Source organism: Sander lucioperca, chromosome 6, assembly GCF_008315115.2.
Source record: "Sander lucioperca isolate FBNREF2018 chromosome 6, SLUC_FBN_1.2, whole genome shotgun sequence".
Lineage (NCBI taxonomy): Eukaryota > Metazoa > Chordata > Actinopteri > Perciformes > Percidae > Sander > Sander lucioperca.
The window spans coordinates 5024328-5234416 of NC_050178.1; the positions used below are offsets into that span (position 1 = coordinate 5024328).

At 39.2% G+C, this 210089-nt stretch overlaps 7 protein-coding genes and 1 long non-coding RNA gene across 24 annotated transcripts; 6 read left to right on the plus strand and 2 right to left on the minus strand.

The window, feature by feature from the left end:
- Positions 1–5151: 5151 nt before the first annotated feature.
- Positions 5152–32079, plus strand: slc38a3b (solute carrier family 38 member 3b). Of its 9 annotated transcripts, none has more exons than XM_031301489.2 (19): positions 5212–5386; positions 6970–7016; positions 10233–10331; positions 14899–15084; positions 15432–15452; positions 15617–15698; positions 15792–15907; positions 20585–20658; positions 21306–21398; positions 21792–21873; positions 24653–24735; positions 25667–25725; positions 26090–26263; positions 26407–26486; positions 26576–26676; positions 27600–27724; positions 27821–27965; positions 28936–29039; positions 29144–32079. In XM_031301489.2, the coding sequence occupies exons 4-19, from the start codon at positions 14978–14980 to the stop codon at positions 29246–29248; spliced, it is 1551 nt and encodes a 516-aa protein (XP_031157349.1). In that variant the 5' UTR covers positions 5212–5386; positions 6970–7016; positions 10233–10331; positions 14899–14977; the 3' UTR covers positions 29249–32079. The 9 variants fall into 9 exon arrangements, with proteins under 9 accessions (XP_031157350.1, XP_035858097.1, XP_031157355.1 ...); XM_031301491.2 differs by having other exon boundaries at positions 10236–10331; XM_031301492.2 differs by lacking the exon at positions 10233–10331 and having other exon boundaries at positions 6970–7019.
- A 1650-nt stretch (positions 32080–33729) lies between these two features.
- gnai2b (guanine nucleotide binding protein (G protein), alpha inhibiting activity polypeptide 2b) lies at positions 33730–87721 on the plus strand. 2 transcript variants are annotated; one of them, XM_031301496.2, is made up of 9 exons: positions 33730–34522; positions 68903–68945; positions 72586–72727; positions 76080–76240; positions 81761–81889; positions 84842–84971; positions 85831–85984; positions 86148–86340; positions 87309–87721. In XM_031301496.2, exons 1-8 carry the CDS (start codon positions 34405–34407, stop codon positions 86336–86338), a joined length of 1068 nt encoding a protein of 355 aa, XP_031157356.1. In that variant the 5' UTR covers positions 33730–34404; the 3' UTR covers positions 86339–86340; positions 87309–87721. The 2 variants fall into 2 exon arrangements, with proteins under 2 accessions (XP_031157356.1, XP_031157357.1); XM_031301497.2 differs by lacking the exon at positions 33730–34522 and adding an exon at positions 57943–58073.
- Positions 40152–63103, minus strand: LOC116051245. Its single transcript, XR_004105312.2, has 3 exons — positions 63091–63103; positions 56433–56438; positions 40152–40232 (listed from the first exon to the last, which is right to left on the minus strand). It is a non-coding gene; the product is annotated as an uncharacterized LOC116051245 (long non-coding RNA).
- A 2983-nt stretch (positions 87722–90704) lies between the features above and the next one.
- Positions 90705–93199, plus strand: inka1b (inka box actin regulator 1b). Its single transcript, XM_031301503.2, has 3 exons — positions 90705–90839; positions 90948–91000; positions 92160–93199. Exons 2-3 carry the CDS (start codon positions 90998–91000, stop codon positions 93078–93080), a joined length of 924 nt encoding a protein of 307 aa, XP_031157363.1. The 5' UTR covers positions 90705–90839; positions 90948–90997; the 3' UTR covers positions 93081–93199.
- A 408-nt stretch (positions 93200–93607) lies between these two features.
- uba7 (ubiquitin-like modifier activating enzyme 7) lies at positions 93608–131091 on the minus strand. The gene is made up of 24 exons (XM_031301502.2): positions 130838–131091; positions 130481–130649; positions 129426–129560; positions 128962–129068; positions 128776–128866; positions 127835–127967; positions 127555–127652; positions 127325–127474; positions 126999–127163; positions 126722–126826; positions 126534–126614; positions 125935–126090; positions 125282–125447; positions 124939–125135; positions 123940–124004; positions 122210–122420; positions 120426–120500; positions 118092–118293; positions 117911–118002; positions 115982–116074; positions 112819–113010; positions 97277–97378; positions 96174–96256; positions 93608–94843 (listed from the first exon to the last, which is right to left on the minus strand). Exons 1-24 carry the CDS (start codon positions 130882–130884, stop codon positions 94711–94713), a joined length of 3048 nt encoding a protein of 1015 aa, XP_031157362.1. The 5' UTR covers positions 130885–131091; the 3' UTR covers positions 93608–94710.
- Positions 131092–133912: 2821 nt separating this feature from the next.
- Positions 133913–145914, plus strand: LOC116051312 (macrophage-stimulating protein receptor-like). The gene is made up of 21 exons (XM_031301627.2): positions 133913–134097; positions 134862–136172; positions 137470–137646; positions 137875–137994; positions 138464–138634; positions 138762–138928; positions 139387–139516; positions 139648–139784; positions 139928–140104; positions 140256–140355; positions 140590–140820; positions 140941–141087; positions 141197–141365; positions 141506–141595; positions 142057–142263; positions 142424–142504; positions 142609–142790; positions 142910–143019; positions 143817–143982; positions 144070–144206; positions 144426–145914. Exons 2-21 carry the CDS (start codon positions 134967–134969, stop codon positions 144655–144657), a joined length of 4137 nt encoding a protein of 1378 aa, XP_031157487.1. The 5' UTR covers positions 133913–134097; positions 134862–134966; the 3' UTR covers positions 144658–145914.
- Positions 145915–158726: 12812 nt separating this feature from the next.
- On the plus strand, positions 158727–174265 carry LOC116051249 (caM kinase-like vesicle-associated protein). 3 transcript variants are annotated; one of them, XR_004897587.1, is made up of 12 exons: positions 158727–158978; positions 169605–169745; positions 169842–169973; positions 170507–170581; positions 170732–170870; positions 171000–171120; positions 171222–171297; positions 171407–171537; positions 171662–171740; positions 171851–171938; positions 172754–173596; positions 173640–174265. XR_004897587.1 is itself a non-coding variant. In XM_031301511.2 (11 exons), the coding sequence occupies exons 2-11, from the start codon at positions 169651–169653 to the stop codon at positions 173063–173065; spliced, it is 1248 nt and encodes a 415-aa protein (XP_031157371.1). In that variant the 5' UTR covers positions 158727–158978; positions 169605–169650; the 3' UTR covers positions 173066–174265. The 3 variants fall into 3 exon arrangements, 2 of the variants coding, with proteins under 2 accessions (XP_031157371.1, XP_031157370.1); XM_031301511.2 differs by having other exon boundaries at positions 172754–174265; XM_031301510.2 differs by having other exon boundaries at positions 158744–158978; positions 169602–169745; positions 172754–174265.
- An 821-nt stretch (positions 174266–175086) lies between these two features.
- On the plus strand, positions 175087–191337 carry LOC116051248 (RNA-binding protein 6). 6 transcript variants are annotated; one of them, XM_031301509.2, is made up of 23 exons: positions 175087–175262; positions 176264–176345; positions 177131–178649; positions 178769–178858; positions 178989–179058; positions 179745–179818; positions 183239–183313; positions 184084–184375; positions 184510–184667; positions 184796–184896; positions 184995–185064; positions 185155–185227; positions 185312–185370; positions 185450–185570; positions 185915–186012; positions 186541–186891; positions 188073–188222; positions 189720–189785; positions 189946–190173; positions 190262–190336; positions 190429–190527; positions 190622–190673; positions 190759–191337. In XM_031301509.2, the coding sequence occupies exons 2-22, from the start codon at positions 176287–176289 to the stop codon at positions 190643–190645; spliced, it is 3852 nt and encodes a 1283-aa protein (XP_031157369.1). In that variant the 5' UTR covers positions 175087–175262; positions 176264–176286; the 3' UTR covers positions 190646–190673; positions 190759–191337. The 6 variants fall into 6 exon arrangements, with proteins under 6 accessions (XP_031157369.1, XP_031157368.1, XP_031157367.1 ...); XM_031301508.2 differs by having other exon boundaries at positions 175088–175262; positions 190756–191337; XM_031301507.2 differs by having other exon boundaries at positions 175088–175262; positions 190429–190523.
- Positions 191338–210089: the final 18752 nt, after the last annotated feature.

Sequence of the window (210089 nt, forward strand, 5' to 3'; positions counted from 1 at the left end):
TAATCTCTCTGTTTTCATTTCCCCCCACTTACCCTTGGCATCTTGTAAGTTAAAGAAAGAAATTGGTTTGTGTTGCTCCCATGTACCTTTCGTTTAAAGAGATTATTGCCCTTAGTTCAAGATCTTTGTGCATCTGTTTGTTAGTGGCGAGAGACAAGGAGAAAATTAAAGCATCCTGTAAATAGAGAATAAAAGGCTGTTATTTACTGGATACTGTAGCCTACTTTCCATTGTCAAACTGCTCAGTAAAGGGTGCATTCACCTGGCCCTGCAAATTTGATTGCAAATGATACTGTACGTGGTCAGTCTGTCGGTCTCTGTGCTAGCAGTCCTTATACAAACAGTGGTTTACACAATGGAAAATAATACAATACATCCCATGGGTTACTTCATGGACCTTGTGGTGCCTCATCCTTTGATATTTCCACCTCTTGGGGAGAAATGTTCTGAGCCTCACATCCACCTCTGTTACATAAATATATTGTAGCAATATAGCCTGTGGTCTGAGGTGGAAATTCCACTGTTCTATTCCCATCCTGCTTTCTCAGAAACATCAAACATCCATCTGCAGCTTCACAAAGATGAGCCATATCCCTCTCTCTATGAATAGGCTTATGTAATTATTTTAAATGTACTATAAAAATTGATAAAAGAACTTTGCAAGTTCTGCTCATAGCTAAAGCAGATTTGGGCTGAGGTTTGTAGAGTGCTGTAGTGTGTGAGCAAGAAGGTAACAGGAATCAGTTTAGGGCAACATGTATGTTATGTAAGTAGCCTAATGTAATTCCTGTACCACCTGAGAGCACCAGGAAAGTCTTAATGGTTCTTGAACCAGAGTGTGACAGAGTCGAGTTTCATTACATATCCTCCTCCTTTTGTTTTGTGAACACTCTGTGTCTGTTCTTTGTAGACACCACACCTTAAAACCCAGCTGTGCAACAGAATAAGAAACAGTATATAGTATATATTCTAAAGCAAGTATGTAGTGTGGTGCTATCTCTGGTCCCTGTTTGTGCCTCTCATTAATTACCATTACTGTACATTTAGGACATCTGTTTTTTTTGCCAATTGTTGAAAAAGCCTGATTGTTTTAACAACACTGAAATACCTTCAGCTGTTCTGAAGACTCTTATAATCACCTGGATGAAAAATAAATATTGATATATGTCCATGGTCTTTTTGTACAACACAAGAAAGCCATGAGAATTAACATTATTTTGTTAAATATAAAGTAATAGAAAGTATCAATAAAGACAAATAAAACTGATAATACTTTACATTAGACATGGGGCTATGCTGCACATCAAATCACAGTGACATGATTGTTTCAGCTCATTTGAAATAGGCTACATACATGCATTTGAACATGCAGAAATACATTTTACAATACATAGCTATTTTGTACTTTCACAATATGAAATGTGTTTCCTGTAAACAGAAATGTAAAAGCATTAAGCATTTTTCAAACCAAATACACAAACTGCATAAAAGTGGAAAGTCGAGAGATAATGATGCTATAGTTGTCAAGTGTCTTCTGCTAATTTTTTTCAACAGCTGTGTGTGTGTATGTGATAGATGATTGTGTTATAATAGGAATCTATATTAGCATACATGTATCACTGCCCACTATCCTGCAGTCCAACCTATATATTTTTTACCCACCATGACTCCATGGCAACCCCAGCCATTGAGGAGAACCGCCATCTACATGTGTGTGTGTGTGTGTGTGTGTGTGTGTGTGTGTGTGTGTGTGTGTGTGTGTGTGTGTGTGTGTGTGTGTGTGTGTGTGTGTGTGTGTGTGTGTGCGCGCATGCCCATTCCTGTGTGGGCATCAGAGTACGAAGGTTGTTGATAGTGATACCTAATAGTGGGTTTAAGATTTGGTATATATGCAATGTGTATGATAGCTTGAACCATATTATTACCACACACACACACACCCACATGCAACTATTTTTTGCATGTCGAGTGTTTCTTTGGTGCTGTTTTATCTTAGACTGAGAAACTCAAAAAGAATGTATCTACATACATAGATCTCTATTATTACATACAGTACTTCTCTTGCACTTATTATCATATAAATACACAGCATACGACTCCAGTGGATTGCTAATGTTATTGCAGAAAAGTACCTCAAAGGAATCAACACAAGATAAACTTTTTTTTACTTAATAGGAAAAAAATCTAAATCTGTGCAGGTTCTCAGATTGATGGGGAGCTTATTCCATTACTAAATGGTTTAAAAAGAAAAAGCAGATTCTGCAACGGTGGAGTCTTGTTTATGAATGCTACAATCTCCCCTTGAGGCAGACCTTGAAGCTCTGCTTATTTGTTTAGAGCTTAGGTCATATTATTAGCAAATGTAAAGGTAACCCTAACCCATATCACTGTCACACCAATGATATCCAGTTTTATGTCTGACTATTACTACTATTTACAGCTTTAACACAGATAAGACTGCTCATTGCTTCAGATAGTTTGCTCAGTGTTTGGGGTTCCTTTTTTCGGCTGTACAGTCTTATATCAGAAATTTCTGTTTCTGTATTTAATCATGCTATGTATCATCCCGACTAGACTGGAACGCCCTTCCTGCCGGAATAAAAGTGTCACTGTCTATAAATATCAACACACATTAAGCCCCTTCTGTACTACTCAGATGACCCTGTTCATGGAGGTGTAAACGAGGATTAAAATAATGTAAACTCTTACATTAGTACCCTCAAACTTCATCAAGCCAACATGGCCTTGCTAAAAGGGCCACTTACTCCATCCATATACAGTAGACTAGTTTCTGCTTGGTGGCTTCTTGGTGAACTTGTTCTAGACACTTGGAGTGATCACATTGTAAAACACATTGTAGATATATCCATGTTATGATCAGTGTGTGTTATGAGTTTAACTGATCCAGTTAGAAAATTCTTGCTCAACAGTATTTTGTATGTTTCACTGTTTTTCACTTAGCCTACTTTACATTTGTACTGGTGGTCAGTGTTTTATATTTGCTGTGCAACTATGCAATTAAAATCAATTAGGAAACTAATAGGCTATGTGTTTGCCAGAAGCAAAGGATGACCTCCTCACCTCTGTATAAAGTGCCAGCTTTTGGTCTCTCATGAGTGGGCAGGGAGAATCTCTCCACATTCCAGATTCTTCACAGGTGGCAAATCTCAGGCTGCACCATGGGTGATTTTAGACCCTTTTAAGAGGGGCTCAAGCCCCCCTAAATTTCATCTCAGCCCCCCTAAAAAAAATGTTCAAATCAATTTTAGTGCTTGTTAGTGACAGAGGACAAACAATTGCAGGTTCAAAGGGCTTGAAACAGGTTTAATATCCTGTGTTGCTGTCACCGATGCTATGCACCTGTAACCCAGTCAAGGAAAGGGTTAACAGTTGGCCAATCGGAGGTGGTTGTGCCAGACTCCAGCCTTTGACTGAGTCTATTTCTAGTGTTTATCTAGGGAGTGTGGTTGTGAAGTTTAACGTTGGTGAAGTTTAATGTTGGTAGTCCCCAGAGAAGAAGTTGGTAATTTCATGGCGCAGATTAGAACCCAAAATCTGCACGTAAAGGACAGGTGTAATTAAATCGGAGGATATGCGAAAGTGACAAGGTAATAACAACACAATATACATGAATAGACAGTCTATAACACTGCTGAGAGGTAGTGAAGAGTCAATATACAGTTAGTGCAAGTTATGGTCTAGTTAGTGATGTAGGTCAGTGATAACACAATACGTATAAAAAGACATATTCTATAGTAGTCTATATAAGTGAAGCTGAATGTAGTGAAGAGTAAATATACACACAGTGCAAATAGTGGTCTAGGTGGTAATGTAGATCAGGAGTAACACAATATGCATAAATAGGCAGACTGTATAAATGTTGAAAGAGTCGATGTAAATATGAATTGACAGACTTTATAAAATGCTGAAATGTGGTAAAGAGTCGATGTACAGCTAGTGCAGAATTGTGGTCTAGATAGTGATGTAGATAAGTAGAGTATACTAAAATTGTGTGAAACAAGGGTGGGAAGAAAAGAAAAACAGTTGAGCATATGAGGGCAGATGAATGGTGCAAAAGAGCAAGAACAGAATATGATAGCAATGAAGATATGCATCTGTGCAAATATGCAACTGGGCATGACAAGGATAACGGGATAAGCGTGTGCAAAACAGTGGATGAAAGATGGATGAAAGATTAACAGTTAGCACGTGCAGTGATCGGACAAGAGCTCAGACAGACGTGATTTGAAGGCAGTTAGTGGGATAAGGGCTTTGAGTTTCAGGGTTTTTTGTAGTTCGTTCTAGTCATTTGCAGCTGAAAAATGGAAGGAGTGGCGGCCAAAGGAGGTGTGGGCTTTTGGGGTGACCAAGGAGATGTAACTGCTTGAGCAAAGGCTGCGGGTGGGTGTGGCTATTGTGACCAGTGAGCTACACCGGGGCTTTACCAAGCAAGGACTTGTAAATGAGTTGGTACCAGTGAGTTAAGCGTTGAGTGTGTAACGAGGGCCAGCCAATTAAAGCATAGAGTTTGCAGTGGTGGGTGTTAAGAGGGGCTCTGCTCACAAAATGTATGGCACTGTGATAAAGAACATCCATTTTTTTTCAGTTGTTGTTCAGTAGCTAGCTCAGAGATTATCGGCTAATAAAATTACTGATTTAGCAGCGGGGGTTAACACTTTTGCAAGGCACTGTATCCGTGTCACATTCTCATTAGGGGCTGAGCCCCCCTAAAGGTCTGATCCTAGAATCACCCCTGGTGGTGCACCGTGCTGGGAGCTGCTGGATCAGATTCTGCAGGCAGAGAAAGACAAATATACCACACCATCACTGTAGGGAATCCCCCAAACTGATATAGGACTAATGTGCGTGAGTGAATGGGGCAGAGAAAGAATAGGCGTTTGTTGCTGCAATTATATATGTCATATTTTTAAATGTCTGTTGCAATGATCAAAATCAATTAAGAGACAATAAGCCACACCCTCTCCATAATATTAGCTCTTGGATTTATACACCCTATTCTAACGCATTGCCAGACTATATTGCCATTTTTGCGCGATTCCTTTATCCCAAAGACTAGAGTAACAATCTCAGATTTACTTTTTATGAAGTACAAGTGGTGAAACCTACAGCGAACAGCGCAGATATGAGGGGAGGGCGGAGGGGCGGCGGGGGGGTGCAAATGAGGCGGACCTATCGCGACCCCCACAGATGAGCTTCGGTTTACAATGCCGACCATTTCTTAAAGGGCATTTTGTAGCCACTGGCTTAAAGAGCGAATGTGCGTAAAAGCCCACGAAGGAAACACGCAAGGAGAAAGACATTCTGACCATTACTCATCCTACTCATCACAGGAATTAACTTGGAAGCTTCGTTACAAGCACCTTTGGTAAGACTGAACAAATCTGATTATTTTAAAAACAGAAAAACATGTTTTGCTTGCAGATCATGATGCCGCTGTGTTTGACACGTTTGCATGTAACTTTGAATGGTTGAGGTTTGTGAAGTAGTAGCCTACTTTAAAATATTGGATATAGTAGGATTTTCCCCAATAACACAGGATTGTAGCCGGTGGATATGCCTATACCAAATGAATATTTGGAGCCTATATGATCACATGGCATATGGCTTTGTTTCCTGTTGAGGTAGTGATCAATAAAGAAAGAGAAGTATGTTTGCTCCTCCTGCAGTGAGCGCCAAGGCCAGATGTCAGGACCATGTGCCTCAAGGAGTCAGTGACAGATTTTCCATCTATTGTCTGTGCGACTCGTGTTGCATTTTTAATCTTTCTCAAAATACATGTCGGATCAGCCTGTAGGTTGCAAGGTCGCCTTGCAACAGATAAAACACAAAACTGGATTAGCCTACATGGCCAATGTGTGACTCACAAGCAGATATTACTTTTGTTTGGTGAAAGTGTTAGGCAAATGTTTTCCTAGTTTCAGTTTGTTTAATTTTTTTAAATTACATTTTTTTTTACTTTTCCTGCAGTTTACTCAGCCTACACTCACCTTAATGTGTTGGTGGTGTCCAAGCCACATGGCATCGAGTAAACGCAAAACCAATTTCCTTTTCCTCCTACCACCCACACCATATCCGAGCCAAACTAATAGCGCAATTCTAGAAAACAGCCCATTACACAGTCTGCGGCAGGACATGAGAAATATGGACATCTTTAACAACCAGTAGCAGTCTTTTAAAGCACTTCGCCTTTGTTTTTGTCTGCTAAATATACCCATGTGGAGGAAGTGCGCCCTGTGTGGAAAGTAAATGCTGCACATTATCAGTGTTTGCTGAGTGAGTCTATTACATGTGATATGTGTTATTATTCTGTGCCTGATAAAAATGGCTTAGAAAAAGTGTTAACTGTTCCTTCTACATTCTTCCTTGAGTGTGAGAGACAGTGTGTGATCCAAATCTGCTATGATTGTCTTTGAGCAGTGTTAAGCATAATCCAAAAAAAAAATAATCTCAATTGATCATCATTTTCCAATCAAAACATCCAAATATATCTCAGTGGCAGCTTTTCAACTGTGATTATTTGCTGATTTTCTTTGACTTATGTGACAGCAAACTGTAATAAATAATTGGGTTTTAGACTCTTGGTCAGACAAAAAACACGTGACATTAGATGTCACTTTTAGGATTAGGAAATTGATATGGCTTTTTTTCACAATTATATAGACGTTTATTGACCAATAGATTAATCAAATAATCAAGCAAATATTCAAATGATGAATAGATAATTAGATAATGGAAGTGATTTTTAGTTGCAGCCCTTTTTATTTTTATTCAGTCTGGCTTACATTCTTGCGCTATGCGTTGTGAAACAAGGCTCCTAAATGCAGGTGTTGAGTGGTCATCATGGGAAAACTGTGGTTGTACTGATGAGAACATACATATAACTTTACCAATATGAGGCACTTAGAGTTAAATTAGAAAAATAATTTGAATTACCAACTGTATTAACAGATTCTGGGATACAGAAACTGTCCAGAGAAGTTCTTTCTTTGTTCAAGGTGGTGTGGAGGGCGGGGTATGTTTTTGACTTTGGCCCCTATCTAAACACCAACACCCTATATGGGTTTTCATGCTGGGTTCATCACGAGAATGAACAGATAAGCTTGCTCGTGGTCAGTGACCCCACCAAGAGGCTGAGAGTTTGAGGAGGTCGGCAGGTGTGCGACGTGTGGAGGCCGATCTTTTTATCCATGCAGTATGCAGCCAGCTGTTCTCCTCTGTAACACTGAAGAGACCTGTGAATATCTGCGTTCAGCCCAAGTGTTAAGTGTCAGACACTCCAGAGGTTATTATTATCTTTGTCATGGGACTCATAATCTGTGGGCCAGAACCTGGCCATATCATGTGCTGTTGTCTATTTATATTTAAGTCATTAGAAAGTCCTTTGTTGATGTTGTGTATTCAAACAACAGATACATTGCATATATTTATTTAATGAATTAAATGTTCCCTGCAGGCCATTTGATTTTAAAGATTGTCTTTTCGGAAATTGTCCTAACACAGCTTAGGTTTTGTTCATCAGTTTATGAGAAAGTTCAAACGGAAATTTGTTATCTTGTGGCTCAGTCAGGGTGTTTTAGATTTAATTAACAATGTTGTTGTGAAATTATTAACAATAGTAACATATCAAAATGGGGATCATCTGTGTTGAGTGATCAAGTGTAAGAGCAGCCTGAAATGCCCACCTGGAGTATAATTACTCTGAACCTCCTGCTTACAGCTAAGAAAAGTGCCCTGCAGCTTGTCAACACATACTTGTGATTAATGGAAGTTAACTGATTCCTTATGTAACTGACAAGGTGCGTATTTTTAAGTACAGTATTGATTCAAACACAGCTTCTTCTTCATACTTCCGTATGCCCCTTCCCTTTACTTTATTTTCAAATAAATGGATAGAGACGATATTGGTTGCCATTGTTATACTGAAACATATTTTAACGCACACTGAAACACATGTTATTTGGTATTAAATACATTTTATAAACTTTCTTGTAATGGCCGTCGTTGCCATCAGCTATAACATATTACCCGTCACCCTTATTGTAGAAACTGCAGACACCAGCACATAATGGCAATTATCAACAATAGAGCTACTTCATCTCTACTTTATTTTTATGTTCAGGGGATGGACACAATACCTAGAACACCTTTTAAAATAATGCAGTCCAGTTGATTTACCAGCCTGCAGATGCAGTGTGTCAAAAATGAACATCACAAGGTTCACAAAGACAAGATATATTACAGCGTCACTTTTGTTCTAGTAGACAAATACACACACACTCACACACACACACACACACACACACACACACACACACACACACACACACACACACACACACACACACACGTGTCAAACAGACAGACTGTTACAGAAAGAGAGAGAGAGAAACATTGTTCTTTTATTTAAATAAACCAGTTTTGAACAATATCATATGGTATAGCATCTGTTTTTGCTTCTTTTGTGTTACAACTTACATAGGACCACTATGTATTTGACATCAACTGACAAGGTCTGTGATATTCTTCTAGGGGGTTGAATTAGTTGTACAATTTGTAGTAAATAAATGTGGGTACATTGTATAAAAGTTTTCGAACTCATGCTAAAACATTCAGCGAGTTATAGGTGCTGAAGCAAAAAGTGTTACAACCATCCCCAGTCTCCCCTACTTAAGTAAAAGTTCATCAAAGTAATAGTACTTTTAGGTAGAATATTTTTGTACTCCACCTCTGTGCTGCTTCCTTTTATCATCCCTGTAACGATTCCTGTCTGTGTGTGAGAAAAAGTCATGAACAGTCACTCCATGAAGACTTTGTCATTCCCTCCTACGACCCCCCTCGGTAACAGACCATGAAGGGCTGAGATTATATTTTATGAAACGTTCGGTTAACTTTCATTAAATTGGATATTCCCTGTTTGAGTTGTGCCCTCCTCTCTAACCCTGACATTCATTTACAGCTGCAGTGAACAAATGCTTTGATGCCACTTAGACATGCCACACAGAGACATGTAAAGGTTGCTGTATACTGCACTATAGTGCAGTTATAGCTATTGGTCTTCCAAATGAGACACCACAAACACATTCTGTGATTTTACCGCACAGCCTTGACTGCTGAGTTGTTTAAAGAAACACGTATGCAATATGTTATTTTTTTTATTTTCATACAATTCAATCACACTTTAAAAATAGGCAAACTGATGTCAAAACTCTTTGAAATGCAACAGAAATGCAGTATACTTTATAGCAATCCCTCTTTTTGTTCCTGTTGCTGTCAGAACATATTGTGACATACCAACCTGTATTTTTCAACAGACAAATTCAAATATTACTTAGTTACTTAATACATTAGGCTTTGGTGTCTGATAAATTATTGTGTTTGTCATGCTTCACACTGCTTTAATACCTAAGTAGGTGGTGACCCAGAAAGCTAATATGTGTGTTAGCATGAATGTCACCTCGATCTTTTGTTGTGTATATTATTTGAAAATTTGCATTTGAGGATAAAGGTAACATAATCGTGCTGGTCCAAGTGAAACCTCCTATCCTATCTTCAATTGTAATATATCTTGGCGTTGAGCTTTGTTGACCATATAGGATGTGAAGAGCCCCCTATCAAGTTTTTGCATATTTTCCCCATTTGTTTGGTGACATTTGATTAGTCATAAAAAGGCTGAAACTATTACTATACTATACTATACTGGCATATGAGGAGGGGGTTAGTGGGTGAAATATGATCTATATCTCTGTTCAACTATTTGATACAGTATCATTGCTGTTGAATTTTTATGGTATCATTTGTGCAGCTGAGTTGTGAATTAAAGTATTATCTATTGCATTAGTGTATTAATTTATCTTTCTGTTGAAATTATTATGAAGTTTACAATGAAATGCATATACGGATAATTTTATGGCAATTCCTGCCTTTGAATGAAGATACATACTCAGAAAGAGGACAATAGCAAATGTTGATTCCAAAAAAGTCAAATCCCTTCTTATTACAGACTATGACTACACATCCACGAGCAACAGAAAACAAATCAATGGCCCAGAATTTTATCCATTTCATCTATACATGTTTAGCATTAAAGGGTTATAGTTTATGAGAAATTGACCATAATAAAAGCAATCCCTTTAGCCCGCTTTGCCACGGAATATGTGATTCAGGTGCTGGCCGATATCGCAGGACATGAGCATGTGTTCCTCTGTCCCCAGCAGGCACGTGGCTGAGACGGGCTGGTGCTGCCAGGCGCTGTTGGCTGAACATCGTGCCTGTTCCTGATACATCACCACATGGGCACTCCTCATCTACATGTGCTCGCCCAATGCCCCCCCACTTGTCCCGTGCACACCCTGTTTTACGTCCAGCTCACATGAGAAGCGATAGGAAATCATTTTTCAAAGAGTAAAATGATTTATAAATAGCCATCCTCTCAAATTAACTTTGAAAAGACAGGACAATCTAACAGCTAATCATTATTCACCCTCCCACCTGTTTAAACATTTCAAATATCACCTAAGTCCAGTAACTCAAAATGGGACTTTCTGCTCTTATGCTCCTTTAGGGTCGATTAACATAGCACAAATCACTATTGGCTGCAGTAGAGTGTAAGGTGACCCTCCTGGTTCTCAGCAGAGTGGATAGGGCAGTTGTCTTAGCCCAGAGGAGTTAATATGATGTGTTTTATTGATATAAAGCATGTTACTCACCAAAAGGTTAATGCAGATGTTCTTGAATATAACAGGAAGTCAGCCGGAGAGTCACCAAGGAAACAAAGACATGGGCAGAGAGGTAGATTAAGCAATATCAAGTGTGATTGTTTATCCATATCATTTGCTGCTCTCAACAAACAATTAATTGATGTCCCCTCCTCTAAACCACAGTACCAAGTCTGTGTTGCTATTGTTCTACTGGTGCAAAAAAGTCTAGCATGTGCATAATCTATTAAATCAGACATTGAGCATCATACTAACTCTTCATCTAAGACACCAATATTTCTATCGTTGAATCAAGCTCATCTTTTGTTTTCTTTTCGATGTATCCATAACTAAATTACACAAATAGGATATTCTTAAGATGACCCAAACTGCTTTGAAAATCTGCAAACAGTATTCATTTTTTCAGTACCTAGCTTGCAGCACAATAATCACTTCGTAAACCACATGTTGAGTCTGTCTTGGATCATTTTAAGGGACACATTTATAGACACACATATGGCTAAACGTTCCAGCCTGCTATTTGCTAGATAAAATTACACAGCAGAAATAGTACCAGGAATTTGTCTGTTTAAAGAACTTGTTTTGCGTACAGCTACCTGATATCAGACTTGGTCTGTACATGTCAGAAGGTTCTGCAGAGTTTCAGTTCTGTCAGTTGTGTTAATGCTGGTGATTCACTGTGACTTGCTGAGTGTGTGAAAGATCCTAGATCACGATTCACATTGTAAGTGTTTTTGAGTTAGATTTTGGAAACTCATATGGTAGTTGGCCTCGATTTACCTTGTTGATTGTTTACCTTTACTTTTACTGAGAACCGCAACAGATTGATGTGGCCTAACAAGTCTTTATCACACTTCTTAAAAGCCCAGAGAACACCTGGTAATGCTCTATTTTATGGCTGTGTAATTTCCCTAATATTTTCCAATGGAAAATACTAACTGGCTTATGCTAGCAATTTTAATTAATTAAAAGTCTACCAGTTAAGCATAGTCTCTGTTTTCCATATGAGTACCAAATGACATATTTATTTCCAGGAAGCTTCTTGTATGATGTTTTTAGAAATGTGTTTGTGTGCTGTACTGTGTTATTGTTGTTTGCCTTGGATACTCAGAAGGCCTTCTCTGACTTCACAACATTTTTATTTGAAATATAAGAAAGATATTTGACTCTGTATAGAACCCTGATCTGACTGAGAGCAGCAATCAAATCATTCCAATAGAAACATCCATTTGCAAAGGAAAAGTAAACTATATATATTTTATTAGCAAAAAAGAATACGGTTATCAGTGGGATTTAGCTTTTCAAATCGTTCAAAGGCAAGGTTTTTCAAGTTCTTAGATATATATATATATATATATATATATATATATATATATATATATATATATATATATATATATAAAATTCCCTGTGCTAAATACATATATGTATCCCAGTTGAGCTTTTACATCCTCCTTCTGTCTTTAATGACCCCCGCCTTACCAAAACCGAGGTATTTCTCACTGGCTAATAAAACTCAGGATATTGAAAGCATAAAAAACACCTGTAAACATTAACCTTAAACCTTAAAACCAAGCAATGAAATAAAACAAATTTAGCTTGTATTAGCATTACTGTCACCACCACACTGACAAAAAGAAGTGTAACATTCTCCGATATGACACGTTCTACAAAAGGGTGTATTGTCAAAATGACAATACACCCACAAATGTACAGCACAAAACAGTGTTCATATAGGGGTGGAAAAACAGCAACATCACAAGGCTCCATAATAAGCCTCTTCTGTATTTACTGTAAATGTTAGTGGCTCTAGGATCAGTGATTGGATTCTTCTGAAGGCCTCTCCCAACAGGCACATTCACATGCTTCATTTCAAAATGACATATGCATCACTTTCTTTCCTCTCAGTTTCTCTGAAAATGATCTATATCAAAGTCTGGTGTTGCAACAGAAAGTATTGACATGGCATGACAGGGGCTTTTACGTCTGTGTCTATGTATGGGACATGTATACTTTGAGCAAATGAAATGACTCACTACATCAGGCAATGGAAGGTCTCACTGAGATTAGATGATTTTTTTTTAAGTTTAAATAGGATTGGTCTCCAGATTTTGATTTAAGATTTTAGGAAACCATTCATTGATAGGCCTCTATACCTGATTATTGTGTTTAGTGTTGTGCAGTGTGACTTTGTTTAATTTCTCTCAGCTTTTTTTGTAGCTGCCGTGTCATGGTATCACTGGCCCCTTTTAACAGTACAGTGTGAATAGCAGTATTAGTTATTTTCTGGCTGAACACAATTGAGCTGCTGTACATTTGTCACAGAGGAAGCTACTAACAACACACTATTGTCCCTCTGAGTTCACACTGTGAAGTGGCGAAGAGGATTATTTATGTTACCGAGGGGGGTCGTAGGAGGGAATGACAAGTTATTAATAGTTCTTATTTAATAATAATGTGATTGAATGTGAGTGGTGTGAATTTTCCCAGAGAGATCTTATCTTTATAGTTTGCCAGTGATTAATCGGTTGAGAAATACCTCTTTTCTCTCTCAAACCAAACCCTATGCTCATTAAGGAAAGATATTGTTGAAATGTATGATTATAGTACTACGGTAATAACTGTTTTGCAAACTGCTTTCTCTGTAATTAGAGGCCTGTTGTTGTGAGTAATTTAGCATTTTGTTTGATTACATTGTGCTTATATTTGTCATAAAGACCACTGTGTTATTGTGTGGCATGCAACAGTAGCACTGAGAATCTGCAGGCTTGTGACATTAACTACACAAAGTACAAGAGCAAACAAAAGACCAAAAAACTCAAACAGACCTTGACCTTTGACCGTGTGGTCTGGACTTTTGCTTTGCTCAATACTGAAGTTCTGGAAACAACATTTTTTTGCCTCCAGCGTTTGATCTCTGCCTGTGCTCATTTACAGCTATGTACCATTCATGTTGGTGTGTATTGCACAAATTTCAGTGAACAAATAGAAATAAGTGAGAGAACGTGGTCAGGTCTCGAGTGTTGGAAGTCACTGTGTCAACAGTAGAACTGAGTCATCGCTTCCCAGTTGTTGTACAGACAGATATTGAATATAAGGATTCATGACACCATTGTTCGCAGAACTTACAGAAATGTCAGTACATGAACACAAGACCTGCTGCTTTAGCTGATAGACTATAACACTACCATTGAAATTGAAAATGAATTGGAAATAATTACAGCCATCAAAACTACATTGTATAAAGCAATATACCAAAGTGGTATGGCTGAAGCTACATGCCTACCCTTTTTACAATACATAATTTCTTTGGTGTCAAAAGTCAAAATGAACCAAAGTAATTGTATCCTTCCCACACTAATGTGAGTTTATAAGTGATTATTAATATTTATTAAGAGTTTAACAGTCAAAAACGACACTTCTCTGCCTCATCAGGACTGTCAGGGTGTGATTTGATCAGATTTGACTGACAGTGGTGTGGAAACATCAAACAGTCAACCCCACAAGATACTGCTAAATCCGGATTGGCGCATGGAAATACGTGACATCTGCTTTTTCCAACCCAGTCCCGCCCACTTCAAACCAGTTATAGCTGTTACACCAACCAGACGGCCGACCGTTGGCAGAAAAGGCAGTCGGACTGATCAGTCGGGTCCCTGAGGTCCCCTAAAATAGTCCACCAAAACGTGTTTCTGAAAACATTTTAAGCGAGAAATAGGCCATACAGTTGCTGAATCTGTCTTCATTTCATATCGACAAAGGTCAGTTTAAAAGATTTTCGTCAGATTTTGAGAGGCTCATCCGCTCGCCATTTCCAGGTGAGTCCCGACTGCCCTGTCTCTGACTGAGCATGTCGGGTTGGCCAAAATAAAGGATACTCGGGTTGGTGTGTCAGCGCCCTAAGAAGAGCAGAGACAAAACAAAACAAAATACACAAATCTTTCATGTGAAAAAAACAAAACAGTTTGAGTTTTGGCAGAAAACTTTGTGTTTACATGGAACCCCATGGAACATAGTAAGAAGCTGACTGAGAAAATATGTTTTCAGGGACTTTAAACATTCAAAGTGTGTACATTTTCAATGTGTGTTAGTTCATACTGCATCTTAAACAAACAAACCCACACACTGTATGTGATTCATGTGCATACTTCCTCTGTCCTAGATATTCAAGAAATTGAGTGAATAAAAAGCATCATCTTCATCGTACACATACAAGCCAAAACAAATCTGTTACAACTTGGATGATGGAACCTTCTCAGTCAGAGATGAACATCTTATTCAACGGGAAAAGTCATGACCTCGGAGGTGACATGGGTGTACCAATGAAGATGTTACCAGAGGAGGATCAGTGAGTGTTCTCCCTTTATTTTAAACGCAGATGAATGACTGCTCTTTGTCACTTGCATACTGTTAACGGCATTTTAACACAGCATGTGTCAAGCAATTATTTCTGTATTAGTTATGCTTGTGTGAAAGCCACATCCTGGATTATTTAAGTTAACTTAAAAAAAGAGATTTGATAAGAAAAAAAATGTGGACTGTGTGATTTAGGTACATACCTTTGTCCCTGCGATAAGAGTTTGCCATTAATAATGACCAGGATAATGGATGTGGTGAGCAACATACAGTTTGACTGCATAATTTTCCCTTTTTTAAATGCATGTTGCTCGCCTGATCGGGTGGATCCTTTTACAGCAATGGCACACAAACAGTCAGGTATGTCTGTGGAGATTTGTATGAAGGGTTTTTTAACCACACATTTGTTTTAATGCATATAATAATATAATGCAATGTTAAACACTCTCTACAGCAGATATGTGCACAGTTTTCAGACATAGATAGAGTGACAATTAATGAATGGTCATTAATTTGCCCCCTAGATTTGATGATCCTGATGGAGGACTGGAGAATGAGGAATTTCTGCCCAATGCAGATGGAAAGAAACCTATTCGCTTCACAGATGTAAGTCCAAGTTTACAGACATCACACAACAGAGGGAGCATTATGTTTTCTAATTGGACATTTATTGTATGTTCTTATTTTTACCCCTCTCAGTTTGAAGGAAAGACCTCATTTGGCATGTCTGTCTTCAACCTGGGTAATGCCATTATGGGCAGTGGAATCCTGGGATTGGCGTATGCCATGGCCAACACTGGCATACTCCTCTTCTTGTAAGTAAATATGTGTGTTTATCAATTGAACAAAATATGATATATATATATATATATATATATATATCTCAAACACAGGCAAAGTCACTACTTAATGGTTGTCAGTTTCTTAACATATCTATGTGTTTCTGTGGACTACTGAAAGTGGAGTCTGTTAAATTGTTTAATGCACTTGAAAGAGTGGTAAAAAAAAAAAGAAACAAACTATTTGCCAAAAACAAAAAACAATATGAAGTCCTGAGACTCTAGTCTAAGGTACTTTGTGAGGGATTACAGTTTTAGAAACTAGAAACTTTATTATTCGTCACATACAATCTTACAGTAGGCTACAATGTAGTGAAATTCAATCTCTGAATTTAACCCATCCTAAGTATTAGGAGCAGTGGACAGCCACATCGGCATCCAGGGAACAACAGTGTCTTGCTCAAGGACACTTTGACATGTGGCCGGAGGAGGCGAGGATCGAATCGCCAATCTTGTGGTTGAGGGCCGACCCACTCCATCTCTGAGCCACAGCCACCCCAAGTTGAGGAATGGCTTGCTCTGGTCGTGCGATTAAGGGCAAGGGTGGTGCTGGTTACTTACAGGAGTGATTTAGTGTCTGTCATGACATCTTGTAATATATCATGTATCATGTATCATGTATCATGAAATGCCCACCTGCAGTGGCGGTTCTAGACAAATTTTACTAGGGGGGCCAAGGAGGGGCCAGTGTTTAACCAGAGGGGCACATTAAAAAATAGCAACAAATGATATTTAAAGATTATAAACTTTATTTTACTTTAAAATCATAAACATTTATTTTGTACAAGCGTGAGTGTATGTGCAAGAGAGGTAGGGCAATAAAAAATGAAAAATGAAAAACGTCTACATGCATAGCAATATGTAGAGTCCATCATGACAGAATGATGGCGCCCATCCCTGCCCGTCCACAGAACCCAGAAAGGCCACAGCCCGGAATAACCAAACCTTGAGACCCTGTATGAGGCACATAGACTGTAAATATAACAGATGTAGCATCAGTGACGTCACCGATTGTTTTGTCAACTGATACTTTGAAGTTTGCAAAGTATGCTTTGGAGTTTGCATTTTTGGCCGTCACCATCTTGGTATTTTGAAACCAGAAGTGACCATATTTGCACAAGAGGGCAGAGCTGGGGAGGATGACGCAGCTAAGCTAGTGTCATGTATGGTTTCAGTGGCGCTGCGCTTAGATAAACACTGAAGAGAGAAAGTCGCAGATTCAGAGTTTTATAAGCAGGTAAACGCGGATCTCCGAGTACTGGCACTGTTCATCTGCATGTACAACAGTACACACACAGAGCTGGTTGAAAATCGGTAGACTTTCCCCTAAGACACTAGTTAGCTTGGTTGGCAAGGTGCTACCGAACACTAAACAAGACATTTTTAGGTGACCAAAATGTTTCAGTTATCTTTGATAAAGTGGAAACACTCAATGAGAAGGTCAAAGTTTAAGACGAAAACAAGTAACACCCAAAAACAAGTTCACTGTACACAGTGCCATGGATATGCATTGCTAAGCCTCTAACGTTATTACAGGTCAGTGTGTAGCCACTACCTAAAGAATCCTCTGCTTTATCGTCAATTTTAAAATAAATGGGACCATGAACTTATTATTAAAATGTTTACTGAGGTAATAAATCAAGTAAGAAATAGAGTCATTTTCTCATAGACTTCTATACAATCAGACTTCTTTTTGGAGCCAGTGGTGTCGCCCCCTGCTGGAAATTAGAAAGCAAGTTTAAGGCACCACCGTATTGGCTTCACTTTTCAGGCCTGGAAGTTGCCGCTTTGTGAAGCATCTGGATTGCTTATTTACTTCCTTCTGCTCCTTGCAGAATACTGCTTTCAGAATGTGACCCTGGTGGTCTTGGCCATGTAGTCTATGTGTGTGGCTGCATCTCATAACCCTTAAATTGCCTCCTTGAGTCCTCCACTTGCTTCCCTCGCGTTGTAGTCCATCCCATGAGGAGGCACAGGAGAGATGCAAGGAAATCATGGGAGGAGAGAGGCAACAAGCAAATGTGTTCTAGAGAGATGAGATGTCCTTTCCTCTAAAACGTCACATGAATTCGTCAGCTGTACGGGCGGAGTTAGCAACTTCTTCAGCTGCACAGCTTCTGGGAAGGCTGCTCTCGTGTGTCCTCGCTCATGGCTCCTCAGTGATCCCTCCTCGATGCTCGCTCCTCACTCCTCGCGGCAGAAATAAGAGCTTTGAGACGGCCTTTATCGAGGAGGGACAGAACAACTTCCGGTTCAGCCGAGGACCGAGGAGTCGAGGAGCTAACAAATAAGGGTTATGAGATGCAGCCTGAGTAGCTGTAGAGAGCAAGCAGGACTGGAATTAGAGAATATCCGCAGCATAGCATCAACTATGGAACTAGGAAGTCAGTGCAATGCTTTCAAAGAGTAGCTCCTAGAAGTAGGTGACTGGTTCTATGTAATGGGATCATTGCTATGTATACAGTAGGTGCAACAGACATTTCTGTTACATACAGTATACATGAGTTTTTACAGCAACCTGAGACAACCAAACTAAAGCCTAACAGTCTTTAATATCATGACAACTTATGTCAAACAAAACATACAATAAACAGCACTTGCAAATCAAAGTTAAAAATAAAACTTAATTGGTAAACTGTTTGTATCTAAAGCCAACATACAGTGATATATTACGTCTGTTATAAGACGCACAAAACATAGACTTGTGAGCTATGGAAAAACTGTAAGTTTGAATGAGTTAACAGATGTAGGTGAAAGGATATAACATCCAGTATGATTAACAATATGAAATTTGGATGTAGTTAATTATTATTATTGAGATAGACAACATGAAAATCAGTATTAAAGCATTATATATTACTGTTAAGTGTTCTGTAATTTTGTTTGCTTTTAGTTTGTGTTTTTATTGCATTAAAAAGTTTAATTCTTAAAAAAACAAACAAAAGAGCTTTCCAGGCACATGAACCCAATTATTTATGTATTATTTCAAGTGAAACACTCTTGTGGGCTTCATATCTTTATGCCAGCACTTCATCAAAAGTTAAATAAGACCATATGTGTTCACTGAAAAATAAATCAACCGTTAAAACAAGCTTTATTGCGCATTGCATTGTTATTTTGTCAAATGCTTCAGGGCACATGTATTAAGAATATCTGCAATGTTTTACCCTATAGTGACTTACGTGTTTTTGATTACATGTCCAAATGTATTTCAATCAAGAGAGACTTCATTTAGGAGTGAAATGAGTTTAATGAACATGGTGCATAATAGGTAGATATGTTTAGAGTCTTTGGCGATTAGACTCCATCACAGTGTTTATTTATAAGGGGTATAGAGGCCGTGGAAATATAGGAATATCCCCCCGATGGAGTCTAGACACTGGTGGAGGTGATGAAGGGATAAAGGAAGCCCAAATATCTGGATGGGTCTGATGTGAAGCGGGGCTTCTGATGGAGAAACGCTGCTATTTCCCTTATTGTAGCCCTGTTGGAGATCACAGCCTGTAGTGTCAAAAGAATCCTTGATCTACCAGCAGAGTTACAAATAGACATTCTCATTCCTCGTCAGCATATTTCCAGTGAGACACAGAAATAGAGCAGTCATGAAGGCATCAGGATCCAGGGGAGGATATTTCTTCCTTTACACAAGGCATCACACAACATATGATATTTTCAAAAGCAAACCTATAAAATTATGAGTTGAGGGAGGTTGGACAGAAATGCTGCCAATGAAGTGGAATCTGAGGGCTCGGCCTTCGTCCCTCTGCCTATACAGACAAGGGCCAGTGGTATTTTCACTACAGTTGTTACAAGAAATACAGTGTACAGAAATGCTGGGAAAGGGTCTGAGAAAGGTTATGGATTTGGGATCAACCTCTGACCCATTACCCAATGCTGACCTGAGAACCTTGTGCTGACTTGATTCTGCAGGAGGAACACTGCAACTCTGAGAGACAAAAAGGTTATGGGAAATATAATTTTCATGTGTAGGGCTGTTTCTATCAATGGAGAGCATTTATATTCTATTTTAAAACATGCTTATTTCAACAATGCCCCATCTTGTTTCAAGCTGAATATTGGCTTCAACCTTTGGTATATTGTCACAATAATACTGTATAATTAGCATTTTGAAGCAAAGAGCAGCATCCACTTTAAAATGTCATGCAATGGCAGGACAGTGGAAAATCAGCCACCACTGCACTTTCCCCCCTCATTAATACACAATTTCAGATCAAACAATAAATTGTGTACATATATTATGTCACATGTGAAACAAGAACATGCACAATACATTACAACTTAAAGCAACACTAGGTAACTTTTCCCGCTTCGGTCCCCCTACAGGTTGGAAGCGGAATTGTCCATTACATTACATTGTCCAGTTCATTCGAACTACAGATCCGCTACCCGGTGCATAATGTAATGTAATGGACAATTCTGCTTCCAACCTGTAGGGGGACCGAAGCGGGAAAAGTTACCTAGTGTTGCTTTAATGCAAATGGTCGATTGTAATGCATACGGAAATGGATGGAAGATGAATGCCAGGATTATAATCACATAGGGAATGCAGAATTTGGTTTAATATAATGTTGACAAATATAGAGGTGTACTATAGTATAGGTATGTGATTGTCCCTTCTATATTGTGTCACAGGTTTCTTCTGACTGCAGTAGCAGCCTTGTCATCTTACTCTGTTCATCTGCTGCTCAAATCCTCTGGCATTGTGGGTAAGCCCTGTGTCATGTCTCGGCCTTTTGTATAGAAATATAGTATTATACTGTACAGTTATGTTATCAAAATTATATGTAGACTTCCAACAATCCAACAGTTCTGCTATGTCTCATACAGTTAAACTGGTTAAAGGGCCATTTAGTCAAAATGACAAACCATGCATGACTTCCAGCAAATTAATCTAGGGAAGGGAACAGATTAAAAGGGAATTATAGTCTGACTGCTTTTAACAATCACACTATAACACTAAATTTGTCAATGACAGTTACATGGTTGTTTACATGCCAGAATGATTAGTATTAGAAGGATTTGGTTTCCAGTCCGCTTAACTTAGACTGATTATAAGGAGAAAAATTAATGAATTAGCTTTTTTTTAAATCGTTTTTTAACTGCTCTTTAATGTTTATATAAAGCACTTTGAATTGCCCTGTTGCTGAAATGTGCTATACAAATAAAGCTGCCTTGCCTTGCCTTGCCTTGCCTATAATCCAGTGTAAAACTGTGAAAAATTACAAATGGTCTTCACCCACCAATCATAGATGTACAACCATTTTATTTTTATTTTGAATATATTTTATTGTGTTGATTAGAGGGACGTCTCAGCAAAACTGAGTGAATATTATTGTTTGTAATCTGTCAACAGGAATTCGAGCTTATGAACAGCTGGGGTATAGGGCCTTTGGCACTCCTGGAAAAATGGCTGCTGGTATAGCAATCACGCTGCAGAATATTGGATGTAAGGAGCCAATGTGACTCATGTGTTTGCAAATGTGTTGACTGTTTGCAAACTCCCTGTAGCAGAAAACATGACTTATACTTACTCAGAGTTTATGTCCCCCTTACCCAACCACGCACACACACACACACACACACACACACACACACACACACACACACACACACACAACTACATGCTCTCAAACCACTAGTATTACTTTGGCTTTTGTTCTTGGCTGTATGTCCCTTTAAGATAGAATATAAGGATGTATTAAAACTGTAGTGCATTGTTTCTGTCTCACAAACATAATGTGACATGGCTTAGCTGATGTCTGTTTGCTCAATATGCTTATTTGGAGAAAAGCATGCTTGGCCACACATTTTCACCTATTCTGTTTCTCGTCTGTTACAGCTATGTCCAGCTACCTGTACATTGTTAAATCTGAGTTGCCACTGGTCATCCAAGCTTTCCTGAAGGCAGATCCCAACTCTGAGTAAGTGTTATCACTTAAGTGCTTTTCAACATCTCTGTGCTGCGAGTGAAATGCATGTGACTCAGACACTATGTGCAGGGTCAAGGGGCCTGGTAGACTATGTGGTTAAGAATATTCATTCACCATTCATTGATTAAGTCAGTGTGGGGGTGTGATGAGAATGGCAGCCTGTAATTGGTAGGGTACTATCTGTCAGTTACAGTATGTCTACACGCTACATAAACCCTCAGTGCTGTCAGCTTGTGGAGGCAAGCAGTGTTCAGAGCGTCAGAGTCATGGCACAGACACATACACGCTGCATAAGGCCACAGAGGACTAAAGTGGATTCCAGCTGCCTGTCCAAATCTAAAAACAGACCTTGTGCTCAAAAGAGATTTCAGCGACTGGAGCAGTCCCCCTTAAAACATCTCAGACCTGAAAGATAAAAAAAAACTCACTAAAGAAATATCAGCAGCCCATCCCAACCTTGTGTTTTATATGTTGGAGCTAAACATCCAGACGTCCAACAATCCTCATACATCAAATGCAATACATGCACACTCGATATCCATCTAAGCATATGGCCTGACCTGTCTCTCCGTTGTCATACTGTGGGGTTGTTGACTTTAGTGTGTTTTTCCATTTTTATGCCAAGGCCTTTGAAAACCTCTTTCGTATAAGCCTTCTGAAGGGCACGTCATAACCCTTCATCATTGATTCATTTTGGAGTGGGATAAACTATTTGTGTCTATTCATTTCAGGATCAGAAGTTGAAATTTAAGTAGTATAATTAAGTACTATGACTCTCTCACACACACACACACACACACACACACACACACACACACACACACACACACACACACACAAATGACAGCAGCAGGTGGTGTAACATGGCTGCTAAGTTCTGAGGCCGAGCATAAGGACAGGTCAGCTCAGGTTAGACACTCGGTAACCCAGACACACTGTTCACTTCCACTTAGTAGCTTTTGCTGTTCAGAACCGATGCGTCAGGAGAACAGGGTGGAACGAGGAGCGGGTGGTGGGGCTGAGGGTTTGCATGGTCACACAGGGAGAAGGTCAGATATCTGGAAACAGCAGGAATTCACTCAGAGCTGTAGTCATGAGGGTGAAGTCACATAAATTGTAATATTGTAAAGACTTTCCCTAAGCAGCTCAGGATTTACAGCATCCTACATTTCATCTCACATGTGAAAGCTGATTGTCTAAAATGGCCAACTGGCCAAATGTCCAAAGAGGACATGACCTGAGAGTCGTGTGACTTCCACTGCTTTCAAGGGACAGAGACAGAGAGAGAGAGAGAGAGAGAGAGAGAGAGAGAGAGAGCATATATTCATAATACCGTATGTAATGTTAAATTATCCTGTCTTTACATTTTTATTAGAATTTAAATTTAGTTTTTGTTTCATATTGCTCTTAATAACTTTTGTTTTCATATTTGCTTAATAATAAAGCCCCATTGATTGAGACAGAGAGAGAGAGAGAGAGAGAGAGAGAGAGAGAGAGAGAGAGAGAGAGAGAGATAGGGCCATGCCAGACAGCTGACTGGTTGTGTCTCTTGTTCAGAAGGTTCAGAATAAGACGATTAGCAGCTTGAAAAGGGGCCGTAGGACACAAAGACTTTTCTATACACAGGATTTAGGAGACAGTGGTCTTTATTGTTTGACAATCATTTCTATAAGCTTCCTGTTGCTGGTGCTCATCTCAGGTCTACAGCTATTAACGTTTGAGATTTTCTATCACTGCCACCGATTATACTTTATTTGTTTTCCTCTCTTTACGAGACACACAAGGAGAGTTTGTCTTTTCCATTCCATTACAGTAAATTGGTAGTTGCTCACCTCAAGGACTGAAACAAGTCTATGCACAGAACCACAAGGATTGTTGCAAAGAACCACATACACATGTGTTTACTATAAATAATTAAGTTGGGACTGATTACAAGCTAGTGAAATATCTCATGTTTTTCAAGATTAGGTCAACACAGAACACCATGACACAGAGCTATTTTATCCTGCCGGTCTGGGGATTGAACCAGCGACCTTTCGGTCCCAAGATCGCTTCTTTAACCTTAGGCCACCACTGTCCATTTGATATGATATGATGATATAGCAGATGATGATATAGCAGCATGGTCCCCCTATTGGATTGAAGGGGGAAGCAGGTCTAAGATTGGATATGTCATTCCATCCCCACATGTTTGTTAGATTTGATCCCAGGACTGTTTATGCAATCCTTTAAGGTGGAAACTATGTTGGGTGTTATGGAGTGAGTAATAGAGATGTGTTTTGGGGGGTAGGTTAGGAAGAACTAAAGAGACAGAAATGGCAATGGTGTGATGGAACAAGCTGACATTGGTAATATTTACTGACGTCTTCAGTGCTGTGTTGCTTAGGCTGCACTATGTCTTCCTTTTCTGCAGCTGTGAACAGTCGCATAAATCATCAGTTACGTAACAGTCTACTCCAGTACTTCTGTCGAGAGCAACATAAGCCATGTTTTTTCCACAGTCTCAAGGCCAACGATGTTCCCAGCAGGTTGCTGTTGGTCTGACAAAATGCAGCACATCAGTCATTTGAAACAGTTAATAACTTTGTGTTCCTCTCAGACTGTTAGTTTAAAAAAAAAGTAATACCAACAGTTTCACTAAATGTCAATTTATCACCATCCAACATTTTTTTGACTGTATTTTTGTCTCTGTCTCTCTGTGTACTATGTCCCTGTGCTAATGTTTGAAATATTGAGCTCACCAAAGTAAACTATATTTGTCTCCAAACAGTCTGTGGTACTTGAATGGAAACTACCTAGTCATCATGGTCTCTGCCTGTGTCATCCTGCCCCTGGCTTTAATGAAACAGCTCGGTGAGTAGAAGTAGTACAGTTGTACCTGGTCCGTTTCATCTTCCCAAATTAACTGAGCTATTTGTATCTACCACAACGAACTATTAGTCTATTGCAATTGGTGTGAGTGAGCAGCATAAAATTCTGGGCCCTGTAGAAAGGCATTTTCTATGGGCCCCTCCCTGCATCCACAGCTATTCATTCTAGCATATTTTTGGGCCCTCCTCACATGAGGGCCCTGGGTACTCATTCCCCTTTTCCCCCCAGTCTGATGCTCCTGTGAGTGAGGCATATCAAGTATCTAACTTTTTAGACTTGTAATTCACGCTGCAAAAAAAAAAAAAAAGAAATTAAAAAAATAAAAAGTTAGGCATGATATAAAAAAAAAAAAACTTGTGACAACAAATTATCTGACAGTAAATCAAAATTATGAGATACATAGACTTCCGAACTCATAATTTTGACTTATCATGGGTGTTTTTATTTTTTATCACGCATATCTTTTTGTCTATTGTTTCTTTTTATGGTGCAATTGGGCTTCCATAAATTCCAGTTTTTGTTCCAGGGCCTTAGTTCCTGCCTCCTAGTGTTAACAGACTACAGTTTAAAATTATTTCTACGCAACATTTTCTATCTTTATCTTTATTTGTTCATTAAGATTGTGTTTCCTGTTTTTGAGCCAACTTAGATAATGACATTTTGATGGGGCAGTTACTTTAAAGTCAAGCAATTAGTGTGCGTCTTTATCCCAGCACTGGCAGAGGAAACAGCAGGTGCCCAATTAGTACACAAAATAAACATGCTCTTTCTGGTCTCATAGTGCTGTGAGGTAATTTTGATGAGGGCATTTTTTGCAGAAGCCTTTTTTATAGAACAGTAGGAAACCTTCTGACTGTTAGACTAAATGGATCAGGAGCTGTAACATTAACTGTCTTTTCCTATTTATTTTTAGGTTACCTTGGCTACACCAGTGGGTTTTCTCTCAGCTGTATGGTGTTTTTTCTCTCTGTGGTAAGTTGGTCCCTCTTCACTTAAGTGTTCTAGCATGTCATCTTGGCACACATTTCTCACTTTCCCACCCTCGTTTCTTTCTCACCCTCATCTCTATTTTCAGTGGTATGTGGCTATGTTTGATAATATATAATATAATATATAATGAAATATAAGAGCTGCCTAATACACATCAAAGATTGAGAGTTAAACTGAAGTACTTAGAGGCTGAATCACACTAATCTGATGTGAAATGGCAGTTTTTTTAGCTTTGAGGTGATTATTGAGTGCCCTTGTTTACTGACTCTGACATATCCCTTTTGTCCCTTGTTTACGTCTTTTCTTTGATTCCATCTGTTGGTTTTTTTTACCTTCCTCGCTGCAGGTTATCTATAAGAAGTTTCAGATTCCTTGCCCATTCGAGGAGTATTCAACCAACAGTACTGCTGCCCACCTCAGCCTGAATGTCTCAAGCCACGGCAACGAGTACACCAATAATCTGGTTCACGAGGACGATGACTCCCAATGCTCCCCAGGATTGTTCACCATCAACTCACAGGTAGGCAACCGAGGTGAGCAAACAGTCTGCTTATCTAGATTGTTTTCAAACACTAAGGCCACAAATGTTTGGAGTCTGCAGAGTTCCCACACTTGGTTGCACTGCTAATCATAGAAAGTCACGTATCAATGTGTTCTTCACAGACAGCATACACCATTCCCATCTTGGCTTTCGCCTTTGTTTGCCACCCTGAGGTCCTCCCCATCTACACTGAGCTCCGCAAGTGAGTCGCTCCTCTGTAACCTGCAAATATTTTATGACATGTCATTGCAGAATGTGGCATTCACATAACTTATAACTCTCTGATTTTAGTCCAACGCAGAAGAAGATGCAGAAGGTGTCCAACATCTCCATCTTTGTCATGTACACCATGTACTTTCTGGCAGCTCTCTTTGGCTACTTGACCTTTTATGGTGAGAAGTTGCCTCACTTTTTTGGAGTTTGTGTTTAAAGTATTAGGGGAGAAATAATAATGTTTATGCAAAATTCAGAGAGTTAGTGCATTAATGGATATTTGTCATTGTCAAAAGATACACATAGAAAAACAAAAGGAGTGATGCTTTGGCTTATAGGGGCAGTTAAGCTGGGAGATGGGTTTTGTAAAAGCAGAAAAAAAAAAAAAAAAGAATAGTTTGAGGTGACTCTGATAATAAAAATATTTTGTTTTGCTGCTGTCTTGATCTTGCAATGTTAACCCATGACCATGCAAATGATTCCATTGGGCAAAACTGTTTTAAAGACACCATTATTCAGAAATCATCTATGAAAATAAAGTTTATATTTTACTGACAAACATGTTTCACTTCCTGTGCACAGAGACAATTTCCCACTGGTGACCGTGTAAGAGAAAAGATCATAATTTTGTCCGAATCAAAAAATCAACAGGGCCTGATTTTGTGATGAGGGGATGCTGCTTTCTATGTAATACTAAACACATTTTTAAAAAAAATCGTAATGCAGCTTTTAAATGTTTTTCAAATATATTTTGTGGCACAATACAGCGGAAGCAAATTGTTAAAAAATTTATAATAATTTTCAATTTTTAGAGGAGAAAGTCACAGTTTTTAACACGTTCTAATCTATGGTTTTAATTCACTGATTGTTGTTAAGTCATATAATGATATGCAGTATCCATGGTTTGTATTTTTCTGTACTGAAGGAAAACAGAGCCTGGTACAGTATTCTCTTCCTAAATAGAGCACAAGCACCCACTTGTGGTGGCAATGTGCTCTTCAGTGCTAGATGGCATTATTACTGAGTGATGTTCACATGAGAAAACTTGGTTAATAAGGTATTAATTATATATCTATATATCTATTTTCTGTTATTTCTATAGACAATGTGGAGCCTGAACTGCTGCACACTTACAACCGGATTGATCCTTACGACACTTTGATCCTGTGTGTGCGAGTGGCCGTCCTTACGGCTGTGACGTTGACTGTCCCTATTGTGTTGTTCCCTGTAAGTTTGTTGTTGATTTCTTCCCTGTGATGCTGAATGAATATGATATTGTAATATTATTTCCTCATCAACTCCTCCGTCTGTGTCTATCCACAGGTACGCAGAGCCATCCAGCAGATGGCATTCCCCACCAAGTCTTTCAACTGGTTGCGTCATATTGCCATTGCAATCATTCTGCTCACCATCATCAACATGCTGGTGATATTTGCTCCCAACATCCTGGGAATCTTTGGCATCATTGGTTAGTACAGCACTGAACATAACGCTGAAATTGTATCAGAAGCATCATAGTGATGTTGTGGTTAGTTAGAAACATTGTCATCATGACACCCTTAAAAATTGCAGACAAGTAGCAAACACCCTATCCATTATGATAACAAATGGAAAGTCATTGAAAACAGCATTCAAGGTTTCCTACAGGTCTTATTTATCCACTTTATTTGATTATATGTGATATTCTATCTATGAGCTGATTATGGGTTACTTATTCTGTCTCTGTTTACGGACTGAGCCCTCCTGTTTGACATGGCAAGTGTTTGTTATTTTCAAGCTTTCAAAAGCATTAAAAGTAAACTAAAAAACGTCACAAGTGCGTGTTTGCTCACGGACAAACCGAGTCAATATTATTGTCATGCTTTGTTCTCATGTTTCACAAGTTCAAAGTCAAAGTTGAAAAAAGTGAAGTCAAAGGACCATCTTCAGGCATCTACAAACATTAGACAAACGTGTGCTTGGAGATGGCGCAATATATGGAGCTGTTTGCAACAACCTTTGTATATTGTTAAGGCTCACAATCCAGGAAATCCAGCTTTTGTTGTTTTTACTCTCAGGGGAATGCATAAGGCAGCTCTTTGTGTTTTCTCTTAATTCCCCCTCACTTTCTATCATCACTGTATATATCACTGTAAACTATATTTAACTGCGTCCTCTTAATAACATATTTTAGGTAATTACACATAAAAAAATAATAATACAAAAATAGAGTAAGTAGACGGCAACACTTGTTGCCCAGTAATAAGCATACAATACAAGTACTGTATAAAGAAAATGAGGAGTAAATAAATAACAAACATACAAATGATCCATCAAGCACACTGGCAAATATTCAGTATTTGCTACTAAAATACGTAATAATAACTAGCGATTATAATTTCAACAAAACTTGGCAAGATTGATTGATATTAACCAGCCCTTTCTCTTTCTCTTTACAGGTGCCACGTCAGCTCCATGCCTCATTTTCATCTTCCCTGCTGTCTTTTATATCCGCATTGTTCCAAAAGATGAGGAACCGATGAACTCTACTCCTAAGATACTGGTGAGGCCTTGAAAATCTTTGTGTGATACAAGCTTTTGTCATGGTATGAAGTTCTTGATAATCAAATCTGTGCCACTGATGTGCTTTCCCCCCCTCATTCTTAGGCTGTTTGTTTTACTGCTTTGGGTGTCTCCTTCATGGTGATGAGTCTGAGCTTTATAATCATCGACTGGACAACGGGGAGTGGCCATGCTGCAGGAGGCCACTAGATGCTGCTTTGGTGTGTTTGAGGTCTGAAAGGGGGAAACATAATTAGTTTATGTAAAGGGAGCACTATCATCTCATTGGGAACACACTGCAACACTATTGGTTGGAATCACACTGGTAATAATCGAGTTAAATTAACTTTTTCCCTGTAAATTAACACATATCTGAACAAACAAAATCATTGCGTAACAGCGTTCTATAATTGAGTTTAACCATGCAATTTTTCTGAATAATCAGGACTAAACAGGGTCTTTTTTTATTACCATTTGCTAGTGCAACTTAGTCCACCATGATGGTGAAGTGGGCCTTTTCTGTTGCTTCCTCTTTATTTAGACACAAACAACTGCAGCTGGTACTGTACAGAAAAAAGAAGGCATGGTTGTCTGTTGACGGGAAGGCATCATGATATACATGAGATATTACTCATGCTATTTATTACACAAAAAATAATTATTTTGTACAAAAGAGGACAGGTATATGATATCATCCTGAGCCAGCTGCAATCTGAACTGTTAATATTGATGTAATATACAAAACAAAAAAGGGGTTTAAGGCCTTAGTATGCTGGCAACATTTCACATCATGATCTGTTGAGTTGTTATGTAGTGTATCATACAAAGATTTTGTTCCAGATCAGCTAACTCTCTTTGGAAACCCTGGTGCCTTTTAGCATTTGGAACAGCACACAAACACACAGCGAAATATATATATTTCAAATGGACAATATTTTACTACTGTATATGATGAAGTCAGTGATTCAAATATATTATGTATAGTATCAGTTTTTGCTTAGCTTATAGTAGCCTAACAGTATACAAATGATGGAAGGAGTTACGACTGAATATATTTAATTTTTTTTATAAAATAGAAACAGCTTGATTTTAGGATTTCGTCCCTCCCTTTGTAGAACTTTTAGCACACATATGCCAAACTAAAATTCCAAACTAAAATAAATTCTTGATAACCCCTTTTAAATTTCTCATTAAGTGTTTTATAAATTCAGAAATCACTTTCATCCACACGGTACGGTCATATTACATTTTCTGTATCTACATGTTCCAACACTTAATAGACGTTTTGTGATGCCCACATCGAGTAAAAAGTTCAATCTTAAATTAAAGGAAGAGTTTGGGGAAATACACTTATTCGCTTTCTTGCAGAGAGTTAGATGGGAGTATTGATACCACTCTTGTATCTATGTGTAATATACAACTGCAGCCAGGAGACGATTATTTTAGCTTAGCATAGAGACTGGAAGCCGGGGGAAACAGGTAGTCTGGCTCTGTCTGTCCAAAGGTTAAAAGCCTACCAGTACTCTAAGCTCACTAACACTTAATATCAGGAAGTCACTTACCTGTACTGAAATATGGTTTCCAGCCATTCAGGTAGTTGTGATTGTACTTGCTCCGGTTTTGAGATACACTATAATGATAAAAGTAGGTGGACACCTTAGCATGTACATATCTAAAAACCTATGCAAATACAACCAAAATCCAGTTAATTTGTTTTTATAATTTGTGTGAACCCACTAAAGCTCTATGGGTTTAAACCATGGCTGGCCAAGCAACATGAATTTACAAAGATGAACCCACTGGTGGCTCTGGCAGAGTTTAACAAGTTATTTTTTATTAATTTGAAGATGTATTATGCTTTTGTGATTCTGTCGTAATGTCTTTACCATACTGGTTTGTAGTATTTTGATCTGCTTTCACCCTTGTTGACTATTTAGACTTGAGGTCTATGTTTTGCATGTTGTTATGTCCACTCTGTCCTGTAGTTGGTATAGTGAACACAGACATTTTCCTCGTGACACGGTCACACATAGATGTTATTGTAATACTGTACATTTATCATCTTACAGTGAAGTGTATTGAAGTCCCATTCTGTGCTATAGTTAATATAGTGTTATATTAGTATTATGAAGCCCATCTTAAATGATGCTACATGAAATAATGTTTCAAACATTAATGTTATGAGTTTCTGTCAGTTATGACAAATAGTTGTAAGATTAATTTAGGAATGTGGATAGATTCATTCAGTAATTCTCCAGGTGAATTTTGAGTCTCACAATAGCACTACAACCTGCATCCACATAAGTGAACTTTTTTTTTTTTTTTTTACAGAGAACAGGAGTATTTCATTATTTAGAAATCACAAATGAATAAGTTTAAAAACAGCACAAAGGGTTTAAACCTGGAAAAAAAACCTCAGAGAAATGTTATAACAAATATTTGCTGCTCTTACCCAAAGATGGTCTTATATTGTATTTCTCAGTCTTTAGAAAAGTCCTGCGTAAATCATCACTTATCTAATTTTATTTATATATTATTGACTCTTTGTTTAGCAGTTTTGAGCCAAGGAAATACTTATGCACGTACCAACCTCTGTCCCTTGCTTTTCCACATGTATTTGCAGTAGTTGTGGTGTAAATGAAGGTTTTGTTTTGCCATGTTTAGTGAACAGAGTTTTTCTTCACTTCTTCATGCCAAAATAACAACTGACTACCTACTGAAATGCCTTTAACTTTTAAACAGGTACCACAGTTTTAATACCAGATGCAGTATATCAAATATGCATTTTCCATGTACTGTACCTAAACAAATCTGTGTGATATTTTATTATAGCTGTTGTTCAAGACATAGATCTATGGAAAAGACATGACTATAAAACACTAATAAGGTATATGAATTTTGGTAAATAAGACACGGCTTTATATAAATAATGTATATAAATGTAAACCTTTTATATTTGTGATTCTATTTACAGTAGCTTGTAAAGTGTAAATAGCAGGGACAGTTTTAGATTAGCAATTAAATAATTGTAGATGTTTTTACATTGTCTCTGTTGTCATCATTTTTCCTTAATTGAAATGAATACTTATTTAAGCAGCACAGCACATATCTGTGGTTATTGTGTTTAAGTGCAAATTAACAAATCAGCCTAACTTCAATCATTTGGGTGTTACTATTCATTTGTATGCCATTTAACGGATTTTTTTAAAATTGAATTGACATTTACACATTTGATCAATGTAGGAATATCTTTATCCCCAAACACATGCCTATATTTGTACACGGTTTAAAGAAGAGTTTATCCATCAGTTTTCTTATCGTATCTGTCAAGGCTAAGCTTTGTTTACAAAAAACCCCACTAAACCCGAACTTTAGGTCCCTCACTGCTGACTTTGTTATGTCAACATATACTGCAACACATTGACTCAATTTTGTCTGTTTTGTTTTGTAAAACACTTTGAGCTGTATTTCTTGTCTAAAAGTTGCTATATAAACTATGCACAAAAAGTGGGAATTTGTGTTTGGTAGACTATTTCTTTGTTGTAACAATGCTTCTTGCCAATAAATCTTATACCAATTGAAAGCCTGATTAGTTCCCTTTTAAATGGTGCCACATTTGTAAGGAACATGTATTTGTGGGATGAGTATGTGGGTTGCACCCAAGAAAAATTAGCCAAATCTTCTCAGACAATGCCAAACAGCTTTTCTTTGCTGTTGCTATTGCAATCAGTGGCAATCCCATATCTCCACAGTCTGGGACCAAACTCTATCCTCCAAGATGACAACACTCGTCCCCACAGAGCTTGGTTAATCAGAGACTACCTCCAGAATTTGGGAGTGGAGAGGATGGAATGGCCTGCCAGCAGTCCTGACGTCAACCCCATTGAACACTTGTGGGATCAGCTTGGGCATGCTGTTCGTGCCAGAGTGACCAACACAACCACGTTGGCTGACTTGCGACAAATGCTGGTTGAAGAATGGGATGCCATCCCACAGCAGTGTGTGACCAGGCTGGTGACCAGCATGAGGAGGAGGTGCCAGGCTGTTGTGGCTGTGTATGGTTCTTCCACATGCTACTGAGGCTCCTGTTTGTGAAATGAATAAATTGTGAAATTGCCAATATGTCTTGTTACTTCAGACTTCAATCACCCAATCCACCAAACAACACCAAACAAGAGTCAACAAAGAAACGCTGTTTGGCAATTTTTCATGGGCGCAACCCACATACTCAGCTCTGTGGCTCATCCCACAAATGCATGTTCCTTACAAATGTGGCACCATTTAAAAGGCAAATAATCAGACTTTCCAATTTATTGCCAAGAAGCATTGTTACAACAATGAAATAATCTACCAAACACAAAGTTCCTTACTGTTTGTGTGTAGTTTATGTATAACTAACCTATTAATGGATGGATAAAGTATCCATCCATCCATTATCATTATAGCTTTACAGAAGGTCCCAGTAACTCAACTAGAAGCCTACTCGTCAGCTACCAGAGGAAATATCTATTTATGTCCATTTGGGGGCGCTGTCAACCAACTCTTCTATCAGCCTGATTAGGCTATGTGTATTTAATTAACACAAAGACCCATTGGCCATTTTAACAGCCCGTTCTGCATCCTTGCAAAGACAAACCTGCTCCTGTACAGTTCAGTCACTGAGAGCAGTTCAGACTCCTTTATAACGTTGTGTTTGGTGTCTGAGAGGCTGCGTCCATGTGAAATGCAGAGGAATGATGCTGCCTGGCACAGCGCCCACTCCAGTCTGCACACCACACTGCTAAAATCACGCCTCACTGGCTTCCCCTCTAATTGGTTCCACACAAGCTACCGTGGAGAGCTCACCTGTTTTAATTGGACTACTATCGCGACAGGTTGTCCGAGTGACGTCGATGCGACTGGTCGACCACTTACAATTGTCAGAGGGATATCGGATAACAACCCAAATTGATCACCGAAAAGGACTGCAGCAGTCGCGCGACCAAGGGACGTGCTGCTCACCAGGCCGACAGTCTGCGGCGGAGCAGCGAGCACAGGCAAATCAGCCTGTGAATGCTTGCAGGACAGAAGGCTGTGCGCGTTTCGACATGGGCCAGCGGTGGTAAACAGCCTGGTGTAATAAACCAAAGATTTGGTTGCATCTGCTTCATATTTGAGCTCCTACGTGAACAGGAGAACAGGGACATTGACTTACTTTAAGCGTGGGTAAAAACTCTGGAATCAGCTGCTTTCCTCTCTAGAAGGCAGTGCTGGACGCGGGAGCTGCTCCAACGTTATTCGTTGCATCGGCTTGCAGGCTGAGACCATCAGCATTGAAGCCTTCATTTTTTTGCGCAAGTGGACGGTGCGCCCCTGCGTTTGGAGCCATGGGTTGTACGGTGAGCGCCGAGGATAAGGCTGCCGCGGAGAGGTCAAAGATGATTGACAAAAACCTCCGAGAGGACGGAGAGAAGGCAGCCAGAGAAGTGAAGCTGCTTTTATTAGGTAGGTCACAGCTGGTGGTTCCTCCACATTAAGTACCTTAAAGGAATGATTATTGCAGCAAAAAAGAAACCTCTCTACAGATTTAGAGTGAAATTCAGTAAATCCACAGACCACCTTATTACATGACATAACGTGGTATGATCAATGACCAAGCAGCTCAACATGATGATGTGAAAATATGAATTAAAATAAATAAGGGAAAGAAATGAAAGTTTAGACTTGACAAAGCATCAAATCATAAACTATCCCCTAGGGATATCAAACCACCTAGAGTTCCTCCAAATAGCCGGACCCATGCAAATCATTTTAGCTATATAGCACAGAAAAGAGGCAATTTCAATGTTCATGTTTCTAAAACACAGCCTGTAATTGTGTTATTATTTATTTAGCCAACACAAGTGTCTATATCAAAACCTGTGAAGTACGACAGGTTTACGCTTCAGAACTTCAGTCTGTTCTTACAAAGAAATACAGCGAAACCATCCTTGGTCTGCTAAAAACAGTACCCCTGCATTTCACTCTTCTTGCATGTAGCCTACACACAACAAACACACACCTCCCACCCACTACCACATTCTCACTTCCCCTCTTATCCATTTCAGCTGTCTTTGTTTGACATCATCTTGCCTCATCTTTCTCTTTCCTATAATTTAAATGTGCACACAACTCAACTGACAGCTGACAAAGGTGTGTGTGTGTGTGTGTGTGCTGGCGGAGTGAGCGGGGTGAGGTGTGTGTTGTAGGAGTTGTTCGGGTGTCATCTTGCTGTTTATAGAGGACAGGATCCAGATAAGTGCTGCAGGATTGCTAGTTTTTTTTAGGTGTTTTGGCTGGACTCATACTCACTCATTATTATCAGCCAAGGAATTATCAGTAATAACACTGAGTTTTGCCCTTAGTTTCACCCTTCAACTAAACTGTTTGTGAGAGGAGAGCTAATGGGGGATCAAGTTTACTCTCTGAGGACCAAAAGCTCCTTGTGTAACTGTAGTTGTTATGCCATGTTCTCTCTTTAAATGCAACCTTCTCTTATTTAAGCATTTTCTACAGATCAGAAAGCATATGTTGGTTAAATATATTGCCCTTTCTTCATTCCACTGTAAACCAATGAATGGTTTCACCCTGTTTGATTTCTCATGTCAGCCACTCTTAATCTGCTCTTCTTTACACATGGAAACACACTTTTAAATGAGATGTGTATCTCAATTGTGTGTATAATGTCAACACAGTGAAGTTGTTGTTACAGAGAGACTTTTAGGTGACAGTTGTTGACTGGCAATCACTGTGAGCAAACAGAGCAAAAGTAACAGCATCTTGTTCAGCAACAGCAAAACATTTTTAAAGATATAGATAAAAGAAAACTAGAACCATGTCTGCGGTTTCTTCTGGTGTCCTCCCACAGTCGAAAGACAGCAGTTTTAGATCAGAATCAGAATCCGCTTTAATGGCCAAGTAAGTGTGAACAAATACAGGGAATTTGACTCTGGCTTTTTGTTGCTCTCAAAGTACAGTAACATTTGACCACTATACCAATACGTTTGTATATACAAAGTGTATAATATATACACTTCTCCCTAGACTTGTTTTCATGGTCCACATCCAATGCCGGAAATGGGCTGGATATCACTGGTACTGAGTACCGGCACTTCTGATTTTTGTCCACATGAGTACCGTTACTTCTTACTGAGTACCGCCCTCGCCTGTGATGAGTAGGTAGGCCTATGCACCTGTAAACACCTGCGTAACTGCGTCCCTCACATAGCAGCTTAAAGGCTGTTTTATGGTTCTGCGGAGGCTCCACGCAGAGCTTTCGCCGTAGCCTACGTAAGTGGCCTGATGTTTATACTTGTGCGCTGAGGTGTGCGTCGAGCCGGCGTGTGTGTGTGTGTGGGGAGTGTGTGGTAGAGCGAGGGAGAAGTGAGAGAGTGATGGTGATTAGCTTCGGCGCGAGTATCGACTCTAGAGTCATAGTGAGAGAAACAAAGTGTCTCCCCTGTTCTTTCTGACCACGGTGGGAAATCTTTAGCAGGAAAAGTTAACCCTCTCCTTGATTTCATGTTGTGTATGGAGAAGGAGAACCAGGAAATGAGTCAGGGAAATGCAACGGTACCAAGCCACGGCCGAGCAACGTGCGTCGCTGCGACGTGTAGTTACATTTTTCGAGAGGTGCACATCAGGCTACGCCGTAGGGTCCGGCATAGACGCAGAGGGGTCTGCGGGGGTATGGCGTCGATTCGACGCAGAAGCATAAAACAGCCTTAACGCCGACAAAACAGAGCTGGAAAACATTATCACAGCTGAATATTTCATCACTGTAGCCACAGTTGCTGGTGAGCAAAAACGTCAAGCCCTGAATGTCTGCAATGAAATGTAAACACACACAGTTACTTCCCGGAGTCATGGCGTTACCATGAAGTTGCCAGGCAACCAGTGGAGACTTAAAGGATGTCACAACTCCTGGCCAAGAAATAGTCCTGCACATAACCTCCTGTAAAACCTGGTCAGTTTTACATTTAGGCTTTTCTACGGATTAAACAAATAGGACATTACATGTTAATCAGTGAGCTTTATAGATGCCAGCAGGTTGATTTTGTTACCTTTTGAACAGAGCCAAGCTAGCTGTTTTCTTCTGTCTCCAGTCTTTGTGCTAAGCTAAGCTAACGGGTCACTGCAGCTTCATATTTAACACACAGACATGAGAGTGGTATCAATCTTCCTATCTAACTCTCAGTAAGAAAGTGAATAAGAGTTTTAACCAAAATGTCGACCCATTCCTGGAATAAAGCATCTCAATCACAGCCCTACTGGGTCAAGTTGTTTTTGACACAGGAGTCCAGTATTTAGAATTTTTTTTCTGTTTCTGTCTGTTTGAAGATTCTCACACCACAAAATCACTGTAGTTTTTCAAGTCTACTCTGCACTGCCACACCAGTATTTACCCCCCATCATGATATTATGTCAGTGGCTTAGGACAGAGACTAACAAAATCACTAAATGAAGAGAATATGACAACACCCTCTGCTTCGTTCCAAGTGGCCATTTACTGAAAGCAGTGAGAGGTTGCAGCTTGTTTGCTTTTTACTTTAAGGTTTAGCTGAGGACATAACGCACTGTCGTGTATTTGTCTTGTTTCTGTATGAGAAGATACCAACTTGTTTTGGCAAAGAGAAGATGAGTCACTTGATGGTAGCCACTGAAGCATGAAAGGGGTGCATCAAAATATTTTAATGGCTTTACGGCATTCGGCTAAGTCGTTTTATTTTTTCATCACGCGTTCTCGGAGGAGATAAAAAGCCTGTTCCATTTTTGAAATGAATGCGTTTTGTCTTTGCCGACGACCTTGTTCAGGACGCAAAGTGCAAAAAGAACCAGATTACTTCCTAGGTGTCTGATTTATGTAACAGCTCATGGTAAGGTCAGCGAGGTCTAGGGATGGAATATAGGATGGATAGAATCAAATTATGTGGAGGAGAACAAAGTTCATGAACATTTAGTCGAGGAAGTTTCCAGACATAAAGAGCTTTCACGTTTTCAGTTATTATTTTATTTTTTTTAAGATTATTTTTGGGGCATTTTAGGCCTTTATTGACAGGACAGCTTAAGACAGAAAGGAGAGAGAGAGAGAGAGGGGGGGAATGACATGCAGCAAAGGGCCGCAGGTCGGAATCAAACCCACGGCCTCTGCGGTAAGGACTGATCCTTGGTACATGGGATGCACGCTCAACCAGGTGAGCTACCCAGGCACCCCACGTTTTTAGGTTTAAAAGGTCTATATCCTCGACGTTCCACTTCTGGGATTGCTCCGTTGCCAACGGAAATTCTACCGGATTTCACTTATTTAGGCTGGATATCCATTGCCTTGGGCTTCCTTTGTGTTGGCATTTTAAACTCTGGTTGATTTATGAGGACTGTGGTTAACCTTTTCTCAGATCTCTGCAGGGTAAATCCAGACAGCTAGGTAGACTATCTGTCCAATCTGAGTTTTCTGTTGCATGACTAAAACAACGCACACGTTCCACCAAAACAAGTTCCTTCCCGAGGCTATTTTGCAGAGGCACCGCAGCTTTTCCAGGTGCTTAACACCGCCCAAGATGATTGTGATTGGTTAAAAGAAATGCCAATAAACCAGAGCATGTTTTTCTCCCATCCCGGAATGCTGTGTGGACTAGTCAGACCCTCCTTCGCCGCGCTGCGGTGGAGGAAGGTCTGGCAATACGAGACCGTTACGTTTATAAGTGGCTTTGATGATACTTTAAATCATATTCCAGCACAGAGTTAAAAAGAAAACTTTAGAGGAAACTCTTCTCTTACCACTTTGTGTTGTAAGAAAACACTGATTTCACCATATTGTGCCATACTCAAGAGCTCTGTGTAACTGGTGCCTTTATCAGACCTGGAAGCAGGAAGAAAAACTAATGTTGCATAAATCTGTAATGCAATATCTAGAAGTGAGGATCATCATCAGCACTTTTTGATTTTTAAACATCAGTATTCCCAGTTGTTACCTTTTTAATATATGTATGTTATGACGTAGACCTTGTTTACGACCCATTCAAGAGTGTCGGTTCGGGTACACTTGAACTCAAAGGTTCTTCATCTGATAGAAAAAAAGAAAAAGAAAAAAAGATCAATAGCCCAGTATAATGAAATTGGTTATCAGTAGGGATGTCCAGATCCGATCACGTGATCGGAAATCGGGCCCGATCACGTGGTTTCAGACTCGATCGGAATTGGACATTACCTCCCGATCAGGACTCGGATATATATGTATATATATTCTCATTATTTTTTAACACATCTATAGTTATGCGGTGGCACAGAGTTAGACCCTTTTGACTCCACACAGAAACAGCAACGCGTGCGGCATGACATCACTTTGTTGCAGAGACGCTATTGGTTAAATACCGGCAAAGTAGAACACGGAAGCAGCTTGAAGCAGAAAGCGCGAGTATATCTGCGGTCTGGAGGTATTATAAAGTTGATGACAACAACATTGCCATAGCAAACTGTGAGATATGTAACAGAAGTGCTCTGTTTGTTAACAGAGTTGTTGAATGTTAAAATAAGGTGAATTAAATAAAAAATAAGGAACATCCTGTATCTGTTTTTTCGCTCTTCTTTATTCTTTTTTTATATATTATAGAAGTATCGGATCGGGACTCGGTATCGGTAGATACTCAAAATCAAATGACTCAGACTCGGACTCGAGGGCAAAAAAACCTGATCGGGACATCCCTAGTTATCAGGCTTTCCAAAGTAACAAAGAAATTCTATGTAAATTGCAGTAATTAATATTGTATAAATGTTGTATTTGCATATTTACTATGCACTGCCCTTTACTACCTGCATCTTTTTAGTAAAAGTGCTGTAAATAAAACTATTGTATACATTACATTAGTGGTATATAATGTAAATTTGCTATCATTAAGTTTTTTCCTGCTGCTGCTTCATAAGCTTGTCTTATATGAATTGTGGTAGCTGGACAGTAAGAAAACTCTGTTTAGGGACTGTTCATTTTTTATTAAAGGGGTTACCGGAGGAGTTTTGGGATCTTTAGTCAAAATAGACCTGACCCTCCCTTCGCCAGCAATACATTTTTCTATGACCCTCCAAAATGATCGGGGAAAAAAGGCATGACCCTCCCCAACAATTTATTGATGCCTTCTGTACTGGTTTGAGCTTGGCATAGATGTACAGATAGCCACTGTTTCTTTACAACCATGACATACATGACTTAACCTCTGCTTTCTCATCTTACACATCACACTCCACTGTTATGGTGGCCATTTCAGTAGATTTACTCACTAACATTGTTGTGGAAACACAATAATCATGGAAACTAAATGCACACTTCCTGCATTACTGCATTACTACAAATACTACGTTACACCTCTAGTAAACTAGTATTCACATGAAATAAAACAATAAAACATTAAGACCAACAAAGCACACTGGGTAATAACAAATTCAACACATTAACTGGTTGCTATGGACTCGTCACTAGGCTTCCTCAGTCATTGTATATTTTAGCATATAGGTAAAGCTGCCGAAGCTGAACATTATCTAAAATTCCATTTCTCAGACGAGCGTCAATTTGGGAGTTTGCATGCTACCACTCCTTCCTTCTCAAATGCCTTGAAAAGGCTGTCGTTTGCACATTTCCAAATCACCGGGACCCAGGCGCGGAGCTGTGGGTGGCATTGACACCTGGCCCGCCCAATCAGAAATTCAAAGTTCACAACAACCGGATTGCTGTTGTGGCCAACAACTGGAAACTTTATACATTGTTTGTCTGCTATTTAATTACTAAATCCACTTCTGAGACTCTTTTTATGCGAGAAATCAACTATGTAGAGCTCAAATATGGGCCGTTTTACGAAAATTTATGGCTAATTGCAAATTTGGTCTGACTGTGTCGGAGTTCAGAAGCTCCACAGTCTGACGTGACAGCTGGCGGGTGCCTGCCGGAGTTGCTGGCTTGCCGCCCGGCCTGTCCACCTTCACAGACCCGCTGTGAGCTGGCTGGAGCTCTCTCAGGAGACTCGCGGACAAGAGGCGTTTATTTCTCCGATCGTTTGTTTAAATAACTCAACGCACATATCCATTATAAGATTAACTGGAACCTGTGGTTTTTTGAAGTTATAATGCTCCACAAGAGATTGCTGACCGGGCTGTAACTCGCACACACGCGGCCACGGAGCAGGCAGAGGAGAGGGAGAGCAGCGTCTGACAGGGCAGAAAGATACCCATCTCCCTTTGACAGTCTTGTAAATAAATTTTAATATGTATATTAGATCTGTCTGTCTGTCTTCCTCTGTCATAGGCGCCGACACGAACACACGCCTATTAACTCGATAATAAAGCCGTAAAGTAGGCTATCTTTCAACTTAGGACAGCGCCACTTCTCACAAATACAGATAGGATTGGAGATGAGAAGTTTAACTGACATGCTCCACGTAGCACCAACTGCAATGTTTGATTTTAAATGAATGTAGCCTACTGGCAGTCTGGCACACGTGGATGCTCAGTATTTTCCGTGGGTACTCGAGCTCAAGGCAACGTTAAACCTTTGAGCTAGTCAGATTCATTATATTCCATCTTCATGTCAGTGACGATACTTTGGCAACCGGTGGCACAGTTAGCTATAGGGTTGCATTCTCAAAGAAAGCAACTCCAAACTCGTGTTGCTGTCATGTTGCAATTTTTGTTGGGCCAGTCCCATCTGCTAGCGATGGGGGGCCAAGACTGAGAGCTACATGGAAAAGTATGCACCAAACAAGCCACTTTCAAATTTTTGTTTTCATGAATACAAAAGTTGGGTGACACCCAAGAAAGTATTGATTTAGCTGTTCTAACTTGTGTATTTTCAGGTCCTGACTGCATAGAAGTGGTAACAACATTAAATGCAAAGCAATCCAGCCAAAGGCGAAGTACAGTCCCTGATTTCAGTGCAGCAATTTTCTGCCCTGAGAAATGAATGTATAATGTTGCAGTTAAGTAAGATATTATTACCATTCACTACGTACAAGCAATATGATCAAATTTAGCGAACAATACAATGACCAATGAAGTTGATTTTGAAATGTATTTTTTGCTTACCATCGTAAATTGTTATTTCAGCACATGTAGCGATTATCTGTCACATAATGATATCTAATTACCGTCACGTTTTACTTCATGTTTAAAAGTATTGTAAGGGGCAAGATACTGCCCTATCTGAGGGGCAGTTTCAGTTTCCCTGTCACACATTTTCACCCAGAAATGTTAAGTGAGGATCTTTCACTTTTTCCCCCCAACTTATTTCCTTTGAACCCTCCTGAAATGAGCCTCCACTGCACTGCTATTTCTTGCTAATTCTCACCCCAGGCAGATGATAATAATAGTGCTTCACAGACATGACTCACTTCTCATGACAGAGAGGGCGGCTCAGAGTGAGACTGTCCATGCAGATATGACAATTTCACAACTATCCACAAACTGAAATAATATACTTATATACTGTTAGTCATGTCGCTGCTGAATACCACTAAGTCCTCAATAAATGCATGTTTATTTATGTGCTGAAATAGCAAAAAGGGGGTCCTTGCTTCAGCCTCACTTAGGATGCAATTTTTACTTTGATTTAGATTTAGCACTTTTACAGTTTACAGAACTGAAAGTAATTGGTGAGTTTTCTATATGAATAAAATGAACAATGTCCAATAAATGCCCTGAGACAGATTATTTCTAGTAGAACCATGAATGAACTCTACTTAGAGTATCAGAGGCGATTTAAGAATTTTTTCTTAATGAGACGGCTTGACTCAGGGTCACAGTGGACTAATGAGCAGAGGCACGGCACAATTTGTGTGTGTGTGTGTGTGTGTGTGTGTGTGTGTGTGTGTGTGAGATGTTTAGGTCTTTGAATGAGATGATGTGTGTCTATAAAACAGAGTGTACATGTATGTCTGTGTTTGCTTCATATATTGGGAAGTACGTTCTGAATATTTCTTGAGGCAGGATGGTGGTTTATCCTGTAATAATGTCAATGCATTGCATGCACAGTTCACACACAGCTTTTACACCTTTTAGAAAATGTAATTTATTAGCTACTAGAGGGCAGACAAACTCCCAAACAAGTATGACAGACACACACCACTAACATAGTATAACCATATAAATAGAATGAGAGTAGAATGGACATTCCCATTCAAATCAACCTAGCACAATGGTCAGAGCGGCGGACATTTTTATTTCTACCAAATTAACGCATTTGCCGAATTAGCTATGAGCATTTCCTGTTTACAATACACCCATGATTTTACTGACTAGTTATCGCTGGATTACTGTTATACTGAAAAAAAACGTAGAAAAGTGATGATTCTCATGCAGGTTTTGGTGTTATAAGAAGAAGAACCTTACTTGCCAGCATGAGCCAAGAGTCTCCAACTGCTGACAGTTTAGGTAAACGGGGCCACGTTCAGCATTGACAAAACGTAGCAACATGTTTTTTTAAACTGAAACGGGGGTGCGTTGAGTTTACAGACACGTTTCTGCTGATTGGGTATCACCTGTGATACAGCCAATAAACGAGAGATACACCCACCAAACGAGAGAAAACAAATCTCAACTCTCAAAGCCGTTGCATACTGCTTCACACCGTTCCGAGGAAATGGGTCGTTCAACCAGGAAACCGTAGCAAAACGGTGCACACCGCTTTGAGATTGAACGTGCCCCAGGCCAAAATAGACTAACTTCCAGACAAAACGTAGCAAAACGTTTATTTAAACTGAGCGTTGAACACCCTGCTGTGCACACAAGCCCACTGCCTTTTTACTACCACGAGTTTACATACATGTCACTGCTGATTGGATAACATCTCTGACACACCTACCAAACGAGAGAAAACATACCTCAAAGCTCGTTGCACACCGTTTTACACCGTTCCGATTAAACATGTCGTTCAACCCGGAAACCGTGGCAAAACGGTGCAGACCGTTTTGAGATTATGCGTGCCCCATGATTCACCTAGCCCTTTCACCTCTTACAGTATCCTTGCATAAATTGTATACATACTGATAAAGAACATCTCTCTTTTCTGTAAATCATTTTGTTGCCAAATGTTGCTTTTTCTGCAGAAGTGCCTGCTTTCTGCCTATTCATTGCAACTTCCTTATCCTCATAGAGCTGGATTGTGTGTATGGAAGAGAGTGAATTAAGGTAAAGCCCTCAGGCCTTTATGTGATTTTGAAGTGGGCTAACTTACAATATTTTCTGTATTTTCTGTTGCTCCAGTAGTAGAACTTTTATCTGATGACTTTGTGATACCTACAGTTGTTATCCAGCAGGTTTATGCAGACCTGAAGTTATAATGGAAGTTTTAGATGAGAGCTATGTTTAATTAAATTACATATTTATCACAGCTCACACATATATGCAGAATAATTGTCTGTTCAAAAGTTCATTCTCAATCCTGTACGGTGCAGATGACAAACCTGATCCTTCCCCATCTTTCATGTTTTAATCACATTTCCATTATCAGCTCCATCTATAATTTAGTACTTCTTTTATTTCTTTCTGTCCTCGTCTTTTCATATTCCACTCACCCTCTCTCATATGGTAGTGAGTGAATAGTGCAAGAGTGCCTCAGTAAGCAGCAAAGTCTTGTTAGGACCAATATGTTACCTCTGCCAACATCAATCCACTCACATTGGTTACACATTTGACACCAAAGACAGTTGACGTGGGGGTGCTGGATGTAACTTGGTATGCCTTTGACCTCTTGATTGGTTTTGCAAAAGGAGGGTTGAGAGTGATGGCTAGATAAAGGATGAGAGAGGTAGGCAGAGAAAAAAATCCATAAATCCATGCAATTACCTGAAAATCAGGTAAAAAAGAATCAGGCCAAATTAAATGGAAACATTCAAGATTCTCTTTTATAATTTTGACTCAAAGACATTTTGTCTGCTCCGATAAAGAAATCAACAGTATTACATTTTTAGGAAGTTAATATCAAAACTTGAGGTGACAAGGACATGAGTAAGAACATTTAGTAGAAAACAAGGGAACCATCATGGAAATATGATTGTTAGATGAAAGCAAAATCCTGACTAAATGAATAATTGATTCATTGTTTAAATCATTTATTTTTACTTATTTATTTTCCTCCAACTGACTCATCAGTTAATGGAATAATCATAGCAGCAAGTTTGACAATATCAAAGTTAAATGCTATAAGTACTTGAATCATATTTTACACATTGTGCACTAACTGAATAGTAGAACAAAAATGATCTCTCTCTGACCCCTCACGTGTGCTTTGGTTGTCTGTGCTTTCCTACCAGCCAGGTTGGGCCAGCACAGGTGACTGGGCGGGTATACTGTATTACATCATCTATCTAACTCCTAAATGTGCCAGATGATATCATTAAGGTAGAACCGTAATATTTCAAATTCCCATATTCTGCAGAAGTGGTAGACAGTTTGTGCACATGAAAGCATCATCTTCAGTAGCACAAACCACAGGTGGGACAAATTTAGTTAACGAGACATCAGTTCCATTATGTGTCCCATTAAGCATGCTGGTGAGCCAGCATGGAAAATACCAGGGCCCATTACACCTGCGCATTACGGGTACAACATGCCACGTCTATTGATTGAGATCGAAAGTCATTCATTCCAATAGAGGGTAAATTAGGAACACCTCTTTGTGGCCATCATTGAATTTTCTAAAACGTGACAAAGTTGTGTCATCACAACAACTGAAAGTAGAGGTAGGATTGTTACCATTTGCGGTGGTTGGTGCAGAAACAAGAACAAGAACGTTGCTGTCTTTTTACCCATGAACAGGAATAATTTTATTCAAAGCAACGCACGACCAAACCGGACATAATGCTACTGGAAATTAAATCCCCGGGTCTCTGCAGTGATGATAGATGAAAATTAAAGATTTAGTATCTTCTCCAGGTGTAAGCCTGGAGGGTATCATATAAAACGAGACGTTTATGGAGAAAGAATAAAGATGTAGTGTGTGTGTGTGTGTGTGTGTGTGTGTGTGTGTGTGTGTGTGTGTGTGTGTGTCCTGCAGTTAATCTTGCATACTACTGCCCATCCTCGTATGTTTTGTGCACCTCTATGACTGTATGCTCAAGGTTGTCATGGTTGTGGTGATTCAGTTCATGACTTTTGAAAAACCTATTTTATTGACAGTTTTACACCGTCATTGACTGCTGACTCCTGACTCCTCTTAACCGGCCGCTAGTGGCCACAAGTATCAACAACTGGTTCTGTTTGGCTGTGGCCGTAGAAAAGCGCTATATAAATTTAGTCCATGCAGTCCATTTATATAGCAAGAGGCATTTGTGGAAAACAGCTAGGCTAAAAACAAGCCTTACCTAATCTGTTTTGGCTCAAAAACTGACATCCATAAAAAAGTTTGGTCTCATTTTGAACCAAAGCATCTGCAGATTAATTTCATACCTGATATGTTATGATCCACTAAAGTTAGACACGATTCGAGATAAATAAATCCTTGTTTTTGTTATCTTCGCCGCCATCTTAACCCTTGTGTTGTCCTCCCATGCCAAAATTGATTTAATTTAACACATTTATGTAGCATTTTTTTCAACGTTTTTTGCGCTTTTCTTCCCACTACCACCAGTATACACTTATACCAACTTGTTTCCACTATTTTTAATAGTTCTCACTTTGGGATTTTATAGTCAATAAACCATGTATCGTTTATGAATTTTTATCTAATTTTAGAGTTAAAAAATGCAAAAAAGTATACATTATTATGACTAATAGTTAAGATCAGGGGATGTTTATGGACAATCACAAACTGTCAAAGTTTAGTCAAATTGATTAAAACACCCAAAAGTCAATGATAGTATTGAACTGATCCTTACTTTTACTTGTGAAGAACGTTTCATGGAACCATCTGTGTTACTTTTTGGCAATTTGGTTGAAAGAAACCCACATTTCTGATGTAGAAACTTTGAAAATGGGTCAAATTTGAGCCGAGGACAACAGGAGGGTTAACTATAAAGCTGCTACGGGAGCCGGTAGAGGTAAAAGTAGGGAGCGAGTGGTTTTTTTCAGTGATGGCAAAGCTGGAAATAGGACAGTGGCGTGAAGCATTGCAGGGTGGCAAGTCCACGAGCTACTGCGCGCACCTAGCAGCCACCGGTGGGGGGCTCAATAGGGAGTGTAGAAAACAGGGACAGCTGTTTTGACGTGCACAGTGTATTTTGGCTTCAACGACAATTGAGTGAGCATGATTAAACTCTCCTTTGTTTGAGAGGGGAGAGGGAGACACACCTGTCAGAGATCTGCACTCTACTGAGTGCACTTTTCTAGTTTAGACAAAAGAAGCATTGTCTAAATGTTAACTATTTTTTCACAATGAACAGTTTTATATAGATTCATACAGATATTGTGGCAGTGGTGAGGAATACGGAACAATGTGAGTGCTGCCACCTCATCACAGAACACCTGTGCCAGTCCTCTTTCCTGTTAACATTTTTGGAGGATCAATTAGCTTACATCACCTACATCACCAACTGCTGAAAGGTTTGAAAATCTACCCAGTAGATTTTTGCTGTTTTGAAAACGTTTCTGCTCAGCAGCAGTGATCAGTGGTCCTGATGCAGAGTGCATCAAGTTGAAGCTCCATCTGCCAACATTAAAGGTCTCTCATCGATTTGGCTCCCAGTTGATTCCTGGCATAGCCATCAAACCCCCTCAATACACACATTTAGAAAATCATAAAATATACAATAGTTTGACCACGAACATATAGCACTGACCGAAGGATACAACACACATTTGTTGCTGTAAGTATAAGTCATTATCACAGTTTTTGGCTTTACAGGCCCACTGTACACAGTAAACCAGACCTAAGCCTTTCAAGTGTGTAAGTAAAACTCTCAAAAACCCTTTATTAGTTACAAATTGGAACAAAGCTCACTGGACCACAGGGAACCCCTTTCTAGGGCTAAATGTGGGCCAATAATCATAGTCATTCTTCAAGTCTTTAAACTCTCTGCCTGGATGCCATGGTTATATTCATACGGAATGATACCCATAATAAAAAAAAAAACATTCCTCATTCTGCAAAAAACAGCAGGAACCAAAATTCTTTCAGTGATCATATTTGAATGTAAAACAAGTTTATACTTACTGCTAGTTGAGATATTTCAGAGATGTTTTATATGACCAAAGAAACCGTTAACACAGCGGTAACAGATGGTGATGTTTTGCCAAGAAAGGGTTGGCTTCTGTTAAAACAGCTTAAAATTAAGTTTTCAGTAGATTTATTATTTTCCTGTCATACTCTGAAAAGAATAACCAGCAGTGTTACAAATACAATCTTACAGTGTTCCAAGTGATTAAAAGTTGAGTCTTATACCTCTGAGAAAACAATCCTACAGCTTTAATACCTCTGATTAGTTAAACGTGTTACTCTCTTTTGAGTTTGTGAAGATAAGAATCTGTAAGCACCACCTGACGATGACCTTACTATCTTGCCACCACAGGCCATCATCATTCATTTTGAGTAAATCTCAGATTTAGAACTTTATAAGGTGATAATCAGTACAGCTAGTTGTGGTTCCCCCAAGTGGCCAACAAACAAAAGAAAAAATAATGTTGGCTTAAATGTTTGGCTCTTACCCTCTCTTAACAAATCAAAAACAAAAAGTTGTTGTTTTTGGCATTAATGAAACAAGGTGATGAAACAAAAGTCATTAAGATGTGTCTGGAAATCTTCTTGGACAGATACTGCTGGTAACTTGAGGCCAGATAGATGAGGAAATTAAAAAAAGGAGAGTTGGCATGATACTGTTTCCCAGAGGTAGTGTAAACCATTCCCTATGATCAGCGAAGCATCACACAAAAAGATAATGGTAAGAGAGAGACATCAGAGTGACATCAGAGTGTATGCTTGTTAGTAATGGCCAATATCCATCTGCTCAAGATATACTAATATTGATAAAAAAATATATAAATTCTGCATCTTGGTATTTTGCTATCATGTGTCTGAAAACATCAGTATTGCCATTTGTAGCTCCCAGCAGGATTGAGAAAGAATAGTCACCAGGGTGCTTGTCATGTTTGAAACACATTTGTCTTAGGGACTGTTCGTTATTCATTTCAGGGGCCACCGGAGGAGTTTTGAGATCTTTAGCCAAAATAGACCTGACCCTCCATTCACCAGCAATACATTTTGGATGACCATCCAAAATGACATTGGAAAATGGGATGACCTTCCCCAATAATTTATTGATGCCTTCTGTACTGGTTTGCACTTTGCAAAGACATACAGATAGCTATTGTTTTTTTTACAGCCATGACATACATCACTAAACCTCTGCATTCTCATCTTACGCATCGCACTCCTCTGTTATGGTGTGGTGGCCATTTCAGTAGATTTACTCATTAACATTGCTGTGGAAACACAATACGCATGGAAACTAAATGCACACTTCCTGCATTACTGCATTACTTCAAATACTAAGTTACTCATCTAGTAAACTAGTATTCACATGAAATAAAACAATAAAACATTGAGACCATTCAGCAAAGCACACTGGGTAATAACAAATTCAACACTGGTTGCTATGGACTTGTCACTAGGCTTCCTCAGTCATTGTATATTTTAGCATGGGTAAAGCTGCCAAAGCTGAACATTATCCAAAACTCCATTTCTCAGACGAGCGTCAATTTGGGAGCTTGCATGCTACCACTCCTTTCTTCTCAAATGCCTTGAAAAGGCTGTCGTTTATATGTATATCACCGGGACCGAAAGGATATTTGAGTCGGGTATGGCTGCAGCCTGGAGACCTCCCGTCTCATGCCATCCCAGCTTGGTGCAGTCCGCAAGCTTTGACTTTTCAAAATAAAAGCTTATGTCTGGTCCGCCATGATTTCGTACGGTGTTTTGGATGTTTTTGAACTAAACAGTACGGCAATCATGCTAATGAATAAAATTATTTTTTCATCAGATGTCTTAGTTACAACACGATGGAGCTAGCTAAGCAGTTTTGTGTTTATATGTGCGAGCGGGATTTGTCCAGTTTGGGAAATCCCACGGTCTCTAAAGCTAAATAAGGAGGGACCCATCTGCTAGCGATAGGGGCCGAGACTGAGAGAGCTACATGGAGCCACATGGATAAATATGCACCAAACAAGCCACTTTGAAATGTTGCTGTTCTCATGAATACAAAAGTTGGGTGACCCTCCCCCCTAGGCTAAAACAAATTGGATGACCCTCCCCTCAACAAAGAATAAAAAGACATGACCAAACCCTATTTTCCTCCGGTGGTCCATTCCATAAATACCGAACTTTCCCTTACAGTGGAATATTATAACTATGTAAAAAATGCCCTAATTTTTTAATTGCTCAGTTTGTTCTTGGGGGAGACTCTAATTTAGCTGGATCCAGCCTGAATTAATGTGCCATTAATTTGTCAGTAATTCATATCTGTCCAGTGCAGGAGTCAGGCTGCAAAAGATTTAAATGTCATTAACAAGACATTATACCTCTAGATTATGAACTACATTCTGCTTGAGACAGAAATGTAGGTGTTAGAAATTGTATTGTTAACTGCTACTGTTAGACTTGAACCGAAAAGCACGACTATGAGACAGTCAGAGTTTGTAAGGAAAGTTCAGTTACCTTAACAGTTAAACTTAAACACAGGCAGAGTTAAAACCAGGATATAAGTCACACAGGCTAACAAATCAGAAGAGGGTCAGGCAGGCAGAAGGTCCGAAAAAGAGGCAAATAGGCTCAGAACAGGCAGATCAAGCATATATAAACTAAGTAATGCTGGAGAGCTTGGCAGTAACACACAAGACAATCTGGCAAGGGACTAATTGAGAGTAGACTCAGACTGGTATATATGCTGAGGGACTAATGAGAGAATGGGCTGCAGGCGAAATGACAGGTACAGTAAGTTGGTGATAAAGCAAAACCAGATGAAAACAAACTGTTAGTGGAATTCATGACAGAAATATGTTATTTTAACAGGAAAGTGTATTTGTATGCTGTGTTTCATTGTCTTGTGTTATTAAACATATAGCAGATATCCCACCCGTGTTAGTTAATTTGTTAACAAGATCAACGGTTGCATAAATCCCATGATTCACATGGTTTTGACTCATGTCTGGAGGTGTTATGGTGTAACTATTTCAAGTGTTTTGGAGTGACCACAAGGCAATGAAATGATCTTTCAAGTGCAAAGGTGAAAGACTTCAGCTTCAGACAACGCCTATGCAGCCACAATTAATAACAACACAAAACATCCAAAATGCGACAACAACAAGAAGTGCATTTATTGCATATATGCATATTCAGACAACAGGGCATTGGTAATTGTGTTACGCATCAAAGGTCTACCACAATGTCAGAAATAAAATAGCCAAGGTGCAGCCACAACAAGAAGTGCATTTACCCTGCCTGTCAACTGTGCTCATATGGTATAAAAGGAGTTGGCTATCATCACAATCTTAGCAATTATATTTCTATTGCAAACAAAAGTAACTTGTAGGCTTACTTGCCGGAAATATTTATGCTTCTTGTTGTTCCAACCAGATTCAGATAAGTGGGATTAATTCATGTTTGCACTACCGGACCGGCGTGCACTGTTGATGATTGAAGATTAAAATAATAGATGAGGCTATGACAGGTGCACAATATACAAACTACATAACACAACCTATAGTGCGAGAGCATGCACACCAGACACCCTCAAGCCGACGCACACAGACACATCGTAGGGTAAATAGTTAAATAGTTTATTGATCTCCAGTATCACCAGATGCAATTTAGATGTGATTCAATACAAACACAGAGGCCATGCTCTCCAGATGAATGGATAGGTTAAGCGTTGAAGTCAAAGTAGTAAAGCACTAGTACAGCACAGCACATTATGTTTCACTTGGAGTCATTCATGCCTGTCCACTTTGTAGTGGGACTGGTATAGCATGAAGAGATCAATAGAGGTATTTGTGATGGGGACAGTGAATAAGGAGTCATCGTAAGCCATTTCAAAGGCATGAGAACATTCCACTGTGGTTCTCTCTGTGACATATTTCAAATAAAAACGGACAAAGCAAAGTAGATGAATACTATCAATGCTCTTCTCAGTCTCAATCTTCATCCCTTCACTGTTCACTTCAAGTTCCATCAAAAACACAACAAACAGGTTTGAAATAGAGCAAAGGAAAAGCTGTTACTGAATGAGCCTGTGCTTTAGTATTATAGTAGTATTATAGTTTTTCTTCTGTCGGCCCACACAAACGTGTAAATGTGTTGATGTTCGTAATTTAGTTCTGGTGAGGCAATGTGCTGCTGTAACCATGACAACTACTCCGGCACATGCAAGGACACTACTCATTTCACTACCGGCTCTGTGTGGTCCGAACAACACAAACCAGCATTTAGGCATGTTTTCTTGGTGGAAATGGCACAATATCTCTCCAGTAATATCAGCCATCAGCACTATCGTCAGCAGTAATAAAAGAGCTGCACACAGCAAGCACCTCATGGCCAAGTGGGAATTTGTCAGGTGTGTATAAATGTTTTCCTGCCCGACACAAATACACGGAAGCACACGGTGTGCATGCAAAGGTGAGTTTATAAATTACAATGACCATGCTTTCGAAGATGAAGCTATGTAGCAACAATAACTGCACTCATGTCATTTAATTTTCAGTGTCCCTTCATTGCATTGCAAGATTTTGTGTTCCTTGGCCAACCAAAGCTATCAAAACTTGTTTGAGCACATACAAACATAGGCACAACTGCACTCTTTACCATGTGCAACTGATTTGGTGTAAGCACAGCCCTCACTTTCCTAACAATCTGGTGTGCCAACAGAATGCAGGATGGTTTTATGGGATCCCTCTAACACTGCAGCAGCTGCCCGACACTGCTGATGTCTCATCTGTTTGCTGACGTGTGTGTGAGTTCAGTGTGTGTAAGAGTATAAGCTGACATGATGGTATGCGGAAACATAGGGAGGTGGAAGAGTAAGCAGTATGACTGCCAGGCAAACACCAGCTGTGATGGTTGGATACGCGTAGAATCACTTTCCAGGCGCAGTGGATTGATTAGGGGAAAGGGAAAGCCATGATTCTCATAATCTTCACCATAAAGTCTGTATCTCATGCAGGCTTTCATTTCCTAAAACGCAGGGCTCAGAAACAGAATACTAGCATGTGGGAAGCTTCTGTTTCTACAGTGAATAATCAGTCTTCATTTTTTACAAAAGTGGCCCTGCCAAATTGAATAAAGAGATTAAATTGTTTTGATTAGCACTATCTTAAGCTGTAATGCCAGTCATAATTTATGGAGCTACAGATATTAAAGATATTGTACGTCAGTGTGCTGAAGTATGCATATATTCATGCGTATATACATACTGTATGTAGGCTATACATACATTTGGATATGCATGCAGACTATGCCCATGCATCAAAAATCATCAAAAATTTGGGTTTACCAATATTCTTTTTTGTTTTTACTTAAACATTTTACATGAACGAGCATTTTGATAAGAATTGTTTGTCTCTAAAGATTTGGGACTAAGATATAGTATGTAATGAGTTGGACATTTTACAGTACAAAAATGAATGTGTCACTGCTTTACTGGTGGCCCCACTGTAATGGAGACACTAGTTCTAAAATAACTTACGCATGTCATTGGCATTTCCTGTTGCTTAAAGGGTGACATAAATGCAAGATACCGATATGTTGTCGATAAGCTACTAGCAGGCAATTTCTCAGTGGGGCTCTAGACTGACTTGTCTGTATGTAACCTTTTCTATCTGGCTTTCATAACATATTAAATATGATGAATGAATTTTCATCTAAAAACTATGGAACAGTGGCTCTAATACGTTGATAAGAATTCATGCGCATTCACTGGATTAGTGTTATTAGTAGGAACTCAAGCAAGGCTGGGTACATATTGATTTTGTTCTAAATTATCCTGGTGATTGGTGTGTATACTGTGTGATACCTGATACTTCCGACAACCTGTCACATACAGTAAAGTGTGGAATCAGCTCTACTGGGAGGCCATTTGTCATAATAATAATCCTGTTATTGAATAGTTCATCTAAATACCTTTTTATGGACATAATCCAGAATTTAAGACCAAATGTGTCCTCTTATGATGCAATGCTATCAATCATGGCCCCTGTTTTGATTGGCAGCCAGCAGCCAATATTTTTATTTTTATTTATTTTACACAGGCGTAGATTCGGCTCCGTTACTACCTCTGCTGCCGGCTTAATGGTTGAACAATTCTGTCCCCCCATTCCATGTTCGTACCTTTTTTAATACAGAGCAGTGAGGCCGAATAACGAAGCTATAGTAAGGGGAGCCAAATTTGAATGGGTTGTTGAATCCCATGTTTTCTGATCTAGGCAGCCAACAACTGACTGGGTTGTCTTATTTCATAGTCTGTGGGTTGCAGGCACTTCAGAGACTCAAATGTATAAAAGTGTCAAATACGTGGAAAAACGAGAACAAAAAGTATGTATTTACCTTGTTACCTAAATACCCACAATAAGATATAACAAATAACAAGTTATGCCAATTATAAAGTTTTTAGGTAAAGAACTTCATTTTGAACTATGATTTTTTTGCCGTTATTGGATAGGACCACTGCGGTAAGGACTGAGCCTTAGTACGTGGGGCACATGCTCAACCAGGTGAACTGCCAGGTCGGCTCAGTTTAAGCTATGTTTTAATGAAACCTATTTTTTGGAGCTTAACCAGTTTTTATTGTGAGATAAGTAGTTTGTTGGCAACTTTAGGAGTGAATTTGTGAAAACTTTTCTCTTGAAGTAATATGAGCTCAGCATTTTGCTCCCTGCCAGTGTGTCTGAGCCAAGGATTTAGATAATGACTAGATCAGTTTCAGAAAGCTATCCAAGTACATATCCCTCCAACGATTTCTATTTCAAGTTATCTTTAGTGCTCTGCTTTTTTCTTTCCAGTATATGCAGGGTCATACTTGAGGGATTAGAAGGTTGCTCATTATATTATATATATATATATATATATATATATATATATATATATATATATATATATATATATATATATTATATATTTAATTTAGTCACAAATTTGAATCTAGAGTCAATATTAGGGTTGGGTATTGTTTGGTTTGGATACCGGTGCTAAAGCGGTACTTTTAAAATGGTACCGGTGCCTTAACGGTGCCTGAACTGAAAAGAAGGGTACTAAACAGTTGGCGACATTAAAGAATGGCTTGTTTATTGCTAAGGCCATATCGTCAGAATTAAATGTTTAATAATAATGTAATCACTATAACAATAACTTATTTCACTAGTAAATAGCTGTTGAATGACAGAAACAACCACCAGATGGGAAAGGGGCATTTAACAACAACTTTGAAAGCACCACGAGGCTGTAAATTACCAGTTTCATTGAACGCACCGTCTGTGTTTTTCCGACAACGGCAGCTGCAGATTGTTACATCCCGGTGTCTGAATCATCTACAGTGAAAGACAGACAAACTTTACACCGTTTAGCGTTAACTGTCAGCATTGTAACCGTGTTTAATCCAGCTACTAGCTAGCGGTAGGCTAACGTTAGCTGCTGTCGAGTGTAGTAACTAGCGTCACGTGCAGCAGTGTTTCTGTTGCCTGTAACGTCTGTTTCAGAGCATCAGAGAGAAGCGCAGACATATCAGTGGCACCAGAATGAGGCACCGAAATCCGCGTTGCTATTCCTGCTGCAGCAGGATGTGTTACGAGGAAGTACGGCAAAATAGTAGCCTGTTAGGCACGACGCAAAGCCGAGTGAAGTGAAAATAAATTAATAAATGGCGGCATGCGATTAATACGATTAAAAAAAATTAACGCATTATGCTCGACCCTTAATCGCATCACGATTAACGCGTTAATGCTGACAGCCCTACTTTTAAGAGGAGACACAGTCTGGCATCACTAGCTTAGCAATGATGTAATGTGTTTCGCTTGTGCTATGGGAGACCATGTAGAAAGAAATTGATTAGACAAAGAATGGCACCTTGTATTGGAAATGTATGAATCAGTCAAGAGCAGTGTTGGTGACACTACAAACTGCTGATGGGCATTCATTTAAAGCAAGATGTTTGATGGTGCTGAAGGAGGCACTAAGGTCTAAAAGGATACAGTAACAGGAACAGTAATGTGTGCTTGCTTGTATTAAAGGACGTAATGAAGTGTGTCTCTGCTATACTCTTCATAAAGTACTGTATAAGCTCGGTGCTCTTCCTCAGGCAGCACAGATTGATTTGACTGCATTGCATACATATCTAGATAGATGTCATGTTACAGGCTCTCTAATGTTTGTCTGGTGCTCTCAGTGTGCTGTTGTTAATTTGCATGCATCAGAATGAGCTTCCACTTGTTTCTCTGTTGTTTCTCACTGATGCTGTTTTTCCCCAGAATGTACGAGACATGAGTCTTTAAAATCTACACCTGTTTCTGTTCATCTGCTTTAATTGTTAGCTGCAGAAGTGAATCTGACAATGTACTGTAGGCACCAGATATATGAAAGGCTGTTTGCTCCCAATCTCTTAAACTACCATCACTTCCTTCGTATCTGACACATGGTGTTCTGCTTGATGTGCTGCATTGATTTTTCTTTAAGAATACGCAGTAGCTTAAAGATGCTCGTTGACAATTTTGAATGTAGAATTGTGGGATATAAATTTAGCATCCAGGTCACATAAATGTGTTGATACTGCCAGTGAGCACACGTAACACAGGATCACATACTGTTAATATTGGCTCCACAGCCAGAGTGCAGCAAGCATCATACTCTACAGAGCAAAGCAGTAAGCTCCACTGCTCCCTGTGAGGCTGATGACCTACTTTTCCACTCCAGGCGATGACTTACTATGCCGTATCCAGCCATGTAAAATTCCCCCATCGCTTTTTCACTCTGCATATGAAATAGGTTGGAGGGAGAGGGGAGCTGGCTGCCGTGCTGGCTGAAACACCTGTGCTACTGATGGTAGTTTGTAGACAGTCACCCACTAGAACCTGTATGTAGTGATACAGTAAGCTAATCTAGGTCTTTGTTCCCTGACTGGAAGCCTGAATCTGTGGAGTAGCTGCATGAAATAATTCAAAGACTGCCACTATCTGCAGGCTAACAAAAAGAGAATAGAGAAAGGCTGGGTGAAAAATATGAGATTGTTAGTTACAGCCTGCTGACAGAGGGCAATGGACTAGAACCAAGTGTGTTCCACTTAAAAATTAGTTTCTTGGATTAGCATGTGCACACACACACACACACACACACACACACACACACACACACACACACACACACACACACACACACAATAAAAAATGTAATAATTTAAGAATCGGAAAGTTCATCTTTCATCGAAACCTTCGTTTTTGGTGTATATTGACCATTATGTCCTCACAGAATAGACTTGTCTTGAGCCGTTTTCTCATATAAACTCCAGACAATGTCCGGAGTATCAGGTCCCAAAATCTTCTGGAGTTTCGCATGCGAACATGTAGCACGCAACAGGAGATTGTCCATATCAGATGTGTTCTCACCTACTAGAAATACTCCTTTTGGTTTATGCAAGGGTGGTGCCTGGGTAGAGCGTGCAGGAGGCAGGACATGACATGTATTACACCGCTGTCACATAGCCGTTCGCCGTCCTTGAATTTGTCTGGCGATTTCAGCATTGGCCCTTATCGGACAGAAGTTCCCGAATCTCATTGTCTCTCCAGATAGACATTTTCGTTGCCATCTTCATGTAAATCACTCTTTTTTGCCCTTGGATCTTTGTTTTTTTCCGCTTTCGTGCGAGCCGCGATAGAAAGGTCATCAACACACCCACTCGCTTGCCGTGATTTCTCCGCATAATGTGCTGCTCTATTCACACATGAGCTCAATTAGGGATTGCACGAGTTTGTACAAGGGAGCTAGCAGGTTAAAGGCTGATTGATGTCTGATCCAACTGATTCGGACATTTGCGTTCTCACATACATCTCTGCTGGCTAATGTCTATAATTTCAGGTTTGCAGTGCATTTGTGAAAGGGGCTTTGTCAGGTTGATTTCATAAGAATTATTCAGTTCAGCATTAAGCAGATGCACTCAATCCTTTAATGTATTAATAATTGTTTCTGCTGCGTTTGTGTGCTTCATGAGGTTCATGACTGCATTTCCAACCTTTACTGTCATTTTTGCTCTGTTTTGGTCACAACCACTGATGGAAATATCTGACTCTTTAGCTGCTAAATGCTCCACTATGTTCACCAGCTAGTCGCTACTTTGGCTGGCTTCCATTTGGTTGCTGGACAGGTAGTGCGCAGTGAATTTATAGAGCTTTTTGCAACTGCCTGTTCTTGCTGGAAACAATGCAAATGAGAGTGGTGAGAACAAACCAAAAAGGTTAAATTGAAACAACTTAAGTTCAACACTCTGTAGAGCTGAGAGGAACTAAAGAGTTGGGTGATAATTCTCTGTGGGTTTATCATTATATGCAGTATTACCTCACCTTTTAATGATTGAGCTAAGGAGTTAGTTGGTTGTAAAGATCATGCACAATAACTGTGAACTATCACTGTTTTCAGAAAACATATTAGAGTTGGCTTCCAATGGCCAAAATCCAACAATTTATTGAATACTAATGCTTCTGTGTCTTGTTAAGTTATTGTGCACATTTGTCACTAAGTCATTATATTCAATTCTGATTTCACATTTAATAAAATGCTATTGAACACCACAGTAGTGAGTATATGTATTCCTGCTACAGCAGATCTTTACTGTATACATCAAATAATGTATGCCCAGATGAACTTTACATTTTGGGTCAGGAACAAAACTGTACTTAAAAATGACTCACGTCTGCTTGTGTCAGTCAGCTCTCTCAGTACATTGCCTCAGGGCTTTAAATAGCAACAGCCTCATTGTTGTGTATTTTGCCCATTTTCATCAACGCCCAGAGGAGGTTAACCTTTTAAATGGCTGTGAAAGCTAGTTGAATGTGAGCAGTCGTGATACCAATGTAGAGCGAAGGAGGAATCGTGTCTAAGCCAGGCAAGTGAGTCATTCTCCCATGGCAGTCACTTAGACAATAGATGGCCTATGATGCTGGCATACTGTATGCTGATGTGATGTGTTACATGTCTCCACAGAAGAAATGCCACAGCAGTGGGCTGTGTGACACAAAGATGTGAAACAGTGTTTGTGATTATAGGCCTCCCAAGGATGCTGAGATATTGTTTTGAAATAGCAGAATGGATTTATGACGTGTGTGTGTGTGTGTGTGTGTGTGTGTGTGTGTGTGTGTGTGTGTGTGTGTGTGTGTGTGTGTGTGTGTGTGTGTGTGTGTGTGTGTGTGTGTGTGTGTTAGTCAGTCAATCCACCACTTTGGTTCAGACTGAAATGTCTCAACTGTTAGCTGGATTGCCATGAAATGTTGTACAAACATTCATGGTCCCCAGAAGATTAAGCATTTGGTAACACCACTAGCAGGTCAAAATATTTGACTTTCATTTTTATCCAATGAAATATCTCAATATTTATTAAATGGATTGGAAGACCCTTAACATACATGCTAAACTAAGATGGTGGACATGGTTAACACCTGCCTAACGTCAGCATGTTAGCATTGTCACTGTGAGCAAGTTAGTATGCTGCTGCTAGCATGACTCTTAGTCTTGTTTTTTTCTTCAGAGTCAGAATGATACTGCTTGCAAATAAGAATTTAGTTCCACAGAGCGAGCTGAGTGTGTTTTGCCTGCAGCCAGATAGGGACCTCACTCAACTTGTCCAGTAATTAAATGTGCCAGGACAAGTTTAGTTTTTTTCTGTGAGACAGCTTTTTTAATTGCCCTTTTCTGGTTAGTTCCTTCAAGGCATGGGCGTACATTTCATCTAACACTTGGGGGGGTGGGGACAATAAACATAACATTTCTTACGGGCAATTGTTGAAGGGGACACAACTAATACAGCCGAGATAGGATAAGTGTAGTTGTGGAACTCCAGTAAGTAGGCTGGCAAACTATTCACTTTTAGAGAGTATTTTCTCTAATACAGATGATGCTGAACTGAGAACTAAGCCTCCTAGCAAGCAAGCTAGCTAACTAGCTGGCCGGCTAGCTATAATGTACTTTCTTTCTTTCTGTATTTCTGTAAATTAACCTGTAAAAATAATGCACTCATTTTGGTTTTAATGCCATAATTAGTAAAGGTTCTTCGGAAGTAACTGGGTCATTATTAGTGGCGAGGTGTGAAAGGTGTGTCTGCACTGGGGATGATGAGTTATAGAGTTTTCTATAAAACAGTCTGCCATCCTGACACTTGCTCATATTTGCATTTGCTTGCAGTAAAGCAAACCACTAATCCGCTTAAAGTGAAGTGATGCAGAAAGCAAGAACAAAACAAGTGATTGCCCGCTGCTCCTCACTGAATGCTTTGAACTTCATTGTCACTCAATGCTACACTCCGTTAGCCTCCGTTACCAATCTCGCTTTTCATTTTGCTCCTAGTTGCTGGACTTGCAGCAACTCTGTAATTATGTGCAAACTGGCAGATAACCTGTTATGAATAATCATGAATGTACCAGGCACTCGTGTTAGTTCTCATCCCACCACTTTTTCTCTTGACCAGTGCCCTCCATGCTCAGTCCGCTCACACGCTCACAGTTTCTCCGCATCGTCATCCTCCCCCTCCATCTCCTGCTCATTTGTCACTCTTGTCCACCTTTACTGTCAATGCCTCCTATCTGTCCGTTTGTTTAACTACCATTTGATGAAAGTGCTTTTTCTTCTCAAGCTTTCCTCCATATTGTCCTCTATGTCATTGTATTTTAAATTGTGATTAATTACTTTCAGGGTTATTAGTTTTTGATGGATATATGCTGCTTTGTCCCTGCTCAGTATCTCCACACCTTACAGGGTTAAGGTGGTACTGTGTCAGCTTTACCAAAGGGAATCTGTGCCCTTTGAGCTACACCAGAGCAGTTTTTACCTCCTCCCCATTGTATTCAGCTATTCTCAGCAAGTTTATAATGTGACTTATGTGGCCCTTAAGCTCATAAGTAAAGCATATGGATCAAATACAGGCCACAGGAGGTCTGGTGTCACTGATGCTTTTTACTACATTTCTTTTCAAACCAACTCCCCTCTAACTTGCCCTTGTCACGTCTTACTCTCCCTGCTAGTCTGGACGAGGACAAGAGGACGTAGACAACCTCTTGTCTCCTCTGAAAGACATGAGTCATGATCCCACTTTTATTTATTTTTTACCTGAAGACAAGTAGCCTCACTAGGGTTACACATGTGGAGGTACAAGCTATCTGCCACAGATCCAACACTCCTTCTTGTGGGGGTCCAGACAGAGTTTAGAAGATCCCTCACTGGCTTCCCACTCACAAACAAAGTACAATAGAGTAGGTCTGCAACTATAGCGATTATTTTAATTACTGATTATCATGTCGATTATCTCTTACGATTAATCATTTAGCCAATATGATGTCATAATTTGCTAAAAATGTCCAACAGTTTCCCAGAACAAAAGGCGTCGTCTTCAAATTGCAAACAGTCCTAACCCCAAATATAATATAGTTGATTTACAATGATATAAAACAGAAAACAGCAAATTCTCATGTTTGAGAAGTTGAAAATATTAGAATATTTGTAATTTTTGCCTGATAATTTAAACACTTAGTCAATTGTCAAAATTGTGTCTATGAATTTTCTGTCAATTTACTTATCAATTAACTCTGCAGTAAGTAGAAAGCAACAACAACAAAAAACGCGAGCATTTCACGTAGAGTAACAACGCTTCCTGCAGCTCTCTCTCTCTATGGCTCTCTCTCAATGACCTGTGATTGGCCAAAGTCTCCTGTCACAGCTAGATTGTCTTAAGCCTGACAACAGAGCCAAGCGGAGGTGCAGAAGTCTAACTTTCTGTCAGACCACTTGAATAACAATGTGCTGAAAGCTTAATATGGAATTTTTGCGCAATGATGCCAAAAATATAATGCCTACCACAGTTTTAGGGCGTTTTCACACATGAAAGTCCGAACCAAGGTCCGTACCAAGGTTCATGTTTTTGTTACATTGTATACATTTGATCCGGTAAGTTTTGGTTTCACACTGCAGTAATGCAAGCGCACTAAAGATCTATACGTGACAAAACTACGTTCTGCTGTCATCACATACGTGAGCTGCGTCTCCAGATACTTCTAATTGATTGGTTTGTAGACAGGCTTCCCCGTCCTCTCGTATCCTCTCTCTGTGTCGGAGTTTTTTCAGCTGACTGCTGCTCTCCCCTACTGTCGCGGCTCTTTTTGTTTTGTTGTGATGTTGAGAAGCAAGACACTGGAACTTTCTGGAGAATTTATTCAGAGACAAACGGAAACCTACACTGTACATTTACTACCACTTAACAAATAAACTGCTGATGTATTCTCTGCTCTGATAGCCGACAGCTGTCTGCTCTGAGCGCATTCACCGTCACTCTCACTCTCTCATGTAGCCTACACACTAAGCACCAAGCTATTCCTTAAAGGAGCTATTCCCCGGTCTTGTAACACAAGGAGAGCCTGCCAGAGCTTCTTCTATTTGGTCCGAAAGTCCGAACCATCCAAAAAATGCTTTCACACTGTAAACGAACCGGACCATGGTTCAGTTTGGTCCGGACCGAGACCACCTCTTTTGGTCGGACCAAAATTTGGTCTTATGATCCGGACCGTGGTCCGGGAGAGGTTTCACACCTCTAATTTTGGTTCGGATCAAACTGAAAAGTCCGAAAGTCCGGACCAAATGAGGTATGTGTGAAAACGCCCTTAATCAACTAAGTGTTTCAGCACTGTAACAGCCACTTGTTTATACAGTAGATCAGATATAGATTGACATGCGTGGCCTGGTTGACAGGAGGGGCGTAAAGTTTTATAATGATACAATATTATATTGATTCTTTGGACAACTGTACGATATTTGTTAACATCACAAAGTCTACCACGATACAAATTCAATTCAGGGGCCCTCGACCGATATGAGAGGATATCAAATGCCCATTTACTTTTGTACAATCAGTTCCGTTTATATTAACTCAAAAATCAACAAAAATACGATTTTAAAATGTTATTACTGAACTCTTCCAGCCATTTAAATGAAAAAAAACTCTTCTTTTTAATAAAAAGATTAAACATAAAGTGGAAATTTCAAAATAAAGTTGCATCTTTAAGAAGATATGTACCCGCGGCCCTTTTCTGCGTATCTCTCTCCCCTTTTCTGTCTATCTGCACTATCTAATAAATAAAACCTAGATATATTAATCGATGGTATTGAATCAATGATCATTGAATCGATATATTCAGCCAGATAAATGTATCGTTACATCCCTAGTTGACAGGTGATTGACCTGTGAGATTCTGTGTGGATGGTTGTGTGTTTTCCACAATCAGGATATCTCATCAGTCCATGAATGGAGGCTTTGTGTCATCAGCAGTGGGTAACTGAGACCCTGGCCAAGTTGTGGATGTGAGTGGACCTGTGAGTATTGGATGCGTTTTAGAGAGATGGTTCTCTTTTCTGTAGCCTGAGCACTTGTGGTCCTCATTCCTCATGCTACAAATCATGTTGTTATTAATGCTGTGTGTTCTGGCGCTCACTGAAAACCAACTCAGAAACAAGTATGAATAGTTAGGGTTGAAGAAACCGAAAGAGGTGGCATCATCTTCTCATTGCCAGAAAGGGATTCTGAGTCTGTTGCAATGACACAAAGAAAAGAGCTTGTCCCCCTGCCAGCACAGCACACAGACAACTCTTTGTGATACTAATTGGTGTTCATTGCTGCTTCAAAACTGTTGGTTAGATACATCTGTTCACTTAGAATATTCTGTAGATTTATTCATAATAGCTATACTGAATGTTTTTAGCATTAGTGTTTGATCTTCTCTGTTGGGTAGATTACTGTTCACTGATTACTCATGTCAATATTTGAGCTCCATGTGAGACAGTTTGAGTACTTTTTTGGCACATAAAACTGTATTATATCCTGTAATATCTGTAATATCCTGTGCAGCGGCTTTTTGTTCCCTTGTGATTAAGCGTTGTTTTGACTATCATGAATGTCAGTACCTGAATTAGCAATGTTTGGTGGTGTCCCATCGGGATAAATTAATGTCCTGCCTGTTTGTTATCATGAATAATTTGATAAGTTAAACTGTTTACCGAGTTTAAGGTAAGAGGTTTTTGCCCTCTCAGAGCAATATGAAACAGATTTCCCTAATGTGTTCAGAAGACTACAAACAGGTGCATCATTGTCCGATAATCACTCTTATTTACAGAGTCTATACACCCAAAAATATTTTTGGATTTATGGCTCAGCTCTTATCACACTTTGTATAGTTTTGTCCAGTAAGTAGCTAATAAAGTTCTGCAGTACTGAATATTTAATGTTCATATTACTGACTTGCTGACAACACACTACCTCATTAAATTTGCATTATTGTTGATTATAGTTTTCAGCCACACAGTGTTGGTCGGTCCACCACTTTGGTCCAGACTGAAATATCTCAACAACTATTTGATGGATTGCCATTAAAATGTGGTACAGACATTCATGTTTAATTTTCACAACTTTGGCGATCCCTTAATTTTTCATCTAGCGCCATTTATGACTACACACTTTTAAAACCAACGACATCCCCATCAGCCTCAGCTATACCTTGTGTGCTTATAGATGTTAGTATGCCAAGATGCTAAACTACTGTAAGATGGTGATCATGGTGAACATTATACCTACTAAACATCAGCACTGTCATTATGAGCATGTTAGCAAACTAATGTCAGCATTAGCTCAAAGCACCACTAGTGCACGAATACAGTATCATAGAGCTGCTAGTCTTCTTGTAGACTCTTAGTCCTGTTCTGCTATAACATGTCCCACCCAGTACATATCTTGGCCACAAGGTATCCTAACCCTTTTCAAAAATGTTTATATTATGTGTTTGCTAGAAGAAATCTTTATTTGTCACACACACAATCATACAATGTGCAGTGAAATTTGTTTTCTGCATTTAACCCATCCAAACTAATTAGGAGCAGTGGGCAGCACCTAGGGACCACTACAGTTGTTGCTACAGTACCTAGTCAAGGTACAGTGGCAGGAGTTAGCATGCATGTCTTTATGGTGGGAGAAAACCAGAACACCTGGAGGAAAGCCACTCAAACACGGGGAGAACATGCACCGTGCCGTGTTATATGTTATAGACATATTGGCTCATATATTTTTATCTAAACTCCCAAATATCAGTATGTGCCTAAAAAAACGGCTAAGCTCTAATATATATTTTTTTTGTTTTTCATGTTAACACAGAGAAAGAGAGCTAATTAAAACAGTAATCATGATTTATGATCAATTCTGCAATGAAGATGAATAAAAATAGTAAGTTTGTATAGCACAGTTTATTGCCCTCTTGCTGCTGCAACAAGATGACCTGATACTGTAAAATCAAAAGTCAATTCAAAGGTTTTCCAAAGAAGCAGCACAACACTGGCCGTTTCTCCTTAAACTCCTTGAGCATAAAGAATGAGGGTGCCTCCTTTTTTTTGCTGCTGCTCAAGTGTTCACCTCCCCTTTGGAGCTTGAAATATTAATGGATGAGTTTTATTCTGGAGTCAGGAAGGTGACCTTTTTATGCATCTGTGTGTGCAGAGCGTCCACTTTCCACTACACACTTTACAGGACTTTTTTTTTTTAAACAAGCGCCTATAAATCTGAGCCTGTTTTCATATTATTTGTTCATATTTATCCCATAAAAGGAAACTTTGATGTTACAGATGGAAGTAGATTGCAGTCTAAAAGAAGATACTTTACCAGCTGTGATAAAGGTTTGTGTTCCTAGAGATAGAATGGAGAATGAATAGAAGCACCAGCCTAGTTACATAATTTAATCTTGATTATCTTTAAATAAGAAGGAAGTTTGGGGTCCCCTGCTGGAGCTGCTACCCCCGCGACCCGTTACCGGATAAGCGGAAGAAGATGGATGGATGGATGGATCTTTAAATAGGATTAAAACCTTTCTGCATCAGGATTCACTCAGGTATAAATTGTGAATAAAAAAGGATTAAAGAGAGAAGGTGAAAATGACCCTGAAACGTTTACCAGAAATAATAAATATCCATATATTATTCATTATTTGTATTAAATTAAATGTTTGTTTTGTGTGTGTTGGGTTGCTCTACTTCTTGTCAGCTACCTCTCTGCCTTCATTCATATGACAGTGAATGCAGCCCCAGACATTGCTTTTACACCCCTGCCTTTCCCCTGCGTTCCTCCCTCTCACTCAGAAAAGTGTTGGATGTGTGTGAATATGATGAGTGCTGACAGCACTGCTGGTCCCACTTGCTCCGTCAGCCTTGGGCTGGGCTAATGTTTGTTGGCAGGGCTGGGTCAGGTGGTCTGACAGGACAGTGCATGGTGGCATGGTCCGGACAACACAAGGGACATGCCAAAAGACTCAGACTCATTCATTTCAATAAGATATCAATTGTTTACACTATTATTTGCAAAGAACCAAAAACTGTTTATGTGCATGATTACTTATCTACTGTCTGACACAGAAAACAAATGACTTGGTTGTCTCAGTTCTAATCCTCTTAAGGTTTTCATTCTTACAGTAATCTATCTTTAATTCTTTATTTTTAATCCACAGAACTAGGACTTTTCTTACCCTTTAGGTGTCTTCCATCCATACTACTGATTTCAGCTCATGACTGTAAATATTTTCCACCACCATTTTTCAAAATTGTATCAATTCCTAGATTATTTTAAACTGATTGTTCATTTCAGGTTTCTGTTGATTGCAGTTTATGTCCTGACACTATAAAAAGTAAAGGTGCCCTGTAGGGCTGAAACGATTCCTCGAATAATTCGATTACAAAAAATCCTCAATGCAAAATTATTTGTCTCGAAGCTTCGTTAAATCAATGTTACCAACGTTGTATTGCTGACGGACGGTGTTTCCACATGGATCATTATTATTGTCGCACACCAGACGCTGCTCAGTCTGCTGGCGACACATGTCAGAGCGTAAATAGTGAGGGGCTAACAGAAGAGACAGGCTGGAGAAAACGACAGAAAGTGTCCAAAGTTTGGAATCAGTTCAAACGTAATTAAAACGAAAACTCTGGACTAAACGACTGGTCTACTGAAAAAACGAACTAGCTTATCACAATAATAGCACGACGTCAATGCTTCAGCATCTCAACAGAAGACATTTCTCATCCATTCCACGAAGCGGACCCAACAAAAGTAAATCACGGAGCTGCACGGACAATGAAACTACACCAAACACAACAACTAGCAAAAACAAAGACAAGAAAATACGTAGCAGTGACCACAATTTGATCTAAAGAGCCGACTTGTTGGCTATCCCGTCGGAGAAACACCTGATTGTTGCGCACCATTTTCTCTCACTCTCTCTCTTCACGGAGAAACAGCTGATCAATGATCTACTAGCATAAGTGTAACAGAGCTGTGTAGCATTGTAATCAAATATATAAATGAAAATAGATTGAGTATAATTAATATTTACATATACATATATTTACATATAGGCCTATATAAAGATCAGTCACAGGATGAAACTTGTAGTTCTGAAAGTTAAGTTGCACAGCTTAAGGTAATGTTTATGTAATGTATGCCTTAGTGTGAGGTTGATGTCATTTCAGAAAATGTTTTCTTTAAAAATTTTACAATGTAATATGGCACTTAAATGCACTTCATATGTTTAGTTTTTTGAGAGATGATATTGTAAGCAATGTAGGCAACAAAAATGTAGCTTTTTCCGAAAATTTAACCAAACTATTGTTTATTATTGCTCTTCAATAATAAGTATATAAGTAAGTAAGAAATAAGTATTTCTTATCCGATTACTCGATTAATCGATGGAATAATCGGTAGAATACTCGATTACTAAAATAATCGATAGCTGCAGCCCTAGTGCCCTGTGGTGTGTTTACATTCTGTGTAACCCACCAAAATAGGTTGACTAAACAAGGTCGACCAATGCATTTCCTTCCACATAATAAAATTGTTTGCTTTTTAAATTCAAAGCTTATATTGTGAACAACCATGTTTGCTAGCTTGCAGTCTTCCTTGCATTTGTGGTGTTAACGCCACCAACTGTGAAATCAGCGGAATAGTGTCAAAACACAAGCAAGCAAAATGGGGACGAACTCGTAAAAACATTGATCATAGCTCTAGCAGTGGACAAAAACTGCACAAAGTACCTTTACATTTCAGAGATTAGATAACAGAGATGATAACTCTGACAAAGCTATATAGGTTGTGAATAGTTCACAGTGATTGATTTCCTACCTCAAGTGTCTGCAAGTTGATTTTCAGAGCTCACTGATGTGAATAGAAACCAGTTTCTGCCTGGAGGAAAAAAAATCATTATATACATCTATGGTATGCTTTGGAAAATATATGAAATGTGTACTTACTAGATTAAAACATGCAAAGCCACCTTTAAAGGATCTTTCTTTCATCATGTACTTAGCATAAGTTGAGACAAGTATTCCTACCATGAAGCATTAAACCTTAAAAAAATAAATAAACCATCCCTACACCCTTCTTCTATCACAGTGAAACAACATTGAAATGAATAGTTTTTTTTTAATGCATGTCTGTACATCATGTTGTCAGAAATTGAAACATAAATAAACCAGACAACCCACAGGTCAAAATGTGATGTTAGTGGTTGGACATCACTAGGTCACTCATGTTTTCAAAGCAGAGATGGCATACCCAAAGTTCAACCCTGTTCCACTTACAAAGACAACAGGCACTTGAAATAACTAATCTTTTAATTTTCCAACAGGCGCTGGGGAATCTGGGAAGAGCACCATTGTAAAGCAGATGAAGTAAGTTACAAAACCAATCTTTGTCTTACTTTTTCTTTATATTTGTCTTTTTCAGTTTCACCCAAAGATGTATTCTCCACCTTGAAATAAGTGTTTCAACTATGAAATAATGGTGCCTTGGTACAACTGTAGTAATACTTGTTTCACGAAAGAAGAACAAATATTATGTCAACTTGTGTTTCTGTTGTTCCCTTTTGCTTGGACTGTAAGAAAATGTTTCAGCTGTAGATAAACTTTTAAATCCTGATGTGTGTTTGACAAGCTGGCTAATAAGAGCAAACTTTACCACGCTTCCACCTGATGACTCTCTTCTCACTGTTAAAGTTGCCATACCTCACTGATCTTATCTTCTGCGTTTGTCTCAGACACACATATATATATATATATATATATATATATATATATATATATATATATATATATATATATATATATATATATATATATATATATATATATATATATATATATACAGTGAGGAAAAATAAGTATTTGAACACCCTGCTATTTTGCAAGTTCTCCCACTTAGAAATCATGGAGGGGTCTGAAATTGTCATCGTAGGTGCATGTCCACTGTGAGAGACATAATCTAAAAAAAAAAAATCCACAAATCACAATGTATGGTTTTTTAACTATTTGTATGATACAGCTGCAAATAAGTATTTGAACACCTGAGAAAATCAATGTTAATATTTGGTACAGTAGCCTTTGTTTGCAATTACAGAGGTCAAACGTTTCCTGTAGTTTTTCACCAGGTTTGCACACACTGCAGGAGGGATTTTGGCCCACTCCTCCACACAGATCTTCTCTAGATCAGTCAGGTTTCTGGGCTGTCGCTGAGAAACACGGAGTTTGAGCTCCCTCCAAAGATTCTCTATTGGGTTTAGGTCTGGAGACTGGCTAGGCCACGCCAGAACCTTGATATGCTTCTTACAGAGCCACTCCTTGGTTATCCTGGCTGTGTGCTTCGGGTCATTGTCATGTTGGAAGACCCTGCCTCGACCCATCTTCAATGCTCTAACAGAGGGAAGGAGGTTGTTCCCCAAAATCTCGCAATACATGGCCCCGGTCATCCTCTCCTTAATACAGTGCAGTCGCCCTGTCCCATGTGCAGAAAAACACCCCCAAAGCATGATGCTACCACCCCCATGCTTCACAGTAGGGATGGTGTTCTTGGGATGGTACTCATCATTCTTCTTCCTCCAAACACGGTTAGTGGAATTATGACCAAAAAGTTCTATTTTGGTCTCATCTGACCACATGACTTTCTCCCATGACTCCTCTGGATCATCCAAATGGTCATTGGCAAACTTAAGACGGGCCTTGACATGTGCTGGTTTAAGCAGGGGAACCTTCCGTGCCATGCATGATTTCAAACCATGACGTCTTAGTGTATTACCAACAGTAACCTTGGAAACGGTGGTCCCAGCTCTTTTCAGGTCATTGACCAGCTCCTCCCGTGTAGTTCTGGGCTGATTTCTCACCTTTCTTAGGATCATTGACACCCCACGAGGTGAGATCTTGCATGGAGCCCCAGTCCGAGGGAGATTGACAGTCATGTTTAGCTTCTTCCATTTTCTAATGATTGCTCCAACAGTGGACCTTTTTTCACCAAGCTGCTTGGCAATTTCCCCGTAGCCCTTTCCAGCCTTGTGGAGGTGTACAATTTTGTCTCTAGTGTCTTTGGACAGCTCTTTGGTCTTGGCCATGTTAGTAGTTGGATTCTTACTGATTGTATGGGGTGGACAGGTGTCTTTATGCAGCTAACGACCTCAAACAGGTGCATCTAATTTAGGATAATAAATGGAGTGGAGGTGGACATTTTAAAGGCAGACTAACAGGTCTTTGAGGGTCAGAATTCTCGCTGATAGACAGGTGTTCAAATACTTATTTGCAGCTGTATCATACAAATAAATAGTTAAAAAATCATACATTGTGATTTCTGGATTTTTTTTTTTAGATTATGTCTCTCACAGTGGACATGCACCTACGATGACAATTTCAGACCCCTCCATGATTTCTAAGTGGGAGAACTTGCAAAATAGCAGGGTGTTCAAATACTTATTTTCCTCACTGTGTGTGTGTGTGTATATATATATATATATATATATATATATATATATATATATATATATATATATATATATATATATATATATATATATATGTGTGTGTGTGTGTGTGTGTGTGTGTGTGTGTGTGTGTGTGTGTGTGTGTTCGTGAACATTCAAAACGAACTAGCAAGCAAGCAACAGCGGTGCAAAATCTATGGTACTCAAACAGTCCATAAAAATTCCCCAACGACGACAACCTAAAAAACTAAATAAAATAAAAAGGAAAGAAAAGAAAAAAATCTTCTTTTTGGCAAAAGCAAAAGCTACAGATATCAACGTATTATCATGTTGATTAGGCGATCTGACAGAACCCCTATTATATAGAGTACGGCCGGTCGGGCTGAATACAAACTTTTGTCACAGCACAAATGTTTTGAACAGTAACACATTACCATAACATATGTAGATATTTTGTTTATAACTTCTTTATAGATATGTTTTGTTTTTATTTGAGAAATATCTCTTCCTAGTAAACATTTATCTCAATGGGAGGCTTTGGGTGTTTTTTTTGCCTTGATTCCTAAAGCAGTAACTGCACTCAGTTGGATAAAACTCCACCAAGGTATTTGTTTTAGTGTACCCTGTGTAAACAGGACATTAAAGGAGAGGAAGTTAGGAAAACTGTTTTCATAAAGCAGTTTAAAAACTAGGCAACTCTTTGTTTGCTAAATTGCTACTGTACATTATAATTTGCATCAACTTAAAAGCAGTAGGCAGGTTGACCTCAGAATTAATGTGGGGTCATCTCAGTATGCTCTCTCTCACTTCCCTCTGCAGCCTGATGAAGTCTGGATGATTGCATCTGATAGGATGCACAGACACTTAGTTCCCTCGCTCTCAGGTTCTGAGTAATAATATTGCAAGAAGTAAACTCAGGATACTGCATCAACTGGATGCTGCAGAGTTGAGGCAGTTTCACTGGATCATCATACACAGCATTCTGACATGATAACTGTAACGCAGAGTGTACAGTATATGCTTCTTGGTAGACAAAGTAGCAATTGTACGCAGACAGAAAAAAACTGCTTTTCAGCTTCAAAATATTTCGCCTTTCGACACCCAATTACTGTTCATGTATTACTTAATTTATAACAGAATGTGTTTTTCATGTTCAACTTAATAATTGATGTATTGATGCTGAAATATTCTCACTGATAATCAGTTATTAATCAGTTATTAGTGCTGTGAAACCCTAATTTGAATATGGCAAAAATGGCTACCCACTTATAATAATAATAATAATAATAATAATAATAATAATAATAATAATAATAATAATAATAATAATTTCCATTTTAAAGCTGCTATAATCAATGATTTTACTTTAACAAAGGATCAAGTGACCACATATGTGAATGGTGCTTCTCTTAGTGATGACCCCACAGATGATTGTAACCCAACACTGCAGTTGCCCTCAGCTTTACTGAGTGTTAGTGTTTTAAATCACACAGGAAAGACTTGACAAATCTGCGAACCTATCCTTTAGTGTACACTTTAATAAATGTTGCATGTGTTTTAATTCTTAGGATCATCCATGAAGATGGCTACTCAGAAGATGAGTGCAAGCAGTACCGAGCAGTGGTTTATAGTAACACCATCCAGTCTATTATGGCCATTGTTAAAGCCATGGCCAGTCTCAAGATAGACTACAGCAACCCTGGCAGATTGGTAAGACACACAAGCACACAAATGCTTAAAAACACTTTGTATTCTTTGTGAGAGCAGAAGGCTGACCAGCCTGAAGAAAATCATCATTGTGTGAGAATGAAGAATTCAGTTACCTTACTAACTGTGGACAGATCAGGATCTCCCTCAGGCCACAACAAACAAAGCCTGTTTTATCAACAGCATCTTGCAGTTGTATACCTGGTGTAGTCCTTAAGACTTATGCTTGCCCAGAACTGAAATCACAAGAGTGTGTCTTTGTTTCTACAACATACTGTGTCCCTTTCATTTTTATGTCTCATAATAATAATGGAAGACAAACTGTTGTGTCCACTGTCCATTATCTCTAAAACAAACATTTTACTCCTTCACTTATCCATATTACATTATAACCTGGTGAACAAAGATTATTTCAAGGCTGTGATGCCTCTGGGAAAACAGGTCTGCTTCATAAATCACGCCTCCTCTTAGCAATTCATGTTCAGTCAACACCAGTAAGCTGTGCAATGTCAAATGTTGGAAAGTGATTTTCAACATTTATCTTACAGCAGCCCTTTTTCAGCTGTAGAATTGCTGTAACTAGAAATTAGAACACAGTGTAATGCTTCTTGGCTCCATCCTTGTAACCTGCAGGAAATTGGTCCTTGTCTTACAAACTTCACCTTCTTCAACTTTGATCTGCTCGCTCCTTAAAGTAATAGTCAAAGAAAGAATTGGCTGCAAGTGTGGTTAATGCCAGCAGCTGCAGTGGCACTGAGAGCTGTTTTGGGGATTGGATTTGTTCAAAAGTTCTGACAAGACACATTTTAACCGCACATTTAGTTTGCCAGGTGCTTTCTACAGTCTCAGCAATGACACAAATTAATTCCTTGTTTTGAAGGCTACTACCTGTAAAAAGAAGAATTTAGTTTTTTAATAACTGATTCATCATTTTGTGTCTAGTTTGCATGTCTCTCTTTTTTGTCTGGACTAACATTACATCGTTACCTTCAATTGACTGTTCACTAAATCCCCTGAACAGCAACTGTCCAATCATAGCTTAGCAACTCTACAGTAACTAGGCAAGTCAGGCCAAGCTTTGGATTTTACTACAAATTACTACGAATATTGAGGTTTAAATATACCATTATTTACCATTAGTATTGCAAACTGTGTTGCCTTATAAGAATGGAAAGCTTGACAGGCAACAGTAACTAATGGGGTCAGGGCTCAGCAAGCGGTCAATTTGCATCATTTTAAAACATTTACTGGTTTCAGTTTCTCTGATGTGAGGTTTTTCAGCTTTTCTTTTACTCCTTAATAGAATAGATATATCATTATTGTATGTTTTATATAATGATACTGTACATTTAAAGGAACCTTGGATGTCATTTGTGATTATTTGTGACATTGTATAGATATAAGGGTTAATCAATTAATCAAAACAATTTCATTAATCAACAATGGAAATAATAATTAACACACACAGAACCTCATCAGCACATTCAATGAACCCTTATACAGAAACACATACAGTAGATACAGACAGACACCCTGTACACACAGACACACACACCACCATCATCAACATCAACAAGTCACAGCTTCAGGCAGAGATCCAGTCTACTGCACCCTGTGAACACTTATCAGCCTGTGAGCAAGTTGTCAGTGAGATCTAACAGTGGCTGAAGGAGTGCGTGTCAGCGTTATTTTGCTGTGATGCCAGCGTATGTGTGCTGTAACGGAAGATGTAATAAAAGGATTGAGGACTCTGCTGTGGTCATTAGAGCCCGATGGATGGACTTTTCTTTTTTCCTCTGACAGATCTGTCAAATGGCTATATATTAGTCAGTTAGTTTGTTGATATGCAGAATGCAGGCACAAAAGAAATCTGTAAACTGAACTATTATTTTCCTCACAATAAAGAATAGTAAGTGGTGATTGATGTTCACCAAGAATGAGGTAAAAGTCAATCAGCTGAAGAAAATCCATTAAAAATATAAAAACATGGCTACCCACAAAAGGAGCGTAGATGTATTCGCTGCATGACAGGGAAGCAGGTTGAGACAGATTCATTTCTCCTCAAATGTGACAAACACACCCACACAGTAGAAATTGTGAAATGTAGTCTTCATTGTTAATCATTCCTTTATTTTAATGAAGACTGCATACATATTGCTATTCATGTGGGTTTGCTTTTTTATCATCCTGTTTGTGATGTATGTGAATGTTGTGTCTGATGTCTTAAGCTACTGGGACCTTGAATTTCCCCTTGGGGATCAATAAAGAAAGTATCTATCTATCTATCTATCTATCTATTTATCTATCTGTCTATCTATCTATCTATTCAGAATCATTGGTGACAAAGAAACATCCTATCCCGCAGCTAGATACTGACCAGGGATTCATTATTGCTCTTTGTATTTTATCATATCACTAATTGTGAATAAAGCTCGGAGAAGATAGCTGATTTCATGCCAACAGGAAGATGGGAGTATTGAATGAAACAAGCATGATGGCAAACAGCAGCAGGCATGTTATAGCAGCCCTGTATGCTGTTACCTTGAGTCACACCAATTTATCTTAAATGTGCTCAGCCAATATTGGCTGGCATCAGCTTAGGTGTCAGTGTTATCCTCATCACATTATATTGTTACAATCATAACCTTTGCTTCCTTGGCACTAGTTCGGAGACACTGCCCTCCTTTATTTAGCATTATATATCTAAAGACAAATAGCTGAGAAGATTTTTCACTGTCTGTTGACCATTCTTGAGGGGTTGTATTTGCTTTGTCATTCTTCACTCCGTCTAACAGCTTTGCTCTAATGTAGATTACTATTCACTCATTTTATGTTTACTGTTTTATGTTTCCATAGTTTAAGGATTTTCTTTTAGTTCACTTGATGTTTTAATAGTGCCCATGTTGCCATATCAAAACTTACTATTATTGTGTCCTTAAAGGAGAGGTTTTAAATTTGTTTTTAGTCTGCCTGGTGGAAGTAGAAGAGTTATTGGTCCCTGTAGCTGTTTCTCCTGTCTATAGTGGCTGCAAAAAGATCCCTTCTTATAGAAGTGCCACTACAAAAATGCATTTAAAATTAGTGCCAAAGCTAATATGATGTCTTATGTTAGAAAAATGAAGTGGATTTCATCCAAAGTTTCCCCTTCAATGTACATATTGGTATGTAAGTGTTGCATTAAGATAGATTTATAGAAACATCGACCCATCCTTTAATTATGCATTATTATTGTTTACATCCATACACAAATCTATACAGTGGATAAAGATGGCGGATAAAGATGATGTAACAGTTTCCATGTGTTTTGGCAGTGATGCTCTCATTGCAGCTATCCTGTCCTTATTGCCCACTGCAGGACGATGCCCAGCAGCTCTTCGCCCTGTCTGCAGCTGCTGAAGAACAGGGCATCTTTCCTGATGATCTGTCCAACGTGATGAGGCGTTTGTGGGGTGACAGAGGCATACAGAGTTGCTTTGCACGGTCGCGAGAGTACCAACTCAACGATTCTGCAGCATAGTGAGTGTGAATTTGTATGTACATTTTAAACTGGGATGCCACTTAGGAATAAAATACATGTTTATGCTTTTTTCTAAAATAACTCCACTTTAATACAGAAATATCTTCCAGCCTTGTGCCGGCTTGCTTAAATCTATGATTTTTAATACACTACTCAGTTTTATAACATTCAGGCTGTCATTATCAACGTTGATGCTACATATCCTCTTCTACTTGTACATCAATCATCAAGCAATCTGCTCCTGCATACACCGACTCTGTGTTTCACCACTATAAATGTAAATGTGGCTACCTGTCAAATATGCTCTTTTTTCATCCTGCATACCTGTTTGATATTTATATTAGAAAATAGTTTTGCAGCTGAAACAATGCACTTAAATGTTATTTTAAAAAGATTATAAAACAGCTGAAGAAAGTGACAGTGAGAAAGGTTTTGGTGTTTTTTATATTTTATTCATTTTATGTTGATGTAATATAAAGGGGTGTTTTATATTCCTGCCATTAGGGATGTTGTTGTCTTGGTGTTACGATGGATCCAATGGTGCAGTCCTTTCAGCCTCTCTCATATGTGCTGCAGTGAAAAACCTGTCTTTAACTTCTCTAGGGAGCTATCAAGACTGGAAAGATAGTCCAATAACTTCCATTTAGTGAGTATTGCTACCTCTCTGGGTTTGATTATTAAAAATTGTAACCTAATAAGCAGATGACAGAATAGTTTGTCTTGAGGGATGAAAAACAATTTAGTTGGCACCCCTTTGTTTATTTAGAAGAAGTTGATTCATTTTGTGGCAGTGCTATATTAATGTAAAAAAAAAAAAATATATATATATATTTGTTTTATTAATGGCTGCTCTGATGAGACAGAAAACCATTTTTGTTTAATCATTTATTATGTTTTTAGGGTTTGTCAGCTCATTAATTAGTATAATTATGTGGACATGAAACACATAAATATTGAGATCTTTACAAGTGAAATGGTGAATATATATCTCTTTATGCCTGTGAAGCGAAGGTTGGCTGGGCCACTAAAGCTCCCAGCTGGCCTTGGATGATGTAATGCTTGCGTAAGAGGAGCAGGTTGTGTCAAGCATGGTGAAGACGGATAGAGGGAGAGTGAGAAAGGAAGACAAGAGTTGTTAATTGAGAAATAAAAGAGAGGGAAATTGAAAGAAATGCAGCCAACTTGATAGACTGAAAGGAGACAACCTACCGCCCTTTTCCTTTGTGTAAATCTTTTTCTCTCTGTGTTGCATTTTGCATACTATATATATATATATATATATATATATATATATATATATATATATATATATATATTTATATATATATTTATTGATTTGAACCCATGTTGATCACCTCGGAATTTTGTATTAAATAAAAATAAATGTTTTTTTCATGCATCAAATTTTACTAAATTGGAGAAAATCAGTAAATAATATGCATATTGCCATTTCAATCCTCCCAATAAGGCTAGTATATAGTACTCTGAGTCTAGTGGTAATCCCTCAGTGGTCTCACATAGACATTTCAGTCAGCTATTTCCCACAGGGAGTTATTATATGAATGCAGAGTAGATATTTGGCATCCACACTCTGACCTCATCTCAATCCCCACAAGCACACCAAACAAAGCACAGCAGATATTGGAGTGACAACAAAACGTTTACCCCCCAAAAACCTGCTTGAGATACACAGCCTTGCAGGTGTTACCTATATCTATCGCAGAAGACATAATACATAGTTAACTAAGATGAATAAATAATTTCTTAAGAAATGTCATGTAGAGTCGAGAGGCAGCCGATGTGCGAGCAGTGCATACATTGTGACAGGTTGGCAAGGAGTGCATCTGCACACAGGCGTGTGGCAGAAATGTGGACGTGTGGACAGTTGTTCATCGTGTGTGTGTGTGTGTGTGTGTGTGTGTGTGTGTGTGTGTGTGTGTGTGTGTGTGTGTGTGTGTCTGTGTGAGAGAGACACAAGCCACGGTGAATTTTAACTGAGGCCACAGCAGGGACGTCGTTAGGCCTATTTTAGGGGGGCTGAAGCTACCCCAAAATGTTCCTAAGCCCCCCCAAATAATTGCATTTTGAGTGAAATCAAAATGCAACTGTAGCAAGTATCTCACTATCATTAACGCTATCCAAATTCATAATTAGAAACAACAAATAATATATCCAGCTACAAAAAAGCCGGAAAGTCGAAAGTTAGACAGAAGTACAAAGAGTCAATGGCTATGAAGATGATACACCGTCTTGTCTCTTCTCATTGGTTTAAACTGGCAGCATTCAGAATGCTGCAGACTGGTGTGTTGCAAGTAGCTGCAGGATTTATCTTGTCTCGTCACAAATCTTTGGTCTGGACTTGCTACCGCACACACAGTGAGTGATACAGAGTGAAATTGTAAGTTGTTGTTAATGACTTTTACTTGCTTCACTTCAGCTACATTTACTTGAGGTAAAGATAAAGGAATATTTTAGTTGGCTATAGAAACCAATAGTCTAGCTAGTGTAACCGAGTGAAATACAAGAAATAGCTCGCCTAGTAAGGTATCCGAAGCTCTCTATTCTTTACCATTAATATAGCCTGCTATCTCTATAGTATTAAAACAATATCAATCCCTAAATACCATAGTGTCACTGTTAATGCTATTGTACCAGTATATCCTTCAATTCATTGAACAAATGGATACTGGAAGATATTTTAGGAGAGAGAGAGAGAGGGAGAGAGAGAAAGAGAGACCAAGGCATAGCCTAAACTAAATTATTTCATGATATTTATTATATATGCTTGATTCTGACCAACTTAACTTTCTGCATTCCTTTGATGTAATAAATTAAACAAGTATGTAGATGTTGCCTAAATGTAGACTAGGCTATATATGAGCATACATAGATCCATACATACATACTAGAACTTTTATTCATCTCACCATCAGGTTATTAAATTCAGACATACTTTAAATCCTCGTCAACCATATTGCAACGAGCTAGTTCAGCGTATCATGCCTGACTGGAGTAGTGTGTTTTTCTTTAGGAGTGGGAAGGGCAGACAGCATGTTGCCTGTTTCGTCATTTGGGCTGCCTTGTTGAGTGCAGCGGCACTGAGAACATTATATTTCACACAATTTAAGCTCTTTTTTAAAAAAATGAAATAGGATTAGTCCAACGAATCGTTCGGTTTGTAATGCGCACCTAACCGAAAGCCTCGTACCGAACAGTTCAATACGTGTACGTGTATCGTTACATCCCTAGTAATTAAATAGTCTTATTTTGACCTGCAACTTATCTAATAAAGAGAGGGATTAGGTATGGTATTACTTTACCACACATTTACACGGGCAGATAGATAGCGGTTAAGTCTTAGCCTAAAGAAGACCTCAGCAGGAGCACAGTCTGGCCTAAGTAAACCCCCCCATGCAGCTTTGATGTATCTAAAAGCTAACTTTAGAGTTTGTAAGTAAGATTTTGCAAGGCAAAGTTTTGCATAGCCTCGGGGCTAAGCCCCCCCTGTCTTTCAATCCTAGTGACGTCCCTGGGCCACAGGGAAATAATAATGCGAATGGACTGCATGCAAGACAACAGTCATGTTTACATCCCCAGAGCCAGCCAGCATACAATATCTGTCTGCAGTAAGGTACATTTATCATACATTAATTCACAATTCAGCCAGCATCGCCGGTGGGTAGAGTAATGACAACCAAAACATTTTAGAACAGAGGCCATGGCTCTCACGCTGGACAGGACGTCAACAGGACAGAAAAAAACCTAGCTTCCGGTTAGAAGTGCATGGTCTGATGTAACAAATGGAGATGCCGAATGGCCACGGGAGCATTGGGGAACATCAGCACAAACATTTCTTCCTCAAACTCACCATGAATTGCCATAACCAGTCTGTTGGTCAGTGAGCTTTACTAATGAAAAGATACGAGCGCTAGCAGTAGAAACTTACAATGGGCAGGGCACTAATAGTTTAAATATACTGCCTAATTACGAACGGTGCATTAGAAATGTTGGCCTCACACCATTTGTGTGTGTGTGTGTGTGTGTGTGTGTGTGTGTGTGTCTGCACGTGTGCGTGCGTAGCCTGGTTGTGTTTTTTATTTATATATATAAACTCACCAAAAAAAGAAACGTCCCTTTTTCAGGACACTGTATTGTAAAGATAATTCAGTAAAAATCCAAATAACTTTACAGATCTTTATTGTAAAATATGTAGACAATGTTTTTCATGCTTGTCCAATGAATCATAAACAATCACTGAACATGCACCTGTGGAACGGTCGTTAACACACTAACAGCGCACAGATGGTAGGGAATTAAGGTCACAGTTTAAAAAACTCAGAACACTAAAAAGACCTTTCTACTGACCCTGAAAAACGCCACAGAAAGATGCCCATGGTCCCTGCTCATCTGCGTGAACGTGCCTTAGGTATGGTGCAAAGAGGCATGAGGATTGCAGATGTGGCGAGGGCAATAAATTGCAATGTCCGTACAGTGAGTCGCCTAAGACAGCGCTACAGGGAGACAGGAAGGACAGCTGATCGTCCTCGCACAGGCAGACCACATGTGACAAAACCTGCACAGGATTGGTACATCTGAATATCACACCTGCGGGACAGGTACAGGATTGCAACAACAAACTGCCAGAGTCACACCAGGAGTGCACAACCCCTCCATCAGTGCCCAGACTTTCCGCAATAGTCTGAGAGATGCTGGACTGAGGGCTTGTAGGCCAGTTGTAAGGCAGGTCCTTACTAGACATCACCGGCAACAACGTCGCCTATGGGCACAAACCCACCTTTGCTGGACCAGACAGGACTGGCAAAAAGTGCTCTTCACTGACGAGTCATGGTTTTGTCTCACCAGGGGCGATGGTCGGACTCGTGTCAATCGTCGAAGGAATGAGCGTTACACCGAGGCCTGTACTCTGGAACGGGATCGATTTGGAGGTGGAGGGTCTGTAATGGTCTGGGGCGGTGTGTCAGAGGATCATCGCACTGAGCTTGTTGTCATTGTAGGCAATCTCAATGCTGTACATTACAGGGATGACATCCTCCTCCCTCATGTGGTACCCTTCCTGCAGGCTCATCCTGACTTGACCCTCCAGCATGATAATGCCACCAGCCATAGGCCTTGGTGGAAGAGTGGGGTAACATCTCACAGCAAGAACTGGCAAACCTGGTGCAGTCCATGAGGAGGAGATGCACTGCAGTACTTAATGCAGCTGGTGGCCACACCAGATACTGACTGTAACTTTTCATTTTGACCATCCTTTGTTGAGGGAAACATTTTTCCATTTCTGTTAGTCACATGTCTGTGAAAATTTGTTCAGTTTATTTCTTAGTAGTTGAATCTTTTTATGTTCATAGAAAGGTTTACGCATGTTAAATTGGCTGAAAATAAAAGCAGTTGAAAGTGAGAGGACGTTTCTTTTGTTGCTGAGTATATATACATAATATCTCTCTCTCTCTCTCTCTCTCTCTCTCTCTCTCTCTCTCTCTCTCTCTCTCTCTCTCTCTCAGTTACCTGAATGACCTGGAGAGGATAGCTAAAGCAGATTACATTCCCACCCAGCAAGATGTGCTGCGGACTCGGGTCAAGACCACTGGCATTGTGGAGACTCACTTCACCTTCAAGGAACTGCACTTCAAGTAAGGCCATGTAGCACTGACTTAAAATACACTGCCATCTACACTCTCACCCTATCTCCCACTTTTATCAAAACAAGCAGGTAATCTGAGCGGTAATATGACCCCCAAATGTTCACTCATCTCTGATGCTTGAGTGTTATTTGGTGATACATAAAAGACTGCCAGTTGTTAGATTGTTTTACTAGCCACATAAGAGCACATGAAACATGACCGATACTGAATAAAATATAAATGTCCTGTTCTATTTTGGGAAAGCAGCAAGGCAGAAACCTAGCTTGGATATTAAAGTAAATGCTGGTATGTCATCGTACGTTTTCTTTTATGCCTCCGCGCGGGCAACATCAGTGGCCAGAGGCTTTATGTTTTCGGCTTATCCGTCTGTCCGTCCCATTCTCATGAAAGTGATATCTCAGCACCCCCTGGAGGGAATTTCTTCAAATTTAGCACAAATGTCCACTTGGACTCAAGAATGAACTGATTACATTTTGGAGGTCACAGGTCAAGGTTACTGTGACCTAAATGTTTGGCCATAACTAAATAATTCCTACACTAATTATGACATTTCACACAAATGTCTAATAGGATAAAATTATGACGTGATGAGATTTTATGTGCTAAAACTTAACCTAATGTGGCATCATAATGTTCTGCAAAAAACACTTTTCTGTCCGTTATTCAACGCCATAACTCAGGGACAGAATGGGAGATTGTAACCATATTTCCCATTTGGTTGGATACTACTGAATTGGTGACACTAATATTGGGTGTCCACCTTGAAACTGTGGTGATTGTTTAGATCTTCTGTGCTGCCGGGTTGAAGGTGCGTGGGAATCATCCACGTTTCGCCAAAAAAATACACTTACTGTAATACCTTTTATTAAATTTCTTCAAAGTCTTCAGTACATATATTATATGAGTCTGAACAGATAACAATGTAGTGCAACTTGACTGGTTGGCAGAGGCATACAACTGCAAGGCAGTAATTCTAGTTTACATCAGTTTAAGCAGTGACATCACTGTACCAGCCTTCTCCACACCTGCTCTAAACAAATTAGACTTTATTTTGGTCTCAACATTAAGAGCATCAAAGACTGGCCCTGCTGGCTTGAAATGCACAACTCAGCTATAGAAGCCAAATTATACCAGCAATTAAAAGCTAAACTATCACATATGCACTGAGAGCTGAGTAAATAAATTAGATCCTTCTCACCATGCTCTAACTCAATAAGCTTTATGTAGTGTCCTCCATGGTACAGTGCTGTAGGTCTTATATAAAATATGCTCTGACCCACCCTGAGCACTAGTGTGGGATAGTAATGGATGTATAGATATATCTCTTAATAGAGGATGTGCAAGAGATACAGTAAGTGTTTTAACGTTTTTTTTCAACCGGACCAATACTGAAGCAGATACAAGTAAGGGATAATAGCGAGTGAGTCATTATTGCCAATGAAACTCCCACTTATTACACTGCTACTTACTAATTAAATCATTAATTTGACACAAAATATGGATTTCACCCTTGTGTTGTCCTTCTGAGTCAAAATTGAAAATTAACACGTTTTTTGTTTTTTTTTTACACTTTCGTCACTTATTTTGCCGCTTGTCATTAAAACATTTTTGTCTCTTCGACATTTTTTTAAAAACTTTTTTGTAGCATTTTTCGATGTTTTCGGCGCTTTCCCCTCCATTCCCACCAGTATACACTAACAGTACTTATTACTACTATTTCTACACTAATTTTTGGAATTTATGGTCAATAAACCTCATGTAGCCTATATGAAATTATATCTAACTTTTTAGTTAAAAAAGCAGAAAATATGAATTATTTTGACTAATTAAGATCAGAGGATGCTGATAGATAATCACAGACTGTCAAAGTTAAGTCAGAATGATGCTATAAAATTAAATAAAACACCCAAAGTTCAATAAAAGTAGTGAACTGATCCTTAAGTTGACTTGTGAAGAGCGTTTCATGGAACCATCCGTGTTACTTTTGGGCAGTTTGGTTGAAAGAAACCTAAATGTTCTGATATAGAAACTTTGAAAACGGGTCAAATTTGACCCAAAGACAAATTGAGGGTTAAAAATTATCCTCCAGAGTCTATGATCAAAACTGCGTCTGTAGCATAGAATGCCGTAATTGACCAATCAGAATCGAGTATTCAACAAAGTTGTGTAATAAGTATAGTGTAGGTGAATATACAAAATTTGTCATATAAAATTGCAAAGTTGTTTTGTAAAGCAGCTAAACAGATCTGGATGATAAAAAAGCAGCCACATGGCTCTGGTGTGACCTGTTTCCTGATAAACTCTGATATTTACCTTCTGTCACAGCCTCAATATTTGGCCTGAATAATACATGGAGGCAATCAATAAGAAGAAAGTCACGTTTTCATAATTCTGTCCTGTTTGCCATAACAAGTACGGAAAGGAAAACTTATAGATACAGAGAAGTGTCATTTCTTTAACAATGGCTTAATTTAGATTTGTCAAGGTGTCTTCTAACCTAAACACCTCATATTTGCTCTTTGTATCATCAAAATATAGTAGCTGTCCTGGATATGGTGGGCTGTCATCGCTTCAGCTCTCTGTAGGGTTTTGCTCACATTTCTAACATTCTTCGATCACAGTGCTCAGCTTCCCAATTAGCCAGTGCTTTGCTGTGAATATAGAGGCATGTCTGCTCGCATTGACGCCTGCAGTCTTTTATCTGACAGACATCTCTCCACCTCCACACCTCTTTTGTTCCCAAAGCAGCCTCATGAAAACTTAATGTACATCCAGGGATGGAATGTCACGCTAACTTTCTATTTCCTTCCTTCTTTGCCATCATCCTTCCTGACTGTCCTCTTCAATACCCCATTCTCTATCAGCTTTACCTTACTGTCTTTCATTGTGACCTCCTTCCTCCACATACAATGTATCTCCTTTGCTTCATTCCCTTTGCAGAATGTTTGATGTGGGAGGCCAACGCTCAGAGAGAAAGAAGTGGATCCACTGTTTCGAAGGAGTCACAGCCATTATTTTTTGTGTTGCACTGAGTGCTTATGACCTGGTGCTGGCTGAGGATGAGGAGATGGTAGGGAAAAATCCACCTTCTGGCGTGTGTGTCATTATCTGCATGGATAATATAATTTTACTATCTTGATAAATCTGCTAGTTTAGATTGTAAGGCATTACGAGGATATTAAAATCACCCATCTCTCCTTTTATTATAGCTTAATAATAATGAGCTCCAGGTGGTAACATTGGATCAATGGACTTTAATGATCCATTCACAGTTAAACCAATGGAGTGTAATTATGTAGTTCAAGTGACTTGAACCATTTGACCCCAATTTCTTGAACTGCTTATGAATTTAAAGCAAGTACCCAGAAGAGACTTGGCCAAAAGATGCTCTAAAGCAGGGATCTTCAACAGTGGGTCCGGGACCCCTAGGGAGTCCTCAGAGTCAATGCAGGGGGGCCTCCAAATTCTTGTTAAAATGTCCTCAAATGAATCCAACATCTTATTAGCAAATATAAATACCCACTGATGATAGGCTTACCTATAGGTAAGGTAGTCACTAGCCACCCACAGATACATTTAAAATCATGCCAATTATTACAATTATTAAGCTATTTTATAGCTTAGTATTCTATGCAAAACAATTATGTATAAAGGCTCTAGGCTGCCCTACACGTAATTGTAGGCCCAGTTTATTATGCAACTTAATTTTATACGATAAATGTTGTAACGGGTCCCTGCTCCATCTGTCTATCAGCTAAGGGGTCCTTGGCTTAAAAACTGTTGAAAACCCCTGCTCTAAAGAACATCCTCTACACTGGTTATTCCACACATTTCAAATATTGAACAACATTGTCCCCTGGTGGCAGCTCCGATGTGTTGTTGTGCTTCAATGGAGGCTGTAAGCTATGACCAATTTTGCTTCTCTTTAGAATCGAATGCATGAGAGCATGAAGCTGTTTGACTCCATCTGCAACAACAAATGGTTCACTGAGACCTCCATCATCCTCTTCCTGAACAAGAAGGATCTCTTTGAGGAGAAGATTACTCGCAGCCCTCTTACCATCTGCTACCCAGAATACACAGGTACCGCTTTAATAGTTGTACAGCTTCAGTGCAACCACAGACAGGTTGCTGTTGCTGCAGTCGGCACAGTGCCAGCTTACAAAAAAATCGCAACATAAGAAAATGTCATCTGTCATATTAACAACAAATCACTTCCTCATCTTTCCAAACTGTCGCTTTCCAGGAGCCAACAAGTTTGATGAAGCTGCCAGTTACATTCAGACTAAGTTTGAGGACCTGAACAAGAAAAAGGACACAAAGGAGATCTACACTCACTTCACCTGTGCCACTGACACCAAGAACGTGCAGTTTGTCTTTGACGCCGTCACTGACGTCATTATTAAGAACAACCTGAAGGACTGTGGTCTTTTCTAAAGGTATGATAGAGGGATGATGAAATATGAAATGTTATCAAACAGCTTTAGGTAATATAGGTGGCCTAGTGCTTAGACGATTTGTCAATTGATCAGCCCTAATTTATTCACATCCTAAAAGTGAGAAAAGTTTAACTCCTAGCAGCTCTTAAACTGTGATGATTAGTTAATTTTTACTAACATGCATCAACTGTTATTCAGCTTGTTTATTGAACTTGTAAAACTGGCACAAATAAGACACTGTGTGGAGTGACTTACTGTAGAGCACTTGTTAAGATCAGGAACAAACGAGCTGATTGGGGTCGTCCTGGTTAGACTTTTTAGCGTGACCTGCCAGGTCACATTAGCTGCCTGGTGCTATCAGGTCAGATCTTCAGGTCAGATTTAGTCTCAAGATCCACTTTCCGATGGGGCCCTTTTCACATTTCAAGCCATAATGTGCATGTGTTACACCACCAACTGACCATTCTCACAGAGCATTAGATAGCACTAAAAGAGGTTAAGGTAAAGCATGTCATGTTTTGTACATATTGAGGCAAATTTTATAAATGTGTGCTTTATAAATAAAATTGATTTAGCCGATTACAATGAGGTCTGCGGATTATCAAGAGTAACAAGACTATGTTGCTGTAAAGGCTGTTGAGTTTTGATGTCATTACTATAAGCACCACAAATATTTCATTCAACTCCAAGAATAACATAAAACTTAAAACCTCAGCAAGTAGAACCAGAACATCTGCATGGCTTGATACCACCAGGGATTTGTGATTTGGATAAACCAAATATTTTTGTGATTGGCAAATATAATGTAAATCTGTGTGATTTACTGTAGTAGCTGAGGACCAGATTAAATCAATTACAAAACATAAATCCAAGTCCTCGTGCATTAAAACAGTGAAATAACAGCACTTATCTCATTTTGTATTGTATTTGTCTGAAGTTGCTTTTTTTTTGTCTTTCTGTTCATGCAGAGCGATTCCCGACGCACACAGACTGCATGAGAGACTGCAAGAGCCATGTGATTATTACTGCTTTTCATAATGAAAACCATAACAGACTTGATTCCTAGAGGGGAACCTTAAAGAACATCAACAATCACTGATTTGCAACCATTACATTCTCTGTCAATTGTGTTAATATTTTTGTTTGAAATATATGTCTTACTGCTCTTGATCAGGGGTTCTCATACTATTCATACTGAGTGCCTGCAAATATATATTTGATCAAGGACCCCCTTTTCGGTTTTCAAATTAGATTTGTAACCTTAATTATATTATCCGACTGGTTTAAAGCTTTAGTGCGTAACTTTTTGATATTAATAAACATCCGTTACATTCAAGCCATTGCCAAATGAGCTGCTACAAGGCTAATTAAGACTATCAGCTCCACAAAACTCTCTCTGTATTTCTCAGTATGGCTATGTTCAGAAGATTGTGGCGTCCCGTAACTTTCCCGTGCAGAAACTCCAGTGAAGATAATTACCTTTTCTGAAGAGTCCATCGTGTTTTTTTAATCCTCCGTGTCCTCTTTGGCGACTAGCAACTGTGTGGAGGAGGGGTGGGGATGGTGCGCAATCACATAAGGCTTGTATCATGTGGACGCGCCGACAGTTTTGTTGTCATTACTTAGAATTCCTCATGGGGATGACAGAAACTACGCACTATAGCTTTAAGTGGAAAATAATTGTTGGAAGAGGAAAACTTATAATAATAACCCATTATCTCATCATGCCACGTGGCAAATGAAATTACAGCAAAATTAAAGTATTTTTCATCCTCAATAGGCCTTTTAAGGACCAATTTTAAACAGGATTATTATTTGATGAGTCTAATTTTTTGGGGTTTTTTAGGTTTTTATTTTACTTTCCTTATTTGCGTTTGAAGTTAAGTAAGAAGATACAGTACAAAAACAACTTTTTATAAAAATCACATTAACTTACGTTAGCTAATGTTGGCATTTTATGAACCTTTCGACTGCACAGAGCTTATTTTTTAGAAGAAAACAAACAAGCATGGAGAATGAAAATGGATAAAGGGGAAATAGTTTTTTGTACAATGTTTACACAGAATCAATATTTATGGTTGTACTAGTGCATTGTTCTTGCATGTCCATAGATTAGCTTGTATCCCCCACAAACTGAATAACATTCCTTAAGTAACTTCTTCTTTAAAGAAACAAAATAGAAGTGGTTATGTGTCACTTTTAAGATATCTGCAAGATTTTTAACTGGTTATGTCTGTTTTTAACATGGATTATTCTGTAATATTTGTTCCATTTCAAGTCTTTACGTATGTTTGTGCCTTGATATCTGTTTACACGTGTTCTTTAGAGACATGTTATCTCCATAGCGTGAATTAGGGCTATTTCCACTCCACTTTGGTTCACATAACCCATGATTTAAAATGCACCACAACACGGAGACAAAGCTGTTCATTAATATTAAGATTAAAGTCTTTCACTTGTTAAATGTAAATAAAGGTTTGCTCACATGATCTTTTATTCTTACAAAGTGATGTGTCAAAAGAAAATGCACAAAAAGCATATTATTCTGTTCCTCCATGTTCGGGCCAAACTCTACTTAAAATAAACTTAAACAAAATATAGAAAGAGAACCATAGAGTAGAAACAGAAAACATTTGCTGATGAAGATCATAAGATTGGGTTGAAAGCTCAGGAAAAGCTAATAAAGAGACCATTAGTTGAGATTATTATGTCTCATGTACTGAAGGTCAGAATTGAAATGGACTTCTGGGGATTGCCCCTGAAAGTGTTCTGTGTCATATTTTGAAAATCAATAAACACATATGAAGAAAAAAAATTGACTTCTGTGCTCAAATATAGCAGTATATTTGTAAAAACATACAATACTATGACCCAGAGCACAGTTATGAAATATTATGGAGGGTTGCACTGGCATTGCAGTATGGAGTGTGTGCAAATAGCGATTTGTGTTTAATTCTTCACATCTCTCACAGAAAAACCTCAAAGTAGGTGACCGGTAAATCTATGTTTGCCACTTGGCCATTAGCGGAAAGTAACTTTGTACATTTACTGTATTAAGTAATGTATTTAAGTATAATTCTGAGGTACTTGAGTGTTTCCATTTTGTGCTAATTTATACTTCTACTCCACTAGAGAAATATATTGTTTTTGCTGCACTGTATTTATTTTACAGATATAGGTACTGGTTTTCATAAAAAAAGGCACTCATATAAAACAATCTAGATATTTAAGACATTGCGATTATTCATCTGACTCAGATGATTTTTATTTACAAAACTGTTTAACTTTGTGTCCTTTCCTACTCCATCAATCATCTTCTGACCCCTCAGATTTATTTGTCTATATGAAGTAATGAAAACCTGCTCCACATCAAGCGTTTACTAGTGAAACGCTGCTTACACATTGATGCATTAGTATTAATAATCTAATATATCGTAATATATCATATAAAATAATTCATTTTGCAAAGTCAGTTTTATACTTTTACACTTTATGCTAAGTGAATTTTGCTTATACTACTTATAATGTACTTTTACTTCGGTAGGATTTTGGATGCAGGACTTTTGTTTGTATTCAAGCATTTTCACAGCTTTGTATTGGCACCTACTTTTACTAAAGTGAAGGGTCAGAGCAGTCTCCTACCACTGTGGCTGAATTACAATATAAAGTGTTATCAACATCCAAAGAGGTAAGGTGAGGCGAGAAGGTGCAGTCGTAAATGGTTTGCTTATGAAATGAGAACTAACTTGAGCCCAACACCGTGTTTGCATTTCTAAACGCCAATTAGGAGAATAATGGTGAATGGACTGCATGCAGACCTTAAAAGGTGTGAAAAGGTTTATATGCAAAGACAATGCAGAATGGTATTATGCAAGGTCGTGTTAACAAAGATCCACAAGGTGGCGACATGTAGATTCAGTCAATCCGCACATGTATGCAGAGGCTTTCAGCCAAGCCAGCTTTTACAAAAGTGGCGTTTTATACTTTGCAATAATGTACACAGCCTTGGGAAACTACAATGAAGCGTTGATCTTATAAATAAACTAGTCATTTATTTAATGCAATAATCAGTGTAGTGATTCGGAATATTTAATAGCATCTGGGTAAATGGTTAAATGGAAAACGTGTTAAAATGTTCATTGAATCTATATATTGTTCAATAAAATTGGTTTAAATATCCAACTCCAGATTGTAGAGTCTCAACAGTGTAACGCACATTGATGTATTATAAGAATATAATACAACACAATAAAGTTACAGTAGGAACCGCTGTAATTACACAGAGAGGTATCTTGTTTCAGGCGACTTGCTATTGGCTGTTTTTGTGATGCTCTACGCTGATTTGCTGCAGCGAAAAGCTCAGCATCGTCAAAGTCAGCTAACAGACCTTCATGTGGTTCAGATGAGGGAAATACACAGAGCGACACTTCATCTCTGACCAGTTGTAAACCTGTGCAGTTGTGGATTGTGCTGGGGTTAACTCTGAACCAAATGCGAAGGTGAGTGTTACTACTAATAAATCACGATATGTCTTAAGAGGTGTACCCTAGTTGTGAAAAAACGCTCATCGCTCATCTAATACAATTTTTTTTTTTTTTTTTTTGCAGAAACAATTACCAGGATTCTGAATTTCACTGCAGACATTTACTCACACACTATGGTAAGTTATTTCACGTGCTTTTATATATTTGGACAGTTTCGTAGATACATAGCTGTGGCTCAATTGGGATTAGAAAGCTATAGTTTTTTTTCCCTTTTAACGCAGTTCTTTATCGGAGTTTTTGGAAAGCCAGAGTGTTTTCATCCCCCAAGTCACAGTTAATTCAAACCAAACTGTCCGTGCCAAATGCATACAACTGGGTGAATCACTTTTCCTCGTTGTGTGAAGGCAGCCAAGGAGAACAGGGCATTTTAAGAGGTGCAGACTGTCCCACTGAGGATGTCTCTGTATGTCAGATAAGTCTCCCCCAGGGGCCAAATGGTTCAGCACCCACAGCTGTGATAACATCATGGCATTGTGGTGTCCCTACTATTCCAAACCAAACATTGGCAGGACAGGGAGGTTCCACCAACTCAATATTATAAGAACTTGAAAAACAAAATGTATGACAAAAAAGTTGAGCTCTTGATTGTACTAGGGACATGTTTTAGAGTCTGCTTTCTACCACAGGAATACTTGAAAAAACTTTTTGGGATTTGTAAAGATCATGTTGCATCAACTGGACTGCATTGCTTTCAGTTTATCTGAAGGCTGAAAGATAACATGATTCATAATTAATACATGCTCGTTGTGTAATTCCAAAATGTTGCTGTCATTTCCTGCTTTATAATACAGTCCATTCAACATCCTGTGAGTTAGGGGAATCCAGAGAGGATATGTGCCTCGGCACTCCTCCACGATTCAGCTTTACTTTGTTCAACCTTCCCCTCTTGGAGGCAGGGAGAGTCTTTCCCACTATAAATTGTGCAGCCTATTCTCAGAGCCACAACTTTTTCATTTTCTGGGATCAGACTACATGGGATGGTCTCCATAAACTGCTCTGAGGTTTGTCAGGAATGCTTCACTTGTTATATGGTCATAGAGCAGAGTGAGCTCAGCTGGTAAAACTCTTATTGGCCCAGTTCTGGAAATAACAGAAGGAACTGTGTCTTAGCTAGACCGGCCAGGGCATGATAGGATTTTTTGGATGCCAGCCTAACTGCTCTGTAGACTCCTGTAAAAGTCAACCAAAGCTTTTTGGTTAGAAGTGTTGTTTTTAAATAGACTGTATTTAAATTCTGCCTGCACCACTAATCTTTGTGTCTGTCTTATTGTGTAGCTGTGTTTAGGAGATTCTGCTGAGTGCCTCCGGGACCAAATGCAGTGCATGATGAGATCCTTGCAGGACCTGAAGCAGATAAGCAAGCCGAGGCCACTGAGTGAACCATGTGCTCGGTCCTTCGCTGTGTCACGGCTCTGCAAACAGAGGGCACAGCAAGAGCGACTCACTCGTCTACGTGTTTCTGACGCCAGCACATATGACTCTGCCTGCTGCCTGGCCAGCACCCTGGAAGAAGAGGAAGAGCATCAGGAGCATGAACGGTTGGCACGAGACTCCCCAAGCAGTGAAAAGAGTCTGGACTTTGACTCGGGTTACTCTGAGGCTTCTTGGCACGATGAAGGTGTGGTGCTGAGGAGGACTAGGAATGTGCGAGTCTCATCTTCTGCCTGCCTGCGCACAAACAGAGGACCTTCTGGCCGAATCCGTCCCAAATCCACCTCGGACGCTTGCCTGGAGCGCTGGACCTCATTTGAGGCCAGTGACCCAGAGGACTGGACAACATCGCTGCTGAGCCGCAGCAGGAACAGACAGCCTCTGGTTCTGGGGGACAACAGCTTTGCTGACCTAATAAAGAACTGGATGGACCTACCAGAGTGTCCTGAGCCAGCAGAACTAAAACCCAGTGCGGGTCGGCGTCTTGCCAAAGACATTTTGATCAATATGCGGCGCAGACTGGCAGGGATGTCTAAAAGTGTGGAGGTGAGGCCAAGGCCAGCAGACTCCACAAGGGTCCACAGGGCTGCAGAGGCTCCCAAACGGATGTCCTGTCCTGTGGGACTCCAGGCTCTCAAACCTTTCTTTCACCAGTCCCACACAGGCCTACATCAACCAGACACTGACTTCTACCAGTTCACTGCTCTCATGAAGACAGGCAGCCGACAACCCATCATATGCAATGACATTATTGGATACATTTAAGTAAGGCTGTAATTGCAGACTGAGCCTTTAACACAAAATAAAATGAGATGGTTCTATTTTATAATTGGATTTTTGTCTACAATGCTGACACATCTGGAATAAAAATGTTTTGGATTTAATGAAAATGTGTTCTGTTCCTGCCTGAATTTGAGCAGTGCTAACTGTCATTGTGTTTGACACATTTTAAGTTTCTTCTTAATCCTTCATAAGTCAAGTGATGTTATAGGGGTGAAGGTGTCTGACGTTATAAATGCAGTATTTTGTGTCAACTTTTAAGCTCAATCAGTCTTTTGACAGTTAGTGGTTGGGAGAGAAATTGCATGACAAAGCATGTTTTTTTAAAGAAAAATATCATACAACTATCCACATCTCAGTTCAATTAAAAAACCCACACAGTAAAGGTTCAAAAGCTTTGTAAACCAAGTATATTCAACAGCACCCTTTCCTGGTTAAATGGGAGGTTGGGTGTGGTGTAGTCATCATACAGTAGTAAAGTGAAAGTAAAGTGTGTGACCTATACACAGATGTTAAGGGAACTGAAGTTTATTATTGTAGTACACAGATATAACATTGTTCCTCATAGACACATTTATTGAATTACTATTGTTCAAACATAATTGAGTCAGAAACAGCATCCTTCAAACCCAGGCCAAATTCCACAGTGAATTAATAACCCCTATAAGTAGTTTCATGACAAGATTCAAACAGCCAGCTGGGAGAGCAGAACATTGACAAAATGACACAAAGTTAATGTGAAGGTGTGAAGTGAAACACATAGTGAGGTTGTGGAAAAGGGCAGGGCATGCACATAAGCCATCTGAGGACAGACAAAAGCTTTGCAGATGAGTCCAGCTTCTCCACTCTGACCTGTTCTGGGATTCTTCTGGGAGGGAGGGGGGATACATGTGTACTCAGAGCGGGATTTAAACAAGACAGCTGTGTCCAGATGGCAGGAGCACCCCGAAGCATCAAAGCACTGTACCTACTGTGCCAACTGCCTGTTCTGACTGCACCCCTTCAAAATCTTGCTCAGTCTGACCTGAATTAAACCTTGAAACCAGGCCAGTACTGCCCCAGCAGCGCCAGATCATCTAATCCATATGCCTTGGCAAGCATCTTCACAACCACTTAGCCTGACCTCTCGGAAGACACATTTTACATTTAAATGGAAACCAAAAGCAACTTTTTGGTAACATCCCTGATATTTTTGTATGGAAAGTAAATACAGTACAAAATACAGTTTGCTAAATTTACACTTTTGTATAAACTTAGCGTAAACAAAAGAGGAAAGGATATTAATCTTTGTGCATTCTGTGGTATTTTTTGGGACATGGCTAAGAGATAGGACAATAGATTAGACACTGTGGTTGTGGAATTATTCACTTATTCACTACATGATCAGTGTCATTAACAATGAAATAAAAAAAATTGTTAAAGAAAATGAAAGGAATAGATAGACAGATGCTGGGAAAAAACATTCAGATATGAATCTTCATAAGCAACAGCTAAAGCAACAAAATGAGGATGTTTTTAACTGATATGATGTCACAGGAGTGTTACGTTTGCTTTGTCACATTGAAGCAGTTCCATGTGAAGCCTTTTCACTGGAAACTTTGTGGAATCGGTGGCATCACAGCAGCACGTATCTGATAGGTGGGACTGACTCACAGTCCTCATCTTCAGTGAATGAGGAGATCAACTCCAGCATCTTCTTGTGTGGAGGGATATCTTTCTTGGTGACCATCTTCACCACGTCAGAAACACTGCAAAAATATACTGTATATGTAAGCTTTGTCTGGGAGGAGAGCATGAATGGAAAAAGTATCAATTTAACATTATTTTAAATTAATTTATTATATTATATTAATATATTTTCATTTTAACACACATTTACATTAATTTAGCTTTTAAAAAGTGTCTTTTCATCATCATCAAGCCATACACATTGTTTTGCTTTTTCCTATTATAAACAAATCCCATAAAAAGACTAAAAACCAACTATGAATTCATGCTACTAAGTATTTATGTATCCAAAGCTTGAAATAGCGTATTTCTCTATAAGACAGACCGCCATAATTGACTTGTCAATTCTACATACACCATCCTGCTGCTGGAAATACTCAGTAGCAGACAAGTATTAATCAATGGCTGAAAATAGTCCCCCAACAAATATACTATTACTCCTGTTTATGTAAGGTTCAGTTGAAATGAATGGGATTGGGGCCACAGAAAGGGTTGGGAAGTCCAAACGGTATTGAGAACCAAAATGTTGGCTTTGGTCTTTTCATGGGAATCTTTGACAATAACAAAAATGTAGAGTAATAGCAGCTATACAATTAAATGATGTTGAATGTTATCTGAGTTTTTAGGTTTCAAGTTCCCCCTCACTAGCCCAACACAGGAAGCTTGGAGCAGGGTGATTGCAGAGGAGGTGACTACTGAAGAGAGCATTTGTCATGTGTGTCCACATGGCCAGCTCTCTGCCCTTCTCCCCCTGCAGCTTAATCTAACCACAACACCAACTACCCAGAGACTTGAACATGAAGGCCTCACAGCAAGATTTGAGCATTGAACAATTACAATCAAATATTTCAATTTACTCAGTAAACCATTGCTTGTAAAATGTCTATGTTAAACCTGATTTATTACAGTTACATGGAATGGAAACATCCCTGAGGGTGCATATTCTGCTGTATTTTAGTTATTGATGAGGAGTTCACAGCATGAGGCACCTGATAAAATTCAAACACCCTGGGGCTTATGAAATGCTGCAGCGCTGAAAAGGCCCAAAAAAAACGTGGCTTCTCAGATGCCAGAAAAAAAAAGGTTCACACTAATTTAACTCTTTAACTCTTGTCCACAAACAGAAGGCAACCCGAGGAGGATCGGTCTCACTCGACAGTGTTCAGTGATGCATTTAGTGTGTCAACATGTTCTCTGCTCACAAGCTCGGAGGAAACACCTCATCCTGCCATTAGCCTCTAAACAAAGGGGAGGCTGCTTATTGTGATTGTTTATGTGCCCTGGGTAGCGTTCCGTGTGTAGCCATGCATATGCAAAATTGCATTGTATCTTTGTCTTGGCTAGACATACCTCAGATTGAGCCTCTCTTCTTGCCCCATGTATAACATAGCTCTTCCGTAGTATAGGCCGCAGATGGTCAAGCTATATTTATTCTGTACAAAGAAATTATTTAGTTAAATATACAGTACAATATAACAGACTGCATACAAAGAAATGAGAGTAGAGTATTGCCTGCATGCATTATGCAGAGATCAGCAGTCCGCAGAGCTGATGATGACCTGTGGCCTCAAACCCCTTCAGCAGTTCAGGAAGCTCCTCCGTGTCTCCACAAACAAACCAAGGGGAACCCGGCCAGTCATAGGTTAAACAAAACCTGGAGCAAATATGATCACTTGCCAATTTATTTTCCCTTTGCCTCCTTAGAACAAACTCCAACAGGATCAATAATTCTAACGTCTGTTCAGGGAAAGAACGTGCATGCATAAAAAAAAACAGGCAAGGAGTCATGTGCTCAGACATTTCTGTTGCAAATGACCTATATCGTATTATAAAGACACTGTACTGAGTATGTAAGAGCAATAGGGTGGGTTTATACTACATCACATTTACTACTACTTTACAGGACACGCAGACACATATCCTGGCTACAATTGGGATTGGTAAAAGTGTCTTCTATAAGTGTACATTTTATTCTGGGACACTAGGGTGCAATCACCTAATCAACCAGCTTGTGCTCAACTATTTTCAATATATAGTCAGAAAAACAAACAGTATGATATTTAGGATGGTGGAAGTGACAGTTTGGCAGTATCGTGGAAACTCATGTCACCTGTCCAACAATTTGACTTCGATTGGAACAGTCCTGACATTCCCACTTTATCCACTGTTCATTTTGTACAAAGCAGTATCTTAGGTATTAAAAACACAATATGTAATCCAGTTGTTTCAAACAATCTCAGTTTACCCATCTAATGACATTTCTTACGAATCATTAAATCTAGGTTGTATGAAGATACGTAGAGGCCTTTAAAGAAAAAGCATTGTGTGCACTGGAGGAAGGTGAACAAGTTTAGGGATAAAAAAAAAAAAAATATGCATAAAATGTGTACTCAGTAGCACCGGTTGTGAAGAAAGTGTGTGTTTCCTTCCTGAGAGAAATAAGGAGGCCGTACCTTGATATACTGGAACAGATCTCGCAAAGTCATTTCCTGCTGACCGCCACGTCTGCCCTCAACGAGGAAGTCATCCCACAGGGTGTATTTCTTTCCTGCGACCTGCCGATAGACACATCACATACATCAACGCGCACACGCACATGCACACACATGCACACACACACACACACACACACACACACACACACACACACACACACACACACACACACACACACACACACACAGAGTTGACAGACTAAGTACTACTTGCTATGAGGGATGTGCAGAAAATGTTGGGTCCATAACAAGAGTCCTGGACACTCACAGACAAAGGGGCGGCATGTTTCATCACTGTGTTATAAAGCAGCTGAGAACAATCAGCAGCCCTCTGAAAGCTACGGTGTGGACCCGAACAAGCTGTGATGAGGTCAAGAAGGTGCTTCCTTATGTGTGATGAAGTGACCCTCTTGCTTTTCTCAGGTTTCCATCTATAAGACTTACTTGATTTACCAGTTTTACCATTGTCCTGTGCTAGTAAAACAAATACATGCAGCCATGTCAGTGCAGTTTGGGGCAGATGATATTCGTGCAACTTGAGAAAAAGTTGAAGAATGTTTCTTATAAAAAACTGCATTTCTGTGAATATAAAGGTCTTGCTCCAGGCAGTGAAATAACAACATAGGAATTTTTCCAGACACCCTGCCAGATTGCACTTCAAGTAGCTGAAGATTGAGCTTTGAGGGGCCATTTTCAGTCAGAATTTCCAGTCGTCCTTTCAGTCTGCTGTGTTAAGTAGACTGTGGGTTTTTAGACTGGGAATAGCAGCTTTTACCTGCAGTCCTCTTTTGCTGATAGATGTACAATGTGCTGAAACATTTTTTTCCAATTATCATTAAGTTAAAAAATTGAAAATTAATCTATGGTCATTCTGATAATGGGACTGTGCATTTAACATCAACGCTATTTTTGTACTGACCAACATGTGTCACAAGAGCATCCAAACCATGTACTGAAAGCTGGCATAGAACATCTGGTCACATTTTTGATCTTGTTTACTTATTCTTTAATCAGATACAGTAACAAAGTGTGTCCAAACATTTGACTAGTACTGTAGTTCCTGATTTAAATCAAAGCTTGTACTAAATAATTCTTAAAAAATAGGGTTTTGTAGAAATACATAAATTTTCTCAAAGCGAGGTATCAAAAAAATGTTTAATTTTAGTATACCTTGTTATCATATCAGCACTAGTATCAAAACATCTTTGAGTTTTCTGTCAATTTGAAGACATTACTTTGGGCTCTGGGGATGGATATTTGGACTAAAAAGTATTTCAAAATTGCAAAACATTAACCGATAAATGAAGCTTAACCAATGTCATTCATCGAGAAAACTTTACAAACACAGTACTCTACAGTAATGCGTCACAGCCCTCAAGCTCATGAGACGGATGACCCAACAGCAACTCAGTGTCCTCTAAGTTACTATTCCTATAGGATCGAACTATGACCTTTAAACAAATACTGAGCACAAAGTCCTGACACCCAGACAGATCAATTCAAACCCCTGCAAACAACGTTTCTTCTGTCAATGGACAGATACTGGTTTTCACATGCCACCACATGTTTACCATAAACATTATAATCCACCTGTGTAGGACCTCAGGAGAAAACATCACCTGACCTGAAATGAGTCAGGATTCCTTCCTTGTCAATATGTGTCACGTAGTCAGACAACCCTGATCACACAGGCGCTGTCTGGCGAGAGAAGTTGTGAAGATCAAAACTTGGCTCGAGATGTGAATACTTAAACTCTGGCTAAACCTGGGTCCAATTATCTCTGCTCCAGCAGCCAAGGGGAACTTCTCGACTACCCCTCACAACTCCCACCACTTATGGGGTTTGGGGTTATGGAGACACACTCGAGGCATACTTCTCCTCAAGTCTGACAGGGTGTCTGGGTCCTTTGTCCCATTTTCAGACAAAGCATGTTTTGTTTGCAAGATGCATTTCTTACCCGTGGTTATGTTAGCTTCTTTAATGGTTATGCCGAGTAAATTATCAGTATAACTTCAAACTTCCTATTGGCAGAACATAACTTAAGCCTGAAATGCACTTGAAGTACAAAATTACCATGCAATAGCAAAGTTATTGTCAGACTTATTAGACAGAAAATGGACCTCTTTCATTCAGTGGTTCCATGCCAGTTTGCTTTTGTGTACAGATGCTGATTTTACACAATGCTAAGCAGGCATGCAGGCTATTTTTCTCTCCCATATCTGTTGCACAACTCTAGCAGGAACCTGAAGCCAATCTACTACCCCATCAGTCCGTGTGTAGAGTGACGTCAACTATTCAACACTACAGCGGAGAGAAAAAATAAGCAAGAACGCTGGAACCAAACTGGCTGCTGGAAACAATTAAAAATGGTTTCCCACAATCACAACGACAGTATCTTTTTGTCATGAAACCTCTACCATAAAAAAACTAAAATTGCCCAATGAAACAGTTATCTCTGGAAAAAGAGCAGGATTGTGAAGCAAAAAGCTATTGTTTTCCTCTCACAGTAACATTGAACCAAATTACCAGTGTGGAAAATAACTAAATCTGCTTTTTTGGGAGCCCAAATGCAGTTATTGTGCTATATATAGACACATCTGTAGCCACTGTTATATTTTAATAATAAACCAAACATGCTCAAGGCGGACACTGCTGTCACAAAAAAGAATCAAAAGGAAAATCTACTAAACAGATTTAACATAATACAGGCTGTTTTCATATGAACCAGTTCATGAGAATGATTAAAGCTGGGCAAGGTTGTCTTAAAATGTAGCATTACTGTATGTATGAGAGGTCACCTGTGATGCTTCACAGGCCTGGAGTAAAGCCACAGTGGTGGACATATAAGTTTATACTCTGTCTAGTCTGTTGTTGGAGGACAGCCAAATCTCTCATCTGCTGTCCACATATTGTAGTCTGTATTATAAATGGAGCTTTGAACTTCCCCCTAAAACATGACGCAGCTGGTCTTTCCAAAACAATAAAGGAACACAATGACATACATCCCCCTTCCATTTAGTGTGGACGTTTATCCTTTTAGTCCGTGTATGTGTTGCCCTACTATTTTCTTTTCCCTTGTCCCCCTGTACCTTTGTAAAGCATCCGTGGGTTTCATGAAACGAAGTTATTATTACGTTGGTTGCTACAACTAACTCTTAATGCTTTGGCTCGTGACACAGTTACAGTGATAACGTTATATACCTGGTTTAGCTCACGATACATTCAAAGTAGGCTAGGTTACCGTATGCAACACTTGAAATGCAACCATGCATCTGTGACATATTCTCTTATTGTAAATTAATGATTTCCTGTCTGAGCAAAAAATTCATCACAACTATATGACCTCACGGTAACTCTAACTCAGTAATACAGTGGGTAATACAGCACCGTATAAAAAAGACCTTTACGACAGCAGGTGTGGTAAAAACACTACCGCTTTTGTTCAAAGTGGCTGCTAGAATCAACACAAACTGAAAGCCATATAGCCACTTTAAATTCACATTTTACATTTACATTTTAAAATCAGGTTTAGGTTCTTTCAATATAAACAGTGTTAGAATCACCCACTCACTAAGGCAGTTTAACAACATAGGACCTGATACACAATAGAATAAAAAGACTCTTATGATAACAAGGGCTGCTGAATCCAAAAATAGATGCCTCTGACTGCAGATATATACATGAGGCCATGGGAATGTAGTGCAGAGGAAGTTCAGCCAAGTGAACCTGATAAGGAGGTAGAATGAATCCAAGTCTGATTGTGCCCTCTTCAGAGAACACAGTCATGCTGGTCACTTTGCACAGGTCACTGCACGTGGAGTGTTATCATAAAGTGAGTTTTTAATCTTGCCCTTTAAGACAATGGAACATTTTTGGAGACAGGAAGCCTCGACAAGTCCTCCTCCCTGCAGTCTGCCACAAGAAACAGCACTGCTGGGGCACGCTCCTGCCTCAGCTTCATTATCTGTACAGAATCCCAACAGTGGAAACATTTTTATAACCCGTTGTGGCTAGAGGCCTGTTTCTTCAAAGGCAACTATTTCCCTTTGGAGGGCTTCAAAGTGAGCTTTAGGGGAGGCAGATGGAGGGTCTGTGTGGTCTTTTCATATATTTTCATCTTAATCTCCTTTAGCTTGCCTTAGATTTTATCTTGTGGACAATCTGGTTGATTTCACTAAGACATCACGTCCGAGATTAGTCCTTGACTGAGCCTCAAAGTCAAGCCATATTTCTAAACATATGGTAGTCAAGGTGACTACCGTATATGCTGTTATTGCAGTACAAGCAGGTATGCACCAAGGTTATTTCAGATACACTGGGGAAAAAGTAAAATCGTAGATAGTCAGTCTTTTTTTAAAGCATACAGGTTTGTCTTTTTTGCTGGGTTAAAGGATTACTTCACATAGTATCACAAGATGAGCTGGTACTTTATCTTCTTTAAAATGTAAAGTCATTTGAATATATATCATCGCTGCTGTATGAGATAAATAGTTTTAAACAATTCTAGTTACAACAGCATTACAAAGAGTCTTAAAAACAGTCACAACAGAGAAAAACAACATTCATTACAACTAAATCCAGGAAGTATTTTTCATATTTCAAACAACCACTGCATTTACTGAAAACATAAGTGGACTATCAATTTCCTCTTCACCCATCCAGTATCAATTAACCTTCCGTCATACCTACTGCACAGAGCTGATGGTGATACTGCCAATGGCATCACAACATCTATGGATGTAAACTCACGGCTGTAAATAGTTTACAAGGTACTAATATATCTGAGAACTGAGTAGGCCTACTGTGTTTTCTATTGTGAAGACCTGTGTCACTGGTGCATGATTTTGTGAATGTATTCTACAGCACCTTTAATATTTGTGTCCTTTTACCGGTTCTTCTGTGTGTGTGCTTGTGTTCAATAAGAAGTAACACAGAAAGTGATACAGACTTTGCAGACTGATCTGATGCTTGATGCTGATCATTGTAGATAAGCATGAAGTGATGCACTACGCAACTACTTTTGTATGTATAAGATGTTACAACTGACAATAAAGCAGTAAAAATGTTAAATCCCATGAAATCAAAATCAAGTATAACACTGCATAACATGTCCTTTCTTCTGTTTGTTTAGTAAATTGTTACAAAATTGTAAAACAGTATAATTCCATTAAACTATGTTTATGTTTACTAAGAGAGATAAGTTGGAACTTCCTGCCAGACCTCTGTAGCGCCTCATTTTTGCCTGAAGCTAGCGGCTTGAGGACACATTGGCTGCTACAACACACCCGAATCTCAGTCAAGTTGCATTGTTGGTAATGTAGGCAGTTTAAAGAAGGAAGAAGAAAGTGTGGAATAAAAAAGATGCCATCTCTGGTTCTGGTTCCATTGTAATATTATATGTGAATCCTGTTTTGAGGAAGATTTACTGTAATCAGAAATTATGCTGGTGAAGTGCAGTTTACCTATATCTACAGGAACATGTTTTCTTGTATGGCCTATTTTTAAGGAACAACAGTACTTTTACATACAGTGTGCCCTTTGTCTGATCAGGAGTGTCATCTGCTACCTGGTCACTATTGATTACCACTCCCTTTGGACTTCAATGAAGAAACAGATGGCTGGGACCTCCAACTGCTCCCTGCAGCTCACTGCAAGTATTTCTAACACCCCAGAGAATCCAGCCCTACACTCCTCTCAAAGACATTAAAATACATTAAAACAATACACCAAACTAAATGCATTTAAAATCAGTATTATACGTTGTTAAAATTGTAAACTGTATGTTTTGAAGGATGACTTCTGACTGGTGCGAGGAGGAGCAGCAGAGGCAGCAGCAGCAGCATGCAAACACTTCTCAGGAGAGTGCCGAGTTGGACACTCAGATTAAAAGCAGCCCATTGCTTTTGAAAGGCTTTCATTGACGTGTAAAACAGCAAACAGAATGTCAATGTGATTGATTGTCTTTCAAATGAGAAGAAAACAACACTCCGCATGACTGAAAATGACCTGGGGCAGAAGGACTGAGTCAATAAAATGCTCCTCTAATACAAATGGCCCACTGACATGCTGGAGCCTGCAGAGACACTCAGAGAGACAAAGTCGCAGTTATAAAGCAATGAATTATGATCAAAATGCTTCAAAGTGATGCATCTGATAGTCCCAACACAAGACCACGGATTATGGGTGATAGAGCCTCTTACTTAATTCCAAACATTTGTAATACATGTAAGTTCTTTATTAATTTGAAATTAATTTTATTGTAAGATGATTGGGAATATTTTAAGATGGAATAATACACTAATAAAACACTTTTTAAACACTTTATAATAACCATCATTAATAAATGGTAAATTGATAGTAAACTAAACTTTAGCTAATAGTTATTTTACTGGTCACAAACAATGACATTATGATTTATAATGTTTATTAATTATTAGTAATGTTATAAAGTATATTAATTACTTACTTTACATGTGTAAAATAAATGTATATAATATATCAAATGTTATGATGTGTGCAACAATAAACTGTTAAAATAACATAAATTATAGCATTACTAACAGTTAGTAAACATTATTAATGATCATTTCTGTATATCTGTATCAGTGTCTCTGTGTCCCAACCGGCAGCGGCAGATGAGGTTTCTGCCTGTTTAAAGGAATTTTTTCCTTGCCACTGTCGCACCAAATGCTTGCTCTTGGGGGGAATTGTTGGGTCTTTGTAAATTATAGAGCGTGGTCTAGACCTACTCTATCTGTAAAGTGTCATGAGATAACTCCTGTTATGATTTGACACTATAAATAAATTAAATTGAATATAGCACATACTGTTTATTGGTATGTAGTATGGAATTGGGACACACATCTGCAAATGTTTCATTCACATGGATCAATTTATAACAACACACAACTCTGAATATACTGTATGTGTCCTCTGTTGCTACATCCCAGTTTGTAGCAGTGATAAAAAGGCTTTAGTAACCAAAGGTCACACTATTTGGTTACGTGGTGCAATGCAGTATGTCACTGGAGCAAGTTATTGATATCTGTGGGTCAATATGATGTCCAATTCCTGTCAGCAGTTAATAAGCTGTAAGGTTATCTGATGTTGGACACAAACAAATAAGACACATGAGACATCAATAGCGCTCACAAGGCACTGAATACATAATGGGGGCCAATTAAAGCTGCATCTGCCCAGATACAGCAGAGGAAACATTGCTTACTTTAAGCCAGCATCCCATGTTAACCCCAATCTTAACTGTGATTTGCACACGTAGAAAAAGAGATGTTGAATTCTAATGACTTTGGGGATTTCCTCTAGTGCCACCATCAGCTTGACATTTGTGGTTTTAAGTGAAGTGTTTCAGCAACTATTGGATGGGTTGCCAGAACATTTGGTACAGTCATTTGTGTCCCCCTCAGTATAAATTGTAATCACCTTGGTGATTCCTTACTCACCAATGACGGGCTTCTTTTGGCTGTAAACATGAAACACAATATAGCCATAGTTTTGATTTCAACTGAGCCTAAAGATGACTGAGATCAGCTTTGCCAAACTGGTGTAAGTTCCTGTATCATGCATTACAAAGGCAAAACCATTAATTTGCTTGTTAAGCATAGAATTAATAAAATCCATGATAAACACTCATTAGGATTAATAACCCTGCAGTTCCAGTCTGTGGATGTATGTAAACTGTTCCAAGTTCTTTATGAGCACATTCATGTGGCTTTTATGACCAGTAAAAAGTTACTTTATTTCTATTTCCATAACAGAACCTGGACATGATTAGTCACTGCCTCATGTGCACTGTATACATACTGTTAGGCAGAACAACATGCAGTCTGCAGACCGAAAACAAGCAGACAGACTGTCCTGCACAATTAGCCACATTTGACGTTAGACATATAAGCTGGGAGGCTTTGTGTATATGTATGAGGTAACGGTTCCTGTTGTTAGAGAAAGGAAGTGGAAAAAGGAAGAAAGACATAACAGAAGGCCTGTAGAATTCAGAGTTAATGTGTAAATTTGTAAACTCATGACATCAGGAACAGCCTAGGAACTTAAATTGAATGTCACAAATGTGAAACCTGCAGCCCATCTCCTGCTAGCATTGGTGCTTTAATGACAGAGCAGGAGGACAGAGACCTCTAATAAGTGGATCCTCTATACAAACCAGAAATAAAATAGATAAATATGCTCCTTCAAGTTATATTTGAGAGAGTGTATACTTGTATGAAAATCAAATTAAAGACATAATAATTGTATCTGCTTTCAGGTGTATTTATCATTCCACTGAATCTAGAGAGACATGTGTTCAACACTGCAGAAGAACAAAGTGAACTTATTATTACAGCACACAGCTGAGGTATCATAACCAATACAATGTCAATAAAAGACATTTAGAACATGCCTGATAAAGCCAGCTTTATTATCTCTTCCTGCATGAAAAATAATCCACAGCAGTAGTATTAGGCTCTCATCTTACACCTTGAATTCAATTAAAATCAGCTTTAGATATTGGTAAAGGCTGTACAAATAATTTCTCCATTAAGTACGGCGTAAATGACTGATTGTTTAAGCTTTAGTTATTGTTAGTATGCCTCTCAAGCTTTCCATTCTCACATGGAACATATGCAGTTAACAGTGGCAGATTCGCCACTTAAAATCTGGAGTAATCGGGCCCATATGTAGAGGTTTACTCCTCGACACAGCGGGCCGGGGTTGGACCTCGGGCCTTTGCTGCATGTCATTCCCCCTCTCTCTCCCCTTTCATGTCTTCAGCTGTCCTATCAAATAAAGGCCTAAAATTCCCCAAAAATATAAATAAATCTGGAGTAATTAAAAAAAAAAAGTGTCCTTGATTTAAGACAGAGGAAAACAAGCAGGCCTCATTTCTAGCAAATGACTGTTGATTTTGCCAGCTAAAATAAAAAAAAAAATAAAAAAAAACAGTTGCTCAGAATTTCTATCAGCTGTAGCCATCAAGCTTATTAAGCTAACTTTAGCTGGATGAGTTGAAAACACAGCATAGCTTACATTATAGCATATATACACAGTGTTTAGTCTGAACCTGACACCTTTTCTCTTTTATTTTAGGCACAAAAAAGACACCATGCACCCTCTAAACTTTGTATGGGTATAGCTTCTAGAGCCCCATGCACAACTCTTTAACATGGAGAAATCCAAAGCTTGACCTGCTGTGGTTAGTTATGATTGCTAAACTTTGATTAGCTGTGAAGGGGAGGGGGGTTTAAATTACTAATTTAAGCTCTTTCCTAAATTGTTGTACTCTATTCAAGGAAACAGCAATTGAATATGAGCTCCTCCAGGAAGGTCAGGAGTCAGGGTCAACTACAGTAGTGCCTCTAGAAGCAGGTTGGGATTCACTGCCTTGCTCAAGTACCCTTCAAAGAGGTGAATGTGGCCTCAGTGTCAACACAGAGGTTTGAACCCTGATTCAGCTAGATGAAGTGTGGGAACTCCGTCTAATTAAAAAGTAATTCTGTTATTGTGTTTCTCATTAAAGAATCTGGCCTGTGGCTTAAATATGTATGAGATGAGGAGATATGTTTGAGGGCTATTTGAAAGAGCTGCTAACTACCAAATGCCTCTGGCTTTTTACAGTAATTTGGCTAAATGGGGAGCGGACATGCTGAGCCATACTACATATACATAAATATAAGGAAATAATCTGTTCTCTAGATGATAACCATCTCTATCTGATGCTACATCAATAAACAACCCGTGTACAGACATAATATTGTTTATGATGACACAAATGGGAAGTTAATGATCTGTGCGGAACGAAAGAACAGCAGTGACGGAACAATGCATGTAAAACAACAGATGACTTAAAAACAATAGGCCATCCACACAATAACACCAACAACAAAAAACCTGGAGGACAGAAGGCACAAGCCATCTAGGCCTTCTACTCATTATCCCGTGAGCACTATTCATGTCTGGGTCTTGAGTTACGAAGTGCACAATGGAGCTCCATGCTGGAGCTCCCGGAGGAGTACAGAGTGCCTTGGATCATGTTCACCCTGTTTCTTTACTGGCACAGTGCGAAGGCCAGCACAGATTTAACCACATGTGAGGTAAATCTCCCCCTTTGTTGTTCTCATTCTCTCTTTAAGCCAGTCCCTGTTATTTGTGTGACATATGTGCAACCTTCAATTATATAAGTGCTCAAATCACAAATAGAGTAGCTGCAGGTTTTGCAGGTTAAAACATATAACTATGAGGCGCCAAATGTAAAAATTCAGATACAATTTTATAGCTGATATATTTTGATTATTTAGCTCACTTTCCACACATTTAGCTAATTTCCTCACATTTACTGTGAGAAAGAAATTCGTATAAAACAACTTGTTAACAATATGTTTATAAAAGTAAAATAAAAAAGTAAAATGTTAATTCTAAATATTAAATCTAAATCTAAATGTTAAATGTTGTTAAATGAAATATGCAAATAGACCAGGCCCCTTGAGGTGTCCCCGCCCACACCACTGTCCGTGGATCAGCCATGGCATCAGCTTTATTCTAAAAATGATACCTTTGGTTTACATACAGTATGTTTGTAGTTTTATTTTCTTGTTTCATGCTACTGTATACAACACTGTGCTACTCTTACAAACGTAATGTTTTGCCCAATAAATATTTTCTGTTTTACTGTAACATTGCATTGTTTACAGTGCACTTTTCTTTTTTAAAGATTACTTTTTGGGCTTTTCTGCCTTTATTTGATAGGACAGCTAGGTGAGAAAGGGGAGCGAGAGAGAGGGGGAAAGACATGCAGGAAATCGTCACAGGTCGGATTCGAAACCTGGACCTCTGCGTCGAGGCATAAACCTCCAAGTATATGTGCACCTGCTCTACCCACTGAACAACCCGGCCACTACAGTGCACTTTTCAAACACTCTCAGCAGATTACTTTCACTCTAGAACATTTTAAATGTAGATATAAGCCTAGGAAAGACTTTAGATTTAGAACAACAGTGTGTACATGGTATATCCAAAAATTTACTATTATGAAAAAAGTGTTTGTCATTTGATGCAAATGCTTCATTTTGAGTGCTTATGGCATTTTGAATGCAGTGTTTCATTTTGAAAGAGATGTGAGGCTTTTTGCATTTTGTGTGTGCAGTTTTGGGAATTGTGTGTAGAGTTTTGAAAAAAGGCGACATAGTTTTGAAAACGTGTGTAAGCAGTTGCAAGTAGGCTTTTTTGATGAGCAAGTTGTGAATGAAAAGTTATTTGAAACAGAGGCTGGAGCAGATGAACACTCCCTGCTTCCTCCTGGTGCTCTACTGACCATACAGCAAGATCACGTAGTGCTCACTGGGAAATCTGGTTTCAATACACGGCTTCCTGTGAAGGCAGGAAATAGCTGTCATTTCTGCAGGCAATTAACAAAGAACCAGTGTGAGTATCGGCCTTGGAGTGGCTTCCTTGAGATCAGGAGCCTTGCCTCCAACACTGCTAATTCAATTAGAGACCGAAAGGGCAAGCTGGGGAAGAGGGGCACAAAGGGAGCGTGAAAGGGCACGAAGTTAAGACTAGGGTGTGGAGGATGTGTGCACAGACATGGAAGAGGGAGTATTTCCATGGCAAACAACCAGCAGGCAGCCTAGAAGACAAGTAAAGACAGCATACTGGTACAGAGAGTTGGGCAAGCTGCTGGAGGGGTTGAGGATAGAGCTATTTAATACCCAGCTATAACACGTCCTCCTCTGTCCTGGCCTCGGGTGATGTTTCACTTCACATGTTTTACTGAGGCTGCAGCTCATTTACAGCTGCAGGAGCTCAGCACTCATTAATCTATGTTGAACTTGAAATATCCTTTAGTTTCTTGTGACGTTTTGTTTTCTGCAATAACAAGGCATGCACTGTATATGATATGATTTTAACTACCTACAGTATTGTACAACTAGCAATGCAGTCTTTTCTGCTGGAAACAGGGTTGATGAGAACAGTGAGAGTGAAGCAGAACAGTTAGTTACGGACTGTACAACCAAAACAATAACCTCAAAGACACTAAAATGTCATGTAAAGCTGAGGGTGATAATTCTCTGTGGGTTCTTCATCACAAGCAACCCCTTTCAGATTACAGATTACATTTAGACCCACTGTTAATATACAATATATTGATTAGAGCAGCTTACATTAAATGGAAACTTACGCTTTGTATGTCACTGGACAGTCGTGTCCTATATCAGTGAGAAATGAGAATGTTTGTCATGCTGTATTTTGCAGTTATTTTATATGAGCTGGAAAGTTTCATGTGTTAGAGTTTCAGTAAATCTTTTAAATACAATGACAAATAGGGGTTCGAGAGTAGAGTCTAATATTCTAACTTAAAAACTGCAGCTTCAAAACTGTGTCAGCAACATCTGAGCCAAGTAACAACAAGCTTTTCATGGATATGTGATGATGAACATTTCTAGCCATTTTAGAGATATCAATCTCTGTGAGCTTGCCAGACTTGCTACTCCTTTAATGGCCTGTGCCTTGCCCCCCCCCCCCTTGATAAACACAAGAAGGAAAACATACTAAAGAATCGCAGTGTTGAGCAGACAAGGACAGCCTCTCGCTTGTTTACATATTTCTGCCTCCATAAGAGCAGCAGGGGAAGGCCAGGGGAACTTCCTATTTTGGGAAACAGCTGCTTTAAAGCAACAATTTCTGGAAAAGGGTTTGCATGGTGGGAGAATGAGCAGTAATGTATTTTAGTTAATGAGTTTGTGAGTAAAACAGTTATCTGTGGACAGAGTGGTACACAACCACATCTAAAACACCTTTTCCAAAAGCCTTCAATCACAACAACCATCTCACTAACATATCGTTTCCCCTTCAGAGTTGTGATAATGCAGGTTACATTACGATGACTGCCAAACATCTGGCAATGCTGTGATGTGGCGGATAAAATACACTCCACTTTGGGTGAACACCGGGTGGGCCACCAGTACTACCAGTGTGTTGTTACTTGATATTAATGAACTGAGACTGATCTCATGAGAGGAGAGGTCTAAGTCATTGCAAAAGTAAGCTGAGCTCTTGATGCTGCATGTCTGATCAGTGATATTTCACAGCTGCACGTCTGCTCTTGCTTCAAAGAGGGCCTAATAAAACCTTCTCTGATCTTAGACAGATTAGAGAGATAATAGAAGATATGTGACTTTTTTTCCACTTTCATACTTTGTGCTAATTTCTGCTATTTTAAATAATCTATGTTTACATCCTTAACTTTCATTTACACATTTCAGTAAAGAAAAGTCATCCTACATTGCAGCACTCACAAATCGATCAAGAATCACAAGCAGGGTGTCCTTATTCCTTATAGTTCTTCAACATTATGTTATTCTGTTATGTGATGATGTAATGGCAACACTGTTCTAAACGACTTAATTTTGGTATTTCAGCACAGCAACTTTTTGTTACTTATTGGCCAACATAAATGCGGATACCAACATACCTGTGATAAGCTAATATCAACCGACAATATTGGCCTGGCATTTATGGGTCAGGCTCTGGTTTGGAATTGATAATCAAGATATTTAATGTGATAAACAACATACATTTTGAGTGATCATATAAACTGCAACACCTGATGCCCAGTGTTGTAGTCAAGACCACCTAAACCGAGACGAAGTCATCACCAAGACCAGAGTGTATCGAGACCAAGTCAAGACCAAGACTTTGAGGGTTTGAGACAGAGTGAAGACCAAGACCAGACCATTGCCAGACAGCCAGAGCTTCTTCTGTCTCTCGCATTCATTTTCTTGGGCATGCGTGTTAAGGGGGCGGGTAGAGGGGGTTAACAGGAACAAATTTCAAATTAGAAATGAGTCAAGTTATTGGTTGCATTTGAAGCAGGACATTTTACATCCAATCACAGTAATGATGTTAAAACATAAAATTAGACAATGCAGAGGCAATTTAGTGATATCCCTGCAGTAGTGGTCTTGACCGGTCTTGAAATTTTTCCAGAAGGTATCACAGACAAACTTAAGCTAATCATGAAGACTCACGACTAAAATGTTTTCTTTGGCATACATTAGAGCATCTCCTACTCAGATGGCTGAATTTTTGGTAGCCAACCATCTTCCTCTCTCTCTCCAAGTGTGTAACAGCACATGTGTTGCTCATTTACTGCTGCCAGATTTGTCCCTAACCCTCAAAATGTTGACCCCAATACTCGGCTGAGCCTTTTTTCCTCTAGTCTCTGTTCTTGCTCCTCTGCTGAATAGAACCGAGCTTAAAAGCTGATACTGCAACACTATAAGCCCCGCTGAAAAAGCCTGGGTCTGGAAAATCTAATGTCTGCCCATCCCTCTGACTAAATGATTCAACACTTGAATATACTGTATAACCTCTAGCTGGGTTGATGCGTGACTGCAATCATTAACTGAGTCCATCCAACGTTCCATGCTGCTTAGGCAATGTTGTGTTTCGGCCAGCAAATTTTAGAAGTATGTGCAAACACTTTTGCTGACCGAATTACAGACAACAACTGTGAGAACACCAGGGTCTTTGTAAGTAAGGAAGAGGGCACGCCTGGAACTTCAGTACTGCACAGAAAGTCACAGCTGCCTCTGTCATTACAGCAGCCTTTAATGCAGCTGCAGCATTTTTGCCTGTAACCAAATCTGAAACCAGACCTACACTGTCTCAGAGCTCCCTGCCGTTGCACCCTCACGTCCCAGAGGACACAGTTACCCCACTCGCTAACCCCCAGTGACCCCTGTCTGTCAGAGCTTCAATGCTCTGAGTGAGAAAGCTGGCGAGGGCAGCTCCAATATCTGATTCCCTCCAGAGGTGAGATATTGAGGGAAAAGCAGTCGGGCCTGTAATCTGTAGCAAAATTGTTCGACTGGGTATCCTCTCAGACTTCACCTAAAATATGACCCGAAAGGTTGCTTGGCTTTTGAATCTGTCTGGTAGCCATTTTGTGTTTGTGTTTTAAAGCTTGGCCAATACAACATAAAGACCTTAGTATAACCTCAAACGTTAGCGTGGATTTGATCCTAAAGAGGACTCTGTCTTAAGAGAATAAGCTCCTGTCCTTTTGCCTTGAATTACAGTTGCCTTAAATTTACTTAATTTGTGCAAACACAGAAGCAGACATATGTGTGTTTATGCTTTACCTGCAGTAAAATACCCTGAGGATTATACTGAGCTAGCTAAAGACTTGGCTCATATGCAAGAGATTGACAGTTAGCAGGGGTATCTTACATTCAGAGCACTCATTCATGAATTAATGCTTTCCAGCCAGCGAGGAAGGACGTACATCTACAAAGGACCAAACAGATTTATCCCTAAAGTAGACAGACTTAAATTATTAATGTATATACAGTAAGGGTCTGTCTGGCTGTATAAAGTGCCCTACTCAGGTCCTGTATGTGACTGAATCCTTTGTAAATTGTGTCCATATACCCACCACAATCACTGACTGTAACTAAAAATGGCTGTAGGTGAATAGAGATGTTACTCACTTCGAAGTGCTGGGGCCGGCACGGCTGGGACAACACAATGTGAGGGATAGCCAGGTACATATAAGTTGTGCGGTAAGAGCTGATCTTCTGGTGACCCTGCACCAGTTTATACAGCTCCAGGCACATCAGGCCTGCCACTGCGGCTGTGGTGGTTGCTATGGCTGGGATGATCCTTCCAGCTATGCGCTTACTCTGTGAAGGAACGAGAGGAAAGTTCACTTTTAAAATGTAGTAGAATCAAGTAGAATGATATGAGCATATTGTGTTGTTTTACAAAATTCCAGTGGTGGAAAATAACTAAGTATATTTACTTATGTTCTACAATTTTGAGGTGCTTGTACTTGAGTATTTCTATTGTGTGCTAATTTATACTTCAGCTCCACTACATTCAATGGTGAACGAAGTATTTAGATCATATACTCCATTACAATAAAAGTTCTGCATTTAAAATCGTACTTAAATAAAAGTATTATCAGCAAAATGCACTTAAAGTATCAGAAGTAAAGTACCCATTATGCAGCGGGATCGGCCCTGTCAGAGTTATATTATGTAATCATTATTAGTAGTGCATAAATGTAAAAAAGCATTTTAATGTTGCAACAGGTCTCGGTGGAGCAAGTTTAACTACTTTATACAGAACAGTTGGACAGTTTAATCTGTATCCATTCATCACATTCAAAATGATCATATGTTTTACAAAATCTCAAACTGCAAAGTAAAATAAATGTAGTGGCATTTTTTTAACAATATTTTACTAAATATAGTGGACTAGTATATAAAGCAGCAAAAAAAAAAGAAAATACTCAGGTAAAGTACAAGTACCTCAAAACTGTACTTAAAGGAGAACTCCGGACAATTTTTACGTTAATCTTGATCGCTATAAGTATGTGAGCACTGTCGAATCGGTGCTAGCTAACTGGAGCTGCTGCAGCTAATGCCGAGAGCTCCCACTTAGCTAAAACGGCAGTTTTGGGGGCATATCATTAAGAGTGCCTTTGTGCCTCTTAACAGACACAAAATGCAATTAAGATGTCTGTGCAACATGAACAGGGCCCTTACATGACAACAAGATGCGTTTTCAACTCAGACATTGTTTAAATTCACCTACCCTGTTAGCTGATAGCTGCCGTCTGGGATGAGTGAGTGTGTTCAGCCAGGCTTCGGTAATAATCATCAAGCAGCAGTTCCCTGTGTATTTGTAGCATATATATCCATTTTGTGTGCGATCCATCTGGCGTTGGTGAATAGTAGTCTCTGCAGTGGCGACCTGTGTGTTGCGTTGGTGAATAGTAGTCTCTGCAGTGGCGACCTGTGTGTTAGTTCCCTTAGCCAGGCTAGCAGGGCCGACCAGCATTCTTCTAATTCCTCCCCGCCTTCCTCACCTGCCGCGGCCGACAACAATCCACGGGCGCCCGCTGGTCTGGTGGATGTCCTCCAGAGGACAGTTCATGCTTTCGCGGCGAAATTTTTGCGGCGAAAAAAGTTTATTTCCCCCTCACTGCACTGTAGTGGTTATGATCATATCAGTGACTATGTAACTACATGGAAACGGGACAAATGATGCCTGGTTCTTGTAAAGTAACAGCGTTACAGAAGGCTGGCTGTAGTCTTGCGCTGAAGTCCCGTGGGATTTCAGTTGTAGCAGGAAAAGGTAAACAGCAGTGTGTAGATCAGAGCGTGGTGTGAGAAGAGTGAAGAGCGGAGGTGTTCACAAGGGAAGAAGCTTGGAGTAACCTATGGAGCTAGAGCTAGCCTTCAGTAACGCTATTACTGTACAAGAAACAGGCATCATTTGGCCCGTTTCCATGTAGTTACATAGTCACTAATATGATCATAACCACTACAGTGCTCAATTACCTATTTTTGAGGGGGAAATAAACTTTTTTCGCTGCAAAAATTTCGCCGCGAAAGCATGAACTGTCCTCTGGAGGACATCCACCAGACCAGCGGGAGCCCGTGGATTGTTGTCGGCCGCGGCAGGTGAGGAAGGCGTGGAGGAATTAGAAGGATGCCGGTCGGTCCTGCTAGCCTGGCTAAGGGAACTAACACACAGGTCGCCACTGCAGAGACTACTATTCACCAACGCCAGATGGATCGCACACAAAATGGATATATATGCTACAAATACACAGGGAACTGCTGCTTGATGATTATTACCGAAGCCTGGCTGAACACACTCACTCATCCCAGACGGCAGCTCGCAGCTAACAGGGTAGGTGAATTTAAACAATGTCTGAGTTGAAAACGCATCTTGTTGTCATGTAAGGGCCCTGTTCATGTTGCACAGACATTTTAATTGCATTTTGTGTCTGTTAAGAGGCACAAAGGCACTCTTTATGATGTCCAGTTAGCTAGCACCGATTCGGCTCCTTTTTTTTGCTATCAACAGTACTCACATACTTATAGCGATCAAGATTAACGTAAAAATTGCCCGGAGTTCTCTTTTAAGTATAGTACTAAAGTCAATGCGCTTAGCTACTTCGCAGTTTTGGTGGATGTAATGCAGAACAGCACAGCGTGTCATTGTACACATTAAGTTGATTATTTTATATATGATTTTTCATTTATTTGCCACGTATATATATATATATATATATATATATATATATATATATAACAATAAGGAAAAATATCCTTACTAGTATTATAACACTGACATATTGCCTCACCCTTATGTAGGTTTTGAAGTATATACTGAATGTTTTGAACACATTTGTGAAAAAACCCTTATGTTAACAGGGTAATGGTGAGGAAAAGTAAAGTTAATCCCATACCAGATGCAACATGTGATAATCTCTGTATGATTACACAAGGGTAACCCTCTCAGTCAGCAGGACCCATCCCCCCCCCTCCTCCATCTATCATGGCTGTGTGTGTCTCCTGCAGCGGCTGGTAGAAGGCCTGGCTCAGGTGTCACCTCCCAGGCTACAGGTAAAGTGCTATGATTAGTTCTGCTCCAGGAACAATAGGTGAGGAGGCTGTTTCTGTGGATTCAGGGCAGGTGTGTGCAGCACTGACTAAAAACATGACCCCAAGGGAGGGGGAGCGGCATTTTCTTGCTTTCTCTAATCTATACCACCTCTCACTTTTACTTCATCTCTCGATATTTTTTTAAGCCTTCACAGAGATTTGATTAGATGATGCAGTTTGTGAAAATGTTGACCTGGTGCCGATCGGCTGCAGGGATGTCATAGTTCTCTGCCCTCAGGTTAGAAGCAGCAACAATGTAGTCCATGTGGAAGTTACTGTCGTCATCCTGTGCCAGATGGGATATTAAACATACAGTACATCATCGTCATTCATATAACACACTCCAAAGCTTGATGCACAAAAACAACATCTAAGTATATATCCATGACCATGCCAAGTGATATGATCAGTTAGGCTGCTTTGAGCTTTGAAGTCTTTGTTGTTGTGTCACTTAGATCACTAAAATACATGACTTGGTCACCCCATCAGAATGCAGTGGAAATCAGGTTTCTGTTGTGATCGACATGGCCAATGAGGTCATGCCTCTGCTTCTGCGGCTCTACAAAGGCTAGGAAGGCGACTGTCACTCAGGGATGGCTTTAGGGGTTGTGAGGAAGCTCCTAGCTGGCAACCTGATGCATCTGAAACCCTCCTACACACATTCCATCTATCCACAGAATGACCTGTGCACGTAGGGATAAAAATGAAGAGAAGGGGGAGCACTGTAGTTTGGGGATCTTATTCTTATTCAAGATGACATTCGATATGTACCTGACTTACCTCATACACCTTCATTACTGCTTCTCCTGAGTCACAGAATGCTTCACCAGAACCTCATTTAGGCTCCCTGAGAGTCATTTTCCATAGCCTTTCTAAATTCTTCTAACACTCACCTCTGCAGCTATAGCAACTGCACCCTGTTTGGCCTGCTAATAGCTCTTTGTTGAGGCTTGGGGACTGAAGTAAAGGTTTTGTCACTGACACACCTTTCTTCTCCACACTCCCAACCTCCAAAAAGATAAAGAAAACGGTTGTATGGAGGTGAGAATTTTAATTATTCCACTCCTTTTCCAAGGTTTCCAGGGAAACCCAGAAACTCACTGGAGGGCCAATAGGTCAACAAGTAAATAGAATGGGTCAGATGCAGAAGACAAATTTCTCCCCACAGGGGTTAATTAAGTATAACATTAAATTGTATTTGGGGAGAGACAACCACAATAATTCAAGATGTTATTAGAAAACAATTACTCAAATTGTTTAATGTCACCCCTGATAATATATTTGACACAAATTAATTATGTTTTTGTTTTATATAGCTAATAAATAGATTTTTGTATTATGGTCCAGCTCACGCATCCCGAGTGTTGTAATGTGAATGGTACAAATTGCTGCCCTTGCGACACTGGAGACACTGACAGATGACTTGAATCCAAAATTGTTCTGGATTTGGGGTTAGATTTAGAGTCTAAATTGTTGTTTTCTCTGCTGATATAGCTGACTGTGCTAAAACAGCTGGTTAGCTAAATATACCTTTAGGAATTTGTTGGGAAGAAGTATGTCTAGTCTGCACTCCCAAATAACTAGAAAAGATGGACCTTTATGCTTGGCTCCCACAGACCCTTCGAGATGTCAACCGAGCGCTAAACCGGATTTAATGTCCAGACAATGAGTGATAATTTGTTGAGAGGTGGTGTGAAAGAGTGTGAGGAGAGATCTACCTACCTTCAGGGCTCAGTGTGCTACTTCACAGACGTAGTCAACACAGTTGCGGACAGTATAAGTCTCTGTCCTGAGTTGTTAAATGTAATGCATTTCACCAAAAGTATTCTAATGCAGCTCTCACATAGGCCCATTTAGAAACAAATCTGTTCCACATGAGCTGGCTGAATGAAGTGTTTTTTTTTCCAGGATGTAAACTTCTGAAGTAGATATCTTAGCCCCAAGGAGTTCTAACAGTGACATGAATGTGTTGAGGAAAAGCACAGATTCAGGTCAGTGAGGACCCAAAGATGAGGAAAAAAAGACATAGTCTGAAAGCACCTATAGATTTGAGCTCAGCCGCCAGTCTGTCTGTGGTTTCTGCAGAGCATGCAGTAAAGGTGTCACCACACTCTTGCCCTACCTTTTCAAAGTTGGTGGGGTACATCCGCATGGCTGAGCTTTTCAGAGACGGTGAGGCCAACTTTCCTTTCAACTCCTCAAGTTGGGCTTTTTCTGGTGCAAAGACACAGAGAGTAAAGAAAAGAAATCCTGCAAGAAAGTGACGTAATAGCATAAAATATCAGCAAGTTCAAATAACTCACCCGCGTCATCCCTTTCCTTTTCTTTCTCCTCATCCATCTCCTCGTCAGTGAGATGAATCTTCACGGAGGACTTGGGAGTAAAAGATGGTACTTGGACGTTCTCTAAGATGTTTCTGATAGCAGCCCAGTCTCTTGTCCCCTCGATTCTATAGATCAGCCCGTACAGATTAGCTGCTGCCTCCACATACCCCATATGGGTATTCTAAACACAAAATGAAAATATAAACTGTTAATTATATTGAAACTACTGTTTGAACTATGAACTATGTTTAAACAGAAAACACAATTTACATATAAATACTAAATATACTAAATATACTACCTTATCATTGGGCATTATTCTTATATATATATAGCTTTAAAGCAAAGACAAAGGTATAGGAAATTTCTTAAAGTGCCCATATTATGAAAAAATCACTTTTTCTGGGATTTGGGGTGTTATGTTGTGTCTCTGGTGCTTCCACACACATACAAACTTTGAAAAAAATCCATCCATGCTGTTTAGAGTGAGATACAGTTTCTGAATGTGTCCTGCCTTCAGTCTCTGGGTGAGCTGTTCAAAATCGGCACGGCTTGTGACGTCACAAGCCGAAACGAGCAGGCTAACCGCAACCATTAGCTCGTTAGCATGCTAATGCTAATGCTAACGCTAGCATGCTACCTCGTTCTCAATAGCAAAGCACTGCTACAACACACACAAGTTCACCATAATCTACAAAAGAACTACTTACATGTGCGCCCTCATTTAGAAGTCTCCCAGCTAATCCTGCCTTGTACCTGACCAAAGTTGTAGAAACAGCCTGTCTTTTACTGTCTATGGAGCTAGCTAGCTGACATGATCTACATCTGAGCTACTGCACATGTGCAGTGCAATCAAAGATAGTACAGAAGAAGAAGAAGAAAAGAGGTCTCACTCTGTAGCTAAAACAGAGACCAGCTGAAAAGAGGAGCTGCAGCAGTGAGAGAGAGCACTGCAGTACAACAAAAATATGGTGTTTTTTGAAAATTAAACCATGTAAATCTATTCTGGTACAACCTTAAAATACAATTATGAACCTGAAAATGAGCATAATATGGCTGCTTTAAACAATACTCAACATGTAAATTAAAATTGGTTATTTTAAACTGATTCAGCACTGAGTCCTTACAGCAGACCTGCCTGTAGGGTGAAACTGTAGAAGGGACATTTTGTAAAAGGTATATTAAGGTATATTAAGGTAGTGCATTAAGACCAGATTACTTCCCTGAACCGAACAGAGAGCTGTAACAATAGGTCACTTTCTTCCTCTCTCTCAACACACACACATACACACACACACACACACACACACACACACACACACACACACACACACACACATACAAATTACAAACACTGTATTTATTTTACTGATAAGTCGAATTGCATGTAGTGCTAACTGAAAACTGAAACTCACAATGCATGAATAAACCCAGCTAAGAATTATAGAATAAAAGAGCTTTTAATATAGACAATATCTAATGCAACAATTACTTTTGATAAAAAAAGTGAATAGATGATAAATAATGCGTCCAAAGCAAAACAAATTTTTTTTTTTCTAAAGATTTAACAATTAATACCAATACCTTACAGGTGCAATCACACAATATTACACTCTTCGCTTGACCTTTCTAGATAAATGGAAATTGGCACTGACCCTGGCGTTTGCAATTGTAGCATGTCTGTCAAAGTAGAAAGCTTAGAAAATATAAGATGACAGCATTACACACAGATGGGAGTGCAAAAAGAAATTGTTAAGGAGATAAAATTAAAATGGCAGGAGATGAAATAAAATGCTGACTGAGAGTACGTAGAAATCAGTTTGGCTATCAAGGATGTGAACGTGTGTGGAGAGCATATTATTATCTGCCTTTCATTGTCAATATGCAGTTTAAGTGACATTCACAGCTCAGATAAGAATCCAGTATATGGTCAGAGTGGGGAGGAGCCACTATCAGACCAGATAAAGAAGGAATGCAAGTGGTCATCACCAAATACTGCAGCATTTTTCAGTCATTCCTGTCTACTGTTTTAGCATGCATATCAGCATTAGTAGTGTTGCAGCCCCATCCCTCTGGAACACCCTCCCTGCAGATAACTGAAATGCTACACCCCTGGACATATTTAAAAAAAAAAAAAAAAAAAAAGTGTCCTTGGGTTTCTTGAAAGGTGCTATATTAATAAAAGTTGTTGTTATTATTATTATTATTATTATTATTATTATTATTATTATTATTATCATTATTAGTATTAGTAGTAGTAGTAGTAGTAGTAGTATTACTTCTGCATGAAGAATTGGACCAGACACTACTCACATTGTTGGGGTCAAAAGTCAGTGGGTGAGGGCATCTCTTGGATCCAGACCAGAAGGGTAGACCAGCAGAAGTCACCTAAAGAAAAGCAAAAGGAAATCCCTTTATCACAATGATCAACAGCTGAAAATATCACGTATACATATATTCTTTTACAAAGCTCACTGTAGTTCTTCATAATACAAAGGTGACAGCCACAAGGTATTTGTCCCTCATTTAAAAAAGGATTAATTTCTATATTCCAAACACTTTATTTTTTTTAGAAGAGTTGTTAAACATTAAACTTACATAATATTCAACACACAGTTTGTATGTATTACTTGATAAAACATCAGTTTTCACAGCAGGAGGATTACAACCTCCCCGTAGACCAGCCAGACTAATATTGTTATCAGTCGTGTGTTGACAACACAATTTGTATGTCTGATAAAGGAACAAAGGGACAGAGAGCTTTGATGTTTCCAAATGGTCCATATGCTGGGAAAGAGAGAGTCTCCTACTGGTGGTGCCAGTTTTCACAGCAGGGGTGCTTTCTATAGCAGCCAAAAGGCATCAACAGCATTCTCCTTTTTACAATCAGGATTCAGACATCAAAATAAAGCAAATAAAAACATCACTAACTTATATGACTTCAATGAGAAAACATTTCCGTCACTTAACTGACTAACCATCAACTAGTTTTAACTGCAGTAATTTCATTAGCAGGCAGTGAGCCACTCAATGTAATGAATGGGACTGCATTTACAATATGAAGCCTTTAATCTCTGATGTCATTTTAGCTGCATACATATCTTATACTGGCCAGTCTCTCATTCTATTTTTATGTCTTGAGCCTTGTGATGAAACTGATCAGACTCAGCTCACAACCAACAAAGTAGCTGTTATGTTGAATGTGTAGCCATCTGTCATGTTCGTGTGTACCCGTAGTTGTCAGGTTGGTTTGTAACCGTTAACTGACATCAGCTGCCTTATCATAGTTCCTCAGAAAGTTTGTGGTCGAAAGTGACTTTCCAAGAGGACAATGACACCATAACTCTAATATAGGTAACTACGACAAAGAGAGAACAAGGAGGAAGAAAAAGGAGAAGCAAAACATTATAACCATAACTGCTGTGTTGATTATCAATTTAAACAAACTTGTTTTCTGGATCAGTTTAAATGCTTATTGTAACACATGAGAAACAGCTCATTTTATCAGCATAAGGCATGTTAATAACAAAAGTTGTGTTTTTTTTTCAAGGAAATACAGGGAATTTAGTGCCCTACAATAAATATTTAAGCAGACACGAATGGAAGAAAATCATTCTTGGTCAGAGGAATTTCTATAAACCTGCAGGGACATTTAATGAAGCTAGAAACAGCCAGTTGTTGGACTGAGACTGGGGTTAGTGAGGGTCTGTTAGGGTTGATACTGATCCGTGCCCCCCCAGGTGTGACAGCAACATGTGACATCACTCTGTCTGCATGCTTCACCAGATTACAAACCCTTAGGACCCCTTTAGAGATATTTATCAGCGATGGCTTTCAGTGTTCAGGTTTCAAATAAGCTTAATAGTGGTCTCTGAGCCCGGGGAAACATGCTGCATTAGTCCATGAGGTAAAATGTGAAAACTGAAATACTGATTGGCATTCCTTTTGTGCTAATGCCACATTGCAGTGTTTAATTGATTGGTAGCCTGTGCAAGGACCTTAAATATACAACAGTGCCCCACTGTGTCCATGAATATAAATCACAGCTTTACATTACTTGGCTTTAGGGAGTTACATTTCCTCTGGTGTAATTTTACCTCTTCAGGAGGGAAACAGTGCAGAAGCTGGCGAATATCATTGTTATAGAGAGTCTCCCACTTGCAACGTGCCCAGCTCACACAGTCTTCCCAGCTCGTTGGACGTTGTCCTCCAGATCCCATGTCCTTCAGGCTGCTCCACACCCCCGCAAGAGTCTCAAGGGCCTCAGCATCTCCAAGGCCAAGAGTACGCTCTACAAACCCTTCATCTCTGCAGGAAAACAGCGCACCAATTATTTTTTTATTTAATGACAGACATACAGTATACAGAAGGTAATAATTACTAAATGTGGAAAAAGACAAGACAGCACAAGTATTGTTTACATTTCTGGTTGTATATTACATTGTCATTTTCTAACCTCCAGAATAAAAGCTTTGATTTCTAATTTACTGGCAGGACTGTTTTTTGCAGCAGTTGAACTATAGGAAGAACATTTGAACTGAAAAGCGAAAAAGTCCTCTTGGAAAGATATTTGGTTCTAGGAAGCACAGAGGAAAATTTGTAAATTAGGGTGTAGTCTTTTAGTGACTCAGAGGAAATTTATTTGACGCTTGGCTGCGGACTAATAGGAAGGAAAGGAAGTGGTTCTTAAGCTTGTAGTGTGCTGGTCAGTGCAACTCCATACCACACGCCTGGACAGTTCTTGCAGCATTATGTGCCAGCTCACCGTACACTGTATTGCACTGAAAAACAGAAGGGATCTTCCTCTTCTGCATGCAGTTACACCTAAACAGGTCTAAACAGGAACATTTAGAGTCATAGTTCTGCAAAGAGCTGCACGGGTGAAAGGACGACACAACAAAATGTGACTGTTCCTTTCCATAACCTCATTAACCAGGACTTAACATTTACTGAACTACAACATGTAGCTGACCTGCCTCATGAAAATGTCCAGAAAGGTTTTCCATGACTTCACAACAAAGAGGCCTCCGAAGAAACGCACAGTACATGTTCTTATTTCTACACAACTGTGTAATGTCAGAAACTTTAATGGCTGTGTGGATCAACGAGCACCATTTCTGCTTCTTTCTCTTGTTTAAAGACATGAGAAAGTGTGCGAGTGTTTTACAATAAGGGGGATTACATCAAATCTCACCAAAACAAACTGGCTGGATTAGGGGGGCTCAGAGGCTCAAAGCTCAGACAAGGTTTGTCACTGATGTGCTGTTACATTATAATTAGGTCATTTCAGTCTCACAACTTATAAATTACATGATAAATAACATGGAGTTACATCTCAAATAAATAAGATATTAGCAGTACAGTCACTGACAAAGCCCTTTGACATGATGTAGTACTTTCTTCTGCATTAATCTAATCTACTTTCTTATTCAGTAGATGTTTCTAAACCAGAAAGCCTCTAATTAGTTGAGAGACTGTATCTATTATTTGGAGAACATAGTGTTGCTGTGAAACATACATTACAGAGTACAGACGTTGCAAGACAGACTGTTTATGTAATTTTTTACTAGGGGTTTACAGCTAAAAGCCAACCACATGTTTTCCTGTTTATAAAACAAAATAATGAGCTAGAAGCACTTCATTAACTTTCGTAATTTTGTTGGAATGCTTTGTAGGAGAGCAGAGAAGCATTGTAAAATGAGCAAGTAGTGGTCATTAAGTGCCAGCAGACTGGCAGCAGATTGATGAATGTAAGTTCTCATGTTTGTTGGAGGCAACACTTGTTGTGGAAAAAGGTAAATCACATTAGGATGACATCATATCTTACCTCAGGAAGAGATTCACATTTTCAGGTGTTTGTTTGAACAGTCCTTCAAACTGGTCTCTGGCCCACTAAATGAATTGTAATGTTTGTACAGATAATACAGTCAGTATAATAGTGACTTTTTATACTGCATAATAACACACTGTGTGACCAGAAAACCCTGTATGCTGTTTGAATGGCAATGCCGTTCCGTCTGTCGGTGGTTCCACCACTTTGGTCCAGACATAAATATCTCAACTACTATCAGATGGATTGCCATGCAATTTGGTAAACACATTCATAGTGCCCAGATCGTGAATCCTACTGAATTTGGGGATCCCATGACTTTTCCTCTAGCACCACCATGAGGTTGACACTTTTGTTTTTTTAGTGAAATGTCTTGACAACTAGTGTTTGGATTGCAACTCAATTTTGTACGTGCATTAATGTTCCCTTAAGGATGAATAAGGATAACTTTGGTGATCTTTGAATCCTGATCTATGACCAAATACCTGCAAGACTAATGACATTTCCATTACCCTCAACTATACTTTGTGTTTAGTGCTTATTAGCTATTTTAGCATACTAACATGCTAAACTAAAATGGTGAACAATAGAATGGTAAACCTGCTAAACATCAGCATGTTAGCATTGTCATAATAAGCAGGTTAGCTTGGCGAGTTTAGCATTTAGCTCAAAACACCGCTGTTTCTAATTGCATTCTCACAGAACCGCATGGTTAGACTCTTAATGAGGTTCTAGTGCTGTACTGCATTAAAGATCTGTTTCTAATGTTTTGCCCCTCTATGTAAATGATGTGGATAAAAAATATTAGAAACACCTTTCCATATAATGCAGTTCAATGAAACAGCACTATAAAGTACTATCAGATTTAGTAAGGCCTATTTTATTTTTTTGGTCATTCGGAGTAGGTTTTCAAGCAAAATTAGGTAAATCAATATGTTAAACTCAAACTTATAAACTTAAAGCTTAATTAGACTTAATAAGAAGTTTACATCGTACCTGCAGGGTGTGCTCAATGCGGTGAGGAAAGTTCTTGAGAGTGCACAGTGGGATGGCTTCATTAGAACTTGATGTGCCCGGGCCATAAGACTCTGTCAGGTGAGGCACCACTGCCAGAGTATGACCCTGACATCCTAAAGTTCCTCCCTCCAGTAATGGTTTCTGATGTTGAATGCAGCGTCCATCGAGATAGACCCCTGGGCAGCAAAAAGATGGGTTAAATGCTTAAACATCTTCTTTACAAGCATTTTTATTTAAATGTTCTGTAATGCTCCAGTATAATCAATGTGGTAATGAGAACTTAATATAATAATGGTAATGAAGACAGAGTAAGTGCTCTCACTGGCTTCCACATTGTCAAGGGCTGCAGCCACTCCGTTGAGACCTTTGAAGAAGTTGTAATCATACACTCCTTCACTGTCAGCGTCCAGACGATTCTGGTGAGCGGTGATTTTCATCCTTGGGTTCATCTCTCTCACTGCTTTGGCTGCAACGTCCGATTTTGGTTTCTGTTTATGGACAAGTGAGCAAATGGATGGTGTGTCTGGGAGATAATGTATGTGAGCAATGTTGGTAAAGTCAGACAATCTAACACCTATAGAACCATCCTTCGTCTTTAAATAATTAATATGTTTACTACTGTACACTATCCTCTGAGTGTCTCACTGCTCTTTTATTATATAAAAAAACAATAGAATTAACAATTTTGTCTGTCCAGAATTTCAGTGCAGTTGAGGATTTTTTTCATCAACATACTCCACTCAACTATGTGTTGCGTAAGTTGTTTAGACACTGGTAGTTGTTTAAACAGACATAAGAGATCAACTATCTGATATATTACTAAACTACACTGCAAGCTATCTGAGACAGTCAAAATACCTTCACCTGGACAGTAAAGCCCTATGACCCGTCCTCTTAATGTCTAACAAGAACCAGTGAGCTATGATGGCATGTGAGATTTTCCCTTACAGAGTGTGAGGTTTTGTGTTTTCTCACCCCAATATCCTGAGACCTGAATAGGAACTGTCGGTTCAAGTTGGATTTTTCTATGAAGTCCATGTCTGTCACGGTGATGTGCCCTTCTTCTCCAGCACTGAGCCCAATGAGGGCAAAGTTTTTAAGAAGCTCACAGCCGATGGCACCTGCTCCAACCTTGAAACATGACAGTAGAGACTGTGTCACACTAAATGTATATTAGCTCATGCAGTGCAAGTGTATGTCAACAAATGAAAGCTATGTTTTACAGATAACAAAAAAAGATAATTTGTTGTTGATACTTTCTCACTGATACTTTGTTTGGAATTTTTAGGGTGATAAAAGAAACACATGCATGCACTCTCTCTCTCAGTAACACACACATACAGCCAGTAAACAACAGTAAAAATAACATTCTCAAAGGAAACAGAGAAAGGGTTTGGCACTGTTGAACGGCCCCTGCACAAAAGGTCAGCACTGGCAGGAAATGCCGCCAGTATCACAGCCGTTTCCTGCATGTGCCATCATCATTAACACCAGACAAAAAAAACACAAATGGAGCTTCTGCATTCCAGTGCAGAGTGTGCCCCCTATTGGACAAACATCAAACCTGCTCTCACCAGGAAATACTTCTGCATTTCAAGCTTCTCCTGGAACGCTGACCCAAACACGGCAATCTGTCCATCATACCTTGTACCTTTCTGCCAGAGAGGAAAACAAAAAATGGTGAAATTTGCACCCGAAGTCTGATCAAATGTTCCTGATTGATATATGTGACTGGTTCAAATTGAGGAATATCTTAACATACTCCTGAAAAGGAGCACTCTGCCAGGTGGTCCTCATCTTCAGGGAGGCACTCCAGTGCATCAAAATATAACCACTGCTGAAGAGGCGTAAATTTCCTACTACACGCCTGCAGGAACATTATAGAGATCACAGAGCAAAGTGCAGTCAGCTATATACACCACACAGTACGTGCTAAGTAATGCATAATTAATATACACAGTGTAACAATAGCTGTGTTATACACCATAACAAAACTGAGATATGAAACTAATGTTACAAACATTGACCTTTGACCTCACCTTAATAACTTCTTGAGCTGCAAGGCCTCCAATGAAAGCATTGATAGGAGCCAAGTCACCCTGGGCTGTGTAGGAAAGGCTTCTCACAGCAGCTTCATCCAGTTGTTCCAGCTGTGTGACTGTATTAAGCTCTCCCACTATGGCAAGCAGGGCATCTGCATCTGACTGTGTGGGATTAGTAATGAAGAAGTGAGTGGAAACAATCCTGTACATTGCTTTAATGATCATACCACCACACCAAATCAAGATTAATTTGTTTTATTTTTTACTGATAATAGAACCTGTTTTGAAAAATGAAATGAATACTGGTTGTAACCTTCACTGACCTGAGACCGAGGACGAGGGAGTCGCTGTTCTTTCTTTACAAAGCCATGTAGGGCTTGGAAAGCCAAGTGCAGGGTCTTGTGCCTCGATATTTTTCCATAATCATTCATTTTCAGCAGCTGATAGTCCAATAAAGCCTCACTCAGTGGTTTCTGCAATTGTACTTATTTTATTAAAGGGTACACTTTTACAAAAGCAAAAAATTAAGTAAAGCGCGGTCGCGGATACTTACAAATGTTAGCATGCAGGGCTGTTTCACCTCGGTCACTACTCCACCCCGTTCATACGTAGAAAAGGCTGAAGTGTCACCAATGCTGAAGGAGTATGAGTCTGGTTATAGAGGTGACAAATGGCATACAGATAAGTGAGATAACGTTCTCATCACAACTATTACATTTTCTTGGTTGAAAATGTTGAGTGTCATGTGAAGGGCTGGGGCTCATCACTACACTGTGTGTTGCAACTGTGAGCAGTTGAGAAAAGAAATTGTGAAGAAACAAAGTAACACTAACCACGGACTTTGATCTCCACAGGGCTGATGCTGTTGAGCTCCGTCATGCCTTGGACCTGAGAGAAGAAAACTTTAGAGCCATCTGAAAATCCATGCTTCCTGTCATCTGTGCAGAACACCACTCCAGGATTCGCCTGAAATAAAGTCATGTTGACAACCTTCAAATTTGAAAGACATGTTCTAGTAATAATATTCAAGTAAGCTCAATTTCACTGTTAGAAAACCTGTAAAAGACATTTGGAATTATTAACATTCATCATTCATAATCAGACAGGCCTTTTGTGTGGAGTTTGTATGTTCTTCCTGTGCATATTTCCTTTCACAGTCCAAAGACATGCAGGTTGAACTGCCAACTCTAAAATGCCCACAGTAGGCCTGCACGATTCGGGGAAAAATATGAATCACAATTTTTTGCTTAGAATTGATATCACGATTCTCTGCCACGATTTTTTTCTCACGAAGTGTAGTGTTTATTGCACACATGAACCATGACAAAATAAAACAAATTGGCAGTACCAAACATAGATTTATTTTGGCACTTATAGCACATTGTGCATCACCACAAGCCTGTAAACATAGAGGCTTCAATGAATAAAGAAAATAAAGTACATACTGGCCGTTTAAGTACAGTAAGCTACCAAAAATAGTGACATATAACACATTGAACTAAATATGGCCTTGATACAAGCTCTATCTGAACTCCTTGAACATGTCTTAATATAATTAAAACATGTCAATGTCAATGTCAAATGCTTTCAATAAATTAACTGAAGGAGAAAAAAAAAATCGAAGTCATTTAAAAATTAAATCGCGAACAGGGATGAATCGAGATCGCGATTTTATAACGATTTATCATGCAGGCCTAGCCCACAGGTGTGAATGTCACCCAACACAACTATTAGCAGGATAAGCCAGTAACATAAAACAAATGGAAGCTATTACCTTAGAGACACTTTGTATCATCGCTGATGCCGGCATCTCTCCATCCTGGTCCAAGACCTCAAACTCCTCCCCAAAGTCACAGAACAACTGACTGCAAATGAACCACAAGGTTTTCACTTCTTTCTTCAATGCATTATTAAATAAATTCAATCTTAATTTTTTTGACAGTTTGTCTTGCCCACTTACCCACACAGTCCTTTGGTGTCTGCTACAATAAACTTGATTCCATTTGAATGGCAGAGCTCACCAAAACACTTCTGATCATCCAGTGAAGAGTCAGTGAGGACCACCACCTGAAAAATGACAGTTCCCTTCCACTCAGAAAAGTGTTTTTTACTGTGTTGTTGTTACTGTTGTTGTTTTTCTGTGCTTACCTTAAATCTGAGTTTAAGACGTGCAAGTAAGAGCAGGATTTTGGGACATTGCAACTAGTTTACAAGTCAACTATGGTCCACTTACACAGAAGTGTGACTTGGGAACTTGAAACCTCCAGGGCACATACATTGAGAACATACTTTGATATAGTTAGGAGACATCTTGTTTCCAAAATGAGGGGGAAGGACTAGATGTAATTTTAAGAATGTTAAACTAGGTAGTCAAAAGTTTTTGTGTATGTGGAAAAAAGCCTTTATGCACCTGAAGTTAAGTACCTGAAATTGCAGAATCAGGTCCTCATCCAGTGGTCCAGGGTGGGCCAACACACGTACATGTGGGTTTAAGGCAGACAGCTGTTGTAGGGAACATGTGGCACGGTTCTGACCAAGATGGGACTCCTTCAGGAAAAACTGGTGGGAAAATGAAATTGCAGATTAACAAATGTGCATATTTCCTTTCACAGTCCAAAGACATGCAAGGTCCACCTGATTTATAACACAGGCTTTATCAGGTGTGCAAACACATGATTGCTTAATTGTAGACACATCAATCAGGTTTAAGCACTATAAAAATACAGCAGGTAAGTCTAGTATTTTCTGTACTGTATTTTCAGTTTTATTTAGATATTTTTGTTATTTTTTTACTGTAATTGTAACCTGTACTGGATACAGTATTTTATGTTTGTCTGTTGTTTGCTGAGCTAACAGTGTTATGCACACTACTGTAGTAGCATGAAAACTGGGACATGTTTTGTTGTGATTCTCCATGTTGACTGATTTGGGTATATGGAGACAAATACATTATATTTTCCTCAGTCTGCAGCATTGATCTTGTGTAGTGTTTGATGAACTTATTGTATATTTGTACTTTCTCTGTGTACTTCATTTACAGTACTCTAATCACTGAGAAGTAGAATTGCTAAAAGTGTTTTAGGTTAGCAACAGCAGTGTGTACTGGTTCAAACTGAATTAAGTCATATGGAACGTCTGTGTTTTATATGGTAACAAAATAGGTTTTTTATAAATTAGTGTATAGTTTTTGCAAGAGTGTTTCATTTTGCAAAGGGTCTGAGGTGTTCTGCTAATTGGGTGTGTGGTTGTGCTAATTGTGTGTAGTGTTTTGAAAAACCGGTCCCTGTTTTCAAAATAATGCTTAAGCAATCGTAAGAGGATAATTACACTTGGCAGGTTTGGCAAGTTGTGATTGCTCTAACAGGAAGTCGTTTAATTAAATCATAGTCTATGAGTTACATCTGATATATCTCCTCAAAGCTTCATTTATTTATTTAATCCTATTTTAACAGATCAACACCACAGGCTTAGTAGACTACCTGGGATGACAGGTCGGTCCACACTGCCTGGCATTCATCCTGGACGGTGACAGACTTCACTCCGGACAGGATCACATTTTTGGCTATTTCTACCCCAAGACCACGCATGCCTGCAATGAGGACGTTGACTGTGCCCATCCGGTGCATCGCCTCGTGACCCAGAACATACCTGTGCAGGTAAAAGAACAAGTGGATCTCTAGGCCTGCAGTCTACATAGTTAAATGTAATTGAGTGTGTGTGTGTGTGTGTGTGTGTGTGTGTGTGTGTGTGTGTGTGTGTGTGTGTGTGTGTGTGTGTGTGTGTGTGTGTGTGTGTGTGTGTGTGTGTCGGTCGGTCGGTCGGTCGGTGGTACTCACAGCTGTCTGGAGTAGAATCCTTCATCAATTTCACCTTTTTCTGTCATGTTGCACTCGCAGTCTCTCCAACAATATGAGATGACTAGTTTAAAGTGGGGGATCAGCTGGACTAACACTTGACTACAACAGCCGCACAGGTGAAACCAGGAACAGAATGAAAACCGGGTGCGTCAAATTATGAGATGACAGCAGTTTAAAGGAAAGTATTTCACTTTCGTTTCAGAAGATTCTTTGACTTGTTGTTTTGCCAAAAAATATGTTGTAGCCTGGCCACTAGGGGGCGACTCGGGACTGTTTATCGAGTTGTGCTTACATTGAATGAATGTTGGAAGGACCTAAAACAGAACTGGACGATTTGAGAGTAAAATTAAGTTTATTTATTCGCTCATCGTGGAAACTCTCTATAGATCTAAATTAAAATACATTGTGTTGTTATTTTCAGGTAACACCGGCTGTCAAATCCCCCTTTTCAGACATTTTTACAAATTGGTCTTTGATAGGATCTTGTATTGTGCTTATTGTTACTTTACTATGGTTACCTTACAGCGCAGAATGATTGAGACCAGACTATACAGAGTTTGACAATAGAAGGATGTTTTTTCAAATGTATCTGCTGAAGGGGGAAAGTTTCTCTATGCTCACCTTAAGTCAGACACAAGCAGGATTTGAGACAAATTTGGAAGCCAATCATTGCCCAATATGCAACTTAGCTACACAAGTGTTGTGAAATACTCTTATACTACACTGAAGAGGGACTTTTCAGTGAAGTACATAGTAATAGATTAAGAATGTTTCAATGAGGGAGAAGGAGTAGATGTAGGTTTCGGAAAATTAAGTTAATCCAACTTTTTTTGGTGGAAAACCCATGTCAGATTCTGTCATGTAGTGTAGCCAGAGGGTCATAAAAGGATAGGAAGGCAGACTTCTTGAATTCCAACGAGAGCGTATTTATTTACAGTGTGTGCTAATACACTGTCAAACTGAAAATGAATAAAATATGAAAATAACTAGAGCAATGTGTAAGATAAATGTGGAAATGTATATAGACAAGCACAAGGACAAGGTGGGTGGTGCAGGGAATCTCACCACCACTGTGTCACAGATACAAATTATTATTCAAAGCAGAGTATTTTTTATAGGTCTTAAAACATGTCTGGAGGTTATCTTTAACATTTCCATGGTGACAATAACAATGACACACCCTAGTATTGCTTAATGTCTTTGTCATTCATTTCAACAATCTGAAGGAGTCACAAAAAAAACTCCAGAAGAAAGTAGGGCATGCTTAGTTAGGAGTGATGAGAAATGATTCAGCATTACGTATCAAATAGAGGCGGTAAGAAGATGGCAAACCACTCTCCTTGTGGTGTGTAAATGAGTAAAAAGAGGAACCTGCAATCAGATTTAATATTCACATGCATGAACGTGTCACGTGGGTCTGGCTGCTCCCGGATTTTACAACCGAGCATAATCGTGGCTCATTCAGAATACGACCTCATATTTTGCGAAGATAGTTCACCGAAACGTGTTTCTGAAAACATTTTAAGCGAGAAATAGGTCATGCAGTTGTTGAATCTGGCTTCATTTCAGATCAACAAAGGTCAGTTTAAAAGATTTTCGTCAGATTTTGAGAGCCGTTCGTCACGCTAACATAAGTGCACTGATTCGCTAGTAAAGGGCTAGAACTCCACCAATCAGATTGGTCATTGAGTCCGACTGCCCGACCTCCGACCCAGCAAGTCAGGTCGGCCAAAATGAAGGCCGACGGCTCCTCCAACGGACGACAGAACTGTCCTCGCCAGACTGTCCAACGGCCGATTATCGGGTTGGTGTGTCAGGGTCTTTAAGTACATTTAGTTTTAGATGAAAATGGCATGCAGACTTTCAATCTGTGATTATAAACTTTGGATTCAGTGGTAGTTGTTTAACTTTTGGATTCATAATGCTTCATTATGCCAATGAGAACAGTTCTATTTGGGAATTGTATAATGAATAACTTAATTTTATGTTACGGTTCAATTGCCATGAGTCAATTTATTTAATTTCTCCTTTATGTCAATAGTATTTATTTCTGTTAAAGGTCACATTGAGGTGGTCTGACTGGAGAGGGAAGAAATTCCTTTCATAACTTCCTGGCTGGAGTTGCCATATTTGAAGAGTAACTTCATTCCATCATCTGAAAGCAATGCAGTTTTGGCAGAAATCCTACAGGCCTGCACGGTATCAGAATGTTTTTTTAAATGTTAAGAAAGTTTTTCCACTATGTGACACAGACGCCTGACTGGAGGGGAGCTTCAGTTGATGATATATGATGATGACTCTTGGAAGGAAACGATGAGGATATTTTTGAAGTGGTCAGATTTCGCAATTATTTTATACTTCCTTGTTGCGGGCGCGGTTTGACAGGCCAGCACCCACTTGAGGAATATCAGAATCAAACACCTCAGAATGACGATAGCATTTCCGGTCTTCAACCTTCAAAATAAGTCTTGAATCGCTTACTCCAGAACATGTTTCCTGAATGGGACTAATACATTAGGATATGCCTAGATACAATTGTAGAATATGAAAGAAGTGGTAGGCTATTACAAATCATGTTGCAAAAGTAAAAAAACAAAACAAAAACAACTATCCAATTTATACAAGTTAGGCAATGCAATGAAAGAGTATGGGGGCAATGTGAATTAATTGGCTCTTATTAGATCTTATTTAATGCTTTGTGTGTTTAATTGTTCAAGCATACATTATGTTATTGTATAAATTATTCTATAGACTTGTTTTCTATTACATAGGCTTGTTATATCAACAAATCATGTTTTCAATTGTAATGCAAAAACGTATAAAGCGTGCCAATGGTATTTCCATAATTTCTTAGTGTGTTGTATTATTTAAAATAAGCTAATTTATCAGTTTCCTCCCTTTCAGACTTGCTGTGTGGTGAATGTCCCCTCTTAGGAAAGCAATACACGAATCATTAATCATCACTCCCAACATGAGGGCTTCGTCCTGGCGCGCTTTTATTTTGGAGGCGAGTGTAAGATCCTGTTTTGATCTATAGACTGATATTTTATCTCAAAGCCTTGCTGTAGTTCAGTATCAGTGTAAACTCTGTGACAGTGGGACTCCGGTGCTGTCAGGTGAGTCCGCTGCTGCAGGTTAGCGAGTGGAGCTTAACCAACACAAGAAATCTATCTCGTAAAGAATTCACGTTTAGAGATTGTTGGACAAATCACAGCCACATCCCCACTTTTCAAAGCGAGGTAAGATGATTTATTTGTATACAGGCCTGTATTTGTATGGAAGATGTCTAAACTAGCTGTTGGTCCACGTTAATGAATGACTGAAAACTATATCATAATTCACAATCGATCGCCTACCTGCACAGGAGATGTTTGCCTAATTTTAACAGCTACAATTTATTATAGTCATGCTGACTTTAATGCTTAGTGAATGTTCTTCTCTGTTCTGAAACTTTTAAAATAGTTGTCCATTACATAATGGTGTATTAGAATTGTGGTAGCCTACAGGATTACTAACCTACTGAATAATTTGCATTGTATGAATAGGCCTGCATTAATTTAGGTATTTTAAACATTTTGACCATATTAGTTATTACTCTGTGTTATTCTGTGTATGGCTCTGGAGGCCTGGCCATTTCCATAGTTGCTCCACATGTTCCAGCAAGTCACGTCTTGCCCACAGTAGATTTAATCTCGACTCTACCAACAACTTATTTTTCCACTTGCTTTTTATCTCAATAAGTTTCACCGCTATGACATATCTCTGCATATCAAGTCTAAATTATCTGACACAAAATTGCTTAATTATTTGGTTCAAAGACAAAACAACAGCAGCTGATACTTTTACCTCTTTCCTCAGTTCCTCATGCTGCATTTCTCAGTTTAAACAAGCCAAAATGTTGACATTATCCACCTCCACTTCAAAAGCAGCAGATCTCTGTTGAGAATCAAATGTTACCGCTCACTGTTAAATTTCAACATTCCTTCTGTGTTTTCCCTCACAGAGCTCCTTCAGGTTCTCCAGAATGTTCTCTTTGAGGAAGGTATCTTATTCTTTGAGGAAAGTATCTCATAGGTAGCACTTAATCACGGTGGACTGTGACGTGGAGATGGTCACTTGGGCCGCCTTGCTGACAGTATGCATATGGATACAAACCCAAACTGCCTCAGGACAGCACACATGTGCTTCTACTCCACGCAGGCTAGTGGATTTCACTGTAAAATACTCCCTCCCCCACTTCCAAACAGACAAACCTATACAGAACATAGCTGTGAACCAGGAGGAGAATCAGCAAGAGGTGTATGTTGCATGCCAGAATGTAATAGAGGCAGTTAACGATGCTATGGAAAAAATATGGGAAGTGAAAACTGGACCTGTAGGCAGTCCTGACTGTGAAACCTGTCGGGTGTGTGACATAGAAATAGATCCCGGGGATCCGGTGGAAACGGACAATGAGGTTCTGCTTTTGGATTTTTCTACATATCCCAATCCCTCCTTGTACATTTGTGGGAGTACTCAGCATGGGATCTGTCACTACATTGAAGTTGGAACTCCAGAGCCTATCCCTAAATGTTTATACAAAAAAGGGCAAAACTCTCCAACCAACTGTCCAGACTGTCTGGCTAGCCCACTTGGCACTAAAGTCACCATTGTTGAAGAGGCAGCCATAACGCTCTTCTTTGTTGCGGCCTCCGTCAATAACGAAGTGGCACAGAGGTATCCAAGGAGGTCAATATCAGTCCTGAGGCCACTTTCAACTGAAGATGGCTTTCATATGGTCATGGATGGCCTGACAGTGCTCCCCAGTCTACGGGACTCTTACACGATTGATTACATCTACAGCTTCTCCACCACAGAGTATGTTTACTTCCTGTCCCTGCAGAGAGAAAATCCATTCAAGAACAATTCAGCTTTTCAGACTCGCCTGGGACGACAGCCGATATTAATCCCAGAGGTGTGGATGTACAGAGAGGTGGTCCTGGAGTGCAGGTACGAACCAAAGCGCAGAAGGAGACGGAGAGAGGATTTCAAGGACATTGTGTATAATGGGCTACAAGCGGCATACTTTGGGCGAGCGGGGAAGGACTTAGCAGATGAGCTGAGGGTGACAGAGACAGAAGACATTCTGTATGGGGTGTTTGCAGAGGTGAATGAGCGTGGTGAACCTAAAAAACACTCCACCCTGTGTGCCTTCCCTTTGAGTAAAGTAAACCATGCGATTGATAAAGGTGTGGAGGCCTGCTGCAAGTCAGGTCCAGAGCAGCTGTCCAGAGGTCTCTGTCACTTCCAGCCATGTGAGGGCTGCCCACATGAAGTGAGTAACTTTTTTTTTTAATTATGCCCGATTGTCGTCAGAGCAGAGAAACCGTGCAAAGGTCCCCACACGACCAGACGGGAAGTGACATATTCAGACAAACACTGTGTAATAAAGTCACCTATGAATGGAACAGTGTAGTTTATCATTAAGCTTACAGTTTTATATTGTCTTGAGCAATGAGGGATAGTTTAAAGTAAATCTTGACTACTGGAATAGTGTATGGCTGTGGCAACTCTTATGAAGGTGTGTTAAAGAGCAGGGCCAGATGAACTGGGAGGGGTGGATGAGTCAGTAATGTGACCAGTACATTGCCACACCGTTTCTCTACTCTGTTAAGTTTCACTCTGTGTTTACAGTACAGAGATTTGATATGAAAACTGTTTCAGTAAGATAAAAGGCTAAATGATAAGGCTGCACTAAGTTGAATTTATCTGGTTGCTGCATTTTTTCTTAATTGATAAGCTACCAGAGTAGAAAAGTATCAGAAGGTAAAGTCGACTTGGTGGGTTAAATCTGAACTTAAAATAACAGGCGAGATTTATTCCCCAACCACCTTTATTGAATAGAGCATTTGGCTGCGGTGCTCAACAAAATAATAAAGGTGTGGTCTTTTCCCTTTTGTGGAGTTCAAATGGTGTCCTTTGAGCTCTCACAGTCATGTGTACACCTACAGGAATGTGTGCCAGCAAACACAAGTAGTAAATCCTGCTGATAAAAAGGTTGAATTTCAAGAGGAGGGACGGTGTTAGGCTGTTTCTGGTTTTTACTCAAAAGTTATTAGGAAATAGGTATATTATTGAAGAAGTGAGGGGTAGGGAGCAAAGAATCTCTCTTTTACTCAGTCAATAAATGATGGTCTAAACACTTATAAATGTGTCTTAAAACTGGTATGTACAATATAATACAAATGTAAATACTGTATGTATTCAAGCTCCAGATGCTGAAATACAAGTGAATGAAAAGATCAATGTTGGGAAAGTCAGTCAGACAGTCCAGTTTCAGTACAATAGATAAGAGAAACAGTCACCAAGTCAACATATAGAGCTGGAGTTACTGCTGTTTTATGAATGTGTTACTCTCACAGCTGTTATGACTGGAGGCTAGGAGCACTTCCTTCTTAAAAGGATAAATTAAGATGGTCTCTCTATCTCTCTTCCTCTCAAGCACAAGCATATGCATGTTTCTATGTGGTCAGAGGGAGACTGATGCTGACAGAGGTAGATAGATTTATGAATGAACTGGCTGACTAAAAACAAACACCCTTGTTCTGTATTTGTTTGTCCTGTTTGCACAGAGCTCTGAAGACAATGACACTTGCAGTGCCAAACCCACTCTGGTGTCAAAGCCGTACTACAGACTAGACCTCTTCAACAGGCAGATGAGAGATGTCCTTTTCACCGCTGTCCTGGTCACCACTATTGGGAATCACACGCTGGGCCACTTTGGTACCTCAGATGGCCGGATACTGCAGGTAGCAATATGCTACGCTATGCTGGATAAAATAGTAGTTATTATGTGGTGTGCCAGTGCCAGCCTCTGCAGTTTTAATGTTTTATACCAAATATAGAAGTATCTTGTTCAGTACTCACAATTAACATTATTTCAAATGTCTAAACTAAACATTTGAATCTGAGTCTGTCAGCCACACACAGGTGTATATTAATCCTTGTGACATTATCTCTGTTTTTGTGTGGTTTAGGTGATTCTTACTTCGTACAAGACTATTGTTTTTGCCAACTATTCTCTTGGAGGAACCAAAGTGTCCAGGACAGCAGAGGTGTACTCAAACGATTTACTTCTCTTTGCAGTGGGAAATAAGGTACAATTTGTCTACTGCAAGTACTGCTTGTCTTTTAATGGGGGAAAAAGAAACTGGGAGCCTATAAGAGTGCAAACAGACCAACTCGTTCAACACTACTGTGTCTTCATCATAGTCAAAGGACAAAGACATAAGGCAAACACATACAGTACATGGTCAACCTAGAATAGGTGTACAATTGTCATTGAATAATTGGTTGAACAGGATTTCAAATCTATTGGATAATGGATCCAATGGTGGTACACCCCATGCACTATAATCACATTAGGTACAAAAGAACATCTTAAAGTTACTAAGATAAAGTACAAAAAGTACATTGTATAAATCCAATATGCCTCTCTGAGGAACAGTGGGTTGACCTGTAGAAGAGGGTGAGATTTTTTTATGATGTCGAGCTGCTTACCTTTTGACTGTTTTTCTCTGTTACATCTGGCTTACCCCACCCTCGCTTCCTCTTTCTATGAACAAGATGTTCAGGGTGCCCTCTGCAGGACCAGGGTGTGCCCATTTTATGACATGCTCCAAGTGTTTGATGGCTCCACGCTTCATGAACTGCGGCTGGTGTTCAGGAATCTGCTTGAGGCAGCGTGACTGTGCCTCAAAGTGGAACAAAGACTCATGCACACCTGTCATAACAGAGGTAGATCTGTTGCTAGGTGTAACTGATTAGCCACTGCATGACATTTAAACACCATAAGTCATAAATGGTCCCACTGATTGTACTGAGACGCTGATTGATCTGGATCATAACCTCCTTATCTCTGCAGTTCTTCCCTAAAATGGCACCTGCTGGTGCTGAGACAGAGGTGACATTGTGTGGCTGGGAGTTTCAGTCTCCACTGCCACCCGCCATCATCAGCGGCAAAACCCACATCATCACAGTGGGCTCTGGGACCTTGTGTACTATCCTGCCTGAAAAGAGCAGTTGTGAAGTGTAAGTAGCACAAATGCACACAATGCCAGACAGTACCATATAAATAGGAAGTACTGTGCACTGGTAGCCACAAGCCAACAAGTTAACTGGGGAAGAGTAATGTTAAAAATGGATCCAAAACAAGAGACATGGATCTATTTTGTCTCCCAAAGTTCCTAATGAGGATTTTGATATAACATAGTTCTTATAAACCTCTCCTCCTGAGTCCCAGACCTGTCACTTGTTATTTGGTTATTAGATTTGGAATGTTTTTCGATTCCTTAAAATGTATGTGTGTGGTGTAGCTCGCTAGTCTTAACATAAAGTGGCATTTTTATTTTCCAAAACAAAATTATTGAAACATTTTGTTAATAGTGTGGAAATGTTTTGTCTCATTGCCATATTTTCTGCTGGTCATTTCTGGCTGACAATCTTCAGCTATAGAATTCATAGACACGTAATTCTTTGTGTTCTTACAGCCTGGTATGCAAGATTCAGGAATTCACACCAAACCCGGACCTCAACATCACTCTGGAAGTGCACGAGGGGGAAGTGAAGGGCCACTACTCAATTGAAGGCACAGCTCAGATGCCTGGCTTCTCTTTTGTGGTGAGAACTTTTATCCATTTGAAACAGTTTTAAATTGAGTTCTGTATATGGTCTTTATTTACATAAATGCAATGTATGACATTTTGTGTAACATTTAGTGCATATGAAATATTTCACCTCTGTATAACCAGGAGCCAAGCATAACAGAAATCAAGCCTGACTATGGACCTGTGTTTGGAGGAACAATGGTTACACTGACAGGCAGATACCTTAATTCTGGGATACAGAGAGATGTCTTCTTTGCTGACAAAAAGTGCAACATTCAAAGGTGAGCAACACAGAAGACTACTTCTTATGCTAACACATTACTATGGTGAACAACATAATTTCCACTGTGTTCAGATATCTCTTTCAAATTAAGGGTGTTAAGTATTGTACGCATTTGGTGACTGTTATCTCTCTTTTTTTCAGTGTTACTGAAGGAATTGGGACTTCTTCAATCGTCTGCCACACAGCAGCTGCAGCAGGTGTTGGGAGGGTACCTGTGAAAATCGTCATTGACAACTTTCCAGTGACGACCCCTAAGATGTTCTTCTACAAGAAAGACCCTGTTATAACCTCTGTACATCCTCATTGCAGTTTCCAAAAGTAGGACACTGATCCCAGTCTCTACTGGTCTTATTAATGGAATCCAAATTAAATGATATTACTCTAAAAATGCCTAATCATAATAAGACAAACAGTGTTTGCACATAAAACACGTCAATGTTATTAATAACTTACTCATAATGTCTAACAGTGGCTCCAAGCTCGTGATAGAAGGTCAGAATCTTGACTCTGCCCACAAAACTGTGGTTCAGTACACTTCCAAAAATCTCAACCTTCAATCTCTTGAACGGGTACGTTAACACTTTGATTTTACCCTTTGTAAGTCTTTACAGACACAGTACATTATTCAATTAAACTACTTTCATTTCAGTTCAATTCAAACCAGGTCATTAAACTGTGAATTTTGGCAATGGAAGGCCAGTCTGTCATACTCCTTCTTAAGCTGAATATTGCTTTCCTATTATGCCAAACTGTTACAGTAGTTGTGATTTCAAACAATACATCATGTGTTTATTTCACTTAAGGTCTGCAGCGGCACAACAAATTCCACATATATGGAGTGCTGGGCCCCTGCTTTTCCAGAGGAAATGCCAGAAGAAAAGTCTGACACAGGAGAGATTTTTATTCACATGGATGGGAAAAGTAACCTCTGGAAGAGACGCTTTGACTACCACCATAATATTAAAATCATTCCCTTTGAAAATGATGACAATGAATTACCTCTAAAACCAGGAGAGACAGAAGTTTCACTGCATGTATGTTTACACTTCTTACACTAGAACGTTTTTTCCCCACCTCTATTTATGTAACACATTTTGTTGTATTAAAAGTATTAATATATGTGCATTTTTGTCTTTTTTCCAAAAAATTGACAGCATAGCAAACTGAACACAGTAAGCACATGTATGAACATCACAATGACCATTGGGGGTGTGAACTGCAATGCCAAGGTTCTGTTAAACGAGCTGACCTGCAGGATTCCTAAAGGCCTGAAAATTCCCCGAGAAGGATTGCCTGTCAAGGTGAGAGAGTCTGCTTTTAAATCATCAACCCTAATCTGAATAATTTATAGAAATGTATACTAAATTAAATGTATTTTAACGAGAGCCATAATCTCTTCCACTACTGTAGGTTTCTGTGAATGGGGAAGTTCATGCTGTGGGTACTGTAGTCAACAATGACAACAACAACAACAACAACACTGTGATTGTGGGCATCGTCCTGGGCATCATTGCTGCACTGGTAGTAGGTGCTGGCCTTGCATTACTTGTGATGATCCATTTAAGGAAGAAAAAGAGAGGTGAGGAAATCTTGAATCTAGAACACTTCCAACCGTGATAATAATTGGTAAACAGGAGTTGCACTATACTACTATGTAGTAATGTATATTTTCATAGTTTATTGTTCAGTGATTTTCATTTATCATATGTATCCTTTCAGCAAATGTAGAGAATCCTCAGTCAACAGTGCTTTCATGGAACCGCATGGGCAGAGGTCCTGATTTTGTCCCAACAGGTGACTACAGACGAGGTGAGACATCCAAGTTCATTCATTCATTCATAATCCATATTAACTGTTAATCAATTTGTCTACCTATTTATTTCCTTCCCTTTCTGCTTCATCATCAGCAGCCCTAGGAAGTACAACCTTTTTAAATGCAAATATTTTATAAATCATAAATAAAGAGACTGCTAAATCAATAGATACATGTAAAAATATAATGGAACAGATTGATTTAATTTCTAAAAGTCTGTCACCAAAGACGAGGGTAACAGGATAAAGAACTATCTGACCAATAAAGAGTAACATATTCATAGATTGTAATTATTTCAAACAAACAAACTGGAGTAATTGGTCACAACATTTTACATTTGTCTGTTAGTGAAGATTGTATCACACACTGTAAGGTATGTTTGGTAAGGGTGGTAACGAAAGATGTAATGGCCTTTTAAGTACAACAACTTCATGGTGTGGTTCCTTGTGTGCTACAGTGGATCTGGCCAGTCAAACATCAGGGTCCGGAGGAATGGCTTTCCAAGGTTTATTGTATGCTGCCAACCATGATCTGTCCATTCCTCTAATGCCACAAGACAATATCTCAATGGTCAGTCTAAATTCTGAGCTTCTTGAAGAGGTCAAAGATGTCCTGATCCCTGCTGAGATGCTCCGAATTGAGGATAGCCAGATTATCGGCAAAGGTAAGCCCCCGGTCTTATAATGTTTGTTTGTTTTGTTCTTGTCTTTGAATATTTTAAGATAAGATAAGAGATAATTTATTGTCATCCATCTATACAGAACAGAACATAGATTTTATTATTTTATTAATAATTCCCAATAATTAATTGTCTTCTTATGCAGGCCACTTTGGGACAGTTTATCATGGATATCTGATAGACTGCAACAAGAAAGAGACCCACTGTGCGGTTAAATCATTAAACAGTATGTGAATACCTTTTTTTAAATAATAAATTAAATCAGTGTTAGCCTCTATGAGCTCATGGCTGTTGGAAGAGTTTGTATGATAGTATGTTTTGTATTAACAGGGATCACAGATTTGGGGGAGGTGGATCAGTTCCTCAGAGAAGGCATCATCATGAAAGGTTTCCACCACCCCAACATATTGTCACTGCTGGGCATCATGCTGCCTAAAGAAGGGCTCCCTCTGGTGGTTCTACCGTATATGAAACATGGGGATGTGCGTCATTTCATCCGCTCTGAGAAAAGGGTAAATTATGCAATGAAAGGTTCCGGACCAGTAGGGTCATGTCATGAATATTTTTCATAGCTCAGACCATGGGCGTTTTGGTGGGTCAGCTCTATTTGATAATTCTTTGTCCTCCACAGAACCCAACAGTTAAAGACCTGATAGGCTTTGGGCTTCAGGTTGCCAAGGGGATGGAGTATTTAGCCCAGAAAAAATTTGTCCACAGAGACCTGGCTGCACGTAACTGCATGTGAGTGTGAATCCTACACTGATTACTGGCCCGTGACATGTCAGTAGAGACACATTGTCACACGAGTTTACGCATTATCTAGGTGATATATTATAAAGGTGGAATTAAGTTGTGGAACATCTTTATTGGTTTAATATAAGCAACACATGCTACATTGTGGTCCACTTATATGGTTAACTACAGCATACATTTATGAATCCTTAAGAATAACTTCACAAAGTTAGGAAAACCCAAAAAAGGACAGTAAATATACCTTGATTACTATTGCATCTTGTATTTTTCATACAACAACATAATTAAACTTTTCTTTTTCAAGTATTTTCCATTTAATGAATAAAGAAAGAAAAGCTTGCTCCAGTGATCACACCAAATAAAAAGTGTGAAAGGATATTCATAAAATCTTTTTAAAAATCTGTCAAAGCAAGACAGACTACCCTGGCCCTCTGAAGGCCTCTTGGGATACATATTTGAGACACTGGAGGTATACTATTTCTGTTTTTTGTGATCTGTTTATTTGCACATACATATTAAAGGAATAGTGCAAGATTTTGGGAAAACATATTTTTGCTTTCTTGGAGAGAATTACATAATACGACTGATACCACTCTCACTTTTATTTCACTATTTCTGCATCCCAGCTAATGGGACCATCACTGCTCATCAAAACTGATTTTTCAAATTGGTGTAAATTAAAGTTCACCTGGCTCCTCTTGAGCACACCTTGAGTCTGGAGATGTGTAATCTTAACAGGAACTATCCGTAAGATAATGTTTTCTTAAGATGCATTCTGTTTTCAGGCTGGATGAAACCTACACAGTAAAGGTGGCTGACTTTGGCATGGCAAGGGACATCTATGACAAGGAATACTACAGCATTCAAGATCACAAACGGGTAAAGCTGCCAGTGAAGTGGATGGCCCTCGAAAGCCTGCAAACACAAAAGTTCACTACTAAGTCTGATGTGGTAAGTATGCTTTATCCAGTCCACTAAAGTGTGCTTGTTACAACCATCATGTATGTATCTACAATATATTGCTCATCTGTTTCCCAGTGGTCATATGGCATCTTAATGTGGGAGCTGTTGACCAGAGGTGCTAACCCATATCCAAATGTGGACCCCTATGACATCACACACTACTTGTTGAAGGGACGCCGGCTTGCCCAGCCACAGTTTTGCCCTGATACTCTGTAAGACTCATACCTGGAACCCTATAAATAAATAAATATCACGACTGCTGCAGTATCTTATCATTTGAGTTTCTTCAAGAGACTTAGTTATCTGTGAATATAAATCAGTTTTATATCAGTTTAATATATAGTATTTCTAGGCTCACATTCAATAGTTCACTTAATTGTTTACATATTTACTCACGTACTTACTAATTTACTCATTGATTTATTCCACAGCTATTCTATCATACTGACATGTTGGGACCCGGAGCCTGAGTTCAGACCTGGCTTCAATAGCCTGGTTACAGATGTACAAAACATCCTGTCCTCTCTGGAAGGAGAGCACTACATCAATCTGAAGGTTAACTATGTCAACTTAGATCAGCCACGGCCATACCCGTCCCTGACTGGATCTGCAGATGAGGCTGAGAGCTCAGACTTGGACACAGACAGTCATGCCGCCAGCTGAGGGTGCAAAGTTCTTAAGACTCTCTGATAGGAGCCCAGGATCTGGATTAAAGTTGGACAGCATACAAGAAAAGGCACAAGTTAGCCTGGAACCATTCGTGCATCACATACATTGTTGATCATGTCTACAAACCTGAGTACATGGAAGGTTTGGCTACTGATTTAAAAGACACTGTATAAAGTCTTACTGGAGCTGAGACAAAATCATGCTTCAAGTACCCCATCCTTGTTACATTTTTTTGTAACAAAATAGAGACATCATGTAGATTGACTTAAATGTTTTTTTACACATCTGAAGCACAAGTGTGACAAAATGAATGTAAAATGTGCTTTTGTTCTCAGACTTGTAGAATAGGATGTGTGGCTACATGAGAATATATGCTGTTATAGAAATATTTCTCTAAGCCATTAGACTGTTAGACACAGGCTCTATAAATGCTGATATGTGCTCAAGGGTCAACATTTGATGGATTTTTTACACAATGTTCCGGCTATAGAATGTAGACTAAATACAACGGGACATGTAAATGTGAAATCATCATACTGGATGCAGAATAACTCAATCTTCTCAGATTTAGAGCCATTGACACTCTGCCAAAAGCTCTGCACCTATGAATTATACATTACGCTGTCCATGCTGTTCAAATATCTATTTAGGCTAAACACATCCAGTCCCTTTCATCATCACTAGAGGGCAACCAATGCCTCCTCCTTAAGCATCAATTGCTGCTGCAGTGATGTCTGCTGCACTACAGCAGCTCAACACAAAGGTGCTACACAAACAGTACAACTATATTCATCTGGAAAAAAAAAATCTATCTTTCAACTCAATCAACATAGCATACCATTCTTTCCAGCAAATTACACGATCCAAGGGATTTTAAAAGTTATGCACTGATTTTTCTATTTTTACACTGACAATGCAGTACGGTTAACCAATAACCTAGTTTATGTTGACTTACAAGATTTATACCAGGGGTAATAGATTTGGTTCTAGTATACTTGATTTTTGTCATTGCTGCATTTTCTCTTCTTACTACCAAGATAGAGCTGATGTTTCTTAGCTGTATGTTGCACTGTAAACTATGTTTTTGAACAGACAAATTGTTGATTGTGCATACTTGTTTGTAAAGCGTGTCAACAAAATAAATGTTTCCCTAGACTTGTTTTTCCTAGCCTTATGCTGAATTAATACTAAGAAAAAAGTTCCTGATTAGCAAACAATACATTTCTACCTAAAATAAACTCACCTAACATTGTATTTGTAACTGTTATTGTTAAAAAATGCAGATCACTACAATGAGAGAAGTTCTTCATGAAAGTGTATCATAAAAGCCAATGACACAGGTCTGAGGCTTTTTCTCTGCCAGGCGGATGAGAGGAAAAACACTGTTAGAGGTCTGAATTATGTTATCTCAACCAGAATGAAAACTGCATGCTTCTGCCTGCCTAATCTGTGTATCTAGCATTTGTAATACTCTCTATGAATAATTTATGTATCTAAAAAAAAAATTTGTATCCCTTGCCTTCAGGTACTGAAAAGGTGGCAGTAATAATGACGAGCTCTGGTTGTGTTCAGGTAGAGGTTCTGGATTTGAAAATGAGGGGATGTATGCAGCTAGAGACCAAACCGAAAGCCACAATGATGGATATGTTTTTGCTGTAAACAACAATTGCATTCAATATTTGCTTTTATTTAAGGAATGCAAAAGCAACCACAGGATGTAATGTGTTTAAATTGTTATTGGTCAGTTACAGTACAGGGCTACAAAGAAATATGGCTACCACTGACTTAATTCAGATATTTTAGTATTTGTAGACTGCACATGATGAAGAGGAGGTGAGGAGTGGGAAAGAAAGGGTTAGTCTATATATAAACCGTATGAGCTGCACATTAACCCACAGTGGTGAAAGGTAACATATGAACATTATTTAAAGGCTGAAAGTGGTACATACAGTAACTCCAATTTGATATAAATTGAGCATTAGCCTAAATAACCCAGATGACATCACCAGGGTTATTTTCTTGGACTTTAGAAAAGAAGAAAAAGAAGCCACAACAGACATACAATTATCTCCGCAAGTGCAAAACTGACTATTGAGAAGCACCATACAGTAAATGCTCCTCCCCCCCCAGCTGGCAAACACACACATACACACACACACACACACACACACACACACACACACACACACACACACACACACACACACACACACACACACACACTACTCCATCCAAATGCAGTGAGGGGGGATAGCTGCACTGAAACAAGCTGAAAGCAGATCCCTAACGTGTCTGGTCTAAAATTCCTTTTGTTGTCTTCAAGTGTATATATTTATAAATATTTTACACTTTTATTTCACACTGCCCTGGTTTTGAAGCAGGGTTCGGTTAATATCTGCGAAACTGCAAATATCATACAGCAGCTGTCGTGTGATCCATGTGGACAAGGGGAAGGAAACTGTGGCTAGCTATACTCCACAGACTAAACAGAAGAACACAAGAAGAGTGTGATTAGGACAGCCAATTAGCACTCTTAGTGGAGTTGCCCAAATTGAAATCTTAACTAAAAAGCATTGGTGTAGGGACTAGAAAAGTGTAGTGGGGTTCAAAATCAACGTCTGTGCATGAATGTCATTTATAACTACAGTGATGAATAAGGAGCCAATACACTGCTTTTAAAGTGCCAAACATGACTGTTGCCAATTTGGATTAGCTAAAGATGAGCTGAGTGAGCTTAAGACTCCTGGATGTGCATGTTGAACCTAATGTAAATTAAAAATGTATGTGGTAGTACCAGGCATCAGATGTTCTGCACTGCACCACTTGGAATAAAATGGAATGAGAAGCAAAAAAAAAAAACCTGATTCACTGTTGTTGAGTTTTTCCTAGCAGGTGTTTTGAACTATGCACTCTAAGTCAAGTCGTTTTTCAACATTGCTCGAGGTCTCTCAGTTTTTACAAGATGTTGGTGAGAAAAAGTCTACACAGGAACACAAGGGAAAAAAAATGTGAGGATGCAACTAAACATGCAGATTTGATTAGTCACAAGTACACAGTGTTGGACTGTCTGATTTCTCTATTTGTACTTTTGTTAACATTCAATGTTTTTCCACTTTTCTCAGTAATAAAGACAAAGTTCTAATAGATATGCTAATTTAAAACATCTTTAAAATGACACTAATTACTATTAAATGCTAACATAAGGTTTGTTGCTTTTGTCTGTAGTGAACATCAAACCTACAGCATGGTATTTCCTTTTCTATTCTGATAAAATCATATTTTTTAATCATTGTTTTTCTTGAGAAATGGGCTGAATCTATTCCGTCTTAAAAGCCTAACTTTCTGTGCAAAATATCGTGCAAGTGGGTTTGTAGCCTTTCTCACACTTTTGTTCTCTGAATTGAATCTGCTATCCTTGAGCTTGCGTGCCATCAGTAGATACCTGAATAGCAAGACAATTTTCCTCCCTCTCCCTTGCTCTTCTCTATTGTTGCATTGCATTCAGAGGGAGGATGAAGAGCTGGGAGGTCACAGATGGAGAGAAGTGTTATGTTTGTTCCCGTCTCTGCTCTCTGAGTGAATGTTTCCACAGATGGGATCATATTGAAAGGCAAACTGAAATTTGCAGAGCAATGAAAGTGCTTTAGAGCCACAAGGCCATGCCAGGCACATAGCTAACTGTACTTGTTAACAGATTTATGTATGTATTTAGTATGCCAAGTTATTTTGAAGTTTAAAATTGCACACTTTGTTGCTGCAAAGATTCATGTTATACACACTACTTGCTGTTATTTAGATGACCACACAATTGCAGTTAAAGGTGATGCAAATGTCTTCAGACTAGACTGAATATAGACTGACACTTTCATACTGTTTCTCATCATTGCTGTTTTTTCATGTACTGACCTATAGAGATATTTCTGCCTTCATAATTAAACAGATTTATTCAACACTGACGCTTATTCATTTTTCACATGTGGTACCAGCTGCACATGTAACCATACAAATGTGTATTCCCATGGAAAAACTGTTAACAAATGTGTGTTTATCTCTTACTGATGTATAATACTACTAAAAATGTACACTGTTTAGGTCTTAGTACTCCAGACATGTGCACATTCCTTATGTATACATCAAAGATTAAGTAACCCACCATGTTTATATCCACACAGTCAAAAACTAAATCTCATTTTTGGATACACAAACAAGAAACTGTAAAACTAACTAGCTAGCCTGCATGACTCCTTATTTTCTTTTTCAATGGGGAATCATACATATGCATAGGCTTATGGAGAGGGTGTGTCTATAGTATTAATATAAATGCATTGTTATACATTTCTTTCATATTCATTCATTCATGTAGGTAATTATTGAACCTAAACAATGGAAATAAATGAGATTCAGCTTCCATACCTCTATGTGAGGCACAACTGTGTGGCTGCAGTCATTTCATGTTGGCAGTTATACCACTTTAAAGTACTTTGAAGTATTTGGTATTTTTTTCTATGGCATACAGAATAGACAACACTAATGAAAGATTACATCATCTTGACTTTATTTTATAAGGCATAATCATATTTGGATTACATAGTGGTTGTTCTGCAGTGTAACTGTACTGATGAATGATTTTGTTCACATGATCCACAATGTGTTGGCAAAACTAGCTATGCTTTCTCCTCATGTGATGGGGCAGTGGTGGCCTAAAGGTTAGAGAAGCAAGCTTGCGTCGGTTCAATCCCCCAGACTGACAGGATAAAATCTGGGTGGGGAAAGTGAAAGAGCAGCGCTTGTCCCTCCCTCATTACCACCATGGAGGTGCCCTTGAGGCCCCAATGGCTCCAGTGGAGTTGCTCAGTGGCCAGCAGATCAGACTGTGGTTGTACTGGGCAGCTTCCAGGTATGAATGTGTAACTGTGTGAATGTGATCAGGGTGTTCCTGCAAAAGAGAGGCTTCTTCTCAGTGAACCTTTCCCTGAATAAATAAAGGTATACATTATTATGTTTATACATACTCCAGCGCTGACGGTGACACAGTGCTGTGGAGACATTGCCTATGCCAGACTAGACTGTTTTTGGATACTGCTTCTGCCCATTGTATTTTTGGGTGACAGTATGAATCAAGGTGAGTCATACACATGGCACACTGATGGCTACCCCTTGCTATCAAGTCCTAGAAACTGAAGTTGGTTATGTTAAATAAGGCAACATTTGGTATTCACTGTCTGCAAGAGAGCCAGTCAGACTACCCTTAAACAACCAGATGCAGCTTATTACCTGAAGTTAGGAGGAGTACTGCACTGGCATGCATTCAATCATTGCTGTCGCTCACCAAGGTTGTACAACTGCCATTTGACAAATCAGAAACCATTAACAAGTAAGCTCCTTAAATCTTTCCAGTTTTGTTTACTGTCATAACTCTCTTCTTGCATTGCAAGCTAATTTTTGTATCCAGATTTATTAATGTTTTCCTTGGTTTAGCCAACCAAAACACAAGATCAAAAAGCCACCCAGTGCTTCACTTTTCAATTTTTATTGAAATTATATTTGGAAAGGAACTCTCAATATCAGTGTAACATAAAATAGTTTAACATCTGCATACCTGGACACAGATTGTGTCCAGGGATGCGGAATTTGATAGGTGCTATTAGAAATAAATTGAGCAAGTGGATCCATGAAAAAGTGAAAAAGTCATTTTTACAAGACTCTTCACATAAGACTAAAAGTCTCTTCTTATATGCAGTGTACAGTGCTGCGGAGGAAGGTCTGGCTAGTCCACACAACATTCCTGGATAGGAGAAAAATGTGCTGTGGTTTATTGGCATTTCTTTAAACCAGTGGTTCCCAACCTGGGGTCCGGGGACCCCTAAGGGGGGCGGCAAAGATCACAGGGGGGGCGCAAGTCTTTATCTGTTTTGAGGTTGAGGTAAAAAAAAAGAAATATTTGCACATGTTAAAGAAATTATGATAATACACTAGAATATATAATGTATACCAAAGTCTGTAAAAAAACTATATATTTTTGTTCTCGCTTAAACTTGTAGGCAGGCTACTTAGTAGGTCTAACCTCCGGGACCTCTTAACCTGGGACCCTTGCTGTCATCAGGTCAGCTGCTAGCTGCTATTATCCTCGTTTTTCCGGCCGCCACAGCATCACTATTTTATGAACGAAACATGGCGGAGAAACATAAAAGTGCTGATAACTCCTCTGTATCAAAAAAGAAAGTAAGAGAAAGTTACCTCAACTTCGGTTTGGGAGGTTGGGCTTAGCTTTTCTTAGACATAAGTAGGGGGGGCGCCAAGGAAAAAAGGTTGGGAACCACTGCTTTAAACCAATCACAATTGTCTTGGGTGCCGCTGAGCGCCGGATGCAGCAACGGTGCCTTTGCAAAATAGCCTTGGGAAGGTACTTGATTTGGTGGAACATGTGCACGTAGGGAGGCGAGCTCTGGAATTAAAATGGCTGTCGAGTGTGTGATGAGAATTTTACTCATAAAAAAGATAAATATAATTTGATTGTTAGTTCTAGCTCGGAGAATGTTTCCTGAATCGACCAGAGTTTAGAATGCCAACACAAAGAAAGCGGAAGGTGAGGGACATCTGGCCGAAAATGAGGGACATTGGCGGAACCTCTGGCGGCACGGAACTATCCCGTCAATAAACATCATCGACATAGACTATATGCAGTATAATTGTGTGGTCTGTGCTGACCTACTATTTAACCTAAAGTATGGACTTTGTCTACGTATAGCTATGCATTTTCATCTTTACTTTGGCACAAGGCTGCCTAATAATTCATTTCTTACACACAAGGCGTGACAAAATTTATTTATGATTTACCAACTTTAAACAAACACAAGTTTAACACAATTTAACAAACCATGCTTGCCATGCAACAGGGTCAATTTAATATTTTTAATATTTTGCCTCATTTATCAGGAACAATTGTTTTGCTCCTTCAGATTGCAAAAATCACACAACAACATTGTCAAGTTTTTAGTTTCACGCTAGGGCCCAGCTTTGGAAGCAGCTCAACAGTGTGTAATGGGTTTCAGTGCCTGTTGTGTACTGTAATGGAGTACACAAAGCATTCAGTCATTTCTGGTCAGTGTCATATCATGTAACTTCAGGCACATTGGACAAAAATACTGAGGCTTTAACCATTCTACAGAGCAGATACTTTAATTACTGTATAAAGAGTTCCATGATTCCTGAACTCTATTACATAAAAAGGGTTAAAAGAATGTAAGGGCTGCAGTTCAGTTTTCTCTCGGTGTTCAGTTTTTACATGCATGTGCATGATTACAAATATTTTAGATTTACTGTGAATGATGGTCCTTTTGAGGCTTAGTCATTTGTTTTCATTTCCGAGCAGCTGAGAAAACAGTAGTGCATCCAGACATACACTATATATGGTATACAATATTGAACAAATGATAATGACAGTGTGAGAATTTTGCTGTAAACCAAAAATGTACAATAACTTAAATCCCTTCCCCTTTATTTCAGGTCCACTCCTGTCCACTCTCTTTCTCTAATACTTTTTTTATTCATTCCTCCATCTTCTCTCTCCCCCTTTCTCCCTCGACCTCCACACTCTCACATTAACCCCTACAGTGGGTTAACATTTTGCTTTATTAAAACTAATGTCAAGACTGAGAGTGTTTGGCAGAATCAACGCCACACACCAGACATTTAGGATGCTTATGTGAGAACCATTTCTGGGATAAATAAATGATTGACATATATTTTAAAATTTTCATTAAAAACTGTTTAACCCTGCGGGGTCTTAGGGCATTTTTAGATATCTTCTTGAATACTCCTTTTATGGATATTTGCATATTAACTGATCCCCATGTGTTTCATATCAAAATGTTCAGAACAAACTCAGTTTTCTGTATAATAACGCCCAACATTGTGTCCAGAGCAATGTATAAAGAGATCATTTGGCCCTGAAGCGGAAATATTTATCAAATCTTTTGTAAAAACATACCTACACTTAATGGTTTTGGGGCTTGAAATGAGTTTACAAAAGTCTTGGGTTCACAAAAGTAGAGGAATATATGAATTAAATAGTAAATAAATGTCTAAAGAGAAATTTTGTAATATCACTTTTTGAGTAGGAGTGTTGTCAAACATTGTTTGGACTCACCGGTGTGTCTTTTGTCCTCGGATCGTTAACTGAGTAACTAAATGGTAATGACCTTTAATGTATGTTGGCTACAAATCTAAACAATGCTTTCAATAAAAGCCGTTAACATCAGTAAAACGTGGGCTAAATTTGGATGTTTGGGATGAAATGACAGTGGGGTTTGGGAATTTGTATCAGAATGCTAAAACATTTACCTTTTCTATCTATATGTTTCTCAGCCTACATTAAATTAAGCACACTATTCACTCACCCTTTAGCTTTTGTATGGTTCACCATTAACTCCTTAGACAAATAATCTTTATGTATCTTTTGTAAGATGATTAAACTTATTTCTCTGACTTGCAGGCCTTTGACTTAGGAAACCCGTCGCGACACAGGGAGAGAACATGCCGACTCCCTGCCCATCTGAGGTGTTGCAAACCACAGAACCACCATGCCACCCATCCTGAAATGCCACATAAAACTATACTATTGGTGCATGTTATTCCACAAGTCATTGTCATGTCATTGTGTCTTGTAAATGAGAGAAGCAAAAATCAATCATGTCAGCTCTCGTTAGGGTTTAGACAGGTTTGTAGAAAGAAAAGGTGGATAGGAGTGATTTTCTGTTATGCTGGTCTGTAGTTGTCTTTTAAAAGCCCTGTTGTGGCTTGTGAGCCTGTTGCTATGACAACCACCATTTGATACCAGTGGTGTGTAGGAAGGCATAGAGATATGGTTAAAAATTAGCAAACTGCTTTATGCATGTTTAACAATCTATTCATCATTTTCACGTATATGTGTCTGTGTCAGGGTAATGAATACAATGAGTTTGGAGGAGCAATACACACATTTCAGAAAATGGCATTCATTCATGTATTGGGTAAGACTGGGTGATATTTCTTCCCATTATTAATTCAAGGATTGTACAGTATATGCCTCAAAGTGAACACTGTGAGTACACTGAATACATATTTTTCTTTCGCCAACTCACTGAATAACATATTTTGCTCATTATGCTTATGGAGATAAGGTAGTGACCCACATCTCTCATGAAAATCAGTACCAGCCCAGTCCCTGCAACCAACATATGTAATCCAGTCATGTGTTATTGCGTATGGGCATGTAAAAGAGAGGCATTCAAATTTGGAATAGAAATTCTTTATTGATTTGGTTTTACGAAGTAGTGGATAGTGACCATCAAACCATGCTGATATAGTCAAAAGTAGAATCATCACAGTACAACATGGTTATCAACAAAAATTTAATTTATAGATGAGCAGAAACTACATTGAATGTTATCTAAAATGATGCAACCTCACATTTTGTCATTTGAAGGTTAAGTCATTATGTTTCAGAAAAAAACATCCATTAACCATTTTAAATAACTGTGGATACCATACAGTATATTTATATGTATATGTATTTAATGGGCAGTGGTTCAATCCCCAGACCGGCAGGATAAAATCTGGGTGGGGAAAGTGAAAGAGCAACACTTGTCCCTCCCTCATTACCACTACTGAGGTGCCCTTGAGCAAGGCCCTTAACCCCAACCGCTCCAGTGGAGTTGCTGAGTGGCCAGCCGATCAGACTGTGGTTGTACTGGGCAGCTGCCAGGTATGAATGTGTAACTGTGTGAATGTGACAGGTCGTCGTTGCAAATAAGAAATTGTTTTCAATCGACTTACCTGGATAAATAATGGTTAGCAGTTATCTTTAACAATTAGGAAAAAGAGTCCCCTCATTTATGGAAGTGGTGAAGTGTCAGTGCAGATCCAAAGGCAGCCCTCATAAACTCTGAATAAGCACAAGAGAATTGAGAGATCACCTTTCCATGTGAGCAGAGTGACCACAGCAATTATAAGTATATGAAACCTTTGAATAATGTTAATTTATTTATTTATAAATTTATTTATATAATGTTAATTTTTTTTATTTTTTTTATTTGTCCCAAGAGCATGAACCAATAAAAAAAATGAACCAAACTAGTTTGTTACTATTGAATTGTGCTCCTCTTACTTTGTTAAGACCTTAAAATTAAAGTTGGGGACTCCGGTTACACAAGATATTTTACAATTTAGATCACTTCTTCACTATGAAATTGATTGTTATGGACTGTTTTGGCTTTAACACAGAAATCATAGATGTGCCACCAGTTAGGAGCTAATCGACATTATGGGCATCCAGTCTTGCCGTGTTGTGGTAGCTATGGTAACCTCAAAGCGCACAAAATGTTCTACTTGAAGTGTGAGGGTATCATCTGTGACACTGTGCACCCCCCACCCCCTGCCATTCCCCAATATACGGAGGCAAAAACTCCACTCCACATGACTTGACCATGACCAACTGTCAAGAAAATGTACTCCTAAAGGGCTGATCCAACCCCCAAAAAATAAAAATATATAATATATATACTGTATAAAAAGACTGACACATGTTAGCATTCTAAAATAACTCTCAATTGGACTTATTTTCCTTGTTATTGTTAAATGCTGCATGTTGTAAGGATGCTTAAAAGGCATTGAAACTCAAAGGTTTCCATCACATACCCTATGACTATTGGTTTTGGTTTCTATGACAACTAAATTGAACTATAAGTTGACTCATCTTTTACAAGCTTGAGTACAGGTGGAGAACAAAAGAGTTTGGTCAGAATATGATTTCAGGGCCAATCCTTCTCTGCAAAACAAAGAAAAGAAATCCTATTTTCTTAAAACAATGAAAAGAGTCTGCAAATGGAATGGCATTGTTTGACTGATAACTTACCTTATTCTGTCTTTTTCTTTAAGTAAAATTGACAATTTCTAAAACAGTCCCAAAACTGAAACTGCACAAGGATCAGTTGATGACTTCTGTGAGTTAAGAAGGATATTTTGCAGCGTGTTTCGACACACTCCTAATTTTGCTGTGAGCCTTGTCCTTCGTTGCTCAGGTGGGCAGTTTTAGTTGGCCGTTTTTATAAGGCCATGTATATATACTTATTATTTATATTAATATACTTGACTGTTAATTTCACAGACATTTATTACAGTGTATTTATATATGTAGCATATGTCTGCTAATAGAGAATTGATTTCATTTAATTTGAATAAATGAGAAAATGGAATATACACCTAAAATAGAGCTTGTAAGGTGATATTTTGTTTTTTACATTTTCTCACTTTGTTTTCCTTATCATAATATAAATCCCTGTAAAACAAGAAATCCATGTGATTATAAGTAATAATAAGTGTGATGCTGATGTGATATAAACATAGCCCACATTCTCCATTTAAAACTCCTCCATGAAGGGACTGTAAGGGATTTCAAATACAGGCGAGAAGACAGACATGTTGAAACAGTAAAGCAGGGGAGTCACTCGAGTCCATTCACAGACTTACAAATGATGGATTAACTAGATGCAGCCATGGTAACATGAGGATGAGCAGATCATTGAGTAGTTACAGAGAAGCACAGTGAGATACTGCCTGTGAGCTTTGTGACGCAGGCGTATGCTTCTACTGTAGGACAGGCTAAAAAGCTTTCTTGTGGATAATTACAACTGATATAAATCACCTTACTTTCAACTGGCAATGCAAGTGACTGTTACAATTTAAACTGATTTCATGGCACAGCTTCAGGTATTAAGATAAACAGATTAACTGAATTAAAACTGTGCCTAATAAATGGCAACAGAAGATCCCCTAAAGTAATAATAGGAAGGAAGAGTGTACTCTGAGTCAAAGGTCAGAGAAAGACCTATAGAGATACAAGGTTAGTCTACAAGACTCATTACATCCTCTAATATGATTACGCAGACCTGCAGCCACCAAACTTATAGTATTTAAATTTAAATATAACAATAATCATCTTATTATAAATGCACCTGTTGTCTCATTTGAAAATGATCCTCAAAGTTGTTTTAGGGATCCTCGCTGTGAGATTTGTTACTTCAAAATGACTTTAATTACAGCTTTACAGCTTTCAAATGGCACAAACAATGCAATGTCTATGTCACAGAAGAGGCTGTTACTATGGTGACAACGCACCAAAATCATAGATGTCAATGGCAATTTAGCTGTTGTGTCAAGCGCATAGACATGCAATTATTAGAACATAGACACGTGAGTATGGAGTTAAGCCATATTTTGCAAAACATAAAAAGACTCCTTCAGTATACATATGCACTGATGGGGTGGCCTGCAATTCAGATAAGACACTGGAGACTGAAGTCTTAATGCTGTCATGCTATGTGTATCATATACGACTTGTGCTTGTCATAATTGTGGCTCTGGTACTCTGAGCTATCTGAGCTGTAATGCTTCACCTTTTATCTGAAAAATATCCAAATCTAGTGTGTACCTGAACACTATTTTTGATACAAACTCCCCAACTCCTAACTGTATCACTGAGTTCATCTTTCTATTTCCAAGTTGTACAATTTAATATTTGTCTTTCTTCATTCAAATTCAGGTTTTCCATCTCAGGCTGATGTCTCAAAGACACTTTTAGACTTAAACTTAGACAGCTTTGATGGACTCCTTCGGAGGATTGGAGGAGGACTACTGTGTAAACCACCCCGCTCTAAAATGATGACAGATTAGGGATTGCAGGACTCAGATTTGTGATACAGCACAAACAGTTTTGCGAAGACAACCAGAGTTGTGGAGAGCCATGTGATACGGGGAGACAGAAAAGAGAGAGTAGGTGGTATTGTGGGTAGGTGGGGAGCAGGTTAAAGATGCTCTACCACTCTCTTTTCTGTTATCCCAATGGCCTTTTAGCGGTGTTACTCATTTTAGGAAAGAGACACTCATGTTACATAAGCCAATGCTACAGAGTCTGCCTACCAGCTAAAATCCCTGCAGATCCTCTGTATACCTTTACATATAATTGCAATGTGCTACGTATGGCAGATCAGTGTTCTCTCTTGAAACTGCTCAGCTACCGCATGCACACAGAGGTCTCTGTAAAAATTAAAGATTTATGTGGTGGCCAGGTAACTTTGGAGATTTTAAAGACAAATGTTCACAGTATAAAATCAATGTTACCTATGTCTATGTCCAAAAATATACATTTTCACAAAGAAATTGTAGAACAGAATGCACTAAGTCCCATGAAACATGACACATGCACATTGTGGTCTCATCCATAACACATAGTGTATGACACACACACACACACACACACACACACACACACACACACACACACACACACACACACACACACACACACAGTGCGGTAAAACATTGCTTAGTTTTTTTTCACAGGTTAATTTTTATGTGCATTAAGAAGAAGGGATACATAACATATTTGAATCTGGTATTACTTACTGTACATTACTGTCAGTCATTTCCCCCAGCTGCTTTAGAAATGCGTTTCTCCAAGCAGCCCTGGTTTTTAGTTCATTGCAGAGACTAGAACTTGCTTAAATTCACCACAGACAGTATGTTAAAAATGCAAATCAGAAACCAGCTTGTGGTAAGGAGCTCATAGTTCATGCTCTTTAGGATCAATTCAAGCTCAACAGGAAGATATCCCTTGTCTCTAAACATAGCATTGCTGCTGGAACTGACCCAGTGAAGCGGTGTGTGATTTTGAGACCTCTTGGTTCACACGAGCTTTGTCTCAGTCGTATCCTGTAGGATTGTTGCTTCTACTTTTAAAAGGCCTGCATTAAGAGCAAAGCTGGATACAGTACTGTGCAGGGAAATCGGCAGAGCAGTCTGCCGCTTGCAGCATGATTGGCGGGTTGTGGGATGATGAGAGAAGCTTCTCTTATTCTGGGATCAGATGGTTTCGTTGAATGACTTGTTGAGGGACTTTGAGAACAAATCTTTTGACCCTGATCATTCACTGTTAAAAGTCCTAAGAATGATGATAATGTCATCAAAACATTTGCTGCACTGGCTCTGCACTAATGCACGCGCGTTAGTGGTGCACCGTACATCGTACACGCGCGCGCACACACATCCCCTCCTTCCTGCATCATAGCCCGCTGTTACCGTCACACGTTTTACGTAATAGCCTACTCCCGTGAACAAGCTGACCTGTTGGAAATGCTCGAGGATCTTACATCTCTTTGCAAGCACGCTGGCTGTTAAAATCAGTGGAAGAAAAAGTGAAGCCTCAACAGGAAAATACTAAAACATTAGACAGAGGATTGGATTCTTGATAGGCTAATTACCAGTTTACTTCATTAAAGGTAAGTGAACGCAATTTGCTTAATCTTTGCTTTCCATCACAAGATTGCAAACCACTGCTGTCAAGTGTAGAATGTCGAGGAATGTTCTCCGAGGTGTAGGTATGTATTCACCAACTGTCTTCTTGACCACTTCGCGTAAGCTACTAGGACGCATGACTGGTTTTCGAAAACTTTTGCGGCGAAAAAATATTTTTGGTTGAAAAATCAGACAAGCTCACGTGATTTAAGAAACCTGCAGGAGAGTTTTCTGCAACATCAGTCTAACCTGGGTGATGCGCAAATACTGGAGTCTATTTAAACTGTCAAGCTGCTTCAGCAGTAGGCTACATTTACAGGCTATTATCGGGGAAATCTGTTTTGCTGTTAAAGCCAAAGTTTATGCAGTATTCTCATTACGAGCCGCTCAACAAGTCTATTTACAATATGAGCTTTACAGTTCAGAAAGAGTTGCTCAAACCGCGTTTCACATTTACATAAGACATGCTGCTTAAGCGCTCAGACTGCGGCACCTCTTGAGTTCACATATTCACAGTCTCGCGGTGTCCCTGTCTCCTTGTCATTATTTGTCATCATTTCACACCGAAAGAGCTTGTGATTGCAATATCCACTTATTTTGCCAATGCTAAGCTGCCAATTACACACCCCAGACGGAGGACAAGTGCTCCGACACGTCAGGATAGTGAAGGTGCCTATCCTCTAAAAAACATAAAAGTGGAGCTCCAAAGGGTCCTTATTTGCAAGGGCAAATATTGTGAATTTCAGCACTGGAAATACACTTGGATCAATCATAGGGCATCGCATCAGAAAGCTAACATACATGTAAATTAAGCACAAAAAAGTTTGGGAACACCTACTGCACTGCCAGTTGGTTTGATGCAGGCAACAGTAGACTTGCATGAGAAGGGATCTTGTGTTGAAGCAAACTCAGAGAAAACAGGAAACACGTTGAGGGGATTTTATAGACACAAGATGATGCTATTGGAAAGATTTATGTCTTATTTATGAATGACTGACATTTAAAGATTAAACAAGATCTAAGGTTTATAAAGGAAAATCGTTAAACAAACAATAGAGATAGAACTCCCTAAGAACAGTAAGCTGCTGCATGTACCGCTGCTGCTTTTCAGAAACAGTACACACCTTGGTTTTTTCCCAGGTGTCTGTTTTTCCGTTCCCCTTAGCCAGTGGTTCGTTCTGAGAAACAGTAAAAAATCTATCATTGATTAGAATGTTTAAAAGGCTTATTTGAATAGAGTTATTGCCTTTTGTTTATGTAACAGGTGTCGAGGCTTTTCTGATGTCGATGATGAATCACTGAATTATCGGAGACTGAGATGATGCAATATAACACCTTTATTTCATCAATAAAATCAAGTCTGCAGACATACAACTGAACTTAGTGCGCAGTGCAACAATATTATAAACAGCTAGAATACTAAAACCCCTCATTCACACTGAATTGAATGTGTTGTCTGGCTTGCTGTGTGTGTAATAGGGCATTCAGCTACTGTATAGTTAATTAAGTTGAAAGTAGCTGTCAGATAACTGGGGCACACAGTGTTTTCAGAGTGACATGGAAAAATAAATGTAAATAGAATAATTGTTTTTATTAGTTTGGTTAATATTCTGGATTTTGTTTTGTAAACTGTTTAAAAGGAGTTTTGGCCACATGCAATGGCAGTGGTCTTGGGCAGTAATGACGTAGTATAGAGTACGCAGAGAGCTATTCTGCACAGACAATACCATGATGCATACTGTAGCACTTGGTGACCATGGCAACAAAACAACATCAGACGAAAGTGGTCCGATGAGCCAGTGATGCCCGCGGAAGAGATGAATGGACGACTCAATGCATAGGAGAGGCAAGCACAAAGTAGGACTGATTCGCACTTATCAAAATGTTCCCCTCTCTAGTCTGGACTTTGAGAAAAACAAACACATATCTCTGCTTCCGTTCAAGTCTGATATAATGTCCTTGAAATTAGAAGTGTGAATGTGTTCTTTGTGTTCACAGAGCGACATTTAGGCCATAAATGAGGCATTACAGGATTTAAAATTTGGCTCAAACATCACCAGCACCATCTGTCGCCTGTCACCAAGCCGTTCCCTTTGAAGAGGCTTGGCTGTGGCCAAATCCACAATTCTCTCTGGCCTACTGCCACCATCTGACATGACTTTGACCAACAAACCTGAGTTCTAAAATAGCAACATAATGACTATTGTATGACAAAAAGGCACCAAACCACTTGTATGTTGTTATATAGCAAAAACACAACATTTCTATTCTTTATGGTCCATCTTCATTCAGTGATCACACTTTTTTTTTTTTAGATAGACTGTGTGACTCTGTGTGTGCTAGTAGTACCTATAACAAACTGTAACAAAGCAACAGTAAACTATCCATAAAAATGAGCAGTTACTTTAGGGAAAATCAGCATCCACTTTTTATCTCAGTTGCTCAGCACGACCAACATAGACAGTAAATTAATGGACAAAGTGACGCCATAGACTTCCATGGAGACCAGTGAGGTCTATTAGAAGCACTTTTCCGGTGATGGCTGAGCGTGCTGCGTAGCCTCAAACTGAGCTTGACGATGTAGCTGTGACGTGAGCAAACTGTGTGAAAGTTGTAAGTCTTCTGGTAGCTGTGCGAAGAGAAATCTCAATCATTCCGAATCTTGCAGAGACGGAGAGCGTAGGCATATGTTAGGAGATAACATAGGCACAGGCTAATTATTGCTAACTAAAATGCTAGTTAACATTAGTAATTAAACTTAAACAGCTAATGTAATGGTAATTTGTCTACTATGCGACAGAAAGTCGCGTGGTTATGACACAATTGTTAGCCTATTTTTACAAAAACGGCTGCTACGGAGCCATAAAGGTAATGGAGCCTTTTATACATTGTCGTGTTTCTTTAGAAATAAACAATGGACAAATAGAGTCTTTAAACGCTTCAGATGTAAAGTTATTCGCTGTCAAAGTGACGCCAAAATGAATGGCAGTCAATGGAATGCTAACGGCAGGTGATGGCTTGATAGCATCAAAATGTCTCCATAGGAGGTACACTTTGCGGATGCTTGCTTACCCCCTTGGACTCAGCAGGCATATCAGTTATGGTGTTTAAAAGTTAGAAAGTAGTCTAGTTAGATTACAGTGAGAAGCTTTGCGTCAGTTTGACGTTGAATTGATACTTGTGGAAACTGAAACCTTTAACATTAAACATTTGGTTCAGTATGTTGAACATTAATTTAATCATTTAAAGGGGTGATAGAATGCAAAACCGATTTTACCTTGTCATAGTTGAATAACGACAGTTCAGTGGGTAAATAGGACATACATAGAAGCTCAAAATCCCATTGATACCCTTTCCTCTGCAAATCTCACATTTTGAAACTGCCGCTGAAAACGGGCGAATCGCAACAAAGCTGGAAGTTGACGTCATGATCTCAACTCCTAGTCTTTGTCACGCCCCAACATTTGCATAGGCTACACCACTGACCTGAGGTCAGCTTAGTCTTCTGAATCTAGCTAGGTCATGCAGATCTCCAGAGGTCCGCTATTTAATTACTAAATTCACTTCTGAGATTTTTTATGCAATAAATCAACTATGTAGAGGTCAAATATGGGCTGTTTTAGGAAAATTGATGGCTAATTGCAAATTTTGTCCGACTGTGTGTCGGGAGTTCAGCGGCCGGTGCTGCCTGTGTTGCTGCCTCGTCCCCCGGCCCGCCTTCCTTCACAGATCCCGGCCTGCTGGGAGGTAGATGGAGCTCCGTCACGGTTGGCAGCCCACAGTACTCCATACCCGCGCAAAGTCACCATTTTTTGGGTTAATGGACTACCAAACGCCGCTGCCCTGACAGAGCTACAGGGCCTGCAGCTCCCCTCTTCCTGCTAAATGGCCGCTGTATGTGAGTGAGAGAGCGGTCAGCGAGCTTGTTACGCTCGCAATCTCTTACCACAGGTTCCAGTTAATTTTATAATGGATATGTGTGTTGAGTTATTTAAACAAACGATCGGGGACATAAACGCCTCTTGTCCGCGAGTCTCATTGATAAAGCCTGCGGCTGGATGGAGCTCTATCAATGAGAGCTAGCTAGCCTCCTCTTAGACCTCTGAAACGAAACCCCTAATGTTCACAAAAATGCATTAAATTGAAATTGGACACCATTGTTACCTTTATAAGACCTTGGGGTAGATGTTCTATAAGTGGCGTGACGAAATTCAAACTGTAAATATATACGAAAGTTATGCCGAAAGTGTAGCAACGATCTTTTCCCATAGGATTAAATGGGACACATAGCCTAGCAAGCAGCTCCTCCTAAGGAGACCCCTAATGTTCACAAAAATGCATTAAATTGAAATCGGACACCATAGTTAGCTTTATTAGACCTTGGGGTAGCTGTTTTATAAGTGACGTGATGAAATTCAAACTGTAAATATACGAAAGTTATGCCGGCAGCTGGCAGCCAGCCAGCTCCGGAGCTGCGCGGAGACCCGAGCCCCGGTCGTCCAGTAACCGAGAAACGGTGACTTTCACTGGGTATGGAGTTTGCCGCTTTCTCGTCAGACTGTGTGGAGCTCCTAAAGTCCGACACGTCTTACCAAATTTGCAATTAGCCATCAATTTTTGTAAAACAGCCAATATTTGAGCTTTATATAGTTGATTTCTCGCATAAAAAAGTCTCAGAAGTGAATTTAATAACGAAATAGTAGACAAACAATGTATAACTTTGCAGTGTCTGAAATATGAGACCTGCTGTCTAGTCTACAATGGATGTGTATGTGGTTCGCTCAAACCAATCAGTCCGCAGCTCATCTAAATATTCATGAGTATACCATATTTGGAAGAAAAGCTCTTGTTCCAAATAGAGCCATATTCACAGGGTAGTTAAGGACCCATAAAATAGCATTTGAGCAATATTCAGCCAAACCAATGTTACATACCCTATTAGGAGACCTTAAGGAACAGTGTGAAATACCCCATAAAATCATTCTATCACCCCTTTAACACATGGATTAAAATATGGCAGTAGATTTATGTCACACAGCTCTAAGTCAAGACTTTTAAAATGTGAAATTGTGATTTAGCACCTCTGCTTGGCCAATTGGTATGTTATTAAATGCCAGAACAGAGAGCTGAAAAAAATGCATCATCCCTTCAGCAAAGTTGGAGTATGAGTGTCTGAGATGTGTGAAACATAATTTACCTTTATACTGTTCCCCTTTGGCCAATCAGTGTAAATCTGCAACTGCTGGAAACCGCTTGCAAATGTTACCTCTAATTATAACACCCTCTTTACATCGTTTAGTGTAATTTCCAATGTTAGTTGTGTACGTATAACAAGTTGAAGATGTAGGAAATTGGAGTTGACCAATTACTGAAGTTTTTAACTGCTAGAACATTGTCCCAAAATACACAATTTAACCAAATTTTGTCGAAATCAGGCTTATATGTGTAGCACATGAAATGCCTTGTCCCTCCTGTGTCAAAGCTGAACCAACAGTCGGAGAGGTGTTAGAGTGAAACATGTCATTTAGGCCTTTAGGCCATCTTAATGTTCTTGCACCTCACAACAAATCATAATTTAATATAATAGAATACAATATAACTGTCATGGCTTATACTCTTTTTGTAGTTAATCAGAGTCCAGTTGTTAATGTGATCCAGATGTGTCATTTATTTTCCAGGAGCTTTATGACTCTCGTATGTCCCTTCAGAACCTGCAATTTATCATTAGAGCAATATTTACTTCTACATTATGCAACCATTTCGTATTTTAATTCATATTTTCTTATAGGCTATGTTATTAATTTTCATTAAATAATACAGTAAGTAATGATTTAAAATATTTGTAAAACAAAATACTCTATATTACATAGAAGAAATCATGTAAGTTGCTTATTTAGCGATATGACTGTGTCTTATAGCGTGTATATTATGGCTGTTATTACTTGAAAACAAGAATCTCAATTAAGAGGATAGGTTTTATCTTTATCTAACTTTTTCTTCTGGAAAATAAATTGGACACAAATTTGAAATCTATTTAGCAAATGCAACAGCTCAGCCTTTCCCCCACATGGTGTCCACTGTTTGGTTCTTCCAAAGCTCTGCGACAGTCTAAATGTGAAACACCATTTACATTCCCAATAATGAAGAACACTTCATTCAGATCTTTCAAAAGGCAAAGATAACAGAGCCCTGATTCAGCAAAAGTCAAGTGCTTTATATCTTCTTCTTCTTCTGGTGAAGGAGAACAGCCTTTTATCTCCAAGATTGCTTTGAAAGGGGAGGGGGAAACAACTGCACACACAATTTTGTCTGACTTATTATACTTACAGTTTAGTGTTTGGTGCACTGGGAGTCAAGCTTCCGAGAAGAGGTGAATGGATCTATGATTCATTGTGAGGTGTAATGATTGCATTAAATAGTCTTGTGTCAGCCTCGCCCCTTAACTCTGTCTTTGTGAGGTGACTATTTGGTGGTGTGGTTAGAGAGACAGAGGCCACCAAAGTGTACCAGAGGGGCTCATTCGAGATGAGATGAAATACTGCACGGACATTGATACGGCTTGATAGATTTGGTTTAAGCCGTTTCAAAAGTGACCATGAATCTGATGACCTCTGTTGATTAAATAAACCTTGCAAAAATCATTATGGAAGAGGTTAGGCATGAGAAAAAGGAAAAGCAGTTGTTCTTGTGGGCATCATCTGTGTGCTTCTATTGGTCTGAATGAGCATCATTGCGCAGGATTGAGGCGTGTATTATGAAAATAAATCATTCTGATACCCAGGCAGAGCAGTTGTGTGAATCTAGGTGAGAGCCAGAAAACACTAATGGTGAGTGTGGGTATTGTTCTCGTAGGATTCATGTAGAGGATGTGATTTAGCTGGAGCATCTAATGCTCATCATACTCCAGACTAATGGTGAACCGACAGCCCTATTTAGGGCAGAGGGGCATGATATTGTATGCCGCACACTCATCAGACAAGTGGTGTACTGAAATACACAATTGTTTGGGCTAGAGCACCACAGTAAGAGATGGGCTCGTTGTTTGAGTAGTTTGCAACATTCTCCCACCCTCTTTTTTGACTTGTGCATACGTCTGGAAAAAATACAGCCCTGAGTAAAAATCCTTGTCTGGGTTGAACTTAATGAGTTAAGATAATGGCTGAATAGAAGAGACTTGATCCCTTTGGCTACTCCAAGCTGACCTCAAAATGCACTTAAACAAGTTTAAAGAAAGTCTGGCTTATTTTGAGAGTGGCATGTGATTTACTTTTTAAAGTAATAGTGACTTAGACTTGCAATGACAGGCAGTACAGTTTATAAATCAGTGTCATGAAAATACAAATACAATTTTTACATAGCTTATGTTAAAAAATCCAAACTAAAGAACCATTTTGACCATGGGATGTGAGCATAATGATCGACAGACATTAGAGATGTAAAGGAAAGGCAAAGTTTGAACTCACCTGCTCAGAAACTACCATACTAGTCAACCTCATCCTGGAACACTTCTGGTCAATCCTTATAATTATATTACAGGACCCAAGATAAATACAACACCTTATGGTTTCTATTCGTGACTATAGTGATACTGTAGCCTAATTTGAAGGAAAAAAACAGTGGTATTTTGAATTCAACAATATTTTACCTCTGTAAAAATACTGCATCTGTTTGGTATTGAGAGCAGCACTTTTGGCATTCTGTAAGGACTGTATGTAGGAGGGAAGTTTGAGCTAAATTACTTCGATTGTCACTTCTTAAAGGCTTTCTCTGGCTATAACCTAAATAGTATTACTGCAGTGAAGATCAGAACATATGAACATATAAGGCCCTGCTGAGGAATTAAGGAGAGGGAATATTACCATAAATGTAATTAAATAGGTACATATCTTCTTTCGCTTATGCAATTATTTTGGCAGAAGATGATTTAAAAGTGTTTTTGTCAATGAGAACCAGGCTAAAGTTGCATAAAAAAGCAGTTGTGCACATAGTCGTTTTGCTTCATACTTATAGTAGATTGGGTGTTTTTTCATATCAGAAAGGGTAAAGTTACCAATGTTAAACCATTTATCCCATTTCTTTCTGAGGCTACTGTAGAAATCTTGGCTATTAATGATTAACCAATGCCACTAACAATGTTTGAAAAACAAAAGTATTTAATACCAATTTTGACTGGTAGGTTTAGATATTACAGTGACATGTTGACCTATCACATGTGAAAAAGGTCATGTAATATGTCTGTGGGAGAAGAAAGAGACCCGCAGCACTGGAGCACAGCTACTTCAATACCTGTTAACGTATAGGACTCTAAATGAATCGAAAACTAATTTTCTCCTTGCTTTACTATAAGGATGAGACAGATAGGATCCATTAAATCAGTATCAATAAAGAGGCCAAAATGAGGAACATCAGTGGAAACGGACTCTCTTAAGTTATAATAACCAAGCAATTTACATAAAGTAACACTTTTATATAAGCTTCACAGCAGAGATCTGAGGAGACTGGATCATAGAGTAATGAGTCCCCTTGTGGACAGTAACACACAGCAGACACCACTGTCTACTGTCTTCAACTAAAGGGCTCCCTTATGATTCACAAAACATGAGATCTTCTGCGTGAGGCCTTCTGCTTTGTTGCTGGCAAGTAATAAACAGTAATAAAGCACATTAATAGACCATGCCTTTAATGTGCAGTCTTCAAATTCCATTTTTTATATTTATAAGATCACTCTTTGTTGTACTACAGATACTACTGGATGCTAAAGCTGGGAGAAATATCTGCCTCTGATAGGGTCTTGACTGAGGCTCCAGACAGCACCTCAGTCAGAATTTCTCTACTCCCACTCTCCCGTTCTGGCTGCCATTTCTACTGTAAAGCCTGCCAAAAAACTGGGTCTCTTTTTCATACAAGCATCCTATTTTACCAGTAATATTTAGCTGGTAGTGGTGGACCTGTATAGTATTCTGCTGTGCAGCTGCAGCCATTCAAGTTACCCTCATTTAAAGTTGTGTGTATTTATATATACATGTAAGTGTGTAACTCCACTTCTGCAGTTAATTGCAACAAAAGGGTCCACAAGTAAAGTGTGCGTATTTTACTAAAACAGAGTAACTTATGACGTAGGCATTTCATTTAAAACACTAAAGGCCTAATTGCTCAAGTTACATCAGAAAGACATGTTATAGCAGCCAGTGTTACATCACCCTATGTCCGTGGTAGTTCTCCAGTTTTCATGGGGAAATAAAAAGCAGCAGGGTTATGGTATTTATTACGTTATTTATTTATTAAGGGCTGTGAAATTGGCATAAAAACGTGTTAAAGGACTTTGTGTGGGTGAACTCGAACTAGAAATGTTATGTTTAATGGAAGGATTTATCCTGCAGTTCTTTATGTTGTGTTACCAGATATACAGTCAGCTGTTACCTTGGTCAGCAGAGTAACCACTGAGTTTGACTGAGAGTGTATTTATTTATTTAAGCTACTATAAATATGGTTGGATGATATGACAATATATACTGGGAGATTATAAAATGTGTCTACCATCAGACATTTTTACCATAGCATTAACATTGTGGTGTATATCATTTCCCAGTAATACCTTTGGTTGTATATATGTAAATAATGTTACTACATTTAAACTTAATTATATCTGAATTGTCATACACTGTGATACACGCTCATCCCCACTGTTAAGTCAGATAACTCTTATTGTATCTCTTGTTGTGTTACAGTAAAACATAGCTTGATTGTAGGCCTATTGTATTTTACTGTAATCATGACAAATGTTATGTGCATATTTATGGTACTTTGTTGATTGTAGTTCATATAGATGTATTGCTGACTCCATTTTCAAACATATTTCTAACGAATATGAAAACTGTGAGCCAGTCTGATGTGCAATGTGCATGTCATTATAACTGTGGGTAATTCCAACCTCATCTTTAACTGGCTTAAAACACAAAACTCTTCTACACTTGTTCCTCCAAAACTGCGGAGTTAACAGCTTTCTCAACTTTCAAGAGTATTTTGAAATATTAAACGAGGAGACAAAAGTTACAGCAACAGCACAGGGTCAAGGCTATCTGAATATTCTTTTCGGTAGAAAGCAGCTGCTGCAGTACAGAGCTGACTCACTGCAGAGTGGAAAGAAACGAGCCAGGCAGTTCACTAAGGTTGATTATGTTATTCAAGAGTTTCAATTTTTTATGTTATTTTGCTTTTGTGGTAATTTGAAATAATTTGCTCCCACAAGCTCAATTACACCTGTCAGATGAATGACCTAAAAGGTTCCGAGAAAGAAATTATTGTGTGCCCAAACCGCTCCCTATACATTTTTGTGTTAGGTGCCATCACTGAGCAACAGTTTCCACTATTTCTATTATTGCCATTAATGAAATAGATTCTCTGTAAAGAAATATATGCATTTTACAGCAATACATTAACAATAACACTGTTTAATGTTATTCAGTAATGAGCACACAGCTTCAGAGATAGGCTTCTCAATACAGGTGCTCCCCTGTGTTCAGATCCACTTTGTACTGCGGAGATGCATGTCTGTCAAAATGACTCTGTACTATTGAGGTAAATCTACCATGTTTGCATATTGTCTGCAGGTTGTGTTGTGGCAGGACATTCCCTGGCTATAGGGCACAAGCTGCCATGCCATTTGGTTGTCTGACACTCGGAGAGAAGAAGGATTACAGCAATCCCTCAGAGGTGGCCGACAAATATGATCTCGGACAAATTGTTAAATCGTGAGTACATCTTTGTTGTAATATTGTGAATATAAAGCGTGTTAAGACTTTTAAGAAATCTGCCCAAAATATGATGTATGTTTCCTCTTTTAACAGAGAGGAGTTTTGTGAGATATTCCGGGCAAAGGATAGGAACACCTTGAAAATGTACACCTGTAAAAAGTTCCACAAAAAGGATGGAAGGAAAGTGAGGAAAGCTGCCAAGAATGAGATAATGATCTTGAAGATGTAAGTGAAGTCTTAAGCTCCTCATAATAGAGCCTACATGGCTGGGGCACTGTCCTGGCACTGACTGAGGCAAAGTGTGATGACAAATGATCAGCAAAATTCTTTCTTCAGGTCAAGCCAAAGACAAAGCAAAGTCTGGTGCAAAACCAACATCCTGAAGTTTTGCTTTTGCAAAATATCTGGTGTAGTTATCAGTTTTACCCTAACAGTCCTGAATGTTTGACATTCAAACGGAGGTAACACTTTACAATAAGGTACACAGAAAAATAGGTAGTTAATGATCAGTTACTGTTTTTCAGAAGGGTAGTTACTGTTTTTTGATGTTTTGTTTCGATGTTTCTCTTTCAAAAAACAGTAACTACCTTTTTTTTGTGTACCTTATTGTAAAGTGTTACCTGAACGGATAGCTCTGTAGCTTGTACTACTCATTGATTCTATTTATTGCTCATCTTAACCCCACTTGCATCCCAACATTCTCCTCCCCCTCCTTTTACTCACTCCCCCCTTTCCCCCCTTTTTCCTGCTTTTCAAAGGATAAAACATCATAACATCCTCCAGCTGGTTGACACTTTTGAAACTAAGAAAGAGTACTTCCTTTTTCTGGAGCTGTGAGTATTATTAGAGGCACTTGAGAGAAATGTTGGCACCGACTGGTGTGCACTGTTCTTCCTCAACTCGTATAAAACTGATGTTTTATTCAAAATGTGTTGTTATTCGATAAGCCACATGCATTCAATCTGGATGTCCCATCTCTTCAGCGCTACAGGCAGAGAGGTGTTTGACTGGATCTTAGATCAAGGATACTACTCTGAGAGGGACACCAGCAATGTTATGAGGCAGGTGTTGGAAGCTGTAGCTTACCTTCACTCTCTGAAAATTGTCCACAGAAATATTAAGGTATATTACACTGCTGACACCTACTGAAAAATAGTTGCATTTCATCACAGGTCAAACAAGATACGTGTTAATAACTGCTCTTTGTGAATGCTTCTATTTTGATAAACCTTTATTCGTTTACTCATACAGCTGGAGAACTTGGTGTACTTTAACCGTTTGAAGCACTCCAAAATTGTTATCAGTGACTTCCAGTTGGCAAAACTGGAAAATGGGCTTATTAAGGACCCATGTGGGACTCCAGAATATCTTGGTAAGTTACATAAAACCAGATTAATTAAATTAAATTTTAACTAATGTAATGTGATAGGTGTGTAGTCGTACAATAAAAACATTTCTATATGTGTTGCTCAGCTCCTGAGGTGGTTGGGAGGCAGAGATATGGCAGACCTGTGGACTGTTGGGCCATAGGTGTCACCATGTATATACTGTAAGTGCTCACAAATATAGGCTACTACATTCATTTTCATAAGTTTATTTAAGTGATTTTATCAAAATGTGTGTTGTCCTATAATGCTCTTATTCTGCCAACACAATAGTTTGTCTGGAAACCCTCCTTTCTATGATGATGCTGATGAAGATGATGATCGTGATAAAAATCTTTTCCTAAAGATTTTGTCAGGCGACTATGAATTTGATTCACCATACTGGGATGACATTTCAGATTCTGGTGAGAGATAATCAGTTTATTAAAATCTATAGTAACATGCATAGCATGTTACAGATGATTTGTTTCAGGTCTGAATTTTTGAGAAGCAAGTTGACTGTTGTTGTTTTTTTGTTTTGTTTTACAGCCAAACACTTAGTGGCATCTTTGATGGAAGTGGACCAAGATCAGCGATTCACTGCACAGGAAGCTATTGCCCATGAATGGTAAAAAATAAAGTTAATCAAATATGATTAGTGAAACCAACAAAACTTTTTTTATCCAGCACGTTATTATATTTATATTCTTGAGATAATTCTCTGATTCTTTCTCTCAGGATTTCTGGAAATGCTGCCTCAGACAAGAACATCAAGGATGGCGTTTGTGCACAGATAGAAAAGAACTTTGCCAAAGCCAAGTGGAAGGTACCACTTTTCATATATCTCATACTGTATATCAATACATTTTTTCTCATATATCACATGTTAGACAAAGTTGTTGTTATATCCTTAATCCAAGTCTCCAAGTAGGAGGACTGTACTTTGTTTTTTTTGTTATTTTATATTTTAAATCAATAATTAACACAATTTTAAATTGCATAAATAGTAATATACATACTGTACAATCGGTTGTTGGGACAATTGTTGGCTTATCAATTAGCTTACATTCTTCCACTTATTTCCCTCAAACATAGGAACTTGTCATGTCTAATTTTGCACTAAACATTTTCATATATCCCTACAATTGCAACAGTTCGACTTGCAAAACTGCAAAAAAAAAACACTTTTCAAAATTTATTTTATATTGTTTGTATGCTATTGGTGATTTTTCCCCCCTGCTGAAGCCTGCTATTTTGTTTTTGTTTTTTACAAAAAAGACAGCAAGTGTGAGAGACAGATTTTATGAATTGTAACTTTTTCTTTTTAATCTAATTATTACTTGATGCTTTGGCAATATTGTCTTTGTTACACTTGTGCCAATTAAGTATATTGAATTAAAATTGAGAGAGAGAGAGAGAGAGAGAGAGAGAGAGAGAGAGAGAGAGAGAGAGAGAGAGAGAGAGAGAGAGAGAGAGAGAAAGAGAGAGAGAGAGAGTCTAGGTCTTCAGCCTAAAAAATATATATCCGAAAAAACGTTAGTTATCAAAGTAGAAGGTGGCATACCACCAAAGCAGACGACATCTGTATACCTTCATGTTTTTAATAAAAAATCATTAATTTGAACTTTAAATTACTCACAGAAAGCTGTTAGAGTGACCACCCTCATGAAGAGACTTCGAGGGTCTGAGCAGGGAGATTGTGGGGCCTCTGGTCTTGCTGCAGGGGCTGCAGCTGACCCCAACAAGCCCAGCGGTGCTCCTGCTCTTCCAGGTGGCAGCAGCGGAAGTGTTGCTGCCAGTCTAAAGGCTGCTCTAAGTGAAACGGCTTCTGACACACAGACTGCCACCATCTCTGCACTCTCCCTGCCCAGTGCAGCCAGACAGGAAGAGCAGCCACAGGCCCGGTGCAATGGTGATGTTCCCCAAATGTTGCCACAAAGAAAGGGAGACTAGGCGTCAAACAAATATGAGAAGCGGACCCTTGGCAACCAACAAGCACATGTGCAGTAAAGCCAATACATTTGGCATGATGATACCATGTCTATGCTGTTTGACTACCCCCCAGTTTGCAGAGTTATTTCACAACACCATGCATTTCATCACTTTTGCCTTCTGTATTGATTAGTCTATTGAATAGTGTTCTCCACTCTCCCTTGTTATTTTGTGTATGAGTCCCTTTAAAGCTAGTTGCAGAGTAGCTCTTCTTGTTTCCTTTTCCCTTAAAACTGTAAAAACTCATAGTGCAATTTGGTGAATCTTCAGCTCATCTTTATTCATTAGATCATTGTATATAGGCGTATTTGTCTGTTTCAACAAATTGCTAGTTTTCAGCTTCAGAACTTACAATCCTGAGTTCATGTCTTGTGACTTAACATTCTAGGTTGAAAAATTTGGTTAATTGATCATATCAAGATAATTAATAATAATAAAAACAAAAAATAATTAATTAATTTATTGAAAATACTTTCCTGCATGCATCTTTTAGTTAACTCTTCAGAAACCATGCTGCTAACTGGAATATTTTCAGTTATTAAATGAATTTTAAAAAGGTAAAATACCAATGACACACTGATTACTGTCTTTAAAATATTCTTACAAGTTATTACGTAACAATCAGATACAATCATACATTAGTGGATTCAACTTAACACCCATACTAGATATTTACTTGTTTATCTTCAGTGCAGTACAACTTCAGTCAAATTACAATCTTAAGGCAGCAAGAAAGCATATTTTTAAGTTGAAGTGCCTTAATATTTGTTGCAGTAATATAATGAAATGTTTCAAAAGAAACAACTTGATGAAAATTACTTACTGATTTCTTTTCAAATGTTTTAGCTGTTTTCCTTTGTCTTTCTGTTTAATTTTACGCTGATGTATTGGTACTTGTGTTCCGTCCTCTTTCACACTAAGAAAACTAAATTTAGAGTGTTGTATGTGGAGTGATGTTTTATTGTTGTGTTGCCACTTGTAATAAGTCAATTTCAGAGTTTATAGCTGAGTCCATATACTGTACCACTATGTATTTTTGCATTGTATACATGTGTATTTTTTATTTACGTGTGTATTTAGCAACATTTAGCTGAGCTAACGGGTTGCTACAACGCTTGTGAATTAATAAAATGAGCAATACTGATATTGCTGAAACTGTGACATTTTTCTCAAGTTGTCCCTCACCGACAGTATTAGTATTTGACAACACAGACCACTCCACCAACCCGATCCAACTTTTTATTGCAATAAATGCAAACAATCTCGTTCATTTTAAGAAATAGTGTTAGAGAATATATTTTAGGCTATATACTTTTTTTGTCAGTATTTAAAAAAAAAAAAAAACTATTTTCAGAACGAATATTGGTCAATAGTTGCTTCAAGAGGTGATATTTAACATTTGAGTGCTATCAGAACACAATTAAGGTATTTTAGAGGATAATGGATAATAAATAATAGGCCTACATGTGACATATTTGTATATACATATATATGCATTTTTCACTTAACAGCCATATACAACTTTAGTCTTTGATATATTGTTTTTGCCAAATTAAACAAATGAAGCAGTGGTAAATTAGATAGCAAAAGAAACTGTTTTTATTTCTCCTAAATCAAAATAGATTTGGACTCCATTTAAAAAAACAGTGGTAGACAGTAGTTAGATGAATGTCAAGTCAAGGCTGTTCACTCAAACCCGAAATATACGCCATGTAGTATTGCCATGGCTCCTGGGATATACTCATATACTGTAAAAAAAATAAAAATAAATACAAAAAAGACATGATAGTGGTTGCATGTAATAACCGCTAGAAGGTAGCAATTCGCCCTACAGCGTCTGGTTTGTATGCCGTGAATACAACGAAGAAGAAGAGCTTCGTCTCCGGTCTCCGCTGCAGCCAGCAACAGAAGAAGAAGAAGAAGAAGAAGAAGAAGAAGAAGAAGAAGAAGAAGAAGAAGAAGAAGAAGAAGAAAAAAAAGAAAAAGAAAAAGAAAAAGAAAAAGAAGAAGAAGAAGAAGAAGAAGAAGAAGAAGAAGAAGAAGAAGAAGAAGAAGAAGAAGAAGAAGAACTTCGTCGTCTGCGTTTGTCAACCAGTTCTTTGAAAACATCGACTACGACGCTCTGCGTTATCGACACTGAGCTTGAAGAACAAGCACGGTGGGTCCTAAATAAACAATATCTACGCGATAATAGTGAAATATAAAGTCAGTGAAATGTTCTGTCTTTCAAATGATGCTGCTCAGCTGCAAGCTAACGCAGAGAATCAGGCGTCTAGCTAGCTAAACCACGTTAGCTCCGATAGCGTCACCCTGTAGCTAAATGGTCTTGCGATGGGCCAACGTTTATTATAACGTTGATATTATTTTGCTGGCTAATTTAATCACGCTAAAATTTCCACTTTAAAGCGGCCCTTTTCTTGAATTTATGTGTTTATTGCAGTACAGTCATTTCATCCCTAATGCCATCTGTTAATGTTGTGGCGTAGGTTTGAAAGGCCTAACGTTAGTGATAACGTTAGCCATAAGTAGCAGGCCACTCTTCTGTGGGCCAACATTAGCAGTCACACCACCCAGTGTCGTTACTAGCCTCAGCTTTGACAGCGTATGCAGCCATCTTTTAAGAATCGTCACTGTAGCATTAAAACACACACTCGCCAACAGAGAAACGATCACTTCTTAATATATGTTTACGGTATGTTTATAATTTGTCATCCTGATTGTCCATTCTGTGATTTTACGTTGGTCTATTCTGTACACACGACATCTAACGTTAACGTTGTTGCATGTCTCCCCGGCCGGGCAGAGAGACCCCTTCTCTGTTGCTCTTCCTGACGTTTCTTACATTTTTCCTCCGTCAAAGGCTTTTTTTTTTGGAGTGGGGGTTTTCCATATTCCATAACGTTAGAGGTATCGTATGCTGTAATGTTACGGATTGTAAAGCACTGATTTGGTGATTTGTGGTATTTGGCTAACGTTTTAAAAATAAAAATGGACTTATGTGGCTATGCGCTCAAAGATTTCTAATCACTCTAATTTCCGGTTGTGCAGTTAAAGTCTATTTCTTATCACTTGTATTATGATGGGTATACCTGCCACTGCCACGTCAAAAGTGGTGCATTCATCCTTTCTTCATAAAATGATGAAAACCTTTGCTTCCAGATAAGATATACTGACTTACAAACATGTGGGATGGACCAGGACCAGGGCCAGGGCAAGGACCACGGGGAGGGCGACCCTTTCGGTAAACAAGCATCATTCAATTGATTTTAAACAACTTTTAACTAGTTATAGTAAAGGAAATTATTTGTTCTAGCAACTGCATTTTTGGGTTTGCCTACAATGCTGTTTGCTAGGGTTGGGCAATGTGGTCATTATCTGGTATCATAGTAGACCTGTATGTAGTTTTATAATATGTTATACCGTATATGGTGATGTGGTATATTTTATGGAATTCCTATTGTGTTAACTGTTTATTAAACTTTTTTAGTAGCTGTATTTGTTCACATTTAGCATATACAATTTTCTCTCAGTTCTGCATCTGACGGCTCCCCTCATTTTTTCTGTTTATGTCAAAATGTCTAGTGTTAGACAAAATTCTTTAGGCTCAAATTATTTATTACCAGAGAGCCCACCCCTTCTGTATGCCTTTTATGGTGATTGGTTGGGCAACTTTGAAGAAGATCTTAATATTTGTCTACTCCATATTAATTTGTTGGAAGCTTTGTTCTTTTATGTGTATGTATGTATGGGCTAAATATAATAATAATAATAATAATAATAATAATGTTTAATACACAGAATTGTTTTCAATAAGGAGTCGGTGGGGTGGGCGAGACGGGATGAAGGAGAGCTTTAGCGAGTGTGAATGCCCATGTGCTGTTGTCTTTGTCTTATATCTCGTGGACCCCCTCGAAAACGAGATGCTTTATCTCAAGGGGTTATCCTCCTAACAATAAAAATTTCAAATTTTAAACAAATCATTACCCTAATATGTTGATGATATATATATATATATATATATTCCAGTGGTGATCATCGTGGAGAAATGTTTGGTGGCAGAGATCGTCCCATGCCTGATTATAGAGGTAGAGATGGGATGAACATGGGTCAAATGGGCCCAAGACCTCTAGATCTGCCACCCATGGACATGAGAAGGATGGATGGGCCACCGATGAGGGGGCGTGATATGGACCCATGTGATATGCGTGGTAGAGAGCCAAACAGAGATTTGTGCCGACCTGGAGAAGAGACAGACTTTAGTCTTAGAAGGCACTATGAAATTGCCATCAGAGACAAACTGATGAATTCTTCTGCTTTCCCGGTACAAGGCAGGAACTCGGTAGACATGGGAGGGAGGGGTATGCCACCACGGGAACCAAACAACAGATTTATGGACATGAGAGAGAGAGAGTCATTTCATTATGATGTGCCACCGTTTAACAATCCCAATATTGATGGAAGAAGAGGGTTTCCCATGGGGCGAAATGATGGATTTAGGGACATGTGTGACAGGCCCCCAATGCGCATTGGTGATACTGATGGCTATGATATGGACTTACCGCCACATGAAAGGAGAGTGATGGACACTGACCGAAGAGGAGGACCACCGTTCAATTCAAGAGGTGGATTTGATTCTGATATGGATTTCAGAAATCGTCTTGGTCCATCAGCTGAATTCATAGGAAGGGATCGATCTCCATTAAGATTTGGAAACAGTGATGGCCCTCCAGTGGACAGGCCAAGATCAGACATGCCTTCAGATGTTGCTGGCCCTCAAATATCAGAGTTTCTGGGTGCAAAAGACGCACCCAGAGAGAGAGAATATCCAGATTCAAGTGGCAGTCCCCTTATGGATTATCGAAGTGGTGAAGAGATGACTCTCGCAGAGGAATGGAAGAACCGTCGAAAGGACAAGAGACCTTTCGTAGAAGTGGGTAAAGGTATGGGAGGTGTACCCGAACCTAGCTTTCCTGCAGGTTTTGGCAGAGATGTGACTGTTCGAGATCCACCACCATTTCAGGAAAGGGATAGGGCATCTGTTGAATTTCAAGCAAAAGATGTTGTTTTTCCTCGTGGTGACCACTTTTCTGCTTTGAATCTACCAACAATTACCAGCAAAGCTCCACAAGACGTTCCACGCCAGGAAATAAGTCCCCTTGCTGGCCCTCTTGGGAGAGAAAATGAGAGTAAACATTGGCTTGGAGAAAGGAACCCAAAGCATAAATCAAATCGTGATGAAAGGCCTCCGTACCATCAAGAGAAGAATCAGCCCTCACCTATGATTCAGGAGCCAAATGATTGTTTTAAAGGGCTGAAAGATATCCCACACAATCAAGGACCTGCCAGGGGTAAAATGGGGGCAGAATGTGATTTCCAAAGCAGCAGCACTGTACAGGCAAGAGACCAAGACTACAGGGACATTGATTACAGAACAGGGTCCGGGAGGGCTTTTGAATACAAGCATGAGGCGCTTCAAGCACCAGAGAAACTCATCAAAGAGTCTAAACCAATTCCACCTTCCAAATTTAGTGAGTCTGGTTCTCAGGTAAGTGCACTTTTATTTTTGTTGCTAGTATTTGCTTATATAATATATAATTATATTTGCATTTATTAAAATATGTTGGTGTTTTATAACCCAAATTTTAATCAAAATGTCTGTGAAAGGATCAAGATTACAGGAATGCATCAGTGGAGGACAAAGTTTCCAATACAATATCCATAATTGGTATTCCAAAGACTGCCACAATGGAGCAGGTAATAATCAAACAGAAAAGCAAATGTATGTGTTAATTATTATTATTATTATTGTTACTATACTGTAGTTGTATTCGTCTGCATGGAAAGTCCTGGCATAACTCACTCGTTTTGACACGTTCTTTTGCAGATTCTTGGTGCCTTTGCAGTCCGTGACGGTGTGCCAATGCAGGGGATGAAAATCAATAACGTTGTGCCAGGTAAGAATTAAGTTTCTTTGTGGAGCTGTTTGGGGCAGTCGATCGCTAACATGTCCCTCTAATTTCGCTTTCACGACTTTCGAAACTCCGCATTCTTTTTTTTATTTTTATTTTTTATGTTGTTGGTTGCTTTTGTTGTTGTTGTCTCTGTGAACTTGCTCAGTAAAGACGGAAGGGGGGGAGGGGGAGGGGGGGGGGTCCTGTTATGCCATCCTTTTTCATGTCTGAGGATGTTGGGTCATTGTCACAATTAGAGGACTTACCAGGGATTCGATATAAGGAGCTTTGGAGAGTGTCGGTCACAAAAGATCTGTGACAAGTGACTCACTGAACGTGTCACAGTGACTCTTTATCTAAGTTCTGAAAAAAACCTTCTGTCTCCATGGTGCACACTACGCAGTCGTTCACTGCCACTGGTTTGGAATATCTGCCAGGAAAGGCTTTGATAAAGCCAAGCCTTAACAGACAATGTCTGATATGACATCAGTCATCAGAAGACTGAATAGTTAAAAACATAAACAAAATGTGTTTTCCTGAAAAGGTATGTGTGTCAGTAAAGGTGTAAAAATTCGCTCACACTGATCTCGATGTATTCACGAACTGCTGTCTTTTATGTTTTAGTGGGTGACTGTCATTACTGGCATTGACTAACAAAAACCCATCTGTATTTCAAATGCTGTCCCCAGGTTACAGCTACGATACGGCCTATGTGGAGTTTTTAAACCTCGAGGATGCAGTCCGCTTCATGGAGTCCAACAAGGTGGCCCATCCTCGTCACTCTACGAAGGCCGTCTCTCCCATCAGGATTATGAGGGGTTGAGAGGGCATTTAGTAGATGGGGGAGGGAGAGAACCTGGGAAGGGGTTGCTTTTACTTGGGTTAAGTAGATGGAAGATGTCAGTTGTTGACATTTTTAGATGCTAATATTTTAAATCTCAACAGTTGATCCTAGTTTTACATAATTTTAATTTCAAGTACTTTCCACAAAGCCATGGTAGTACTTCAGGTTTCTTGTTTAGCACTTAAAAATATTTAGAAAATACATTTAATAATTTTCAGCTGTGTATGTGCACAGACATACAATTGTTTACTTGCCCTACTAGTCCTACATTTTCAAATTTCAACCCCAAACTGCCTTACCCTGGAATGGATTTAACCAGAATATACAGATCTTTGGGGAGGGGGGGGGGGGAAATGTGTCCTTCGTGGGATTGTAACAGTTAAGAGGTTTTTATAATTTTAGGAAGTCTTAATGATGACAATGAAGGTACTGTACGAAGCCACCATGTCATGTGTTGGGATTTAGCCTTTGTAATGAAGAGGATCGAAGGACATTTTTACCACTTGCAGCACTTTTAAAGTCTGTGTGTCTTAGAAAATACTGGTCTCTCTTTGCTTTTCGCAACCTTTTAACAAAGTTTTTGTTGACAAAGATGCAACTGCAGATTTGAACACTTTCCTTACCACTGCCTCAGCAGATGCTCAGAGGGGGGCAGGGCAAGTATTTTATCTTTGTAATGTAAACCGCAGAAGGATGTTGCATTGTGGTCTGACAGAGGTTGAGCCAGGTTCAACTTTTTTTCCGGACAACCCTGCGTTTTTTTTTTGCTGGAGGCTGCTGCGTTTGCTCCCCTGCTATGTTGCTGAGCCGCCCTCATTCAAATGACTGAGAAGACTGCGTTGACCATATTAGTAAAAACCCTGCGGTTAGAGTGTAACTGTTAACATATAGTACACATTTTGTTTAGTTTATTGGCAATAGAAAATAAAAATCGATTGAAAGTAACTTTGAAGAAGAATATGTTTTGTATATTTTAGGACAGGTAAAGCATTGTAGTGATCACAACTTTGGTGTACCAAGTTTGTTTTTTAAGCTATGCTAGTGGCGTGGCTCTATGAATGACATTGCCGCCGGTCTATTGCTGCATTCCATTTACCTCTGAAGTCTGGGTCACACCCAGTTTGACTACTTTTCAGTTTACAAGTTGAAAAAACGGGGTAGTGGGACTCTAGCCGGGTTAGCCATTGTTAACGATACCAGTTGATAACCATGCATTATGCGGTATTTTGCGCATGCAAACACTGTAGCAACATGTCCACAGATAGAAGATGGACAGTATGTGTACGACTGATTGAGACACAAATAAGACCGACGTGTTATAAACAGTATATTCATACAGCTTCTACTGATGTTCGATTGTGATGTCAGGGTTGGTGAGTCTCTCCCGACTTTCTGTGTGAAAATTTTGACTTCAGGGGGGAGTTAAAGTTGACATTTCCGACTGGGAAATCCCGACTTCCCAGTTCAATTCGAACGTATCATATTAGTGGATTGGTCCACCACTTAGGTGCAGACTGAAATATCTCCTCATTGGATGCATTGCAGTGAAATTTTGTACAGATAATTGTTGTCCCCAAAGGATGAAGCCTACTGATTATGGCTATCACCGGATTACTTCTTCTGGTGCTATTATGAGGTCGACATTTTAGTTTTAAAGTGAAATGTCTCGACAACTATTGGATGGATTTTCGTTATATTTGGTACAGATATTCGTGGTGTCTGGCGACTGGTTATCCCTTTGACTTATCCAGTGAAGTATCTCTTCATCTACTTTATGGATTAGCACAATTTGTGATACAGATGTTCATGGTTCCCTGGATGAATCCTAATAACTTTGGTGATCCCCTGACTTTTCCTCTCGAACCACCATGAGGTTGAATTTGTGGTCCAGAGCGAAATTTCTCAACAACTTTTGGGTGGATAATCCTGCATTTTGATGCAGACATTTGTGGTCTTTGGTGTGTCACTTTGGTTATCCCCTGACTTCATCCAGCACCATCATCAAGTCAAAATCTCAATTTGTCTAATACTTTGGTTTATCTATTTAACAGTGCATTTATTCAACAGTTTGGTTTTCTTCACAATGAGCATTACAGCCTCATAAAGCCGCTGGTGTGCCTGCAGACTCTGGTTGTCTTTAGGTGTCTGAGGCAGTCCTTCTGTGGCAAAATTCTTTTACAAGTTTAAGACATTTTCAGTCATGTGACTTTCCCGAAGAGTACATGTCCTCTTGATGCTATTCTCTTGAATTTATCGTCGGTGAACTTTGGCCTCCAGGATTTCTACTTTCTTTGAATTGCTCTGAGCAATCTGTTCACAACTTGACACAATGAACAACGTCTTCAACACTGGCAAGAAATTGATGTGCTTTGATTATGTCTGTAAAAATATGGAGTAGCCCATTAGCTTGGGGTAGTTGGGATCACTTGAATTGTTGCTGAAATGTGCAGTTTGTTTGGCTTTGCTTTTTTGGCTGCTTTTGGCCAGTGTTCTGCAGCTTGTGATAGCTCAGGAGTAGTTGTGTGGTCAGTAATTTTAATGACAAAGATTCAAATTGCCACTTAGAAGCAAGTGGTAAAGGATGGCTTTTGATTTGCATTTGATGGTATGGCTTTATGTATGGTTTAATGGTTAATTCAGTTTTGATGTTTAACATAATACTACCAATTTGCAAAGTACATTTAGTTTTGCCATGAGCTCCCCTTTTAAAACTGCTCATTTATCATACTAATGCAGTCTAGTCTTGGAAATGGGGTATTTATGATGGCATAGCTTTGTTTGTACACTTTACCTACTGAGAGCATGGTTCTCATTTGGCACTACGGACTTCTGTTTTCTTTTGGACTATGCTGTGAACTATCAGCACCTATTTTGCTAATCAATGGATTGTTTTAGTTATTTTCAAGCAAAAATGCTAAACCTTCCCTGGTTCCTGCTTTTAAGTTGTGTGAATTTGCTGTTTTTGTTTATTTGTTGGTAGTAAGCTGCATATCTTTGGGTTTTGGTCGGACAAAACCTTTACCTTCTTTTTTTTTTGACATTTTCTGGACCAAATGATCACTCCATCAATAATCGGCAGATTAGTCGATACTGAAAATAATTTAGCCCATCCCTAATTTGTAGTTCCCTTCAAACTATTTAGCATAGTGTGGGGGCAAACTGCCTGTGGGAAGCATGATCCTCGATCTGGGCTTTGCTCACCACGATTGCCCGTTTTATCCTCAGCAGTGAAAAGGAGGGCTAAACCTGCCACAGTGCATGTTGGGTGTCATTGGTATTATTTAAAATAAGTCACCTATGTCGTATGATGCTGATTGGTCATTTCTGTTCTTCTTTCAGGGATCCCTAAAGGTTGGCACTAGAACAACATCCATGAAGTACATTCAGCCAGACGACCGTAAAAGAAGTGTTCATGTGAGTGCAGTGAGAGAAAAGGATTATCTATTAATCTTTTTAGTTCTAGTTTAGCTGAAATTCTGAAACAAAAAACATTATTTTAAATAATGGTTGGGTCACAAGTAAAGGCACTATAAAAACAAAATTACCTCTATTTTAACATCTCTCATGGTAAATTTGGCATAATTTCCTCAGTATTATTTCATTATGACAACATAGCCATACCATTATATCATTCTGTTGCTCCGAGTTTCGCTCTTTAACAGAAATAGTGGTTTAAGTCATTGATTCTTCTTAACCAGTATTTTTTTAAATAAGACGTCCTGCAGATGTTTTACAAACCTTGGATTTTATCCCAGATAGAGTAATAGTTGTTTGTATAACAACAAACAGTGATTCCAGCTTCTTAAATATGACTAGTTTTTATTTTCTTCACTACTCTATGACAGTAAACTGGATATCTTTGAGTTGTGGACAAAACAAGAAATTTTTCACCATTTTCAGACGTTTTATCGACCAAAGAATCAAGAAAATTATCAACAGATTGACAATGGGAAGAATAGGAACAAAACTAAAGGCAGTGATAGGAATACACTGTGACTTCAGAGTTTTCCTACAACCTTCCCACTAACAGTATATTACAGCCTTTCTTAAGTCGTGCTGCAGTTTAGTTTAAACCTTTAGTTTAAACATAAACTTTTAACAGAAATGGTCCGGACAGATCAGGTTCTTGGTTCTCCATGTACAGAAACTAAAAGTGTCCCTTCCTTCCTGTCTCTGTTAATTAGGAATCAGATCAAAAAGTATCTCAACTCCAGAAGCCCCAGTTGCCCAGACCAGATGAACCTTTAGAGGAGTTGAAGACCAACCTGAATGGACCCAAACCAAAAGGCCCTACGGAGCCATTGTCCCACAGCCAGTGGCAGCGTAGCTCTGACCTGACTCCCGAAGCCTGGCAGCAGCAGGTGGACCAACAGCTCCAACAGCAAGAAACGGATCAGCAGGCTGAGCCTTGGGGCAACCGCAACCTTCCTCATCACAGTTCACACCAATCTGACTCCGTCTTTAAAGACAGCAAAAGTATGTTGACTAAGCTCATGGGTCTTCTCTACAGCTTGTAGCCATAAACACTAGCAATTCATGTTCATATTTGTTATGTATTACTGTAATGCAAAACCATTCACAAACCACTTTTCCCTTTGGTCACTGTCCAGCCATGATAATAAAAAATGTGAAGCCCACAACCACAGTAGAGACTATCCTGAAAGCCTTGGATCCCTTTGCATATCTGGATGAAAGAAATGTTCGCCTAGTCAAGGCCAAGCCACCAGGCGCCAAATGCTTCTGCTTTGTTGACATGGACTCCCACGAGGTACCTAAAATATGAATGTGCACAATTTTCTGTTAATTATTTCATGTTCTATCGACTTTGTGATTGCCGTCTTTGTCCAGTGTTTCCCTGTAATTTCCCAGCACTTAACATTGTGTCTTCTTTCGTAGCAAGTGACACGTCTGGTTGAGCTCCTCACTAAACCCAGACCCCTTTATATTGATGGAGTCAGAGTTTATGCTGAGGTCGCGAAACCTCTGAAGAACCAAAAGTAAGTCACCATTTTGCAAGGATTTTCTTAACAGCTGCAGTATGTCTAGTAGGGAAATCCCATCTCATTTGGTCCTGGTGGTTTTCTTTCTGTTTCAGTTTCCGAAGAGACTTTGATAAACCAAACGGCTCCATCCTTGGGCATCCACCTGAGCCCAGCCTGATGGGGGTAAGTTGTGGTCTTAATTCTGTTGTTTCACAAAGTTATTAAAAAAAAAAAGAGGATGACCTATGATTGTATTTGCCCCTGGCACTTCAGCAGCAGTACCCACCACCTCCGCTGTACTTTCAACCGCTGCAGCCACCCGCTGGTGCCTCCACTGGAATGCAAGGTGGGACTCGGGCACACATTCTGGTATCTTGGTCCCTAGGCATTGATAATTAGTATTGAACTGTAGTCTCACGTTTGTCACCAGGTGATTTGACGACTGGCAGCACTGTTGCTGCTCCGTCATCAGACCCCAGCATTGGACAGGTAGGTTACAAAGCAAAAAGATGGACATCTTGTCTCAAAGCTGGGCAGTACACCGTACATCTCCTTTAACCCCTCGTAGGGAATTGGCTACGGTGAGACTCCAGCTGTGGATCCGTTGTACCAGGCTGGTGGACCCCATGTGCCCACAGAATCAGCTGCCAAGACAGTCGCCGCAGACGGATCACAGCCCTACATCTATGGTAAAAAAAAAACAAATCAAGTGTTCAAATCCAGAAAGTATTAATCATCTCCTGTCTGTATTGTTTCAACATTGTAGTAAACTGGTGTAGTTGTGTTGTGATTTTACAAATAGTAAACGGTGACGCACCTAAATCTGACATTTTAGCAAAATAAGAATTCCAGTGAGATTTCCATAAGACAGGAAACATGAAATTGAACGTTGATGCACTTTTTCTCGTAGACTTCTGCTTGGTCTACTCTGGCTTGGTGTGTTCCTCCATTTGTACATCGCTTTGGACAAACGCGTCTACCAAATGAATAAATGTAATGTAAACGTCATATCTATTTGTCCCAATTCCTCCAGGCTCTGAGATTCCTGACATGACCAACTACTTGTACGATTCCACGTCAGGCTTCTACTACGATCCTGAGACGACACTGTACTACGACCCCAACTCTAGGGTGAGAATACAAGACAACACAGCGATCCAGTGCTTTCTCTGGCTTATGAGTGGGCAAAAGAGTAGCGAGGGAGAAACAGCATTTGTAATGTATATCCAAAAGCAATGTATGTGCTGCAGTCAGTAACCTACCAGAGAATATTAAATGCTGTACAGCTACTACACATCTAACCAGAAGTAACTATCCTCTAACATGCACATTTATTGAACATGTAACTTTCTGTACATTTTGGAGATCTTATTTTAATTTGCAGGCTGACATACACACTGTACCTCACACTTGACAAAGCTACTAAAGATCTTTTCTTTTAGCAGTCTAAAGATTTACAAATGGCTCACAGTCTGGAGGAGTGACATATATGTACTTAAAAACCTAAGTAGTTGTATGTTTTGTGAGTGATTTCTTAATAAGAGGACACAGACTGCCGTTTAAGCTGCATATGTGCATATCTGCCTGTAGCAACCATAAATGTGTCTTGAATTTGTTTTGGTTGTCATTAAGTTGTTATTTCTCTTTTTTTGTGTTCAGTATTTTTACAATGCTCAAACCCAAGAGTACTTGTACTGGGATGCTGCATCAAAGACCTACATCCCAGTTCCAGGAGGGAATCCTACAGTGACCCAACCTATGACCATGACTGCTGAAGACCAGGCAATTCTTTCCAACCCAGCTGCAGATGCTCCTCTGGAAATGAAGAAAGCATTGGCGTCTCCCGACACCGCAGCAGCCCCAGTACTAGTTCCCATTTCTGATGCCGGCTCTGCTCCGGCACCTGTTCCATCTTCTTCATCAGCTCCTGAGAGGAAAGACGACGACGACGACTCTAAGAAGGACAAAGAGAAGGATAACGAGAAGCCGAGAAGTCTCGCTGCTGTCAAGGTAGCACTCTGGTTACAATACCAGTGCACGCAATGTGAAATACAGTTGTGTAAAGCAGGGCTCGACAGTAACGGTTGCCCGGATGCCCTTGGCAACCACATTGAGTCAATTGCTGACCATTTCGTGGCCTCTGGTTGCCCCCTTTGGCAACCACCTGTTCAATATTTGTGATTTTTTTTTTATATATAAAAACAAAAAAGTCCCATGTTTAATTGGTTGTCTCTGTTCAGCTGTTGTGTGACCGTTTTCCACACACGCATTTGCTATGAAAAGATACAGGCAACGCAGTTTTAAGTTCACGTTAACGCCGCATGTCAAAATCCGGTGCTAATATGGCACTGGTGCCCTGTATCTACCGACGAAATAGCAACGCGGATTTCGGTGCCTCATTACGGTGCCACCTACATGTCTGCGCTGCTCTCTGATGCTCCGAAACCTACGTTGGAGGCAACTGAAGCATCGCTGAACGTCACGCTATTAAACACTAATAACACGTTACACAGCAGGTAACGTTAGCCTACCATTAGCTACAGTAGTAACTGGATTAAACACGGCTAAAATGCTGACAGCTAAACGGTGTAGTGTGACTGTATTTCACTGTAGAGGATTCCAACAGCGGGACGTACAACCGTCTGCTGCTAAAGCTATGAGCTAACCGAAACAAACTAGCACAGACGGGACTAAAGGTTGCATTTACTTAAAACTGGTAAACCTCGTGATGCATTCAAAGTTATTGTAAAATGCCCTTTTTTCATCTGATTTTGTCTTTTAACAGCAATTTACTGGTGAAGGAATTAATTATTGTTAAAAGTTATAACATTTTTAATAATCATTTAAATTCCTCCCTTTTTTGTGCTAATCCGAAAATTTATCTGATCCGTGACTCAAAACTGTGATCCCATCCATGAGTTTTGTGATCCGTTGCACCCCTATTTGAGAGGGATGGGAATAGATATATATTGCAAGCCATTATCTCATTGTTTCATTATTAAAATGTGTGGTATAGTTACATAAGAAAGGAATTGCTCCAAATATAGGCAGTTTAAAACATGGCAACAGTATTGTCAATTTCAGCAACCAAAAGCTAGATGCCTGGTTGCCAAGCCGGCAACCACTTTTAAAAAGTTGGCGTTGAGCCCTGGTAACGGGGAGATAGTTAAGACATTTGTTGCTGTTTGCAGATCATGAAAGATATGGAGCGCTGGGCAAAGATCCAGAATCGTCAAAAGGAAAGCGTCCGTTCCGCATCTCCGCTGTTGAAGACTGGAATGGACGATGATAGGAGGCAATCCAAGACGGCTGACGCTGGCTTCGCTATCTTTGAGAGGAAGGTTAGAGAAGGCCAGAGACTCATTCGATTTTCCTTTCATAAAACGGGTATTAAAAAACAAAAAACTAGTGGTTGTTTGATTTTCGTTTTAAAATACAAAATTTGAAATTGAAATACGAGGCGTTTTTTTTTTCTTTTCATTGTCAAAAGGGATGAGAGAAATTTAAAACATGCTTTGATTTTCATTTTCTATTTGATATAACAAAAAATGAAATCACTAGAAAACAGAAATGAAAAAATGCCTGTTTTTGAGGGATGTTGCATTTCCAAGGCAACAGCACTGGTGTAGCCTGCCAGTTTTGCTTTAACCCAGGCTGCAGTTGAGGGAAACTTGTAGCCTAACTTCCTCAGCGACTGATCTTCCATTTCTTTTTTTTCTTTTAACGATTATTTTTGGGCTTTTCCGCCTTTTAATTTTGACCGGACAACTAGGTGAGAAAGGGGAGAGAGAGAGGGGGGGGGGAAGACATGCAGGAAATCGCCACAGGTCGGATTCGAACCCTGGATCACCGCGTCGAGACATAAACCTCTCAGTATATGTGCGCCTGCTCTAACACTGAGCCAACCCGGCCACACATGATCTTCCGTTTTTTGCACCTCTTTACATAAATATACATAAATATGACTATGAAATACATACATGAGGCAATACATATAAACATATGCATTAGTCATTACAGTTCAATAACCAAATGTTTTACTTTTATTTATTTCAAGGGACTTTTATTTTATATGTACACATTTATTTCTGTTTCTATTTATTTGCACATTATATTCAAAGGAAGTTTGGTTATCTCACAGACTGAGACTAAAAGCAACTAACAAGCCTGCCTGGCATCAGCAAACTTAACAGCAGCAACAGAAAGTTTGCTGGGATCAGACCTTTGCGCCGTGAACTGAAAGTGTATTTCCTCAGCTGGTTCGACTCTCTTCGGACAAAGTTGTCTGTGGCGGGTAGAGACAGAGAGTCAGAGGGAGGCAGAGAAAGGTTAATAAATACATGTGATTTTATGAAATAAAAGTCCCCCCAAGCATTATCAGAGTATAGGTTTCCAAAGTCATTTTAGCCTGGGCTGAAAGCAACACTGATACATCGGCGCTGTTGCCTTGGAAATTGCATCCGGTACCAGAATATGAAAAAAACAGGCCTTTTTTCATTTCTGTTTTCTAGTGATTTTATTTTTGTTATATGAAATAGAAAATGAAAATAAAAGCATATTTTAAATTTCTTTTACTACCTTTTGACCATGAAAAGGAAAAAAAACACCTATTTAAATTTAAAAAAAAATTGTATTATACAACAAAAATCAAACAACCACTAATTTTTTTCGGTTTTTTAATACCCATTTATGCAAGAAAAATCAAATGCCCAACAGATACACTGACCCTCACCTCTAACATCATCTATTCTGTGCATTGATTTTTACAAGGAATGTAAATTTAAGAAGTATTTATATCTTGTCATTATTTTTGCCCTGTTCTTTGTTTACATTCTTAGATATCAGGTGCAGATGATCTTTTTAAGAAGCCCTTTGCTCCTCCAAAGAAAGATGAGAAGTCAAAGGTAAGAATCCTCATGTTCAGCCCATTTTGCATACCTCATGGTGTACTTTATTTACCTCCTTCAGAGTGCCATTTAAAAAAAAATACAAAAGTGTTTCTTTTAAACACAAGATTTAGAAATTGTTTGTTGTTTTTAACATTGGCCTGGTTTGCTTCCCCAGCGTCCAATGGGCTCCCTGGGTCTACTGGCATCAGACTATGCAGCTGGAAGTGATGAAGAAGTGGAAGAAGATAAGGATGAGGCAGCTAAAGGCGGTCAGTGCGGCCAGTCTGAAGACAAGGACAATAAGCTGACCGACTGGAAGAAGATGGCCTGTCTGCTGTGTAGGAGACAGTTCCCCAACAAAGACGCTCTGATCCGCCACCAGCAGCTTTCTGACCTCCACAAAGTACTACTCTATTAACCTTTTGTATGAAGAATAGTTGAAATTGACTCCATAAATATTGCCCCTAATGCTCAATGTATTCTCTCAACAGCAAAATATGGAGATCCACCTTAAGATCAAGAGGTCAAAGAAGGAGCTAGAGGCGCTAGAGAACCAGGAAAAAGAAGTAAGTGAAAATAAATGCGCTGGGGAAAATATGCTGAAGAGAGTATCGGCTTTTTTCGGTCGATTACTTAAAGTGGAATGTGTCTTTGACAGCTAAATTCCAGAGAACCGACAAGGTCACCAGAACAGAAAAGAAGAAAAACCCACCAACAGCCACAGCATCATAATACCTGGGCTGGAAGCTCCAGGTACGTGTGTTTCAACTGACTGTCGTTGAAATGGAAAACAAAGCCTTTAAGTGATTTTTATTGCTGACATTTCTGCCTTATCTGTTCTCTATGCTTAGGGAAATGAATACAGTCAGCGATAGACCTGGTTTAGGAGCTGAACCTGTCCCGGTAGGTGTGAAGCTTTATTTCAATGCAAAATGTGCCGTTTCTTGTTAGTTTATTAAACTTTTCATTGCACTTTTCTCTCTAGCAGAGGAAAAAGAAAGAGCCTGTTGTTTGGGACCATGCCACCTACAAACAAGCTGTACGCAAGGCCATGTTTGCACGGTTCAAGGAACTTGAGTGATCTCATCTGAACACGTCCTCATTTTGATATGTGAATTGTTAATAACATGCTTGCCCACCTTAGCATGAGAAATCCTTTTACTGTCGTGACTGTTTCTCTGCCTTGGACATAATTACCCTACAGAAACACAGTTTTCTACACTGAAATTAAGCAAAAAAATGGTGAAGTGTGTAAATAAATCACAAGGGGGGGAAAAAAAAAAGTCAAAAGCAAGAATTATTTGACGTCCTCAACAATGGATGTTGTATAAAGGGTGTTTATTCATGCTGTTGATTTGAGTATTTTTGCCCATGTTTTATGTGTGGCCTGTATGTAGAATTGTGAAATATGTCCAGTTAGTCTTTTTTTTTTTTTTTAAACGATACTGTCTCACTGGCCACAGCTAGATTTTATTTTAAAACGGCAATTTTTACATTTTCATTTTCATGGGTTGGAATTGCTAATTGTATGTACACATTTTTTAGTAAAACAATATTATGGACTAACCATTCTGCTTCTTGTTTTAATTGTGTAGAATTGTTTAGCAAGATCCCGCTACTGATGTGTGTGCACCTCATGTCCACTAGGTGGCAGCAAGAGACCATATTCTGTTTGTTTTTGATGTGAAGTATCCAAGCAAGAATGTTGAATCAAATCATCAATATTAGTACTGAATATCAGTATTTACCAGGTTAAAGAAAAATTGGTCTTGCCAACTTGCCTTTATGCATTTTCTGCCTTAGACACAATTTCAGTTTTTTGTAGATGCAGCAGTAATGTTCCCCAGTTGTGCACTGCAGGAGATGGAACATGAAGCCTCCCCTCTGACCTTTACTGATATGAAGGAACCAGCCCTCACCCTCTCCTATGGTTGTGGTTCAATGAATGTAGAGGATTGCGTGGGTTTAGTGTGCCGACATTGCTCCTCTGTGTGCTGTAACAGGAACAATGAGGAGCTGCAGAGAACACGGAGCCAACGCTTTTTCATCTGTGCAAGAGCAATCATACCTCCTATTGTGCATTTACTTTTGGACAGTAACCAATGGGGAAATTTAGGCTTGATATGTCAACCAACAGGTAGCCCCCACCACACACACACACACACACACACACACACACACACACAGTGACTGACTGACAGTATATGGAGTCTTTCTGTCTTTGAGGATACAGGGCAACAAGGTAACAAAGCTTCACAATTTAGTGTAAACCTTGTTCTGGGGCTTGGCAAACAAAGGGAAGCACAAGAAACAAAACCACAGTGATTATTTGCAAGTGTGCAGTGAAACCCTGACACATCAGCTTGCCATTGCTTTTGTATTTCAGTTGTAAAATCTGCTTTAGAAACCCATATTTGTATAAAAGAGAAATGGGTTTTACGCTCAACTCTGTCTAGCAGGGAACAGAAGTAAGAAGTAGAAAGCTACTAGGGCAGAACTGGACAAACATGATTGAAGTTGAACCCTCCAGCCTGCTATTGTCAAGGTGGTCTGGATTAAAAAAGAACAACCCTCTTTATTTAAACTTGTATCTAAATCAAGTTTGCCAGCAAGCTTTTCAACTCTGCATCACACCCTTCCCTTGGGAGTGGAAGCATTATGTTGTGTTGAGTAAAAAAAAAATAGAATTATAGTATCTTGATTCCTACTATTATACTATACTACTAGTCTAATGATAGTCATCAAAGTTTCCCACAACCTTTCCCACTTGCTAACTTTATAACGTATTTGCTCAGTTATATGCTTCAGACCACACATTATTTCAAATGAGCCAATGTTGCTGTTTTAATGCATAAAAAAGAAATAATTCAGAATATTTTGCAACAATATAATAAGAGACCACTGCCATAAAGGACGGAAAAAATTTTTTTCTCTCAGTGGTCACTGTTTTCCATGTTTCCTCGAAATAAAGGACTGCTTGCATGTGTTCTGAAATCCAAAGTTTGATCACGTTTTAAATTACTTACATATTTGCAGGTTTTTTTTCTCTCTTGTCTATCTGGTAGGTTGAAATGATCATATATTTTGATTCCATGTCATTATATGCTATGGCTACAATCAAATTAATACATTTTACAGAGCAACATATTTAGGTACACTGTGTATCTGTATTTATTACCAAGATTCACGTGGACTTAGGTGTCGTGCACTTTATTGACGCTGCATTTCATGACCTCGCCAATAAGTTAAATGAACCGTGATCATAAAGAAGAATGAAATACACATTTCAGAATACTTGGGGAGAGCACAAAAAGCCGTTATGAAAAGCCTTTGCTGATACTGAGGTAAGCTTACCATCCAGAGCCTATAAAATACGACTATTGTAACACAGTGCCAACAATATTAGTAAATCTTAGCATATTGATTTCTCAAATAAAGTCACCGGGTTAGGAACTAGCTTGCATTTGCTTTTTTTTCCACAAATGGCAGAATGGGGAGCATTTAGAAGAGGAATCTCTGCCTATTTTCTGTAGACTAATTTCCATTTCTCTTTTCTCCATTCTGTCACAAGACCCCAAAGACGCACCCAGTGACAGATGTTGTCATTAGCCAGTCCTAACAGTCTATGGAATGAGAATTAATGTGCAGTTAGTCTGTGAGGATGAGAGGCCAAACAGAGAGGTAGGGCACAGAGAGCTGCCATGTTAGTATCCCCTGCATGTGTGAAGGAGAGCTTTCAGGCAGCGTGAATGTCAAAAAAGGTGGACAGGGTGGCCAATTATCCCAGCTGGGCGGCTCTTAGCAGCAGTCTGGGGACGAGACAGAAGAAGAACACAGTCAGCAGGACTCTCAGATGTTGAGAAGTGCTGTCAGTCCACAGAGGAGAGAGGAGGAGGGAGAAGCATCATTTGATTGCTTTTAATGGAGGTCTGACACCAAGCTGCTGCAGATGGAAAAATATGTTCTAAATGTTGAAAGCACATCAAAAATCATATTGGACTTGCATATATTTTTATTTATTTATTTTTTAACATCCCTCCACATCAACACCAACGGACAGGCAGTTCACCAGACACCATTTAGTTTTTCCAATGTTTTTCTTTTCCTTTCAAAGAAGCCCCTTAAAAAAAAGCTGATTTCTGTATGAAATTAAATCCATGTAGTTATAAAGATGAAATGGATTATTTTACAATATGCTTACATGTTGGATGACTGTCTGGTTACCTCAAATCTCTTCTTTGTCCGTTATGACAAATGATCAAAAACATATCCCATGTAGAATGACTCCCTTAAGGAGTAGCATGTGTTTGTGGTCACCCCATGCAAACAAAGTAGTCTGTACCATCACAGGCTCACAGGAAAATCATGCTTGTCTGAGCAAGCTTCACCATCTGGCTTATCCTTTCAAGTGTAAATTGAAAAAAATGATGTCTGTTATTGATTGCTAATCTATAACATCATCTTGAAAATGTCCTTGTGATTGTCAAGCGTGGGACATACTTCAGAGCACGGCTTATGTTGAGTTTGGACCATTGCTCGTAGCAGAACCAATTCCACTGGCTGACTGTCACTGAGAACATTATATACATTCAAAACATTTGGAAATGATGTCATGGTTCTGCACTCCAGCACTGACAGAGAAATGACAGCAGCGATAGTAATATAGTAATACAGAAAACAGCTGGAACATTTTCTTCTATTCTTTTCTGATACTGAAAACTAAAGCGTGCTAAGGTTTGTATAATTTACAGTTGTCTCATTTAATTATGACTTAGATGACTTTGGCGTAATTATGATTCACAGCTAAGCAGTACTCGTGCACATTGCTACAGCTATGCAGCACCTTCATAAACACGCTGCGGCAAAAAACACTCCCGATGAGGGCTGTCAAAGATTTGTGAAGCATAGCTGAACGTTTGAATAGTTCAGTTATGCTTCACTTTTGTGAGTTAAAAAAATCTATCTTATTATACTGTTACCCTGCTGTCATAAAGTTATGCTGCAATGTCATCATGGAGCTTCTCAGTTGGTTTAAATCATTATCTTCTGACAAATGTATTTTCATTGCCAGAGTATGTTTTCTGTAGTTCTTTAGTCTGTTTGCTCTGGTCTTTTATTGACAGTCAAAGCTCCATGTTTAACATCAGCCTGTAATATGAATCCGTTTTTCCATATGTGTAAGAGTAAGTAAAAATGTCTTCACAATACAAAATTTTAACTTAAACTTAAAAATAGGCTAAGTTTTAAATGTTAGTTTTGCTTTGTTCAGTTACATGGTTCAGCTAAGGCTAGTCTATGTGTGTGTATGTGTCTATATGTGTGAGAAGCACGGAGTTGTATTCCTGCAACGCAACAATCTTTTTCAGCTTCATCTTCATCTTCATCCACATGCTATAATTTGGAAATTTAAAGAAACCCCATAATATTGGAAATATTGAATTAAAACTATAATGAGAACCTGGCTCGAAGACAAAATAATAACTTTATGGTTTTGTAAACTGTTTACACATATACCATAGTGGGACTGGACGCCACTGCACATCTGTATATACTACTACTTCCACCTTGCAAAATAGCAGTTCTCATATTTACCCTTCCACCAGACACCAGTATTTTAGATACATTTGTATTTATGCTAATTGTTTTGGGGGTGGGGACCAAAAGGATTCTTTCACCAAAGTCAAATGACTATAAGAAAACATTTTATTTGCCCGAAGGCAGCAGCAAAAAGCCAGTAATTCTTCATTTCTTCACTCAAAAGACACAATTTACATGCCAGGATGATGAAGGTGGCATCTACCAGGACGATGATTTGTTGATATTGTTGTGGTTATTTGATGTTGAGGGGACACTCACGTACCTTACTTCACCAGTCAGCTAGGTGCTCAAGTAACCAAATAACTAAATAAAAAAATAACAACTTGCCCAACTAGTTGATTTGCTGGAGTGTGCAACTTTTTTTTTTCTCAAAATCAGGTTCTGTCTCGCTAATACGATTTCTCATGACCATGGAGTTCAAGCACTCATCCTTGTATATTATTAATGGCCTGTTTAATTTTTAATGCAATATAAGGTTGAGTGAGCAAAGGGCTGAGGGACCATACGGTTGACAGAAGAAACAATACCATGAGTCAATATTAGCAGGAGGGAATGTCTATAATAACTAACATGGTCAGGTAGCATGTCTGTTTAATCGGGGGTATATTGTATAATTATTTTTGGCTTTTTATTTGTACGTTTTTTTTCTCATTTGGTGTGGAAATACCTAGCAGTAATGTTAACATTTTGCAGTAATAATGATAACCCATGGGAATATGTCTGATGAATTTAACACGTGGCCATATGGATAAAACATCATCTCAGGTCAATTCCCTGCCTCAGTTTATTATTGCAAGTCACATGAAGTGGAAATAACCCTCCTTGCAATCAGCCATTCCTGCTATATCGTGCATTACCTCTAATAGCCCACATTGATACCATATTAGCTGCTTTCAATGTATAATCTCCTTCTCACGCCTGCATGTGTTCTTTTTTATCCAGTTTAATCCTCTACAGTTGCATCAATGTGCATCACTTCAGCCTGCAACCTGGCGGCTCATACCTTTGTAGCATGATTACGCTTGTAGCTAAATTGTGTTTATTGATGTTGCAGGAAAACATTTTTTTTAAAGCATCCTGCCTTTATTTTGGTGTGGTTAGAGAACTGAAAACACAGGACTTTCACCCAGGAGAGCGGGGATCGTGTCCCGTTTGTTCTTTTCCTAAACCCAACCCAGTTGTTCTTTTCCTAAACCCAACCAGTTCTGGCGTGTGACGTTTCCTTTCCACGTTTTTTCTTTTCCTAAACCCAACCCACGTGTGAAGTTTCCTAAACCCAACCGTAGCCTCGCGATAACACGTAGGCTCGCGATAACACGTAGCCTTGCGATAACACGTAGGTAGCCTCGCGATAACACGTAGGTAGCCTCGCGATAACACGTAGCCCTGCGATAACACGTAGCCCCGCGATAACACGTAGCCTCGCGATAACACGTAGGTAGCCTCGCGATAACACGTAGGTAGCCTCGCGATAACACGTAGCCTCGCGATAACACGCCACGTGGCTTTAGAAAGTGGCGTGTATGTTTACTCTGTGACGTTGCAGACTGCCGTCCGCTGTATACCGCGTAGACATACACGCGGATAGCTCAAAATGCGTACAGATAACACGCCACTTGGCTTTAGGAAAGTGGCGTGTATGTTTAAGTCATGATGTCATGTTGCAGATGTAATTGTGTGTGACTGCCAGACAGGTCAAATTCTCTCATGTTAAAAACCTGAACTGACTCTGATATATTGTGATGTCTTGCCACTTTGCGTTCAACATCTCGTAGGCCAGGAGTGTAAAATGTAGACCCCCCCCCCCCTATGTCCCACCTTTTGCTTACTGCCAAATATTATGGTGGGAGCACCTTGGGAGTTGAAGGTAAGACAGTGGAACAGCCTCACTCCTCTGGTGCCATGTCTATCTACAACTTTCTTAGATATAGACTATCCCTGTCGTGAAAACAAAGCCTCCCGAAAATACTTGCAAGTGAGAAAGATAATCTCCTGCTGCCGCGGTACCTGTATTTCTCAGGGTATCTCAGACGTTTTACATTGCAAGTATCCATTGTCACAGCTGGAACACAGATCCCGGTTATAGACCCCTGATGACAGAAACATGACTGTGCTTTTCGACCTTCTTACAGGGCAATACCTGTGTAGTGGGGCCCTGTAAATGTGCACTGAATCAGAGGGTGCTAAAAGGTGCTCGCAACACAAGCTTTTTACCCCAGAACAAAAGCTCTCCGCTACTCCGTCTTCCCTCTGTGGAAGGAACTGGAGAACACATGGCTAGTTTCATCAGCAGTAGGTTTACATTAGTTTTCTTCAGCTGATAAACCTATCAGCACAGTGTTGGGAAACAGATGAAGATGTAGTGTTGCTGCCTTTTCTCATTCACTCGACATTACAACTTGATCCACTCTAAGCTGGCTTCAGGATATTTTCATTCCTGCTCTTGGCTTTACAATGTTCGGTGCATTTATTACAGAACAGCATTGTTGTAACACAATCACCTGCGTTGGAGCCAATTCCTGGAGTGAAAATGACTGTACAAATGACTCATTGTCCTGGAGGCACAAACCAGTACAATGACAACATTAACAGCCATATCACGATTGTCAGCTTTGAGGGATTATAGCAATCTGTAATGTTGCCTGCACTCTTACACAAATGAGAATGGATAGGGCTGGTGGGGAACATGGAAATGTTATTGTCTCGTCTTGGTTTTCACTATGATACTGTATGTAAGTCCCCATTTGTGCTTATCTACTGTATGTAATAGAGTTTGCAAATCAAATCAGTTTAATGTGTATGTCTGTGCATGACGAAAAAAAAAATTGGACCATTTGCAGCATGTTACTGCTTGCAATTTTAATTTGACAAAGGAGAAAGTCAACTAAAAGAAACACCATTTCTATAACAAAGTCAGCCTGTACATGTGAAAGAAACAGAAGTCTTTGTGTCTTGTTAATGTCGTTTGTCTTCAGATGAAGTGGTTGAGGCCCCACTTGTGACAAACGGAGGCCATAAATCATTGTGTCTCTTTCAGACACACAGACCTCCAACTGCATTAAATCAAGGGTATAAGCACCAAATCATGTCAGATAAAATGCCTCCATTTGTAAAATAGTTTTTCGAAGTATATTTAAATTACAACTAAACAGCTTTATGTTTATAATGATTTACCTACCAGCCTATAAGTTCCTCTCTCTCTCTCTCTCTCTCTCTCTCTCCCTCTGTGTCAAGTGCCTCATACAGCTGAGAAAGCCTCATCAACCTGAGACACTTTCACCTCCCAGGAGAGAGGGCTGACGACAACACACCCATTTGGGGCAGTCGGCCCCTTAATGCATGTGTGAGTGTGAGAGCACAGAGACCTGAGTGTGTGTGTGTGTGTGTGTTAATGGGAGCCTGTTAAACCTCAAGTGTGGCAGCGCATCTGCATGTTAGCAGAGGTCTTGTTTCTTGAGAATTTCTTAGGTCCAGGAGAGAAATGATTCTGGCAATTGGGCTTTCATGAAATGCATCTACGTTGGGATTGTAATGAACAAGCAATTCCCTGTTGGTTATTATACTTTTGCTGAGAACTATGCATTTACCCATTCATTTAAGATTGTAATCTATAGGCTTCTGAGACCATCAGAAAGAGAGTAGAGTGACATTACAGTAGTGTAAGTAAGGTGTACATTTTATGTTTCTTTTGTCCCTCTAACTAAAACCTCTCCTAAACCTTCCAATAATTTCTAGTTGCTCAAATGTACAGTGATTATTATTCTTACAGCTTAAACCTTAACCAAATTTGTTTGACTTGCCGAAATCTACTATCTAGCCTTATATAAAGTAGCAAATAAAATAAAAGGACTGAGCTCTGATAATGTTACATAATCCAAAAGCAGCAATCTAGCATATTTATACACTGTCTGACTGCTTTCTTGATCCTCATTTGAAACTATTTTCTTGGGTTATGTTTTGCCGTTGGGCTGTTAAAACAGCAAATAATAAATCACCATGACCAGTTCAGATTATTAATTGTGATCAGCACTCAATATAGTGATGCTCACTTCAGTCACTTCTGTTTAGCCCTCCTCTCCGTCTTTCAATATATTTGCACAGAACAACGGCATTCTAATCTAAAAGTGTGCTTAGAGCGTCTTTCAAGCTGTTTTTCCCGTTGCATCTGATCTCAGATTCTTACCCTTGAAATCCCATACTTTTTTGAAGTGTCTTTGCAGTTCTAAGTTCTTTCATTCCCTAATTAGTGTCAACACCGTGACTCTTGCCTCTTATCCCTCCACATCTTCTTTTAATCTCTCTTCTGCTCGTCACATTGGTGAATCTTTTCACTTTGAAATTTCGCAAAGCAGAAATGATAGACAGGACGTCTGTAGAGCTGATGCATTGAAGAACCAAGTCTACCAACTTTAATCCAAACAGGAGGAGCCACATGTCCCCATGACACAGCCCAACCTCAATCACAGATCAGATTGGGATGTCTTATCAGGGCCAACACCCCCTCTACCTGTCCAAAGAGCCTCAACAGTGAATGATTACTCTTAGCAGGGCCTGATTGATGGCTTCACAGTGGACAGGCGAGGCAATCAGGACTGGAGGGATAATGAGGACAGTCATTTCCCCATGTCTCCTTCTCTGGTCTCTGTAAGCATAATCATGGGACAGTGATCACTGATGCAATTCCTCATATCAAATCTCTGGCGGGAGTAAAGATCTGATGTCCAAGCAAAAATCTCAGTCATGATGGGGTCACAAAAGGCCTTTTGCATCAAGAGTGCTTTAATTGGGCTAACTGTGATGCATTATACAAATCACTACAGTACATCTTGATCTGATCCCATGTAGCTGTCTTCATGTACATTTCATGCACACAGAAAATACAAATTCCAGGAAAGTGTAAAACCGAAGCTGCATCCACTATACCATCATGCATGAGAATCTGTTATGAAAGTTCAAATCTAGGCCGCAATGATTGCAGTATGATTAGATTTAGATGTGGGATTACTCTTTATCTGTGCACATGTTAGGACATTGAAAGATTTATAGGCTTGCAGTTATTTAACAGGATGCCTGTATCACATAGAAACCTTAAAATGACACATCTGGCCTGGCCTTATGGAAATGTTGGTCTGTTGGTGCAAAAAATTGTTTAACAACTATTGGATGGATTGAAATGAAATGTTTTACACAACATCCACGGTGCCAAGAGGATGAACCTTAATTCCTTTGGTTATCCTCTGACTTTTCTTATAGTGCCAACATGAGTTGGACATTTCTGGTTTGGACTGAAATATCTCAACATCTATTGGATGGATTGCCATGGTATTTTGGACATACATTCACATCTCCCTCAGGATGAATTTTAATAACTTTGGTTATCCAAAGATTATTTTTTGGGGCTTTTCCCTTTTTGATAGTGGCAGTGGATAGACCGGAAAGGTGGAAGAGAGATGGGGGATAACACTCAGCAAAGGGCCGCGGGTTGGATTCGAACCCCGGCTGCTGCAAAGGACTCAGCCTACATGGGGCGCACACTCTACTGGGTGAGCTGGAGGTCACCCCTTATCCAAAGACTTTTAATCTAGCGCCATCATGGGGTCAAAATTTCTATTTGCCCATATGACCAAATACATGCAAATCTAATGTCATCAGCCTCAACTTTGTATTTGGTGCTAGTTAACAAATGTTAGCATGCTGACACATTTAAACTAACATGGCGAAAATAGTCAACATTACTATTATACATCAACATGTTAACATTGTCATTGTGAGCATGTTAGCATGTTGAGGTTAGTACAACCTCTGCTAGCGTAGACTCTTTTCGTCTTGTTAACAAAAGGACTTATTCTAAAAAATATGAAGATAAGACTGATAGGTTTTTATTTTGTAAGATGGTATTTGAGATTTCTCTTCTGAAATTGATGAAATGCTAATTGTTGTGAGATAAAACCAATGTATTCAGGTGTACTGCTACATGCACTAGGTTATAGCAAAATCTGTACAAGGGCATTCAATGACTTTCAAATATTTTTCCCACGTGACCTGTATATGTGTCTAATATTGTCTTCCAGTTTACATTAGGGTCACATCACATGTGATCTGTCTTCATTTTCATGGATTTGTTCGATTCTTTTCAGCCATTAGGTTTCTCTGACCATTGATCAAAACGGTATGATAGTCATGGTGTGCTGTTAGCCAGCTAATGGGGCTCATGATCCAGGAACACAGAGATCATCGTTGTCTGTACCATGCTTGGATCGCCTCCAACAAGCTAAGAGTCCCAGTGCCTTGCATGTGCCTTCCCTTTGATGTGAACTTATTCACCTTCATAGGTCAAAAACTGTATCTGTTCATAAGTGTGGCAGAGGAGATTGTGTTACAGACACACCTTTATGTTGCATTTGTGTCTGGCCTGGCTGGTGTGCGTGCCACCCCTGCAGCTGTTCAGGCATAAATCAAAAAAAAAAAAAAAGTGTATGGGCATATTTAACTAATTACTGACCATGAATGCCTTTAAACTGGATTGTGTTGATTCCACAGAGTGTCCAAGGTTGTTAACACAGTCAAAGAAAGGCAACATTGTTTATTTTCAATTATTTTCAATCTAAATAAATATTGTTTCTCTTTATACATCTGTCAAAAGACCTGCTTCTACCATGTGAACTTCCCCACTAGAGTATAATGAAGTGAGTCTTTTCTAAGAGCTTGTTTTGTGCTACACTTCGTTCTTCTGAAATCCTAGAAGGTGTTTGATCTGCTGTTCTGCATGTGGCCCAGGCCATTATATGTCCTTGGCATATCAAATGGTTCAACAATGGCATGTTATCCTTCTGGCCTCGACTCCCATTTGAATATCATCTGTCAGACAAGAGGAGACCTGCTCCGACAGAAAACGCCCATAGCATCTGAAATTACACAGCAATTTATATGTCATCTGTAATAGTTCTGTATCTACTACCTATCCTGTGACAGCCATTAATTATCAGTGCTTTTTGTCTCTCTCCTCCTCTGCTTTACCTGGCTTCTCTTGGTGTTAAATCATAACACAAGCTTTGATATTGGAGACAGTGCTGATGAAGGTGGACTACATTATACTATAGGTGCTGATATGATTTCAGAGCATCTGACTGAGAAGTGAATATGGCAGTTATCTGACCTTCTTTGAGGTGTTGGGTAATAAAGTATGTTATGGATATAATAGCTGTATAGTTAAATGAACTGTTCCCTTAACTTTAGCTGCTGCAAGCTGTTTATACAATGGCTCATACAATTTGTTTAGCCCTTAGGAAACAGGTAATTTTCTTTTTCTCAGGTCAAATAAAAGAGAAACACAGGATTAAGTTTCTGTGGCTATGTGCATCGGGTGCCAAATCCAACAATGTAGGGCCAAAGAAGTGTCACTACACGCATGCAGCTAGAACAGGGACTATATGTGCCATGAATTAACCAAAGAACAGCCTCATTTAACATTTTATAAACTGAACACTTCGCACAACAGAAAACATATGTTTACCAGGCTGCTTGTACTTAATGGCTACATAAATCTGCATCATTGTTGTTTTTAAAACCCACTGATTTAACTTTTAATTTTGTTTTTTTAAATTAAAGGCCAAGTAGTTGTATTCATAATATAATAATACAAATGCTGTTTTAATCTCGCTCTAGGTCTAATCACCTAACATCTCCAGATAATGTTTTGTAGTTTCTGTCACATTTGTTTGAGTCACATAGATTCTTGTTTTTCTTTACATTTGACTTAACTTTACTTGGGTGTAATCATAGATTGTATAAAATACAGTTTGTAATAGGCTAACTGAGAGCTTTTGTTTAGGATATTTCTGAGCACAAAATAATATCCCTCAACTGTGTGTGTGAGCTAAATTTGGGCATACTATAAGGAGACAAGTAAGATTAGTTTAGGACAGCATTTATAATCTCCCTGTGAAGGCAAAATACATGATTATGTACCCTACAATTTAATATGAAACAACAGCTTACCTTGATTGATCACGTGGACATTTTTTTTAAAAGTTAAACACTTATTAATATTTGGTTCATTGCTTTCACTCTAAACACAAGTAGAAGGAGCAAATGCCTGAATATTTAATGCCTCTTAATCACCTCTCTCACCAAATCCAAGGTAATTGTCCATCACTGGGATAGAAACCAAAATAAATCTCTCAAAATACTGCTAGCTTGCTCCGTCTACTCCTTCACAGTCTTGCTAATTATTTTGTACTTGGTCAGCTTGGTCAGCTTTTTCAGCTGTAGACTCAAAACAAATTTTCACATCAAACACAAGATAGAGTATCATGACAAATGTAGGCATTTAAGGGTCATGTGATCACCTTGGCCAAAAATCTGTTTTTGAATGTGTGCTTGTGGGCCAGTGAGGAAGCTTCTCCAACATGGTTCACTGGCCACAATCCCACTCCACCATCAATGAACTGCTGACTAGAAGTGACACTGAAAGCACTTTGTTTAACACAGGCTCATGAAATACATATATTTTGCTATTTGAGATGATCGTCACACTTTAACATACTAACAGTTCAAAAGTATAAAGTATATTAGTTATAATGGATTAAAAAACTTTTTTTAACGTAACCACAGCAGAGGTAGTTTTCATTGGGAATTTTTCTGTAGCTGTAGAGCTAAAAGACACTAGTGAGAAAATGTGTAATTTTGACATTCGAATGACTCGACTCTTTACGTGTTTTTACATTTTCCTGCAAAGACCAAAATAAAAAAAGCTGTTACAGTCTTTTTGTCCCACTGTTTTAACCTGAGGCTTATGAGAAATATATCAACAAAGAGAAGATAATTGGATAAATCAAGCTGCATTTCTCCCTGCAGCATTGGATAATCCTCAGGTCTGCAAAATGTTTTTGTGATGGGATTCATCTCGCTGATGCAATAGCTTGAGACACGTATAATCAGCACACAGGAATTGTGGGCAATTGGGCATATCTAAGGGTCTCTAATCCTGCTCAATATACTGTCCAAAGACACATGATTATTTCCTGTAATGATTTACTGACCGATAAGAACCATAACAAATGTCCCAGGTTGTTAATGAGGCAAATAAAAACCTTTGCCAAACACTGTGTAAATTAATTCCATATAAATAACTCATTGTCTGAAACTGCGAACAGTGCTTACATATATATGTATGTATGTTATATTTTCTCTAAACCTTTTTTTTTCAATTTGCTTTTTCATCCTTTATCATCCTTTATCTTCCTATCAAGCTTTAAAAATGGAAGCACCTAAATTATATTGTTGTCCTGCCACACACTCGCTTAACATTTCTGATTTCTCTGTAGACTGCAAGCTTAATCTCCTGCTCACCACATCTGTCCAATCTCTGCTCAACATCTGACATCATGCATCTGTTGCTCATGGGGAGCCCTTCCTGCTAGGAATAAGCTTTGCCTGCACTGTACCATAGTCACAGTATACACATGCTAACATCGTAAGCAGTCCTCCTACATATAAATGCTTGCACGCCCGCGTGCGCACACACACACACACACACACACACACACACACACACACACACACACACACACACACACACACACACACACACACACACACACACACACACACACACACTTTCTCCCCATCATTGCATGAAGTGTCAGATACCAAGTGTACCACTTACTTGATTTATTACATGAATTAAATGGCAAAACATCCTTCTTGGGTTTACTGCCGTCTGTGTCTGAGTGGCTGAAAGCTAACATTACTATAAACACACAAGCAGCCTGACATGCTGCACTTACATAAGACCCATTGTTTCTTTCAAATGAAATCTGTCTAATTACTAATAAAAACAAATCCCAAATCAGCACCAATATTATTGAGGTATTATGAAAAATGAATGAATAAGCTTTCCAGTTTACATGCGCCACAGTAATTCATTTGAAAAATGGTTCTGACATTATAGACAATAAATCTATCACTCCATGGCCGGAAATGTTTTGAAAATGTATCTAATTTGAGTAATTGCATGATTCATTTTGGTACTGTAGCAACAAACTGAAGCATTAATCATCACATATCTGTCCAAGCATGTGCAGAAAGAGTAGAGATATCCCGTCCAAAGTGCGTGATCAGAGAGAGCATTTGCAGTACATGTCCATTTTATGAAATGAATGGATTATTGAAAATTGCAAAAGGTTTAAAATTTAACATAAAAGGTTTGTATCACCATTTTCGGACAGAATGGACCAAGTAAATGATGTATTAGTATATCATGTATGGTGCACAACCAAACAAGCCATTTTTACGTAAATACATAAAAACACCTCCATGTCAGACATTAATCTGAGCAGAACAGCAGTTTGATGAGCCCCCAGAGTCTACAGCTCCTCTCAGGTCCGTGCATCAGACAGGGGCCTCATCTGGACCACATCTGGACCTCATCAGGCCTCCAACCAGCAGAGGGGGAGGTGTGAAAGAGCCTCACACAGAGCACAAGGCAGCTCTGCAGAGGAAATTAAGGAAACAAAGGTGTGACACCTGGGTGAACCAGCCTCACCTTAGGTCTCACTTCATTTTCTATATAAGTTCGTCCAGATGAGTTCGGACTCATCTCAAAGTCAAAGACATAGCTTTGAAATAAAAGCAGTGTATACATTAATAAAAGAGGAGTATATTAAATCTGGAGTACATTAAAGTTACAGCATTATGTGTTGAGATAGGACAGACTTTTATTCAGCGCCGGTCTTCATTGTATTTAATGAATTTAGACTCCAAAAGACTGATTCAGACCAGCCCCTATCATTTGACATCAATGCATATCCATTTTGACAAATTCCACAGCTTCTTTGAGTTAGTTTTAGGTCATATAATACTTCCCGTATTTCAGAGTAAGAGTCTCGTCTCTAGAGAAAGGTAAACCAGTACAAGATGGACGGACGGCATCATGATTACTGAGTATACTTAATACATATCGGGCAGCTGTTTTCTTCTTTCATCTAGTGATATCATCCATGCCACATTGCAAATGGTCTTTGGATCCAGTGACTGCTAATCCAAAAATTGCATGGTGAAACCATGATCAGAGACTGCTGATACATTACCTTACAGAGATGCCCCATAAATACTACCATTCACTCACTAGTGAGGTAAGGATATGTTATAGCCACAGCTAAGTTCTACCACTGGTGAGTTGGGTCCTCATTCAGTTAGTTCCCTGGTGTTATCAAATAAAAGTTGAAGCTTGGAACTAAGACATTTTCTTGCAGACAGGAGACAGGAGTTTTATTTTAAAGACAGGTATTTCACTTCCTGTGGTATTTAGCAAACTTCTCTCTCCCCAGCAGGACTCTTGACTGCCACTTGGCTGTGTCCAAGCTGTTCCTGTTTAGCATGTTGACAGTTTATTTGACACAAGTCTTGCTTCAACTTCCTCTCAGCCATAACAGACCCCAGGGCAAAGCAGGAGGCAGTGGTACGTTTTGAAGGTTAACTCTGCTAATGAAGCCAGGCTGGTCAGCAGGACCCCTTGGGTTTTTGTGGCAGAGTCATCCACATGCCACTCTGCTGGAGAGCTGGACATATGAGGGTCCTCATGCTTGTTACCAAGCTCCTGCAGGCAGCAGCATGGACAGCCCCAGAGCAAAACCACTGTTAGAAATGAGAAATGTAAGAAATGAGCCCAGTCAGTTCTTACTTCCTTGAGACTGATTGTGATCAAAACAACAGAGGTTTCCACTAGTGTATTTGGAAACATTTGGTTCTCCACTAGAACTTAAAATACAAATCGGTAGGTTTAAACAATATTTGGCTACACAGCTTGAGTTTGTATTGACTGACTCACCGGCGTTCTGCTGACGTTTAAACAAACAGAAGAGATTACAATGTGACCAAATTATATTTAGGCACGCCATGTAAAAGAAAATCAATCAACATTTTTTATTACCATCTTAAACTTGTTATCAAGGATGTAGATAATTGCATCTGATGTGAGAAACACATGCCTCATCTATGTCAGTTTAGCGAGTTCAGTGTTTTATATCGCTTTCTGGTCCGTTAGCATGCACTGCAGAAAAAAGTGAGAGAATGTGAGGGATCAACCCGGGCTGGAGGGATGCATGAACTGGATTCAAAGGGTCAGAGCAGGAGTGGTTTTGCTCCCAAAACTGGCTTCATTGAGGTACGGCCAATGTAGTGTGACTGGAAGTTTATTGTGATGAGGTGTTACAGGACAAGACGTAATACTGATTCAGTAACTAATTGAGCTAACTGATAATAGAATATGATTACAGCATAAGAGGTTTATGTAAGATTAATGGCAACACTATGAAGTTACATTAGGTACTCTCATGTATTTCAACATGCTAAAATGCTTTGAAATGTCTATGCCTTTTTGGTATTGTAGAAATGTCAATGCTGCTGATTCTCTGTCATGTACAGATGCTACAGAGACAGATGGTAATGAGGTGTCTGTCTAGAGTCTGAGCTGGTACTTTCCCTCGGCTGGGATAACGCTCCCGCTTTGGTCCTTTCCTGTTATGATTTCCCCTGATACAAACACCCATTTTGTTCTGTGCATGCGTGAGGAGATGGAGAGTGAGGCTACTCTGAGTGACTGATTTGTGTTCACATCTGGAAGTACACTTGCTGATGAGAAGCTTGTGGCTTATGTACAGCTGTCTACTTAAAACACTTCCCTTACGAGAAATGCTCTGTACGCTGTAAGTCTGTCTGCACATTAAGGCAGGTGTGTGCTTGTGTGTGTATATTCTCTAATGTTTGCAATGTGTGTGCATCTTTTGGCATGCGCATAAACATGCTTGTTTACCTGTGTATATACTGTGTGGGAGACAAAAAGTGCATTGATGAGAGAGAAGAGAGGAATGTACTGCCCGTTGGTGGTCTTCTGCGTATTGTTACCAGTATGCAGGCAATGAAGGCTTAGCATCTTCTACTCGTTTATTCAACATTTCAGCACAACACTGTGATTTACAATCCCGTTTTTGATCCATTTCAAACAATTGGATTAGAGTCTGTTTTTGCCTAACTCAACATAATGTATGCCCCAAAAGCAAACTTCTGTCACATTGCTTTTAAACCCATGACAAAAGATGAAAAAGACTTTCTGAGGATTTAACCTTAGTTCATGTCTCCGATATAGGAGGTGGGGGTTGGGCTGGGGCTTGAAAACGAAACTAATCCAGTGTGAAATGGGCCTTGAGGCCAATCGGTCGGACCTGTCCAAAAGGAAAACATATCACACGCAGAGAAGTCTGATGTCATCAGGATCTGGGGGAGAGAAACCTGACATGTTGTTCACTCAAGTGGCTGATGACAGCACTTCAATTTATTGTCCCCTCATTATTTTTGTTCCATGATGAGGTATCAACAAACTCAATAAGGGAGTCAGAATAACAGCCGCAGCACTCATAAATAATGCAACTGCTTGACTGGATACAGGCTGAATGGAGACTCCACGGGCATCAAACCCAAAGTGAGCTCCCAAAGAGACCTCACAGAATGAGCTTAGGGAGGTTAAAAGGCCTGTCAACAATATAAACAACATCCAGAGTGAGGAAAGAGGGGCCCTCTGGTGTTTTAATCTCTCTTTTTACCTCTTGCTCTGCTTTTTTGCTGCTTTTGTAGAACTATGTGGTCGTTTTCCATTTCCCCGCTCGCTGAAACAAACAAAGCTGTCTCCTGTTGCTGAATTCTTCTTACCCGTCCTAATCCTCATCTAAAGTGACTCTCCAAAGAGCTTAAGGCATCTCGCAGGTCAGAGGCAGGATTGTTCAAGCTGACACTGACACAACAACCAGAGGCCTATGCAGCCTATAGCAGTGTGTTTTTAAACTAAAGTTGCTTATGCACAATTGGAAGAAAACCACTTCAAATGTTATGGCACATCAGACAAGTTCATTTACAGCCTGTTTACTCCTAGGAGTCTTCTAAAAACTATTATTTCCGCTGTTTATTTTCAACTTTTAATTAAACTTCAACTACAATTAAATCGGTGTAAGCACAGAAAAACATGTCTTCCACATACATCAGGTCTCTGTTATTCATACTTTTTTGTATGTAGAGACAGGCATTGCTGTTGTGTTGCACATCTGGATTCATTTCAGGATGAAGCCATGTATTGCTTCTCTGCAGAGGCTGGGGCTCTATGCGATTTTAGGGGTACCAAATATACCCCAGCTCAGCTATTTCTGCAAGAATTGCATTGTTCGGCAATTGGATGGCAAGCATTTATGTTCCCCCCACCTCCTTCATATCAATATACCTAAAGCCATACATCATCTGAATGCCCTACGTCTCTAGTTTGTGGTTGTAAAGTTTCATGGGGCCAAGATTATTCTGGAGGTCAAGTACAAAAAAAAAAAAAAACCACATTTATACTTAATGCATAAAATGACATGGTTTGTAACCTGCATGGGATTATCATAGAGTGTGCATGTCTGTAAAGGGGAGACATAAAACCCATTTTCATTCAGATATCTTGAGGTGAGAGGTCAAGGGACCCCTCTGAAAATGCCCATGTCAGTTTTTTTCCCCCGCCAAAATGTTGCCTAACTTTGGAGCGTTTAGTCATTTAGCTAGCATGACTTAGTTGGTACCAATGGATTCCTTAGATCATCCATTGTGCTACCAATATCTTCATTATAGCCTTAAATTGGCCTCTTAAAGGCAGTCTAGTTTGGGGGGCCAGAGGGGGGTCCAGGCTTAATATTACTA

Excerpts from the sequence above, each read along its gene's own strand:
- slc38a3b (XM_031301490.2), top strand. The coding sequence starts at position 14,978 with ATGATGGAACCTTCTCAGTCAGAGATGAACATCTTATTCAACGGGAAA. Across the intron at positions 15,453-15,616 it reads AATGGCACACAAACAGTCAG|ATTTGATGATCCTGATGGAG; the intron begins GTATGTCTGTGG and ends TTTGCCCCCTAG. Across the intron at positions 26,264-26,406 it reads TGTTCACCATCAACTCACAG|ACAGCATACACCATTCCCAT; the intron begins GTAGGCAACCGA and ends TGTTCTTCACAG.
- gnai2b (XM_031301496.2), top strand. The coding sequence starts at position 34,405 with ATGGGTTGTACGGTGAGCGCCGAGGATAAGGCTGCCGCGGAGAGGTCA. Across the intron at positions 72,728-76,079 it reads ACAGCAACCCTGGCAGATTG|GACGATGCCCAGCAGCTCTT; the intron begins GTAAGACACACA and ends TGCCCACTGCAG. Across the intron at positions 85,985-86,147 it reads CTGCTACCCAGAATACACAG|GAGCCAACAAGTTTGATGAA; the intron begins GTACCGCTTTAA and ends GTCGCTTTCCAG.
- uba7 (XM_031301502.2), bottom strand. The coding sequence starts at position 130,884 with ATGACAGAAAAAGGTGAAATTGATGAAGGATTCTACTCCAGACAGCT. Across the intron at positions 122,421-123,939 it reads AATGTGAATCTCTTCCTGAG|AGATGAAGGGTTTGTAGAGC; the intron begins GTAAGATATGAT and ends GTTTTCCTGCAG. Across the intron at positions 116,075-117,910 it reads ACCCCACCAACTTTGAAAAG|GATGACGACAGTAACTTCCA; the intron begins GTAGGGCAAGAG and ends CATCTGGCACAG.
- LOC116051312 (XM_031301627.2), top strand. The coding sequence starts at position 134,967 with ATGGTCACTTGGGCCGCCTTGCTGACAGTATGCATATGGATACAAACC. Across the intron at positions 138,635-138,761 it reads GCACACCTGTCATAACAGAG|TTCTTCCCTAAAATGGCACC; the intron begins GTAGATCTGTTG and ends TTATCTCTGCAG. Across the intron at positions 141,596-142,056 it reads AACAGGTGACTACAGACGAG|TGGATCTGGCCAGTCAAACA; the intron begins GTGAGACATCCA and ends TGTGTGCTACAG.
- LOC116051249 (XM_031301511.2), top strand. The coding sequence starts at position 169,651 with ATGCCATTTGGTTGTCTGACACTCGGAGAGAAGAAGGATTACAGCAAT. Across the intron at positions 169,746-169,841 it reads CTCGGACAAATTGTTAAATC|AGAGGAGTTTTGTGAGATAT; the intron begins GTGAGTACATCT and ends CTCTTTTAACAG. Across the intron at positions 171,538-171,661 it reads GGATGACATTTCAGATTCTG|CCAAACACTTAGTGGCATCT; the intron begins GTGAGAGATAAT and ends TTTGTTTTACAG.
- LOC116051248 (XM_036002050.1), top strand. The coding sequence starts at position 176,287 with ATGTGGGATGGACCAGGACCAGGGCCAGGGCAAGGACCACGGGGAGGG. Across the intron at positions 183,314-184,083 it reads ACCGTAAAAGAAGTGTTCAT|GAATCAGATCAAAAAGTATC; the intron begins GTGAGTGCAGTG and ends TCTGTTAATTAG. Across the intron at positions 186,892-188,072 it reads GAAGTCTCGCTGCTGTCAAG|ATCATGAAAGATATGGAGCG; the intron begins GTAGCACTCTGG and ends TGCTGTTTGCAG.